This window comes from Dermacentor albipictus, chromosome 3 (genome assembly GCF_038994185.2).
Source record: "Dermacentor albipictus isolate Rhodes 1998 colony chromosome 3, USDA_Dalb.pri_finalv2, whole genome shotgun sequence".
Lineage (NCBI taxonomy): Eukaryota > Metazoa > Arthropoda > Arachnida > Ixodida > Ixodidae > Dermacentor > Dermacentor albipictus.
The window spans coordinates 45,165,402-45,453,759 of NC_091823.1; the positions used below are offsets into that span (position 1 = coordinate 45,165,402).

At 46.8% G+C, this 288,358-nt stretch overlaps 4 protein-coding genes and 4 long non-coding RNA genes across 10 annotated transcripts in view; 2 read left to right on the forward strand and 6 right to left on the reverse strand.

Annotated features, from left to right (window-relative positions):
- Positions 1–20,536: 20,536 nt before the first annotated feature.
- LOC139057366 (uncharacterized) lies at positions 20,537–211,453 on the forward strand. Its single transcript, XR_011512722.1, has 3 exons — positions 20,537–20,657; positions 194,022–194,279; positions 209,352–211,453. It is a non-coding gene; the product is annotated as an uncharacterized lncRNA (long non-coding RNA).
- Positions 52,336–137,600, reverse strand: LOC135898178 (Krueppel-like factor 5). 2 transcript variants are annotated; one of them, XM_065426996.2, is made up of 5 exons: positions 136,906–137,600; positions 85,267–85,347; positions 67,698–68,655; positions 60,603–60,662; positions 52,336–55,778 (listed from the first exon to the last, which is right to left on the reverse strand). In XM_065426996.2, exons 1-5 carry the CDS (start codon positions 136,972–136,974, stop codon positions 55,591–55,593), a joined length of 1,356 nt encoding a protein of 451 aa, XP_065283068.1. In that variant the 5' UTR covers positions 136,975–137,600; the 3' UTR covers positions 52,336–55,590. The 2 variants fall into 2 exon arrangements, with proteins under 2 accessions (XP_065283068.1, XP_065283067.1); XM_065426995.2 differs by lacking the exon at positions 136,906–137,600 and adding an exon at positions 96,622–97,122.
- Positions 154,931–162,410, reverse strand: LOC135898090 (uncharacterized). Its single transcript, XR_010563260.2, has 3 exons — positions 162,042–162,410; positions 159,309–159,420; positions 154,931–155,055 (listed from the first exon to the last, which is right to left on the reverse strand). It is a non-coding gene; the product is annotated as an uncharacterized lncRNA (long non-coding RNA).
- LOC135898181 (uncharacterized) lies at positions 169,022–172,289 on the reverse strand. The gene is made up of 3 exons (XR_010563278.2): positions 172,106–172,289; positions 171,257–171,368; positions 169,022–169,206 (listed from the first exon to the last, which is right to left on the reverse strand). It is a non-coding gene; the product is annotated as an uncharacterized lncRNA (long non-coding RNA).
- LOC135898089 (complement inhibitor CirpT4-like) lies at positions 186,989–193,434 on the reverse strand. Its single transcript, XM_065426832.2, has 3 exons — positions 193,039–193,434; positions 191,347–191,458; positions 186,989–187,245 (listed from the first exon to the last, which is right to left on the reverse strand). The coding sequence occupies exons 1-3, from the start codon at positions 193,136–193,138 to the stop codon at positions 187,011–187,013; spliced, it is 447 nt and encodes a 148-aa protein (XP_065282904.1). The 5' UTR covers positions 193,139–193,434; the 3' UTR covers positions 186,989–187,010.
- Positions 200,485–213,817, reverse strand: LOC135898179 (uncharacterized). Its single transcript, XM_065426997.2, has 4 exons — positions 213,389–213,817; positions 207,798–207,903; positions 204,711–204,805; positions 200,485–200,845 (listed from the first exon to the last, which is right to left on the reverse strand). Exons 1-4 carry the CDS (start codon positions 213,504–213,506, stop codon positions 200,520–200,522), a joined length of 645 nt encoding a protein of 214 aa, XP_065283069.1. The 5' UTR covers positions 213,507–213,817; the 3' UTR covers positions 200,485–200,519.
- Positions 213,818–237,980: 24,163 nt separating this feature from the next.
- Positions 237,981–259,782, reverse strand: LOC135898180 (uncharacterized). Of its 2 annotated transcripts, none has more exons than XM_065426998.2 (3): positions 259,569–259,782; positions 240,416–240,527; positions 237,981–238,403 (listed from the first exon to the last, which is right to left on the reverse strand). In XM_065426998.2, the coding sequence occupies exons 1-3, from the start codon at positions 259,681–259,683 to the stop codon at positions 238,301–238,303; spliced, it is 330 nt and encodes a 109-aa protein (XP_065283070.1). In that variant the 5' UTR covers positions 259,684–259,782; the 3' UTR covers positions 237,981–238,300. The 2 variants fall into 2 exon arrangements, with proteins under 2 accessions (XP_065283070.1, XP_065283071.1); XM_065426999.2 differs by lacking the exon at positions 259,569–259,782 and adding an exon at positions 250,336–250,583.
- LOC135898182 (uncharacterized) overlaps positions 240,558–288,358 on the forward strand; it is a 99,865-nt gene continuing 52,064 nt past the window's right edge. Inside the window, exons 1-2 of the long non-coding RNA XR_010563279.1 lie at positions 240,558–244,624; positions 246,004–246,048. This is a non-coding gene — a long non-coding RNA (uncharacterized lncRNA). The remainder of the gene's footprint in view (positions 244,625–246,003; positions 246,049–288,358) is intronic.

Sequence of the window (288,358 nt, forward strand, 5' to 3'; positions counted from 1 at the left end):
AAATTCAGGCGGGAATAAAACCAGCCGCAAACATCAGACTACATGGGAAATTATCACCAAAACTTAAAGATCTAGTAAATCAAATGACCAATCGATTACGAAGGGTCTAAAACCTAGACCGCGATTTTGTAGCGATCCCTTTTCCGATGCTACTCCTTTGCTCATTGATCTGACCGACATTCCGCTATCGTTATCAACTATAACAGCCAGCCGTGAAAGGTGGGTTATAAGAGTGGCAAACATCGAGCGCAAAGCATCGCAAGCAAATCGCATCCCTTATTGGGCAGTGCTACAAACCACTGTCTTTAAAAATCGCAGGAACTCACATCCCGTTCTTCGGATGAAAATATTAATGAAAACGAGCGTCTGATTGAGATGCCTCGATTAAAAAGAAATTTCGCTGTTGTAATGTCGGTCTACATTTGCCCTACAATATAGAAGACAAATACACGAGCACGTCGAAGAACACAAACAATGCAGACAAGTTCTCGCGAAGCTGCACTTCAATCTGAACACTATCAATAAAGTAATCTTCACACAAGCTAATACCTGTTCAAGTGTCAAACATCGCAGTCGCGTGCCAACTCGCGATGCCCGTGACACATCGACATCCATTACAAACGTAACTTGCGGAAATTCATATCTACGGAAGAATTTCTTGCCGGGAAACTACCGAGAAAACAGTAACTTTCAGCGTTTAGGTAAATATTTGCCCATTAAGTCCCAACAATCGGCGGTGGTAGCACATCACTCCATAAAGCAAGTAAGCGGTAAGAAATGATACATTTCACGGAAACTCCCCTCGTGAAACACTTTGCTAAATGTGCACAGCAACATGGTCAACGTACGCTCAGAAAGTGTTCTGTTGTCGTTCCACAAAGCTTACTACATGAACCAAAAGCTGCGAGAATGCGCGCAAGCGTCAGATCTGCTTACCTTCAATGTGGTCAGCAAACGGCTTCTTCGTCTCGCAGGCACCACGCGGCGACACTCTTTCCAGCGCGAACACTGTTGAATCGCCGATGAACACCAGCGCACGAAAGCACAACTGTCAACAAATTCTTTCACGCACCATAATTCGAAGCCACAGTATCAGGTATTCCACGAGCGAACGCGGACAGGCGAGAACAAAGGCCGCTCGGACGGGCGCTACACAAGACACTGGCGTATCACACGAAACATAAGACGAACTAATGGCGTTACACGAGTCCAGAGGTTTCCTGATGGTTAATGCACACGGTACGGATCACAGTTTGTTTAGGCACTTCGAAAATATGATTAAATTACTGTGTAACGAACACTCTCACCGCTCACAGCAAAACAACGTGACCCAGCTCACCGTCAACCGTTACACTGCGGCAGCGCCGCACTGCGGTTAAAACGTGAATTTAGCCTCCGAGATCTACATTTTTCTTTAGGGCGTGAATTTTGGAGAAGCACGGCCTTCGAGATTTAAAAACGTCGTTGCTGGAAGGAAGGCTGGTATTTAAACACAAATTATTGATTTTAAAGTGTCTTGGTGCGCTGCCTTGTTTTTTTAAAGTATATGCAGAGATTTTAGACGAACTATGCGCGAACGCTTGTCCTGTGGTTTGTCGGCGGACACGAGCCAATCAGCGCGCATCATGTGCTCTTCCGTCGCTTGGAATGACGCACGGTGTGCGGGCAGCCGCGAGAGCTGTGACGCCTACCGATCAGAAATTCGGAATTGCCACACATATACACGCTTCTTATGGTGCCCAGTGGCGTGTTTTTGAGAATGTCAGGCTTTATCTTGCATAGGTGGCACCATATTTGCTCGTAGCGTAAGGAATGAAGGCGACAAAATGTGGCGATAGCTGGCTTGCAGCGGCAGCGGAACTTCGGCCAAAGTGAAACAGGCGTACTGCTTGCATGCTCGCGTAATCAAATACGGCCATACTCCGCACACAACTTTCATACTTAGCCAACTCACAATTATAAATTGTTCAGTTGTACGCCCAAGCAAGCATTTACGGGATCCGCGCTGCCCTGCTTCTACGCGTGCTAATATCGACACAGCAGTTACTCGTACTTGTGGTCAGCGCGAAAGCGACACGGACAAAAGGAAGAAACACAACAAGACGGCGCTGTTTCTTCGGAGTGTTCCTTGTTTCCGCGTTGCTTTTGCGCTGTTGCTAAAGGTACGATGAATCGTAACCAACTCGCCCACTATATGCTCTATGTTACCTACGTGTGTACTGAAGTGCACACCTAGGTAACATCCTGCCGTAAACACAAAGGACACATCCTACAAGAATTATAATAAGGGTTGTTTTCTTGGACCAAATGAAAGCATAAGTCAGGATTTAGTACTTACAATGACTCTGCTGAGTGTATCAATGCCTGTCACACAGTACAGATAGATCTGCCTATATTATATGTAAAGACAGTTGTTATGTGCACTCTATGTTACCTACATGTGCACTCAAGTGTACACTCAGGTAACACATAGTGCACATCCAGTTAACATCCTGCCGTAAACATAAAGGACACATCCTAGAGGCATAATAAAGGTAACTTCCTCGAGGTATACGTTAGGATGAGTAAACACGTAGTACACACAAAGTTCACATCCTGGAGGTCACACAAAGGACAAGGAAACATAAAGGTCACATAGGACACAAGAAGGAAACATAAAGGAAACATAAAGGCAATGGCCATTTTCATAGGGGACTTTTCTCTCTGGTTCGAAAATCGTCGGCAGGATAGAAACAAGTGGTCTATCGATTCAATTTCATTACAAGCATGGCATACTGTGGATGTCATAAGTCTAGCTCTATGTAAGTAGAAATTGAATTGGGGGTATAACGACAATGGTAGTCTGGTATACGAAACATTAAATTGCCGAGAAAGATACCAGTGTTTATTCGAGCAAAAGCGGAGGTGTGGAAAATGTGAATAAATTGCCAGAGATAATTCGTTTAAATCAACTTCTACTCAAAATTTTATGTTTCTCGATGCAGCCAAGTAAGCAGTATATGTCAGATGAAGTAGGGATCGCAGGTCCACTTAGGGACGTTCTGACCAATAAAACAGCCATTGCGGTTAAGCATAAACCCTTGTGGCTTAATACCCATAGTAAACGGATTTTTCGTATGTTTGTTAAGACTAAATGTTAAGACTGAAGGACAGGCAGAGAGTCTGCATCTGTGACAAATGACGATTTCTTCGTGGGAAGTTTGCGCACAGCGCTAGAACAATCGCCAGTAGTTCTGGTGTAAAAAGAGGCTTATAATACGGAAGAGGAAAACAAACAGACCACCGAAGAGAATGAGAGACGCCAGCCTTCTTCTCAAGTAGTGAAGCTTCAATGGCTATTATATTGCTTCTTTCCAGCCTCCAGGTGGGCAAGATAATCTTGCAGCTTGTCATTTAAACTTCGCAATGACATCAGTTTAGCATTTGGGGGGAAAATATCGTCAATTAAATTCAGTCGGAAGGGTTGAATTTTATTCACTCGTTGAATCAATACGTCGAATCTTCACGTTAAATGCTGCCAGCTCTGCTTGTATACAAGTGCAATCTGAGGGTGCATAGTCATGACCGACTTTATCGTAATAAAGTATCGATTCATTATTGAAAACATTGATCGTTCCTGAGGAGTATCGTAAACCTTGAGGAACGTTTGAATTGTAACAATACGGAATCTACTTTGTAAACATGGCATTAGTGTTCTCATATGTAGAACGTTGATTGCAAAATAACTTAGGGAGTGCAAGGTGCTATTGTCGTTGTCCCGAACTATTGTGGCGCATACCCATATCGGGAAAATTTCTCTTGAATCGGGTGGTGAGAAACGTACAAGAAGAGGCAAACTGATAAATTTGAAATTGCCACTTACAGATAAGCATTCTAGTGCGCAGAAACAAATAGGACAAAAAAGACTTTAAAAAAAGCCACTGTCTAGATGGTCTCTTCTTTCTCGTCGTCATATGGCACGCCCGTGGCTGTGCCCGATAACAGCGCCGATACTAGGTGGAGCTCGTGGGTCCTGAACTTCCCAGTTCATTGCCGAAAATGCTGCAGCCTCAGTGGTTTACGCGTACTTACTAGCCCCTGCATAGGGTACTGTTTATGACCCTTGCAACAAGTATGTATCTATACGGAAGTAGATGTCACACAAAGCTTTAATTCGGAACTGCGCTGAGTGAAACTGTAATCAAGCTCGCTAAGTAACACAAATAGAGACGACAGGCAGGACGAGAAAGCGTGCGTCATGCTGCGCTGCACTTGCGTTTTCTCGACCTGTCTGTCGTGCGTATTTGCCACTTACCGGCGACTAGTTTCACTCAGCGCAGTTCAGAACGAATTAACACAATCTAGCCCAGTCCCTTGGTTTACTCAACACAAACCTTTGTTCAGCCCATCGCTGTGCCATGGCATCGCATTGCACAAGGTATAATGAGGCTACAAACTGCCTGACGTGCCTTCACCATTTCCTGGAACAGACCAAAGAAATTGCTTCTCACGTCTGTTGGAGTTTCCGCTTTCCTGGTTGCTCCCATCGTTGACCTCTTCTTCCGAGCGTGTGCGGGATCGACGTCGCCGACCGCAGCGGCTGAGTAACTGCAGAACGCGGCGATTCAAAGCCGAAGTATTCCAATTCGTGCAGTATGCTTATGACGAACTTCGAAGAAGGGCACCAGCTCAGCGGCCGTCCCTCGCGGCTTCTCTACATCGCGGGTTCGCAGAACTTTCGCCGCGGGGAATTTCCCGCGCTATCGCCCCACGCGGCTTTCATTTTTCGAGTAATCCCACCCGCGGTGCACGCCTCCCTCGGTACTCGCGGTGCTCGCTACACGGCAAGCTCGAGTTTACTTATACGCCGTCTCCTTTCGTCTCATCTCCACACGCTCCCTGTTAAGCGCACGCGCGCGGACGCCATTAATACGGCTTTCAGTCACTGCGCGTTTCGCAGGAGGTGCTTCGGTGTGTGCCTGTATGTGTGTGCATTGTAACGAGCGCATTCCGAACCTGAGCACGTCGGGGCTCGCGACGCGCGTGAGAACGCGCGTGCCGACACCGGGGCGCGTGCAGTCTTCCCACAAGAGTGCGAGAAGAAAAGAGAGAACGAAGGGAACGAGAAAGAAACTCTCGCGTTATCTCATCTCCCGTTTGCCATCTTCACACGCGAGCGAGCACCGTTTCTAGGAAGCCGATACTCGTGTCAGCCCCGCCTGTGTGTACGATCGCCGTGCGGTGCCTTACGGAACTGCGAGAAAAAGAAAAACAAGGAGGGTGAATCTGTGGCCGATGCTTCGCACGCACCGAGGGCGCTCTACGCGTGTGTGTGTACCCGTGTAACACAAGCCCGCCGGGTTCCCGTGTTCACCTGTTCGCGCGCGGAAGGGGAGACAACCTGGAGTGCGCGCGTGTGTGCGTCTGCTTCGCGTTGTTACATGCTCGAAGTAGTGCAGAAGGCGAGTGTTACAGGGGGGGCAAGAGGCAAGGAAACAAAATTGAGCCCCCAGCGACGGAACGGCAGGCGCCACGACGTGTCTCGGGCCGTCGAAGAGCCCTTTGTCTTAGAGAGAGAGACAAGGCAGAGGCGTCGATGGCTCGCTCGCGCCGGCGCGTCGCGCCGTCTCGTCTGCGGGTCGTGGAGGGGTCAAGGGGTCGGCCTGCCCGCACCGCACGCGAACGCGGTCGCCTCGGGCTCTTGTTGTGGGCGGAGTGGCCGGCCGATCGCTGCGGCGGGCGCCGTTTGAGTTCCGCTGTGCGCGCGCGGTGCCTTAACTGCGCTGAAAGAAAGGGAGAAAAAAAGAAAACGAAGAACAGCAAAATAACGCGGTAATATAGAAACAACAAGGAACCGAATGAGAAGCCCTTTAGCGTGCGCGGGACCGGCGAATTAACGTGAAAGTGAGGCGGCGTTTCCGCCGCCGCCGCCGCCGCCGCTGATTGCGAACCGTACTGTTCCCCGCGCACCGTATACTACGTCGGGGAATGTGCGACGCGCTGTTTTCAGCTTGTAAGCTCCCCGCTGATTACCCGCTGACTTGAAAGAAACAAAGAAGCAGTTGAAAACGGCGACGAGGATGTTGTGAGGCGCCTCCGCGATTCCTCGCTGCGTTGCGAAAATGAGCGAAGGCACGATTTGTCCCGACTCCGGGGAAGGTATTAAGGCCGGCTGTTGGAACTGTGAGGAGGTGAATTGATACAGACAGGGGTGTCGGAGCTCATTAGGTAAGAGCTGTTGTCTGCGTGGCGACAGGCTGGGTTCCCTCAGTTTCCTGGACCTCCTACGTGCGCCCTCATATGTGTTCCTCTGATCTTTCAGGAGCATTTGGAAGTTGGAGGGCCATGGCCATGCATGAAACTTTCCAATGCGACGACGAAGCAGAAACCTGTTGCAAAAACGAAGCGCAGGTATACGACACTTATTAAGTCAGCTCCGGAAACGACAGTCGTGGCATCGATCGTCACATCTGATTCTGTTCAGATTAAGGTTCAGTATCATACAGGTTCACTTCTATTACGTCTGAGCAGCTAGGCGATTGCATGATACAGACGTTGGGCTGTAAGGCTATTAAACGACTCCCTTAAGTTGCTGGGTTGTAAATCACTATGCATATTGTCATTTTACGACTGCACCTATGGTGATGAGACATAACAGACACTATTTTATAAAATAAATGGGCTGTTTAGACTCATATACCACCGAAACAACTGTATGTAACCAATACCTCTGTTGTACATCATGCATAACGAACACACTTTGATTACACGTAAACGTGATAGGATATAGTGTGGCCGTACTGATGTGGAGACATTTACTAGGTCTCCGATATTCTTCCTCTTTTTTTTTAATTGCTGCCGCACGTGATAAGTGAGATCATGCCATAAGAATTCAAGTATAGCCGGTACTACAAAGTATTACTAAATAATTGCACTTGCATGAATAAATTACAAAAATAAACCTTGTGGCGAGGAAAGCATATGTTGCCTTGAAGAAGACAAGTCCACTTGTCGAAACATTGGCTCCTGCTTTCACCTTGTTCTCGTTTTGCTCATCATCTTCAATTTCCATCTCCGGCCTTCCCCGTCTTTTCCAAAGAATAAATCTTGTAAGATAAGTAGCGGAGGCACAGCCGGCTGTATAAGTGCGTCGCAGCCAAATGCATGAGCTCTTCTTAATTAAACATGGACGGGAAGCGAGCCCTTTCCCTCGAGTTTGACAGCCGGTGTTTCACACGGGAACCGCGCGTAGCACGGCTTTGATTCAGGACAGGAGAAGATGGCGCTGCAAACATTGGCTTACAGGGGACTATGCCGTTTGTCCAGAAGCACAAGGACTGGCAGAAGGGAGCCGGAGGGCCGAGGAAGGCGACTGCCGAAATTGGTCGGGCGCCATGTTGCGGGTGATCGGACGCTTCCGCTCAAGTGACAAAGACGTATAACTGGAACTGTCATTGCCATCGTTTACAAGTAACTACTATCGCAAGCCATAATAGAAAACCCGTTTAGTCCAGTGCTCTTCGTGCGGAAAGTGCACGGCTGAGGACGAGCATCATCGTATTGAACAAACAAATAATCACGTTTCTGTTAATCATGGACAGCCAGTAATGAAGTCTCTAACTATTTAGTCACATGCAGTAGCCTGTTCCCGTCGCATTGTCGTTCGCAGTAGGAGATGAGAGTGGCAGCAAAATGAAGATTACGCCTCTTTTATCCTTGCTTAGCGAGCCTGTATGATCATTTTTTCGCCGCTCATCTGTCAGGCCGTGTCAACTTCCAGCGGCTATAGTCTTCATTCTTCTTAAACTACGTTTTAATGACGCAGTCACAGGGCACGCAGTGATAAGAGCTTGCTTGCTGTCGCCGATGTAAAAACGAAACAATCGCGAGACGTCCAGTCCAGGGCCAAGCTATGCAACCTGGCACGTATTTGGAAGAGTCCTCCATGGGGTGCCTCTTTACGGGTTTCTTAGAGCTCGAGTATGACGCGGCCACTCGGCGCAACTCTGAACGCGAACACCGGGCGCGCACTCTGAAGTACCAGATTAGCAACGTCTCGATGGGAAGTTGGTCCCCGGGGCACTTGTACGGCTGCGGTGGCTTCTTCGGCTGCGGCAGCTCTTCACGGCTCCTGCGTGCTGCGAACTCAGCCCATCGCTCGGCCGCGGGGTGAGGGGAAATAGAGAGCGAGTCTGCGCGACGTTTGCGCAGTAAACCGTACGTAGCAGCACCACGTAGCCGTCTGCGCCAGGCAGTGTCCCGCCGTGCCCCCCCCCCCCCCCCCCCGAGTCCAGATGAGGAGTGTACCTCCGTACCAGCGTCAGAATGGATCTGCCAATTGACCTCCCCCCATCATCGGCCCGTTCGGGTGTATACTCGACTCTTGGCGCCTCTTCTAGATGTGCCGTGGTCACCCGAAATTCCGGAGCGTTTGTGTACACAAAGAGCTGCCTCGCCCGCGAGTGCGTGCAGACCCGTTCATCTCGTGACCGGTGACCGTGATTGAGTGTGGAGAGAACGAGAGGCGGTTACTCCTGGGCACCGTCGTCAGACGGTGCGCGGCTCAAACGTTGGTTGGGGTCCTCGTTGTCTTTGAAACAACGCGTGCATGCGTACACGTTGGAAACACGGCTGGATCACATTGAAGTTAATGCGCGCGTCAGAAGCTGTGCTAAATAACGGTTTTGATTCGGCTTTCAGTGAAGCTTGTCAGAGAAGAAATGAAAACTTCGCGGATCGGTGCCCTTAATAAAGCACTTTAATCTTGTACGTCTGAAACGCAGCTGTTGCCCTATAGAATCCCGAACATGCTTTCAAGGACGACAGAGGATTAGGTGGAGTGTTGACCATTGCATTGTGGCAAACGAAAGAGGCAAGACTAGCGTGGTTGACGCTTTATAACTGTAGCATCTGGAGTTGTTCTGGTCTTCTTCCTGCGACAGAACGCAAGATGACAACGGAAAAGAAAAAGGAACATGCAAGAGTACGAAAGGTGCGCTAAGATGTGCATAGTGTTCTTCAAAAGGCGTCCTTCACCGGGCTTTTAGCATTGTGACCACGAAAAGAGAAAGAGGAACAGACGCTAGTGTACAAGACATTCCGGCCCCGATAATGTTTCTGGTTTCGGACACGTGGCCAAAGCCAATGTTACCTCTCTCTCTCTCTCTCTCTCTGGTCTGCTCTAGTTACATTTAGTTTCTTTTTCTTTTCAGTTATCTTGCGCGACGACAACGACCGGTCCACTCTCTCTTTCGTGCTCGCTGCGGGGACAGTGTCGGACAGGTTTTCTTCTTACGTCCACCTGAGTCGCCCGGTTTGCCGTGGGTCCCGGCTGTGACCTTCCCCTCCGGTTGTGGGTTGGGCCGAGACAGAGGTCAGTCGAACCCGACCCCCTTTTTGGTCTGCTATGCCCAGGTGCGCCTCCTCATGCGCCACACTGGCCCGAACTTTCTTTTTCCCATATTTCTTTCTTGCGACGTCCTTTATTGTTGTCTATACCCTTGGTTATAGGTTCTAATGTAACCGCTGCTAGCGCACACTTTTACTTTTTTTTTTCTTGCTATTGCACATTCGACGTACATTACGACTCGTGCACTCTTTCCCTTTGCCGTGCACTATCGACTCAAAGTGAAATGCGAACAGTTTATAGAAAAAAAGAAGAAGAAACAAAAAAGAACATTTGTTGTTACGGGTTCATGTGCTCCTCCGTGCGAGCATCTGACGTGGTTCATGTTTCGACCCGCGGAGTTCTTTATTAATGTACTTTCAGTTTGCGGTTACACATCAATGTAGCGCATCAGCGCGCCGCAGTGGCAATATAAACATCAGTCGCGCTTCTCTCCATACGTTCATCGCAACCTGAACGCAATTTTAAAATGAATCGCTTTAGTTTAGTTCAAGACGTCAAAGTCAAATTTACTAAATACAGGGTGAATGACAGGAATCAGGACATCCCAAGACTTCGCGTTTCAAGCTGCACTGTTTCTGAGCCTACGACAACCCTTGACAGATGAGCCTAATATGGAATGTCCTGTGAAATAAACGCAATTTCGGTTGGACAAGACGCTCGAGATGCAATGAATTAGGCCCAGTGAGACAGGCAATCGTGCCAACACGTCCGTTCGGGTTTCATTCTCGCCCATGCCTTTACATGTCATACATGGCCATGTCATACGTGTCTTTGTCAGATGCTTCGAAGCCCAATTCACGCGTATCCAGACTTGTCGTCAGGAAGCGTGTTGAATCTCCTGAATGACTTTGGTTGCTCTAAAACCAAAGGTATCGAGAGGGATGGAACTTTTCACGCTCCTGAGCCTCGGAGCGCCAACCGTGCTACAAAAGAACCCTGCAATGGAGTCCGGTTGTACAGGTCTCGCACTCACGCAATTTTGCTAAGATTATTTGACGTCTCGGAAAGTTGAGTATACTTGTAGCTTTCGCACGCCTCTTCCCTCGTATCTCTCATCACTTCTAACTGAAAGTCGAGGCTAACACGTACTGTGCCGTCTCTCACGAAGCGTTGTTTCCACTCAATTCAAGACACACGGCTGTGTTTACCTCGAACCATTCCTCGAAACACCGAAAGACCTCCCTTTTAATAGAGGTCACAAGCCGTCAGCGGTCACCTGGATAGTTAAGTGGTGGGCTCTATGTTCTCGCTTTTTTTTTCTTCTTCTTCTTTCCCCACGCCTGAAGGAGCTTGTCTGGGCACTCTGTCGAAATGCTTAAAACATGCACATGCGAGCTCTCAGCTGGTCCGAAATCTCCAGCAAAAAAACGGCTGGACGCCGGAACGGCCTCGTCTCTTACGCTTACTTTTTTCCTTTCTTTTCCTTTGCTAGGAAAAAAAGGGGGACTTGCGCAGAGAAGCAGCGTCCGCGGCTTAAGCAGCCGCATCAAGTGAGTTGGTCGCAAGCGTGCACACATTGTGCCCCTAAGCCTCGCACGCGGCGTCCGCGGCCACAGAATGTGCGGCGCCGCGTCCATGAATATTTCATACGGGGCCTCTCATAAATCCAGTGACGCGCGAAAACACAGCTAAGATGGCGCGGTCTCCTTCTCCGTTCCTTTCGGGTCTCTATTCTTCCTACGCTTCGTATTTCTTTCTTTCTTTCTTTCTTTCTTTCTTTCTTTCTTTCTTTCTTTCTTTCTTTCTTTCTTTCTTTCTTTCTTTCTTTCTTTCTTTCTTTCTTTCTTTCTTTCTCCTTTTATCGCTTGCTCTCAACACGGCGGCTATTTTTGCGCGCGCACTCGGTGAGCCCCAGGTTCTACGCGTGTGGTCCGGAACCATTGTTGCGGTTTCTCGAGCGGACAAAGTCTGGGCCTCTAGGGTCCGTCGTATACACTGCGGTGTGCCAATGTACATCGAGAAAGTGAAGAGCCGGCCAGGTACAGGGCGTTATACTATAGAGAACGCGAAACATCAAGGAATGCATAGCGGGGTTCGAAGAGGGAGCTGCGCTAGCTGTGAGGCGTAAGAAGTTCGATACGAAGTTTGATAAACAGGACTCTTATATATTGTCGCTATGCATACTTCACGCAGAAACCTTGTTATGGATCCCCTCCTTTCTTATTGCTTTTTTTTTTCGCTTGGCCCGTGCAGAAGAAAGAATATGTTAATAGCCCTGAAAGGACGGAAAGGTGCGAAACGAACCTTATATAAGCACTATCGTTCTCGGATAGCAAAGCTGCGCACTTTGCCACTTTTCTCTTTTTCCGAGCGGGAACAAGTTTATATGGTAATGCGATCTTCGAACACAATGATTGAATCCGCCGTCAGTTACTCTGACGTTTCCTCTTGGACCACCCCTGCGATTGCGTTCCTGAATCTAGAAATTCGTTCACCTTCGAAGAGCTTGATCTTCGAATTTTCGTAAGCTGCAGGCTTCATTAAACACGCATACTTACGTCCTCACAAATATTTATTTAAGCAATTTATGGGCAACCTACAAATGCTTTATTATAAAGGTTTATAGACAGGGAGTAGATTCACGGCCTTACTCGTTCTGTTCCCGAAACCAAACTTCCCGAAAACAACCCGTTTGCAAGTAGATTGGCAGAAACATACCAAATTAAACAAGCGTGTTAGTGACCTTGGTCCACGTACGCTTCGGGTTGTCACACAAGTCTACGACGGCAAAGGAGTAGGCCTGCAGAATGGTTGTATAGACAGCCCTGTCCAAGTTCATTTTCATAAATCTACCTTGCCTCCATCGCGTTCATTACCTGCATGTCATGCATCGTCACTTCAGCTACAAGCTTCTAAGAACAACGGAACTCACGCACAACATGATACTTCTGTATATGCGACTATGAAATAAAGGCAGCTGCTCTTTGACGCACTCCGCTTCGGAGGCTAGAAAACGACGCATTTGTATTCAAAACAGTAATTTGCTTCCAAGGCCAAATTTCCGTGTGGGTAGTTTCAAGCCGCATATAGCGGTACAACGTGGCAAGGTGCCGGCTTCGAGATGAAGTGGCGATGCGCCCTTGCCGCCCTGTCACGCACCTGCGCGGGGGGTGCGGGAGTTGGGGGGGATTAGATGTATACGAAGGACCGCCCGCGCTATATGGCGTATTATACCCGTGTTGGCAAACATGGGACCTTTCTTCTGGGTTTCTCGCATTGTGCCATTAAACATCAAGGTATATAGCGCCGTCGCCTACCACTCCCGGCTTAGTCATATACCTTTCGCGGATAAGGTATACGCAGCGCATCTCCGGCCGTAATGGAGCGAGCACCGTACGGAGTCGTCCTTCGCCTCGGAAGATGAGCGCGTCTGAGCGTTCCCTGCATGAACAAACAGTCAGCCGCTGGCTGGTGGCGGTTGGTTGCCGTCGACATATAAAACGCGAGGGGTCTTGTCAGCTTCGTCAGGTTGGGCCGCGCAGATCCCCCTTTCACAACCGTGCCTTTCGCCGTGAGCAGAACGCGCTTAACTCTGACGCGCTGTTGCAAGTCTGACGGGCACCTCTTCTCCGTGGCGCGCATAACAACTAGATGAGCGCGGACTGACGCAACGACGACTTTGCGCGCTCTCCATCGCCAGCGGCAATTACTGCGTTAAGCGCCATCGAAATGCATCGGCGTTCGCGCTAAGAGACATTTCGCGTGCAGTGCGTAGCTCGTTAAAAGTATTAACGTCATGTAGCAAATCATATATGCAGTAGGTTGCCGTATAATATACGGCAAAATACCAAAGAAAAGATAACGGCACTTCCCTGGCAGTGGGCTAGCTCGTCTACTGAGTGCATGAACATAAAATCTGAACCATCTAGGCCACGCGCTGATTGACGCATTTTTGTTACCAATCCCTGACGCTTTTTTGCTCGTGTAGGCTGCTCGAGGCAGGTATACTCTTTTGAGTACGTATATAAGTTCTGCTTTTGCTTGACCATGTTTGTGACCATGTTTGTTCTTTACCATGTTTGTGACTTTTGCTTCATTAGCACAGCGTCATGTATAGGCTAAGTAGGGCTTACACGTGCAACTTCCATGCAGGTCAGTATTGCGAAATTTTGGTCATCCTGAAAACGCAGAAATATATCAATAACATTGCTTAACGTTAAAGAAGCCCCAATGGTCAAAGTTATTTCGGAGACTCTATTATACGGCATGGTTCATAATCAGACGGTCGTTCTGGCTCCTAAAATTGCATATTTCTTTGTATTTATGGCACAGGCTGAAAACCAGACCACTAGACTATCCGGCTGTCTCGTCTACAGGTATGAAAGGTCATGAATCCTGCCACTTTGTTCATATTTGTGCGAAAATTGCTGGTTATAAAGAAGGTGAAACTCGAGAGTGCTGACTGAACGCTGAAAGTAAAATAAGTAAATTTTCGATCGTATCTATCAGAAATGCTGGTGCTTAGCTCAGACCTACCTCGACGTATCATAAAGGATGTATCACTTATCTGCCCAAAGATTCGAAAAATGCGAACAAGGAGCGACATGCAGCTTTAGAACGCGTGCAAGCAACCCCCCCTCGAGACAATCTTCTCTTGTGTCGCCGGCCGAAGCGTCGCCCACTGCAGAAACGCCCAATCTGTCTTGCCGTGGGAGAGAGAACAAAGTGAGTAAAAAGAAGCGTCTGGACGGTTGTCAGCTTAGCCAGCCCGCCAGCGCGCATCATCTCTCTGGCAGCGGTTGCGAGCGGAGCGCATGGCACACCGATTGCGAAGGCCCGAACCGCGTGCGGTCTTTCGTTGCTTCCGAGAGACGAGAGAGAAAAGACAGTGCTTCGTTCCGCCGTCGCACACATCCGCTGGTCTCGTCTCTTTCTTTATGTTTCGCGCATTTGCTTCGCTCGGTACTTTTTTTTTGTTTTCTTGTTCCTTTTTCGTGTGGCCAACCTCCTTTGCACGCACTCTTCGCAAGAAGCATCCCTGATGCTCGTGTCGGCAGCTGCTTATGATGTAATAGATTGTCCGTGCAACCGCGTGGCTAGCATTTTGATTGGAGAAAAAAAGACCGAGAGAGAGAGAGAGAGAGAGAGCTGAGGTCGGTGTGAAAGCCTACGTGCGGCCACTGCGGCGATATGTGACGGCCGTCCCTAATGTTGAGGAAGGGGCCCACACCTGTGTAGTCCAGAGTGTGGTGGGGTGGCGCCAGCGGTTGGTGTCTTGTGTTGCTTTCACTTTTCGTGGTTCCTTTCACCTCAGCGTCGATATCATTTTTTTTTCGTATAGCTACGACACCGGACATGTACGTCATGCGTGGCTCGTGATGAAAGTCGAACAGTGCGTGAATGGACTTCGCGGATGACACTGTCAATCAAGGCAGCGCTCTCCTTTGTCGAAGCCCCTCCGCGTGTCTCTAAGAGAGAAGAAGTTCCAAAGACGAGGGCGGTCACTCGCAGTGCGTGCGTGGGAACAGAGCCCATCGATAAACAGGGACAGGAGAAAAACATTAACTGTTTTAGTACTATAAAGTACAGAACAATAACAGTGCTCTTGGTATTCTATGAAAACGGATTGCCAATCAGCGAAGAAAATGCGGGTCAAATTTATCTTCCTGAATTTCGTGCCCGTACCAACGAGTGAAATTCGGATATTTGAATTTCTGCTCGAGCGCCACTCAGCGTCTACTTGAAGCTAAGTGTTCACCAATAAATGAGAATTACGCTACGTCCTCCAGGACAGCAGGGCTGAACCTAGCGAGTTCTGTAAGCTCATGCTGCGCGAGAAATAAAACAAAAGGCAATAGAACAGAAAAACAAACAAGGAATGTGTTGCCTTAGCTAATATACATTTTCTTCCGTCGAAGACATGAAGATAGGACCTTTGGTGGATGCCGCAACTCCAAGTCCATTTAATGTGGTTTGTTACGGTCCCTGCAAGCACGATTGAGTTTCTAATAAATTCACTGCAGACAAGGTACGTTTTACAGGGGATTAAGGTCCCAGATTGTTGCTCTCGTTGAAGTCACTTTGGGAGTTTCAGGCAATAGAACGCTGTTTTCTGCTACTTGTTTCCTTCTGATCCTGTAGACGGTAGGACGCGCATAAATGCGGATGAAGAAAGAAACCCCGTGCAACGAGTACCATTGTGATGCACTTTTTTCTTGTCGTCAGTTCTTGTATCACTCATTTCGTTCTTCATCCAGGATTTTCTTTTTTTTTAGTATACTACTATCTATGTTTTTGAACAGGCTTAAAAATAGGTAAGTATTTCTAGTACTATATATACGGCTGTAAACATCTGTTTCACTTTCTACGGGCACGCGCAGAAGGGCATTGACGAAAGTTCAGCACAGCTTGTAGCACTACACTGAGTTGCAGTGAGAGCTGGGGTGTCGAAAATTCGCCTTTGCCTTAGTAACTTTGCTGCCGCGAAAACTCTGATTTGGTCGTCAAAACCTGTCTCTTCGATTGTTATGTATCCCTGTTTTTTCCATGGCGCAGTTGATTAGCTGTTAGCAAAATGGCTCTGAAAAAAAACGCAAAAGAAAATCAACGATTTTCTGACGCGCGATATTTGTGTGGAGAAAAGGCAGACATGCCGGAAACTTCGTCGAACCACGGAAAACAGCAGAAAGTAAAGGATAGCGCAACACGGTGCTTTATGTGGCCGGTGTGGCAGGTTGGCCTATGGCATAGCTTATGAGGCAGTGCCTTAGGGAATTCGTTTACAAAATCACACCTTGGGCCAAAGAAGCTACAAACGGTGAAGATTCACTCTCCATTGCTGACAATACAGAGGCAGTGATAGGTCTTTTACTAACGGTTAGCTGACCTCCCTTTCACTCTTATGCGAAAAGCTAGACAATCTTACATGCAGTCGCAGGATGATCGTCTGCTCAGTGAAACCAAGCTTCAGACGTCGAGCATATACTGGATACCACAAAAGCTTTATTTTCGTTACTGAACACATCAAAAGTTGCTGTGTTCTTTACTGCATTGCTCGCCGGAAAAAAATGATCGTGGTTCGCGACATAGACATAAAGAAAAAAAAAACCAAAGTTTTGATGACTGTCCACACCTTTTCGTCGTTACGAGGCCAACGAACTCGTAGTTCGTTTTTGGCGCCCATCGCGGGAACAGAGCAGAAAACCCCCTTTTCTTTCCTCTTTTATTTGTGCCTGCCCTCCTTGTCCACATCAAAGCCAAGCCCATGCCAGAAGCGCCTTATGTAAAGCAGTTCGCCTCTTTCTCTTTCCTCCCTATTTTCGAAGCCACGAGAAGGACCTTCCGGATATAGTTTGTTTTCGGGAGGGAAACGAAAAAGAAAGGGCAAAAGGGGAGAGGAATGATGGCAGGTAGAAAGGATAGGCTTCGTCCGTTGAATTCTCCTGGTCCGGCGCGGCGGCCGCACGCTTTCCCTATACTGCCGCTCGCCGCACGTGTTGAAGGAAGCGCGCCTGTGAAGCTGCGGCCACGGAGGTACGGCGCGAGTGGGTTGGTTCCGGGTAATCAAAAGTGAAAGCGGGCGCGGAAAATGGGACCGAAAGGAGGAAAGGGGAGAGGCTTCGTACGAAGAGAAAAGGGAAAGCGAGCCATGGAAAAAAATAGGGAAGCAAAACAATCTCGTTGGATGCAAAGGTGCGCGGAGCGATGCGTGTCAAGCTTTTGACGGTTGGGGCTGGCTCGCAGAGTGACGGGGACCTCCCCCTTTTCAGGTTTGAGGAAAAGCTTCCCTTTGACGCGGACTTCTGGAAAGCGGGGAAGAAGGGGAGGGCGATAGCGCGCGCGAACGCGCAACCCTTTTGTGCGGCGCGACGTTGCGTGGACGGGTCGAGAGACGCCGCGTGATTAATGGCGCGCTGTAGCTGCACCGAGCCGCGCCACTTGCGCGTCATGGCCGGCCGGACGGCAGAGCGATGCGCGTCAAGTCACGCGGGCCGCGCGCCACCGCCGTGAAGGGCTTTGTCAGCGCGGCGGGAGTTACGTAAGGTGCACAGCCTCCCCTGCCACGGTGGCCCATTCTCTCAGTGTCGCCTTGCTTGCTTGCGTGCGCGCATTCGCAAGGCAGCACGTCAAGAAAATGCCAGGAACGCACACTGAACTCCTTTCTGCTTTGCATTTCCTTCTCCTCTTGATGTGCACTCTCTCCCTCTCTTCCATACTGCCTGTTTGTTAAGAGTGAGGGAAACCTGTAGAAGCCGCACGCTTCGGTATGGAAGCAGTGCCGACCGTTGGTTACAGCTTTAGGCCTGCCGTACTGCGTAACATATGGGAACATAAACTGCCGTATGGTGAGGGTGAGATTACCCAGTCCGGCAGTGACCAACAGTGGTTGAACAAGGAATGTCGCTGTAGTCAACGTTTCGACGAGCGGACCTGTCTTCTTCAAGGCAGAGAAGTGCCTTTGTGTAAACGTTGGCTTGAGCGGCATTTATTTTGTCCAACTACTCTTGATTGCTTCAAGCCTCCAGCTTCATGTGTGCTTCTGTTTACTCCTGCTGAACACATACAGGTGCAGCACTTCACTCATTTACCTGCATCTCTCATACTTCACTCACACCTGCGGTCTATAGCATCACCGTGCGCTAAAGCGGGAAGCACATGCCCGTATGTGCCGTCAGATCCAGCCTATAGCGATGACTCACTTGTGCCAATTAGATCCACCAAGTTCGTAACAGAATCTAAATGTCGGAACAGCCGTCTTCCCGACTTATCGCCCTACCTATCGAATAGTTTCTTTTTTTTTTTTGTAAATGTGTTTCCTACTCAAAGCAACGGCTCGGGAATGAGCCGCAGTGACACTCCGCACATGAGCACATGAGCACGGTGTCGAAATGGGATAATGAACCAGATTTGAAATAAACCAAATGAAGCTAGACTGTATAAACATCAGGGAATGACAGGTGGTTACAGTTGGAGCATTTCTCCATCTTGTGCAAGCGATTCGACGAAGAGAATTCTTTGTTGTACGGCCCAGAACAAAGCGATTTCCTTGCCAATGTGGTTCAGCTAACTAAAATGTTCTGGAATTTTTGTTCCAAATGTGTTTTGCTGAAATATTACTGTGGAGCTTCAATCAATTAATCGTAATTAATGCTTTCTCCTGCGTTGCGTTGTTCAAGCACTCGTGAAGGGACGAAATACATATTGCAGCTGATCCACTTTCCCTCGGAATAGATGCACATTATCGCTGATTATACGCCTTCAGTGACGCGGCTAGAAACATATGTACAGCACACATAGCGTCTACTCTAACTATAACGAGTTATATACAAAACGGAGAGACTGTATACGCTTACAACAATCACGAATTGTAAGGCAGAATGGAGCAAATAAAGTATTCTCAAGAAGAAACCTCCTGAAAATAGAGTTCTAATAGACCATCTTAATTGCCTGGTAGCTTACTACTCGTCATCATCGTCGTCGTCACCGTCGTCGTCGTCGTCGTCGTCATCATCATCATCATCATCATCATCATTATCATCATATTTATGTACACCGTAGGACGTGGGCCTCTCCCAGCGATCTTCAATTACCCGTGTCTTATGCCAGCTGACACCCATTTTCTGCCTGAAAATATTCTGATTTCATGGCACCACCAAGTTCTCTGCCGTCTTCGACTGCGCTTCCCTTGTCATGGCACCCATTCTGTAATTGAGTAACTCTAATAGACCGTCGAGGTGGGGAGTATCTGCTCTGTGCATTACGTGGCCTTTCTGGATCTATTTTTCTTCTTAATCTCTGCTATAGAGTGTCTGCTAGCCACGGTCGCATTCCACTCGACACCGCTGTCCTCCTGTCGCTTAACATTACGCCTAACCTTATTCGTTACATCGCCCAGTGCGTTGTCCTCAGTTTCTTCTCCAGCTTCTTTGTCAACCTCCAAGTTTCTGCTTCATGTGTTAGTACCTGTAGAATGGCAACTATCGCATACTTTTGTTTTTAAAGATAGCGGTAAGCTGCCGGCCATGACTTTGTAATGTCTGCCGTATGCGTTCCAAGTTATTTTTATTCTGTAAATTTCCTTCTCATGATCAGGGTGCGACGCGTAATTGGCATAAACGAGCTATTGTACTTCCTATCCTGAATTCTGGTTCTTTTGCCCGGATATGGGGCATTACCTCTGTCTTCTGTATATTAATCTTGAACCCTATACTCGGCTAAAGTCCTCAGTCTTTTGTTGACAGTCATCTCCAGCGTTGGTGAACAGAACAATGGCATATGCAAACCGCAGGTCACCGAAATTTTCCTATTTGATCCTCACACCCAATCCTTCCTAGTCTAATAGCTTTAATACTTCTTCCAAACAAGTAGTGAAGTAGTATTGGAGAGATGGGTCTTCTCGCCTGACTCGTTTCTTGATAGGTATTTTTTCGTATTTCTTCTGGAAAATTAAGGTAGCTGTGGAATTCTTTATAGAAGGACCTATATTGGAGGACACTTCTCCTTCAAGCGGAGGAGGGTTCTTAGGTCCAATATCCGGTCGGCATGTGGCGTTGAGCAAGAATTCAGAGGATGGCTACACTTTAGTGGGACTAAACTGCTGCACAAGCGAACCAATGGCGATGTAAAGGCACACAGTTGCGACATTGCTTATGCGCTTCCCTTAATTCTTTAAAGCGCTCCTCTGCCTGTTCATGCTGAAGTCAGGTATCAGACTCTGGGCCAGTTTCGCATCCCTGTCAGAGATAGCGCATCAGCCGTATTTTGTTACAGACGGCAAAGAGCGGGCAACAACAAAAAAAATTAACATGTATATAACAACAACAAAGCAGCACATGAACCTAAACGGTATGCTAAAGTGTGGTGGCACATGCCACCATGTTGTTTTAAAGGGCAGCCAACTCATGATCGTCATCATTTTTCACACGACTGTATATATGTAGTTCCCACTCACCACCAGGGTTGCTGCTTTCTTCTTAAATGAAAGGAGAGAAAAAGAACGTTGTCGTTTACGTCGAGTTCCGAATTTCTTTTGTACAAACTTTTACCAAATATGGAACAGAAAGAAGTAAGCACGTGGGCTTCAAAAAGTAGCAATTTTTGAGTCGCAAAATTAAGCGGCGGTCGCGAATAGGAATAAATCCAGCGCATGATCGAGCCAGCTGTGGCTGTGCTTCTGCCGTGTGCGGCTTCACGCCCCTTTCTTTTTCGTTTGACTCAGACGTGTGGTAGGCGTCACTTGTTCGTACTTTCAACGCATTGCGAGAAGGGCACATGTGAAACAAAATCTGTGGCCGTTCCACATGGGACTGGATACCGAGAGCATATAGAGGTAAGATAGGCCATCGATCGCTTGTACCTTCAAGTCACTTTTTCAGGCTATAGTATACTAGCCTTATCCCTTCGCTAGCTACACCACTGCCGTATTTAAACACAAAAGGACGCATGTAAAACAAAATCTGTGGCATCTGCGCTTGCAACTGGATGCGGAGAACATATCGATGCGCATGCGACTGGATACGGAGAACATCTCGAGGTAGTGTTGGGGATCGTTTGAAGCTTGAGCTTTACTTTTTCATGCTGTATGCTGTATTGTACTTCAATTCCTTCGCTAGGTATACGCCACTGCCGTATTCGAAAACAATTTCTTAAGCTTGCACAAGCAATTGCGACACGCTACTGGCTCGAGGAATGTTTGTTTGATGACGTGAACTCCCTCCCCTTGAAATTGATGCATCATTGTGCGACCTGCTCTGCCTCCGCCCCCCCCCCCCCCCCTTCCCTTTATCCTTTTTCACGAAATGTCAGTTTCACAAAATTGCAAAACAATTTCTCCCATGAATCGCCGTCGCCTGTTGTTGAACCACATCAACCACTCTTGCGGTGTTACCGTCCCGTTTCTCCAGTCGTGATAAAGTGCCGAGTAGGTAAACGTTCCCATATAAGGTGGTCAGTTTATTTTCCTAACCGGAGGTCACCTTCACTCTCTGCACGATACTTTCCCGCGCTTCGCCTTCTCATTGACAGTCGTTTTCTATGACATTTGCGAAGTCGGTTGGTGCCATTTTTTTAAAGACATCACGTCTCTGCTTACTGCTACCTGCTTTCGTCTATAGCCTCCCTTTCTTCGTTACATTCCCTTTCTATACGGCCGCACCTTTAATGCCCTCCCAGCAGCGGGCTATCGTGAAAGCCCTCTGCAGGGTGACCGCTCGATGCGGCACGCATACGCCGGGGTTGTAGGTATGCGATTGTGAATTCCTTGCTTTCACTTCAGCGACTGTGGGAGACACGTGGAGGAGAGGTTACGGTGTTATGTTGGTCGCGGCCGGCCGCGGCCTTTTGTTTGGCTCTACAGCGAAAGGACCTGGCTTCCTGGACCGTGGGATTGGGTGTGGCCGTCTTCGTTTATGACATCTAAAACTTGCCCGTTCCGTCGTGGCGTTTGCCAGAAAGAGCGTTAACATATGCGCGGAGAGCGTCCGAAGTGTAGGGAGATTCCTGTGGTCAACGTGGGAGCCTAGGAACTTGGATTGTCTCCCTGTATGTACGCCGTTAGTCAAATGCGAATTCCAAGGGCATGTGCTCGGACACGGAAGATTGAATAGAATTCTTTTTCTTTTCTCTTTTATTCTTTTCCTTCTTTTTTTTTTTTCTGAGGTGCTCGCAGATGTGTCTCTGAGAAATTTGTTCAGGTGGAGTTTCGCAGCTTGATTTTGGGTTTCCCGCCTGAGAGTGGGGCAAAACATTTAATAATTAAATTCCAGGGCATTGCATGCCAGAACGACAATCCGATTGTGGGACGCATGACGTAGTGGATTAATTTCTATCAACCGGGGTTCTTTAAACGCGGACCTACATTTGAGTTCGCACGCGTTCTTGCATTTTCGCCCCCATCGAAATGCGGCCGCGGCTGCGGGCATTAAACCGGCGACCTCGTGCGCGGCAGGGAAAACACCATAGCCACAAAACAACACATCCAGGCAATCTAAAAGGGAGCGGAGTATTGCCAGAAGGTGACATCAGACACGCCGTTAATTTTCACACACCGTGTCGTTGGTGCCCTAACAGTGAGCGCTTCCGGGTGGCGTGATGAAGAAGAGGCCGGAGGTCGGACAGGATGCGGAAGCCAGATAAGGGATTTCGTAGTAAGGTATACGGCACTTATAACACGTGTCAAATAACGTCACGATTTCCTATGCGCCTAGAGAGAAGGAACCAGGATGCTTTTTCTTTACAGCGCGTGCTGTAAACACCGGCAGCCAGCTACGAAGGATGTGGATTCGCTGGAATGAGGTTCCTGGATGCCTTGTGGCACGTATGTAGGTCCATTTCCGGTTGTGGCGTGTTTTATCACGTTCGGCAGATTTCACACTCAGAGCAACGCTCATGAAGTCATAAATTATACAGCCCCGAGATAGACTTGAGCGTCCCGACTCTACAAGAGGGCATTTATTTTTATCTATTTATTTGTACAGTTGTACATGCCTATTACAGGCTGCGTGCAGGAGAGTGTACGCAAGTTAACATCTCATACTTCAAAACACATCAAATCAAATCACTTTTTATTTCACCTCCAAGGGAGAAAAGGGGAGTCGGGAAAAATCATGAATATTGAATTGATTAGATTAAATTGTGGGCTTTTACGTGCCAACACCACGATCTTATTATGAGGCATGCCGTAGGGAGGGAGTACGAATTAACTTGGTCCACCTGGGGTTCCTTAACGAGCGCCCAATGCATGGTACACGAGCGTTTTTGCATTTTGCCTCCATCGAAATGCGGCCGCCGTGGCCGGGTTTCGATTCCGCGATCGTAGGGTTGAGGATTGGGCGAGTTGGTATTGCATTCTAGACCTGGTACAGCGCAACATACAATGGAAGAAATAAGCCGAGCCGGCCAGATAAAAAAAACAGAGGTCTGTGTTGTGGACAGCGCTGTGTTCCTTTATCTGGCCGGCTCGGCTTGTTTCTTCCTTTGCATGTTGCGCTGTACCAGGTCTAGAATGTATATACAGTATGTTTATTGTACAGGAGGCTAATCCTGAGTTAAGTGATTCCATGTTCTTTCGCTGTGTTTTTCTTTCTGCTTCTTTTCTCTTTTAAGTTTGGTGGTATTGTTGTGTGCCTACGTTCCTTTGCCTCTACTGTTCATTTTTTAAGATTTGGAGTTGCCGGGCCTTCGGTGGCCTATTTTTCCGTCATCTCATTGTTTAATCAATAACAACGACGACGACCGCGAAGACAACAACGGCATCATCAACAACAACAATAACAACAGCCTGATTGTTTTTATTTAGATGTACAAGCACGGGAAGGCAGGCTACGTCAAAGCCGGTTATCCCAAAATCCCAAATTCGTTAGTGAGTGAGTGAAAACTATATCCTAAACGTCCGGCAATTTGGGCGGGGTGGGGCCATAAGCACCCAAGCCTAGGTGACGGGCTCGAGTCTTTGGACACGGGCGGCTTCCTCGGCGTGCCGGACGGCCCACAGTTGATCGGCGAGGTCGTGGCTGAGTAGGGCCGCTGTTACGCAAGAAAAAAAAAATAGAAAAATAAAAGAAAGAAAGGAATTGAAAAAAAGGAAAGCCCGACACACACGAACACAAGCACATAAATATTGTCTCATCTACGGACATCAGCAGGGATGATGTCCGAATGTCCTGACGCAACTCCCCCACCCCCTTAAAATTTGTTTGTGCAGCCGCCAGCGTACGCAACGTGACTAATAAATGCCGTCTTCCCAGTTGTGACTACTCATTGCTCTGGAAAGAAAATAAAGGTTTAATGATTATTGTAGAAGAGAACACGCCGGCACGCAAAAAAAAACCTAATCATCATCATTGTAATCATTAGCAATCACTATATCAAAACCGGACCACCCCCCACGAAAAAAAAAAACTGTCTTCGCGCCTGTGCACAAGCGCTGAAAGCGCCCATTACCTACACATTCCAGTAAACAATACACAGTCGATCCACAGTAACCCAGTAACTTCAGTATGATCGCTCATCACGCAGGAGTGAAGGGATCCACACAGGTATCTTCATATACACATAAAGACAGCACCACCGCAATATCAGCTCCCTAAAAAAGAACTACAATCTACGAGGCAAAACAGTAATGTCACTTACCGGCTGTGTCCGGTGTGATGTCAGTTCTTCGCTTATTCATCCAATCATAATGCGCGTTACGTCCCTTTTCTCTTTTCAATGTTGGCATGCCTAGCGAAACATAGTCCGGTGGCTGTTCCCGTCCGTTACAAAATTACACGCATCAAATGCAATGGCTTGAAATTAACAAAGACAGAAGAGCACACGTAACACAGATAAGTTCCAAGCTTGTCTGAAATAAGACTTGATAGCCCTTTTATGGGGTCAAGTGACAAGTTATATCTCCAGATGTGACATATAGGCAAGGCAATCTAATGCGTTCACACGATCGTTATCAAAAAGCGCAAAGTACGCTAATCGTGTTCTCTCCCAAGGTCTATGAGCAAATTGAGCAAGCGGTATAACGCTGATATGGGCCGCGTTCATGCAGGACGGTGTGCCAAGTTTAGCAGCGTACGCGCGATGCGTCATAAGAGTGTCTGTTATCGCTGTGTCTCGACTTATCTCAAGCTTCCCTGGAAAGGGACGTCAGTTTCTTGCTCGGAGGGATGCAATAGATTTCACTCAGCTCGTACCACAAGCCCGCCAGAGCAACGACGTAAAATAGCAGGGCAATACTAATTTAGAAGCGGTAATTGCTGGGCTATAGTTGGTTCACGTTTTAAGCGTAAAAGGAACCAGCGAAAATCAAGGCGTAGGACCAGAAGGAAGCGCACACACACAGAGACGCCTGCTTACTTTTTTTTTTTTTAATCTCGACTTTCCTGCGCAAGCGCACATCCAAAAGAAAGAAACCAATCAAAGACGTGGAAGATGTCGATCAAACCCCGGTGAAAACCGCCACTTTTTCTCTGATATAAGCACAGATAGGGCACTTACGCAAATCCGCTCGTTCGTTTCTATATGAAACGCTTCAGGCAACTCGCGCACGTGATTGGGCTTTCCTCGGCGACTGTGTGTGTGTGCCTCTTCCGGGTCATGCGTCTTGATTTTCGCTGGTTCTTTTTTCGCTTAAGGCAATACTAAGGAGCTCAAGGTTGCCCGTGTTTCCACTTCCATATAATAATAATCGGCAACATGTTACACTCCTGTAACACGTGAAGGCGAAAGCGTGCTGCACACGTGGTAATGCATTAAGTTACCCGATCGGACGGGTCAGCCTTCTTGCAGAACATAACGAGCTGCAGTGTGAAGTCAACGTGTTGCGCTGTAGCTCGACCTCCTCAACAGCACATGCGAGCACCTAATTCACTATCTAAAGGTTCTTTCTTTCTTTCTCTCTTTCTTTCTTTCTTTCTTTCCTTCTTTCTTTCTTTCTTTCTTTCTTTCTTTCTTTCTTTCTTTCTTTCTTTCTTTCTTTCTCTTTGTCTTTTCGATGGTGGAGACGTTGGGCTTTTCCACTGCGACGACTGTTGCTTCATCTCAGGGTCGTATTCGTGCACCTAACTTTCGTCCCTACGCTCTCAAAAAAGCTTGTACCCCTTGGGGCTTATTTTGTTCCACAATAATACTCGTCATCTGTCTTGCCCGCATTTCATTCCTTTAATGCTGAGAGCCCAGTACTTCGAAATCACGAACGGCACGCGCGTTATCATCGTGACATGGCATTCTCAGAAGGAAAGTTGCAAACGCGGAGTTTTCAAGAAAGGAAATGCAAGCAAGGCCGATGACCATTATCGTTATGGGACAAGATAAGCCCCAAAGAATGTAAACTTTTTAGAGAGTGTGGTGATTCTCTTCGTCGTAAAAAGCGGGTCGTTCGTCAGGTTTCGTTCCTGTTTTTTTCGCTCTCTTACCGAAATTAGAAACCTAGCTCAATGTCTGCCATTTTGACATGATCGCTCAATCGGAGCTCAAACCGCAAAAGGGTGCTCGAGTCGTCCCGGAAAAGACTTCCAGCACGTATTCGCATATTGGGAGGAACGCTGGGAGCGCTCTATTGCTTCGCAAGGGGGTAATTTCGAAGGTGAGGTTGTTCGAATGCGCGTTAACTAAATTACTCTCTTCAAAACAGAGCCAGTCTCGAATCTTTTTGATACCATCTCGCATATACCAGGGACCAACACGCGCCAGCTTTCTCCGCCTTACTGCGTCCATTGAATACGTGACAAGAACCTTAACGAATCCGTCCGTCCGTTACGATGTGCCGGATATAGGGTACTTTGCCGCGTGCCCCTGAAGTCACGAAATACTTTTTTTCCCATTAGATTCTTCACAGTGTGTCGATATTGTGGCAGGGATAGTGTTGAGCTGGTTGAAATAGGGCCGCAACCCAAATAGTATAGGGTTGGTGTCCCCCACCATTATGTATACCCTCCACTTAGCGCCGTCCTTGCCGAAGTCCGAACGGGAAGCTACGCGGCCTCCACGGGCGGGTGTAGATGGAAAGCCTCACATTTTCTGATGCAACGTTCGTGCAGCTGGAAACGAGTAACGGGACGTGCAGATATGTTTTGTCGTCGCTCGGAAGATGACACCGGACATGCAGTGCGGCGCTTCCTGCCGGCGCACATTATCGGGGACGCCGTTTATCTGTGAAGAAGCGGTGCACACCGCTGCTGGGTCGTGCAAAGCGAACACCTCTGGCTCACGTAGAGTGTGATAACGGAAGCCAGATTGCCCAAGTCGTCGGAAACGGAACCGGGATCGGACTCGCATCGCGGAAACCGCTCGGCCCGATAAACAGCGCAGCGGCAGCACCAGGCGTTTTCCTCTGGCTGCTGCAGCATGCGAGCGTCCGGAGCGGAGACGGCGTCACACAGCACGCATGCGCACTCGTATGGGTCGCACTTCGTGGGAAGTCCCTCGTTTAGCAGGCAGACTTCTGTAAGGCTTGGACATGGTGCTCCTTCACTTTCAGTGCGTTTGACGGCTGTGAAGTCTCGGCGAACGCAGAGCCCTGAAACACGCAAATCTGCTCGCGCCAGAGGCTGTAGGACCTTTCAGGGAGTTAGAGTACTAATAATTAGAATACTTATGTGAATAAATAAAAATTGCCAGGCTTAGCTTGGTTAAGCCAAGAATGCGTTGCATATTGCACGAGTTGGGGCCCAGCTTTTCCTCCGGCTGTCGTGACGTCACGTCACGTGGTTGCGCTAAAGTTCAATGGTGGCTGCCCGGCCGCGCCCAAGGGCTGAACTGAGTGATTGCAATATGCAACGCATAATACAAAAAATACAGAGGTATGAAATGCGCTAATATACATAATGTAGTATCATAGTATGTACAAGGAACAAACCGAGTACATTTGTACGCGACAGGTCATTCAACGACAAATTTTCACACGCTAGTATATAATCAATAGAACGACAGAGCAAGCGCGACTTATCAATGTGTGCGGGCAAAGAGGTTTTATCTATACTCTCCCGAGAAATTCATCATTTACGTATCTTGTTTCATTTCAGGGATATAGAGGTGATAGGTTTCAACAGGACACTGCATTCTCATCCTTCTACACGTATGTTTTTTTTTCTTTAATTAGCGCAAGCCGGAGACGCTATTCTGGCCATATGAGGCGGAAATAACATTTGTAAGCTTTTCCTTATTAAAGGCATTCGAACAGGCAGTCTCTCAGAAGTACGTCCACATACTCCAGTTGGGCTAATGCTCGCATAACCTTTTTTCGTCATCGTCTCGCGAGCAGGACAGCGAGACGTCGTCCCACGCGCTATGGGACGGCGATTCGGGCGGCGCGGCTCCAGTCGTATGGTGCGGGGCGCGCGCGCGCGCGGCGAGCGTCGACGCCGGACGTTGCTCAAGGTCGCGCCGCTGTGTCGCGTGGATTGCGCCGCACGTCGCTCAGGCAGCGCGCGGGTCGCCGCAGACGTCAGCTTCTCGGAATGTTCCGGCGCTTGTCGCACCGGTCGGCGAGGGATATGCCCGATCTCGGCGCACTCTTCCCCTCCTCCACGCAGATCATTGTGCGTGGGGTGGGGGGAGGGGTGGAGAGCGCGGAGGAGAAGAGGAAGTGAAACGGTCTTCCTTCGCCTTAGTGCGCAGCCCTGACAGTTACACTTGCAATGCGTCGCCGTATCACCGCAAAACCTGCGGTAGCGGGTGTAATTTGTGCCTCTATTAAACGACTGTTCTCTTCTTCCTTTTTTTTTTGGTATGCGTGGTTGTTTGTTGTACCTCATCAGTCTGTGGCGTCTATCGCAATCAACTTCATCACGTTTATCATCGCGTTTGTTCTGTGGAGGAAGAAGTCGCCAGAAAATAAATCTTTTCGACAGCGTGAACTCGGGGCTTGACCGCTGGTTCGCGACCGATGAGCCACTGCGCCGACGTTGTCGCTGTTGTCACCATGCTTATCACCGTCGTTCGCCTTGTTGGGACCGATATAATTACTTGGGCGATTACCACCGTTTTCATTTTAGTGACCCACTGAATTTATTTCCTTGCGTAATTGAACGAATTAGTTAAGAGAGAAAAGGCTCCGGCCTCTCCCATGTTTACTTTTTTTTTTCCCCGTTGACCCATCGATGAACAAGCTGATGAAAGATGAGCCGACGGAAAATAAGTAATGCGGCGCAGATGGTTGCGTCGACGAAGGACAGGTTCATTGAAGCTGGAAACTGGATGCCTAAATAAGACTTGCGGTGCTCTCATAATATTGTCCGATCCCGCGCGTAGAGTGTGTTGCTGCCGTTACATGAGTGGTTGTGACGCAGTCAAGAAGGTCGTCGTGTAGGCATTCCCTCGCTGGATTTCGTGTTAGCGAAAGAAAGTGCTCTAAAATTTGTCATTCAAAACGTTGCAGCAACGTTGCTCCTAATACCCAGTTAGGTGACGCGGATATGCTTTCTTTCAAGCTTTCACTCCTGTTCAAACATATGAGACTGATAACTTTAGTATCCTCTTACATTCGCTTATAGGAGTAACAGGGAATAAGAAAACCCGAACACAGATGAATGTTAAATAAACAAAGCTCTCGCACATTCATGTAGCAGTGAAAGAAACTAAACAAAGGCAAAAAAAGGGCACCGGCAAAGGGAAAAAAGAAGGCACCGACCCGCACAATGCCAATTCCAACGTATCTGGCAATAAAAATCACGAAAGAGAAATACCTCTAGCATATCTCGTGTTACAAAGGGAAGAAAAGATGAGGAACGACTGGGATTACAGAGACCGTGCCGTTCAGCGTCATTCCGTTTAAAGATGATGCCAAGCTTAGCTGTATATAATTTCGAAGTAGAAGCCTTCAAGAAAGGGCTCGGAACGTTTTCATTCGTTTACGAATGAAAACAAGCATAGGCCACGCCGTTGTCGAAACTCATAGGAACAACGGTGCTGCAGCGCACTTCGGCTCACAACTAAATGCACAGTGGGAAGCAAGTGCTCATGGCGCAATGTCACGCTAACAACCACTTGGCAACGTCATCCTTTCCTTGCGCTTGTCAGCGAACGCTCAAGCGGTTCCGAAACACAGCTTGCCGAGCGCCCAGGCATGTTCTTTGGGAGTACGAAGGCGTCACAACTTCAGTCGAACGCCCTCAATTGGCGATTGCGCATATCTCCGTGTAACAGACCCGCCTTTGGAGCTTTACGTTGGAACAGCGGAGAAAGGAAAAGGATAAAGGTCATCCCGCGATGGAAGAAAAGTGCTAGCGGCACTTATCCAAACTGTGTTGTAAAGTGCGATTATTATTCTGTTCATCGCCGGACGTTTCACAGATCGCGTTCCTCCTTGTTTGACGTGACCTCTGCACTGCGCCTTACTTGCGTGTACCGGATCTCCCGTTCCGACTCGCTTCACTATATGGGATACAAGCTGAAGTAAAGAAAAAAAATGATAAAAGTGCAAAGACGAGAACGCTACGCGGGCTCCCTTCAAACAGTGCCGCTACACATGTCAGACAGGCCGGGCGACTACACACAGTCCCCCGCTACCGAGGCTGGCTGCAGACAAAAGACCCGCGGCGCAGCTTACACCCCCACATTTGAAAAACACGGGCATCAATGTTTAATGCCAGAGCACGAGACAGACACCGATCTTTTCGGTGGGCGGGCGGCCCCCGAGCTGACCGCTGGTACTGGACCGATGGATGCCGGCCCGTCGAGCGTTATTCATGCCTGCATCTCCCCTCCACGAGCTCGCTCACTCACACCCGCACACTCGATGGCTGGCCGCTGCATGCACAGACTCGCGCCGCGGTTTTCCGTCGCTGAGTAAGACTCGGGGGCACAAGCCGCTCTTTTTAAGCGGCCGCGCCAGCCTCTTTAGTCGTAATGAGGGGTCTTTTGTGCGCCCCTAATGGCCCTAAGTACCTCCGAATGCCGCGAGGTGGCGCTCGATACGATTTGCGCGCGTGCGCGCCCCGTGCAACTTGCGGAAAGGCTTTTGTAATGACCCGTTGCGGTGGGGCCTTTCTCTTTTTCGCTCGAAATCCGGGACTGGCAAAAAGACCATGAATCAAAGTCAAACCGCGTCGCTTGTTCGGCTTTCAGGCTCGGCGCAGGGCTTGTCGATGCTGCGTGCGTTGTACTGCATTGGCAGTCATGCTATACTGGAACTCCACTCCGCATAGTGGAAAAGGCGAGCACGCCGCCTATTGTATATTAGAAGAATAAGCATACTGTGATTATGTCTGGGGCAAGGCGTTTTAGTTGAGGGGTATGTATGTCGACAACAAACAATAACTTTGATAGCACGGTATCGCGTAAACTAAGGAATAACTTCTTGTGCACCCCAAGTGCGCATGCAGCATTAAACCAGGTATAGTATCAGTACACATGTCTGACCAATAGAGTGCATGCACCCCAAGTGCGCATGCAGCATTAAACCAGTTATAGTATCAGTACGCATGTCTGACCAATACAGTGCATCGGCCGGTTCCACCTTTTACTACCTGGTTACGAGAAAAATGGGCTTTCCCTCGGTTCTTGTGCCATCTTATCTTTCAGTTCTAACAATCGTGGACGTTAGAGAACGCTTACAATTTCAGATGAGACAATTGCACACTACGATTACAGGCGAGACAGAAAATGTGAGAAATACAGTGGTCATTATGGGGTTAAAAAAGCCTGTTTTGCATCAAGGCGTCAATATTTAGCATGTACTTAATCAGGGACACGGAAACCTTAGAACAAATCTTGATATTGCGCGATATTGCACAAGGTCTTATAACACAACCTGCAGTCCCATTCCCGTGTGACTCAGATTATTGGACGTCTATTTAACCTCCTGCGATGGAAAACTCTAGACATGTGATCAAGCATTAAGCCAGGCTACAATCACCCTTAACTGTTTCGTCTTCTGTCCTGAGCAATGGTTTTCGCAGCTAATGGGACTGGCCTCCAAGTTGGGAAGGGGGAAAAACAAGGATTTATGATTTTGTCTCGTTTCACCCATGTAACTTCGGACAAGGAGGGACTGCATGCTCCTTGTACAAACGACCTTTCTTCTCAGTAGTAACAACAGTCGTCACTCGACCTGAGCAACGTGAATGACATATGTGCTCTGCAAGCCAAGGAGCTATACTGTAACACTTGTGACATTGCTCGGTCGGTAAGAGGGCCAGTGCGATAAACAGCGGCTCACCGTTCGTTCTCATTATAACGCAAGTGCCTCTGCATTTGGCATATGGATAAAGAAAGAAAAAAAAAGAACAGAAAATATTAAGCGAGCGGAAACGCCAGGCACGCTGCCCCTTGACGAGAGCAAATGACCCTCGAGATATAGGAACCGTTTTGTGAGGCGATTCCCCTATGAATAACGATAGCCCGTATGTTCGCGACTGTGAGGCTTAAGCGTGCGGGCCAGAATGCACCGATAAGTTCGGAGGGCTGCGCAATTGACCCGACCGCGGACGAGCGTTTAGGGAGTAAAGAAAACAAAAATAAATAAAAAAATACGTGCGCGACGGGCATCCGAGACCTGTGGCCGACAGGTGAAACACGCGTGCGCCTGTATTTACAACGAGGGCTGTAATTTGTTACCTCTGGAGAAAGCGGTTGCGCAGTATACGCGAGTACCGGACGCTTCGAGCCGCGGACGAACGGACGGTTGAGACCGAGGCGCCGTCTTGTGCTACGACGTCTATACCGTGTTTTCTTCTTTACTCGCGTGTCGCTAAGCGTCGTTTTCTTTTCTTTTTTTTCGCAGTAGCCGACAGATGCTTTATTTAATTTATGAAGGACTACTATATAGTATGCGTCGCAATAGGACAACAGAGATTACGCATTTAGAAAGTAATGGCGATGACAATAGGTGTCGATACCATCTCTAGAGAAGATGAAATCTGAAAGCGAAAATTTATATCTGGGGCGCTGATTTGTAGCAGTTATTTCGCTTGATTCTCGTGCTTCTTTCCTTTTCTTCTCTTTTCTTTTCTTCTATAAAATCATGCGACGCGCTTAGTTGCCGATATACCAGTGATAACAGACGCAACGGCGTTTCAGCCAAGGAGGAAGAGAAAATAATACTGGTGTAAAGAGAAAGTAATCTTTACGAAATGTCGGATCAGACCACAGAAGCCGAAACATTGTGCTTGGCCTAAGCTTCTGCATATTAATGTGCTTGATTTAAGCTTGCCGTGTAGGCGTGCAGTGGAATGCGCATTAACGATTACTTTCATAGATATTTAAAATCACACAGCCTATCGCTTGCCTTGACAATCATGTTCGATGACTCCTTGATAACTGTTCCCAATTTCTTGTATTTCGAGCGTGCTCTAACGATTCTTCTCGCTCCACACGGGCTTATGATGTCACTATTACATCGAGGTAGTGGAACGCGGACGCCTATTGACAAAACAATGGGTCCAGATAAGTCGAGCCATTCGCTCTGTCAATAGTGACATTGTACGGGTGGACTGACTGAAGCGCGGAGCATGCGACGCTTAACACGTTCGTGCTGTCGCATTTCCTCGTCTGACCACTATAGCTACTTGGTTTCCTGCAAATAGTTGCATGATGCTGCAGATCCAAGTGCTCTGAGCACCTAGCGGTACCTTATTTGTCTATACTCGTTGGCAAACACGAACGATCTGTGCCCAACCAGGCTTTATAAAAAGTGCGTTAAGCCAAACAGTTTAATACACACGCATCATAACCACGGCTGAGCAGTGGGAGACATTGCTGCTCAGCTTGGACCCAGAGGAGCAGCTCTGGGCTGTCCGGATGGCCGAAGACGCCGTCAGAAAGCAAGGACTGGCCGCCGTCTGAGGAAGGAGGAAATTGAGGGTTAGTCTCCCGACCCCCGCCACCCCTGAACCCCATCAAGGACACAATAAAGTTTTATCTCCCTCACTCGTGTTTCTATTCACTTATAGATGTATGTGAGACATTCATTAATTTGTGTATTCATAGTATCAACCTTTTCAAGGCCTGCCACGTGCATGTCTTTCACGGTTAGCCGCAAGGGGCAGGGTTATATTTGCGATATCGGGTGCAAAGCTTCGAAGCAATCAGCTTTGTCCTCTTCATTTCACTCCCGGGTGCAAGCAGAAGCGCAACACTAAGCTAGCTGACTGCAACATACCGTAGCCACAAACGACACAACGTAGGCGTTAGCGCAGTCAAGAATGTAAGACAGGAAAACTTGGGAAGTTGAACATAAGACAAGCGCAGATGCGCGTTTTGTAAAATCTAGTGACTGTTGGTAGCGAATTTTTTATTTATGCTGTTCGTTTTTTCATTAAAAAATGGCAAAAATCACAAATCTTTTGAAAACGAAACTATCACGTTTATAACCCTGTGATTAGGCAACGTAAAACGATATAGCATATCTGTGAACTGCACCTAATAGTACATCTAAAGCGGATAAAATTTATATATTATACATGGCTCTCAAATAAACCACTAATATGTGAGTAGAATTTTTGCAAAACCCTTGTAAACTATGTAAAGAATTCAGATAAGATATAAATTAAAATACCAAATTTGTCCGCTTTGTGTGCTCCAGTGGATGCAGTTTACAGAATTGTGATATCTGTTTTTGGTGTGGAGCTACAGATTTGTAAACTTCGTTCATCTATTTTTCTTTTTCTAACCTACCAATTTTAGAAAACTCACTTGAAAAGTTGAGGCCCTAAGTCGAAATTTTGCTTCCAGCATTCACTGCATCTTAACTCTTAACTTTCTCTCTCAAATGCAACCAATTACGTTAAAATCAGCCTAGTGGTTATCTCAGGAAAGCGTTACCGCGTGTTAAATGTATTTGAATAGGCGGCATCCAACACAAATAGCACGTATGATCGACTTCACAGGGAAAAAAATGCTTGATGTGACACGTTAGATAGACCTCTAATCACAAATAAGTTTATTTCAGAAGCTTCCCTCTCGAAACCGAGTTGTAATCAGTTCCGAAATCCTAATTTGGTGTTCCCCTTATCGGTGGATCGCATTGTGCGTTGGCGAAGTCGCTGCCTATTTCTGTCACATCGGAAACTCGAGTAAATACAGTGCGTGATGTGACGGTGACCTGCGCCTGCATGTCGATACATATTCGAGCCCATTTAGAACAAAGGGTGTGCTCTCTTTGTTCTCAGAACAGTTACTACCTTTGCGGGTATCTGTACCTTTCCGATAATCTATCTTTGCGGGAATGTTCAAGAGTTCTCGACCTGCCCGGCGAAGCATACGCTGGGTCTGCGTGAGCGTAGTTGGCGTGAACGTAGTATTTCGGAATGGTTGATGGATTCCGTTGGAGAGTAGAACTGTTGGAAAGGGGAGTTAAATGTGGTACGAGCAGAGTCTTTCCACCTAAGTTACTCCCTGAGAGGAGCTGGTCCCACAGCACGGGCAGTCAGAACCCCTTTCGTTCTTGGACTGTCTCTTCTTGGACGAAGAAGAAAAACGATTGAGCATTTATTTTTGCTCCTGACATATAGGCGTCATTCTTACTTTTAAAAAAAAAGTTTTCGCTTATGCCGTTATGAGGGAACATGCAGTTTGTTTCTTGATACCGTACAAATTTATAAACACCGGTTTACCAAATAGTTATCACAAGCGCAAGTGTGCATGAAATTTTGTAATGAGACCGCGCCTTTTTGATTTCCTGGTTTCTTATGACTCGACTTATTTACAGACTAAAGAGCCTGTAGAATTGTGTCTCAGAGTTTATACAGCGGATAGAGCTGCTAACGTGTATTGCACATGAAAGGGAAATTGTCATTCACCCGACTATAGCACGAATCTACAAAGGAAACTCGCGTATTGCCTCTGTAGCTTCGTAACAGTCGAATGGATCAATATTCCAGTTTCACGAACCTTCCTCCACGTTACGGGCTTCCGCAGAACTTGTTTTCCATATTCAGGTGCATATATCACAGTGTCCGTGTTCCTTAACTCTAGTTCACGCCACCCGGGAAAAGCCGCATCTTCTCAAACAATTTTTCTTTAATTGCGCTTCTTGAAAACCAACTTTTGGTCGTCCAGCGCGCTGAGGAAGCCACCAGAGCTCAAGGGCTCGTGGCCGACGCCTAGGCGGGGATGTTCGCCCAATCCCCGAATAACTGGCCGGAACCTTGAATAAAGTTCTTCTTCTTCTTCTTCTTCTTCTTCTTCTTCTTCTTCTTCTTCTTCTTCTTCTTCTTTTTCTTCTTCTTCTTCTTCTTCTTGAGCTTCCAATGTAGCAAGACGCGAAAAGCACGCGTGCGGTTGTTTTTCGCTCGTCATTCACTCGCAAATGGAGTATACACGTTCGTGCAGGGCTTTCGCCCCATAAGAACGGCCGTGCAGTGGTCTCACAATTCTTACTTCCTGCTATAACACAAGCAGGCGGCGCGTGCACGCGGAGTTGTGCCAGTGGAAGCTATAGCGACCTTGCGGGTTATATGGCGACAAACACGGGTGACTTGTGGCTGGTGCGGCAGCTTGCGTTTCCGATCGGTAATCAGGCCCATCTCCGCGAAGTAGTTTGTCATACGCGCCTCATTGACAGCTCTGCTGAAGATCGTCAGGCGCGGGCAGCACTCTCTCGGCACGCTTCATCACGCATTGTATTATGTGCTTTTCGTGTATTGCGAGCGAGCCGGATCGTGGCGTCTTATCCAGGTGCGCGAAATTGTGCGCTTGTCGCTGAGGCTGTTTGTATCTGGTGCAGCTGCAGAAAGAGGCGTTCCTGTTTGTTTGTTTGATTGTTTTGTTTTGTTTGTTTGTCTGTACGCCATGCTACACGATTTTGTATATCCCGGAAACAAAGAGTCGTGCTACTGAAGGCCTGTGTTTCTCAACTTCAGTAAAAGAAACTAGATTGTCATTTTATGGCGTACTGCGCATCTGGAATGCCTTAAACACCGCGGCAGTTCTACACAATAATTTATTGCTAGATTCCTCACTTTTCTTTCTTTCTTTGTTTCTTTGTTTCTTTCTTTCTTTGTCATCATATCCCAAACCTACTTCCGAGTGAAGTGCGATGCTCGTCTAGTCCGAATTAGGAAAATAGTGTTACTATATTTGACAATATGTCACAATATTGCCGTTATTGATTATCATAAAGGCCTAAGCAAGACTATTCTTTATATAACTAACATATGTGCAAACAAATGTAATAACTTAAAATCAGACGCCGAAGCTTCGATTAGACAACTTTCATACGTCTTTCCTCTCAGCATTAGCGCTTAGCCGTTCATGTCTGTTGTATGCAAACAACATTGGTGTTGACCAAAATAAAAATTCAGAGGGTCTCATGTTATATATAAAACGACTTGAAGGCGAATGCCCAAGTGCCGATGCAATAAAGACGGACATATGACGTACAAAACCCCTTTAATTCGCTTATTGCCTCTTATTTCGCTTACTCATCTTCTTAATTCGCTTAGTCATCCCCCTTAACTAGCTTAGTGTACTTCGCTTAGTCATCTTTCTTAATTCCAAAGGTCAATGGTTCGACTCCCACCAAAGGTCGTGGGTTTGAGTGACTTAACTCTATTTTAATTACCTTCGCTTTTATTAACTCCAAAGATGATGGGTGCGATTCCACAAATTGTCGTGGTTTGACTCCCACCAAAGGTCGAGGGTTCGTAGTCTTAACACCGAATTAAGGTAGAGGGTTTGTAGCCTTTTTGTACCTTTCGTATCGTCGACGCGTTTTCGCTCTGGGTCGACTGACTATTGAGACATATAAGGCTTTCCGCTTAATAATTGCTCGAGCTAAAATAGTAATGAGTGTAGTTGACATATTTCATTACAGCAGTTATCGCGACGGAGTAAACACGACTCAACGTAATAGAGAATGGTCAGTGTAGCGATTGTGAGTAATCATCAAAACTACCTTGAAACCAGAGACAAAACGCGACGCTACTCTGTGACGAGAGGAACGCCTTAATATGGCTGCTATGACACGACCACCGGCGGAGTTCCAAGAAAGGCAACTTTCATTAACTCCCCGTGATCGAAAGCAGGTGTGGCAACAGTTACACTTTGTGTCCCATAACCTAACATTCGAAGTGCGCAACGCGCGATCGCCGCACGTGGACTCCGCGTTGCGCACACACCCGTGCGAGTCCAGAAACGGACGCGTGGCGGCGACGTATGCACGGCGCGGCAGCGCTGCGAATAGAGACGCCGCCGCCGCACGCGGGTTGCAAGCGTCGCGCCGCCGTCCATCCGTCTTCATCGGATGGGCGAATCTGAAATGCAGATGAGGCGTACACGCGAGGCCATCCTCGATTCGGGACATTCTCGACAGCTCGGCCTCCTTCTCTCTCCTTTTTCTCCGCAGGGCCACATTGTCCCAAAGAAAGCCCAAGGTGCGGGACTGGCCCCCCCAGTCCCCCCCACTCCTCCGCCACGACTATATAGCAAGCGCGACGCAATGAGAGTCGGCGTCGTGTCTCGCTGTTCCGATGCGACCGCGTGCTGCGCTGTCGCTGCGACGTGCTTGTCCATTGGCGCGAGGCCAGCGGATTCATAGCTGCGGGAACGACTATACGTATATGTACCACACGGACGGTTCACTAGGCGGCAACAAGGCTGCCGGTAAAACCATTAAGACGAGAGCGAAAAGTAAATTGAATCGTGTCTCACTCATTCAGTGTATACATATATCACGCAGGAAAGAAACGCCAACGAGGAGAAACAAAGCAGACAATCTCATACGCTTGATCATGCGAAATTGCAATGGTTGACGTGTATTTTTAGTTTTACACGCGAGACGCTTGCTTTCTACCAGTACTCGCTGCCACTCATATGCAAATGCTCCATTGAAGATTGACGTACGTTGCCTGTGCGTCATGTGATACTGATGTGCTACTCGCCTGACGTACCAATTCACGTACTGTAGAAGCTCGCTGCATTGTAAGAAAAAAGGAGTTCTGCTGCTCCTGATGTTGCTCTCGTATAGCTTGTACCGTTAATTCGTTTTGGGATAAAGAAAGAGATAACTGATGGTGTGTGGAGGGAAACCAGGAATGCCTGCCGCGCTGCCGACCCGATACGCTCGGAATGGAGACTCTAGGTGAAGAAAGCATATGTATGAAGAAAGGAGAAAGACGCATATGCGCATGCATTATTCGCAGCAAAGTTATATGGATTCACGGGACTTAAAGTCCTATACATGTTACAGGAAATGCGGTAACACCCACTCTCCCAGGTTTATCCTTACAAGTGTCTCCTCTGCCAAGGTCCTGATATATTCTGCAAATTGTCTGCTGCCCAAGATACTACAAAAAGCACACAGAGAGGTGTATACGTGATCCTCGCAGGAAAGAACGGTGTCCACCAGTAACGCGAGCACCATGCTATAGAAGCGCACCGCGGTCTCCATTGGTGTTGTGTATATATATAGATGTATATAGAGCTATAACGACGCTGCCAGAAAGCGTGTTGGTCGTTCATGCGGGCACCCTTACACGAAGATAAGCAAGTGCACGAAACTATTTTCGCATTACTCGCTTACGATGACGGGCACAGTGGAGGTCGGTTGAAGTCTCGGTTCATCGTCATTTTCGCCGTGGCGGGCAGCGTTTTCGTCTCCGACGGTCGCCTACAGCAACATGTTACTATATAGGAATAGTCGTGAATAAACCATTCGCGTTCCGCGCCGTGCATGACTCGTTCGGTGCTTATTCCCCATAAACGTCGCCGAACCAAAGAAAAGCGCGCGCCATACACTGAGGACAGAAATGTGTCACAACGCCACGAAACGACCCATAGTTGTCCTATACGCGTTTTCACGCGAGACGAAAAAGAAAAGAAATGTGACGACTGGCAGTGAGTAAGTTCTTTCACGTCGCCCTCGATCCATCCTCGGGTCGTCGTCATCATCGTCATGAAAAAAAATAAAAATATTAAGGAAAGTGCGCGAGTATCGCGGTATGCTCGAGCGTAAAAAATCTTGTTGTGGCAGCAAGTAAGTGTAGTGCCGAATGCCGTACTTCCCCGCGAGGAAGTGATCCATCAGGCGGGGAAGTCGGCGGCGCGTCACCAAAAAACCTGTCGCGCGCACCTCGGGGACAGTCCCGGGCCGCGACGCATGCGTCTTCAGCGCGGGCGATTGAAGCCCGCAGCGCGTCGTGCCGGTACAGGCCGCGGCCAAGATACGCGACAGCCGCTCGCCGTCGCCGTATAAGTGGCGGCGGCGGCGGCGGCTTCGTTTGCCGAGATGTGTGTGTGTACACTGCGTACGCTACGCGGTTGTTGCGGATGCCGAGGCGATCCGACTTACACGCGTTTTTCAGGAGAGCTTCCTTTGTACTCGGCGCCGCCCCTCCGCGAGCGGTTCCAGGGCTCGCACGTCGTACGCAGACACGAGGCGGTGGCTTCGGCCGGGGGCACATCTCCCATTGTGAGGGACGCGGCCGCTGTCAGGGCGCGTGATCGAACGGATTTAATGCGAGCCGATCTCGGATTGCTCTTCCGGTTCTTCCGCGGCGTCTCTGTCAGCCGCGTCGTCCCCGCCGCCTTCAGCCATCTATAGCGGCGCGCGTTGCGTTGCTATTCATTGGCCGACCCGTCTTTCTGCAGAACTCAATGTTGCCAGACGGCCTTCGCGTTTGTTCACTCGGCGTGCGACAAAATAATAATAATCGCAACAAAAAGGAGGAGGGCAGAGAAACAGTGCTTATAGAAACGCTTATAGAAACAGTGCTTTATCGCGCTCAGTGAGGGGCCGGACGGGGCCGTTCGAGCTCCCTGCACGGCCCACACGGGTATACTGCTAATTGGAAGCTGATCGATCGGTTAATCGGCTTTGCTGAGGCGTACCTTCCTCTTTCACGGGAAGGTGCCTTTCGACGCCCATGCGTTGCACCGCGGCGCGGTCCCATCGCTCACTGGTTGCGGGCCATTGGAGACGGTCCGAGCGCGTCTTCGAATACGGTATAAGACGGGGGGGCACCCTCTCCAACACGCTGGTGCGGACGGATCGCTCACCCAGGCGTACCGCGTTCCCCAGCGACCTACTCGCCGCCATCCCCCCTTGCTTTTATCATCGGCTGGCTGAATGTATCCTTGAAGCCTATTGCGTCTTCGCTGTCAGCGCTTTACAGATTTCGGTCGCGTAAATGCACCCGGCTACGACCGCGACATGCGATACTGGTGCTGACGTGGGATTGGGGTCACCCAACTTTCGGACACGCCGTTCAGCAACATGCACGTCGTAGACTTCTCCATCTTGTTACTTCCTCTCCGGTTTTCTTCTGTATCACTGTTTCTGCTGTGTTATTCATCTTTATAGTTCTTTTTTTAGAATAGTTTTCATGTTTGCGAGCAGCCTTCCTCACTCAATATAAAAAGGTGGGAGCAATAAAGAAAGAAAGAAAGAAAGAAAGAAAGAAAGAAAGAAAGAAAGAAAGAAAGAAAGAAAGAAAGAAAGAAAGAAAGAAAGAAAGAAAGAAAATGAGGAAGAGAAAGCAAGCCCGTTATAGCTCATGTTAATAAGCTGATTACTGTGTATAATATCGAGAGAGCAGGCGAGGCTTTTTGCGGGTGTTAGGGGGACCAGCTGTTGAAGAGTTTGCCGCATACGTTTCTTTTAAGTGATGAACTTGTGCAGATCCAGCGCATGCATTGGAACCTATTTGAAGCGAAGCCTTCGTGAAACGGGTAATAAAACGTTATAAATTTGTCCATGTCAGTCCGCCGTCTTTGGCGTAAAGGAAACTGGCCTGCGCGTGTGAGCTCTCACGCCCCCCCGCGCAACATGTGACACACGTGGCGATTATCTTAAACAGCGAGTCGGCGTTGCCATAACAAAAGTATTTAAAACCATGCACAACGCGAACGACGAGGACTAAGGACTAAGGACGAGGACTAAGGACCAAGAGAGGTACGCAGCAGAAATCATGGCAGTGGATGCCCAGATGGCCTTGTACAGCGTTGTGAATGTGGTAGCCACGGCTTGTACATGGGAATCTGGTGGTGAAGCACGGCTGTGCCGCATGGCGCAGGACGTCGTTTGTGCTTAACAGCGCAAAGGCTCCAAAGCGATGTGGGCGCATTCTCATGTTTACAGAGTTTTTACAGCTCTTGCGGAGCTGAGAAAACCACAGTGATTCTCGCAGGCACGCTGTCGGTTGGGAAACAGGAACGTACGGGAACGCTGTAAACTAGTACCTTTCATCAGGCTGGCACCGTGACTGAGCGGGTGCATCACGTTTGGTGCGCTTAAGAAGCTGTTTGTTCTGCTATGACAAAAATTGTGGCCATTGGGTATTCAGCGCGAGAGAGCCGACCAACCTGTGCTGTATAGCTGTGTTGCATCGCTTGCGGACTGTAAAATTTGTCGGACGATCCCACCGCTAGCATACAGTTGTAGGGGTTGTAGGTCGTAGAGAGGTACTTGGAAGGAACTAGGTGAACAGGGTTTATTTACAGTATTTACATTTTAAACAAGAGATACATTTGAACAGTCTAACGTGGCTCCCAAATGGAGCGCGCAAGACGAGCATACAGCACACAGCTTACGAGCACACAGCTCACGAGTACATTGACGAGCACAGAGCACGACGACGAGCACACTCACGGAGCGCGAGCACTTTGTGTTGCCTAGATCCCTAGGTGAGGCAAAAACGTTCGACGTCATCGCAGTCGGCCCCCTTTTGAGCGAAGTGGGGAGGGGGTTTACACACACACGTACGCACAGCTTTCACTGCCGATTCGCAGCGTCAAACGTCAACGCAGTCGACCCGCCGCTTGCCCGTTGTCTTGAGTCGTGAAGGGCGCGTTGTTTCCCCGAGCTGACCCCGCAGCGTAGCCGCCGGTTGTCCCTTGTCCGGCGCCTCTAAATTCCAGAGCTGCATTTCCCCTGTAGTCACCCCGATTCTCCGATGTGGGCGCGTGGTGGATTAACGCCGCCGTAGTCTAGTTCTCCAAAGGTAGTTCATGGTTGGTTAGCGCTGTCGTTCTCGCTGGTTCTCTGAAGGGCGCCACCACCGCGGATCGATCGAAGCACCTGCAGCGGGCTGAGATAGTTTTGCAGAGCAGTACCCCTGCAGGCCGATCCTAACAGGGCATGATTTTTTGAGGCTATTAACAAGGCATAATTTTATAATACCTCGCTTGACAAGCTTTGAGTGTGCCGAGTTAAAGGGCAAGTGGGGATTTCTACTCCTTGGTTCGAAGAACCAGTACGCATGTTTGCTCGAAAGGCACAGCCTGAGATCCAGAAAACGCGAAGAATTATTGATGGGATGCTCGTGCGTCAGTTTAAGAGGCTGCAGCTCTTTCTTAGATGTCACTAAAAAAGCAGAAATAGCAGGCTCGAAAGCGTGTTCAGTACAACCAATAGACACTAAGAAGTGATCCACAAACTTACACACTGACAACAGAGACGCGTCCAGGTGACCTTGAATATTGCGGTCGTGATGAGCTAGATAAATACCACTTAGTACCGGCGCCAGAGATGAACCTACACAACGCCTTTGAATATAAGTTCACTCATTCCACAAGGTAAACGTTGCTTTTAAACAGACCAACGATTCAAGGAGACCGCCGACAGACACTCCTACAGCGTTCTGAACGGCAACTGATCCAAAACTGTCTCTGTACAGTGGGCGCGAAGACACTTGTTGGTGGCGGAAGAACCCTTCTCCTTCCTGACGTTCTTGCGAGAAAGCTCGAAAATGCATGCCAACAGGCATTCTTTTTTTTTTTTCACTTGTTCGCTGGCATTCATTCTTGTTGCAGCAGACGACCGTGCACCCAAGCAGCCACTCACAGCGCAGCCCGCCTTTTCCCGGCGTCGCGTGAGGCAGGACGTTTGATTAGGCGCGACCCTGCAGCTCACGCGCGTGGCCACTGGCGGTTACGGTCGGCGGGGTCTCGGCACGCAGTCAACCCCAAGGGGCAGCTGTTGCGGCCGTCGGCAGTCACGCCTTTCGCCCCTGGGAGGCGGGACCGACCCGGTAATGACCCGATTTGTGACGTGCTGCGTGGGCAGCGGGCCGCCGATGTCACCGACGCCGCGGGTGCCTCGATTTAATTGAGTTGTCAGGGTGAGCGCCGGTGCGCGATGCCGTCTCTTGCGGGCCTCGGAATCGAAAGCGAATCATCGCTAAATAAAAGGCCTAGAGAGAGAGAGAGAGAGAGAGAGAGAGAGAGGTCAGAGCATCTGAGCGGCGTGCTCGGCGGACGTGAAGCGCGTGATCTTTCGAACCGTCGCGGCCGGCCGGCCGGCCGGCCTGACGGCGCGCGTCGCGCTGTTCGATCGCGTCACGAGACACAAAAACACGTAAGCTCCGACATGGTCGCTGTCACGTTTGCGGCGCCGCGCAACTCGTTCCTCGCCACGGGGCTTCCCTCCTTGTCCCCTTGTGACTTCACCGCTGCCTATGGACCGAGCGGTACGCGGACGGACCACGTTCCGGCGCTTGCGACTGGAAAGGCAGTCGCACTGTCCGTGTGGGACGCGTGACGCTAAGCGTGATCGGTAGAGCCGGCGCGTAGCGTCCCGGTCGCGACTCCTGTTACGCCGGCCGTGGTTGATTTGGCAAAGGCTTGGACGTTCAGGCCGCTGAGCCCGACTTGCCGGTTGACGATCACCGGGTGGTCGAAATACATTGGGGGCCTCATTCTCTGCAGACCATCACATAACGCGTCACGTGTCTTTCCGAGAACGAGCACTCACTGCGCGATATCATGATGTGAGATTTCCTCCTGCGTGGACATATGTAAACACAAGCTCGAGGGACACAAGCAAACCGGCCTGTTCTACTTTGTTTGCGTGCAACAGTTTCAACAGAAAATAGAATTCAAATCAATCAATCAATCAATCAATCAATCAATCAATCAATCAACCAATCAATCAATCAATCAATCACATTTCTCGGGTTTATACAATACTAACGGTCGAGTAAACAATGGGAAAACTTGCATCTGTAGAATCAATAGATCAATCAATTGATCGATCAGCCAATTAATCAATACGTCGCCATTGTTCTATTCCTGATTTCCACCCTGTGACAGTTCGTGCCCTGCTTGCCAAGCTGTGCAGACGGAGGCGTTCAACCAATTCCATGGCTCGCAATTACCACTTTTGTGACTGCACCAGCTTCTGCGTGTCGTTCCTGAAGAGCCATCCGCTCCCGCGCTTCTAGGTCCGCACAATAAGCGGATACTCACTCCTGCTTACTCACCAATATTTTCAGGGTCATATAGACTCACTCATGTCTATAGATGCTCACTCTCGTCCGCAGTCGCTCATGCATCGTGCTCCTCCTCATTCGAGTCCGTATTCGCTTTCATTCATCTTCGCACCCACAAAATCTCCTATCTACCCACGTCCAGTCACTCTCGCCGGCACTCACGTTCCTTCCCCCGTCCACTCAAACTCACACTCATTGATTTTAGTTGATACTCGCGTTTACCGCCAGTTCCTCTTTATACGACCACTCATAATCATGGACACTCATTCCCGTTCGCATATACCACGCCCAGTCACATCTTTCAATCCGCATTCCGTTGTCGTCTGTAAAATCAGAGGGGAACAAGTCTGAGTCAGTGTACTCGTGAGTTAGCACGCCGATCTATGGGCCGAGGCTCCCGCCTCCCGTGCTGGAGGCTCTATTCTCCTTCGGCGACTGCGCATGACTCTGCGCAGCTCGAGGCTCGAATAGCGCGCCCCTCTTAACACAAGCATCGGCGTAGCGGATAATTGCTCCAATGGAAGAAGGAACGCCCATGCTCGGCCTGTATTTCTTAGACCGTGATAGCTGTTCACTGCATAGATATACATTTGGGTCCCTTACTTTGCTTGTCGTTACCCGCCGTGGTTGCTCAGTGGCTATGGTGTTAGGCTGCTGTGCACGAGGACGCAGGATCAAATCCCGGCCACGGCGGCCGCATTTCGATGGGGGCGAAATGCGAAAACACCTGTGTACTTAGATTTAGGTGCGCGGTAAAGAACCCCAGGGGGTCGAAATTTCCGGAGTCCCCCACTACGGCGTGCCTCATAATCAGAAAGTGGTTTTGGCACGTAAAACCCCATAATTATTACTTTGCTTGTATTTATGTCTTCACCGCATATTGTGCTGTGATGCAGCGAAGACGCAGTGCAGCTGTACGTTGGGGACGTGCAGCTATCAGCCAAGCGTCGCGGGCTTTAGGAATAGCCTGTAGGGTCGGAGGCACACGTGCTGATTGTCGCGAACTTACAATCCTAGGTCACAACTGCTGTTGGAAGTGATACGATAGTGTTGCGAGACTTACCCCAAAAGGTGTATAGAAGATGGCTAAAATGGTCAGTTAGAAGTAGAAATGAGGAATTGAAGCTGTCCAGATGATACCTCAGATCCTTCCTTGGTTATACTCTCCATCTGCCTCCACCTGCGATTTCATTGGAGGCCAACAATTTCGGAATGTGGATGACATGCGTTTTGCGATCTGTTGCAGTTGGCGGCGAATGCCGCTCTCTCTCAAATACAAATCTCTTGTCTATAGCGCTACAAAGCTGCACAGTTCTCTATCTCAAGGCGTCACGGAAAGCTTAGCCAAGTGAAAGCATATCAAGTGCTCAACGTATCAGGAGAATCGCCATGCTTATTACAACGCAGCTAGTTTCCTAATAATATCTTGCCAAACTATCGAATTCAGCTACTCGTTGCTAAAGCATATGCTTAAGCCTACTTTCGGCAGCTTGATGGGTCAAAAGAGGCTGGGTCTGGCTAGAAGATACCTAAACCGGCCTTCCTCGCCACGTACGTATAGCTGCAGCTGGCAGCGGCTACGTGAAAAAGAGCGTGCAACCTCTCCGCAGCAACACTGAGATCCGTTTTCCTATGACGAGAGCTGGCGTCACTGGTCGACATGCGCACCATCGAGCGCTCGCGTGTAGTGTGATGAAGCAATACTTGGAGGAGGAGCTCGCGAGACGCCGCAGTATGTCTGGTTGTCTCTCAGAGCTGCAGATTGGGAACGCGCCGCCGAAAAGAAAAAAAAAACGAAAGGGGGAAATGAATAAAAAGAAGTCAAAATCGCGATTCGCGTTGCTGCCAGCATTGGACGCCGGCGGGGGTCTTGCACGTGGGCGTGCGGACCAAGGGAACGATCACTTCCAGCCGTCCATTGTGCCTGTGAACTCGAAAGCGAAGCGTAAGGTTCGAGCGTATGCGAGAATGAAATGTCAAGGTGAGGCTCGACCTGAAGCGAAAGAAATGAAAACGTAAGTTAAATAGTTGCCTGTCGCTGTGCTGCGTTGAGGAGAAACTGGGAAGCTGATGGTTGGGTTCGCTGGCAGATCAGATGCAGCGGCGTCTCAAGACGGGGGCGCATTTCTTAATTTTCGGCTGCCTGGGATGTAATGACCGCCCTCCGAACGGCTACGAAATCGAGACGGAGCTGCGGTGCGGGCGTTGAGACTTGCCGTACACGACCGCGCAAGAAGGGTTGTTGTTTCTTAGGGGTGCCAAGCGTTGATGCACCTGGAAATATTTACCTAATGCTTGGCCCAGAATGACAAGAAATAAACGGTGAACCGCAGATATGGGTCAACGTATTTTGCACGAGATAACAGCTCAGTAGTGGATCGACTAGAACCAGTTGGTATGGTATGGCTGTATGGTGTATCGTTGCGCTTCAAAGGTGGCGCACACACGAACATTAACACGAAAAAGAAATAAACGAACGAGAACCTTGCGGTAGGTTGTGTTGCAAGGCCCGTGTTCATTTTTTTTATCTTTTTAACGTCCGCATGGTGTGGGACCTTTGCATCGTAACGATACACCGTACAGACAACCGCAAGCATTATGCTTCGACGAGGAAAAAAAAAGTTCGTTATTTTTATTTTGATTATGTCAAAATTACCATAAATATATATGTTCACGCTGAAATTATGCTGAACACTTCTCAGCAATTATCACTTAAAGACCATTTTTCGCTCATAGGTGCACGGTGTGATGAAGCGATGGACGTAGTATGTGCTTGTACGCTCGCCCCTACGTGTATGTGTGCGTGCGTGCTTGCGTGCGTGCGTGTCACTTATGACACTCTCGACTTGAAACTGAAGACTTCGAACAAAAGTCCCATTATTAGCCTCTTCTTCGGAACAAGAAGGCTATAGGGTAAAGTGCACGTGTCCGTGAATTCAAAAGAGCTTCTCCGTGGGCAAGTTGAATGCTTAGGATTGTTGTGCATTCTTGTTTTGGGGCGTGGTTTAGTACTGGCAGAAAGGACAGAGAGAGACAGTGAAGCACGCTTCACTCTCTCTCTCTTCGTTTCTTTTCCCACTTACTGAACTACGCACCAAAACAACAATATACAGCAAGGTGGTGAATACCTTGCTTTCTTTTTTTTTTTTTTTGGGGGGGGGGGACGGCTTGCAATTTGCAATTATGAAAAAGATTGTTAGGCTTCAACAAAAGACAAATATAAACGGCCGGTGTGACCACTTATCATGTAAGTAGTTTTTAAGCGATTTTGCTATAACGAGACGGGCAACTTGACTGTTTCGCACGCTTTTTGGGGAACTAAAGCTTGCCTCAGGTTTAATATCATATCTACGTTTTGTTTCTTCTTTCCTTGCAAATGTACTTTTATTTATGTACGCTATCCGCCCCTGTAATATCCCTTAAGAGCTGACAGTGTGAATAAATCAAATGAATGAACTGAAAACATGGATTCGGGACCTCATAGAGGTGCGACGAAATGCTAAGGCATTTCTGTCGTATTTACGGCTAAATCACCACAGCATTTTTTTATCTGGCAGTAGTGGTTCTTATATCGCTTGCGCACGGGGCATGTCGATGGTTGGCTTATGTCGTTGGCGAAGAGAAGACGAAAAAAATGTATCCTGGTATGCGGTCAGACGCTTGTGTAGAAATTTGCAAGTCTTGCAGGCTGGCTTCACTGGTGTAAAGTTCTCCTCCCGGCAAAAAAAAAAGAAGCAAATTTGGAGAAGTTTGTGCAAACTTCAGAAGATATACACAACATAGACAACAAACAGCTGCGATTACTGCAGAAATTTTTTCGCCTCTATGCCTGACAATGGTGGACCACTTGAGTTACCGAATGGGTGCCAATAGAAGGGAAACGCAGTGGAGAACGGCGGAAAATTAGGTGGGCGAACGAAATCAGGAAATTTGAAGGCTCAAGTTGGAATCATATAGCACAAAACAGGGGTAATTGGAGAACGCTGGGGGAAGTCTTCGTCTTGTATATAGTGGACGAAGGCTGCTGATGCTACTGCTGCTGCTGCTGATGATGATGATGATGACGTCATTACATTATAAAAACAAAATTTTGAGAAAGTCATCATCATCACAATCACCATTCAACGACTTTTCGCTAAAAATCGTGACCTGGTGGCTTTATAAAATGTATCACAGTTTCGCAATAAGGGCATAGCAACGAATGCGATAGCAACATGTTAAAACATTACACGTAGTGTAAGGCTCGTGCCTGTTGTGGCAATATGAATTGAAGTAAACGGAAGCTGACCAAGTAAAACGAGCTGTTGTTTTAGGTGTCCCCTGTCTGAATCCTGCGATCGGACAATTTTATGCATGTTCATTAAAGCCAACGTCTATCTTAGTGACTTTGCGATGGGCTGTTAAGCACGAGGTCGCGGGATCAAACCCTGGCCACGGCGGCTGCATTTCGATGAGAGCGAAATGCGAAACTATCCGTGTATTTAGATTAAGGTGCAAGTTAAAGAGCCCCGGATGGTCCAGATATTTCCGGAGTCCCTCAATGCGCCGTGCCTCATAATCAGATCGTTGTTTTGGCACGTATAACCCCATATTCATTTTTATAGCGACATTACCATCACTTTTACGTACTTGGTGCCTATGTTTCAAATTTCTTTCCTGGGCTGGTGCCGGAGGTAGTGCACAGCCGTGCCAATAAAGATACATAATTGTCAGGTTTGAGCTGTGTTATTGCTTCGAACTGTTAATGTTTAAGTCTGAGAAGATTTCAGATAAAATGCACGGCTGGCGCTGTTTTGTTTCATGACATTTGTCTGTGGGCTGCCCTTCTCAAAATTCTGAGGAATCATTTTGTAAAGAATGTAAGACCTGGTACGAGCAACTTTATAAATAGAATGGTGTGACAATATAACCCGCATATACCGCATGTCGTATAGGATGGCGTGGCGTGTATACAGATACGTACGGAACCTCACAGCGACACCGACGGCGACGACTACGGCAAAAATTCACTTAGAGTGGGATAGAATTCTTATCGCAATAGAGAAAATCGTCAGCAGCTTAACACGGTTGTACATGTCCTGATGAACTCGAACGCTGCCATGTATTTATGGTATTTATGGCAGTTGGTAGACTTCAGTAGTTATAAGCTTGAGATCGCAAGCCATGCACAGCGACAACAGGCCAACGGGCCCACGGGAGCTTAGTTTAAGACATTGCCATGCATGTCGCTGTTTCTGTTCACTGCAGCAATACTGCACAAGTACTCGGGATATGCGGAACAAGACAGAGCTTGGTTATTCAGACACCCTCCACTCACTATATGACTCGCCCAAATCTCAAATGAGTCCAAAGCAGTTAACGAGACCCTGGGGATTTGCTATAAGCGATGAAAGGTTCTCTTACGCTTCTGAAGGTCATGCCGGACTACAATTCGCAATGCCACTTAACAGTGCACGTGCAGAAATGTGCTCCCGGTGTCGATGAATATTTCTATTACTATTATAATTCTGCCGCTCACCTTGCATGCTGTTTGAAAATCTTCCATCTCCTTTTGCGTTGCTGTCACAGGCGGCTGTCACTTGCAAGGTCTGTGGTTTCGTAATGCAGTGATTTTGGCTTGTTGGTAACACATCGTGAGGCTTATAGCGCGTGAAAAGACAAGGACAAAATGAAGACGTGACACACACAGGCGCTATGTGTGTGTGTGTGTGGTGCCTGTATGGGTCACGTCTTCCTTTTGTCCTTGTCTTTTCACGCGCTATAGGCCTCAAAATGTCTGTGGTTCCAGTGCAGCTAAACAAAATCTTTTGAATAGTTGACGCAAGTGCTTGTTATTGGAGGCTCGCCATGCTACTTCGAACTGAGGAAGGGGGATGTGGAAGAAAAGGAGTGATAACTCGTGAAAACTAGCTTAACATGGACTACTCGGCTGTTAAGTGTTGATGATGAGAGGAGGTGGAGGTGCATATACACAAGTTTACTACGTTTGTCTTGGGTCCTTAGCATGACGCAAACTGCGCAGGCCTGATTATACGAACAGCTCTAGCCGCTTTATTGCAGAGGTAATTTTACAGTATACTGTTGAAACGCGTGGTACAGAGTGTTTTAATAGCCAACTTAAGCAAACGTAATTTTGCGACGTTCGTACTCATAAACAGGAATGTTTTATCAGTAGTGTAGCTACCACCACGTTCGTACTTCCAGAGCTTGTCAGCCAAATGCAAGTTCCCATTTGCGACCTTTTGAGTTGGAGCCAATGACTACCAATAAACGCGAAAGTTCGCAATATCGTTGATGCGTTCGGCCAACCAAATATCATATCGGGAGTAAACCCGAACACAAAGGTGGTGCAGGCGTACTCGAGATAAGATCGCATTTAGAAATTGTGCCTGTTGCTAAATGTTGATTTATTTTATTGGTTCGTTAAAAAAAATTGTGGGGTTTTAAGTGCCAAAACCACGATCTGATTATGAGGCACACCGTAGTGTTGGATTCTTGATTAACTTTGGCCACCCAGGGTTCTCTAACGTGCACCTAAATCTAAGCACACTGGTGTTCTTTGCATTTCGCCCCCATCGAAATGCGGCCGCCGTACCCTGGACTTGATCCCGCGAGCTCGGGCTTAGCAGCAAAACACCAAAGCCACTAAGCAACCACGGCGGGTATTGGTTCGTTGCGTTCAACGGCATGGGGCAACACTCCAGCTATGAGACACACAGTGGGGAAGGACTTGGGAGTAATTATGATCATCCGGCGTTTTTCTTGACATCCGCCCGAATCTAAGCAAACGAGTGGTATTGCATTCCCATAACATCGGAATGCGGCCGCCCATCAAACCCACGACATCATTCATTCCTGAGCCGCAGAAAACTCCAAAGCCACCGAAACATTGCGGTCGAATTGTTTTGTTAATGCGTTAACATTAGAAGTGTTAATGTGGCAAAAAGTGTGTGTGTGTGCGCGCGCGTGTGTGCGTGCAAGCGTGCGTGTGGTATATATATATATATATATATATATATATATATATATATATATATATATATATATATATATATATGCTACTGATGTGGGTCTGCTCCGTATCCATCGGCATTTGAACTTCGCTCCTCGAAGCAGGCCGTGTGTCGAGCACGCTCCTTAACAACGCTTTGCAATGGTGTGAACGCTGATTAAATCATGGAACCGGGACCTCAAAAAGGTGCGAACCTAATCCATTTCTGTGATGTTTTCCCGCTAAATCACCACACATTTCTTTTTCTTGCAGTGTGGTTTTCCCATTTCCTTGCTATTTTTTACCGCACAAGAATTCTAACAGCAAAACGAGCAAACAAACAAAAAAGGCAGGAAGAATCATAACGACTACAAAGATGATTGAAAAAGAAATGGCACTTTTGGTTTATTTCACTCGCAGGGTAAAGCCATATTTTACAGCACTCGCGACAATATGCGCCTCGAGAGGCGAACAAATATTCGAACATGACACTTGTCGCCAAGAGCAGAGTTAGTTTGGCCAACGCAGTGGTGCCCACATTTTTCTTCGTGGCCGCATCACCGCCTTCGCTGACCGTCCCAGCCTTGTGCGCAATGGTCTCTGCTCTAATCTGCGAACCTATGTACAGTATAAGACGTATGGCACAAAAGAACAAATTGAGCATCAGGAACAAATGGGGAGACCTTCCGACTACTGGTCGCTTTGAGCACTTTCGAGGAAACGGTACGCGCCGTTTCCCAGCATGCCGCGGGCGTGTACGGCGTGTCCAGGAACGACGTGCTCAACGGAGTACAGACCAGTTGCGGTGTTCTCGTCGTTTCCTCCTCTTTTAAGCACATTTAACGAGAGATGAGAATTAAATTACAATGATAAAAGAACATTCAGGCACGATGGTGGATAACAGGAAAGTATAGCGTTAGTAATTTGCGTCACCGCATGACAAGTTTCGCAGGTCACTTCATAGGTCTACTGCGTGCTCCTTACTTCTTGCCGTGCTCGGGGTAAGAAAGGCCACGGCTAAACGGGTACGTTTTTTTTTTTTGTCTTTTTGTAAGGCAGCTTGTACCGCGTTTAAAAAGGCACCAGTTTCGATAAAGGTTGAAAATGTATTCCCTGGCTCTGTCTTTTTTTTTTCTCACAGCCGTAAAGACCAAGCCAAATAAAATTAAGATTTTCCACTTGTCGACGAATACAAGAAAGAAAGGGTAGAGGGTAGATGTTGACGTCTCCATAGCATTACACAGCCAAATTAAGGATTGGTATTTCATTTTTTCCTTCGATAGCTTGGTTTCATTGCCCGAACACTCAGGTGCACATTCTACCTAGTTTCCCATCGGACCTGCTACATTGTTAATCGAATTCGAAGCTGTCGACGCTAAGTGGTCTACCTTGCATGCATGTAATACGTGTGTGCCTTTATTTGTTCATTTACGGATGTTGATTCTGTGTATTCATTAGGCAACTGAATGCTGTCGAAAAATCGGCTACGAAAGTCGCTAACGCTTCCAATACCGGCAGATAAATCGATCTCGATTGGTGGAAAGGGAGGACGACTATTACCTTGCTATGGAGACGTACGTCACAGGTAAAAACATGACTCTTCTTTCGATGACATACGATTATCTTCGGTGACAGATGCAGACAAAAAAACTTTCTTTTTCGCACATTGCAATGTCAAGCAAAGAATAAATTAATATCAGGCTGGCAAACAACACTGCCCCTGTATGGCACGAATAAAAAAATTCATAAATAGATCACTTGTTTGTAAAAGCGCGTAAGAGAGCCGCGGCTGTAAATTCATAGGAGTCAAAACATGCAACATTTACGGACACTTGCTCAACATCACCATCTATGGAATTATAGAAAAACGCGCTATCAGGCGCGCTCGGAACATTTTGGGCCGCTTTTTTCTTTACGTTATTCCACTGTATTTCCCTCAGGCGAACTAGAAATTCGCCATCGTTAATGAACTCCTCAGATCTTGGTACTTTCTTGGCACTTCTTCGAAAACTTTAGAGGAGGCTCATCAGCAAAGCTGCAAGGATTCTGCACGCCTAAAAATGTTACAGATTCTCACAAGCAGGATTAGCCTCGAATGTGGGATTAGCCTCGAACGACCATTCGCACGCGAACGAGAAGAAAAAAAAAAGGGAGTGGGAGGGGGGTGATTCGTATCGAACGCATTAAGCGACTTATTTCAACAAGAAAAAACCAACAATAAAGAGCAACATAGATTAAAAGGACGCGAAACACTGATTACAACCACGAAGAGGGTTTGGGGGGAGGGGGGGAGGGCGTAGGTTTAACGCACGTCCGTCATCTCGCGTGGTACAAACGCAACGCTGCGCTCTTCTCGAAACGCAACTCGCGCGGTGCGACGAAACAACCGACGTAATGGCACTTGATGAATTCTCAGGAAGGGCTGACGCCCAGGGCGCGGTGCGGGGGGAAGCAACCACGGCAGGAACAACTTTTCTCCAACTTACGAGCTTCATACTGCGTTTCGTACATAGCAAGCAACGCTACGGCGCCTAGAGAGAGAGAGACTTCTCTGTTTCCATCCGCGACCAAAAAAAAAAAAAGAATAGTGCGTTGAGTAAGAAATAGAGAATAAAAAAGTTAAAAGCTGAGTCATACTTTTGCGGATCAAAATATGACGTATTTAATACATAATATGCCTCGGAGATCTGAACTGATTTAGAGCAAAACGAGCGGAGCGACAGGCTTGTGCGACCAGCAGCCAATTTTTCGAGCTCGCGACCACAACATAGTACGCCACATATTTAGGGGGGCGGGGAGAATTCCGGGGTTCCAGGAGTCGAAACCACGAATCGGGTATTTGAGGCACGGCGTAGGGGGTGGAAGTCTGCGGATTGATTTTGATCACCTCGGGCTTTTTTAACGCGCGCTCGATACACGGTACGCGAGCGTTCAGCCATTCCGCCGGCAGGGAAACGCGGCCGTCAATCAATGCCGGGATTGAACCCGCGAACTGGAAATCTCAGCAGCGCAACGCCATAGCCAATGGGTGACATGTACTGGAAGCGCGAAAGCGCACGAATAATGCACACTTTGACCTAAACTCTCCCCTGCAAGTTGTGGTCGTAATACTGTGTGAAGTGTTCTTTTTTGTTCTTTTCTACGCCCCGTAAGAAGGAAGCAAATCAAAGACAACTTCACTGCGAAACGCGCGGAGTAAGACTTCGATAACCGCGCGCAGTTGCGTAGGTTGCACAGCGTTGCTTGCTATGTACATAATGGAGTACAGTTCCTCTTTGTCCGTTCCGCGAGGCGGCACAATCACCACCACCTCCACCAGTGTCGTCCGACAGGCATGCGCTGGACCACATCCAAGCAAACGCAAAGTGTTCTGGTGACGCGAACGCAGCACTGATTGTCAACAGGTCCATCAGGAAAGGCACGTGTCAAGAGTTCACAAAACTGCTCGTGGCGGCTTTGGCGCGCGACGCTGAACGTGAGGCTCCTCAAGCAGGCGCCGGGCACGCCGGACCAAACCAACCGAGCGTCCGGGCGGCGTGGCACAGTTTCACTTGTTTTTTTCTGGCGGCTATGCAGTCGACACCAAGTTCTTGGGGGTGCGCGCGCGCACCGAGGTCATTTGACCGAGTTCAAGGTCACTTGACCTTGGGCTGGTGCCTCTTCATGTGCAGCGCCAAGTGGTCAGATCGGGCGAAGGTGCGCTCGCAGATGCGGCACTTGAACGGCTTGCAGCCCGTGTGCTTCCGGTAGTGGCGAGTCAGCTCGTCGGAGCGCGCGAAGCGCCAGTCGCAGCCGTGCCAGTGGCAGTGGTAGGGCTTCTCTCCTGCGATCGAGAAAGAACGAAGAAGAAAAAAAAAACAGAGAGCGACACTTTTAGCTTTGTCCGGAGATGACCAAGTCAGGCTATCTATATACCCAAGTCAGTTTTTTTCCCCCCTAAACTCTGGTGGGACCTCCTGTTGTAATATTTCCTAAACATGTAGTTCCAACATGAATTTTGAATTAAACTCGAAAACTCGCGGACATCTTTCTGTGGCGATAAAATGGCAAGGCGCTCCCCAGTAAGAGCGCTCCTGAAAGAAAAAGTCCCACATTTTCACCCACGTTAGTATATGCTTTGAATAGAAAGCAGTAACAACTTATTCGTAACAGCAAAATGCAGAGGGGGGGGGGGAGGGGAATGCTCGCTGAGTGTTACATTTCGCTTTCTGCTTCTATATTGAGCGTACAGGATATGCGCTGGTTGAGTATCCATTATCGGAAACCAAAACCGTTGTCAAACGCTGAGGAATCCTTGGCGCAGTGACGCCTGCAGAAGCTCCGAACCTCCTTGCTTTCCCTTCGTTGCCGCAGTGAGTTGTCCGTTAGTACATAGTAGGTTTTGAATGACGGACGTGTTTGAACGTGAGTTGGACAGAAAAAAGGCTGTCTCTTGCATTGGATTTATTTATTGCGACTTCGGAAAACTGTTACCGCCATTTGCGCAACGTTAAATCGTTATCTGAGTGAAGGAATGGTGCAATATGTAAGTGAATTTTTTTATATCTGTTAAATGGCTCGCAATATGAAGTGCGCAGCACTCACTGGTGTACGAAAGAACGACACAGTGAAACATAGAAATATGGAACTTTCCGCATAGTCTGCGGTAGAGAATAGAAGAAAACAGCGTCAGGGTGTGGACGGTAACGCCACTGTTGAAGAAGGAATGAGAAATAAGGGGGTTGCCAATAACGGGTTCAAGTTAATTGTTGATACGTGCTACACAAACACACGCATGCACACACTTGTAACGACGAAAAAGTAACGAACGTATGTCCCAACAAGTAGTACACAGACTAGAATTTACGAAATAAGAAAAGAAGCAAAAAAAAAGCAAGAACACGACTTGAGCTCGGTAGCTCATTGATTACACGTACTCCGTTCGACCAGTTTGCTGGTTACGTCGTTCGGAACTTGCTGACCGTGTTGTGATCTCACACAATCTTGATCCGATAGATGAGCGTCCTTCTGCGACGCTGAAGCAAGCGAGCAAAACACCTATACGGCTTCTATAGCCTAAGAATTGTCATTACTTTGAAAAGTCGCGGCGTGTATTTCGAGCAGTGCCGGTGACTGAACAATACTGAATTGGACAGAAAAAAAAAAAAACTGTTCTTTAGGCCACACGTAACGCTACGTTCGTTCGCAGACAGATGTTACCGCCTCTGAACCAACTTCGGAGCAGACGAAGTTATTTCATTTCAAATGGAAAGTGTACGCCCGCATTATCAATATTGATACTATTTTCAATAGAGAGAGAAAGAGGACTGCATGTACAAGGAGAAGCAGTTTTCGGCCATTCGCGAAGCAGATGCCGCAGAGTAGGATGCGGCGAGATTTGAGACTCCTATCGAGGGATCGTGCATGGTCGAGCGAGCGGCTGGCCACCTGTCCGTACATTACAAGCCCGCGTTGCAGCCGGCTAATGCAGCGCTATCTCGCGCGCATTTCCTACAACTCCGAAAGGACGAGGCGTGTACCTTCCATTCTCAGCGCGCCTCACGCCCGAGATTTCACTGGTCCATTCAATCGCTACCGTCTCGCACTTTCTACCTTTTTCCTCTCGCATTCCCTCCCACAGAACGAGGCGCATCGTATATCTTACTCCTGTGTCAACCGCAAAGTGATCCGGACGAAAAGTGCGCGCCTCTTTCACGCAGCGCGTATAAGAAAATAAAGCGAGAAGAGAAGCTGGAGGGTTTCTTTCAAAGAACGGACGGACGAACGAACGGACGCGCGCGATACCCTCGAAAGTTGGCGACTCAACCTCGGAAGGCACTATACCCGGCGACATCCACGCAGAATAGAACCCTAATGGAATAATGTGGTTTCTATCGGGCATACATGCGGTGCGCTTAGGTCTGTATCTATCTCCACGTCAAACCCCCCCCCCCCCCCTCCACGCGCACTTTCCTACCCCTCTCCCCGTTTTACGCCCGATTGGAGACTTTCTCTGGCGTGACGACTCGCCTCCACGCCATTCCTTGGTGCTCGTGCGTCTTTTTTTTTTCTTTAATTTGTGTCCGCGATTTCTCCCCGTTCCTTCTTCTCTTTGATGCTGCTCCCTCAATGAACACCCAATCGCTATTTCCCTCCCCGATCTTTGTCGGCGAGATTGGGAGAAATAACAAGTTCCTCCCTCTTTCCTTTCTTCGAGTGCGACGCCGGCCGAGAGAAAGAGCCCGGCGAAGGCGTGCGCGAATTGCGCGTAACCGCGCGTAAAGCGAGGAAGAATTACGGCGCACGGACGGCAGAAAATCGAAAGGGAAGTGCACTCCCCCTTAGAACCGCTCATGGGGAACTCCCACGGCGTTCCCCGCCGATGCTGCCACAACGCAACTGTCAAGGTCGCAGTATCTTTACGGTCTCCGGTCGCCTTTCTTACGTAAGCTAAGCTCCCCAAAAGAAAGAAGAAACCGAGAAAAGGAAACAGCGCGGTCTCCCTTCTTACATCGGTGGCTCGCAGCAATGGCAGGAGGTCCACGCCAGTCAAATCCATCCGGTCATTACCAGCTTACCCAGAGGAACAGGAGAGAGCAGCGCTTTTCTCGAAGCACGAATTGAGGAAACGGTTAGTCACGCTGAGTCGAAGATTTTCACGAAGTCGATACGGTTGTGCCCGATGCACTGTTTCCTTTCCCATCATTCCCGTTTTTCTCGCCTTTTGTCTTGTGCTTTCCCTTATAAAAATGCTAGCTCACATCGAGACTCACATTTATCGAGACTCCATAGTTTTGGAAAGGAAGAGTCCTCTAATTCCTATCGGCACCGGATGGTGCATGACGGATTACTGTTTCCGTGAGAAAGCGGGACTCGCAAGAAGCCAAGAGAAGAGCTCAACTAAGTATTTTATAGCTAATAGGGAACTTTCCACAAGCGATGCGAGCAGTTAATGGCTACACGTTCAGCCAGCCCCACAAATAATACCGCAAACAAGGCTTGGGAGCGGTCTATAGCTGATAATGCATAATGAGTGTAGAGTTGAAACGCGAAAGGAAGACCGGAAATACCAGGACCTGTCCCGGTGTGTCGTTCTCCTCTTTATTTCGTGATTTGATTCTTCACACTATGAAAGATCTCCAACGAACTCGTCAAGATACTTTGAGCGCAGCGACGCAAGGCATTTCATGGTGTTAAGACTCATTGTTAAGAACATTACCCGAAGTAGGTCTGCGACTCGCGAAAGTTGCCTGCTTTCCTTTCTTCTTTTTTTGGAAGCGAAGGGAGAGGCTTCTAACATAACATTGTGACTGCAAAATATGTCGCCCAAGCTTGTCACTCCAGCCAAGCCGCGGAGTAGCGGTGGGGAAAACGCGGAGGAAGCGTTTATTCTTGTCCTTTGCATTTTGCACCGTGTTAGCTTACGCCGCGTCACCGGCTTAAGTAACAAGAGAGTAAGACTGCCCGCTTGGGCAAAGCACGCGTAATGCTTTTCTACGAGCGTGGCCGAAGGAAGCGTCAGAGAAAGAACGATAAAAAAAACTCTAAACGGGCGCCTTGCTGGAGATTAGGGCCACTTTCCGGCTGACCGGCCCGTGGCACGTCAACTCGGCGCGGGTGATCATAAGCCGTAAGATTGTGAAATGGGGCGGCACACAGGAACAACAAGCTCCTCTCTCGCGCCTGTCACTGTGGCCGAGTTGGCCATTGGAGCCTGCGCGATCACCCACTGCACGCGCAATCTGGTCGTCTCAAAAGCTGCGAGAGAAAGAAGATGGACGCGATGACTTCCGGAGCGCCATCAATGGGGGGCAACGTTTACGGCTGCCGGTCAAGGCGATCCGCCACTGGTATACACAGAGGGGTCGGCCAGCCATGGCTCGACTGTCCGCGCCGGGGATCGATCAACGAGAACAACGGCCGCTGGACAAAAGGATCTCTTTAGACCATTGTGAAGGATTTCATGGCGCCGTTTTGGCTGCCGAGGTATAACGTTACATATTACGTCTGTGAGCAGACGGCTTAAATAACTATAGAGCAAAGCCGGCTAGCCAGAGTCACGACGAGGAGGGCGCGCGGGGGACGCAGAAAGCACCAGTATATACCATCGCGACGCTACTTTATGACTTCCGTCTTTCTTCAAGCGGGCCGGACGTCTAGATTAGCTCACGAAAGTGCTAAGCGTCAAAATATTTACCGTTATCGGCATACTCACGTAATCAGTTATTGCGGGTCAGAACAGAAGTCCCGGTGAATCGAGACTTGGCGGGGTTAGTACGTACATTGTCGTCGTGTTCTGAACACTTCTGGGGAATTCGTCGTGGCGTAAAAAACTGCACTGATAACAAGAAAAAAGCAAAACTCGCAGTGTATTACTTACTCGATCAGTGGGGCCAGGTAATGCTGGTGCCATACTCTTGCATATAGTAAAATAAAGGAGCGCAAAAAAAAAAAGGCACGGACGAGACAAGCGCTTTTGTTCAGTCTTGTCCGTCTCCTTTATTACGCTCTTTTAATTTTACCATATACCATGAACCAACTAGCTCAGCAGCAAGCCTTGACACTCTCTTAAGTACACGACCCAACCAACGGCATGTATAGTGTTGGTTCTGTGTACCGGGACCAAGCTGCTGCAACCCCAACCCATATGGCAGGAAAAGGCGCTTACCAGTGTGTATCCTTTGATGGGCCTTTAGGTGGGAGCTTTTGGTGTACACCTTGGAGCAACCTTAAAGGGACAAAAAAGAAAGAGAAGCAACAAAGTAAAATTAGCGAACCGTCTTTCAGTATGCAACCTCCTACGTGTCTCATTTTCTCCGCCAAAACGGCAGGCACTCTAACTTTCGCGACCGGTGCAAGCAAACACACAAAGTCACGTCCAAGAACATTGGCCCTTTCGTACATAAAACAAAATCAACGACGAAAGAGTGAGCGAGTGCTGCCGCGGTCACAGCCCCCGTGGGGCAATTTCATTTCATCGTCGGCTTCGCTGGCGCGTACACGCTCGAAGTAGAAGGTGGGGGGGGGGGGGGAGAACAAGCCGCGGTGAGCAGAGAGAAAAATGTTCATTGAGAAAAACTGGTTGCTAAGAATGCGCGTGTAGACATCGCATCCTACCATCCCCCCCCGTAACCTCCCCCCCCCCCCCACCTTACGTGATCCCCCCTCACCATCCCTGCCCGCTTCTCCAGCAGCCTGTCTTCGATGCAGTGCAGCTCAGGACCGTCGGTGCCGCAGCAGCCCGAATCGATCTCAGTTCCCGAGCCCTCTGGAATGCGAGGGCAGAAAATATTCTTTCGGGGGGCAGGAGAGAGGGGGGTGTTACGCTGTCTTTGCATCGAGAAATAACGAAGGGGGCACCTCGCTTGTGCTGCTGATGTGTATAGTATACGCCTGGGGAAGTGGGGGTTGGGGGGGGGGAGGCGACGTGGCCCCTCTGCGTAGTCGCTGCGCAACGCTTACACACGCATCGCGCTTTCCCTGCACGCGGGTGCAAGGCAGGTAGTAAAAAGGTAAGCTGCCTCTCGAACGTATACGATCGGAGGGGAGGGGGGCTTGGAGAGAGGCCTCTGACGGCGCAGATGTTTCACCCGAGGCCATGTTTTGGCTGTTTGCTTGTCGCGCGGGCTCGCCGCGCGGTCTGGGCGGACCGCGAACGAAGCGGGGGCCGGCCGTCGGCGGGGACGACGTTCCCCGCGACGCCTCCGGAACGCCGCGGTGTCGGCTCGGCCGGCTAGTGCGCGCGCGTGTGTCCGCTTTGTCTCTGCATTGGGGGGGGCCCGGAGGGCGAGAGAAGACGATGACGCTGATGCTTATCGGCGACCAGCTCAATTTGCGACGTTCAAATTGCAGTCCTGTCGCGGGGTGAGGGCGGTGGTCCCGAGTCTAGCTCTACCCTCCCTTCATCCCTGCCATCGGCGTTGCGTATAGCAGGTCCGAAAGCTGTCTTTGCTTTCTTCCTTCCCGCTCGTTCGCCTTCGTCCGCATCTTGCGTTCTCTTTGGTGTAGGCTGCGACGCTCTGTATTACGTCGCGCTCGCCGAGGTGGCCGGCTTGTCTTTATAGAGGCGGTTTTGTTTTTAGCTGGGTGCACGGTTGTGTTGGCGGCGGTTACTGGTGGCGCAAGATATGCGAGGAATGAACGGCGCGCGCGAGTATACGACCGATCGCTTCGCCCACCGCCAACGAAGTCGGGGCGGCTGGACCGCGACCGTCGGAATGCACTGTACTATAGTTTTTATTCTTCGTCGGCTTCAAACTGTCCCACCGGGCTACCGACCTGCTCTCTTCCCTCTCTCCTGTAATATGGGCTTCGTGGGTGCCGTTTCGTGACCTTGTCGGCGGACGAGATCGTCAAAGAGACGGTTCGCGTGTTCGCGCCCTAAAATGTAGCCCAAGTTTACTACCGCAAGTTTGTCGTTTCATCGCACCGTTCCTCCCAAGGTTTAGTATATATATCGGTCGGCCACAGAAGAAGCAAATGCATTTCAAGATATATCTCTCTTTTTCTGAGTGAAAGCTGGGGTGGCGCGACCTTGTAGCCCGCCTTGCAGCCTACTCGAGAAGAACGTGATAACGTTCGTCTTCAGGCGCTTACACCCACTACCACCCGAAAGATAATCAGAATTACTTAAAAATTTCTTGCAAATATATAACAGCATCACGAACATAGATATATGCGCAATTCATATAAGCGGAGGCCAGGGTTATAGGTTTGCTCTCGGACAACGAAGGCATAGCCTCAGGTACACATCACCTTCGTTTCTTTCCATATGCGCCATCCCTTCATTTTTTATTGTTTTTCTTAGTTCAACGAAAACTGTTGCAAATAATTGGTGACAACAGATAACAGAGGTAACTTTCACCGTTTTTCACCCTTCACATAAGAAAAGATAAAAGCCAGAAGGAGTATGCCGAATTAAATGTCACGCAGGTAAAATAGGCGTCACACGTTGCGCAAGGTTCCTATTTCGAAACCCTCAGGAAGCGCAGCTGCAGTCCTTTTTTCGCTCACGTTACGTTTCCGTAGGGGTGAGAATAGTGATTTCTGAGATCGGTTCGAATACGATCGAGTCGAATAGTACCAAAAGCTAATAAAATCGAACAACGAATACTTTTCAAATAATTTTATGAAAGCTTTCTTTTTTTCGCTATTATTATAAATCAATGTTCACATCCTAACATCAATAACGTTAACAAGTTTCTGTCATTACGTTGCACGTTGTCAAAATATCTAGTTAGTTTGCATAGTCGGAACTATTCAGAGCGTGCGAATTATCGCGGTTTAGCCGCTAAACTCTGGCTCTCTGAAATGTAGCCTGCTACACTGCTCCTTGATACGTAGCCTGCTCCACTACGCAACATGTCATGTTTTATGCCTACAATAGCTGCGTGGATGTAATTAACCGTACACTAGTTCCAATGCTAGTGTTTTGATGAGCACAGTTTACGATTGTGATACATGGAATTGAACTGAATTCTGTGGATTTACGTGTGCCAAAAACCACGATTTGATTACGAGGCACGCCGTAGTGGGAGTGAGGTCTAATTTTGACCACCAGGAGATATTTTACGTGCTCCCAATCGGCACGGGACACGAGCGTTCTTGCATTTCGCCCCCCATCGAAACGCAACAGCCGCGGCCAGGATTTGATCCCGCGACCCCGTGCTTAGCAGCGCAACACCATTGTCGCTAAGCCACCGCAATGGGCCACATGTAAAACACACGCACGCACGCACGCACGCACGCACGCACACACACACACACACACACACACACGCACGCACACACACACACACACACACACACACACACACACACACACACACACACACACACACACACGCACAGGCACACACACACAAACTAAGGAAAAACTAAGCTTTCGGCTCATTGACAGTAGTAGCGATCATTTTATGGACGATACTACAGCAAATCGGGAAGATCCACCAGTATTCGCACACGCATAAGCACACACACACACACACACACACACACACACACACACACACACACACACACACACACACACACACACACACACACACACACACACACACACACACACACACAAACACACACAAACTAAGGAAAAACTAAGCTTTCGGCTCATTGGCAGTAGTAGCGATCATTTTACGGACGATACTACAGCAAATCGGGAAGATCCACCAGTATTTTGCTCCTTTTCTGTAGTCCGGTGTCGTAACACTGGCAGAGAAGCCCAATGACATCTCAACCCCGAGTCTCACCGTTCCCACGCTCGTCTCACTGCCGTCAATTGCGCGCAGAGTATACCTCAGCGCATCACGACGCCTAGTGCCTAGTTTTCTTCTATCTGAGTCGGCCTCGTGTGTCTCCTCGACCGTTATCTTCAGTCCAGCGTTCAGCGCTGGCGTGTAGAGAGTCCGAAAGGGCGTACGTGCGATACCGGGGCACGCTGGCGATTACGAGTGACGTCAATGCGAATAGGTTGCTGCTGCGCGCCTTGGCACTGGAAACGTATCGCGACGTTTTATCTGCCGTGGGGACACATTCAACGAGAGATGGCCGACCGTACAGCGAAGCATTTATGCAAATGGCTCACGTTGTATCAGCAGCTGTTCCGGTAATGTAGAGCTATCAAGAGAAGCAATAGGATTCGCTTATTCGCTTGCTCCCATAGGGAAGGGCTATGCCCTAATCACCAGATTCTACATCACGGCCGTTTGTGCGTGTTTGTGGCTTTGTTTACGAACTCATTGTGGTGCAACTCGCATTTGACTTTTATACTGTTATGTTCATGGGGGTATAGGACTGTGCTGCGAATTCCTGACCGTATGAAGTGATTTCATTTTCCTACATATTTTTATATTGTTGTTTCCGCTATGAGCAAAGTAGTAGCCGTCACCATTATAAGGTGACCACGTCTCTTTCCCTTATTTTCATTTCAATTAAAAAAGTACGTTTCCTTTTTTGCGTGTTGAGCCAAGAAGCTGACTTTTTCCGAACTCTTTGCATTTTTCTTAGGTGATAAAGGTATATATCATTTTTTTTTAAGCGAACGCTAAACTGTTCTTGATATATTTAATGGCCGATTTGTTATCGATGGCGTCATTCTGGCGCCACAGGTTACGCAATATTGACACGTGTACTTGTTTATCTTTCTCGGGTGAGTGCTCTTCACAGGTCTAACAAATGTTAAACCTTATCGCTCAGCGCAGCACGCGACTGCATGCATCGGACATTTCACGAATGTTACTGATGGTTTTATCCATTCTCGTCACCGAACCTCGTGAAATCTGATTGTATGCGCGACGCGAATTGTGCAGTACTTTCTGGAAGACATGCGGGCACCAGCGTCTACGCCGGAACCCATTCGACGAGTCACGTATAAAAGCTGACCCGCTTGACCCGCTGATCAGATTTTCGACGATCGCCGGCTTTGCTCGCCGCCATCGTATAGTGCTTGAGGGTTACTTGTTTTGCTGGACACAAGTTCGCCCAATAAAGAGTTAAACTTCTTACTCAGTTTTCACACTGCGTCGTTCTTCACCATCAGCATACAACGCGAACAATATTTTCGTGCATGTATTAGCCGTTCTTGCGCGGCAGAAGTGGTCGCGTTGAGCGATTGTTTTCAACATGTTATGCAATACCCTTCTATTGTCCATTGCGAAGCCGGCGCTCACAAAAGTGTATGGTCTGACGTGAAACTAGTGCGAAAACTTCAAGGCGGTGCACGTAAACATTTGTTTTTGCGACATTTGTGGCATGCCAAGTTACTCATAAAACTGACTCATTCACAATTATGGCCAGAGGAACAAAGGGAACCTAGTGGCCCAATTTCTTTTGTTACAACCACACAATGGTAACGGACAATGAAGCCAAGGAAAGTACGTGCGAAATTAACCATTCTTTAAACTGTAGGTATAATAACTCCACCTCATTTCCTTATCATATTAATTAAGATAACCGTCAGTTTTCTCAACGCCTTCCTTGGCACTGTTGCCTGTTAGTTTAACATCGTTCGCAATTACACACGAGTAATGTACGGATCTGGGGTTATACATAAATTAAACCAATAAATAAAAAAAGGAAAAAGAAACCACGTTGGAAACTATCGACCAATTTCATTAACTTCGACATCTTGCAAAATAATCGAACATATAATACACCATCTGTCCTTAAATTTCTTGATGAACACAACTTCCTAACTAGGTATCAGCACGGATTCAAAAAGGTTTTTCAACCTGCACACCGCTTGCTGAAAGCATACATGATTCTGCGAAATTCCTTAACCATGGCGAACAAATAAATGCTGTTTTTATGGATTTCTCCAAAGCCTTTGATAAGGTCTCGCACAAAAATATTACTCTTCAAGTTAGACAAGGTACTTAACAATAAAATATTGATGGGTTGGATTTCTTCACACCTAACTAAAAGAGAATAATTTATTTCTTTTCGCGGTTGTTATCGAAAACATGTGAAGGTTGATTCTGGTGTTCCCCAGAGCTCAGTACTTGGTCCTTTGTTGTTTCTTTTGTTTATTAGCGATATCGTGACACAAATTCCTGTTAAGGTCAAGCTTTATGCAGATGACTGTACCTTATGGTCTGAAGTTAATAGTACATCCGATCATTTGCTGTTGAAGCGGGCATTTCATAAGGTAGTCTCCTCATGCGAAGTATGGCAAATAGTTATTAACTTTGGTAAAACTTTCTCCATGAAGATTACTCATAAGAAAATTCCTTTGCATTTTAGGTACAACGTTATATATTTCTTTCTCAATTAACTAATTACAAGTACCTGGGGCTTTATATATCAAATGATCTGAGCTGGAACAAGCACTTAACACATATAACAACAAATCCAAATTATAAACTTTTTTTCTTCGGCTTGCTCACAAGCTTTCAACTCCTTCTGTCCGCCTTTTAGCGTACAAATCAATTGTATTGCCAATCTTAGATCACGCGCGATCATATACTTTTACCTTTTACTAAATCTCATATTAAGAAACTAGAAACATTGCTAAGAAGAGCCGCGCATTTTCTATACAACACTTTTTCAAGGACTTAAGTTACGGACCTTTTAAATAGAGCTCAACTTGCGCCCTTATATTTAAGATACCTTTGTTGAAGGCATGAGTTCTTATATCAATTGATTAATGACCATTATAAAAGTAACATAGCTGATATTTTGTATTTTTTTCTTCTGGCTACCCAACTAGGCAGAAACATGACCTTATTACAACCCCTTTTCGCACACGTAATAATTCCTTTAAGTATTCATTCTTTCCTCGCACCAAAGTCGACTGGAATAAGCTAACTAATACAATTGTGTCAGCACCCTCGTTGTCGTTGCTTTCGTCATAGTTAGAATATGAACTTACCAATTCAGTTGTGTTGAAGTGAACTGTACCTACTTGTATCCTATTGTCATTAGTTTTCTCTGAACAAACGTGTTAAGTATTCCAAAACGGACGCCCTCATAACGTAAAAGTTGATGCTTTATTGTACCGATATTTCTTGCGCCCTTGATAGCTTGTATCTATCGTATCTATTGTGCAACCGATATCTACTATATGTTCATGTATGCGCCATTTCTTTTCTTTTTAATAATATCGTTATGTACCATCCTGTTAAAATCACCGAAAGGTGATTGCAGTATGTTGAAATAAGAAATATAGTTACTGTTTCACTTCAGCGTGCCTTTTGACATTGCGCGACGAAATTCTCCGAGCATGGGAGCTGATCGAACCAGCCCAAACTGCGGGCCCTCGACTCACCTTCGTACTCGCAGTGGTGGATGCGTCGCTTCTCCAGCTCGGGGTTGTTTCGCTTGTTGTACCTGGTGCCGGAGGGCGCGGGTCTCTGGCCGGAGGGCATCGACGGTTGGCTCTCGGCCGGGTACGGCGGCGGCGGCGTCCTCCGCGTCGACGCCGCCCCGCTCAGGGGACCCCCGTCGGTGGCCGGGCTTCCGGGCTCCGAGTTTGGAGGCGTCGGAGGCATGTACGACACTCGCGCCATCGAGAAGTGCGGTCCCCCGACCATGAACTTGAAGTTGGTCGGGGGTGCCGCGGCACCGGCCTGCGGCGAGTAGCCACCGCCGGGGTAGCACGACGCCTCGAGCTCTTGCTTGATCACGGGTCCGTACTGGCAGGGCGCAAGCACGGGTCCCTCGCTCTTCACGACGGGCACCATGTCCACCGAGCTCGACTGAGGCGGCGGAGCCGTTGCCGAGGTGTCCGGCTCCCGGGCGTTCATGCTCGCCGTGATGTCTTCCCAGATGATGTTGAAGGAGTCGGCCATCGGCGGCGCGGAAGGCGGCTGGTGATGAAGATGTTGTTGCTGTTGTTGTTGTTGCTGTTGCTGCTGCTGCTGCTGCCTCAGCGGCTGCTGCTGCTGTGGCTGCTGCTGCTGCGGCTGGGGAGGGTTGGGTTTAGCGAAAACGTTGTCCTCGGACTTGGACACAGCCATATGGTAGAGCCGGTACTCGGCCCGCATGTGAGGCGGCGCGTGAGTGTACCGGCCCATGTAGGGCGGGTACGGGGACGCGCACATGGTGGCGAACGACGCCGTCATTCCGCCGTCTTCCGCGGGCTCCACCTGGTGGACCTCGAAGAACTCGTCCACTTGCGAGGCGCTCTCGCGGCGAGCCTTCTGCTGGGCACTTGCCGCGTCGGAGAGCCGCACCGGCGCCCAGTCGCGCTCCAGGTACGGGTCCAGGTCTGGCTTGACGGAACCCTGCGGCAAGGAACACGTACGGCGCACGTGTATTATGTCACGTTACAGCCTCGCACAACACGACGCTCGCTAAAATATTTGATAAAATATTCGCAGCAGTGCTTCCGTCGTTATCTCCTCGCAGCGGGTCGTTTTCATTTGTAGCCGTAGAGATCTCTGCCTTGTTTAATAAAGAACATCGTTTTGCTAATTAGCGGTTTCTTGAAAAGAATTGTGACGCAGTATTAAGAACACAGACGATAGAAACCTACGCTCGTCCGTGTTCTTTCTGTCACCTGTGTTCGTATCGATGCACCTCAATTCCGCTCAAGAAGACATATACCTGTAGGCTTTTTTTTTTTACGTTCAACGATCGTGCCTCTGAACTTCCTTACAGCTTCACAGAATTCGTGAAGGGGTATAACATAGCTTTGCATGTGTACGTGCGTTTGTGAAGCCATGCGCAAAGTTGTATAGGTCGTCGAAGGCTATCGATCGGTAGTATCATGTATCGCGCTACTGCTAACAACCGCTCTAGAATTTCACCAATTCAGGGAACTTTGTGTCCGGTTTCTTCACGATAATTCTGACGGCTTATATGAATCCGAGAGAGCCTATGACACTGACCGCCATCCGTCTTCAGCCTCATGAGTATTGGTGAGATACCGTGAGGTGCATACCGAAATGGTCACACCGCAGTCGCCGCTGCATACGGCGATGGCAGCGATGTAAACTATGCCTACCAGCATGCGCAGTCCAGCGGCTGCAGTGTCTGAAAAGGACGCCTCAAGTGATATGGCGTCCTTTCAAGTGAGACGTCCTTTCAAGTGAAAGGACGCCTCAAGTGAAAGGACGCCTCAAGTGAAGCTGCAACGCGCGGCTCTCAGCGCATCATATAAGGATGCAACGGAACTGCTCAAGGGAGAGTGCTGCCGCGGATCGCTTCGTAATTGCTTTTTCTTTTCTTTTTGAACTTTCCCTTTCATATGGGCCGTTGTGGGAAGTGTGTGCAACGTTCACCCCGTCGGGACCTGTGATAGTATTTGAGCGCTTTTCGTCAGGATACTAGTTTTTTTATAAGCAAATGTTTAGCTTTGTGCATACATGTTTCGGAGTTTACATTGAGCTTAATTAATTGTCATTAATTCGTTCGTGTTGCGCTGTTCCCTGTTAGTGATTGGCTGCTAACGAACACTTCTATGAATCCGAGTCGTTTGTCTTTTTTTCATCTGTCGTACTCACTTTTATCCTCCTCCAATACAATTTAGCCAACTGGTTACATCCTCTGGTTAACCTCTCTGTCTTATTTACTGTTATCGCTCTCCCTCTTTTGAAATAGCGAAATGGAGAGCTCTCTCTGAGAAGGCAGTGCAGTCGATAAGTCTGTACAGAAAATGTGCAATATCTAGTATTATTGTTCTAAAAAAAAGCCAAGTGGTGCGTGAGCAATCGTTACCCAGCCCGAACGGGAAAGGGCACACAAGTGGTGTAGCGCTTCTACGTCAAAGCATTTCGCTGTGTCGCTGCAGTAACGACCAAGAGGTAACAAGGTCTTTCACCTTGCTCGTAGGAATTCCGACTTTACCGACTTTACACTTTAAGCTTCCGTTGTTTATTTGCAAAGGCCAATCAAGATTGTCACACTAACCACACACTAACCTCAACAACTCTGTCATTGCTGCATGCAATGACAAAGTTTGTTGCATGCAACCGAATCGCGAGCAATTCTAAACGCGGTTCCTGAAATGGCATAGCCACCTCAGCGAGGAGACATTGTTATCTGACTGCGGCAAACACGGCAGACCTTCAAACTTCCTCCTCGTATCAGTGACTCACATACCGCCGAGATAGCCTGAAGCTAAAGTGAGCTTCGAGCGACGAAACCGCGCCTTCTGCTACGCCAATACATAAATGCATGCCCTGACTCACGTCGACTGAGTCAAATAACACCTGGCTGCTCGCGGCGCTTCTCCGAGGCAACGCCGGCGAAGACCGGAAGAAGCGAACGAGTTGATCGTTGAGAGAGCGGCAGGCAGGATTGCTAAGCGCGCGCGCGGGCGCACGCCAAACAAACGTTACGGTTCAGTCGCGTGGGCGGTCGTGCTTGTTCAACACGGCGGGGGACACGACCTCGAAGGGCTACTCATAACAGGCCTCGAGAGGGGAGGCCTGGGTGACCTGTACCGCATGGAACGCCGCTTCGCGACCGCGAGCTTCCAAGAAATGGCGACACGCGTGGGTTACTCGGGCCCATCTGCCGTTTCCTGCATCGGACGACGCGTGGACGAGCGCAGGATGGGCCGCCGCGTTTAGGTTAAACAAGAAAAGGCTGCGCACTATGTGGTCGCGCTTACGCGCAAGTCTGCGTGTTGTGGCGTTGCCACATCCTGCTTCGCCTTCGCATACAGCTCGGTCCGTTCGCTGCTTCCGTTTTCCAATCGGCCGTGTTTCGCTCAAACGCGCTCGAAGACGGCAAACGATTAGACAGAACGATGAGATTAGACAATTTTGCAAGCTCAATTGAGACGGCTGACGTAGGAAAGGGGTCAAAAGAGGTCACTGGAGGGCGTCTTCTTAATCCTATCCTGCAGTGGACTCAAGCCGGCGATGATTTATTGTGACGACGATGACGACCATGGTTACTGATTCGCTGTATTTCGTAGTACTCTATCAGTATTAACCTGTGGCATAACCTATAGACCGAAATTAGGAGGCCAACGAAGAAACCGAAGCTGAAGCTAAACTTTAGCATAACGATCGATGGTATGGAAGGTAATAGGCGTAATAATAATAGGCTTGCAGTATAGACTAGGAATCAAAAGTGGCAATCATAGCAGACATAAGAGGAAGCAATACACAGAACAGGTAACGGATAGTTGATTGATTTAACGTGTGGATCGAACGGAAGGGAAAACCAGATGAGGGCGGCAGAAAAGGCGGGATTGATGAGATGAAGAAATTTTCAGTCTTATGAGCTCGGCTGGAGTCGAACAAGCAATGGTAGCCCGAGACATTTGGGGCGATGCATTTGCCCTGCGGTTGGAGTTATAAGCTGACTACTGTGGTGACAGTTCTTGAGCGTGAAATACGAGGGCAGTTGTTATAGACTTTATGCAGACAGACACCGATAAGAACTGCCAAATTATAATTTTCCCTGGTAGGTCGTGTGTGATACTTAACTTTCACTATTAGGTATGCATAAGGCCTCTGCCATGGTGTTTGACGTCAGTGTATTGTCACCAATGGCAGGGGCTCTGGAACCATCTTCCACCTAGGAGAGAGTGACAGAAGGAAGGAGAAAGGAAGGGAGGCTAACCATAAAGGGAAATGCGGTTCGCTAGCCTATACGCTGCGGAACGGACGGGGTAGCAAGTTAAAGTAGACAGCGAGAGAGAGAGACAAGGAACAGACACGCGATCATAGCCTGTCTAATATGCTACAGCATTTAAATGTGCACGCGAAACGGCACTCCGCTTAGTCCTAGGTATATCAAGTTGATCCGCAGTGCGCGTTTTCTTCGAATTAAACTTGTTAACCCACTAAACCCCTAAAACATCCATAAGGCTACAACGTAGATCGCAAAGGATATACATAGATACAACAGCGTAAATATACTGACCCTTCGGCATGTATGTCACGTGCATAAAGTAGCTTTAATAATATTGCGGCATATAAACCATCATACCATTTTTTATGGGCTATACGGAATTGTTTCTTATAATTGTTTGTGGCAGATAGCACGATAACATTTTTCTTGAGTTAGGCTGATCAAAGAGGCAGAGATCGTTTGAACAATAAACCAAAATGCATATTTGGCTAATAAAATATATAATAATTTCTTATTTAGTCATTTTACGACACGTGTTGCGAGTAATAAGTTGTAGCCGGGGAGTTAGCAAGGCATATCCATTTGGAACGAAATTTGATAATTACACATGTCTTCGAGGTATGAGCCACCTATCTTGCAGTGAGCCCGCACTGTTCCTCCAGCTACTTCCTTTTTTTTTGTTTTAATGCCGGTGTATGCATTGAAGCACAAAAGCAACTGGAACGCCAATGTCCTCGGCCGCCCGCTTGGGGAATGAATATCTCGAAACTCTAGTGTCATCCTGAGATTCGTTCCAAGTGGAACGAATTCTCAGGCGAGCCCACTAAAGCCCACTAACTCAAATTCATCTATTGCAACATGAGCAGAAAGGTAATCAGTTACTTCTTGATTAATTAAATTTTGTTAATTAAATGAAGAGGAATTTACATTTCTCGTGCATGTAAATGTACATCTCAATTCGAGTAATACAGATCAATTTTCTATCTCACACAAGCGATACTTAAATGTTCTTTGAAATCTGAAGGAAGAAAATATAATACCGGCATATAACGCTTAGTGGGCCGACAGTGGAACCAGCTGCACGCTTCTATTCCCCAGATTTAAGCAATATGTGTTTTTTTTTAAATTATGACCATGGCTACAGCTGAGGTTGTTCTACGAGTGGCAAGCGCGAATATCGAATTCAGCAGGCGAAAGCTGGCGGCACATGTCCTTGGCCTTCGTACATTCATAATTGGGAGGTATGAATCAGGGGCCGGTAATAAAACGTCGAGCAGCAGCAATGAGTGCCTGACCACGTCTAATGAGTCATTCAGCGCCCACGCCATATGTCGCTGTCCTGAAGAGGGACAAGTTTCTTTCTTGCACCGAGAGCAAAGGTGGGTTTCCTTTCCGGCGCTTCGTCAGTGATTCGAGCATCACTCCGCCTACGATACGATTAGGTTCGGCTTGTCGCGAGCGATGGGTAATAAATAAGCTTATAGCACAGAATGGAACGAAGTGAATGGCTAGGTTACGTGGGCCCTGGCCTCGCATACCACTTCCTATGATGAATGAATGATGACGCGATGTATACAAGCTTAGCGCAGACGAGCGCTGGCAGAAGCAGGTGCCACCAGTATGCACCTGCAACCATAACTGTTTTTTGGAGTCTCATGTGTCAATCTTGCGATTTGCGAGGCTGTACAGGCAACTTTCTCAGTCCCAGACAGCCACACGTGGGGCGTCACCTTCGAGCCAAGAACGCTCGGCAGCCTCACGGCATCGTCAGCACGAACGCGCCACTGATAAGGTATTTAAATTCGAAGCTATGGCGCGAATATAAACTAAACAAAGGGAGCCCTAAAGGCTTCTAGAATGTATATTTGTTCGGCTTTCGTCCGTCTTGCGCTATCCGAAGTTAGAGCCGCAAATGGCATCGCCTGGTGATATTATTTCAGCGCGCGCGCTCACGCCTATATTTTATTCGCGGGCACAAAGCTGCCTTTCGCGTTTTTTTCTTTACCGTTTCCGCGTTTGATAGCCGCACGGCGAAGTCCGCGGCGTGACAGTGTTTGGCACGCGTTCCACACTTCATCTCAGCGCCGGCACTTATTTCTCGCGCCTCCCGAGGGGGCCCGCTTCCGAAGCCAAAGCCGCAGACATTAGCCGATGTCGCAACGCGGCTCCTTCTTGGATGACGCTTCCAAAGAGAGGAAGAAATGAACAGAAAAGACAGGCCACCGCAAGACAACCAAAAATGCCGAGCCATTAATTCGACGCAGCGGGAAACGTTGCCTCCGATACAAGTTCCCTGCACACTCGCTTCTGAGTTCGCTTTTGCTTTCCGTTTGTTTCCTACTGCTCGCCAATTCGTTTGCAGCCTTCAGCACCACAAACCCGCCGCCACTAAACGCTGCCCTTGCAAGATGTTCTCTTCCATCCCGCGTACCCCCCCTCCTTTCATTCCGTTTCCCCCCCTTCCATTGCCGAAACACCGGAAACGCGCCATCGCTTACGCGGCAGCTCAACGCAAAGAAGCGGTGCAGAGCCCCCAAGCTCTCGACACGGTGCGTTGAGAGTGCTGATCGAGGAGGCGACACATCTTCGGAAAGCAATTCTTTCTTCTCTTACGCCGTGTTCATTCGAGCTCGTTTTCTTTTCTTTAATTCTTTTCTCGTACATCATCTCGTTGTTTCGGCGCCTAGCTAGCCACCGCCGCCGCGTTCCCTGAATCCAGAGCACCTCGGCTTGAGAAGAGGCACTTCGCATTCGAGACACGCAACCAGCGCTACATGGGGCCGGCCTCCTCGAGAGTGCGTGCTCGCGTGTGTTTGTCGGCTACGAGACAAGGTGGCTGCGCGCGCTGAGCTGACCCGTTCGTCCCACTCTATAAGACTACCGCGAAAATAGCGAGAGAGCATTCATTCGTTCTTTCTATCTTTCTCGGCCCTTTTCTTGCTCTTCTGCCATCGCAACCTTCCTCGGCTCATTATTATTCTCAGGGTTCTGAAGCGGTTTGTTCTCCGCGCTTCTGTCAAGGCCAGAGCACGGCCCCGCGTGTGTGCGTTGAGGGTTACGCGAGGAGAGAGGGACCCCCGGTGTGCGCGTTTCCGAAATGCACGCGAGACGAGACGAGACAAATCGCTCGTTCTGCGTTGTTTTGTTGTTACTTGATGAAGCGCGAGTAACGTCTGATACGAAGTTTGAAGCGCGCTGCCCCGCGTATCTTCGCAAAACAACGACAGGTCGCAGTGCGCAGACAAACTTTCGCGCCGAGTTTAAGTAAGGAGGCGGGCTACACGGAGAACCAGTTCTGTAGCAGTCATTAGCTTTTACTGCGTAGGATGGAGGATAACACAGAAATCGAGGGGAAGACTCGGGCGGTAAACGTAATCGGCTACGGGTCATGACATAGTTGTTTGAAATACCCAGACGAAGAGGAAAGATTAGAGACAAAGAGGAAAAGATTAGCTGTGTTTTATGCGAAGCATATTACGAGAGCTCAACCCAGCTCCTCAGGCGCGGCGGTGTCGCCATGAAATCACGTGACACCGTGACGTCACGACAGAGGAGAAGTGGCTTTGGCTCAACTCTTGCAAGACGGGCTGGGTGGGAATCGAACCAGGGTCTCCGGAGTGTGGGACGGAGACGCTACCACTGAGCCACGAGTACGATGCTTCAAAGCGGTACAAAAGCGCCTCTAGTGAATGCGGTGTTGCCTTAGAAACGAGCTGTTTCTAAGGCGTGCGTCTCTTGCTCAGGCGCACATTTCGTTGCCGCGCCGAACGCTGCTTTGCTCGACGCTCACCGCGTCCAATGCGGGGCGCGTAGTCGCTGCCCTGTAGCCCATTGTCTTACACCCCTTGGCGGGTCGACGGGAACGCTGTCGCGTTCCACTCTTGAAGGCGAAGAAGTAATGCATGAGTTGTTTCTTCGTCTAGCCGAACCAAATATAGCCAAGCAACAGCAGTTCACCAGGCTAAACAGTGGTTCAACAACTAAAATAAAGGCTAGTATGCTTCGCATCCTGGGCTTAACCTTACCTAAGCCACAGCCATTTTTTTTAGTTGCCGAACTGATCGAACAAACTTTTATATACGACACAGCACTGAACAGCCCAGTTGGTATGCTATCTCAAAGCTCATGAACTCTCATACGTTATGTAGCGTTATCTTTCTTGCCCGTCATTTCTTCGTAAAACAAGTGTAGGTTAGCGAATGTTAGTTTAGGATGCTGGCAGACCTGTGGCCTTTCCTGGCGGCAACCTGCTTGCAGTCTTTCCTTACGTACTCCATCCTCTCGTTTCTTTCTCAATGTTACCAAGATGCCTGCGCATGAATAATGACCAAAGGTAAGTCGTGATTCCGCCTGTAAGAGCGTGCACCGGTTCCTCTATGCGGAAGGTGCCAGGGTAGAAAGCTTGTCGAAACTATTCTGTTCCACAAAACTTGTGCAGTGAAATCATTCTGCGAAGGACAATTAGGCAATGCGCGTGATCCAGAGAGTGTCTGCCTTTCCCTCCTTCAACTATTTTATAGACAGCAGATGCACCAATAAAAACAGCAGTGTGTCCGCCTCCAGAAGCGTGTCCTGTAACTATCTGCCATTGAGACGGATTCGCAAGGCTTCTTCTGCTGAATGCACGAAGCGTTTCGCGCGCTACAGTGCTTCACACAAAATGGAGCTGACTAATCGCGATATTGAACATGTAATTACCTATAGGGACGGCCGAGCAACCACAAGCAGCCCTTACGAACAAATCTTATCCGTACAAGAGCCAATGGTAATTGGATCGCTGGCCAGGCGCGCGATTTTGCAGCAATCGCATGCAAGCAGCTTTGCGAATTCTCGAATCACGGGAAGCAAATCGCGTCCCAACAGAAGGCGTTCATGCGATGGGAGTATACTGTGCCATTTAGAAGGGCGCGCAGTTGGGAATGTTCATCGGTCTCTTTTGCGCACTCGTCCCTTCACAATCACATCAATGATGCGTCAGTCGTTCTCAACTGAGCGGGCTCCACCGCGCGTTCCGCGCTTTATCACGCGTGGGTGAGAGTGGTGGGCTTCCTCTGCGGAAACGCCGCACGCCAGTGCCCCAAAAGGGTGATCTCGGTGAAACCGCATGGACGCGGGACTTGGCTGAAAAACCTGGCGCTGCGGGCTCGGGGTCGGGTTTGGCCCAAAGATTCTGGGGCAGTTTCGCCGGGTGGCGGAACAAAGGGAGAACGCGCTGCCCAGCGGCCAGCTGGGGGCTGCCGAAGACCGAAAAGAACGAAGAAAATAAAAGTATTTAGTGAAGAGAAAAAAAGGGGGGGGGGCACACTCGGCTGTCCGTCGTTCAAGGCCGCGGCACGGGTACAAAGGGCTCTGTGCCGCTGCAGCGGCCGGCCACGGGGTCCGCACAGCGCGCAGCCCTTTCAGGCCCCGGCTGACCTTGCACGTTGCTGCCAATGGCAACGCTGAGAGCGAAAGCAAAGACGAACCGGAAAGCGACAATGGATCTCCCAGTCCGTTCTGCCCGGACGGGCAGCGGGGGCATACCGCTGTGCGCGGAAGACGAAGAACGGAAAAGGGTCAGTGTGTTTGTGGGTTGCCCCGCTCAGAAAAAAAAAGAAAACATAAAACTGGAGGATGGCTTTCCAGGAAGCCATGCGGTTCTTTACGGTACGGCAGAACTTCACTAGCATGCCACAGCGAGGGGAGAAACGGGGCAGCATAGTAAAAGAAGAGACACGTAAACGAGCCGCGTTCTTCTGTTCACCGTTTCGTGAATGGCAGCGAGAGGAGAGGAAGCGAGCACGGTTCGGGCTGGACAACGCCGATGCCGTATGCCCCGCGTGCAAGCACGTTCGGTCAACAAGAGTGTACCGGGGCTGCACGAATAGCTTCGCGTGTTGCCCACCCGGAGCTCCCCGGGCTGGAGACTTTCCTCTGTATAACGAAGCCTAAGCGCGAGCCCTTCCCACCCTTTTGTGCGTTCCTCTACTTTGCACGTACGCACGCTATCGCTTTTTCTCTCTTTCTTTATTACTCTACGCACGCACGTGGCCAAGCACGTCGGGAAATTGCAGGCCGCTGCGGAACCGCCAGGAAGAAGGAAGTGTGTATACGCGCGCGACGCAGAAAAAAAAAAAAAGGCAGCAGGAGGTCGGGCCCCGTATAGTTTACCACAGCCGCAACGAGTCTCCGGGCAGTGGTGGTGGTATAGTGGCACTTCGTCATCCTGACGCTTTCGCTCCGGGAGGGACTCCGAGGGCCGTCGGTGGACCCGACGGCGCCATTCCGGTCTCCTGGGACATTTTCCTTTCCGCGACTCGCGTGCGTCCCTCGCTGCGCGGATTTTATCGCTTGCACGCATCGCCCTATGCGTGCGTGTAGCCCAGCGAAGGCTTTTTTTACTTTTCTCTCTCCGCGCGAGCGCCGAGCCGCCCGCGGCTTCTTCATTCACAATCCTTTCAGCCGGAAGCGTCAGTGTAGTTCCGTTTTCCTCGTGCGCGCCCCCCCCCACACTCCCGCCCCCCTCCCCGGTCTCCTCTGGCTCGTTTTTTCACTTGCATAACGACGTTCCGTCTTTCACTTCGCGCCCGCGGCAAGCCGAGCAAGCGGCGACGTTCTCCTCTCGGAATCGAAGCTCGCGGCGCCGGACGGGTGACGTCAGCTGCTCGCTCCATATGGCGAGTCGCTGAAGCGTGCATCTGGTAGCCGCCGACGTCTGTCGACTACGTCGGCGGGATGCGGCGGCAATCATCGCGCCGAGACAAGCGAGGCCGACACGCAAGCTCCGTGGCGGCGGCGGTGGTGGTGGTCGACCGCGCGCAAGTGCTCAAGACGAAACACCGCACACATCATCGCCGCTTCCTTCTGCAGCGCATGCCTGCCTTCCGGCGAAAGGGTCGCACTCAAGAGGCACGCATGGGTCGACGGGAGGAAATTAAGGCTCGTCGGCCGTCCCTGGAAGATCGTTACAGGGCAGAAATGAAAACGTTCGACCTCATCTCGAGTGTCCTGTGACTGATTTCTCTACGTTTCTGGCGGCCATTTAGACGCAGCGGTCACCGCTGCGCGAGGGCAGTTGCATATCAATAGCATATGCGTGTGGAGGACGCATAAGTAATCTCCAGAAGGTTTTTATTGCCGATTTCGCTGCGGCCGAGACGGCTCGCACAAACAAGGTTGGCACCCGTCGGTCTCACGTGCTCCCGTGGTGCAGATAGTCGTGGGCGAAGAGACCTTATCACCGCGAGGAAGATACGGCCGCGCGGGACAAGAAGCACGTGGTTTTTGTTTACTCGTCACGGAGCCTTCGCATGTATACGACGTGAAGGGGAAAACCGGACGCGAATAAATACGGCTGATTTCCCTCGTGGGCGCAAGAGCTGCGCCGCAAGAAGCTAACTGTTCCTTCCTGCTTAGCCGGAATTCGCTCAAGATGGACGCTGAACGGAAACACAGAATCAGTCTACAATATTTGCAGTTTCTCTTTCTCTCTCTCTCTTTCTCTAGTCTAGATTCTTTCAAAACTGTATCCACTCGCCTGTGATGGAAGAATTTCCATTATTAGTGGAGGTAACGATGAACAAACTACTGCTTTTATTTCTGAACCACTCTTGTTGATGTCAGTATTACGCCACTGATTTTGAGCCGGATTTCTGCAGTAGGGACATTTTTTTCTTTTTGACCGGAGGCAACATTCCTTCTAATTTCCAGGTAGAATCTGTGCTTACGTTCGGTGGAAGGTGTTGTCATCAGTTTTCACTGGCAAGCATTTTTTGCTCCGAGCGAACGCTGTCAAATCTGGGACACCACAAATAATGTCCGAATCTCGCTCCCAGGAATCTCCGCTTATACTTCTCTACTGTTTACGTCAGCTGGCACTTACTGTAATGTTTGCAAAGGCCTTAATCTTAGCATTCCGTCGAATGCCCTGCCACCCACTACTGTGTTTCGCTTCTGTTGGCGCCTGCATTATTACTCTTACAGACCTCAGGTGCGTTAAATGTCCGACGCATTATATGGCCTCCATCAATTCACTTCTATTAATATCTTATAATACATCGACTTCCAGCTTTTTCTACTCTATATTTGCACAGTCGTCTTCCTATCTTTCGGAATTTGCCCCTGCCATTTTCTGTTCCTTGAGACGCTGCGCGTTTCGCTTCGCTTGGAACGGCTCTAACAGACCAGCGGCTATCTCTCTTTAACGCGCTACACTAAAACGAATGTTTGCTAAATGCTCAAGCCGCTAACTCGAACACACAGGAAGGCACATTAAGACAGTTCAAGCTGCGCTTGAACTTTCTTTGTGTATCTCCTTGTGGAGCTGTCGTTTTCCCGGCTTGCGAAATTACCAAAACATTCGTTTAAACGAACCAACTAGCCCGCCAAGACGTCCGACGCCTCGCATTACGCGGTCAACTTCCTTTCTTCCTATTAACCTAAGCTGTGTGTAATATATCAGCTTCCCGAGTTTCCCATGCATCATCCGCACCGACGTGTATTCCCATCTCTTTAAACATGCCGCTATCATCTTCCGTTCCGTCGTTCGTCGCTCGGCTCTTAGCTTCGTTTCAAATATCACTCTTGTCCTCTTGCGTTATTCCAAAAATGCAGCTCACTAATCTAGCTAAACCTTTAAAAGCATGGCACCAGAGTGAAGGGCAGAGGAGGAGTAGGAGGAGGGTAAGGGGGATGCCGAAAGAATAACGAAGAAGAGAGTTCGTACAGGCGCTAACAATGGGAGCTCTCGGAAACCCAACACTCGCAGCTGTGTCTTCTCGTGTGTCAGCCTGGTATTATAGTTCTGCGCTCGGACGACGCAGAGGGCAACTGAGGAGGGGGGGGGGGGGGTGGCGTCGCGCGAGAAAGACCCAGCGGTTGGCCTCGTCTTAGCGAGAAAGACGAAACCGCGCGGCGAAAATGTGACGCACGTGTTTCTCGGGAGACTTGCGCCCGCGTCCGCGAGGAAGATGCGTCCTCGTCGCCGGTGTGCACCGCGCGGTTCGCGACCATGGGAAACGCGGATCTCGCGAAGCCGCGCAGTTCGGCGCCGGGAAGCGGCGGAGACGGGAGGACAATGCTCCCTCTCTCTTATTTTATGGTCCTCGAGTGTGTCTACCACGCTTTACTTGTATATTTCCCGTATCCTGTTCCAGAGTAGGATGTGAAACCGATGACACAAAGGCCTTTGATCTGATAGGAAGGAAATGATGAAGACATTTGAGGGAAGAAGAAACCAACATTACTTGGTTGATTCATTTTGCTTTCTTTTTACGCCGCGACTGTACAAATAAAGACTATTTTGGTAACGCTCGCGGTGACTGGACGATTGCGTGTCGTAGTACAGGAAGATACGCCGCGGAATTCAGTGATCCTGTTTTGTTTTGTTTATTCCACACATTCCTTAGTCACTGGAGTTTATTTTTGAATGAGACAGCCGGCCCTTAGATGCCCTACTTTCCCACTTGCTTATCCATTAATAAACACACGAACAAGTCATTTCAGTTTACTTTTTTTTACCGTGTACTTTTACTTTTTTTACCGTTCCGCCACCAACTCGTCTATCTAGGACTCTTACATTCGAAATTCGACGTGGCGCCACAGTCGGTGACGTAAATGAATCATCGTGTTTTGAGCAAATGGTGGATTTCTGATCAGTGCCGTTGTAGGTCATAAATTCAGTGTGTTACGCATGCGGTTACCAGCGGTGTTACAGCGTCTGAATGTGTATATTGTGCGCGTGTGTACACTCATATGAATGGGTAATTTCGAGTATCAACCTTGTCATCTGGAGAGCGTGCTAAGCCAGGCAGACATCTCTAACATTCAATGAGAGTGCCTCTCTTTCTCTCCCTAATGTTAAATTTAACACCACAGAGCCCAACATATCATTTTTGATACGCTGAGTTTGATACCACAACATTGTGATTTAAGAGCGGGAAACTGCTTTTTATACGCTGGAGCAAAGTGTCAGTTGTTGATAGTCCAGAAGCCCAATTACGAATTCATCACTACAGTGACTATTTCTAGATAGCACATCATTGTTTCTTTTATGTTAGAGCGAACGTAGTTTCCATAGCGAGAAATAAAGGCGAACAAGACGTTTTAATTTTCCTTGATGTGGACTGGCGCTCGGGCTTTGTGGAGGTTAAGAAAGCGAACGAATGTTAGTCTTATCACAGAAGCAGTCCTTTGAGCACATGAGCCACCACGTGGGCCGCTGTTAGTTCTCGCATACACGCATTGAAAAAAAAAAAAACCATGACGCGAATAATCGTACCGGTACATGCATTATGTGCTCGCACATTAAATTTTGTCGACTGTGCACATTACAAATAGTTACTTCCGTAACTATAGACATCCGAGAAACGCCGTTGCAGCGCGCGGTTTCCAGCTATAGTGACCGCTGGAAGGGATGATTAACGCTACGAATTTCTGTCAATTATCCATCAGCGTTGAGACATGGGAGCCCAGTCCGGAGTGCCCGTAAACCCCGTCAGTGAATCAAAGAATCGATCGAGAAACTAATCAAGCAAGCAATCTTTACAACGACCGTAAATCTACGTGTTTCTCGCAACGACGTCGCCATAATCTGTAGACACAATGCACTAACGCCCGAATATTTATGTGCGACAGTGCAAACGGAGTTTTCAGCTTTTCAGAGCGAGGTATCGCATCATCTGCTGGTTCTACAGCGACTGATAAGACCTGTCTTACTTTGCGCTGTACTATAATGTTTGCCTGGCGTTCCCAGAAACCTCACTTCGAAGGCTACAAACCATTTGCTGGCCGGAAAAAAAGTCTCCGTAAGCGCGACCCTCTGCGGCCACAGCCTTCGTGCGGCTATCGCAGAGTCCGCACAGGCATTCCAGCTCGGACTGCGCAAGTCGCGACCGGTGTAGGAGGTGGCGGAGGTACGTGTGTGCGTGTGTGTGTGTGTTGGGAGAAGGGGGGGTTACGCGCAGCACGTTTCGGGTCCCCTTTGTCGCCGCCCTGGCTCCTGACCTAGGAGGTCAACTCGGGACTCTGACCCCGAGCAGCGCCGATGGCGGGGGAGGCCCTATAGTGCAACGTGTCAGGTGCACGTGCGGGGCGTGCGCTGCCTGCCATCTGACGCCGCGTACTCCGCGCCAACCCCGACACAACGAGCGAGGTGCACCACCCGCTCTCGAAGCGACTCCTTTTCTTTTCATCTCCCGTTTCTCTCTTCTTTTATTTAGAAGCAGGACGAGACCCCGCATGCAGAACGTGCTCCCGCGACGCGATATCAAACGCGCGTTACCCCCCTCCGCCCCCCGCACCTTCTTTTTACTCCTCGCTAGACATGTTGTGTTCCTCCGGGGTCACGGGGTCTCTCTCCCGCTTCGCCGCAGCAGACCTGAACGTGCGGTCTCTGCTCCTAGGCCGGACGGCGTCTCAATGCACGGCAGCGAGCAACTCGGCGAGCTGTGTTTTGACTCGGTTCTGCTTCTTCTTCTCCCTTTCTTATTTTATACTACTATTACTGTCCTTCTGCAATATTTTTGTTGTTCTATTACGGCCGCCAGGTACGGCGGCCGTATTGCGAGAGATAGAAAAAGAAAATGGAGATAAAAAAAAAAAGAAAACCCATGCTGTGGTCTGTGACCCCTAAGGCTGCTCTATGTTGAGGTAGCTTTCTTCAGCGAAGTCGTCGAGGTGGTGCTTAAGAGAGGAGGAAATGTGGAGGAAGAAAAAAGTCGACTGAAGCAACATGCCGCTTGTTCAATGGAAAGTGAGAAGCACGAGGAAAAAAAGAAAAAGAAGAACGCAAGCTGGCGGGGGATTGCTGAGGGTCGAGCGGATAAGAAGAAGTTACGACATAGCTTTAAAGGGCGCCCAGCGGAGAAGCGGAGGAGAGGAACATGAAGGCTAGAGTTCAAGAAAAAGAGAGAGAGCGAGAGGAGACCCCCCCCAAGGCGCAGTTGAACAACGCAGCGTCGATCGCTAGCGCATGGGAGGTGAAAAGAAAAGAAAGAAATGGTGGTCGCAGCCTCTTTTTTTATGAATGGGCAGAGAACGTAAGCAAGCGGGTCGAGGCACAAAAAAGCCAGAGGCCGTAAACAAACGGAGAGTGAAGGCTGCATGCGCTAAGCGGAAATTTTTCTGCGCGCGCAGCTTTTTTTGTTGGTTCTCTTACCCAGACGAGAGGGAGAGAAAGAGAGAGACGGGTGTGGAGAAAACGATGTTCCAAGAACCAAACGGGAGCACTATGCTATGTACGGTCTGTTCGATTTCTCTTCTAGTTTCTAGCGGGCTGTGATTCCGCTGACTACGCTGCAAGTAGAGTTTTTCTGTCCTCTTTCCTTATTTCTCTCTCTCTCTCTCTTTTCATCACACTGCCGCAACCTCCCCTCGGGATCAAAGCGAGAGAGAAAACGGGGCATCGCAGCTGTTCGCGGGCGGCCGCCAACCTTCCACCGACCCCGCCGTACTGTACGTAAAAACACTCGGTTACGCAACAACGGGGACGGCGCCTTTGTTGGCCCCGTACGCCTATACACGCGTTCGACATATCACATCGCGACGCGTTCCGTTTCCACTGAAATCGCGAACATTTCCATCGCATCCTTTTCCCCTCCTATCGCTCGGCGCTCGTGAGGAGCGGTTGTCGCGCCTAAGTTATATAACGGGAACTTCGAATCGAGTGCTTGTTGCGCGTCCCCTTCGCATAGCGCGTCCTCTTCGAACCAAAGTGCGCAGGCGATATAGGCCTTTTGTTCGCTTAGCCTTGCACGCAGTGGCGTCTCACACGGCGAGAGATGATAAACAACGCCGTTGGTGTTGCCAAACGCGCTCTAATGACGTAGGCTTTGTTTATCGCTTGCGATGACAATGAGACCAGTGGGGGGGGGGGGGTGAGGGTATACTGTAAGAGTCCATCTAGTGGACTGTCCATTTCGACCGCTGCTGATTGGATGCAGCTGTACGAGCGAGGAGGAGACGAGCGGCCCCAGCCAATCAGCAGTGGCTGGACTGAACAGTCCACTAGGTGGACTCCTGCAGAATACCACCCCTGATATAACGTGCCCTGTAAAGTGACGTATTGTACAAGCTGCATGCATATCGATAAGCGTCCTGTCAGAAATCTCTCTGCCGTTAAGTGTAAGCTGCATTGCACCATCCCGGCAACCGAATAAATCTTCGATTATTCCAATGGCCTCTGACAAAGATGTTGCAATATTTTTCGAACCTATTATCTGAAGTAACGGTTACGGGATCGATAAACACTAAAGCAGTTCGGTGGAGCGGGCATCTAGTCCGAATCGAAGCTGTTATTACATGCCCAGTTATATAGTCTGACTCACCCGATATCTGCTCTGCCACGCAGGGTCCCGGTGCCTGGTAACTTGCCAGCCAATGTTGTTCGGTCCAGGCCGAAGATTTTCCTGCGCAATAGGGACACAACATCAGCCGTCAATCAAGGGTTTTCGCTTTATCACTGCGCGCTGAAATGTCTTACCCAGCAGCGCAGCAACAGTATACATTGGTTGTCGCTCATGCGTCTCACGTGCAAAACAATATGGACGAAAATATAAAAATGGCTGCATAGCCATGCGTGAATATTCATTGGAACCCATTGATCAATTCACATAAGTTTGTTACAGTAGAGCGGTAATGATTTCAAATCTGATAATATAATGTTTCGCTAAATCAAACAAGCCTCAGTGTATGTTTTTTTTTTTAAGTTATCAATAAATTTATTTCCTTTTCCATCTCCGCTATAGATGTCAGATCGGAACACTTTGGTGTGCTCACGGGATCTTCAGGCGTTGGGCCCCAAGCCTTGTCCGCGCAAGGTGCAGGGAATGTGTAAGGTCCACCCCTGCCCATTCATTGTCTTTGGAGAGACTTCCTCCTCCAGAAAAAATTTATGGAGCACAGAGTTGACACACGAAGGGATTAAGGCGCGTGTGTTTCGACGTAGAAGTTCCTTTTGGACTATAAGGGTAAGGGTTAGAGCGGAGGCGTCTCGACGGTGAAGAGCAAGTAGTTACTGCAACGTAGTTACGCGGTTGGCTCTCAGGCCTTCATGACACGACGTGCATGGTTGACACAACTAGTAACAATAGCGCGCGCTAGTAGCATCTAGTATCTTTTACTGGTCTCCTATAGTCATCTCGCTCGACATACCTGCAGACGTGGCACACATTTGCATTTCTCTCGCCGGCGTTTTGCAACTTCGTCGCAGTCTTGGAGAAGGCAGTCGTTTCGAGAACCCGAATAACTACGCAAGGGCAAAGAAAAAGAAACTGACAGGTGTTCCCCGTGACGTTTTCTCCTGGCGTTCGCGCCTTCCTGTATCGAAAAAAAAAAAGGAGCCCGGAGCATTGCTCTTCGACCTTACTTTCACCTTCCACCGCTTCGCACGGTGCCCGAGTTCCAGTCTTCCCTTCTGTCTGGGTCGTAGCCGAACGCCCGGCCGCCGGCAGTGTCTGCCCTCCCGCTTCCTTCGCCAGTGCCGAGACAACCACCTCACGACCCTGTCCCGACCTACGCCCGCCGAATCCGTTTCTATCGCTTTTGCTTCGACGTTCGGAGCGCGAGGTGAGCTCGGTTGCCTCCGCTTCTTCCGGCGTCGGTGCGTTTCATCCGAGCCGTAAAACTTGCAGAAGAAGGATGGATAATAAAACCGCGGCGAGCGCGGTAAGCCGCCCATAGAAGAAGAAAGGAAGGAAGAAAAAGTAAAAAAGGAGAAAGAGACGACGAACGTCAGCGGGCACTGCAGCAAGCCGGTAGGAACGGGGGGGAGGGGGGGGGGGGCATTGTTCTTGGCGCAAACAGAGCCGCAAGCGGAGGAACGGCTGCTTCCATGCCACACGCGAGTGTGTGTACACACGCACGTACGGCACACAGCTCGTATACGCGTCGGGATTTAAATTTATGCACGGTCACTATCTCGCGCTTTCCCCTCTCTCGTTTCCCTTTTCTTTTTGTATTCTTTTCTCTCGAGCTTCCCCTGCTCACGTGCTCCGGGCGAAGATGGCTCGGGGTAATGCAGGCGAGCGGCTCGAGGCAGGCAACAGGTCTCCCTCTCAGGTTCCTATCTCCTCCTCCCCCTTTTCGACTTCGCCCGGGCCTCGACGGCCCAGCCCGGCAGCAGCGTGAGAATCGGCGGACCGTTGCTCGAACTCCCCGCCGATGCAACGGTCTCGCGCCGAGGGTCTACGCGGTCTACTACGTCGGCTCCCCGGAAATTGACAATATCTCGGCGGGCGCTGTTGGGAGCCCCGTGAGCTGTCTTGGCCACGGCTCCCTTCTTGGGGCATTACTTGGGGTCTCGGCACCTTTCTCTTCGAGCTCTTTCTTCTCCTCCTTCTCCTCTTTTCCGTTACAAGGCAAGATAAGACGTAGCCCAGGTACTGTTTTCGTTTCCATTTAGTTTTCTATGTGTTTTTTTTACCTTAAACTATATAACTAGAGAAAGAAGGCCGCAAAAAGAGGATGACTGCCTTTGTGGCATTTTCACTTTCTTCGCGCGACAGAGAAAGTGAAAGTGTTGTGGTAGGGCGTTATAGGGGCCCTAACGAGACGGTGCAACGAGATGAGGCAACGAGAGAAAATTAATTAGGGTTTGGTAGATACCTGACCTCCTCAGTGAAATGCCCTGAAACTTCACATACGGGATAAATATGGCTCACTGCACGAGAGATAATGACTGCCACATTATTCTCTCCCCCGCCTACCCCACCCCCTTTCTTTTTTTTTTTGTTCTTTAAGGCTGCAATGCCGAAGCGAGTGCAAAATACGTGTCGTCGCCTCCTGGCACTAGCGTTTACCATGTTCTTTGTCATATGATGGTGTGGGCGTCGGCAGAATGCGAATATTTACTATCGCTTGAAAGCTGCGGTGAAGCTACAGAACAAAAATTTAACCTTGACGATCGTAATATTACTGTACAAGAGCTGCTCAGGGCAAGGAGTAACTCGCTATTGCAGCAATGTGTTCTTGAAGCTATAACAACCTTCTTTAATGAATGCGATAGTGTATATGTGTATTAACACTTGGCGTGTTCTCGTGTGCATCTTTATGTTTATTTATCTAGTAATATTTGATCTTTTTTTTATTGAATGACTTACGTAATTGCAGAAACTGCAGAATGTGCCATTCTGGTGCTTATCTCTCTCTCTCTCTCTCTCTTTCGCTCTCTCTGTTATGTTGACTGTTAAAGCGCGTTTGTCATGTAAGCTTTATTGCCAAAACTTTTTTCAGATCACCTCTTGCTGTCATGCTTTGATCACAGAACAATTTGTTCTTTGTGGAGAAGCCAGCGATTTGATGAGCTCGCAACAATTCCAATTTCAACCAAATAAATTACAATGACAGAACAGCTTGAGTGCTTGTTTTGTCACGGGAAAGACCCTGCAGCCGCCTAAGCCCACACTCTTTCATCTCTGGAGCGTAGCAAGTCCAACAGGCCTGCGGCCAAGCTAACATTTCCAGCTTCATTTGAAAACGTATTTCTCAGTCCGCCTCTCTCTCTCTCTCTCTCTCTCGCTAGCTACCGTATGACAAGTTATAAGCGGCAGCTGCAGCCATCGCTACTAGATACTTTGGCTGCAGCCTTGTGCAAATACTCTTCGTGGCTAACAGTATGTAGCAAACATTGCTGGTGCCGAAAGGCATGCGCCTCCTTTGTTTCACATGTAGACGTTGCGGGGCAGGTCGACGCGCTCGTCACGCGATCTGTCACAACGCGTGTCTTTCAATGCCAGATTTGTCTGGCGACACGGCGAGAACCGTGTGAACGGTCTGGAAATGACGAACCACCGTAGCACGCGCAGGGCCCACATGCCGCGCGCGATGTCTCCCGTCGGCGTGCTCTGACCTCGGAGGCCGCTGCCTCCGCGAGTCTCTTCCAAGGACACCTTTCTTTTTTTTTCTCTCTTTCTTTTCTTCGCACGCTTGCCACACATGACTAATGCCTCCCGGTCGTGAAATGTACTCCGCAGAATAGGGGATGACAGCGGGCAAGGGACGATTTTACAACTTGCGAGTACGTGTAGGAAAAAGCTGCAATCTTAACATCTTACCTCTCCCTCGTATATAGATCACGGGAAACGTTCCTTGCGCAAAAGCCAGTTGAGACCTTGTAGGACTGCGCTCAAGTGAACCTCTACGAGTAAAGAAAAGAAAGTAGTTGGCCTATCATAATTCTACCTTGAGCGAAGAGCATGCAAAGCGCCTATGGTTAACATTAGTGAGGCGGAAATCATGCTCTGCTTCAATTCTCGCAGAAAATGTTGCACTAATGTGTGCACTATAGTCAAAATATGCACAGGAATTCTGCTCACTCCTCGTAAGTAACCGGGCACAATTTTGACTCAGTGCCTTTGCAGGGGGTTAGGTATTGTAGCGTCGAACCTCAGCTGCCTGAGCTAGCTGGGTCACCGTGACGAGAAAGGCTCCTGCTATTCTTCCCGCGCTCAGTTGTTGCCACTTCGGCGCCATTAATCAACCTGATTGAATTCATTATCACAGTTAGCGTAAGCGCTTTGCGCGCTTAATGATCCGAACAAAACGAATTATGAAGAGGAGTTACTGATGTTACAGCTTATTAATTAACTGTCTGATGGAATGCGTTTCCTTAACTCTTGAGCGTTGTATTACCTCATAGATTTCGTACTACTGCTTTTTCCTTGTTTTTTCCTCTAGTGTATCAGCTAGCGCAGGTCACATTTATACTCTATATGTTGGTTCCCTTAAAAAAAAAAAAAAAGAAACGCCCACACACGCACACACGTACGCACGCACACTTACACGCACAAAGAGAAAGGTTTCGTTCAAAGATAGGGGTTGAAAGAACCGGTTTAGAGAGCAGCTTAGGTGAGGTCAGCCAAAATCTGTGCCCACGTCCCGTTCGGGCAAGTCCCGCGTAATCAGCGAATGATGGCAAACATGTAACTTTATTCTGCTAAACGAGTTCTGTATATACCCTAGTTCAAACTTATTAATCTTGTCGTCATAAGCGCATAAATGAGACAGTTGTGCGCAGTAACGTCAGGTGCCGGTTGTGCATAGCAAGGTCAAAGTAACATGACAGTAATTTGTTTTTATGCGGCGCTCAGTAGAAAACTACCATGTCGTGGGACACTCTAATGACGCCTGGTGCTGCCTATATATATTACAGTATGAGGTGCTGAAATTTCATTACAGCTTTGCTAAAATATTGTTCGTCTGAGTCGCGTCTGTTTGTGAGAGGCGTAGGATTAGCTACTGAGTATATTGCGTGCGATAAAGTGTCCTTCAACCGTTGCGATATTTGCTAATTGATACTGCGTTTCACATGACGCTAGAGGCTTTTAGATCCGTTAACTTAATGCGCCATGCGCATCATTGTACACTTGGCTTGTCGTCTATTGACACGATGACAAAATGAAGGTGAATTTCTGACAGGGCGGTTTGCTAGGGTGGCGCACGTTACGCAGTTATTTGCTCATCCACAAAGTGCTAACGGAATCGAAACAGTTATTACGATTGAAGGCTGTTCTTTAGCTGGACGATCCTCTACACGTAATCCATGCTGCTTTTTTATGTTGCTCACTCTGCGACTTCAACTTTACTTCCTGCGCCGTTCTCAAGGATTAACTGAGTGGGTTTCTTGTTTTCACGAGTCGATCGTAAATCGTAAAAATTTCTCGATAGATTGTCGTAGCTTTCCGAGGTTTGTCGACATCTACGTCTTTTTCGATTCCAAAGATGTCGGACAATGCATACTCTTTCTATTGAGTAAATTAACGGAGGCAGGTTGACTGGGCTGGTGCATTAATTTATGAAAAGCTGTCGTATTATGGTATCGCCATAATGTCTTAGCATATGGTAGTGCTGCAACCAATAGACAGCTTGTATAATGACAACTAATCTAGCTGTACGCACAGGGCGGGCGAGAGCAGGGTGCGTGTAGGAGGTTTGTGTGTGTGTGTTTGGTGACGTTTCTACGCAGTACGTACTATTGGCAAAGTCCGGCATTAAGTCCGATAGTAGCTTAAGGGCACCTTCATCTCGCATGTACAAGCTATAGGAGTTAGTATGGAGAAGGTCCGCCAAGAACGTCTACAAAACAGAGCAATAGCGAACGAAGAGTGTGTTGTGTGCCCAAATGTCGCGACGGTTATCAGCGACGTTCAAACAAGGCCCCTTCTTCGAGAAACCGCTGGTGGCGGAGGGGGACCGGGGCCCACTCTATGTATAGATAAGTGTTTCCGCCGCGACCCGCGATGCGCACATGAAATGCAGATAGGCTAGATTAAGTAAATAAACATCCTTATCAGCGACACAGATGAGAAATGGTGCGCACACACTCAGACGCCGGCAGACCCACATTAGGAGCGGGACCTTTTAGCGTCGCGGGCGTCCGCGAAAACGCAAGCGAGTGACCAACTTCTACGAACAAAGGCGGCTAAAAATTATTATACGCGACCAAAGGCTCAGGCGAGCACTCGTGCTGTGTGCGCCAGGGCTCTCAAGCCAGCAGCTGCATGCGACAGTTGCAAGATATATCCCCCCCCCCCCCTTTCCTAAACTGCCAAAGCCTTATGCACGGGGATGCCGCTTTACGGCATTGTTTTTTGTATTTCCGAAAGACACTCCCTTGATGCCCTCGACTGCGGTAGCCCAGTGATTATCACACTGCGCTCGAGGTCACGGGTTGAATCTCGGCCGCGGTTACCTCGTTTCGACTTCAGCGAAATGCAAAAAAGACGCTCATGTCAAAGATCCCAGTTGGTCAAATTAATCATGAGTGCTATACGGCGTGTCTTATAAGCATATCGTGGTTTTAGCGCTAAGACCACCGAAGTTAACTTTAATTTTGTGGTTTAGTGGGGACAGAACTAAACCAATGTGTGCTATGTGAACGGAACAACAGAAGGATGCGCCAAGTTATTACTACGAGTGCCCTGTATAAACGTACTCCCCTGGGCAAGAGTGTGCGGATCGGGGATTCTTCTTCTCCACCTCTGAATGTAACTTGAAATCTAGGAGTGCAATTCAAAGTTCCTTACCAGTTCAAACTTTCTAATGCACTTGCATTAATGTTTGAGCCTCTCAGTAACGATAAATTCGGTTTCTTTCGGCGAGTCTGTGGTCCGGGTGTGTAGTCATAAATTAAAAATGACATATATTCTTTCTCTCACTCAAACTTGTGATGAGTTCACTGTTAAATCTATGCGAGCTGGTCAGAGGAGGTTGTGGGCGTTTCAAGGTGGGACACTTGCGTAAGGTTAACGAGGTGAAGGGCAAAGAGACAGGGGAATGAATTAGTTTGTGGTTGTCGCCATGGGCTACAGCTTCTACTCGATTCAGGGAATGGTATGGCCGAAGAAAGTGTTATGTCTGTAATGCTGCAGAGAGAGAGAGGGATACAAGGAAGGCAAGAATGTTAACAAGTCAAGAGTCCGGTTGGCTACCCTACGCTGGGGGAAGGATGCTGTAGGGCTTCAGTGAATTTAACGGGTTCTGTTGGCGTGTCGTCTAGGCTGGGCAGCTTTCCCAAAGGCGCCCGGTAGTGACCTGCTGGACTACCGCGTTAGCCCGTTCATTAGCATGGAGAATGGAATGCCCAGGAGTCCAGAAGACACGCACCCTGTGTAAAGCTGTTAGGTGCAATGACGCGAAATGCGGCACTACTTAGACCTCACACTGAAGATTAATATTTTTCGCGATAGAAAAAATAAAGATGCTTGCTTGCCTGGGCCTCATGAATGCATCGTAATATCAGCGTAAATTGATGCACAAGTAAGTCAAATCAAACGCGAATATTAATCGCGTTTCCGAAGACATATACTAAAAAGTTTCAGCAAATTGCTGCAAAGACGTCGATGGTTATTGCTACCTCCTCCTCCTCCATCGGCTGCCTGCTCCCTGCGCGCTCACTTTCAACGCATACGTTTATGGCAGGAAATAAGTTCGAGACTTTCTAAATACTACTTACATGACCATTAAGGATTCGTGCGCGTAGAGAAGAAGATAATACGAAAAGAAAGGAACGAAAGAAAATTACTGAAAATCTGCAGCGTTCATATTAGGAATGCGCTTTTGCTGTTCGAATTCGACGAGACATGTACAGAGAATAGTGCAATAGGGTATTGAATGTGTCCTAAACCCTTGTGCTGGGGGATTGTGTTCTGACGGGGGAGTAGGAGCTCCCGTAAGTATAATTAAACCCACTAAAGTGTTCTTCAGAATCTAAATCGCACACACATACCTTTGGAAAACTTTGTTCAATATAGAGAAGCATCACGGTTTGGAGAAGAATTCCCACTAGACCCTCGGCAATGTGAGATTTTCATGAGTGTAATTACGATATTACGCCTTTTTGACCGCTTTTGAATGCACAGTGAACGCTGTTGTGACTATACGCGCTCATCACTTTTTATTATTTTTTTTCTTCTCGCTTGCTTCTCCCCTATATGTATAGTGCAAGGGGCTAACTTGCCTGCGTTGCCTTCCCTTTCTCTCCGTCAAACAAAAATAAAATGCAGTTCGACGAAACATCATTACACTATAGCAACGGTAATATGCCTCGTATCCGGTCGACTCCACAACTTTTCCTCATATACATACAACCCCAATACTTCGTATCGTCTGAGTGAATATTTACAATGTAAACAAGATCTACAACAAATATACTTTTATCATAAGTTTTCAGTGACACCAAGGCGCGAAGATCGTCATTAGAGTGACCACTGTCACCAATATGTCGGGTGTTTCTACGAAGACGGCCAAAAATTCGCGAGAGTGCTAGAGATATCAATTTGGGGTCGGATACACAAATGTTTTTATTCGTAAGTGCTCTTTTGTCATTGACCGGTCGCCTTCGCTAATGATATGACTAGCATAAGGATTGGTTGAAATTTCTCCTTACACCAACAATTCTAGCGCGAGTGATTTTTGTCTATGCCGGCCGGTATATTTTAAAAACAGTATTATCGGGAACGGTGGGCATCCGAAAACAGGTTGTCTTCTATTTTCGTCGCACATTAGTTAGATATAGAAACTAACATTCTTAATTAGCGCCATTATGCGGCTGCTGTCAATGTAAAATTTGTAGCTACTGACGAGGCGATCTCACAGAAGTTTGCAAATCGCACGGAAAGTCCTTGTCTCATATGCCCTGCAGCACGAGAAAGTTTCTCACTTTTTTTCTTGCAAACTGAGACTCCGCGCTTGAGAAGCGCAGGAAACCACGTGCACGAGAAACGTCAGCTGCTGACGTCTCCCAGTATGTCTCTACAACTCTACACAAGCCGAACCATCTTTCTTATTTCAACGCGATGACGGCTCGTGGCGGGCGTTTCCCCTACACGTAATCATTGCGCAAAAACGAAACTTAGTGCTCGAGCTGCTTGGTCACGCTTGTGTAGAGTTTTGCTTTTGTTCTTAGCTAAAACATTATAAGTCATTTGTTCTTTTCCATTTTATTCGAGTGTGCCTGTCACTCCTGAAAAAGTGATAATCGTGCCGTTTGTGACCGTTTTTGTTAGCACCTAGACTTCAAATGATTCGTGATGGCTAATGTTCTGCTCTGTTGACGTCATAGTGCCAGGTATGCTGCCAGGGCCACCCGCTAAGGCAACCTTGCATGGTGCTACATAAGCCCTTGTTTGGCTCCGATTTATTAGATGATTTATTTGTCCGAAATCAAAAGAAATGTCTTTTGGCTAGACTATAACATTTAGATGTGATACGTATGCAGTCCTACCCTAAGCAACCAGACCACCTCATACACGTCTTATTGGCATAGCAATTGTATATTATGCGATTAAATTATTGTAGCGTCCCACTCCGGTGGCCGCTGCATACCACGCGGGCTGCGATGGGGACCTTGTGCGCCAAGTGCTGATAGCTTCGTGTGGTCTGTGTTCTCGCCGCTTAGTTCGCATTGAAGCGAGAGGCAGCACGAAGGCCAATTCGCTCGCTGCTGCTGCCGCGCTTTCTCACTCTGCAGCACTTTGACAGCGATTGTGCGCGCGATCACCGAGGAAGATGTGTTCATGCTTGCATGTGCGCGCGTGACACCACGCTTCTTAATTTACTTAGTGAACGAATTACAAGTTTACACACGGCCAATAAAACTACCATCCAGATTTTGTATAGCTTCCTACCAATTTGCTACCGTAATCAATGCTTCAGCTTTCGGGTGAAACTGCAACTTTTTCATGCCGCCATCAATCGCGTGTAAAGTTAAGCACGGAGTTCAGTATTCTCTCGCCACCCAATCTTGGCGTGAGCTCCGTGCTCCGGCTGAGCCCGTGAGGACAAAGAGAAATCGGGCGGATAAAAGAACATTGCAAAATAACAGAGGGCAACAATTTATGACCGAACATGAGTGAAAGGCCCCATATCTAAATCTACGATATAAGTTGCGTTCAAAACAGGTGCGTCCCGTATTTTTGAACCGCCGCAGTATCCCAATAGTGCGGTATGACGAATCGCAGTTTTTTGGCGTCAGTTCAAGATACTTGCACAATATGTTGTACATACTTGAGCTGCGGAACTGGTATGGCGTGCGGTTCTAATTCACATCATTCGTTAGCGCAATTTCTCTCTCCTGAAACTGATATCATCACCATCATCATCCTGGCTACGTCCACTGCAGGGCAAAGGCCACTCTCATACTTCTCCAGCTACCCTGGTCATGTGCTAATTGTGGCCATGTTGTCCCTGCAAACTTCATCTAATCCGCCCCCCTAACTTTCTGCCGCCCCTTGCTGCGCTTCCCTTCTCCTGGAAGCGCAGCACTGATATACTGACCCATTATTGCACACTGCAGTGACCACACTATGTCGGCCGTATGTCGCCACGATAGCGTCACTGCAACCTATAGCATTGCGGACGGCCCGTTCGAGCATTAGAAAATGGACTTGCTGTGTTCTTGGACCCAGGCGACATGCCCAATTCTGTATGCCAACGCACACACATTGTCACCAAACGTGGTCCGCATATTCCCGACACACGGCTGCCTGAGAAAATCACCACCCGACTCATTTGCAACGTCTCGCGAAACCTCGCCCCATCATGCAAATTCCGCTTGCGTACGTTGTCTAGTATGATTAGTGACGAGTGTAATACTCGTAAAGAGCCCACAACTGCTCGATGTCGTCCTCCGTGCAGTCGTTGCCAAGTGAGCTAAACATGATGTTGGAGTTTAATTTTATTATTGAGTGCGCACAAAGAGGAACATATAGGCTACATTAGGGCCAGCAGTTCCAATGCGCAGTGCAAGAATCTTAACTACAAATTTGCCCATAAGTACGCACATACGCGCCAGAAACACACAAAGTAATAGTCTACAAAATAAAATGTACGTGTAAACAAAACGAAGAAAGAAAATGCACAAAAGCACGAGAAACGCCGTTTTCTCTGTTCCAAGAAGCTCTTCACTTTTGAAGAGGCGTTCTCAGTGCCGGGATATTTTTTTTTTTACGCGTCTTCCGAATTATACACTTTCGAAAATTGCAGTGTTTTGCATGATTACGATCGGGTTCGTTTACCGGCTGCGCTGTGGGAAAGCAGTAGCCGCGACGCAACTCGTTACCGATCACGATTCCGCCGTACCACGAGCCCTCTCCCAATGCTCCGCCGACCGCATCGCCAATTTTCGCGACGATAATTAATGGCTTCGCCGCGACTAATTATCGCGCGATCCGCCGTCGACGTACCTGAACTTTCCAGCGATTCTCCGCTGCAGGCGGAGCAGGCACTAGGTCTTGGTTGAACATACAGACGGTCTTGACGGGCGAGCTGCAGTCGGGCACAATCTGGTCCTCCTCGAAGACAGCGTCATCGCACAGAACTTCCTCCGCACAGGGTCGGCACTCCGTTAACACCGCTGTCGCCGTCTCCATTGGCGGCCGGCATGCGAACGTCGTCGTGGCCGAAGGCGGGCCCTCGTTGTCGTCTCGTCCCCGAGTCCCTTCTTTTTTTTTACGCGCGGTTGTAGCGGTACTCCGTTCGTTCGCTCCGCCGCGATTTCACAGTTGTCAGCCGATCGACTCTCCGTCCCCCTTGCTTCACGAGTTCCGCGCCGAGTTCGAACCACGGTGCTCTTTCCTGCCCGGTGCGACCTCGAGATAGGAAATCATGGCACGCACACATGCGCACGCACACGCACGCGAACCGCTGCGCCGAAGATGTTAGCCGCGCGTCCCGCGACGCGTGAATGGCCCTTTCTTGTTTGCTTCGCGAGAGTCCCGAGACTTCTCCGGTCTCTCTCTCTCTCGCCTCCTCGCAGCGCCGGCGCTCTTGCCGCCCGTCTTCCTCTCTCATCCTCTCTCCCGCCGTGAGCCCGTCGGATGACTGAGAACGTCCCGCCTCCTCTTCCTCGCGCTTTCTCTCTCTCACTTTCTCTCTCTCATTTACTAGTGTCGCAGGTTGCATCCGATTGGTGGAGGAGGTTGCGCCAGTGTCTCTCTCTCTCTTCTCTATGCACAAGTTCTTCGTGCGTTCTCCCGTGTGAGCGTCTCCTGAGTCACAGCAACGGGGTAGCGCAGGAATCACTAGCCGCGCGGTGGCAGCAGTGCGCGGCAAAGTGTATGCTACTGTATGCAGTGTCTCTCAGATAAGCGTTAGCCAAGCTGTTCAAAAAATTAAACAAATTAAAAAAAAGATTTGAAAACTGCAGTGCCAGAGAAGCTTTCAAGACCTACGGTGTGCGATCGTCAGACCTCTGACGACCCAGCAGCGCAGTTCTTATAATCGTATATTGCACCGCGACTTTTTTAACCTTTTTCTTTTTTACAACAAATTTGCTTTCAACAGCTTGGCGAACGTTAGCTGGGACACGCTGTGTTGCGCCACCAGCGCGTGCCGCCGGCAATCGCCACACGATTCGCGCGTCGCTTCCGTCGGATGCTCGCCCGTCGAGGTATCTTGACAAAGCGCGCGCGCGCGCTTTGTCAAGATGGTGTCTCTCTTGTCAAGAAGGTGTCTCTCTCGCCTTCGAAGCGACGCCGCGATTCTTATTTTATTTCGTGGTTTGCGAAGAAAGTGGCGTCATGTTTCGCCACTATCTATGTAGACCATGAAAGCGGGTCCTTCCGCAGGCTGTTTTGCAGTATACGGTGCTTTCAAAGCTGCGTATGAATTGTTCGTGTGTTACTGTACTCTGACGGAGGCATGGTCCACCAGCCGAAATCGTTAAGTAAACACGTCTTACTTCCAAAACGTTCGTCGTCTCTTTTCTGCATATGTTAGGTCGGGTCCAACGTGTAGAGCTTTAAGGAAACCCCATGTATATATATATATATATATATATATATATATATATATATATATATATATATATATATATATATATATATATATATATATATATATATATATATATATATATATATATATATATATATATAACCAGGAGAGGGTGGGAGATCAATTATAAGCCATCTTCTTTTACTACGCGATTCTCCCTAGCACACACTTAACAAGCATTGCCATAAACCTGACTAGTCGTCATTATTGCCTGCACCGGCAAGAATGAAAGAAATGAACTGCAAGGAAATCAGTTGTCAGGCTCGCGCATCAGCCCGTTATCTTGTGGGAGATGCGTCTGCAGAGAGCAGAATGCTGCGCGCGCTGTAAGCATAGATGATAGCACGGATAGGAGCTACCGAGCGAAATGTTATGGTTCGTCTTGTTGTCTTGCACTGATTTCTCGAAGCAAACATGATTCTGCGCGAAAATTATCTGTATACGCCTGAAGAACGAGTATTGAGTCATATACGTCGTTGGTGAGCCGAGCAGGAATGCAATCAGGTCTTAGTGCGGATGGCGCAATCGAAGTCGCTGCGCAAACATGGAGGCTTCACTGGGATCGCGACCTGATACATCAAATGCCCGCGATAAAACTAGTATCGCAAGTCTGAAGGTGCGCTTCTTATGACACCCGAAACGGCAATATCCTCTTTTGCGCGACTATTAAAGGGGATATGACTCACACGAGGCATATGCACAAGGACAAATGAAAAACGAAAATAAAAACTACCTACTTATTTGTACCCCCTTTCAAGCAAAATCGAACCCCTCCAAACAGACCGCATTAGTCGCGCTGGTTGATGACGTGAAATTTTCTCCAGCAATAAACTTTGCCTTCAGCTAAGGGATAAGAAAAGAGCAGATTGGGTGAGGCAACAAACGCGGGTAAACGACATCTTAGTTGAAATCAAGAAGAAGAAATGGGCATGGGCCGGACATGTAATGAGGAGGGAAGATAACCGATGGTCACTAAGGGTTACGGACTGGATTCCAAGGGAAGGGAAGCGTAGCAGGGGGCGGCAGAAAGTTAGGTGGGCGGATGACATTAAGACGTTTGCAGGAACAACATGGCCACAATTAGTACATGACCGGGGTAGCTGGAGAAGTATGGGAGAGGCCTTTGCCCTGCAGTGGGCGTAACTAGGCTGATGATGATGATGATGATGATGATGACCAATAAATTGCGACATTTATGAATGAACTCTTTATGCGACATGTTTACCTTTAGTTAAGAAACCGGTAAATGTAAGGGATTTTTAAATTTTGCGCACACAAAGGTTGCGGATGCAAATGGCTGGTTCTACAAAAGAATGCAAGAAGGTGTCCGAAAGAGAGCAAAATGGTTACGCAAGCAGGCAGTGGCCCTTTGGGTGCGCAAAGAAAGGGTAGGGTCCTTCTGGGTACCTTTGGGTCCCTCTGGATACCCAAAGCAGTTTGCATACCGAGGTCATGGCTGAACGCACTTCGGATTCTTGACGTGAGATGGCGCCACTAGGCTCGTGCCCCTCTGCCTTTGTATCTGTTTTCAGTTTTGCAAGTGACACACAATTACGAGAAAATAATTATGTGTTCCGTTAAAGGAAATGGCAATTGACCTCCCTGGCAGTGCATGCATAATTTCTGCACGCATTCCAATAAAGCGTATTGAAAGCAGTTTGCTTAATCGCGCTTCGTTAATGGCAAATGTCGTTGGGTAACAAATCATTGAACCTATGCACAGCGCGCTTGCATCCGCGTTGTTCTGTCGTGCCCGCGACAGTCTGACACCTGAACAACGCCCAAAGTAGGGCGAAACCAAGAAAGGAAAGCAAATTGTGAGAATAGAGCGAGATTACAGAAAATTGAAGGCTCCCGACTTTTGTTCACCAGCCAGTGTCGAGGCGTTTTCGAAGTGGGCACACAAGTTGCCGTAGCCTCCCCCACCCTCCCAAGTAAGCACGCCGATATCTGGCTGGTACAGATCTGGGCGCCACTCTCCGCTCTCGAAACGCGTGGATGAATAGAGAGGGAAGAACTTTATTGCACGAAGCGGCTCGGTTATTGGCCAGAAATGATAGTTGCCCTATGCACATTCAGACGCGAGCAGACCGCATTGAGCGGGTGTTCTGGCTTTTAAACATGTGACTTGTGTGTCACGACTTGTGGACTACTCGTGGGAACTCGTCCTTTAGTACCTTTTGCATTGTACGGTTCTGTTCTTCTCAGGGGCATGACGCCTTGCCGGAAAGCTAACTTAGCTTTTTCCAAACGGCCATTAACGCAATTTAAGCTTGATTTGTGGATGCTCAATCATAGCCCAGTGTTTACGCACATAAGAAATCAAGACTTTGGTTTCGAGCGCCATCTTCATAGAGGGTTACTTCAACTCTGTTGCGTTTTTTACAGAACGCAGGAGTGAGCGACCGCCCCTGAATGCGCAGTTCACATCGAGCCGACACTTGCCCGCTTCTTGTTTGTTTCTTTCTCTTATTTATTTTCTTTCTTCCCAGTTCCTTCTCTGCCATGCGCACGTTCGTGTCCTGAAAGTTGGGACATTCACCCTTCGGCCATGTGTCAAACTTCACCGCAATGCATCAAAGTAATTTAATAGGCAGTCTTTTTAAAATGTCGGCCGCATTTCAACAACTTTCAGTCACACGTATTTACGGCATTTGATATTAACTCCCTTGTTGTATTATAGCCACATTTTCATCCAGACCAAAACTCTGCCCATCGAGTTACGCTGCATAGAGTGAAGCTGGAGAGATGGCTGAAGAGGCAATGTCCAAAATAGTGAGTATGAAGAGACCAGGAGCAACCTGGTTCAACTCCCTGCAAATCTTTCTTTCTTTCTTTCTACTCAGAACGGAGATAACATATGCGCGCTATAGCTATCCTTATGAAGTCCGTGTCTTCATAAGCGCATTGTCGAAGAGAAACTTGCTATGCAAAAATTGAGCCCTACAGAAAGCTTACTGCCACTACAGCCATGGCATTTGTTTCAGAAAGAATGTGACCAGCGATATGCCTGCGTTCTTACATGCAATCGAACTTGGAGCATGCTTAAAGAGAGCATTCATTAACCGACAGTACTTGCGCTGTGTTTATTTAGAAGCGGGGAAGGAGTTGCCCAAACTAACAGAGGAGCTTCGGAGCGGATGCAAGTGTTTAACTAAAGGTGTACGTTTACACCTTACGCAGCCAGACAATAGCACAGGCCGCACCCGCAATGGGGTGCGTACTTTGGGCAACGGTTGCCCGACAAGGGAGGAAAAGCGTCAGAGGATCGATGCGCATCCGCTCGATTCGCGTCCGTTTGATGCGACAGATACGCGTGCTTCCTCTGTGAAACTGAATGGAACTGCGCTACGAGAGGAAGAACGCGAGGCACACCGCGTGGTTGGCAGAGGAAATGCAATATGCCCGTTCTGTTTCCTGCGGGTTCCCCCCCCCCCCCCTCGTAGGCTTTTAATTTGTGCATTTATTTATTTTTTTGGTTTCGCTCATCGAAATGAGCGTCGCTGTCTATTTAGCCTACCGGAGCGAAATAATGACTAACTCGCGCAATTATTACTTGTTACTTGTGGCAGTGATTCTAACATGAGAAAAATATGTTTATACGCAATAAATTGCTATAGGAAATCGTCCGCAAAAGTAACACGAACATGCTATGATCTGAATGCAGGGCCCTCATGAGGTCGATTGCAGCGGAGGCATGCGCTGGATCATATATATATATATATATATATATATATATATATATATATATATATATCATACATACTTTTCGTATGTATGATGCGCCTTCTTTCAGAACTAACATGAATTCGTGTGTGGGAGAGGTCAGCATCACGCATGGGTTACGCCCGCTACTCGTCCTAGCACTCTTAGGCGAACAGTACAAATAGCAAAAATAAAGGCCCAACGTAAACTTACGATTAGATAAAATAATATAATCGAGTACGAAAAAACTTCAGAACGCTCTAATGCATAGTTCCCATAAAGTTCCAATGAAGTTCCCACGTAAACTTTATGGATACTGCGCTAGGTATACTTTCGGAAGGACTGCTTAACACTTAGCACTACTTCGAGACGCCAAATTGCTCAGTAATTATCATGTTCAGGAATCTAGGAGATGATTAAACAGCAACTGAAGATGTCATGTGATAATCAGGTATACAAAGTTTCCCTTATTGAGAAAATCATTTATGTAGCATTTGAATAGGTTTTTTGTTTTTTTCTTTTAAAGACGGCGAACCGTGAGCTCCATTGCTGACAAACCCTGACAGTGCTATGATCCATGTCTCGCGGTCGTTTCTGAACAAAGCTCGTTAAATGTCGAACTTCTAAAGACGGATTTAGCCAGGGTGTTGCGCACCCCTACTACCCCGTTTCTCTCTTCATTTACCTAAACCTGTTGTGCACTGACAGAATCTTATTGCAAACTAATAATGATCTTGGCGTTAATACCCGAAAGGCTGTATTATAATTGCGGGTTCTAAAGAGGATAAGGAGCTGTCAGACTTATGGGCTTTCTGTGCGAGGCTTATTTTTGTATTTCGCATTTCTTTATTTCATTATAGTGTATTGTTGCTAAAGGTTTTCAGAATGGGGAAATGATGCACGTGGGTATCATAATATTGTGTTTTACAGATTGAATGCAGGTACTTATATTTTACAAGATTATATTATGGTACGCACGAGGCATGGTGATGTACTTGCTTCTGCGTCAGATATCTTTATCGGCATATATTGTGGATAACTCCGAATAGCGGTAGCCTCAATCGACAATCATTGTCTTCAGTTGATAAGCTCGTCATCACAGTCAGCTTTGTTTTAGCACCATACTATACTCTGCACTTCTGGAGCTCCTGAACATCGACGAGACGCTCGCACACATTATCTGTGTCTGCCCGCGATACAGTGCTGAGAGACAAGTGATGTGCAGTGTACTGGACCAGTTGGACAATCGCCCACTTTCAGAACTAAAAGCTTTAGGCCAATGCTCCGATAGGACATCCGCGTTGAAGGCCTTACACGCGCTAGTAAGGTTCTTGCGGTCTACGGGGCTTCACGACAGACTCTAAGAATGCCGCCTCCTACCGCTCTGTAGTGTACGCGCTTTGTTTGTGCTTGTCTCCCTTTCTATCTCCCCCTTCTACTCTGTTTCTCTTTTTATCCCTCTTAACCCTTCCCCCTGCGCAGGGTAGCCAACCGGAATTACCTCTGGTTAACCTCCCTGCCTTTCTCTGCATTATTTTCTCTCTCTCTCTCTGGAGCTCCTGAAAAAGGAAGACGAAGACGAAGTGATCTGAGCAAGCGTAACTTCTTCCCTTTCTGCCATTGTTTTGTCATAGTGGAGGCTTAATTGTGCTTCTTGGAGATCTTCATGCACAGTAAAAGAAATGAAGTGCTCGAATTTCGATGGACCCCACGAAGCCAATTCCAAGGATTGTCCTAAACAGAAAAAGGAGATAAAAATAATAAACCAAATGAGCAGGACAAGTATGTCCCACAAGGGGGCGGCAGCGTTAGTGCAACACTGGAGGAGACGATCGCGTCGTCGGCGTGGACAAGTTTTGGGTCAAAACCAGAGCTCCCTGGCTCCAATTCCGCATGCCCATCAGAAGGTTGTTGAATCGGCATCAATAGATTTTTCCAGACTGTTACTTCAAGACAGCGGCGCAAACTTGGAATCGAGTGCATGGCCACGCTTGCCGCCGCACACACGGGCCTGTCAGTGCGAGCAAGGACTGTGCTCCACCGTAGCGACACTTAAAATAAATTGCCGGCAGCAACTGCAAGGCTAATCCCACCAGTAGCCTACAACAACTCAACTCAACTCAACTCAACTCAACTCAACTCAACTCAACTTGCACGCAAGGACTGTGCACTCAGATATCACCATCGGACTCTGTCATCAAAGCTATGCTGCGACAAATAATCGAGGCCCTGCAGCTGTATCGTTCAAATACGCCAGTCGCGCCAGTGGCTTGTGCGCTAGCACTCTACACTTCATATACATCCCGCCAGCAAGGTTCTGGTGCGGGTAGAAAAGGAGCTGATAAAAAATATTTTAACTTGAACCTTTTTAATGAAAAAAAGAAACAGCAGAGCGGTTGCTGAAAATAATAACGGGTAATGTAAGCCATTGTGAGCGTAGTGAAAATTATGGTGTCAATACGGGGAAGCCATGGCCACTGTGGTGGGCATGCTCGTAAACACGCTTGTGATAGTCATATATAAGGGGATGCAGTGTGTGGTATGATAGAAGGAAAGGAGGTAGCGTGGAACGGATTATAAATAATGCTTTTGAATTACGGAATGCATAATGCGACAAATTTGGAAGAACAGGGGCTTGTCATCTCCGGCGGCCGCCTTTGGCAAGGATAGGTTCACCTATATCGGCTAGCCTGCCTGAGGTATCTTGAAAAACTGATCGCGAAGCTTCATCCCACAATGTGTTTCTATCTGCCAGCCTCCATCTTAGCTTGGGATTTCCATAGATAGCTTGTAGGACAGAGGTAGGGGTGGCTATTATGGTAAGAGTGATGATGATGGGCCACACTAGAATGATGAATACTGTAGCAGAAAGGGGCGTGAAACGGCGCGAGTCGGTTGATATTTATCGCCACACTGTCGCCAAAGTTCCTCATACCTTGACTTATATTCTTGACAAAGTTATTCCTCGTAATTTTAAGAATGAGAGCCTAAGACAAATGTCGTGAAACAAAGCACCGACTGCGCGTGCCTTTTGTGTTAAATGTTCTCGGACTGCAATATCGGATCTCCTTCGTGCATAGCGTTCGCCGCCAGCATTTACCAGTAAACTTTACGCTCCCGTAAGCTGCAGTTACCGAGAAGCGTGAGGAGGAGTCGGGAATCTTTGAATGCTATCGCGTTGCACTATTAAAAGGCGAAGCTTAAGCGTCCTGCAAGTTTTTGAAAGTCGGTTGGCTTACGCGGATTCATACTATAGGGCGCGACAGGGTAAAGGCGAAGAAAATGTTATTGTGTCAGAGCCATTAACGAGAATCGAAACGAATAGAAAATGAAATGAGATCGTTACGGAATAAGGCACCTAGTCTTACCGAGCCGCTTAGTTATAGGGGATGATTGTTGCGGCGAAATGTGATGAATTGGCGCCGATAAATGTGATGATTACGTTCCTAGCGAAAGCCATGTACGGATTTCGTTCAATAAGTGCTTTCCGGTATATAGTGCTAAACAACACCAGAGGTTCCTCAGGCATTGGCAGCAGGTGGTCATTACTTAGTCCGAAATGAATACTGGACTTCCTTCACGCTCTTTGCTCTGGCTAGCTGTCAGTAAACAAACACAAAGCAGGTATGAGGATAAGCGCGCACGGGGCCAACACCGAAAGCGGCCACGGCCTCGCGCTCCATAAACACATGACTGACTGCGTGATCTTCGCGTGATACATTTCGAGCGCCGCGCTCGACTTACCGCACGACAAGACCAACGCCCCGGGAAGTCTGCAGCAGAGAGGGCGCGCGCGCGCGCGCACTCACGCACACGCACCGCGTGTTCGAAGTATATTCTTTCGAGTGCAAAGAGGTTACGGACTCGAGGAGATATGCGCCGGAGATAAAAGGAAATCGACACGCGCACGCACCTAGCCGTCCGTTCTCAAAAAGGGGGAAAATGACCGCCCAGCCGTCGAGCCAGGGTCTTTTCTTCTCGGTCCCGAACGCCAACAGCAGCAACGGTGACAGCAGAAGCAGCAGCAGCGACCACAAGCGCAGCTTTATAAGCAGCTTCACACAAGACCGATCGCTAAGCCGCGAGCTGGGGCTTTCAATTTTCGTTCGAGACGCCCCGCTGCGAGAAGGAGAAGGTGCGGGGGGGGGGAGGTTGTAGCTCAAACAAAAAGACACCCAAAAAAGGACGGCAATTAGGGACAGCGCAAGAACCAGTTTGGCCGAGAAGCAGCAGAGGCAGGCAGCGGCAACAGGCGTAATGCCACCTCCTGCCTTCGGGAGTCCCGCAAAGTTTCCAGCGCTGCAGCCGACAAGAGCCAGCAGCAAGCAGCAGCAGCAGCGACTGTCCGATGGCAGCAGGCTAGCCAGACCCGGACGGTCGAACGAACGCAAGCCTCTCGCCGCCGGACTCGTTATGCTAATTGGGAAGGTCCTAAATGGATCCCATGTCGCCCTGACAAGGGAGATTACTCGCGCTCGGCTTGGTGCGTGCGTCTGTGCGTGCAGGTGTAAGAGAGGGAGAGAGAGAAGAGCTCTAGCTTCCTCGGACAGGAGGAGCCCCGTGTACGTATGTACCTGCCGCGCATATACATACACGTCTGTGTATACATACGCACCGGCTCGGCTCTGGCTGCCCGCCGCAACGCGAACGATCGACCGACCGTCGGGCCTGGCGTAATAATGCGATGCGCATTTCTGAAATCCGCCGCCGACTACGCGGTTCGCCATTGGTGCCGCCGGTGCTTCGGCGGAGGTGGCTCACGGGGGCAACCGGCACGAAGCCCGCGTCGCTGCGTGCACCCAACCAACCAAACCGTCCACTCTATACCGTCGCTCGCCACCACCGCTGCCTGCGTGGTGGCATCCCACGCTCCATGGCGAAATGGTGCCACGATCGATTTGACCAAACGCCGTGTGACAAGCGCCTGCGGGGGCCGGAATCCCGAGAGAGCCGCCGCGCTACGGGACGTCCCACTGCGGCGATTGTTTCGCGCACGAGTTGGTTGGTCTCCGTTGCCGCGCTCATCGCGGCAGTTGTTCCCTATAGTAGTGTTCTGTTTCTAAATTTATTGGCGTTGGGGTGTATGTATGAGTTCTGAGAAAATATCTCTGGGATCACATCATACCCTTTGCTTTCACTTTGCTTTCACATGTCTGCTCTCGTGTCGTTTTAGTTTTGGATGGTGATCCGAAGTTGCGTTCGGGATGCTTACCAAGGTCGTCTAGAATACTGGTTCTGCTGCCTGGAACAAAATTTCTGAGTCAGGTGAGCGGCTTAGGGGTCTAAGGTTTAAAATCCAGTTGTGTAAGGTAAAAACGATCAAGTAGCTATATGCATAAGGACAAAGTTTAGATGCCAAGAAACTTCTACGCATCTCGGCGATGTACACTCCTAGGGAACGAGATCTACAAAACAGCTTATAGCACATAAGACGCTGCGAATGTCCTTAATAGAAAATTCGCTCGTGGTACGTCGTGTCTTGAGGGACAGCACAGTAATGGGTTTTCCCATCAGAACTGTTCACTTGTTTTATTCTTACCATGTACAGTAAAGCTTATAAGGCGTGTTACAACAATTCGCACTAAGGTGTGCGCTCATTTTTTTTTTTGTTGTTGTTGTACGAAGAGTATATGACTTCAAGATCTGGCGGTTCCGAAGCATGCCAAACGATGACGTTGCCGAAACGATCGGCTACTTGTGCAATGTACTCAGCGGTAAAGCACACACGCGCGTAAATTTATATCTCGATGCGCGTCCGAAATTAATATTTTTTAGCCGCCACCCTGTTGCTTCTCAACATACGCATATACATATGCCGAGAAGCAACATATATATGCTCGAGGAACCGATACGTTATTGGCTGAGCACAGAGGACGCGCTTTGTAGACGTCCTCGCATTTATCTCTCGGTTGCACACACACACACACTTCTCGGTCAGGCGGCTCTAATTGAGACGGCGGATGAACAAAACATCGCAGCGCGTCGGCCCGAGCTCGTGGCCCACCCACGACGGCGATGAGCGCCCCATGGCATGCGCGCGTTCAACACGCAACGACGCCTTCGTGGCACGTCGTGTACACGGCTTCGACTTCTGGAACGGCCGGGGACGTTCATCTTGCGCGCAGCGTGACGCCCAAAATGAAATACGTGCTGACCGCGTCATGCTCGCACTCTTCCCCGCACTGCTTTAGTTTTGCTTCTGAGGGAAGCCGAGAAAGACCCTTCAGGGGGCTGAGAACACTTTGCGTTTGAGCTTTCGCTCTATATTTCCCCTTATCCACTGCTTGCACGTTCCATGTGCTAACAAGAATCTGTATATGTAAAGAAAAGAAATAATAAAAATTTCTTAACGGAAGTCTGCCGTTTGTATAGCCGACAAAAATCGTTTGCATACTGATGAATTTGGGACGTTGCCTGATGTCGTACTGCAGTGGCTTCTCCTCTCACTGCGGCATAGTGGGCAATGTCTCCGCCGAATGCACTGCCTGGTGAAGCATTCAGCAACTATTTCTGAAGGAGACGCATTTTTCTCTATGATTGATGAGTCAGATTTTGCTTGTTCTTTCGTGATGCTATCCGGACCGGCTCGAAGCAGCAGCACGTACTTTTCCGTACTTCCGACCCAATGTGCGAGTTCCGCAGGTCGAGGTCCTGAGTGACCAGAGTGATCGTGCGCGTTGTTCAAACGTTGCGAACAAGAAGTGCTTCTTATATAAAAAAAATCACTGGTCAGAGTCGCCACTGTTCTTTTCGTGCAAGACGACTGCATAGCACATTGGGTCCGCTAATTTGCTTTCGCAGTCGCTTCAGATTCCACAGGTCCTCCGTAATAACCACATTGCACATATGTTATGGATCACGCTTCGAGCCGTGCGGAAAACTTTGATCATCGAGAATCGCCTCCAGAAGGACTCACCCTTTATTAAGAAAACACTTTCCACTTGCCTGAACACGACTATAACGTAAAAGACACTGTATGGCCTTAGATGTGCCAGGCTCTGTATATTATGTGGTGTGTTCAGCATGTTATTTTATACGTCATGGCTTTCAACCTGAGTTGTACGCTAGGTGAGACATTAGCCTTAATCCCTCCAGCGTTCACTAAAGACCCGCACTATATCTTTCCCTCTTTCACTGCAGGCCCTACACCTCCTTAGCCAGAGAATAATGACTATAGATAAACAGATATATTAGACCCCACACAAGAAATCAGAGTGAATCCTCAGACTCCAGTGGCTTCGATTATCATCAAAATTGTTTTTTCTTCTCATTTCGTTTCTTATCCATCGTTGCCCTCACATATGCTGATTAAAGCATAGTCTCATGCTTCTTGCCTTTAGCCTACTGAACGTTACGCTACTATACGAATGGCCAGGACTCCCAGGGGAAGCGTTTGTTTATTCGGTCGTCAATTTGCTGAAGCCACGAAACGCAGTCGCCTTGCGGGAGCGTTACCGGCGCATGTGTATACGCAAGTCGAAGTTCGCGAATGCCCGTTGAACAGATGGAGTCCGCGCACAGCCGACGTTTATACGCGCGCTCTTTAGGAGCGCAATTGACCGTCGCTAAGCGTGAGTTACCGTCTCCCTAAAAGTACGCGCAGATGCCCCGTCACGGGACCAACACGCGCCCCACGCGCAACGAATGGGTCTCGCCAAACCGCGAAAACACGCGAGCTTGTGTCTCCACCGGGGTAACTCCAGGAAGGAGTTCCCATATACCTGTCATCTCCTTCGGTGTATACCATCTCACGCGCGCAGAGGAACCGCTGCGGCAAACACTCGCGGGTCTTGCGGCTTTAAACATTATTTCCCGCACAAAGTGCCCTGTTTGAAGAGGGACGCCGTGCGTGCGGCGGCGACGAAGGTGGTTCCGCCGTCGTAAACCCAGATCCGTCCGGTCCATTGGCGCTGACAAATTGTTCGCCGTGCCGGCGGGGTGCTACGCATCCAGTCAACAGTACGCGCCAGAACCGTCTACCACCGCCGCTCAGGATTTTTGGCTCAGCTCGCAGGGTGGAAGGCAGGCGCCGTGGGGAGGAACGCGCTTAACGCGCCGAAAGCAAACGAAAGCTTCCGTTTCGGGGGCATGGCTTGAAAGAAAACCGCATCGGCTCGCTTGAAGGCTGATCGTCGCCCGGCTCGGGCTTCATGCGGCAGTCATAAATTTCGAAACGCAATGCGCTGATCGTGACCTTGCTCCGTCCCGGCCTTCTGCATGCTGCTGCGCCATAGTTGTGTTGTCGGGCCAATATTTGAGTTTCACTTTTCGCGCTCCTCGCGCGTGCGTGCTTTTCCACCGGCGGCGAAGGCGGTGGAGGAAACGGTGCTATCTTCTCTCCCGCCAGCCATTCTGAGAGCGACTGCGGGAGTGAGAAGGAAGGTGCCCTTCTTCCCTTTTTTTCCTCGCTGCCCTAATCTCCCGACAAAGAAATCGTCTGCTTCTAGGGCGCAGACGTCGTCGAGAAGAAGATGAGCCGGTCTGCGTGGTCCTCCACGTCTCTAGATAGAGTTTAGTAGAAGGAACGAAAAGAAATGATGAGAACTGAACGGTCGTGGGCCTCTATACGAAGATGGCACGCTGGATTTATCGCCGGAAGAGAGGACGCCGACGATGCGAGTCCCTCTTTCTCGACCTTTATCTCCCAAAAGAGGAGTTGGAGGCTGCCCACACGTTCTTGCCTGCATTTCGCTGTTTGTTTATTTTTATTTCCATCGTTCTCGGTTTGTGCTTTTGATCTCTCTACTCTCCTTTCGGCCTGTACGGCCCCACATTTCTCCCGGCCCCCTTTCTTTCTTTAGTCCCTTCTTCCTTCCCTCTTTTCAGAGCCGCGTCACCGTTTCCCAGGGACCCATATAGCCGCGCATTGTTTGGCCAGCTAGCCATTGTGTGCCCGCGTGCTGTCGGCCCGGTCTTCCCTAATAACCGTTCCACTCGCAAGCCTCGCCCGAGGTTGCGCTTGCCGCCGAGGCGCGGGACGGACCCCCGACTCTGGAAGGAAATCTAAATCTTGTTTCTCCCTTCCTCTTTCTCCTCTCCTTTTCCTCACCGTCATACCTGCCGCTGTACGCGACACTCTTCGCCATGCATAGGAGAACCCCGAAGGGAGTCCGGCAGCGGCTTGCGGACCCTTCGCGACGATCTGTGCGAGCGAAGCAGCAGGCCATGCGCCGCCAGTCCAAGGCTCTGGCGGCTGATGCTTTGTTGTTTACTGAGGAAGATGCTCACACACTCTCTCTCTTTCTCCATGGGCTGCGCGCACTCCTTGCCGGGCAGGAGGAGTATAGTCGATTTGTTTTGGAGCCGACGCCCGTTGTTCCCGGCGTATAAACGTTTCAACGCTTCTTTCTTTCCCTCGGCCGCCACGGGTCCGCGTCCTTTCTTGCTCGCTCCTCGGACCGGAGTCTTTTTCAACGCTCTCCTTCTGGGCCTCACGCACGGTCGGCCTACTGCCATCTATAGTGCCTGCTCGAGGACTGGCCCGTCTCTTGATTTATTATTTTTTTCTTGCGAAGAATTTCTGTAGCGCGTTCATTCTGGCGCGCGCGTGGAAGAGTTCCTAGTGGGATTCACAGAGGCAACCGACGGTTGCTCCTAGCTTGTTGCCGGTTGTGTATAGAGAATGAGAGAGGAAAAAGGAATGGAAAGGTATAGCTTGCGCATACGTGCGCATCCTTGCGGAGCGTGGAATTGTAAGCGAAAGAAATTGGGGAAGAATGCGAGGAGTCATTGTGTGCGGGCCTCGCCCATGTCTCTGACTTAAAGCTTTCTGTACTCAAGTTTTAGTAAAGCAGAGCGAGAGAAAGAAAAGGGAGTCAGTTCACGTTTTCACTGACATATAACGTCCGGAAGGGCGCAACGCGAACACATTTGAAATGAAACAGCAGCTTCGCACTTTTGTTTCTTTTATTTCTGGTGTTTGACAAGACAGCGGAAGGTAAAATATGTGATCGCCCGCAGGAACATCAGTGAAACGAACCATACTGACAACAAAACCGGACAAGCAATGTGTTGATCAGCTCGGACCTGCAGCACCAACTCTGGGCCGTCTAGCGAGTCGAGGAAGCCTCCGAGGGCCAACAACGCTTGACCGAAACCTGGTTGGGTACTGGTTGGGTAATCGCAGGGCACTCAGTGAAGTTATTTGAATGAACGAATGAATGAATGAATGAATGAATGAATGAATGAATGAATGAATGAATGAATGAATGAATGAATGCAGAACTGGATAGCAACCTCACTATTGGCTACATCTAGAGGCTTCTAAAAAACGTAACGCAGTTGGCTCAGACAATAATCATGCGTAATATTACGCGAAAGGGTAATGTAAATATTTCTCAATGAAGTTCAAACGGCTTTCACTTCTTACACTTTCGCGAAACCTATGGCAAAGAGAGAGTTCACTTCAATTAATTTTCATCGCTGAGTTGCGTTCAATGTGGGGACAACTCTTAACAGTATACCTCGACGAGCAAACTGCTCGACGAAAGCAGTCATTGTATGCAACGCATCAGGCGAATGGCGTAGTATAGCGTTTTTGAAGACGATGCCAAATGGAGAGAAAAACTTCAAAAGCCCTTAAGAAGCGGTCCATTATTTTGAACGTCTTTCAATGCGCAGCTGGCTTTGCATCAATTCAGCGGGACACAATGAGAGTAGCCTGTTACGACGGCGTTCGATTTGCGTCGAGTGCGAATAGGTATGTTGAGAAGCACTCCCGAAGTGTCCAGACTTCAGCGCCTCTTTGTGACCAGCGGCGATAACATCGCCAGGCGCGTGCTTCGGGTGACACCGGTAGGTCTTTTCAAATGAACGGCGCTGTGACGGCGACCGCTTCACTCGTGTTGCGTTACCGGACCCGATGACCAATGGTCCTGTCCCCTCCCACCTTCTCAAATCTCAAGATCTTCTCAAAGGCAGAACAGATATCAGCGCTTCCATTGGGTATGGATAATCTGATTTTTCTGTCGAGCGGCATGTCATGCAGTCAACTAACGTCCTTCTGACTCTGAGAGATCAAGGCGATGGATGGCCTGCATGTGAACGGACTCGTCTTAGAAGGTTGCATAAGTGCTCGTGTAGTATAAGATCGTGGAAAGAAAGATTTCAAAAAATACGTGCCTTTGACGCTGGCTGTCCATTACGCAATATTGCGTGGTGCCTCTCGTCGCCGGAGGTGTGACTGAATAGACGCGCGATGACAGTGATTTTTGGGTTGCTGTCATACTACGGGACAGGCGGAAAAAAAAAAAGTAGAGGGGACTGTACAGGTGGGGAATGGACACGCTCCCATTTCTGGTAGCCGCCCTCGTGACCTCTTTTTATATTTGTCGTAGTTTGATTTCTCCCAATTCACGCGTGGAACACAGTACTCAAGGAGGTATCTTGACCACTTCTCGATGCAATAAAATTTACGTAAGTATTCATAATTTAGACGAACTGCATGTGCTCTGTAGCCTTTTAATGGTAGGCTGGCTCATGACTGTACTAACTGTCAACTTTATGCCTCGTTCTGCTGTCGTTGCGCTAACCACAGCAAGTCAATAACCCCGAAATCTAAGAAGGTTGGGTTGCTATGGGTGTTAACGAAACCTCACTTGCGTAAGACCACTCCTGACCACATCCTCATCGGCTGGCTCTCGGGAGACCGCAGCTCATGATAAGGATAGGCATGACATTGAGACGGACGTCACGGTGATGGCCAAGGGCGGATTGCTCTCTTGTTAGAAAAATATTTTTTTTGTGGATAGGGGCAATGGTGTTTAATATCAATACCTTAATAGTTAAATTTTCACGAGACTGGTCGTCAGTCGAGCACCGGAACGGCATGAAGACCGTGACTCTTCTGTACATGTAGATAAACCTACGTGGCTGTAAATCGATTGTGACAGCCTGGGCCCATTATACCCTAAAGATGTGCTTACGCTAGAGCTCTTGGTAAGAAGGAGCACATACCGACAAAATTTTGGTATAGGTCACATTATTAGCAAAGGCGGGCGGTCAATGGCAACGAGCACTTACGTAGAAAAACCTTTGTTTAAATTTGGTTTGAGCGACCAGTGGCTACATGGGAACGCGAGCGTTGTTTACATTGCAGACCGTTGTGATATAGACAAATTTCCAAGCCTAACTCCGGGTTTATCGAAAAAAAGTGACATTTTTCTCCTCCTGAATAATGATTGCCGGCTAAGACTTTAATAATGGAGGTCGGCTAAGCCTTATCGGGGATCCGCTGCCTTCCTACCTTCTTCCTTCTTTTTTTTTTCAGGAATACAGTAGATCGAATGCGAAAGGTGCTCGCTGAATGGTGTACTATTCTTGCGGACATTACTCTTCTTTCCACGTTCATTGCGACATTCTGCATGAGCAACCAGCCGGGTAATAAAACTGACCAAATCACAAAAGACCGCTAATGCTTCTTTTGTGGCCTGGACACGAGACCGGCGAAGTTCGGGAAGTGTAAGTCGATTTAGAACGAAAAGAAAAAGGGAAGAAAGAGACGAGAAAAAAAAACGAAAATTTATCAAAGCCCATTGTCGAAGCCAGCAAAGTCGGGAAACTTGACCGACCGGGCGAAGTCTATTGGCGATACAATTCTCCTAACACACCGCCCCTTGCTCGTTGAAAGGGCTGCCTATATGTATAGCGTTGCGTCTGACAACCACTCTGTGGCGTACAGGTCTGTCGCCGCGCCCGATTGTTTCCTCCCTCCAGGCGAAAAATGGGGAAATGGGGATAGCATTTCCCTCGGTCGGTAGATCGAAGGGCTAGGCGAGAATGGGCGCAAAATAAAAGAAATTCGACCAGCGCCTGCGTGTCGATTGATTGAGAAAATGTAAAGAAAGAAGACGAACAAGAGGGGGAGAGAGAGAAAGAGACGAGAAAAAAATAGAAGCAAAGAAGGAAGAGAATAATGCCTTAGGATATTCAGAATACGCGCTATATACACTTGTGTTTGCGTGTATGCTAGTCTAAACCCAGTAGAAAGTTTTGTCTCTTCTGACGTTGGCTGCTCCTTTGGCGGCGAGCATTGTATACCGGGAACGCTTGTAGGGTGGCTAGTGTAGACAGGCTGGCGTGGTGGCACGGGTGGTGTCGAGGGGCGCGCGTTTTTTCACGCTTCATTTGGTTCGAACAGAGGCGATGCAGTTTCACGCTTGGCGGGTCTTTGTGTCGATCGCGCGCGCGAGGCATTGGTGGCCCGCCTGCGTTCTCTTCTTGTCTTTTTTTTTTCAAATATAAAATTAAACCCCGTTCGTGCGTGCGCATGCCATGTTGCGGCCGGGTGGGAACAAAAGGTGAGACGCCAACAACGGCCTCCAGGGAAGGCGCCGTGCCGCCCTGCTGGGATGCTCACTTTGGCGCTTCGGGGCTTCCATCGAATCAAGCCCACTTCGATATCAGGTGACGAACAGTGCATGAACGGGAACAATGGGAAAGAAACTCCCCTTATTGTGGCTGCAACCCTCACGTGGGCTCCTCCCTCTTTTGTGCGTTGTTCTCGTCGGAGAAGCGCTGTCACCTGCGAAATTCCTCGCGGCAAACAAGCTATATATATAACACTGAAGAAACTTGCTCTGGGATTTACCTGACAGCGTTTTATGTAACTGATCTGCGATTTGGTGGCGTGAGAGGTGTGTTTATGAACTGCACTCAGGCAGTGAGATCTCCGGAAAAAGAAAACAGAGAAGACCCATATACTTACTGTATGCAGGCTGCTCTAACGATTGCTTCGTATGCCCTTCGAGCAGCGAATTCCGTGCTACAACTTTCGTTGTATATCTGTGACAGGCATCATGGCGACCATCATCAGTTTTACCATGAAATATTAAGTACGTTTCTGCGCCCTGTGTTTGATCTCGAGCTGGTGACTCACGAGACATCGTGCCGGCGGCGTGGTTGTTCGTCGTTGAACTTGTCCTCACAATTGCCGTCGTCGTGCGTTGTCATTCATCTTGTCATCGTTGTGGCCGGGGCAGCTATGCGCTGCTTTAGATGGCATTTACAGACACACCAAAGAGAAAGCTAGGTCGAGCTTTGTTAGAGTGACATTTCTACAACTACATAAAATATGCCCGCTCAATATCGATTTTAAAGACGAGTATCGACTTTAATGCAATTAGCACCGAAACAATGTACCCGTGTGTACATCGTATCGCCAAATTCTTCGTGTTCACCGACATCGTGTTCCCCCGCCCAACGCTTCTCATTCAATGCACGATCTGGTCTCATTCTGTTCACTTCCCTTCCTTCTCCACATTCGGATGCGTTTCATGCCGACTCCTTCGCTCATTACCTCTTGCCGCGTATCTCTATCCGAGGGTTCACAGCAGTGGCACATGCCCATTCTGGAGGATCGGCCGAGAATGTTCACACACCTAGTGTCACGTGCCTAGGTTCACGTGCACCTCACGTGGTTCAACGACCCAAGTCATCTATTCGGGAACATACCCAGTGGCACGTATAGCCAGTTGCGCAAGTTGGCGTGAAAGAGGCTACAAACGGACATCATATCGAAATGTGCGCCGCGTTACTTGTGAGTACAGGTCCCCTTTGCTGAGGCCCAAACGAAAGCTATAACCAACTACATGCAAAATGCTTCGCATAACATTGACTCCCACAGTGCTTGGGACGTGCAAGATTTTTTTAGGCTGTACAGGAACTGTTTCGTAAGCTTCAGATGGACCGCGATTAACGGCGCAGCGTGGCTACCAGCGATCCCGTGGCCAAGAAGCGGGTGGCCGACCAAGCGTGGCGAATTACTCGCGTTTGCGAAATGCTGCCACGCGTCGACAGCGCAAAATGAAAAAAAAAAAAACAGACAAAAAAATGCAGAGCTTCTGTTTTAAGAAATCGTCAACAAGGAGATGCGACTGCCAGGTGGTATAGGCGTCATCCTGTATTTGGCGATAAGGTGCCGACCGTGTGCGGGACTTCGAAAAGAGGATATCATATAACCGACGTCTTCTCCCTTGAGCGGCAGGCCTGCATTGGGGTGATTTCTTTCTTTTCACCAGTTTTTTTCTGTTGTCTCGCATCCTCAGTACCGCACACACAATCAGTTTTCCTTTCAGAAGGTTCGCATCCTGTCTGCTTGCAACACGCGCTGTACCCAGCAAAAAGAAAAAAACGACAGACACAGGAACTTTCGTGTAGGTGCTCAGACCACTGCGGACTTGCGAAATTTCAGGCTTTATCAGAAAGTATAAGTTCTGAGGAAACCTGGTGTATGGAGATTCGCTGCAATGACAATGACTTTATAGAAAGACAAACACATGACAAATTTCGAATCCCGCGCTAAATATGCAGTCGACTCCCATTAATTCGACCTCGGCTAATCCGACTTTTCGCGTAATTCGAATGAACTAAAAAGTCCGGAAAAAATTCATACACTGCCATAGGAAGCTTGCTTAGTTCGAACTCAAAAGTATGCCACTTCGGTTAAGTTGGCTATCACCGGTGCCCTGCCATTCGCAGCAGCGGTTACTGAAAGCTTGAAAGCACAAGAATTTCTGCATACGATACTGTTACTTCCTTAGGCATGAAGCTGTTGGCTCTCTTTATTTGTTTTTATCTTTTAGTGGCCGCTGCCCGTTCCGCCCATGAAGTCATTCGTCCCCGCTTGTTTCATGTTTCACCCTGAAGCAGATTTAACACATATCGGCTCTTTTCGACTCATGCTGGTTCAGTCGCCACTTCGAGAGAAAGAAACAAAAATAGATCGCTGATTACTTCGAGCAATAAAGAATATTTGCCTTCATCCATTTTGTCACCGTTTGCTAATTGGACCTTTCTGATAAATAGACCGAATCCTGCAGGCCCGCCGCAAGATTCAAATTAACGGGAGTCGACTGTAGTGGGTATATTGACAAAATGGCCGGGATTCCAAAACTGTCGAGGGTTGTGTGAAAGTGATCCCTAAACTAAATGTTCTTATCGAGCACAACTTCATGTATTTATGTTGTTTATTAATTTACAACATACTTACATCGCCATAAAGGCATTACATAGGGGGAAAAAACATAACCAATAAGGACAATCATTTCGCACAGAAATGCTTGTACACCTATATAGTAAACAGAGCAATGTTATTTAAAGCAATATACATAAATAAGGTATACAAGCTATAATGCTGTAAGAAGGCAGCATTCGTTAAAGAAAAACATTCTGTGTATAAGGAATGAACCACCTCCTCTGAATGTCCTTGATTCCTTTGTATCCACTGAGGAAGTTTTATTGTCTTTAAGTATGTGTACATCGCTTCTACCTCCGTGTTCACTATTTGTTTTCTCCTGTTGCATCTTTCTCCCTGAACATGTGGAAAAACATGCCAGCAATATGGCTGGTCCGAATTTCCCCGTTCCTCTTTCCCCGCGTCCCTCTCTCTCTCGCCCTCTTCCTGAAGATTGCAACGCACGGCAGACACTTCACCGCAGTGCGTTACAACGCATTATTTGGGACGTAATTGAAGAGCCCTGAGTTCCCTCAGTGGGAAAACGCCTTTTCACTTGTCTTTTCTGGCAAACTTCCCCCCTTCTCATTCTCGGAGGACTTCATTTTGGGTCCTTGTCCCAAACGAACTCACCAGAATGAAGTCCGAGATGCATTACAATAACTGTACATGGGTCATGCTACAATTTTTTACACGACACAAGGACTATAGCTTCAAGTCGTTAAGCATGCTGCTTCGTTGACAACTAGCATCACGGCACTCTTACTATTGTCACCGTCACCATCTTCCTCCATCTCTATTTTGTTCCCCTTTCCCCGTGTGCAGAGCAGCAGGCTAGAATGCGCAAGCTTGGTCCGACCGTTCTGCCTTTATATAAACAAATTCTGGTAGTACTCCACACTCAGGCGTCATTGCAACAGCGATAAAGACAATTAGGGCTAGTGTTAAATCATTTATTTCAAAGAGCATGGCAGTACCTCCAAAAGGAGGAAGCAATTGGATATAGTGAGGTACGGTCCAGCCTGCTTATGAGCGCGCGCGTAACGCGAGCTGCCGCAGTTACCTTTCGAACGATTTACAACCGATATTGTCAAAAGCAGCTACTCGTCGAAACATATCCTAGCTATTTCTAGTCGTTCGAAATACATTGCAGGGATCACGATTGATCGATCAATCAATCAATCAATCAATCAATCAATCAATCAATCAATCAATCAATCAATCAATCAATCAATCAATCAATCAATCAATCAATCAATCAATCAATTAAATCTGTTTATTTACCAGATAGTACTGGATGGCTACCTGGACTAGAAGCGGTGCAGACAGCTTGACAACAGAGGCCCAGGTGGCCGTTACAAGGCAGATACAGTGAAACGGCAAAAACAAGGTACCTAAAGTACCTAAATTTGAAATATGCGTCATCCGCATTTCTTTTTTTCATATACGCAAGACGAATCTTGCGAAGAGATATTAGATTTGAAAGCCTCTAAAGCATCATCTGAGGTACACGAACAGTAACTGAGTCGCACTGACGTTTTCCAGTTTTCCCCGGAGCATAATAACACATAAAGATCGGACAATGGTCGCTAATTTTCCATGCTAATGTATCAGCGTCACGAATTGTAGTTTCGCAGTTTGTAATTAGCAACTCTAAAGCAGGCGAAGTGGACCCCGTTACTCGACTAGGTGTTTTGATTACATTAACAAAGCTTGATGAAAGTAGCCACACAGTAAAGTCATATTTATTTATAAACATAAATAAAAGGCCAATTGCAACAATGTTTCAACTTGACAAATTTGGTTATAAATAATTTGTATGCAGGGTCTCCACCAGAAAACCACATGCGATGGCTTTCTGCTCTACATGTTGTGGAGCGAAAGAATCCACCTAATCTAGACACCTCACCAGAAACGCCACAGTAGTTGCATTAAATTAATTCTTTCCATTTTCTTTCTTTATTGTTTGTTAGTAAACTGAACTGAACATAATATTTTTCATTTGGATAAAATTCGTTTTCTGTACAGCGAAAATGTGACAAGGAAGAAAAAAGTCGCAGTTTCGCCCTAAAGGAGAAGCATTGATAGCGATAGCAAATCATTGAACAATTACACGAAGTAAGGCTTGGAGTTTTTATCGTCCGTATAGATTGCACTAGACATTCGCTTAGTACTAATTAAATTAACAAGCATGGCGTCACGCGCACACAGGAGCGAATGAAGAGATCTCGTTAGATGACCGCGAACATTCGCCATCACAACGCTGGCGTGATGAGCACAGAGGGTGGATGCCTCGTGCAGCCTCTTTCTATTACACGTATCCGAAACTTGAGATTACGCGACCTCCAACGCAAGGCCCGCGGGAAGACTACGCACGTGAAGCGGCGAGCCATCTCGGCTCGCCCAGACTTTGCATCCGCCGCAGATTACCACCACGACACGGTGAGCGAGTCGCGTGTGCGATCGGCCACTCGGACAGCCACGCGCAGCCACGGCGGCGTTAGAGAAGGAGACGCACGCTCATGTAGGCTGGAAACACAGGAAACTCATTGTGCTGCGTAGCGACTACTCCGATATACTTAACTCGAGTTACGTATACGCTCGCCAACGGAGTACGCTAGCATGTGCTCAGGTGCAGTCGTTTTTGGCTGGCGGAGAAGAACACTCGAGTTAACTTCCAGAGAAGTAAATGTATGTAATTTATGTAAGGCTGAACCCTGAACGACGGCCGGCTGAGGGAGGTGGGGGAGTAGGAGTAAAAAACACGGAGATCGAGGATCGGGGAGAGGATAGAAAGCAGATAGTAAGTAGATACGTAGTGATCAAGGATACTTTCACTTGCTTACACTTAGCAGATAAATAAAGTGTTCCAACCTAGTTCGCGTGCCACGCGTGTCGCAGTGTTTGTGGCACTGCCTCGCACGCCGTCACCATATATACACAGTTTGCAGAGCGCAGAACCGCTTTAAATCACCGTGCGCGAACGACACCGCAACGTTATGCGACGAATGCACCGCTACACGGGCCGATTGCAGCCACGTGGTGCAGAGATTGCAGCGACGTGGTGCAGGCGTATGCGGCGCATTGGCTCACGCGAACGGCACAGTTATCGGGAAAAATCTTAATTGCCCAGGAAAGAAAAAAAAAACCGTCTCATCCACCGCAATCTGACGCATTGCGGCGCGGTGCGTCAACGATACCGCAAACTGACGAATGCACCCCGACTCCCGGATCCGCAAAGTTGGAGGCTGCGATCGGGAGCATGCGGACCGCCAATTATATGCGCGAAGCAGCGAAGAGAAGGACACTCGGGGCGTGGTTTGCCCCGGAACTGTCGCGTGCGGTGAACCCATGAGGATTTCTCGCGCGGTCTTACCCTGCGGTCACTGCGCGCATTCGCGGGATCATTAGGTATACGCGGCGCCGCGCCGAGATGGATGGATGGATGTCATTTCCAGTCAGGCAGCTCCCCCCACTCGAAACGCCCCCTTGTGCGGCGAGAAACTCCCCTCGCTGAGCATGATTCCGCTGTCTTATCGTTCACTGGCACGTCAATGTATCGGCTTGTGCTAAAAAAAGAAAAGGGAAGAAAGCGTGTGCCCCCACTCCTGCCCGATAGATAGGTCCTAATGAGGGCCGCTAGTGCAACGAGAGCGTGCGTGATGCTATAAGCCGTCTTGACCCGACACCGTGTCCGGTCTTGATCTCTCACTCTTTCGTGTCGCAACGCGAAGCAACTGTTTTCCAGGGATTCGTCGCCACATCGCGGGCGATCTGGTTCCGAATCCATGCTCACAAACAAGTTCGTATCCGCAAGAACAGTTTGTCGAAAGAGACGCTGGCCGGCCCTGATAACGGATGTAATATTAGTAAAGCTTGTAGACGATCACTGACAAAAGGTTCCCTCGAGAAAAAAGGGTCAGGATATGAAACGTAGTTGTCCGTACTTGAAGAGAGCACTGGATACACTTCACAAAAGGCACGGCGCATGCCTGACAGTTGCGCCCGCTTCACAATTATTAAATTTTTCCCCTAGCGAGGCTTAAATGCAATGGTTTCTTTATTTGGTGTCATTTATGGTCTATGAATGATGTATATGGCGCTGACTTCATTTATAAATCATAACTCATAAAGACAGGGATTCGACTGGGAAATATATGTGCAGAAGACGCATAAAACAAGATGGAGGTACTGATATGAAATTTCAAACATGCGTGGGGTCAAAATTATTAAACTTCATCTCGCTTTCTTTATTTTAGTGCTGATGTCCATAGCATCTCGCTTCACCAGCATGAAGCGCAGGCCCCTTCATTATCAAAGTTCGTGCGACCACGTAAGAACGACATTGACTTTGAGTGTACCACACAATGCGAGAAGGATGAGCGGTGAAAAGAAAGTCGACCGTGATAACGGTTGCTTATGCCTTCTCGCCGGCTACAAGGGCCTGTGCACGCAATGCGTCTATCACCGTATGCCGTTAATCGCGGTCACAGCCGCGGTCAAAATGCATGCTGCGTTCAACCTCTTCAGTTAGACATTATTACTTAACCTTATCTATAGGGAACCGCGGACTGTGGAATATAATGAAACTGGCGAGATCCGTGGATTAGTATAACGCGAACAGGAAGGTGTGTAGTTGTTTCCTCACTGTGTCTTTGTCCATTTTTCCGCTAGCTGACGTGCACATCAACTAGTGATCGAGCATGTCATTTCCGTGCTTCTCGCACACGCTTTCGCGCCGTAAACCATGCTGAAATTGTATTTTTTTGGAGTAAAGGTTTGGAGATTCCACCACAGTTCAATAATTACTTGCGGTCCTTACTGCCAACTTGGCTCAGCTATCCGGCGTTACTTCGGGATAAACCAAAGTCTATCTTTGTCGCCAGTGTGGATGACATTCAGCGACGTCTGCAAGTGTGTGCGACAACGGTTAGTGTTCAGAAATAGCGGAGAGTTTCATCAGGTATAGATCATTATAATGAAAGCTCGGAAAAGAATTTCTGTGGGGCACAGAAATACTTCCACGAAACAGATTTGTTTTTCACCGCAGGGAGGTGTCGTCTGTAGTGCGTTTTGCACTGGTCGCCCGGCGTGTGATTGTATAACTACTATTGCTGGACAGGGTAACACTGCAAGCCCTGAAAACCAAAACCCGAGAACAAAACAAAACGAAACAAAACAAAATTTGTGGAAGTCCGAAGCACAAGTCGGAATCTATGTTTAACCGAATCGTTCGTTAAACGGCACGCAATTAATTGTCGCTGTGCTAGCAGATGTGATTGTCGTTTCACTTGAGATTTCTGATGTGGTCTTGTATTTGTCGTTATGACTGCCTCTTTAAGTGTTTTATAAATGTGTTGTGAATATGGTATGCGTGTCTTACGAATGTCGTGTGGTTGTAGATTGTACTGCGAATGTGTTATGGTTGTCGCTATTACTGTATTTTCGAGTGTTTCATATTGTTCCCATGATTTTGTATGCAAATGTCGTACAGTTTTCAATGTTATCTGACTCATTCTAGTCACTTTTCGCCAAGGTCAAAGGGGATTTCGGGTTGAACTTGAAATATGCTGCTCTTGAAGGTCAAATAGAATATCAATTCAGAGGTCACAAACATTATCGCCATACAGCGACCTCTTATCGGAACCGCATTCACAATTTTATTTTATATTTACTATGCGTATGTTTGCACCACACATAGGACTTAAAGTTGCGTTGAACTCATGGATGTCGTATTTACAACTTATATATATGTACATACAACTACGCGCAAACGATTTTCTTGCACTGTCTGTTAATATCTATCAACATTTTTATTAAGGTATGTGGAGCATGAAATGTCGTCGTCGTTGCTGTTTCTCGTTTTATTTTTGTTGTTATTTAGCTTGTTGTTGAACCGGTGTAGCCAGAATTTGTACAAGCTGCGCGTGTGTGGCAAAGTGTTTAGAAGGATTTGTGCACGTCGCTGGTTTCGAGACATTTGACAACCCTGTAATCTGGGCACCATCATGGGCCGACCGGGCAGCGTCATCCGGAAAAACTCTCTGCATTCAAATCAAGAGCATACCTCTATATTTCTATTCATACGTTCCCCCACGTCGCCACGTATTTCAAAGCCAAGCCAATGCTTTTGTAAAACCACGCAAGCTTGAGTGAGTTTGTAAGACATGATAAAATAACTACAGTGCGCCGAAGAATGAGGACAGACGAAAAGAACAGACAGGACAAGCGTTGACTTCAAACTGAAATTCATAATGAAACCGCGAAAAAAAAAAATATAGCCGCCGTTACTTTAGCAGACATGTGCGCGCACTTGTGCAGGCGCTTGAAATTCGTCGGGTTACGACACCAGATTTTTGCAGCGGGCTATATTCACCATTTATCAGACCAAGCGACGGTTGGCTGACACATCTGTAGCCTTTTTTCTTTACGAAGGCTAGCTTCCATAATCTCTCGTTACGAGTTCAAAACATCGACAACAGGAAAGGTCACGTAGAATGACGTAAACGGTCCGTTATGGCCTCCACATCCGATAACCGCTCAGTGCAAGACACACTACCATCTTATTAGTATTGTCATCATTTGTGACATTATTATTATTAAAGGACGTGCGGCAAAAGTAAGTCGCAATAAGGCGTTTCAGTGTGTTGCGTTTAGTGTGTGCGTTTTGCAAAATAAATTTTGCGCATTAATACCTGCTGCATTCACTGCCTCGACTAAATCTGAGGTCGACGAACCTTAGAATACGCGTTGCCACTGCACACACGATGTTCTTTCTTCTCTCTCTCTCTCGTTTATGGAAAAAGAAAAGAAAAAAAATGTAGTGTAAAGACCGCAGAGTGGGTGAGAACGCACTCGGCATTTGAATCGTCATGTTCTTGTTTTCGAAGCCCACACGGAGGATGCGCCATTGTGGGGGCTCCTGGCCCTCAGCGCTTATGCTGCGATGTTCCTCGGCGAGCTGAACTGCGCAACCAGAACCCAAACGTCATCTGCTGTCGACGGCAGCGCCAGATGTCGAAATGTCTTTCCTTCAGACTCCGGGGAAACCACATAGGGTGTTCGCGCTGTTTGGTTTCGGGCACAGCAGACCGGGCGGCCTTATCGCGTTGCACGCGAGGTGAGCAGAAAGGAAATGAAAAGGTCACCGCCTGTTGCCCGGAGGCACACTTCTTTTTGCGGTTGTACGTGGGAACAACGGAACAGACAGCGTGTAAAGGTGCGGGACCTCTTCTTTTTCAAACAATAGGCCATGTCCGCTTGCTTGAACGCATGCGGCTTCAAAAGGGAAAAAGAAAGAATGGGAAGCGAAGCTACGTATAGCTACGAAAAGGATATTATGGAAGCCACATTGCTTGTATATCAAAATTTTGCTGTTGAGTTGAAGTGGTACAGCGATTAGCGTGTGTAATCTGGCGTATCAAATTTAGCAGCTTACTGCTGCTTTGTTTAATAAGGGGGGGGGGGGGAGGGGGGAGAAGGCGGTGAAGGGTTGTTGTGGGTGCTTGTAATATATGTCTGCAGGCGAGTATAAACCGGTATTATGTGCCGGTAATTCTACTACTCTACCAGACGTGTCATTTTCAGACGCAAAGTCATGTAGCCGTTGAGTCACTGCACTTTTGGGTAACTAGCACAGGAGGCGCTGTGACGCCTTTTAATATAGGTGTCGATCACACATTGGCACAGTGAAGCCGAGGTATTGAACTTGAGCGCTTACACGTAATCGTAATAAAAGCTTCAAGGATCAAGTGATGGTTTATGCAACGTAACCGCTCAGGAGAAATTTAGTCTAGCCATAGCCTGTAATAAATGCCGGATGTATCATCCTACCCGATTGGTAAACCTGCTTGCGAATGTAGGAAAGGAAGAAAGGAAAAAATGGAGAAGGAAAGGCAGGGAGGTTAACCAATTTAGCTCAACCTGTTTGCTACCCTACACATGGGAGAGGGATGGGGGGATGAAAGATGGGGAAGAGAGAGATAGAGAGAGCACATAGCACAGCGCACACATCGTCAGTTACAGTTACATCTTGCGAATGTGTCGCTTTACACGCCCATAGAGCTGAAGCCAAACATGAGCGTGTGAGAGATAATCAACGCAAATCACATGCGTTCACTTGATGAGGAAAGAAAGGGTAAAAAGTTGGTGCGACCAGAAGTAGAGCCAATTATGATGGACACAGACGCAAGTTCACATGTCAAAGCGAGTCACGCCATACGAAGGGATATATGCCTGCTCGTAGAGAGTGCAATTGATATTTAGTCAGACTTTTATTTGTGAAAGCATACGAACGTACAGCTGCATCGTGAACATGTATGCAAACAGAGACTTTCCCTGACAAATTAATTGCAGTGCTACTTCAGTTGAGAAAAAGAAAAAGTCGAGAAGTCTTACATTGACAGCTGGCAGGGTTCATTTATGCCACAATCGACGTTAATATGTAAGCGAAGGAAATAGACAATATACAAGCGATCTATTTCTCGCTTGTAATACACCGCTGATTTCTTTTTTTTTGTTTGGAATGCATAATAACTGAACACGACGTCGCTTACATAAACTAACGCCCCTGCATATACACGTCTCCGTCGACCAGAAGGAGCTTTAACGTAAACATGAAGTTCTCAGAATGACAACTCAATACCAGTGGTATGATTTAGTAGCCAAATTGTATCAAGTTCTTAACCGTGCCAGCATGGGCACGTCATTGTGAAAACTTTCGTATTTTACGGGCCTGGGCCCTCTACGCTGGACCTCCCCTTCATGTATTTTATCTGCATAGCTTCGCTCTGCCTTTCTTATTATTTAAACGTCTCTCTCTCTCTCTCTCTCCCTATATATATATATATATATATATATATATATATATATATATATATCTTACATATGTCCGTCAGCTATGTGATCTCGCGTTGGAGTGCGCTTCCTTTAAATATTAAAATAAAAATATATTATGCACTGTTTGCTTCTGGAATTAATTATTGTGGTTTGGCCTGGCTAACAACAACTAAAACGAACATAAAAAATAGTTCCAATATTGCGAAAAAATTATACGACAGATTTCAAACCTAGAATATTGTGAATCTAGTGTGAGCGCTTTTCAAAACTTCACCATAATTCGCGTAAAAATCATGTGCGACGATTGTATTCTGGCGCCTTTTTATCATTCCAAAAAAACATTTAGGCAGTTTTCAGAAACAGCGGCGAGCTTATGTGTACACAGGCCTGTGTGAAATACACGCAGCACAGATATGTGATTTCGCCCAAGTTATCGCACTGATTACAAACTACAAATGCTACAACACAATCTTCCTTTACTTCTAAACAAATATATATATATATATATATATATATATATATATATATATATATATATATATATATATATATATATATATATATATATATATATACATATACGCGAACTGTCCCTTTTACGTTCTAATTGTTGAGCTGAAATGCTCGAAGAGGTGAACATTACTTGACTCAGGAAATTGAGAAGCATAATCAACTATTTTACAATATTTCACTAATAAAATTTTGAGCTGAATAGTTCAGGCCACGTATATAAATTTGCGGAATTAAACCAGTAAGTTCTCAAGGTACGCCCACTTGGAACGACTTTCGAAACAAGCGCTGGTTTTGAGCAGCGTGCCAACGAAGTTGACTTCGAAGCGACATCTAAGTTCTATTACCTTGTATACAGAATGCCCTGTTCTGCATCTAGGACACAAAAGAATAGAAAAATAAAAAAGGCAGCGATAGCAAGGTTCAGCGTTACGCTTGCGTTCTTCGGACTGCGTTCGATCATACTATACGCGGAAGCCACACAATGGGTGCGCCGAAATTTCTGGTGTTAACATGCCCTGTAGGGCCTGTAATGACATCGCACAGGCGCCACTGCTCTGCCCGTGAAGAGCTGTGCAAGTGAAAATACGTGGCTTTAAGACTGTGAACACTAATATTGTTTTGGGCGCTTTAATAATTTGAGAACATTGGAGATAAAAGGCATGGGTCGCCAATGAAATGCTTTATTACTTTCTGCGGCGTGCTGAAATTCTCGAAAATTTTCAGAAATAACTCAGTCAAGAGTTTAGGACCTCGTTCGAGCAACTTTGGCGGTTTAACAGTATAACATCAATCTTGCATATGCGGCATAGACAAACATGTATGGTACATATACATAAATATATGCGAAATATCACGGCGACGGCCACAATCTGTTTGGACATTCCGTATTATTGCTATCGCAATAAAGAGCAATTAATTTAGTCGTACGCCTTGAGAACGCATATATTGAAACTGCCGTGTGGCACTCTGAATACGTTCTAAGTGGGTACGACTTGTGGACGGCTAGCAGGCGTAAATTACGACACGTTCACTAACATGAATAATTAGAAAGCTAATTAGTGAAAATCTGCAAACTAGCTCGTTACTACTTCTCGAACAAATAATGTCTGCCTCTCCAGTTAACTCAACTCCAGAAGAACTGTGCTATCTACCACAGGTGATTAAAAAAAAGAAATCTTGATTGAGAAATCTTTCTGACAGATAGTGATAAACATTACACCTTCTTTCTTCAGGCGGTGCGTTTTATCGAGGTAGCAGCTGGAATAGCTTACGGCTTCTGAAGGACGCACGTGGTAGCATCAGCAGGTTCACCAGCGTTGACTTTTGCAATCGGGAGTGTGGAGAAACTGCGAACGCGATATGCATACGCGACAGAGTATGCATATGCATGCCTTGTCATCGACACCCCGCTGTGAATAATTGTTTGCCCGTGCTTGGGTAAGTCTTGGAAGTGCCAAATGTGCATTTCAACACCGCGAGCTTATTTACTGCGAAAGAGCACAGCGACTGTGCGTTTAGCACAAACGCGCAGCACGTCGTCCTGAAGATGCATTATACGTATGTCACGTGCTTTTTTTCTTTCCTATACCCTGTCTTTTTCTTTTTTCTTGCAAGTTCTCAGCAGCGGCAGTATGTAGATGTTGTAAACTTGTGGAGAAGTTGATTAGTTTTGGCGCTATAGAGAAACTGGGAAAGCGAAGCTTAGCCTTGAATCGCCGTTTTCCTCGGTAATAAATTGCTCGAGCGCGCAAGAAGACGAAATAAAGAAAGGAAGAAATGAAGTAAATCAACAGTATACTATAAACTCTACTAGAGCAAACTGCAGCTGAAGTTTGTGACCAGAAATCTCATGAAATTCACTAGAGAGAAACTTGCGCTCTATGTATAGCGATCTGTCAAAACGATGGCAGCACGAAACTTGGGATCTTGCAGTGTCAGAGGCCGAAAAATTCGACAGATGCACATTAAAGAAAATCCATGACGTAATGCACACATTTAGATAGAGAGAGAGATGCACTCTTTTTAGTGAGTGACGGAGTTGCTCGCGCAGCCTTACGTCTGGCATGCGAAAGGAGTGATGCAAATTGGTGATGCATCAAATGGCACCACACAACATGCATAAGTAACATATATGAGTAACAAGCACAAGCATCTAGAGCGTCCGCATTGGAGGCTTAGGAATCACAGCACGCAAACCTGTCGTAAGAGATTATGTAGAAAAGTAAATGCACAGAGGGATATTAGGCAGTTATTGAATAAAATATTTATCGCACGACAGAATGGCTCTCGCAGCAACAATGAGATTGGTGTCCACGGAAGCGTCCCTTAGAGAATTCACATCATTGTGGTTTAAGAGGGAAGCTCGCTGCGGGTTAATCGCCTTAATTTTAACCTTGCTGTAATGTGTCTCGTAACGGGTTCCGTCTCAAGTGTGTATATATGGGCTCCCTGCAATGGTCAGGCGGCGCGGCGATCGGCTCAGCCGTCAGCGCCACCGTGTCAGTTGCGCGAAACACTGAGGCGGCCGCTGCTGCGGAGGCATGCTTTTGCGGCGCTCGTTTGAAGCATTTCGAACGTTTTAAATTCCGGTTTTAAGGCAATCGAAAACGTCGAGGCCCATTTTTTACCACCGACGCTTGAGAAAGGACGTCAAATTTACGACTGCAACCACGTATACCGTGTCAAAGAAGTAAACAGCACGGACATTACAGTGAGGTGCTTAAATCAAATTGTGTTTTAGGTGCCAAATCCACGATCTGATTAGGAGGCACGCCGTGGCGGGAGACTCCAGAATAATTTGGACCACCTGAGGTTCTTTAATGTGGACCTAAATCTAATTACACGGGTGTTTTGGTATTTCGACCCCATCGAAATTCGGCCGCCGTGGCCGGGATTTGCTCCCGCGACCTCGCGCTCAGCAGCCCAACACCGTAACCACTAAGCAACCGCCGCAGTTCGCGAAGTATTTATCAGAACAAAGTAAGTATACTTACGATGTCGAACTCAAAGTGCGTTAACAAATAATTATTTTATGCCACTTCAGTGAGCAGATACGACCGTGGACGTCGTTGAACTGTAATTTGTCGCTTCCTTACTTGGAGCGTGCCTTGCACCTCACATTGTAGAGGTTCTAGCGAATTGGCCGGTAAGTGCTTTTTTTCTCCGTTGACAAAGTGCCTCGAGCATATTCTGGTGTTGTCGTTCGGGCTCGAATGTGAGAGACAGGCATTACCGCTGAAGCATCATAGATAGCAATCAGCTGAGACTAAACAACGTAAAGACTTAACAAATATGCGCTTGTGTGTGCGAGGGAAATGCTAATTTTCGAATATGGGCACGTTGCAAGTGCTAGGCGGCGCCCTGTCTTTCCGACCCCTAGCGCCATCTGACGAATAGTTGCGCGAATGTGGTAGGATTACTCACGGCGTCAGCAGCCCGCGCAGCGTGTTTGGCGTCCTGTCAAACGGTAGCGATGGCGCAAAACAGCGTGCCGATATTAATTTTAACCGAGTTTCGGGAATTACGAGATATTCATAGCTTTTTTCGTGCAAAGAATTTAGAGAAAGGAAGTCATCTGTTTGTAGTGGGGCATGTCTACGACGTGAGGGAAGTGTTGAACTCGCACTGATCGGAAGTGACTGCTAGGTTTATTCCGCTAATGAAAAATAATGCACCAGCGCGATGCGTGAAGCTCAGCGTAAGTTACTTCGTTATCCATGGTGTGGACGCATGAAATTGTAGGCGAAATTCATTCTTGAAGATCGGCGACAGCAGACAAATCCTAGCGGGGAGCTACGATTGCCGTGCTGGCATCGCAGGAAAGTGCAAGGACGCCGCGGTAGTTTGCCTGTACATACAGGACGGCAAATACGAATCCAAAACATCTCATCCAAGAACGTGGGGCTTCCTCCAATAAACCCGGGGGAGGGGGGGGGGGGGGACAGAAGACCTATGGGCCCCGGGAGCCAGACGACCTAGCTACGCCACTGACTGTAGGTGTCCCGTTGCTGCCAGCATTGCTGTAAAAGCAAAGAATTCAGCGTTATAACGCACTTGGCATAACGCCGGAACATAAAACAGCTTATGCTGTCGGACGAGCGCTGTTGACGTCGTTCTGCTTCATACGGTCGGCTTGGAAACCTGTAAAACTTTGTTCCTCGTGAGTTGGTGTACGTGCTGTTGCAGCCCACTACTCAACAGCTCGGGTTGCCCTTCGGCATTGCTCAGAAAAGGCAACAGCTACGCGCGAAACAGTGCACATACAGGCTTTCCGAACGCAAGCGGGCCGATCGTATCCTGCCGGTTCCGCGCTCGCCGCCGCGAGGGGCGCCCTAGTAGGCGCGGCAACTACGTTCGCAACCTGCCTATTCGACGTGTTCTGCAGTGTACTCCAACCTTAGTTCAGTTGTTCTAAGCGCGAGTTAACATCGGCACGAATGAGCTCGGTTCCAGCATTTGCGTCTTGATCTTGGCGCAGGAAGAAGCACAGCGCATGCAAAGCTCCAGCACGGAGCGCTTACGAAGCTAGATTTGACACCTAACAACCACTGCGCGCTTGTTTTGGAGCAAGACGAGCTAAACAACTATCAAAACTGATTTACAACAGCCGGAATCAATTCACGCGTTTTCATGCAGCTGACGCTTTATTGCGTGTTTTTATAGATGCTGCTGCTGGCTCTTTTTCATTTCTTTTTCTTGTTGTTGCACTTACGTCTTCGTTCGTTTAACAGAAATTCGCAAGACCGACACGAACTGCAACGATCCACTTCAGCCGCCGGGTTGCTTCCCCTGGTTTTGAAGGGAAGCGGTACAATTTGATGCCGACATCCCCTTCGCGGTTGTGACAGTCCTTAACGCAGCAGTATCTGCGCTTGTTCTTTTTGTTCACGCTTCTCCCGAAGGAGCTGCGAAGAGGCCGCGGGGAATCCATTGGAAAATTGGAAAAGCAGGCTTGCAGGCGGGCCTGAGCGCACCACGGGCAATGGTGAAATGACGGTGAGGGCCTACCCGCGGGTGCTCACCGCCGCTGCCAGGTGGCGCGACATGTACAGGCAAACTGCATTGCAGGGTGCCTATAGTTACCGTTTTGTGCACAACAAGCAACATCAAGATTAAACAGCGAGCAGATTTGTTGATACATGTGAGGTGACAGACGCGCGGTTCAGCGCATTAATTTATTTAGTGTGGTTTTCCGATCGAGATTTGGTGTATAGTGTTTCGTAACCCGGACCTCGTTATAAACTATTGCCGAACCTCTATAGCGTTGAAGTCTTCTTTCACTGATCGCCTTGTTGACATGTTCAATGTGGTGGTCTCTCTTCAACACTGCTTCAACATGAAAGTAATTAGCACGGAATGGCATTGGAAAACTTCACGTTAAGTGCTTACAGCCGATAAAAATCGAGATAGGACTATGAGGTGCACATATTGAAAAATTTTCGCGGCCTATTTTTTTTTTTTTGTAAATTCTGCTCTGCAACAAGGTTACCGACCATGTGGCAAAACTTGTTTGTTTCTCCTGTCGTACTTACCAATGAAGAGGTACCAAATAGCATGCTGAACTATATCGTGTGACACTGAAAATTTCAGTGAATAAACACATAAAGAAACTAACAAGCAGATAGATACGTTGCACTGTTAGTGTTCGTATGTTGAATGTCCATGCAATCAGTGTCCCGAGGTATGCTTTCCGTAGATACTCAATATAACATCATTCTTCATATTTATGCTGCGAAATTAGTGCTTAATCATTCTATTTGTTGTAGTTTGAAGCGACTGGCGTAATATGTCGTTAACTTAACAAGCAAACTTTAGGCATATATACTCTTTAGTACATTTCAGTGTCGCGCACTTGCGGTTTACCAGAGCAGAGGTACAAGAAGAGCAACGCTTACGAGTAACGATTCCGCCCTTCCGTTCGCATGCCATCCCCACGTCATGTTGCCACTGCTCCCAGTAAACGCCGACGGTAAACGATAGCATAAACACGCTTGTATGCGGCAAATCTCCTTTCTGCTCGAGCTCTTTCTGTCTACAGCCTTTGCCTCAGAAACGGGGAATCCCGGTCTTCGACGCCGGAACGGATGGCGTGCACCTGCAAAGGCGTCGAATGATGAGGGAAAAAGTGCGCGGTAGCGGCGCAGGGGTAACACGGTGGCTGGCATGCCGGTCATTCCTTACGCCCAGAAGCCCAAGACGTCTCTCTTGTTGGTTCTTTTTGTGCCCACACAAAGTAATCTTCGAAGCGACCGCTGAAACACTCGCAGCTTGGCGATCGACCGCTGGGTGCGCGTTCCAAGCCCCAAGGTGAACCAGGAGGCGCACCTGCATCGCTCACAGTGGGCGGCGCTTGCTTGCTTCTGTGCGCCACTTTCCGGCACATTTTAGGTGGCGGAAAGCTTATTGGTCGTATGTGTGTTCGCTCCTTGTTTTTTTTTCGTATTTATGAGACTAAAATTTTTAGTCCCGCCGTTTTTGATGCTTTTTTGGCGGAGCTGGCGGGGTCCCGCGTTGGTTGCAGAAAACAATGTGGTACCTTCACGATGGTGCTTGGCCGAACCAAACAATGTATTTCGGGCTGGCTGCACTCGGGAATAATGTCGATTCCCGGAGACGGTATTTGGAACATTGAGAGTGTCACGAAACCGCTCGGTAGCGTTTCAACCACAGGAATCCCGAAAACTGGCTCGCTTTACAAACCTATGCCGGGTGTATACGAATGCTAAAAAACCTTCAGCTCACCGTAGACATTCCAATATGGATGCCACATACAGAGTGGAGATGGTCGCTTTTATATACACGAAATGTGTCCCTTTGAAGACATTGAAAGTAAATTTTCAGCGCATTCTACGGATGTGTCCAAACACGGAATTCGCGAAGCTTACGCGAAGCATTCAGCCGAGCGATGCCACAGTCGTCGCTCCTCAAAGTTTGTCGCAGTTGGTAAGCAACCAATATTTTCAAAGGTCAACCACGAGGAACAAGCTTCGGACGAATTGTCCGCGTAAGCATAGCCGTCAGCTAGCGTCTGATTGCAGGAAAGGTGACTGTTAGAGTGTTTTAGGGTAGGGTGTCAAAACTACACACAATCGTTGGGGGGCGGCAACCCCAATGTGGGCCCTTTGCGCTCTTTCGTGCTCGTTTTACGTTCTTTTCCGCTTCCGATCGTTCGAGTCCCTCATCCCTTGGGCACCCTAGCTTAACGCCCTCTATTATTTCTGGGCAAAAAAAGCTTCAGCAGCCGAACTACCTCGTACAATAAAGCTTTTTCCTCTCTCCTCTGCTGACCTACCTAGAGACTATCGCTAGATATCGGCGTACTCACCTCGGAGTCTGGTGGAGGCGAAGGCAAGTGGTTTGTCCACGTCGAAAACGCCTCCACACTTGAGGGTCAACAAAAGTGGGAAGTCTGCAAATTTCTGGAATCTCACTTCTAGCCATTGTTCCGAGATTATTGAGAGAGTAAGAGGCGCTATGTTCTGCGCCTCTTCATATCTACAGTGCACTCCCCCCCCTCCCCCCTCTATCCCTCTGAACAACGGCGAGAAGTGAAATTCTAGACATTTGCAGGCTCCCAATTTTTGTTGACCGCCAAGTGTCATTCACGTACCGGTGCGGTCAGTAGATTCTCCCTTTCCTTTCCTTCTTCCAACAACCGCCAAAGCGGTCGCGTTTTCTACAACTATACATAGACGCCAGCGCCACAGCCCGCAGTGTAGCATTGTTCTTGACGGTGCCGGCGACGCCGTAAAGCCGTCGGAAGCTTGTTCCTTGTGATTGGGGCTTTAAGCACTTTAAGCCAACCGCAAGGGGTTGGGACTTAAACCTGCTTAAACATATCTTAAGCCAAGAAAGCACGAGTACGTCTCTGCAAGTTTGCTTGCCAATCAAGGCAATTTTACGCACCGTGCAGAAATTCGCTGTTCGCAATTCAGAAGTAACAGCTACTCGCAGTGAATTGGGAAAAGCGTTCACGTGTTTCTCGATGCAACATGCGTGAAGGAATCCCTCGAGTGACGGCACTGGTGCAGTTATTTATTTTACCTACTCGCGCAGAAGTGGCGACTGTGGTATACATACGGCCGAGTGCTCACAAACTTCACGTAATGTAACGACCTTGGGATCCGGTGGCATATTGGAGACAACTGGCAGAGTGAGTCATTTAGCAGAGGGACAAGCACCCTGTTCACACCCGGAGAATAAGCTCACAGTACAACTTAAGACCGACGAAATCAGGCGTAAGAGACAGCTGGCATTTTAGCAAGCTGCATAAAGACGTCACGTCATTTGTTTACATTCGTTCAGGCCTTATTCATGAACCCTGTACATATTATTGGAAATATGTTGTGTTAGAGATCTCAGTTATTTTTTCAGGAGCTACTAAAATTGAAAACTGAGTAAGCTGGCAGATGAATTTCTAGTTAGCTTATATTTTAGGTATCTGTGCCAGCTTTTAATTCATCTAGATCGGTGCTCGTTCTCGCAATGTACCTTTTCGGACGTGCACGTAGTATATTTATGAGGCTGATGGCACCGTCCTCAAATCTCTTAAGATAACTTTTCAATGAACGCATTGCACAATAGCGCAACAGATAGTGTGCACTGTGCTTTATTACGCTCAAGGCCACGATAACATAGAGCGTGGCCGTTAGCTTGGCCGCAAGCGAAAAGTGTTTGTACAGACGCTACGCAAGCAGAATTGTATCTTTGGATTGCAAGACTGCGTCAGTGAAATGCTGAATTTCAATAAACATCAATGCGAAGCAATTGGTTACTTTGAAAAATTAAAAGAAAATGCGTTTTTGTTATATTTAAACGAAGAATTCATCTTCAAAGTGCGCTTGACATGATAGTATCCAATCGAAAGTTGCTGAGTTCATTTCTATTCATATAACTAAATTATTGACAGTGTTGCATGAGCTTAAGTGTATTTTAACAATATCATTCGGAGACGAGTGTGCAACGTAAGTATCACAAAGGAGAGCTCATTTTTCTTCGATGACTTGTGCTGCGGTTCTCGAGCATAACAGCGAGAAAATAGCGACAACATATGCAGTGACAATCTGAATGGCCATCTTCAGCTCCTCTCACTGATGACCAATGCAGACAACGAAGAAGAAATTGCGAAGCAGTAGCGCGTGCCTGATCTTACGGTGATCGATGCTGGGAAACAGCTAGCGTGTTTTGGTTGCAAAGCGTGCCTTGAAATTTTAGTTATTTCATCTTTGATTACAAGTAAAGTGACAGGCTATTACTGTGCAAAGAGATTTGAGTTACCTGTCCACCGTCACTCACTGCGGGAAACGTTCTAAACGTTTTGTTAGCGGTCAGTTCAATACAAAGTTTTAATATTCTAGGCTTCTCCGAAACGCATATATGACGCTGGAGCTCGCAGCTACCAATGAATGACGCTGGTATTTTGTTGATTATAAGTCTCCATCAGTGTTGTTGTGGTTGTTGTTGTTGTGTGCTAATTGTATACCATCTTTGGATAAATTCTTTATTCCTTTAACGTCGGAGGAAAGCGTTGTTTTGAAGTCGAATCTTTGTCGTTAGATACATACTGATAAGTCGCATATTAGTGAAATCACATACTGACAATTGCTAAAACCTTAAGTACGAAAGCAAGACATTGAGCATTAGGCATTAAGTACGACGTCGCAGGAGAGAATTTGGAGGCACTCACCCTTGGAAGCACGGGAGCCACAAAGTTATTCATCCCTGGTGCAAGCTGAAATCCACAGCGGTCCAGCATAGCTGGTGGACTTCCTTGAGAGGCGGCGCGCACAGTCCTTCACGTTCGCCACGCGAAATCCAATGTCACGCCACTGTGGTGATCGCTGCACTTGAGCAGAGCACCGCAGCCGCAAACGGACAGGGCAACCAGTTTCCCAAGCACGAAACGGTGCCACCAGCGTGACAAGCAGAAGCAGCACTCCTTCGCAAGGTGCGTTCCTACTCAATGACAACAACGGCAGTTCCGCAGCACAAATGGTAGCAGGTCTTTCACTGTTCAACAGGCTAGAAGGCACGGCAACCTTTTGTCAACAGGGAAGGTCGTGACAATAGTGAGGTTCTTTGCAGTGCTGGTTGAGAAGGTGATGAAAATGTCGGCGTTACAATCACAAGAGGAGGAGGGAGAGGGGAAGTCGGCCGATCACGCGGATCACGTGCGCAAGAAAATCCACCGCGATTGCCGCGCGGCGAGTGTCGTTGGTGCTCATGGACGCGCGGCGGCCATCCCGCAGCGACGGGGGCGGCAGCAGCAGACGGCGTTTCAGCCGCTGACCGACGGCTCGGAGACGTTACGCTCGGGGACGGTAACGTTGCGCGCCCGCGCGCGCTCTTTCCTGTTGAATGGGGGGGGAAAGTGCCCGTGGTCGTCGTTGCCGACGCGACGCTGCTGGCTTTGGAGAGGCAAGGCGGCAGCGGCGGTCGCGCTCCTGGGGGCGAGGAGCAAGCAGCGCGTGCACTGGGCGCGGTCCGGCAACACACCAGCCGCGAGGCGTCTAAGTTGCAGCAGCGGCTTCTTTGGCAGCCAATGGGAGCGCCAGTATGGGCGTGCACTCTTCTATCAGGCCGATCCGGCCACCCCCCCTACCGCTGTGCCCCCCTCCCTGAATGCCGCCGCAAGACGGGCGCGCGCGCGCGCGATCCTGATTTCCTTCTCGGCGCAGCGGGCGAGGGCAGCGAACCGCCGCCATTACTGCTACCTGCCTGCCTGTGGCAGCATGGCCGCGATGACCGCCTACTTGGGCCTGCTCTTCTTGCCACCGCAACTGCAGCTTGCACGTCCTCCCGGCGACCGCGCCACGCACTTACCCCGACGGACGTGCTGCATGCTATATGGTTTCTCTATTGCGCCGCTGCTGCCATCGCTGCTGATAGGTGCCTTTGCATACGGCTCTGCCGCGCTGCATTACTCTGCTAAAGTGGGCTTCACAGCAATCTTTAACGCGTGCAGGGTAAGGAAACTATACATTCGTGGATGGTGCTCAGTGCCCGCTGTTTCGTCTGCTGGTTCCCTATAAGTTATCTTCTTTTCACAGTTGTTTGGCTTTCGAAATTTCATTTAGCGTTTGCAAAACGTTTCTTCGAAGATCTGCAGGAATAAATAAATGACGAACGCAGTTGACGAATGAGATGCCATACAAGTGGGGACGACGATGTCATTCGCGGCGAAGCACCGTATGGCACGCGGTCGCTCTCAGTATATGAGTAGTCCCCAGCGGGCGTCGCGTAAAGTGTGCGTCTGCTGTGCGTAAACGCGCTACTTGAACAATGCGTTTTTGCCGCTAAAGCTGCACTAGAGAAAGTTCTCAGAAAGATGATGTGCTCGGTTGTGTATGCTAGTGCTAAGGCCTACAATAGACAGTAATGTAGCTTAGCCCAAGCTTCGAAGAAATTTGACTGGTAGTATCTGCGCAAAAGAACTGCCAGTTAAGGGCCGGTTTATCTTGCAAGCTGCTTGTTGGTTTTTCTTTTTTTGTGTGTTCAAAGCAAACTGGGCGAGGGTGAAAGTTCCCCTTAGTAATGAGGAGACCAGGCCAAGCTGATGAAACAAGAGAGCTAAGTGCTGTGTATGTCTCTTCTCCGTTCGTCCCTTGTTTGTTACGCGCTGTTTTTGACTATTATATATGAATCACTAACAAGCCGGGATTTCATCTCCGTAGTAGAAGTGAGATCAAAAAAAGGGTAAGTTACCAGTATGTGCATAGTAGCGGCGAGACTCTGAGCTTCTTTCAGGTTAGATCCCGTGCAAAGTTCTCCCTAACAATAGGATTCATGGCTTGAAATTCCCTTCGTGAGGTGCCTCCACCCGCCATTGACATATCTCATCCACAGTGGGGGGTGAGACCGACCCTTTGCCCGCAGGGTCCATACTCTACCTTCAGGGTGTCTATACTCCCACATGTCATCTACGGGGTCGACAGCCGGTACGACATGATGGCGTGCTCATGGAATGTGGGAGCGCTTCGAGCCCGGCAAGGAGTTAGCCGCAGACAATGCCGACGGGACCACAAAAGTGGCCTCCACAGTTCTCCGTAGCTTCGGCTGCGCTGATCATCTTCTAAATGCTGCGCAATCTGGAAGACCCGGAGAAGCACCGCATGTTGGAGTTTATGAACACGGTTTGGGAGAACAGTTTTCAGAATCCTGGCTCAGACAATGGCCGTCACGACGCTGAAACCTATAGACCCTGCAGTAGTTTTATCATCATAAAGCCTGTTCTCCCTAACATCAGCTGCCGTCAAGGTAATGGAGGCCGTCATACTGACCTACCTTGAGTGGATTTCTGCTGCCTTGACTTTCCATATGAATGGACAGACCAGACTCCGATGGCGGCATTGCACGGCTGATTCAATTGGTGACGTCCGTTTCCATACTGGAGTAAGCTAGAAACAACGGTAAGGTGGCTGTCCTCACTCTGCTGGACGTTCAGGGATTTTTTGGCAGCCTGCCCAACCGCATTATTAAGGCAGTCTTGGACCGCCTCGTTGTGTCCGGCAGCCTACGCAGGTTTTTTGTCCAGCTTCCTGAACGGCCGCGAACTCTGCGTACGAATCGGAGGATCCCTGGCCTCTCCACGCCATGTTACAGTCGGCGTACTTTAAGGTTCGGCACTGAGCCCATTCTATTTTAATCGGGCGCTGACTCAGGTCTCGATGGTCACCCCTTACGCCAAAGGATTTCTAGTACAGTGTTCTGTGTAATCTCTTTCTTTCTATCACCCCCTTCCACTCTGTTTCTCTTTTTATCCCCCTTAACCCTGCCCCCTGCGCAGGATAGCCAACCAGAACTACCTCTGGTTAACCTCCCTGCATTTCTCTGCATTATTTTCTGTCTCTCTCTCTCTGACAATGTTGCACTGTTAGAGCTCTGAGAAGCTTCCCTGGTGTCAGCAAATTGCTGCAGAACGGACTAAACTCAGTGGTGGTTTTGTTAACTCCATCAGCCCCAAGGGTGGCAGCACGTAGGACCACCCGCCAGCTATCCCTTAGCTACTAGAGACTTCCATGGCCGCAGATGGTCTTCGAATTGACCATCACCTCACATTGATTCCCGCCATTAAACGTATCCTCTTCCAGGTGAACCAAGTCACTAGAGCGATAAGCAAGCTTCTTCTGTGAGGCCAAAGATGTGCAGAGAAGTGTGCCCACCGACTATACAACGCGGCGGTCATGTCAGATCCGTTACATCCTTCCACTAATGGGCCTGTCACGAACGAGGCTTCACCAGCTGTAGCTGCAACATCGCAAAGTCAGGGATGACCCTTGGTATACCCACGTCCTTCTTTCCTTTCTCCTACAGAGGGGGTTGAACCACAGGCTGCCCCATGCATCTGATGGAGAGGCCCTAGTCGTTTGCCTACGAAGTAGTCTGTCCTCGCGGATGAACAGTCTGAGCAAGCTGTATGCGTACATAATTAGAGATGAGCCATCTCATTCCGTCCTACAACCAACACCACACGAGAAGCCGCTGAATGTGAGTATTTATCTCGAAGGACTGATTAAGGAGTGGTCTCCAGCCTGTGACCCCCAGCTAGCCACAGCCTGCGAACACCAGAAGCAGCTCCGGGTGCTTGTCCACATCTATTCAGATGGCACAGTTCTACCTGAATCTGTATCAAAGGCTGCAGAATCTGTAGCCCCATCCCTGCACTGCTCCTTGCAATGTCAACTCCCATTGCCGGAGACCTCCGCCGTTGTCGAGTTTGCAGGCCTTCATCTCGTGGCGGATGTCCTTGAAAAAGGCCTTCCTTAACGCCCCGTAGCCGTCATGTTTCTCACTCGTAGCCCGTTTGTAATACCTCCGACCGGACAAAACTTTCTTCAACACAGCCATGCTGCATAGGAAGCACCTAACTCTTCGGGCCAGTGGGTTGTCTGTGTCCCTCTACTGCCTTCACAAGTAGGGATTGCCGGCAACGAGGATGCATACACACCGGCGAAGGCGGCGCGCAATGCAGCGACGCCCTTTTACCAGCTATGGTAGCATCAGACTACACCAAACAGACCCTGCTGAAGCTTATTATGGTTTAAATTCCGCCAGACCCATGAGTAGCCATCGGTAAACCTCCTGCCGGCGGCCGGAAAAGCCACTCTCAACTCAAGAGTGGACTATGCTGCTAAATCTGCTTACCGGCAGTGTGTGGACTGCTACTTGCCTCTTCTGCAAGGAACGGGCCTCGATCCTCTCCAGCTTATGGCAGGTGCGATGAAGATTAAATTCTCGACCAGCTACTCTTCACCTGTCCAGCCTTCAATGCTGAGCGTTCCCGCCTTTGAAAGACGCTTCGCCACCTCGGCCTCCCATCAGACTCCACACAGAGCCGCCTATTCGCAGCACACCATGAGTCTCGTGCCTTCTGGCGTTTGATAGAGCACCTTGAAGAGACCGGACTATAGTGTCACTCTAACACGCTTTCTCGCGCCCTTGTGCAGCCTGCCTTTACGTCCACAACCATCTCTCTTCCTCTCTTTTCTTCCCCTTTGGCCTTCTCCCAGAAGTGCTGAGCCATGCTCTCCGTAGGGAAGCATAAAAATAGTACCCTTTCCCATCATATCTCTCTCTATATATAATGATGAACCGGTCTGTGATACTCGGTGGGTCGTGACGCTCGACCTGTTGGTCGCCACACCCTTGGCATGGCACGCAACTCAAGCACGCAGAAAAACAAAATTTTGCAGCACATGCCAAGGAATGCACGAACCTATAGACCATTTTCAGAGACTAAAATTCTTGGACCATGGCCGCTCGCGTGGCCGGCTTACAAAGCGAAACGCGTATTGCTAGGGTTCATGAAATCAACTGGGCCCATGCAGTGACTGATTGTGGGCCTGAAGTGATAGCGAGCTGGATGTATTCGCACTGATAGTACCTGCTTCCCTTTTCCTTTCTTTCTTTTCATCCCTTAGACACCTTTCCCCGTGTAGGGTTGCAAACCATAACTCTCTACCTTTCCTTTCTTTTTCTCCTCCTCCTCCTAGCTGGAGTTCTGTGGATACCTTGTAAGAAAAGAATGTGCTACACGTCTGGTCGACAGGTTTATTTAAAATCTCATTACTTGTACTTTGGCGCAATCATCCAGTTTTCTTCCCTTGTAGATAAACAGGGTGTGTTGTTGGCTATTCAGTATGCCGCGTTTCACTTCGCCATTATAGTCTCTGCTAAACTTCTTTCACAATGGTGCCACATCCAGACTACGTCGAACACCACTTAGCACCACCGCGACTACCGTCGTGTGTTGCGTTTCTGCTCTCAGCGCTCTTAATTCATCGATATCCTGGTGGCGCGGAGTTGGTACCGTCGCAAATTTATATATGTGTCAAGATCGATCGTTTGTATGCCAAAACAATCTCTGCAACTATTGCGACTGTTCTTTGCGCGTTTTGAGCGTTTTCCAAGAGAATCTCGACGTATACATACGATGCGCAAAACGACTGCGGAAGCGCTGCAAGGGCTAAAATTCTACCACTTACGAACGTACTTCAGCGTTCGTTAATAGGATGATGATGATAGGACGGACCTATAGCTGTGTCACACACACATACAGACACACGCACGCACGCACGCGCGCGCGCGTTGCCGAGATGTGGATATGATTTTGTGCTGCTGAGCGAGACATCTCGGGTTCGGTCTGCGGTCGCGCAAGTTGCAGTGCGTACGAACCCAGCATAACGCAAGAACGCTCGTGTACTGAATTGTTACGAGTTAAAAAACCCCGGTTGGTCAGGCTTAGGTACGGCGCTTACGATTGCCCAGGTGTTGCTTTGATACCTATACAATAATACCAACGCAATGAAATGCTCTCACAATGTATTAAATAAACACGCACGCACGCTTGCATACAAACGCGTACCGTTGCATTATATGCGCGGTACACGGGAGGACTCAAATTTCAGAAGGCGCACAAGCCTGGTGCTGTTGTAAACGGGGCCTGTGTGAAAGAAATGGAACTCTCGAATTATTTAATTGCTTATACGTAATTTGAGGCTGTTAAGAGTCGCTTTTTATATTCAGCGCTTCAAGTATGGATTCATTCCGATTCATTGAGAGCATCCTTCAAGATCCTGGTGAGACTGCAGCGCCACATCTCGCTTAAATAGAGAAACCACGGTTGTGCATTGCCATAGTGTCGCCATCCTTCGGAGGATAAAGAACGCTAATCCGCCTCGGAGATTCGCGAAGGTGAATTCTGGAGACTCGCGTTTCTCGGCAAATAGGAGATGGTGAATTGAAAAAAAAAATGTTGTAGTAAAACTATTATTATTATTATTATTATTATTATTATTATTATTATTATTATTGTGGTTGTGGTTGTTGTTGTTGTTGTTGTTGTTGTTGTGGTTGTTGTTGTTCATTCCGGCTTTTTTATAAGCGGGATCACGCCACATATATTGCATCATTGCAAAAGAGCGCCTTCGACCGATCGGCAGAATTTTGGAAGTGTATCGGCAAACGCTCTAGTAAACGTGGTGCTTTTGGCTGCTTGACTCTTAAGTACTAGAAGTCTAAGTATTCGCGGACTCTTTTGCCGCCCACTTCTGATCCTAATATAAGGCTTGAGGTTTCAGCGCTCGTGTCAGTCAGCACACACGAAGGTTCCTACATCTAATGCTGTGTTGCTTGATGAAATGCTCATCAGCGATTGAATGCCTTCAGCGCTTGAGGCCTTCCCTATCATGTGGCCCTGACGGCATCTCCTCAGCAATATTAAAAACTTACGGCAGTATGTATGCCCCAGTATTGACATCCGTATTTAATAACTCTCTTAATACTTCCTCTTTTCCTCGCATGGGGAAAACTGCTCGTGTTTTTGCTGTATTTAAGTCTGGCTGTAAAACCGATGTCTGCAATTATCAACCCATTTCAATTCTCTGTGCCCCGTCTAAGATTCTTGAGCTTGCTGTTCACAATATATCTTTTACTGCGAAGAACTCCTTGATTCTGAATCAGCATGTATTTCTCACCGGCCGCTCCACTATCTCAAATCTCGCAAGTTTCATGACACAAATCTCCACGCCGGTGCTTCAAAGGGGGCAAGTTGTCACCATTTACTGTGACCTCAACAAAGCTTTTTGTGTAGTCAGCCACTCAACGGTATTGATCAAGCTTACGCACTTTGGTGTTGACTCTTCGATTGTCGATCTCTAGTGCAGTTATCTTCTTGATAGATCATGTTATGTGAACGCCAATGGCCCAACGTCTTCTTCTTACATGGCAACTAGCGGCGTCCCTCAAGGATCAGTATGAGGACCACTCCTTTTTAAAAATGTTTATTAATGACGTTCTTTCCACTATTCGGAATTCTTCATTACTTCTAGATGCCGATGACATCAAGATTTTAAAGGAAATTCATACAGTTGACGATTGTCGCACCCTGCGGTAGAACCTGTTTTCTTTTTCTAAATGGTGCAGAGATAATAACCTCGCCTCGAATGCTGCCGAAACCAAAATCATGACTTCCGCAGGAGAAACAGCAAAGATGCCTTGTTTTCTTATTCTGTAGATTCTGTATTATTGTGTAAAGTCTGTGAGATCAATGATCGCATTGTAGTTTTTTGATACAACCTTGCACTTTTCAGCTCACACTAAATGCTTTGCAATGCGGTGTATGGACTCTCCTGGCTCTGTTTGCAGAATATCGAGGGAATTTAATTCAGTTCCCCCGCACCGTTCCGTAAGTTGTACTCAGCAATCTGTCTTCCTCAACCGAATACGTGTCGGTCGACAGTGACATTATACTTCGGGTCCATGGGCAGGTCATTACATGTCCTGCCCATGCCCATTTCTTTTTCTTGATTTCAACTAAGATGTCATTACCTCGCGTTTGTTCCCTCACCCAATCTGCTCTTTTCTTATGCCTTAACGTTACACCCATCAGTCTTCTTTCCATAGCTCGTTGCGTCGTCCTCAATTTAAGTAGAACCCTTTTCGTAAGCCTCCAGGTTTCTGCCCCGTACGTGAGTACTGGTAAGACACAGCTGTCATACACTTTTTTCTTGAGGGATAATGGTAACCTGCTGTACATGATCTGAGAATGCCTGCCAAACGCACCCAAGCCCATTCTTATTCTTCTGATTATTTCAGTCTCATGATCCGGATCCACGGTCACTACCTGCCCTAGGTAGATGCATTCCCCTACCACTTCCAGTGCCTCACTACCTACTGTAAATTGCTGTTCTCTTCCGAGACTGTTAAACATTACTTTAGTTTTCTGCAGATTAATTTTTAGACCCACTCCTCTGCTTTGCCTCTCCAGGTCAGTGAGCATGCATTGGAGTTGGTCCCCTGAGTTACTAAGCAAGGCAATATCATCAGCGAATCGCAAGTTACTAATGTATTCTCCATTAACTTTTATCCCCATTTCTTCCCAATCCAGGTCTCTGAATACCTCCTGTAAACACGCTGTGAATAGCATTGGAGAGATCGTATCTCCCTGCCTGACGCCTTTCTTTATTGGGATTTTGTTGCTTTCTTTATGGAGGACTACGGTGGCTGTGGAGCCGCTATAGATATTTTCCAGTATTTTTACATATGGCTCGTTTACACCCTGATTCCGTAATGCCTCCATGACTGCTGAGGTTTCGACAGAATCAAATGCTTTCTCGTAATCAATGAAAGCTATATATAAGGGTTGGTTATATTCCGCACATTTCTCTATCACCTGATTGATAGTGTGAATATGATCTATTGTTGAGTAGCCTTTACGGAATCCTGCCTGGTCCTTTGCTTGACAGAAGTCTAAGGTGCTCCTGATTCTATTTGCGATTACCTTAGTAAATAGTTTGTACGCAACGGACAGTAAGCTGATCGGTCTATAATTTTTCAAGTCTTTGGCGTCCCCTTTCTTATGGATTAGGATTATGTAAGCGCTCTTCCAAGATTGCGGTATGGTCGAGGTCGTGAGGCATTGCGTATACAGGGTGGTCAGTTTTTCTAGAACAATCTACCCACCATCCTTCAATAAATCTGCTGTTACCTCATCCTCCCCAGGGGCCTTCCCCCTTTGCATAGCTCCCAAGGCATTCTTTACTTCTTCCGGCGTTACATGTGGGATTTCAAATTCCTCTAGAACTTCCTCTTCCATAATCGTCGTGGGTGCCACTGCTACTGTATAAATCTCTATAGAACTCCTCAGCCACTTGAACTATCTCATTCTTATTAGTAATGATATTGCCAGCTTTGTCTCTTAACGCATACATCTGATTCTTGCCTATTCCTAGTTTCATCTTCACTGCTTTTAAGCTTCCTTCGTTCCTGAGAGCATGTTCAATTCTATCCATATTATACTTTCTTGTGTCAGCTGTCTTACGCTTGTTGATTAACTTGGGAAGTTCTGCCAGTTCTATTCTGGCTGTAGGGTTAGAGGCTTTCATACATTGGCGTTTCTTGATCAGATCTTTCGTCTCCTGCGGTAGCTTACTGGTATCCTGTCTAACGGAGTTACCACCGACTTCTATTGCACGCTCCTTAATGGTGCCCATAAGATTGTCGTTCATTGCTTCAACACTAAGGTCCTCTTCCTGAGTTAAAGTCGAATACCTGTTCTGTAGCTTGATCCGGAATTCCTCTATTTTCCCTCTTACCGCTAACTCATTGATCGGCTTCTTATGTACCAGTTTCTTCCGTTCCCTCCTTAAGTCTAGGCTAATTCGAGTTCTTGCCATCCTATGGTAACTGCAGCGCACCTTGCCGAGCACGTCCACATCTTGTATGATGCCAGGGTTAGCGCAGAGTATAAGGTCTCTTTCATTTCTAGTCTCGCCATTCGGGCTCCTCCACGTCCACTTTCGCCTATCCCGCTTGCGGAAGAAGTTATTCTTTATCCGTATATTTGTTCTGCAAACTCTACTAGTAACTCTCCCCTGCTATTCCTAGAGCCTATGCCATATTCTCCCACTGACTTGTCTCCAGCCTGCATCTTGCCTACCCTGGCACTGAAGTCGCCCATCAGTTTTGCACATACAGCCCCATAATTTAAAGTTTAATACTTTTGCTACAATGCGACCTGCCATGCGAGGCAATGACAATACTCAACCCTCTGAGAGGTAATAAAATATGGCGCACAACAATGCCTCAAGCAAACACCTCTCTCTGTGTGTTCTGTGGAATACGCCGACAGACAGCAGGGATGCACGCGAAGTAACGTTTAACGTCAACTCAGCCCTCCCGCGTTGGACTGAAGTTGAAGAAATGTCAACATCACCGCTAATTATCGTCAGTCAAAGCAAACGGCACAGAAAGCTTCGCTCACATCGATTCCCACAGTGCGTGCGATCTGCATAATTATTTTATAATATCGCGTAAGCTTCTACCGCGGCCTTGTAGCGGCTAGAGGTGGGGGGATCGGTGACAGCCTGTGGGGACATGCAATGCAGTTTCCATTTCGAATGTATTCTGCTGCGCGGTTCTCTTCAGAAGTGGCCCTCGCCGCTACAAGGCCGCTGACACAGTGCGGTCGACACACGAGTGATATTATAACAGAAATGTAAATGTGTATTCTCATCATCTCGTCTAAAGCGGCGCACTGCTTCCCTGAGTCGTCGAGTGTGGCGGAACTATTTATGCTTATGGTGGGGACAGGGCGCGGACGTGTACTAGACTCGAAACTAAGTACTACACATATACATTTTCGCACTTTGCTCCAGAATCAAGAAGTTATTGAAACTGTAAACAATTAAGCGTAAAGTGTGGCCTGTCGGACACGTTTTCCGCCCGTCTTATGGCACCACGTTGATTTCCACAGGTGTTTGGAAACTCCATCATTACACGAAGAAGTCTCAAGCACGTCAGAGAAGATTGGTTCGAGTTATCTCGATTTTTGATGACACATGCAGGCTAAGAAAGTTAAACGTTCTCCGCAAACACATGGGACAACGAGTTTGCATATTTGCGTTACTGCGGCTTATACAGCTCGCGCGGGTAGTAGATGGATATTCCGTCTTCGGAGGAGTTTGTGGTTATACAAGAATAAATAAAAAAAAATGGTCGTCGTGTCCTTATAGCATGAAAATTCACACTTTGCGCGTTCAGGGTCGAGGAGCGATCTTGAGACATGAAGACTGCGCTTATATATATATATATATATATATATATATATATATATATATATATATATATATATATATATATATATATATATATATATATATATATATATATATATATATATATATATATATATATATATATATATATATATATATATATATATATATATATATATATATATATATATAGGAAAATCATTTTCTATCCGAGAAGATTTTTCGTTGGTTGCTCGACACGCCAGAAAGAAGGTCGAATTCGCGAAAACTGTATCGACTCGGGAAACTGCATATATGATATCGTCACTAACGTCGTCGCCATAAAACGGTAGCTATGCCTTGACAGGGGTGCGAACAATCACCTCACAGCAAATCCTGTTCAAAGCGTTTCTTCAGTACCGCTGATGTCCAAGCACGATCTTATTTCATGTTTTATTCAAGATAATATTTATGATGTTGTCATTTTAAACTGAGACTTGGCTACACTCTTCTATATTTGACAACCAAATTTATGCCTTAGCAAGTATATACAATACATACAGGTGCGATCGAACTTGTAAGAGGGGTATTGGGTCTTGCTGGGCACGAAGAAAAGTCTTACGTCATTCATCATAAATACTGGTGCCGAGATTGAAATTGCTTGTGTTGGCAGCAAACTATTTTTCTTGAAGCTGTTGATCGGCTGCTGTTACCATCTACCAGATTTGAACAGCTCCTTTAATAATAAATTATGCATTAGCATAAACAAGGCATCTGAGTTTTTTCCAGTTGACATTACTTATTTGTTTGGCTATTTTAATTTTCGATTAATCGACTGGGCCAAGCTATCATCTCCATATAGTAAGTCAACTGAGTTCATCAACTTTACCCTTAACTACAATCTCACCCAAACTGCATCGCAGCCAACCGTGGCTACAATATAGTAGACCTATACTTACAACAGCTCCTATAACAGTAGGTCGCACAGAATACGTGGATGTATTCGGTGACCACAATTTACTTCAAATCACCTTAAATATACCGTCTCCTGTTGCCAATGTGTCACCGAAAGAAGTTCGAGATGCAGTAAAGGTAACTGCATTGCCATCACCGACGAAGTTGAAACTTTCTGTGGTCCATCAGTTGCTACCTCTCTTTTACAACCGATCAGGCAAAGAAAACTGTTTTATTTAAAGAAAAAGTGCCCGTGTTAATTGATACGTACATTCCCCGCATTACAACCCGCAACAATAAATCCAATCCTTGGTTTACATAAACCCTTCAGCGCATGAAGAACAACAAAAAGAACGTTCGTATACCGGAACGCTAAGCGCGGAATCATGCTTCCATCGTGGGATAAATACAAAGCCTAGCTTAAATCCTATTGCATTGTTCTAAGTGCCGCAGAGGATAAGTGCTTTTCAAACGACCTCCCACAGCTACTCAAGAATAATCCTACAAACCATAAGCCCTAGCCGAAAGAATAACCGCGTTTTGTTACACGAGGATAACGAAGTCCCTCTTTTTGATAGGGAATGCTCAACAGACTTTAACTCCTTCCCCACGTCCGTATTGTTGTGGTTGGATGGACATCAATAAAATTCGCAGTGAAATATTGAAGCTATGATTTACCATAGTGATGAATTAGAATAATATCGATGAAACGTTTGCACTAGGAGGGTTGCAGATCCCGGCTCGCAAGAAACATGTCTAATAGCCCCGCAAAAGATTTTCTTAGCTGAGGCTTATTCTAGCGCTTATACAACTGCCACTCAGCATAACATTGGCTGTTGAACTTAGTAGTTTAGTCCAAGGACTAACCTAAGAGCGCACATAACCAATGTGATGAACTCAATCGCTTTATCAAACTCGTTCTTTATATGCCTGCAGGACAACCCGAATGCCATAAGCGCGCGAAATATTCGTATAAAGCTAGGAAACCTAAAGTGTATCCAAAAGAGACCCATGAGGAACGTCCAGATCAATGATATTATTTAAAACATGGTTCGTGTCCTTAAGGTGCGATGGAAACATGGGAGAAATAGCACATACGAGGGTATGGACGTGGCGTTCGAGGTTCTCCGTCACTGTACGTATTACTGATACGATTGGTCTTGCAGGATTACTGCTTTCTTTTTGTACATGCTAGAGCCTACCATTAGGACTACGTGGAATTAACGTAGGCAATGCTGAGTCAGCGATTTTGTTTTCTTCTGCGAGCCCTGCCAATCCCTTTAACAATGCTACTTCACCGGGTCCTAGCTAAGGCGCCTTATGAAAAATTTTGTCATTATGATGACCCTGAGCGTCAGAAATTTAGATGTTTACATGTATGCATCACGACATATGCTTACGTATGCTTGAGTTACGTCCTGCTGCACTGCTATGATTTATAAGCGGAGACTTTTGTCATGCTAGGTAGGCGAAGGGCAGCGTCTACCAGAAGGCAATGAAGAAATTGTGCGTTAAGATGATGGACGGCCGCAGAAGGACTAGCACAATGGCACGTTTTGTTCCAAAGCTATCAGCGTTTTTCCTAAGCAGAAATTCCTTGCAACCTCCGGTTGCTCGACACAAGCAATGCAGCAATTATTGCAGTAGTAGTGGGTGATGTGTTTGGGGAGTGGGGTGAAGGGGGCTGACACTGTCAGGCATTAATTGCCTTTATGTCTGCCTCCTAGGCAACTGTTTTGATGCCTAAGTGAAATACTATGACTTAAAAACAACAACATTGAAAATTAAGTTCTCGCACAAAACACTGCATTCCTCGCCTGAAAAGTTTGACTCAGAATGAGAAATGTGACATGTATGACTCGTAATGTTTAATATCGTTTGTTGGTAGCGTGGCAGGCTTTGGTATTTTAGGGCCAGCAAGACTCATGTTCAGCAAATCATCAAAGGTGCTGCGCACGTTCTCACGAATTAGTTTCTTCTGCTTGATTTCGTTAATCTCACGCCACTTTTTTTGCGTCTATAAATAAAATGCGTTGCTATTTTCGCTACTAAGCGTATGAGCGCCACCCAATTCCCTGTTAGCCAATACTTTTGCTGGCGCGTCACTCCAAACAATAGTCGATAATTGCACTGAAGCTTGTGCCAGCGTATTGTTCCATCTTGACAAATGGCTGTTTGACGTTCTTGCCGGGGCAGGTTGCAGGATAAGGCGTGATGCTTTAGGTGCGATAGAAGCAGCAACACACATTTTCATAGTAGAGACGTGCAATCCACAGCGAGCGCAGCGAGGACCCCAGGTGGTCCAAATATCCGGAGTTCCACACTACGGCGTGCCTCATAATTAGATCGTAGTTCTGGCACGTAGACCCCCTATTTTTTTCTCCTTGAGGACCATGTCCAGAAAAGATGCAACTTCTACTGCGCTTCTTAGTCTGCGATAAAACACTGCTATGTGGCTTGTGGTATCGCGCCCCTCCCCGGTGCGGTGCGGAAGTTTAGAGAGGAAGAGAGAGAGAGAGAAAGAAAGTGTAGGAAAGGCAGGAACACTGTAAATCGATTCGTGTCCTTTTTGCCTCCTAATGGTGCTTTGCTGTCTGTAACTCACACCCTTACAAAATGTGTAAGGTTATAAGTTATAGACAGCAAATCTCCCTACAGGTGCAAATTAGTTTTCAGTGAAAAAGGATGTCAACCAGTCAAGCGGTCTGTTTGCTACCCAGCACTGGGGGTAAGGAAAATGAAAATAGAAACAAGGAAAGCATGAGAGAGTGAGGGTGCACAAGAGGACTATAAATGGTCCCTCAGGCCGGGGAACATCAAGAACTGCGCTAGTGCACGAATAGCTTTTCGAGACAGCGAAGAATGGAGCAGTTACAGTACCAGAATTTCAGATTCAGGAAATTATTTGCAGTCAACCCGGTCCCAAGTGGCCTGGAGAGAGAGAGGCGATGTACGAGGTACTGGGGGACAGGTATACACAAAATGTGCGCGGTTGGCTCCTGACATCTAGAGGAGTCGCCGGGCGTATTATCGGCCATTTGAATAGGGAAAGAACTGGCGTTCGTAAACGCCACGCTCAGCCATAAACGATACAACGAAGTTGCTTTGTAGCCGGAGAGGCTAGTTGGCACTTGTATCCGTAACACAGCTTCAGTTTTCAATTTCATAGTGAAAACTTCGTTTTCATATTTGTTTTTTCATACAGTAGGCTAACGTGCAATCCACCGATAAATGAAGGTTCTATATTGTTACAAAAGAGTACACCGCGTACACGAGCCGTCACTACTGTACGTCGCTCCCTGCTGTAATGTAACGCAGCCTAGTATAGTTTCCCACCTAACCATCCGTATAACGAGAAAGCTAGATGTCACGCACCGTCATGCTCATTCTCTTTGTTCAGTTTCTCACGGCACAGATGCTATTGTCATACCTACACACCTGTCGACTGATTGCGTCGCGCTTCATTTCAGGCGTATATATAACTTACTTCGCGCGAAACATTGTGCTGCGTAATTTTTTCTTTCTTTTTCGTCCCCCGTCTCGTGATCGCGTAAATCTCGTTGAATCGCATTAGGCCGGCTCTCGTGAACGGAACGCCAGGAGCCGGTCGTGATGGGCAACTTGCACGTCGGAGCAGCGCGCGCGCAATATATGGATGCCCGCGCAGGTCAGCGCCGGGATGCACTGACGGCTTCCGCGGAGCCCAGCACCGAGGCACGCCAGATAGCGGGTGACGTTGACGCAAACTTACGGCCGCCTCCTCCGAGCTCGTTAACCTGGCGGGAAGACGCTAATTGCCCAATGCCGGCCTTTGATCCCCGACTGTACGGGTAATGGACCTACGGCGCTTATATTTACGACGATACAGCTCCTCTGCCCCGCGCCCTTCGGCAAGACGCATTGCGCCCCTATATCCGGTGTTTGCGTATTCACACGCGGCCGACTCCAAACGGCGGCCGATCGTTTGAAGGGAACGCAGCCTCATCGCGCCGAAGGCGTCGTAAAAGTTGTCACTGTTTATTACCCTTCGTCAACTTGCTTGGCGTCGCTCTGTCAGCCCTGCGTCAGATGGCGCAGGGCTGTGATTGGCATCCGCTCTTCCTTTATTTGCTTCAACAAATTGTTTCAAAGTATGCAGGCAGTGGAGGGGTCGTAGAAATTGATGAATTTCGCATGCCGCAGTGCAAGGTTATGATGTTTTTTGGCCGCAGTTTACGGAAAACAAGCTTTGAAATGTTGTGCGGGCACCTCTATAATGTATGGAATTCTGAGGGAGGCCTACCGGGCAGCTTCTGCTTTTCACTCTCTATTTGTGCTAGTAGCTAGCTCTAAGACGGCGACGTCACCTCAAGCCGCAGCAACTGCAGTGCTAAGCCAGTGTCATTCGGGCCGATTTCATTGCGTATGTGTGCTGTTCTCATTATACCTATGTATGTTCACCTGACATGCGGATATCTCGGATGTAGCTAAAGGAATACCTATAGATGCGCCTTTTAATGGTTCTTAACACTATGTTCGCCATCCGCTCATGTCATAAAAATGCATCGTTGGCGTCTTCATGCGCAGGCGCGGACTCTTTATCGCATGAAATGAAAGCGCACGAACTGGTACTGAAATACACTCGTTTAAAGTTCCGCACATTAAGGCACTGAAGCGAGAGTGCAAGAATACGCATGAACATGCGCATTTCCATGAACAAATGAAAATTGGAAAAGTGTCGGAGGACAAGCAAAAAAAAAATTGTTGGTATTGCAGGCGAAATGAACAACGCAAATATGTAACAACGTAAACCTCATAACACCGGCTCTAACTGCAAAAAATATAGGGAAACGTTTACTTGTGTGTGAAGTGATTTTTATACGAAGATGGAGCTTATAGAATATATAAAAAAACTTCTTTATTGATGTTCGTAGAAAAGCAGTCGGTAATAAAAATCGTCTTCAAAACAGATTACTACCCTTTCGCTCTTGTGGGCTTATGAGGCGGACCGACTTAAATATACGTGACGCATATATTAACTGCTGTATTAGACATTCGCAAGAGCGAGCTCAGACACGGAGATTTAATGAAAAGCTGAGATCCTTGTATTAGCCATGAAATATTTTTAAATAGACAGGTGCCCATCTCTGGCACTCCATTGATGATCACGGGCTAGGTGTTTCTTTTTATTAGCGAAAGTGTCTGACGGTATAATAGCTTTTTAAACAGGTCTCTTTGGCGGACTAATGAACATTCATATATTCTAGAAGGTATGTAATTATCAGCTCGTTGCAAGTTGTGTCATCATGACAGCGTTTTAGCTCAGCCGCTGACATGTTTGCTGAACTAAAACATTCTTGTTTGTTTGCTTTCACTCATGCAAAGTGTTCGTTACCAGTTTCCAAGGCAGCCCTGGAGTAGCGAGACGTGTCACATTGCGGAAGTGGCTGTGCTTCTGGCGCTGCCACACTTATGGAAATGTAAGGTGTTCCCAGCCATGTCCGAGAACTTGGTGCAAGTGAATAGCGCAGGAGCATTCAGCATACGTTGCCCGACACGATTCCCATTTGCACACACAATGACGACAGAACTCTTGACAAATGGTGTACGCGCCATATTGGCTGTCCAATCTATGCTCCCTTCCCCAGTAATTGGCTATTCCTTTAATGAGCCTTGAATCTCGTGGAAATAGCCTTCGTACACAGTACCGAAGTCTCTCCACAGGAGGATATTTAGAAAAGAACAGGAGGGGCCCCATTCTGGGGGATCTTTATTCGCACATTATCGTTTGATCGCAGCATTCCGGGCTCAAGTCACCATCCGAGACCCAGCAGTATCTTCCATAATCAGTTCGCTTACATCGACGAACACTGTGGGAGAAAACACAGAGCATGCATTACGTGGAAAGGCTTGGTAACGCACAAAATTACAAGGGTGGAGTAGCGTGGCGAAGGGAGAAGTACTAAATCAGGCAGGAGTTAAGTATATAGCCTGGTGAGGTTTGGGTGAATGTGTATTTAGGTGTGGTGACGAGTGTCAGAGAATAAATGAGGCTTTGGTAAGACAAAGGTAAACTGACGAGGTCCGCTAGATCCCTCAAACTGGTATGGGCTATGTTGATGCCAATGGTACACGGTGTAGTTGTGAAATGAGAGCAGGCTTCAAAGAAAATAGATGTCCCCAAATTGGCCTACTACTTCGAAATATTTTTTTGTACGGTGTGTTTTATTACATGTGTGCTGTATTATATGTGATCCAAGAACAACAGCCTATCTCGAAGAAATAGATAAGAAACGCTACTTTGAGACATGCTGTCATTGAACCTGTCTGTTCTAGTTGTATTCTTGAGCAATGTTTACGTGCGAAAGTCTCGCACAAAAGAACGATAATGACTTGTGCGATGTTGAACCAGTCTGAAAAATTTATCTTTGTTGGAAACAGTAACCCTGTGGCCGTGACCACAACGTTGACGCAGTCACCTATTTTTAAACGCTTTCTTCAAGTTCGTACACGCTATTTTGCTAGATTTGATCCTACAAGTGGAGCTCTCGTCCTTCGTTTGGTTTGGTTTGGTGCCTGTGAATATAGCACAACCCACTACGGGGGATTGGCCATGAATCGGGTGGCAGTAGGTCGAATAAGAATAAATACCTAAACAGGATTTTTCTTACTGAAAATGAGGTATTAAATGAATTCTAATCGTTAATCATAATTTTCATGCTATAGTATTTTAAAATTAGAAGTTAATATTTTTGGTTTCTTGTTGAGGAAAATAAAACAGTAAAATTAGCATGGAAGTCTCCTTGTTTCCATTACAAAATTATATATGGCATCACATACGCTCCTATTACAGTGTCCTAGTGCAGACGCCCCCAGAGACAGAATAATAGGTAGCGTAATGGCTAATCCAAGTCGGCGGAAGGGACTTTTTAGAAGTCATTTTCTATGCACGTTAAACCTAAGACACTCTATAAAGAAATGATCAATAGTTTCGGGTTCATTGCAGTAAAAACATTTAGGAGAAGGTGCCAAGCCAGACCTATCGGAACGGAAATTAAGCCTTGGTATTCGGTAACGCATACGCGTAAATGAAACTTCAAATTTTCTTGTTGCACACCATCCGCTGTGCCAAGGAAATCTGAGGTGCTGAAAATCGGCGTTATCTAATACACATCATTTGGCATATTCCTCCTGAATGGAAAATTTTTTAAATCTTGCAGAAGTGACGCATGCCGAAGGTCTTAGGATCCTCAGGGCCAGACAATGAAATCTTCCTTACCTCAGTAAGGAAGCCTTCATTGCAGTGAGGCCACCTTATGTCACTCTGAAAGGTTCCTTACTGAGGCGCCCTCGGTGAAGGCTTCCTTGGTGCTTCCTCGGTACTTTCTCAGCATAAGAAGCCAAACAATGAAATCTTCCTTACCTCACTAAGGAAGCCTTCATTGGGGTGAGGCTACCTTATGTCACTCTGAAAGCTTCCTTACTGAGGGTACCCTCGGTGAAGGCTTCCTTGGCGCTTCCTCAGCATAAGGTAGCTCCAAAGCTACCTTCATGCGTCCTTACGCCGCTCCTGGCCCTGAACGAGCGCTTCACCTCACTGCTTAACCACGTGGCATTCGCTTGCGCATGCCCACTGTCACCCACCTGCGGAGAAGCGCGAGCACGGTACGTCTTGCCAGGCATGTTCATTTCAGTCACGCGTGCGGCATGCAAGCATTGCTAGGCGTTGCTAGGCGTTGCAAGACGCCGGCGTGCCAGCGTTGCTGGAGCACATCAAGTTTTGCACTGTAATGCGCAACTTTTTTTTAACTTTAGTAAACGAAACTAGAAGAAAGCGTCCACGCTTCTCTATATTAGCTATTCAATTTAAAGATTGTGCGACGATGCAACATTTTTTAATAGAATAATGGTGTTCGCGGAAAGATTTGAAGAGATAATCTCGAACCCAGGCACGCGGCAAGCGCTCCTTAGGTGAGGACGGGTGAAGGGAGCTTTCAGAGTACGCTTGCTTCCTCCATCGGTCCTTCGCTGTAAGGAGGCCTCACGTAAGGTTAGGAAGCGCTCGAAGGAAAGGAACTAGGGGTGTGCGAATATTCGGAATTTCGAATACGAATCGAATATTTTCCATATTCGAAGCGTATTCGATTCGAGAAATGCATGTTCGGAAATTCACGAATATCCGAGGACGGCCGAATAACGGTGGAAACGGCGAATATTCGGATAGACTGCGAATAATTGAGCAATTAACCAATTGTATGCTTGCTCCGCATTCTCCTAAGAACATGTTTATTAACTGAGAACTTCGCATGATCCGCTCATTATCTGTATGCTCTGTTTCAGTCTATCTGCTTCAGGCATTTGAGACATGATCAGTTTCGGTTTCTTTTTCACCAAGCTTTATAATTCCAATTATTTTTGGAATGCCCCATTGCCTTGAAGGTTGCAAAGGCAACTCAGGGTTTGCTAACATTGATTCAAAATGTATCAAGGCTCTTTGTGCGGAGTGGAAATTTGATGAAGTGGCCAGCCTAGGCATGTTTCTTGATCCGCGCTTTATGGCCACAGTTCATCAGGCATCTGGTCAGATGATCTGGCTGAAAAACCTTGTGACAAGGGAGCTCCAGGAAGCCGTCGTGGAACACCGTGGGGACACCGCCGTGCCAGCGTCGACTTCGTGTCCACTGGTGGCATCGAGTGTATGGAATGCTTTTGACGATCTAGTGATGAACAAAGAGAAGACACATTTGGCATCTGCCCCTGAGAGAGAACTTACAGACTACGCGCAAAAGCCCCTTCTGGAAAGGGGCATGAATCCTTGAGAGTGGTGGCAGTCCATTGGCCGCTTCAGGTACCCGCTTTTAAGTGCACTCGCCCGGAAGTACTTGGCGATCCCTGCCACTTCAGTTCCTAGTGAAAGAGTCTTTTCTACCGGTAGAAATGTGACAGTGCATAGAGAGCGTTTACTTTCTGGCCATATTGAGCAGTTAATTTTCCTTCACGACAATCTGTAACAAGCGTTTTACCTGACTGAGGGCATTACATGAGTCCATTATCTATAATTGAGTACCTCTTTAATTTGAAGCAACCTTGTAAAATGCAATGTTATTTTTAAAAGGGTAATAAAGCTATTGTTACCTCTCTTGCAATTTTTTAATACTACACATGTATTCAATATTCGATTCGATATTCGAAGAGAGTTATTCGCCTTATTCGTATTCGATTCGTAATCTAAAATTTCAATATTCGCACACCCCTAAAAGGAACGTTTTATTGTTTGGGCCAAGCTACCTTCATGCGTCCTTACGCCGCTCCTGGCCCTGAACAAGCGCTTCGCCTCACTGCTTAACCACGTGACGTTTGCTTGCGCGTGCGCGCTGTCGCCCACCTTCGGAGAAGCGCGAGCACGGTACGTTTTGCCAGGCACGTTCGTTTCAGTCACGCGTGCGGCATGGAAGCGTTGCTAGGCGTTGCACGACGCCGGCGTGCCAGCGTTGCTGGATCACATCAAGTTTCGCACTGTAATGCACTGCTTCTTTAGATTTAGTAAACAAAACTAAAAAATAGCGTCCACGCTTCTCTATATTAGCTCATCAACTTAGAGATTGTGCGACGATACAACCTTTTTTTATTGAATAGGGGTGTTCTGGTGTTCGCCTAAAGCATTTAAGAGATAATCTCGAACCCAGGCATGGCGGCAACCGCTCCTTACGTGAGGACGGGTGAAGGGAGCTTTCAGAGTATGCTTGCTTCCTCCATCGGTCCTTCGCTGTAAGGAGGCCTCACGTAAGGTTAGGAAGCGCTCGAAGGAAAGGAACGTTTCATTGTTTGGGCCTCAGTACCGGGCCTTTAAGAGATGCCGCTGCTGGTTCACGCACGTCCAAACCATCTTGTTCGCCCCGCCCAACATTACCTTTCTATCTTCACCTTCTACTTTCTTTCTTTTGTACTAAGTAGCTGACGAGAACTCGGCGGCTCAGGCCGTGTCAGGCCAACTTTCCAGGTCTTCTTTAAAAATAAACTCTTCTCCTTTAAAACAGCACACATACGCATGATACAAGTGTGCTGTTGCGCATACAACGTCTATATTGTGCTCGTCTAGTAGATCGTGAAGCGAGCAACTTACTATCTGAACACAGCTCTGCCTTCTCCGGGAACGCAGGCAGCTTTAAAGCATCGCCCGTCTTTCAGCGTCAGGTAGCCTTGCTTGGAATCGGTGTAGCGGAAGCTACATTCACCTGCATGCAGTTGAGAAAATTCGCGGTCATGAAAGGCACCCTGATAGTCTGAGCGATCGCAGCTTATAATTCACCAGACTTGAACAGCAAGGCTTTTTAATTTTGTTATTTGTGAAATGCAGCAAGTGTTTGTGGACACTCCATTGAAATCAGAATTAATATGTACAATAATACTCACCGGGGTTTCTGTAAAATGGATTCGCCAACTAAATAAACCGTGGCCATTGCGAGAGATCACACACTACTGTCGTTTCCATTTTTGTTTGTGGACAGATGGACATTTCACACCCTGTAAAGATACACGTCTGCATCTTTTGCAGGTGTAATTCTTCTTGCAGTTGTAGTACAGTATCAGGTAACTTAGCAGCCTTCCTTATAACACGCCGCGGCGTTCTTAGTTGTTAGCTCCTCTGTGCCGACAGAGCTTGAGAAAATAAACGGGGCGCGTTGGCGTGGCTTCTCGGCCCGTCAGCAAGCTAGTGGAAGCAGATATGTGGACGACACTCGGCAGATAATCACTGTGGTGCTTTGTAGGATATTCTGAAGGCAGCTTAATCGTGATGCTTGACGCATGCTTGTACTTCTCATTTGCTTGATGCTTTATCACGTGGTCGCTCTCAAGTGCAGAGTGCTGCTCACGGAGCCAAACAGCTGCACACGGAGCCAAACAGCTGCACACGGAGCCAAACAGCCACTAGATTGCCATAAGAAATACCGGCAGAGTACATATGACAGCTGTTAGCTAGAATTAAAAAAAAAATGGATGTGGCTTAGGTAAGGTTAAGCCCAGGATGCGAAGCATACTAGCCTTTATTTTAGTTGTTGAACCACTGTTTAGCCTGGTGAACTGCTGTTGCTTGGATATATTTGGTTCGGCTAGACGAAGAAACAACTCATGCGTTACTCTGCTTCGCCTTCAAAAGTGGAACGCGACAGCGTTCCCGTCGACCCGCCAAGGGGTGTAAGACAATGGGCTACGGCGCAGCGACTACGCGCCCCGCATTGGGCGCGGTGAGCGTCGAGCAACGCAGCGTTCGGCGCGGCAACGAAATGTGCGCCTGAGCAAGCGACGCACGCCTGAGCCTTAGAAACAGCTCGTTTCTAAGGCAACACCGCATTCACTAGAGGCGTTTTTGTACCGCTTTGAAGCATCGTACTCGTGGCTCAGTGGTAGCGTATCCGTCTCACACTCCGGAGACCCTGGTTCGATTCCCACCCAGCCCATCGTGCAAGAGTTGAGCCAAAGCCACTTCTCCTCTGTCGTGACGTCACGGTGTCACGTGGTATTGAAGGCGACACCGCCGCGCCTGAGGAGCTGGGTTGAGCTCTCGTAATATGCTTCGCATAAAAAGAGAAACATTTACAAATTGTCACTGGGCATTCAAAGAAAATATTACGTAATGGCTGTTATTTACTACAACAGCTCTTTGCGGACATGACCCGGAAATTGTGGCTGGACAAAATCCTTGGCGAGAATGACCAGTCCAGTACACTTGCATCTGCACAATTCATGTTCCCCATGGGCGGCATGAAATGTGACTCTGAGATGGGCGTTCTCAAGAGGGTGCTGAACGTTCATAAATTACCTAATAAGTCTTGATTCAATGGCGAGTAACTACGTTAGCGATCACTTACTTTTAACGAAAGCTTAAAGCAACTTTAGTATCTTCTACCTTCTGTATGGCAACTACAGGCATGGAAGGTGGATGCCCAAGTCTACATCGATTTGTTGGTGTTATACTACTTGCGCTAGTACGTTCGCACATATCTTCATCTGCAGAATTGATAAATTGTGCCATGTCAGAAGTTCTACTTACGAATACGGATGCTTAAAAATTTTGTTTCAACGTGAGACAGTCTAAGTGCATGGTTAAAGCTTGATTTCTTGCTTGCTTGCTTGCTGCCCATTTCATAACACACGTAGAAAGCAATCAGAACACACGTCAACATGCGTTTTCGGCCTTTTCTTTCTCCTTTACCGTGTGTCTCTGATGCGCGAAATTAAAAACACACAGTAATACATACTAACAGACCGAGTTGACTGCTTTTTGAAAAACGCTCCAAGCGCGATAACTTTATTCGGCAGGACTATATTTGGCTTCAGAATGAGGAGTATGCATTCCAGGATTTCCTTGTGGTTACAGCTGGTCATAATAACAATGATTTGATTCTCAACGTCCTGAACCGTTGTGCCTAAGAAAAAGCTCAGAACTGTTTAAGATGGATGCCTATTGCGGTTGCTGAACCCACGGGGTGGTCTTTCTTTTTACGCGCTTTTGGAGACAAGTTCATGAACCGCACAAGCCTCCTCATCGACAGCTAGAATATTTCGCTGCTTTTAGCTTGTTTGTATAATTATCTTCGTCGTGGCTTCTTTTTATGTCATGGTTTCCAGCCACCGAATCGAGGCTCTTGTTACATTTCGGAAACGTGTAGTGACGTTCTACAATATGTAACCGCGAGAATGAAAGCCTAAGAACGTTTTTTGACGGCGTAACTAGTTTCTGATTCTGCTTTCTGAGGCTGTAGTGACTCTAATTGGGCCGCAGGTTTTCGTCGGCACTCGAGGGTATTTTCTCAGGTAAATGTAAGCCTGTGTGAAGTTCGGAAGCACCACTCACCGTTTACAATGCGCACATGGGATTGAAGCGACCGTTGAGCAAGACGGTCGACGGCTAGACCGACGTCAGCTATCATGGTGAATACAACGAACGCTACGACAACGCAGTGTCCATTGACCATGCTTGGAAGCGAAGGTTCTCTTCTATTCCTCACGTGAAGCACAAGGGAACTGTTTCCGCGGTTATATGCGGAAAACGGTGCCTGCGCAACGTGTGCCAGGAGGTGAATTGAGGGCGGTGTTAGGCTGTAGCTGCGATTGCCGCATGTGCACGAGGGGAAGCAATCGAGCGTTGGCTGCGTGTAGCATTCGCCATCAAACCGAGAGGCCCAATCGTGGCTCGCACTGTTTCCCTATGGGCTTGAATGACGTTGCCGCATTTCGTCATAAAGTATAGGCGAGCGTACATATACCCCCTTCAAATGTGTAAATGAGCTCGACGAGGCCACGGGCAGTTCAGCGCGACGGTGAAATCACAAGGGGTCAAACGTGGGGGGGGGGGGAGGGGGGGGCACGAAGGCTGTCACTCTCAAAAAGCGCCGAGATTTAGTGGCTGCGTCGTGACGGGTCGCCAAACCTCGTTCGTTAGTTCACATCGACAGAGCTAAGCGACAGAGGCTCACTGACGTCTATTCGTATCTAGGGGATTCGAAATTCGCCGCTCGTAATAAGCATGTATAGGGCTGCAGTCCAAGCGATAGAGCTTAAATAACAGCTAAAGACGACGTCCATTTAGTTAGAATGACTTGAGGGATGTGGGATAATTTGGAAGGAGGTACTCAAACCATGAAGTCTGGCATGTAAGACGCGAAAGCAAAATGGCAAACCATTTGTCAGTACGGAGCGGTCCAGGCAACTGGAAGCATCGGCAAACGTTAATCCTTCTCTTCAAATCGTGCAGATTCCGGGGCCGCTGCTGGTTGTACAGTCAAAAAACGACCAGCTGTTTCTTCCGATCAACGATATCAGCCCTCATCTTCAAGATTGCCACCATGGTAGCTACCGACTGCGCCTGTGTCATGGAATGGCGCTCTGATCGTCAAATCATGGACGCCCCCTCGCATCAGCTATAAAAGGAGCTGTAACAAGTGCGACAATCGTCAGTACGGAGCGGTCCAGGCAACTGGAAGCATCGGCAAACGTTAATCCTTCTCTTCAAATCGTGCAGATTCCGGGGCCGCTGCTGGTTGTACAGTCAAAAAACGACCAGCTGTTTCTTCCGATCAACGATATCAGCCCTCATCTTCAAGATTGCCACCATGGTAGCTACCGACTGCGCCTGTGTCATGGAATGGCGCTCTGATCGTCAAATCATGGACGCCCCCTCGCATCGGCTATAAAAGGAGCTGTAACAAGTGCGACAATCGTCAGTACGGAGCGGTCCAGGCAACTGGAAGCATCGGCAAACGTTAATCCTTCTCTTCAAATCGTGCAGGTAAATCAACTTGGATATCAACTTTTCATAATAACCCACCAGAAGTGCCTGGATCGCTCCGTGACTGCTCTTTTAGCGCGTTTCTTTGACTGTCTGTCCAGTGCGAATTGCCTTTGATAATGATGGACAAGCCACCGACTACAATTAAGGAATTGGCAAAGTTGCTTACTGATCTATCAGGCAAGGTTGACTCGCATGGATCTACTCTGAGAGATGAGATGCAACAGATAAGGGAATCCCTTCATTTCTTGAACTCTCACTTTGAAAGTTTCAAGGCAGCAGTTGATGCTATGAAGAAAGAACAAGAGTTGCTAAAAAAAGAAAATAATGAACTACGAAGTAAGCTTGAAAGCACCCGCCATGAAATAATTGAGCTGAAGCAATATACACGACAACAAAATTTGGAAATCAAGGGACTTCCCTTAAAACGAAACGAAAACCTCGTCGAAGTATTGACATCTGTTTGTCAAAAGCATGACATTTCTGTTAGTGAAACAGACTTTGACGTGATTCATCGTGTTCCTAGTAAAGATACGGATCGGCCAAATGTTGTAGTTAAGTGCATGTCTCGTTCCATTCGTGAACGCATAATTAAAGGTTTCAAAAAGAAAAGGATAAGCCCTCAGGATTTTGGATACGATGGCTCAGCGAATGTGTACATTAACGAGCACCTCTGCCCCGAAATGAAAACACTATTAGGGAAAGCTATCACCAAGAAAAAGACAAACAACTGGAAATTTGTCTGGGTAGCAAACGGAAAAATTCTCGCCCGAAAGGCTGAGAATGCACGTGTTGTCAATATTCGTAATGATAACGACCTATCACTTATTTGTTAGTTTTTTGCATTAACATGGCTACCATAGTTCAGTCTGCTAATGACTTCCTGAACAGTTCCTCCTGTTATACTTTAATTCATTGTAATGTGCGTAGCTTGCTCAAAAATATTGACAATCTTTGCTCTCTTCTGTCATTACATAATTTCCCGTTTGATGTTATTGCTACCTCCGAAACATGGCTGCGTTCAGACGAACTGTACCATATACCCGGATATGCATTCTTCTCCACTCCTCGAAGTACGGGAACTAGGGGTGGCGGCGTTGCACTATTTGTGAGATCTTCTTTATCGCGCTCAGTCGTTAAAGAGTACTCGTACTCATACGCGAATGAATTTGATATGCTTGTTGTGAATTCTGAATGCTTCGTTGCAGCGGTAATTTATCGTGCTCCTAACAAGAACAAATCAGCTTTCATGCAACATTTTGAACATTTATTAGTTTATTTAACCAATTTAAATAAACGAATAATAATATGTGGAGACTTTAATATTGATGCTATAAAGGAACATGACAGCGATTATTTTAATCTTCTTAGATCATATGGGTTCCATAACGTCATTAAAACCCCAACACGTATAACTTCACTGACATCCACACTGATAGATCATATATTGTGCAACTTTAACACCGATTCAAGCTGGTGTAATGTTTATGATTCGGCTGTAACAGATCACTCTGCTGCTGCCATCTTTTTTCATCGATCCACTCATTCTCAGGGCCACTCTCATATTTCTCATCGAGTTAACTATCCAGTATTACGTGAATGCCTTTGCTCTTTAACTATAGATGCGCAGAAAAATTCAAATCAGCAATTTGACAGTTTCAGCAAGGCGTTGTGTGATGCATTAGCGCAATCATCAAGCACCTTCGAAAAAAGATATTATAGCACTCCTATCTGTCCCTGGATGACGAAAGGACTGCTAAAATTAATTAAAGATAAAGACTTTTGGCACACTAAAGTAAAGTCACATAGGGGTAACAAATATTATGAGCAAAAATTTCGTACAGCTCGAAATTTAGTAACTAGCGCTATACGTATTCGTAAAAAAGAGTATTACACAAATTTAATAGTCCGTAATTCTGGTAATTCAAAGGCTACATGGCGCATTATTAACTCAGTAATTAAGCCATCGGTTACAGAATATACAATGCCAGACTTGAAAATCTTAGGAATATCTATGGAATCCTTAGTCTCGTCGTTTAACTCGTACTTCTGTACGATTGGCCAAGCAATATCTAATAACGTACCTCTTCTTTCAGCCATTACTTACCCAGAAAGGACGACAAACTCGTTTGGTTTTGTAGACATTACAGCGGAGGAGATAGTGTCTGTAGTTAACAGCATGCCATTCAAACATTCTACTGGTCACGATGGCATATCCATAGTGACCTTAAAGCATTGTATTGATATACTATGCATGCCACTAGAAAAAATATTCAATCTCTCTTTCTATACTGCTACATATCCAGATTTACTAAAGATCGCTAAGGTTACTCCAATTTACAAAAATGGGGACCATAACTTATTAGAAAACTACCGTCCTATATCCGTCTTAAGTTGCTTAAACACCGTTTTTGAAAAACTTATCGCCCAACGAATCACTTCATTTCTTGAACGTGAATCCATTTTATCTTACTGCCAGCACGGTTTTCGAGCTAAAAGATCGACAAGCACAGCGGTACTAGCTCTGTCTGACTACATAAATTCTAACTTGAACAACAACAAAAGTGTCCTAGGCATATTTCTAGACGTGAGGAAAGCGTTTGACACTGTGGATCATGACATACTGCTAAATAAGTTAGAATGCTATGGTTTCCGAGGCCTAACTCTTCAATTTTTCCGCAGCTATCTCAATAACAGAAAACAACTAGTTTCCATTGCAGATACCAAATCCGACGTTTCTGACATTGTTACAGGGGTCCCACAAGGGTCAGTACTAGGGCCAATATTTTTTTCTTTATTTGTAAACGATCTTCCTGATACCTTAGAAAACTTCTCTGCTGTGATGTATGCAGACGACACTGTTCTACTTTGTGCGCTAGACTCCTTGAACAAAACATTTCAAGTGGCTAATAATGAACTTCGGAGTGTTAACCAGTGGTTCGCGTCAAATAAGCTAACTCTGAGTATCAAGAAAACTAAATATATTCTCTTTACTTCTTCGTGGAAAACACCACTAAACGACTGTCATTCGCTTTCTCTAAACCATAATATCCTTGAGCGGGTGAGTTCAATTCTATACTTGGGTGTCACACTAGACGAGCATCTTCATTGGAAGCCTCACATTGCATTGCTGTGTAAAAAGTTGAGCAAGGCTTGTTTTATGCTGTATAAATGCCGTTATTACTTCGACACTGCCACTCTGAGAACAATTTACTTTAGCATATTCCATAGCCATCTATCCTACTGTATTGCATCTTGGGGTAATACGTACGTTTCATACGTTGAACCTATCATACTTCTTCAGAAAAGGGCCTTGCGATTTATGACTTTTTCGGACTACAATGCTAAATCAATGCCGCTGTTTCAAAGTTTAAATATACTGCCTTTTAATTTATTACTGAATCTTAAATCTACATTGCATACTCATAACAGCATAACCACTAACTGTCCTTTGAGTGTATCACATTTTTTACATTCCAGAAGCAATACACGCAGCGCTCTTAAGGGAAATTTTCTCTTGCCAAAAATGCATAATGTATATGGAAGGCGAAGGTTAAGCAACACTGGAGCACTCTTATGGAACAGCTTACCAACAGAAGTAAAACAAGCAAAATGTTTTTCACTATCAGTGAAATCCCATTATCACTCATTACTATTATCTGCATAGTTTTCATCTGGATTGTATACACATGTTTACCCTTTTCACTTGCACTGTATAATTTACTAAATACAAATTCCTTTCTGTCGGTTTCTCGTAGCTAATAGACGTACCCTGCCTTGTGTTCTAATTGAATGTTTATGTATATATGACTTACTTATACTTCTTCGTATTGATGTTAAGAATGTGAATTAATAACTAGCATGGATCCCAACTAGCCTTGAGCTAGGGATCCAGATGTCCTGTACAACATTTCCTGTGTACTTTCCTATTTTGAATAAACTTCAAACTTCAAACATTTCTCAGAAGAAAGGAAGGCGCTGCGCTTGTAACTGCACCTGTGCGTATTACCCACGTTGCTCGAGAGTTTTCTCGAGAGAAGCGACACGGGCCTCTTGAAACACCAGGGCTTTTGCAAGGAGACGGGTTCGCTGCCCGATGCGGCCAGAACTCAGCGATACCTATGCTACTCTCGCCGTCGTTTAGTTCAGCAGAAGCTGCGCATCTAAGGGGCCGTACAACATATCTTATCAAACCGGCCGTGTGTCCCCCTTTCCTTTTCCCCTCACTATAATATTAAACAAACAAGCCGAGATCGTGCAGCGGAAGCACCGATGCTGCCTGGGCAATGCTTCTTGTCCAATACTCCTTGTTTTTCGCTTGTTAAAAGTAAGTATGTACGTTGCAAATTCCATATGTTGATATTTTTAAATCTGAGATAATTGTGACAGCAAATAAACAGATAACTTTTGCCGTAGATTATGATGAATAATGTACCGTGGTGCATTTTAGCATTTCCTTTGGCTTATTAAGCTTTTCATCAGAAAATCGTCTACCTAACAAAAGTTTTTTCCACTAGAACTAACTTTTTTTTTCACCAGTGCTGCTTTTTACAAGGAGGTTAGTGTTTCTTGACGGGGGATATCGGTCGGCGATGATGCCTTTCTGAGATGAGACGACTTACGTTTTTTATGTAAAATAATATCGCAAGACAGCCAGCCACTGCATTTCAACATGCTGGTAGTTTTTCTGATCCAATGCAACCGCACAGTGTTATGTGCCGCTGGCCGTTGAGTTCACCAACGGCTTATCCTTGACCAGAATGGTGCAGAGCGGTGATTCCGACATCTGTTGCTACTGTGAAACGCTAGTGCAATTTGCATATTTACATGCTCCAAAAACTGGGTACCCAGTTTTTCGTATTGCCCGAAGACGATTAAGCTGGTGTTCGAAAGTGCTGAAACCTCGTCGATGTGCACAGCTGCGCGAATTAGCCTGCACACTTAGCCAATCAGCCTGAATGACTGCAGCTGAGTGATGGAGTCTTTTCACGCATGTATAAATCAGCTATCTTACTTATACATGCTTCCTCAAGTAAGCACTTGTTAAGCTCGTTGCTTTTTGTTTATCCGCTCATCTTCTCTTCGTGCTGTTTTCATTGCTTTCCTTTTGCACAGGGGCTTGATAATGACATGTTTGGAGAGACTCTCATACTTTCCCGTGTAGCATCAAAGTGCGTAAAAATGATAAAGATGTGCACATTAATTCATCTTTTGTCTTGTGTTCTCGCGGTTCCCGGCTCATCCGTGTTTACTTGATTATTCAAGTAGGGCATGACTATTAATACTCGCCTAATTGCACTTGCAATGACTCCCCTCTAAGAAATAAGACGCATAGCAATACACGAGGCGCGTCTGCCGGTAACTACAAGCAGGAAGTATTCCGCTGTCATGTCTGTTAAATTATGCATATGCAGGCAAGTGCGGTTCGGTCAGAATGTCTGTCGAAAATGAGCTTTTGTATTGATGTTATTTGAGAGGGCATTGGTTCAGACGAGAGTAGAAACTGGTGACCATTTTAGGTAACTCGACGAAATGAGAAACGTCTGTCCAACGAATCGTTTATTCTTCTGTTTCGGTAAGTACGAAGCACAGACTGCGAGGGCACAGGGCACCCATTATTTGGGGCTGTCGCTAATAGCAAATCGTGGACGGCCTGCAGCATTGCTGTTCCAAAAGTCCGTCCTCGTAGAAACATCCCCTACCAGCAGCTGGGAGCATACATTCCTTCATCCTAAAGGAAAATAAATGACAAGAAAATAGAGGGTCATCATTGTGGCTGCTCTACACGATATTATGAACATCATCTGAATAAGTTTGAAGTCATAGTCATAAAGTGAAATTTTTACCTTTTACGATTCGTGTTCAAAACAGCGGAAACGCAGAAATGTTACTGCTCAGTTGATAATAATACAGTAGGCTGGTTTTAAAGGAATAAAAAATGGAATGCTAGAAAAATTTAGGCTTCCTTGAAAAACTGATCTCCGTTCCATTGCATATCACGTTATGTCACGCTCTCTCTTTAAGCTCACAATCAAGATCCTTTGACATCAAATAATTCGCTTATAAGGCTTTCTATTGGAGATTCTGGTAGTGTACAAGTCCGATAATAACGAGTTTTATATTAGGGGACTCGAGCGGCTTGCGTAGGCAAGAGCTAGGGTCCACGGTACTGCCCTTGCGCAGACTCCTACGTCATGGTGTGCGCATGCGCAATACCACCACCCATAGTTCTTGCGTACGCAAGCCGCTTGCGTCCCCTAATGTAAAGCTCTCTAGTTTGCTACTCGCTCGCTACGGCGGAAAATTTTTCAGCCCTTTGTTTTGTTTGCTAGATATGAGAACGACGCAAGCACCTTGATTGTGTTGGCTGTAATTAGCTAAACCCTGACCAACTGAAAGTTATTGGCTGATGTGCTGTGCTCAACTGCAGCAAAAAGCAACTGTGTCGTTGTCATCTTTATCTGTAGCAACAAATCTTGGTGAATTTGTTATATTTGGCTTTATTTATTCTCACAGGGACGTGCGTAACTAGTTGGCGTGTCGCATTTCGACCGCGTTGGAACTGGAGTCTATGTTTGGGTTGAGTTTGCTCTGCACATTGTCACGGAAGTTGAGCTAAATATAATTAGGCGTACAGTGAACGCCTGTAACAAGCGTCGAAATTTTAGTTTGCCTGGTGTATACAGGACGTTTCAGCGAACACTTTCAAAAATCTTCAAAAGTTGTCTGTGGCAGATATCACAATTATAGTTCATCAACAGGTCTACTCGAAGCAGTGGACAATACTTGCACAAGAAGTTGAGATGCAAAATCGACTACTTAATAAAAGTTTGCTTATTCAGTTTTTAACTAATTACTTTTTGGCCCATATTGCAGTTTACAAATTATAGCCGCAGAGTTCACAAGGCGGATCCAATTGGAACGAATTTTCAAGATGACACCAGTTTCGAAATATATATTGCCGAGCTTTGCGGAGGAATGCATTGGCGTTCCAGTTAATTTGTTAACAAAGCGTCGTTTCATGCACTGTAGCCCACAACTGGAGCGCGAATGCATTTCTCCGGAAAGTTCGGGAATTTATATCTGTAAACTGGTGTCGTCCTGAGAATTCTTTCCAAATGGATCCGCCTTGCGAAGGCAACTGCTAGAATTTGTAAATTGCAATATGGGTAAGATATTTAACTAAAAAGTTAATTAGGGAATTCTTGTTAATTAGTTTATTGTGCATCTTACTTTTTTGTGCAAGTAGTGTCCGCCGCTTCGAGTAGACCGGCTCATAAACTAGAATTGAGCTATTTGCCACAGGCAATCTTTAAAATATTTTGAAAGTAATCGCTGAAATACCTTGTATGTACTCTAGAGCACATTTGTGGTAGGTGCTAATTGAGGTGCTTATCGTGGCAGTCGTTGCAATGATGCTTTCAGTTTTTTACTGTAATACACAGAGCCATAGTCTGGACGATGTATATGTCCTTTGAGCGGTTTCAAAGCAGAAATGAAAAAAAAATGCTGAAGAACATCTGGCTTGAGATATCAAACTATTTGTCTAAAGTCTTCGTTTCCATTCTATTTTCTGGAATATTATAGGGAACTTTTCTTTCTCAATATAACTCTCGCTCTGTGCATAATTTCTCTTTCTACGTTTTCCGTACATAATAGGCTTTGTGGCTGACTCCCGCAGTTTGGAAAAGAGAAACTTCTTCACGAACCAGCAGAGTGGCTTGCAATTTGCATTTTATGCGAATGCTATGAACGCAACTTATACGGTGTAATTGTCTTACGGAATGAAGTGCAGCAGGCGTTCCTTGGGCTTGCATCGGGCTTTCAAGCACTTCCCGTCTGCAAGGGTGATGTAAGCTTCCCATACGGATCTGCCACGGTAGATGCACCTTCCTGAGTTGACAGATCCCGAGAAAAGGAAATACGAAAAAAAATAACGTGTGTCGGCTGCTGAATATTTGTAGTCTATATGGCCACATAACTCATCTCAATCTAGTCGCGTTTAACGACGACACAAGATTTCAAGGCGAGTGCTTCATAATAAGAAACACATGCGCCTTTTATTACTTGTAAAACCGTGATTTATTTAGTCATTGAGGCGTCAGTGTCCAACTACACGCAAAGTAGACAGAGCTCTCTGATAACTTAGGGAAATTAAGAGCTTTATTTTTCCCTGTTTGCCTTTAATCATCGTTCACATTTCATTTGTCAAACGTAGCACACCCGAAAACACAAGTGTTTGACAAGCAATGTAGGAGCCCTGGCTACCACCCATGGTGCGGATCGAGGACAATCAAAATATTTCTGAGCTTCGACGGATTATACTTTGTGCACCTCAACGTTGTTCTAAATCCTTTGAGCGAACAAACAGCCGATTCGAACTACCCGCCAACTTCCCTCCCCGCACCGTGCTCGATACATGCCTACCATAACCAATGCCCGTACCGTTTTCACTTGGAAATGAAAATTGTCACGCCTTGCAATTTTGCCTTGTGCAACTCCTGCTTTTCTTCCCCATCTCTGTTTTCTCCTCGGTACAGTTTATCACCGCCGAAATACGCTAACAGTAACATAAACAACCTCGGGCCTGTTTTCGCGATGTTACATTCACCAGCGTAAAAAGAACTTACCGTTGCGAACGGGTACTTTTATGGGACCATTAGGCGGCGTAATTGCTCCAACCAACACGACTACCGCGTGCACCAGAGCAAGCAGCGCGGCCGCAACGTAGCCGCAACGAACGAGCATGGCCGTGCTGCGCTTCAGGCGGACCCAGATTCACTGTGCTGGCTGAGCCGGCTTTGAATACGAGATGCTAGCTGCCATATTATATGCGCGTCAGGGCCGCGAAAGCTCCGACGTTGTCCGGCGAGAAGGAAGCAGCAGCAGCAGCGACGGCTCCTGCCTAGTGCTGTCCGAACTCTTCAAGATTCACGAACGGCCTCGTGTTTCTCGTGGTCGTGAACGGACTATATTTTCTTTTCTCACCGTCTGTCTCTGAAGACGACTTCGCGTCAACTTCAAAAGAAGCGCCGTTAGCAGGTGCCTTTTCGCAAGTGTTTCTTTCTCTTGACTACTTGAGTTTGGAACCTGCCGTCGGGACTGCCTGGACGCCGAGGCCATGCTTTCGCTTTCTTCTTTATTATATTCGGATGTGAGAAACAGAAGAGTCGGACCATCGCTTCGGGTACTCCGCTGTGCAAGACTTAGAGGAGCAATTTTCCTGGCCACCCTTGCGGGGCCTAGGCGGTGCGAGACTTTTTGGTAGGCATCTTTATTTTTGTACATCGAAGGCGAAGGATAGAGTGGTCGTTCATCAGGCTTCAGTACTCAGGTAAGAGTAATCGGATATTTTTTCATCCCTTAAGCACCTGAGCTCGATGAACAAAAAAAGAAAAGAAACCTTACGCTAGAATTGTTCGTAAGAATAAATTCCAGCGAATCCTGATGTTAACCTTATGGTTAATCAAGACGGCCAGCTTTGGGAATTTAGCCCCTGATTCCGTGGAGGAAAGAGAGAGAGAACGAAAGGCCGAGGGAAGACCGGGAGGTTAACCAGAGATCATCTCCGGTTGGCTACTATATATCCGGGGAGGGGTACATGGATGCGATAGATGAGAGAGAGAAAAAGAACGCGAAAAGGAAAACGAGAGCATAAGCTTTAGAAGGCAGCCAAGCAGGTAGATACGCGCGTTGGTATGTTGTTTCACAAGAAGCAGATTTCTGGCACAGGTTCTAATGCATAAAACTTGCTCGTTTTTTCTCATTTCGGGTCATTTTATCATGGCCAGAACGCGTTCCTTGTCATGTCTCATTAAGAAACACAGCCATGAGTGGTGAAAGACGGCGTAAACATGCATTATGCTATTTTCCTGGTGTCACTGGAATAGAAATGAGCCGCATTGTATCACAGGCACTGCATAGCTCTGGTTATATTATGAAACTATGAATAGAAAGTAAAACGAAAAAAAAAGCAGTTCTCGGGATTGAGTGGTCATGTACGCAACGTTCACACAAATACAGTGACACGCATAGAGCCGACCCAATTTTATTCCGACCTTAACCCGTCTTCTCCTACCGCTCCCGCCATCAACTTTTCCTTTATTTCTTTCGCTTGTTTAACATTCTCGCTTACAACAATTACATCTGTCATGCCTTATAGCTATAACGTTGCACAACTAGCGCAACTAGAGATGTAAGTGGCGATTGCAGATGCGAGAGTTTTCCATTTATCCCCAATGACGCTTTAACGTAGCCTCTGCAGTTTTACACACAACAAGTAAATCATGCAGATCTAACGCGATTCTTGGAATCTATACGAAGCGAAGATTTCGTGAAGCGGGTAAATCAAATGCTCTAAGTTCACACATTTCATTCCTGCGTCGTTGGCGCAAAGAAAGCTGCCAGCCGCGCACGTGGTCTCGCACACCCGTGCTATGCAATATGCTGCACGAGGTGATCACCTCCAAGAGTCAGTTGCCGTTGGAACGATAGATGTAGGCATGCGATTAGGGCCTATAATAGTTAGATCCTGGTTAGACTCGTCGTAATGGTAGGAGTGGACAAAAGGACGTCGGTTTATTGTGATTCGGTTATTGATGACCAATTGCCTAACTGTGGCTCAATTAAGGGGAGCTTATAGTTTCGCCGTCCCAAAAGCGTTGTCAATAGCGCCTCGGCTTTTTTTTTTTTACGAATGAAGGGCTTCAAAAGATTATAAAGATAACGAAGGGTGCAGTGTCCCTTTGTACGCAATCAAACAACTAAGATTTTCTTTGCACAGAAGAGAATCGCTGTATGAATTATTCGTTTGTTTCGTGAACCGAAGAGTAGGCATGTACTGGAAAAAATATGTGGGCTCAAGCGTTCTTCAAACCCGCTGCTTAGTCGCTATTTTCGTAACATGTTTTACTTGCAACTGAACTGAACTTGTAGCAACAGCGTTCCGATCAAAACAACGAGATACACATTGTCTGGATAGTGAATTTTCCTGTGTTCGCGAACCCTCGCAACCATTCCATCGGACTCTTACCCTTGACTACTTCAACGTTCCTTCTACTCGCGATCACGTCTTTTTTGCCTTACTGCAACCATCAAACCTTTCTAATGTAACGTACACGTTTTCGTAGACAAATCTTTGCCTAAACTGGAGTCGCAGCAGTACACACCCGCTGTAACTTTAGGCGCTCACGTACAGCAATATATAAATATATTTAGCATTTACAACGCTAAGCAAATTGGTAACGATTGTAGAGAGAGAGAGAGAGAGAGAGAGAGAGAGAGAGAATTGAGATGCAGAAGGTGGGGACATAACCGAAAGGTAAATATCCAGTTAGCAGCACTGCACTTGGGAAGAGGCATGGGACTACTTCAGTAGTCTGAAGCGCTCACTTCCTTACAGAGATGATTTCAGTGTGATCATAGGGGTGCGGTAAGTTTCCTTCTTTGTGGTTCCCTTAACATCATTTGCTCCAACAGCTATTGTGAAGTGGGCATAGAAGGAACTCTGACGCGGTCGAGGGCAAAAAGAGTGCGGAGGAATGCTTGCGAGATGTCCCGAGGTTGCTTGAGACCGCACACTGCCTTAAAAAAAAAAAAGACGATGATCAAACTTAGGAAACGCGGTACAAAGCGAACCACCGATGGCGCCTTACCGTTTAAAACGTGCACGTGCTTCGCGCGCAGTGACCGCAGCTTCGGAGCGACGTCGGTCAGCAGGGCGCACAGCAGCAGTAGGACGGCGAGGACGCTGCGTCGATTGAACATCTCGCGACGGAAGTGCCTCCCGCTTGATCGCCGGGCGAGAAACAAGACCTCGTGTCCGGCGCGGGTGTACACACGGATGCCCGGCGCCGATGATGACCGGATATATATCACGGATGCGGCAGGTGGCAATAGTGTATCTGTCTTGGCTGCCGGCGTGTACTGGAGGTGAAGGCAAGTGTCGGTTATATCCGCCGAGATGGATCCATCACACCGGCACCGTCGTGGCTCTGAGCTTTACTTAATTGCTACTCTGCGACAGGGGCGGTGACAAAGGCTGTACATTTGGGCATTCGGGATAAAGAGCAATCTAGGAAAAACTGGGTGAAGTCGTTGCATTGTCTCGATGAACACATAGCCGGCGGAGTGTTGCAGGCACCTCGGCGTTGACAGCCACGTACGGGGACTCGAATTTCGCGCGCGCGCATCATATGAAGGTACATACGAATAAACTGGACACATACATTACGGCCTATAGAGACGTTGTTATCAAGAACAGTGGGTCTCCTTTGCTCATTTACATCTATTGAGGCGCCTGAAGGGGAATGACAGCTTAGCTTCTTTTTTTTCTTTGTTAGCATATTTAGCTCTACGTGCATGACGAGAAAGGCAAAATTAGAAAAAAAAATAATTGTGCAGCCAAAATGGAGTTTCGTTCTACAAACCATGCGTTTATGTTCCACCGCATCTGGTAGACCTGCTTTAGGCTCATAATGGCGGCTCGCTGAGCCAAGCGAACACACAGCACTGAGGAGCAACGCAGAAAGCGAAGTTCCCGGAGTTGCTTTAAATCTTTCACGAGCGCGAGTTGTTCTGTTTTATCTATCTACATTTTTTTTCCTGCAGCTGTTGATGTCTCGAGCTTATCGAGCTCACTTGTTCTCTGAATTGAAGAGAGCGCGTGCTAATTACAGAAAACAAAACAGGTAGCCAGATGCGTATCAATCGCCGACTCGGGTATGCTTATAGATTGTGTTGCTCTTCAGTACGCAGGCTGCTGTTTTGAAGTAGTCGTTTAAAACCAGCAAGTATGCCGAGGTGTGAAAAGAAGTGACTGACGCGCGTGCTTATATACAAGCGTGATTTAGTCAGCACGTGTATAAACCACTTTGGTCTAAATGAAGCTGTTTAGAGAGAAGGGCACTGTGCTTGGGCTGCATGGATTAGATGGTTGAGCAACAGACACATGTTTAATTCTTAAACCACTGCAAATATACTGACTAATAGTCAGTATGATGCACGTAAATTGTGAGCATGAAGATAACAGCGCTTAAAAAAGAGCCGAGTTCAATTTATTTGTCAGGGGAGGTTCACTAACATCTAAAATTTCGAATGTGACTCGTATGTGTTCTCTCTTTAATTTGTAATCGATTGGAGAATCCATTTTTTGAAGTCTATCGGGGAAACTGATTCACAGGTTGCGTATATAATTAGCCGAGGAATTTTTACTCAATCAACAATTTCAAGCGTTCACGTAGCAACTGGTATCTCTAAGCAGCAACCGCGGCACCCTAGCAGCCTAATCATTCGGAAACATTTGCTAATTTTAACGCGAGAGCGTTAAGGAGCTCGGGTCGCAGAAAAGCCAGTTTCGTCGCCGTCGGCGGCGTTGACCGTCCGTAATCGAAAAATGGTGGGAGGCAATTATTAAGTAAAAACAACTTGTAAGATGGGCTGGGTGGGTGTCGAAGCAGGATCTCCGGAGTGTGAGACGGAGACGCTACCACTCAGCCATGAGTTCGATGCTTCAAAGCGGGACAAAAGCGCCTCTAGTGAATGCGGTGTTGCCTTAGAAACGTGCCGTAGAAAGTTATACTGCGGTGTATATCGGTAATTATGAGCATGTAAATTACAGAGGTCGCAGTTCAACGAGTAGCGAAGTACGTTTCCGCTACATTTCTTCTTGGCTTGACTAGGGTGCCTCGATGCCTGCCCGCCGCGCCGCCGTTCCAGGGTGGTGACAGCCTTTGTACTGCTCCGCGCCGCCGTTCGGCAGACGCGCCGCCATATTGGTTCGACGTTGCTGCCCGCTGCTCGTGTCTCCCGTGCGGTCGACGAGTTGGTGAGGCGGCATTTTCGTGCTCTCGTGAGCAACCGACATTGAAAACATTTTCGCACACGCTCTTGCAGTGTAACAGTATTCTTATCGTTCACCCGTGGGTGGGTGAACAAGATAAGAGAATGACGGGTTGCTGCGTTCCGCTGTGCACCGGCTCATGGAAAAAAGGACTGCGGACTTTTCGGTTTCCCCGAGACCCTGAGAGAAGAAAGAAATGGGAGGCTCAAGTGAAGCGGGAGAAGTGGAAAGCGACTGACACATCTAAGATATGCGAGGTATGTGATCGAAGCTTGCTTGTGCCTCGGAGTTTGATAGGGAAGTTGTCTAAGTTGGTCGGCCGTCGTTTAACGCGTAGCATTTCTTCTTCATACGTGACGTGTACAGAATGTGTCCGCGGTGGCTGTGCAGCCTATGTTTAGTATACAGCCGCAAGTGTTATATCGTTGGATAGCTTATGTCCAGTATAACTACGCTGCGCCCCTTAGAGGTTTCAAATAATTACTGCTAGTTAATTGTAATTAAATTGCTGATTACGCTGCATTATTTAGTCATATATTTTTGGAAAACCTATGTAGGGAGACTTAGGTGCCTTCGGTAGTTTTCCCTTTACTGTTCTGTCTTGTTTGTTTGCAGCTGCAGGTGCGCATGCTTATGTCGCTCTACTTTGTGCGCGCAACGTGTCGCGACTCAGTGCACCTTCACTGCTATCCTGATAGCGGTACGTGAATAATCGCGGTGGTATAAGCCGAAAGTTCGATGATGCGAATTTGTTTCAGCATCCCAGTAAATAACCAAAATGTTAGCAGTGATCAGCTCGGTGGTGTCAATATGACACTTTCGTGAATATAAGTGCCTCTGCATGAAGAGCCTGTCCCGCTTACTCTGTGTGCTTGCATGTGTGGTCTGCTTGTCTCTAAGATTGCTTCCGTGTTAACATTTTCTAGCGTCACTTTGAGCCTGACCAGTACGAAAATGCCAGACAAGACGGGCGGCGGCTGCTGAAGTCTACTGCAGTTCCGACTCTCTTTGATTTTAGACGTAAGTAATGATTTCTTGTGAGTCACTGTGTTACTTCCAATTACAAGCGTTATGCGTATTGAATATGAATGCCTTTATTTCTCCATGCAGCGCAACCGAAATGCAGGAAACCTCCTGTGAGGCGACGAAGTTTAGCTGATTCTGCAACTTCAGCTACCGAATCATTTCAGTCGACAGATATTGCCTCACCCGGACCTTCATCTCCCAACGATCAGGAGCTAGACACAGGTAAACTCTGCATCAGTGATAGCACAGAAGAAGAGGAACAGGAGGAGCACTGTGACATCCTGGACGTTGACTCACTGTCAACAAGCGAAATGCGGAAAGCTCTCCGGGACATGCAGAAGAAAAACTCTCAGCTTAAGGAAAGTCTGTCTGTCGCTAAAAAGAAGATGAGGACTGCTACGAGGCAAGCAGCCAAGCTGGAAACAAAGGTCACAATGTTGACTGCCAACTTGAACTATCTGAACGAAGACCAGAAGACAGCTCTAGAAAGGCAGGATAGAACATGTCGCACGTGGAGTGCCGACACAGTAAAAAAGGCACTGCAACTCAAGTTCGCCTGTGGAAGTACAGGTTATGACCTCCTCATAGAGCAAGGCTACCCCCTGCCATCACGGCGCACACTATGTAGAAGATTGCAGCATCTGTCTTTCAAGCCTGGCGTGCTGCATGAAATATTGTCTGCAATGCAAACAAAAATATCTTCAATGAAAGATATTGAAAAAGATTGCATACTATTTCTTGATGAGATGGAAATCCGGAGTGGGATAGAACTTGACCGTGGCAACGATACTCTGCTTGGAATGATAACGTTGCCTTCATCTGACCAGCCAGCAAAGCATGCGCTTGTCTTTATGTTGGGCGGCACAAATACCCGTTGGAAACAAGTAATTGCTTTTCATTACACAGGTGCTTACGTCAGTGGAGATGTGCTCAAGGACTTCGTATTCCACCTTATCAAGCTCTGCACAGACATTGGCCTTCGTGTGCGGTGTGTCACTTCTGACATGGGAAGCTCCAACCGCGCGATGTGGAGGTCACTGAACTTAAGCAGCTCTCGCAACGCTGTTACAGTGTCCAGTGTGCCGCATCCCTTCATAAGCAACGAGACACTACATTTTATGCCAGACCCTGCCCATGTGCTGAAGAACGTGAGGGGACATTTTGTTCGGAAAGATCCGATGCACCTGAGTAGCGAGATAGTTTCACGGTTCAACTTACCAACAACTGAAATAACAGTCGAACACGTTGAGGCTCTTTTGAACTTAGATAGCGATCAGCTACAAGTTGCACCTAATTTAACCCATGTGCATGTGTCCACTGGGCACTTTACAAAAATGAAAGTAGGAATAGCTGTACAATTATTTAGAGAGTCGCCTGCAGCTATTCGGTATTATATCGAGCAGCGGCTACTACCACCTGAAGCTGAGACAACTGCGTGGTTCCTTGAACTGATCTCAAAGTGGTACTCCCTGATGACAGCTCGCCACCCAGTTGTGGCTCTTAGCTTCATGAATGAAGAGAAATACAGGGAAGCAATTTCAGTGCTAAACCTCACTGTTGAGGTCATTAATAGCCTAAGCATTGGTGTGAAGAAGGTATGGAAGCCATGCCAGGCAGGTGTTGTTATGTCGACGAATGTTATTTTGCAGCTGCACATTTTTCTCCTGAAGGAATGTGGATACAAGTTTGTATTAGGAGGACGGTTTGCACAGGACTGCCTGGAGAACTTATTCTCTGTTATAAGAATGCTGAAACCAGTCCCGAGTCCATATGACGTGAAAAATGCCATAAAGATTCTTTCCGTGAGCCAGTTCTTGAAAGTGCCAAAATCCACCAGTTATGACATTGATGACAGTGAGTACCTCGTAGACATTTTTTCTGCGGAAATTAGGCACGTACAGCAAGAAGTCCCAGTTGACGTAAATGATTTTGATTTTGAAGATCTTGAGCCTCTTTCTCATATTGAAAGCAACATTGTGGCCCATCTAGCAGGGTTTCTGGTGAGGCCACTGCTGTCATCTGTAACTTCTTGTGCTGTGTGCACAAATGCACTTACTGCAGAAGAAGTAGGAGAGGAACATGCTCTTGTACAAATGAAGGAATATGTGAGTGGTGGAAGGAACCTTACTTACGTTAGTCGAGGAGTACTGAGCCTCGTTGAAAGCTGGGAGAGTGCCTTCAAAAAGTTTTCTGAGGAAAGTGACATATGCCGATTGAAAAGCCCCATGAAAACTTTGAGGTGCATCCTGGAAGAATGTGTACCTCCTTTTTCGGTGCACTGCAGTGACCACCCCACTCTGAACAAAAGACTACTTGAGCGCTTTGTAACGCTGAGGCTACGCATCTATTTGCGTTGGCTGATGCAGCCTGATGATTCATGTGACGGATATGGCAGCAAGACAGTCGCTGGTGCTAACCTTGAATAAAATTTATGTTGCAAAGTCTATATACATTTTCGCAAGCTACCTGTTTTCTGTAAACCTCACTGAGTGCATGAAACGACCGCTGTCATTAAAAACACATTTAAACCTCCGCATTTGCTTTAGAGATATGCTTATACAGAGTGCTATTATGCCACCAATACACTAATTGGAAGCTCAAAATTGTAGCTCATGTGTAATCTAGACTCATCGTGTACAGGATCACTGTGAAATAAAAATACGGCTGGGACTCTGTGATATAAGGCCGTGAACTGCTGTTAAACGCAGCAAACGAAACATGTGCTTCAAAGTTTCGAGGGAGCCTACCAACACGTGAACAGATAAGCGTTGTGTAATTTCTCAAACGGTTTTGTCAAAAAATTTTCCACCGTCCAAACGAAATAATATTGCGACAGTGAAAACTCAATGAACATTCCGACTCGCCAATCGCCTCTCCTTGTAAGACAGCAGCGCCCTGCCAACATGACTACTGTGCTTTTTTACAACAGAATATGAGCTCTGTATTTCAGCCCGAAAGCATAATTCCACACATGCCAGAAATTTTCAGCTTCCGATGCGATTGGTGAGAATCCTGCCCTCTGCAACGATAGCTCGGCGGGCGCGCGAGGCGCTTCTTCAAACCAATATGGCGGCGCCGCGGGGCTGTCACCACCCTGAACGGCGGCGCGGCGGGCAGGCATCGAGGCACCCTAGGCTTGACGCACACGCACAGCCATCTTGCGGCAAACACAGAAGACCCCCTCCTCGCAATGTACGGCGCTGCCCCGACAGATGGCGCGCCTCGCTCTCTCCCCCTAAAGCCCCTCAATTTTCCAAAAGTAGCGCCATTCTTAGATCTTTCCGCCACCCCGCTCACCCAGGCGCTTCCTCCTCCACTCCTCCTGTCGCCCCAGCCTCCTCCGCTCCCCCATTGGCCAATCTGTGTCACGTGAAAGCGGGCCCCGCGCTTTTGTATATTTTTTTCTTTCCGGAGCAGAGCAGGCGCCGCGCTTTTGTATATCTTTTCTTTCCAGCGCGCTGCGACCCCAATCTTGGGCCTGCGACCCCCATTTTTGGGCCTCCGCGACGAAGTACGGCAGGCGGTTTGAAGGAGCGCGGTAGTTTTATACAATGTGTTAGGGCCGAGTGCTTAATTGCGATGCCGTGCTGCTGCGCCTACGGTTGCCACAACAGACCCAGTGACGGCAAAAAGCTTTTTGTTTTACCATCCGCCGGGCGCAACGCAAAACGAAGAAAAGTGTGGATTCACAAGATCGGGCGGGCTGACTTCGAGCAAGTGGCAAAGAACGCGCGGCTTTGTATAGTAAGTGCCACGGCTCCTCCAACCTCTTCTTTTGACGCCCGTGTCAAAACGGGCCCGTGTCCAGTGCATTGGGGGTGCGTTAAAGAACCCCAGCTGCAAAAAAAAAAAAAAAAAATTAATCCAGAGCCCCCATTATGGCGTGCCTTATGAGATCGTGGTGTTGGGATGTAAAACCCAAGAATCAACTTTTCTTCTGTCTTGTGTGCCTTGACTGTTCCAGTTAACGCAACACTGCTTCCTTGTGAAAACTTACAACGCAAAAGAATACAGACGCACGTAGTATACAGAGATAAAATTAGCACTTCAACAAAAGTGTTGCTGGTGCCAATGAGGGAGGGGGATAATTATTTTCTGAACCTCTTTCCAGTTGTCCCATCAAGTTCCTTCTTTCTTTTCTATCAAATTCTAACCATTTGCACTGTAATAAATAAATAACGATTTCATATGCTGGTAAGTTGTTAAAATTATCTATACCGCCTATGTGTGAAAACGTTGCTCATGGCCACCACAACCTGTGCATGAGCTACGTACATCTGTAAAAGGCGCGGAACAGAAACGGCCCTGCTGCCAGGCATTGCTGACCGCAGACAGTCGGAATCTCTCACGCGCCGGCCGAACAAAAGCATCCTGCAGGTACGTAAATTAACCTACGAAACCACGTGCACATACTTTCGCGCTGTCAAAACCTGAAACTCTGGTAATTACTCGCGTGTCTGAGCACACCGCGTGCTTGTGTCGTGTTTCAGCAACACGAACTTTCAACGTGCGCGCGCTTTACGCCTTAAATACGCCTTGAATAATGGTGCTTTTCTCTATTTCTTCCGCAAATCCGACACGACATTCTTAAGGCCAGTTACCGACTGACAAAGCAAGATCTAGATTGAAAAAACTGCTCCGCAGGACTCGAACGAACTTTTCCGCGGATTTCCTCCCGTAGCGTGTTAGCCGTCGTCTGCTACGGCAGGCCCACTGCCGGCGGCGCCACCGTCGAGGCCGCGCCGAGCGGAGGAGGAGAGAAGTGAATGGCGCTACTTTGGGAGATTGAGGGGCTTTACCTCCCCCTTCCAACTTCAAGCGTGCGTCACTCGAACCCTCGTGTTTCGGCGACGTGGCTCCTCTTTCCGCTCACAGCGCGATTCCTAGGTGTAGCGTCCGATACGGGACGCCTCTGACGTGATCGCTGCGTCGTAGCGCGTCTGGTGGGAAAGCGTCCCCTGCGATGTGTGCGTGCTGCTGGCGAGGAGTCATGCGTCTGCGTGGTACTCCCAAGCGAGATAGAGGATGATGTCATCGAAGCATCAGCCCCATGATCGCGTCCGCCTTCATGGCGCGTCGCGGCCCGGCTGTCAGTGCCGATCCCGACGTTTGGCTGGCGTAGATCGTTTCTCTCTCCGAGACACTGACTTCCTTGGTTCGTTCCGCTTGCTCAGGCGCACGTTTTGTTGCCGCGCCGAACGCTGCGTTGCTTGGCGCTCACCGCGTGTCTTTGTGTGACTCAAGAGCATGCCGAGCGAATGAGTGGGTGGTGCGAACGGGGTGCGATAACGCTATCGCGTCCCTATTCTTGAAGGCGAAGCTTAAGCGTCCTGCAATTTTTTCTTTGCGCCATACAGCAATTGTTTTATGCGAAGCATATTACGAGGGCTCAACCCAGCTCCTCAGGCGCGGCGGTGACCATGAAATCACGTGACACCGTGACGTCACGACAGAGGAGAAGTGGCTTTGGCTCAACTCTTGCAAGACGGGCTGGGTGGGAATCGAACCAGGGTCTCCGGAGTGTGGGACGGAGACGCTACCACTGAGCCACGAGTACAACGCTTCAAAGCGGTACAAAAGCGCCTCTAGTGAATGCGGTGTTGCCTTAGAAACGCGCTGTTTCTAAGGCGTGCGTCTCTTGCTCAGGCGCACATTTCGTTGCCGCGCCGAACGCTGCTTTGCTCGACGCTCACCGCGTCCAATGCGGGGCGCGTAGTCGCTGCCCTGTAGCCCATTGTCTTACACCCCTTGGCGGGTCGACGGGAACGCTGTCGCGTTCCACTCTTGAAGGCGAAGAAGTAATGCATGAGTTGTTTCTTCGTCTAGCCGAACCAAATATAGCCAAGCAACAGCAGTTCACCAGGCTAAACAGTGGTTCAACAACTAAAATAAAGGCTAGTATGCTTCGCATCCTGGGCTTAACCTTACCTAAGCCACAGCCATTTTTTTTCATTTCCAGTTAATGTGTGCTCAAAAGTGAGAAGCCTTCGCGCAGAAGAACGGAGTAGTGCATAAATGGGCCCTCAAATGTGCCCTCTGGACATGGTGACGTGCATCATTGCAAGTCATGGTTTGGGACTGGTGCGAAGGTCGCTGTCGTATTCAGGATGTCGAAAAATCGTTTTGATATCAGGCCGTATCCGCTTCATCCCAAAACCTGCGTAGGCATTCCTGACCACAATGTGCCCGCTATACTGTCGCACAATATGCTTGGATGTCCCAACAGCAAGAGGCATACTACTGAGGTTGTGCCTGCATTGGGCAACTAAGAAAAAAAAATACGGAAAGCAACCAAACTAATGATTATGTAACCGATTGCGTGCTGAAGACGACTATGGGCACTGGGCGGCTGTCGTAATGCGCCACAGCGGCGCGTCAGCCATGGATGGATGGATGGATGGATGGATGTTATGAGCGTCCCCTTTGGAATGGGGGGGTGGGTTGCGCCACCAAGCGCTTGCTATCATACTGCCTAATGTCCCACCTAGGTTAAACAAAAAAAAAGAAAAAAAGAACACTATGAACTACCACACCCAAATAATCTTATCCCCTATTGTGAACTGTGCTTTTGTACGTCTTTTGTATGTGCTGGCGAACTTTTGTACTATTGTATGTGCTGGCGAACAGCGCCGCGAGTGGCAGAAGTCGGGGCACTGGCGTATGAAGCAGACGACGGGACGGAGGCGCTCACGCAGCTTCTAGCGTTTTCGACCTGCGTGTTTTAAGGCCTGACGCACCGTAAAACGCATTTCCGAGTGTCTGCTTTTGAGATAGGCCGCCACTTGTATGAGGCAGGCAACATTCATGGCACCAAATAATACATATAGTAGAAAATTAGTGCACATTGCGATGCGAATGCACGCCGCCAACATAGCTCACCGTGGTAAGCTTAAGAAGTGTAGCACCAGAATTTATGTTCCCCTTGTTATTTTGCCATGCGTGGTAACATCATCGCGAACGTAATCATGTAAACAGGGGAAGAGCACACAAGGACATTCTCCGACGATGTATCAAAAATGTATAAAATACATTCCCCTGGGTATGTATCCATGGGGCCGCTGGGCGTGCACGTGCCACTTGATGTGTGCCCCAGGGAACAATGGGCATCTGCCGCTCTTCAACAAACTTTTTTTTGACGTCAACCTGGGTCACTGCAGTATCACAACATCACATTTACACGGTGCCACCACGTAATGCGATTTTTCTGGCAAATGAGGGTTGGCCTCGACGTTGTGTGTTGTTTATTTTTCGGCTCTCAAAAGGGCGTTCATGCCAAATATGACTTTCAACATCGCGTTTGTGCTCTTTAAGGGCTTTGCGAAGGAGACATTGAGCTAAGAGGCTTTCGCTGCTACCGAAGTGGTTCACGAAGACTGTTCTAATGTTCTTGTTAAGCATACAGTGACGAAGCATTTGTCAGAAGATTGCGAAAATTGCCAGAGTTACTGCGGTGGTTATGAGCGATAACACGTATGCTTGTGCATCTACTACACGGTTCCTATAGCCGTCATATTCTCTTGATACTAGTACAGTGGCTATGGCGTTGGGCTGCTGAGCACGAAGTCGAAAACAGCCGTGTACGTAGATTTCGGTGCACGTTAATAGAACCCCAGGTGGTTGAAATTTCCGTAGTCCCCCGCTACAGCGTGCCTCATAATCAGATCGTGGTTCTGACACGTAAAACCCCATAATTTAGTTTAATTTAATTTAGCTGTCTGCAACACGCCTCGTTCCTTCGCATAGATGGCTGGATCAAACCGCCGATTCCGCAGGCATAGCAGCGCGATGTTCAAACCGTACGCATGATTCTCTCATACCGACGCCAACCACAGTCGCGCATCTCTACAAGAAACGTCTCTAGAAAGGAATGACCTGTATAACGAAGGCATAATTCTGTCCCTGTTCTTGTGTGAGCTGTGCGCTGCGCGACCTTTCCAATATAGTGACCTGTATGACGAAGGATTCCGGACGCCCCAAGCACTCCGTTATAAAAGGGCTCGACTGGATTACGCTTCTCTGACATGAATGGCACGTATACGTCACGTCCAACATAGCACTAGCTGGAGCACTTGTGTGCGCTCTAGCTTCCATTCGGCCACTAAAATTGATGACATTCTTTCTTGCGTCACGAGCGGAAGCGTGTCAGTTTGTCCCCTTCTCACCTCATGGCAGCTAACGCTTTGGGACGTTGTGTTAAACTGCACCCACGCCTCCGGGGTCGGCTCTCATTCCTCAGTCATTCCCTCGTAGCAGAACGCTACGAAGCTGCTGCGAGAAACTGTACCACCTTCGGCTTCGACCCAGGTTGTACCGTTTGTTTCTGAAGTAAAAAAATACTGTACACAATAACTGTAGACAATAACTGTACACACAAAAACTGTACACACAAAACTGTACACAAAGAGGAAGCTGCGTGGTTTAAGGAGATCTGAAGTTCACGTAGACACCTTAGAAAAGGATGCTTCGCGCTTGAGAGATTTCGCAGCATTGTAATATTCCATCCGAAGACGAAGAAGCATTAGGCTGATGGCATCGGAAACGACTTTCTTAGCAAATGAAGTACAACGACACGATAACCGCCCACTCGGTATGTTTGACGACCCCCCCCCCCCCCCCCCCTTAAGAGAAATAAATGAATAAGCAGAGCAAAGAAAACAGGCCACGAGACATCACTTTCCAGGTTTTTGCTTTTTGACTATTCTATGTGGCTGCGTCACGTGCTTTTTGATCACAGACTTCCCGCCACGATTATGAGATCCTTTCACGCTAGGAGGCGTTAGGTGGTCGGATGAGTGCCCGTTGTGGTCGCATTCCGGGTAGTCGCAGCACTCGGGATATCGTCCGAGCTTTCCGGAAGCGATGCGGCAGACACCATCGGTCAAGTCGACTACAAACTTGGGACACCTGCGATAAAATTTCTTTAAATTCACAAATGCGGTAAGTGGTGAAAGAAAGGCGTTAACAAATTTAGGTGATTGGAACGCCATGCTGCGTGTAAACTGTCGCCTTTGAATGTGTATGAACAATGAACAATGAACGATGAACGATCATGGTTGCCTGCATCAAATATATGTCATTTTATCAGCGTCTGGAGAAATCTGACCCCCGCTTCCCATTTGCTTTTAGGCAACCCTCGCTTCCACGAAAGAAATCGTGCCGAAGCATTACAACTTAAGGAGAGAGAGATAGCAAGGAGAGGAAAGGCAGGCAGGTCAACCAGACGAGCACCCGGTTTGCTACCCTGCACTGGAGGAGGGGGAAGGGGGATATAAAGAGGAAGAGAAGGAAATAGTAAGCACCGAGTGCGTGTGGGGGCACGCACAGGGACACTATAAACGGTCTCTTAAGCCGGTGCACTTAAAGTAGTGTACTAGTGCACGAATCGCTTTTCGTGCCAGTGACGGGTGTGGCCACGGTCCGTGTATCTTTAACTCGGAGAACGGTCTTGAGTCCAGTCACTTTAAAGTCGTCCGCAGAGAGAGCCGTTGTACGTCGTAGCGAGGGCAGGCACACAATGGGTGCACGATGGTTTCCTCGCACCTACAGGAGTCGCACACTGGGCTCTCGGCCATTTCCATACGATAGGAACAGGCGTTCATGAACGCCACTCCCAGCCACAAGCGGCAGAGCAAGGTTGTTTCGCTGCGGGAAAGGCTAGATGGCAGTTGTAGCCGTAGCATGCGGTCCAGTTTATGCAATTGGTAATAGAACGCACTTCAACCCAGGAAATCTTGCGACTTTTTGCGTGCAAGCAAGCGAAGTTCCCTGGCAGCGTCCGACCTCGTCAATGGTATTGGATGCGTCTTGGTGTCTTCGTGGGCAGACCGGGCAGCCTTATCAGCTAGGTTGTTGCCGACGATGCCACAGTGAGCAGGAATCCAGTGAAAGATAATGGGGTGCCCTGTTTCCAGAGCATGGTGATGTACTTCCCTGATGTCGGATATCATCTGTTCTTAAGTTCTGTGATGTAATGCAGACTTCATACTGTGAAGAGCTGCCTTAAAACAACTTAAGGAAACGACTCATCAAACTATGGGAATAATAGAAATAATGGACACGCACGTGTCATGCCACTTCTTTCAACACGGCGAACAAAAATTTGCAGCCTCTTGCCTTCACGATTCCTTTTACGAATATTTCACAGAACGGACCTTCGGAAAGAAAAAAGTCCAAGACAAAAGTTATGGTTAGACACACTTAGTTCACTCTACTATTACAAAAGGCAGTCAGAAGCTTATTTGAATGGTCGCTATTCACAGGCTGTTTAAGCGATAGTCTTTTGTCTAGCAATCATTACATCTTGATTGGCGCTGACTTTTCTGCATTATAGACGCTAATAATCATTGCATCGCAAGGTCGCGCAATCATTAATGCGCTTTTCGCGATCCTCTAAAACGAGAATAAATGAACCGAGGGGCTCTATCTATATTTATTTGCCACCAGGTGAAGAAAAGAGATAATGAAGCGAAAGAAAGTGTAGCGAAATTTAACTATTGCTTGAACGTAAATGTACAAGGGACAACGAAAAGAAAAGTTGAAGCGAGCGAAAAGATTACTTGCCGATAGTGGAGGTCGGTTCCACATATCCATATATACTGCAGTGTGCGTGTGGTGCACTGCGAAATTGGCTACATCGGTGATGGTACCGTCATCCATGGTTTCTTGACTATTTATGCATTTGTACAACATGTAGCGTCACTCAAAGCCACGAGTGGTGGATGACACATACTTTCAACGGCAGGCATCAAGTAGTACATGAACTTACGTGCAGGCTGCTGGTCAACAACTGTCGTATTCTGCGCCACGGCAGAAAGGCTGCCGCAGTAAGGAACCTCGGCAATGAGCGAGGAGATGAAGGGGAAACCTAGGGCGTTCCATCTTATTTTGTCAGTTATAAACCTATAAAAGCAATTACTTGTTTTCTTCTTTCTCTTCCTCTCATTAATTCTATATGATTTTTGCCCATCTACGCGCAGGGTAACAATCATAAAAAAAAGGTTCTCTGGTTAACTCACCCGCCTTTCCTTTCTGTCTCTTTCGAATTGGTCGCGTTGGCGCTAAAAACGTGGCTGCCATCCCCATCCACACTCATTCGAAATTATGGGCTTGTTAAGTTATGCAAAGGAGCTACTAATCATCGAAGCTTTGTCTTGAGTGATCGGTAGCCTCTTAAGTGTGAAACCTGTAGGGGTACCTTTGGTAGAGTCGTGCCACAACTCGGGTGGATGGTTTATTTCACTTTCATGAACCTTTTTTCCCCCTTAAGGGCTTCCGCAAAACTGATTTGCCATTTTTCGGCGTCTCTTGCTTCGAGGTGTTGATTAATTCGGCCTCGCTCCGCATGCTGTATGCTGCAGCGAAAATCCGCAGACCGCTGAGCACATCCTAATGGAATGCGAAGGGATGTGCCCAGTGAGACCCGTAGGTAACGTACACCTTCTAAATTAAAGTGGGCGGAAGCATAAACTGGCCAGCAGTCGAGATAAGCAGGAGAGGCTTAGGGTATTGGTGAAAAAAAATGTAGCGAGAAGATTGATACGACCGGATCCGTTACAGACATAGGTAGCGGTATGCGGAAGACAGAATGTATTGAGGCAGAGAAAAAAGAATATGGAAATGTGTATGAAAATGTTAGAATGAAAAGAATGTATACATACCTGACCAGCTCAAGCAGGCTAGGTGACTATTTGTCACTGTCCATTCTCAAAGGCGATGCCAATAAATCATCATCACCAACAAGCGCAAAAGAGGAGTGCCGATACACTACACGCCTCATACATACCTTGTTTCAGTGGTGGTATATAATACGTTGTGGCGCTATATTAATTCAATGCTAACACGTTACCGTCGACAGTAATATGGAGATGGGCTCTGACGAAATTTTTCTCTTATTCGAAAAATTGGAGCATAACATCATTTGCCAGGTTGGTAAAACCTACAAAATGATTTTTTTGTTGCACGTAAGCGCAGTGAACAATTATAGATAAAACGTTTCAGTTACTCGGATTGGAGGAATAGAATGGACCAGCTCAGTCGCTTACGGAGTGGGAATGGGCCAGCTCTCAAGATTGCGGGGAGTTAAAAAGAGGGAAATTGCGGGGATCTGCACTCTCCGGAATGGAGTGGGAATGGAATGGAGGGCTACAATCCGCAGCTCTGGTAGGGGTGTTTGAATAGTAGAATTTTCTAATCGAATTCGAATATTCGAGAAAAATGACCATCGAATATAGAGTTACATACGCATATTTTACTTCCAGACAGTAAAATATCAAGCGTGGAGTCCTCCTTAGAAAAACAGAACAAAACACAAAGAACAAAAGACCTTATGACGTTATTTGCATGGCTTGTTTGGAACAGTTAATGCCTTCGCAAATGGACGTTTGGTGAACCGAGTAGCTTGTAAATGATAAACAAGTTTTTCATTTATCTGGGGCATACAGACAATGACAGTAACGAAAACGGCAGCAGCCGTGTCACCAAATTCACCTGGAGTGCTGAGTTCGTTCGAGGAGAGAAGTGTTATACTACAGCGCAACCAATTACTTTACAGGGTTGGCAACATGCTGCTAATGTCTAAATGGTAAATTGCTTTGCCTGAATCGAGACAATTTGGCATATAGGCCACGGAAAATGACGTGTCCATAATGAATGACAATGACTCGAAATGATTGAGCAATAGTTATCTGCCTCGTGCGTCCGCTCAGGAATTCTGGCAACCCTTCACAGCTCTGGTGCCACAGCATCATTTGAAACAGTTTTCACTTCCATCATTCTCTCTTCTTTGGGACTCCAATAAGTGTTACCACTGAAATACTTTAAAGAAATGAATGCTCAATAAAGCCCAGAAGTGAATTCGCTGATCGAAAACGATTCGAACAGAAAATGTTATTCGATTCGTATTCGGGGTTTGGAATGTTCGCACACCCCCTGCATTTGAGGTAACATAGATCTGGTTTGAAATTCGTTTAGTAGTCGTGATGTTTGAAAGCATTCATTTGGACTCACTCGATGAACTTGATCGACCTAGCGCTGGCAGCACAGATGTAGCGCACGCACGCGACATCGTCATAGAACGAGTGTCCGTCTGGGATCGTCCCGAGGTTCGTAATGCAGCTTCCTGCAACAAAACAGTGAACAACAACAAAAAAAGCCCCATAAGATATTGATGATTCGATACGACCTTTGCAAAAATTGCCGTGGCACCCAAGCGAAGACCAAAACTTGACTACTGCTCGTGTAAACATTCGTTCGATCGTACATATGTGACTGAGGGTTGGGAGATCATGTAAAAGGGCGCATTGCAGTGTGGCTGCTTCGCGAAGTCATTAGCCTTGGTTTTCTTAGTTTGTGTGGTTGATTTTATTGGGCGATCGTAAGTAATGTCACGCATATTACTGAAGAACATGCGCATCTTAAGTAATCACGCCCGTAAAAGTCTCAATCTTTTTTATACCTAATACTTTCATTATATATACGTGGAGTTCAGGGGCTGAATTCACAAATATATTTGTTGGTAAAAGCCCGTTGCGACTGGCCGTCAGCTTTTGCTAGCAGGGTGCCCACAATCATCATTGGCTGATAGTTTCTCTGACACACGGTTTTAGCTGAACCTAACAAACTGTATTGGCGAACACGGGCCCAGGTTTTACGGCGCAGTAAAACTTGTGGAAGGAATCAAAGCGTTTTAGTTGCTCTCTTTGGCTATCTGTCGCTAATAAAACTTGAAATACATTTGGGAATTTTTGCCAAGTCTTAGAGACAGAAATAATTTACTCCGGAAGGAATACTAGTGATTTATAACAATGAATAACCTATGAACCCTCTCTGCTCAGCTTTACTAAACTCATGACTCCTTACAGGGAGAGAGTGTGACGGAAACGTCAATTAAAAATAAAAGCAAAATAAGAGGGAAGTCCTATGTTCGTAGTAACCAAACGTAAGAGGGTTCTTCGATGTGTTTCTCTTCACAGCTCAATAGTTGCGACTAACCTGGAACAAAACATATAAATTTCTCGTCTCGCTTAAGATAGTAAACGCAATCATAGATTATCGCTGGTATAAGTTAGTTGTTCTGCTATTCAAGCAAAATTACGGTACGGTATCTGTAAAAGAAGGGCACTGCTGAGAGAACGTATTATTTACATCGCATTTTTTTTTCTCAAGCACAACAGGTCGAAATAGAAAAAAGAACAGAGTGACTATGACTAAGAGGATTGTGACTAAAGTAGCGAATAGAAGTGGAACTACCATCTCACATACATGCTCACTGCTTTTCACATGCTTCGTTGCAGCATGAGTTTATATGTAAATATACAACACGATGACGCTGTGACACTTAAACGATTCATCAACATGTACTATTTGTGTGATCTACAACATTTTATAGTCCGCAGCTTTGTACTCTACCTTTTACCTTACCCGCCGTGGTTGCTCAGTGGCTATGGTGTTGGGCTGCTGAGCACGAGGTCGCAGGATCGAATCCCGGCCACGGCGGCCGCATTTCGATGGGGGCGAAATGCGAAAACACCCGTGTACTTAGATTTAGGTGCACGTTAAAGAACCCCAGGTAGTGAAAATTTCCGGAGTCCTCCACTACGGCGTGCCTTATAATCAGAAAGTGGTTTTGGCACGTAAAACCCCATAATTTAATTTTTTTACCTTTTACCTTGCCGCTAACAATCAGAATGCACACCGTACCATTGGCGAAGTCCATTCTGTACAGTATCTCAGCCGAGTGGGCTTCAGCGAAGACGATGAGCGCCGTTGCCGATACCATCCAGAAGCTTGCGAGCTTCATGGCGCACTTTCATGGGTCGCGAACTCCCAAACGCTGGCCCCTTCCTATCTGTGCTGAAAAGGCTCTCGCAAGAGAAGATCTCGAATGAATGTTTCTTCGGTGTCTCCCACTCTGCGCGTGCGTCTGATCAAGTTAACAGAGAAAGAAAGGATGCCACGGGTAGCGCGACGCGCGTTTGCTCGGCTCGGCTTAACCAACTGGTTATACGATTGTTATCTTGTGACGAGCAGCCCACTTGACTTGTACGACACCTGGGCGCCCCGCTCTGTGTTTGGGACCGGCTCGACAGGCTTATTCTGAACACATGACGTGCTTGTTTGGTGCGTTGTGCTTAGCTAGCTTTGGTCGACGTGTAGAACAGCACACAGCTGTCTGTGACCTGGCACGTGTCGCTGTAACGCGGGGGGAACAGTTGCCGAACAAATACTGATTAGGAACCGATTGTGCGAGCGCCTACAAGGAAGCTACAGCTGGCCAAAAACGCAGGCACAGAAATCGTATTGACTAGAGCTCTGAGATGCGGTTCTTTGTTTGTTTGTGTATGATCTTATTGGCAATATAATTTATTTTCTTTTGATTCTACTTTTTTTTTCAGTACTTAAACGGGGCTCTTTCCTTTCTGCTCAGTGAAAACGTTAGCTTGCACTGATATATGGAGAGTTGACAGGCGTGGCATATCGCCTTTGTAGGCAGTGAAGATTGCGTACAATGGACCGGGTTACGACTCCAACGGCGTTTGCGCTGTGCGTTGATTTCGGGCATAGGAGTGCATTTGGTGGGAACACAAATTGCCTGCACGAAACTCGGTGTGCTATTTCTTGACAACGGATGGCAGCATGACACTGGAACCGAGACAGAGCCCTTACCGTGCCCATTGTTTTAGGTTGTCCTACCCTTCATCGCAGCTGCAGCCCCGCCTGTCACCGCCCCCTTGCGACGCGGTGCAACACGATAACCAGGACCACCCGCAAATCGAACTCAGTCGCTTACCTTGGCCACCGAAGACCACATCCACCGGCAACCGCAATCATCGACTGGCGCAATCAGCGCGAGAAGTGGCTGTTATAAGCTGCCACTCGAAGTTTCCTGAACGCCCAACACCGGATCCAAAATGATATGCTTACGGGGCCTGCTGCTGTAGGTGAGTTACACGGTTAAGTATTACTGTCCCAGAAGGAGTAATTGTTCTTTGCTTACGCGGTCGCTCCCAAAAGTATCGATGCAAGCGTTCCAGTGCTGTAAAGGTCAGTAAGTGTTTTGCGCGAATGGGCTGTTACTGCGAGGTGATGTTGAATTAAATCCTGGCCCTACCTTATAAAATGTTTTGGCTGCTGTTCTGGCTACAGTGTAAAAGGTTCGTACGCGACAACATTAGAAACCATTTCCGCGCTCTAAAACATTGGCATACGTGTGTAGACGTTATATTGAAGCAATTCTACTCGAAAATTCCTGCTGTCGAGGTAGACACAATAGCCTTGAACAGCCCGACACAAGGCATGACGCCTAAGCTTAGAGGCTTGGGCGCTGTGTTGCTGAGCCTGATGCCACCGGTTGCATTCTTAGAGCCAATGCATTGCGATGAGGGTAGACTTCTCCACTCAGGCATTCCTCACAACATGCCGTGCTGTTTAGGGACGTTAAACCACAAAATTTGAACTTTAGGTAAACAACAAAGTTTCTTTTTGGTAGGTTCCTGGATTTGTCCAGTCTTCACAAGTAGAGAACGGCGGAATACGGTTGAAATTTAAGACAATGGAGTATCGATGAGTTGATGCCGAAAGTAGTTTTAGACGCTCTAATCTTCTATTCTTTTTCTTCCAAGACGAACAACATGAATCTTGGCGGACCGCGAAACAATAGCAAATGTATTTACGTTCCCGTCATTGCTCTTCAATCATCCTAAATTGAATAGTTTCACAGACTTAAAAAAAAATTGAGGCTTATAAATGTAGACAGGCCATCACAAAATGTACGTTTTTGAAGACAGTGTTCCATAGAAAACGGTCATAAAATAAAAGGCGCTGACCTGGCAGCATAATAATGAGTGATGTTGTTGTACACAGAAAAATGCAAACTGATGAAATTCACTCGCAAACGATCGATTTCCGCATTTCACTGTTATTTTTGTGAAACCAAATTATTCAGACAACATTCTACAAGTTCTTAGGTGTTCACTTGACACCAAACATTTCATGGTCCGCTGATGTCGACAAAATCCCTACGACACGGTTCGCCCGACTACCTAAAATACCATCTTCGCGACGCGCCGTCCATACAGCTCAAAGCTCGCACACCGATGACTTGTACGACAAAAACTTGAATATGCCTCATGTATCTGCTCAGCTGATGACGCTGACCTAATCCTTTTCCTCGAATCCGTTCAAAACCGCACACCCCTTTCCATCGTCAGTGACTGTAGGAGACGTTCCATCGCGACGGACAGAGGTGCATGCATCAATAGAGAATCAATCAATCAATCAATCAATCAATCAATCAATCAATCAATCAATCAATCAATCAATCAATCAATCAATCAATCAATCAATCAATCAATCAATCAATCAATCAATCAATCAATCAATCAATCAATCAATCAATAAAAATGGCTGTGGCTTAGGTAAGGTTAAGCCCAGGATGCGAAGCATACTAGCCTTTATTTTAGTTGTTGAACCACTGTTTAGCCTGGTGAACTGCTGTTGCTTGGCTATATTTGGTTCGGCTAGACGAAGAAACAACTCATGCATTACTTCTTCGCCTTCAAGAGTGGAACGCGACAGCGTTCCCGTCGACCCGCCAAGGGGTGTAAGACAATGGGCTACAGGGCAGCGACTACGCGCCCCGCATTGGACGCGGTGAGCGTCGAGCAAAGCAGCGTTCGGCGCGGCAACGAAATGTGCGCCTGAGCAAGAGACGCACGCCTTAGAAACAGCGCGTTTCTAAGGCAACACCGCATTCACTAGAGGCGCTTTTGTACCGCTTTGAAGCGTTGTACTCGTGGCTCAGTGGTAGCGTCTCCGTCCCACACTCCGGAGACCCTGGTTCGATTCCCACCCAGCCCGTCTTGCAAGAGTTGAGCCAAAGCCACTTCTCCTCTGTCGTGACGTCACGGTGTCACGTGATTTCATGGTCACCGCCGCGCCTGAGGAGCTGGGTTGAGCCCTCGTAATATGCTTCGCATAAAAACTACTGCAGGTACAGCTTCCTTATCTATTTGCTTGTGGTTGTTAGACATCTTTTCTATGAGTTTTCATAACAATCAAACATGAATGCAACAATAAATAAAGCTGTGCAAGGAAAGATTGAGAGGTTTAGATTTCTTTATGCTAGTGTAGATAGAACCAGAAATAACATGCGGGTCATTTCATTTCAGTGATTCTTATCAAGTTCGAGCGTCTGGTATAAAGTATTTGCCATTCACGGCTAATTGAGATTAGTATCGTAACTTTTACCTATATTTTTTATATTTATTTTAGTGAAATGGAGCTAACGGCTGTGATTCATTCTGTTCAAGCTTCGCGCCGTGTACGGAAGGGACAGTGTTCTTTTCAAAACTCCCAGAGGGCGCTACATGTGCTATTTTGTTAGGGAGCCCACGTACGCGCGAGATTCCGAAAAGAGGCAGTCGTGCGCCTAGGCTCCCTGCATGGCGCGAAGGTTTCCATTCTTGTCCTGTCGTGACAAAGTGGCTTTCATCGGCTGCGTGGCTCGGTTAGGTAATGCTGCCAGCTAGCCAAATACATTTGCTGCATTCTGGCGATTCAACATTATCTATAAAAAGGAGCGTGAGTTCTAGGCGTATGCCCTCACCACTTGGCCGTCGCTTAGCTTCCAATAATCACGTTTTCTAATTACTAATTGGCGCTACGTCCTGCAGCTTAACCACTGTTGACGAAGATCGCCTGAGTTTAGTCGTCGAATACATTGACCAGCTCTTCTGTGCTCTACAAGCAATTAAAAACGTCTGGTGTAATGCCACGTTATACGATTCTCCTCGAGAGCGAGGATAATTTCTTACAGCTTCATTCACAAATGGCTGAATGACCGTAGTACTGAGTTGACAGCATGTCCTTTTTATTGGCATACATGACGCCGTCTTCGAGTGAGACGAGGTCAAAATTTAAGACTGAGTGGTGCAGGATATCTTTACTTCTTCGTTAACACATTGCTAGCGACAAAAGACGGCAGTGAAGGCGTGATAGTTTCCAAATATCTAATACATAAATAAAATTTACAAATTAACTTTTATAATTTATAATTTTATAACTTTGAATAAGTAGCGTGCTTGAGGCAAGCAATGCTTTCTGAAGTAAACCAACTTTCATGCCTACAGTGCTATATTCTTTGGCCGTGACCTCTTTTCAGCTCATTGTCACTGTTATCAGGCCCTCCGCGTGCGTGCGCAAGCTCACCACGGCTTTCTTCCCCATCCCCTCCTTCTCTCTATCTTATCTTTCTATTCCCTCTCTCCCGTCCCCTCGAGTACGGTAGCCAACCAGACGCATTTCTGGTTAACATCCCTGCCTTGTCTCTCTATTTGCTCCTGCCCCCACTGTCACAGTTATTAATTTATCGCTCGGCGCAAGACGCACCTACTGTATTCGAAATTTCAGGAATGTTTTCGGCGGTTCTGTAGCCAGAGTCTTGCCTAATCAAATTGTGCGCATGGCGCGAATAATGTTGTACGTCTATTCTAAAATGGCTACGAGCGTCAGGAATTTTTCTGGAATGTACGGTGGTACAGGTAGCTGATGGGCTGAACTGAACCCTTGAGATAGGATTCGACGACCGATGAAGACTTCGTTCGCCGCCATTTTGGATCTCCTCATTCGAAGCGTATATGGTATATGTGTGGTCCAAGATTCGAATAACGCGAGAAATCAACAATACATCTTTTGCAAGGTGCACAGGTGCTCACCATTTGACCGATGCAATCAGCATTACAAGTTCCGACAGGATTGCTGCTATAGAATGTTGGCCTTTCGAGAAGTTACCGGTGTGCTGTCGCACGCAGTCCCACAAGTTCGTCGCATATGCGTCTTGCAATGCGCTCACTTGGAGTGTCAATTCTAGCAGAGGTGGGTACCGCGGCCACCAGTGGCGTAGCCAGGGGTCGGCACACCGGGCACGTGCCTCCCCCTTCCCCCCTCCCCCCGAAAAAGAAATGTCTGGCTACGCCACTGGTGGCTACTATCTAGCTCGTGATTCTCCTCGCCTTCACTTCTTCTCGCCCTTGGGAGACGCCGGGTATAGCTGTTGCACTTTAGCCTAAAGTAAATCTACAACGGCTATCAATGTAAAAAGTGCAACTATGCTACACATCCCTTCTTTCACTGAGAACGTCAGTTAACTATAGCCTGAATTAATCTTAATTTTATTTTTCATTATAAGCATCTTGGAGCAATAAGAGCCTTTAAGTAATTTCAAATACGATAATGTTAATCTTCCGTTTCCTTAACTAATGGTCGCACGGGTAGCAAAGGTCAATACGAGCTGCATAATTTTCTCTCCAGATGTGGTGGCTTAATTCAACTAGTTTTATCCACCGCATTTACCGTCCCGTGTTTATTTTCCCGAAACGCCTACATACTGGTGACATCGGCTGTCTCAGCCAGGTCGGCCAAAGTATTACACACCGTAAATCTTGAAAACTTCTCGAGCATAAATGTAGAGGCAAGCGTCAGTGAGAACGTTCTTCGGTAAAGCATTATAATCCTGAATACTCTGCAGTACTATTTCGCACAGCCATACATGTCATCTGAACCTCGCCCTTGTCAAATATCGAGACAACCTGTCGTCTAAAGAAACCATATTTCATTTGATTTCACGGCCACGTTGCGGAGGCTGCTAGAGCCTTTACGGTCTTGTGCGCATTAAACAATTCACTTATAAGCATTGTTGAGCTGGACAGCGCCATACTGTGAAACGCAGACTTTGAAATATCTCATGAAGAAATGGGGGCAGAGGCAACAGCGAACATTTTGCCTTTTTTGTCGCAGGAATGGCGCTAGGTCAAATTTTGTGTGAACTTTTCGTCTACACAAAGTTATCTGCAGAGAGACCACTGCGGCAACGAGCCCTTTATTGGTATCACGCTAAAGCTTACCCTTGTCATTATTTCGTGGATAGATATGAGCTATGGGTACTTTCATGATCGTCAACATACAGAACCGTGGTTTAGCAACGCGTAACTAGATTTGTAGGTAGATTTTGCGAATATGTTTTATTTTACATGTCGCTACTCACCCACTAACTCTCTGACAACGAAAATGAGAAAGTTGGGGGTACATATAGGTTTTTACAGCGGAATGTATACTTTTTGGTAAACGCTGAAATTATGATCCTAATAACCACCCTCAGCGTGTAATCGGTTGCATAGGTCATGTTTTTTTTTTATTAGTCGCCTGTTGCAGGCGCAGGTGGTATATTCTGTGCCTTTCTGTTGCCGCTGCTGCCGAAACCCAAGCAATTTGTGCGATGGTGGAGCAGGTATGGTAAGAAATGCCTACACTGGTGCTGTGTCGATGCCCGCACGCCTCAAAAGCGCAACGCATTTTCGACATGACTACAATAGTGATAACCGTACCACTCCCACAACGCGATTCGCACTGATGCCCGTCACCATGTCACGAGGGCACGTTTGAGTACGCATTGGTGCCTCACTCTGTTCGTCTGCGCGAAGAGGCAGCATCGCTATTAAAGACGCGCTAACTGGACATAAAAAGTTAACAATTATTGTATGACGCAAAGAACAGTTAACAGAGGCACATAAAATACAATTTTAGGCAATTCATTAACGCATCCAAGCAAAATAAGTATCCGTGCACGTGCTTTGGTTAACGTGATGGTACACAGTCTGGGTTGTTTCACTGTCAAGTGGCGCAACACGTCATTCTTGTACCACTTTAAGAACTAACTTAAGCGTATAAATTCATTTTCGTTAATGTCATACACAATCTTCTGATTCTCACCATAAAACAGACATATGATAGCTTCTTCCATCCCCCTCCTTGTCTTTTCTTCTGTCTCTTCTTCCTGAAATTTTCGTCTTAGTGTATCAATGAATGAATGAATGAATGAATGAATGAATGAATGAATGAATGAATGAATGAATGAATCTCAACTTCTGCATTTTTAACGTCCAACAGAAGAGGTAGGGTCTGTTTTCTGCGAAAGAAACTCAATCATGAACTCACAGGCCAGCAAATTCGACTGCGCAAGGAGATCATCGAACATCTTAACACTAAACTCACCTCCCTGTTTTCAGTTTTCGCACTAACTGGTGCGTCACTCGCCTTGGTCAACTCCGCTGCGACATAAAAAGAAAGAAAGAAGACAGAACACCGGCCGAGGTGTTACGACGAGTAGATTTATTATTATTATTTTATATGTCCCCTGGCAGTCCGGATCGCTCTTCGGCGCCACTGCGGCCAAGACCGAGCGTGGGCAATGATTCTGTCATGTTGATCTCTTCGACCGCACGCGACTCTGCGCCACTGTTGCGGCCTCTCTCTAACACCTTCTTGATAAGTCTAGGACTCAAGGTTCGCGAGCTGCTGCGGCCACTTAGGGCCATTGGCTTCGCGGCTTCAGGAGCAGCACGCTTCATGGCAGGCACTTGGTCTGGACCCCTCGCTGGTTTCGAGTCGGACTCCAGCAGTATTTTCCTCGCTTGTTGCGTCAATGAGCCCATGTTGCTGGGCGCTAGCCCTGAATGAATGAAAAACAACGAGGACTTAGGAGTGAACGGGGTATATTGTTCTGCCGCTGGGTCTTTCCCGTAAGGTCGCTGACATGTACAGTACAACCCGCGGCTGTATTCACAGTGGTCTGCATGCTAATGTGCTGTGCGCGTCACGATTACATTGAACAGATGACACGTACGTGGTCTCGCTCACTACAGCACAAATTAGATTTTAAAAGGAAGCTTCGATTCGAGCATGATGGAAAGTACGCCTTGCCAACTACCTATTAAAATTTTCAATGAAACTCGGACATCTTTTTTTTTTTAAAGAAGTGTTAGCTTAAAACACACATAAACAAAACCGAACATCATTGCTAGCACATATTGAGGTACTGAACTTCATGTCGTACGTACATCAACCTGGAATGGTAGGAGGATGAGGAGTGTTGCCTGCTGCTGGCGGACCTAGCCGAGAGCCACCTACCAAATGTGGTATGGTGTGAAGTCTGTCGTCGCCTTCCATCTGGTAACAACTCCCGGCATCACAAGATACTTCACACGGAGTGCAACACGTTATGCAAACTCCGTCGCAAACACTGTTCACATTTCACTGTTATGCAAACACTGTTCACAATTCTTACTTAAACAACTGCATTATAGAGCAACTTTACAATCAACCTATAAGCACCACTTTCCTGAATACCTGGTGTACTCGCGGGAACAAAATGTCACTTGCACTTGAGTGTATTTGCATTGTCAAGCTCTTCGTGACATTGACCATTTCTTACTAGAGTGTCCTGAATTTGATGCAGGACGTAAAGTATTAATAAAGGGATTGAGACGAGAGAAATCCCCTGGAATGGCAGCCATGCTTGCTTATGTATGATTTCTTGCAGAGTCCTCTAGCGTGCTACTCTGCTCAGAGACAAAGGGAAGACGGTAAAAACAGGGGACTGAGGAGAAATGATGAGAACAGGCAGTAGGATGCAATTATTTACGCGCTCGCTTTCAAAGGGCCTGTTCACTACCTTGAATCCAGGCCTGTGTCACCTAATTTTCTAATATAGTATTGGTGGTTCGCTTCACTGATATGTCCGATCAAGTGAGCAGTAACACTTTTTTTTGTTGAATAGCCGGTTGTTAAGTGGCGCTAACGAAGAGATCAATGCCTGGTGTTCACAGTCATATTGCGGACAAGCAACAAGTATATGTGCTGCATTGTCCCAGATACTTTGCACGCATCAAAGTGTTACAGAATGCGCTGAAAACCAAATTAACAGTGCTTCCACATTTAAAAAGACAGGAAGATCATGTGTATAAATGAGGTAGCATAATTAAGCCGCAAGTACGTGCGATGCATGGATGACAAACTACAGAAAAGTTGGCCAACCTGAACCGAAAATTGCCATTTCTTACTTTAGGAATCGCTAATGAGAGATAAAAAAATTTAGCTTTCCAGGTCAATTCTGGTTTGAGCAAAAATAATAGAGAGGTTTAGCTTGTCCGGTATTCCGGTAAAACGCAGGCGGATATAGGGCGGGGCGTTGGGGCGTTGGGGTTGAGGCGCAAACGTGAGCGGTCTGCATGGTGCAGCCAGCTGGTGGCGCAGTGCTCAAACAAACAGAAACAGATAATATTGCATTAACCGAGCGTATTCTTCTTCGCTGCTTGTGTAAATTTTTGGCACTGGGGTAATCGTGTTGCTGCTAAAAATGTACGCCCGCAACAAAGTAAAATACACTTGGTTACAGCAATATTAGCTGTTTCTGTCTGTTTGAACACTGGGCCACCAGGTGGCTGCACCGTGCAGACCGCTCACGTTTACGCCTCCGCCCCAACGCCCTGTCCGCCTGCGTTTTACCGGAATACCGGACAAGCTAAACCTCTCTAATTTTATTTTTTTCTGGTTTTACGTTCTGGTTTCAGTTTTGCTTTGACACCCTCGTTCTAATAGTGAATACAGGATGCGCCGCGCAATGTGCACTTGGCTACGCTTCTACGCGTTTGGCTATGCAAAAAGAAATAATTCTGCTGGCCGCACTGCAACTGACTCGCTTATGTCTGGCCGACACCTGAACATCGGCCGGCAAAGAGGGTAGCATGCAAAGAGAGCACAATAGGGACAAGTATAGATTCATGGAGGCGAAGAAAGAAAATGAGAGTTTTCAGTGTTTAGATTATCTACAATAGCGACTATTACCGCAATTCACTCATAGATATTGCCTACCGATCAGGGGACAGCACGAGTGCATGCATAAAAACGCACTTAGCCGACCATTGTAGACAGAATTATATTTCAGAAATTCGCAGGTAATTTGCAGGCCCCGCTTTTTTTTTTCATGGTGACGTGTTGAGGCAATTTTGAATGTGCGCACGCAACTTGTATGTTTGTACGGCCGACACACGGGTGGCATTGTATGCGCATATACAGGAAGAAAAGGTCTGAATACAAGGCGCGTCCTATTACTATGCGAACAATGTCACCAGGAACTGTGTCCCCAGTTACTTTCACTAGCTCCATAGAGTAAAACGCTTCAATGCGGCCCCCAGTGCGTCGTCATGTTTGAGGATGTCGGTGCTTAGGCGGACCAGGCAAATGTACAGTGTCAGACGTCCCCACAGCGATGTGACGAGGATGAAGGCGTTCTGCGAGGCTTGCCACTCCCCCTCCCCCTCCCCACGTGTAGGGTAGCAAACTCGACCAAGTCACGTTAACTTCTTCGCCTTTCCTTCCTCCCTTCCCTTTCCGGTCGAGGAAACAATAGCGATGGCAGGTGTATGCACTGACAAGTGCGACACATATCTGGCTACATTTAAGAATTCTCTACTTCTTGCACCACGCACCCATTCCGAAGGGTTGGCCAAGTTTTGGCACAGACACAGTGGCGCTTATCAAAAGGCAAAATATTTAATATAACGCGCTCCTCTATATGGAGGGCTGTGTGCTTTGTAGATACCTATGAGCAGACAATACATGTTTTGCTTTTATGCTGGAATAATTTGTTTTTATTACGCAACAACGTGTGTGCTTACTGGCACCACATTGTAGTTCGGTATGCAACGAAAAGCTAAATGATGAGGTTCCCAACTTGGTAAGTAAACATCAGAACACTCCCGTGGCTCGACAAGTCATTTTATGAGACTAAGCGAAAGTCAATTTTAGTCTATTTCTTGCTGCCACGATGGAAAGCAGGAAGCAAGAAAATACTGGGATTCAAGCGGGAAGCTTGAGCGCTGCCTGATTGTCACGCAATCATGGTAACCGACGGAAGCCGCCTCGGCAGAGAGGATACCAGAGAGAATAAAAGGACTGCACGTTAGCAGTTAGGTCGCTGCCGATAGTTAGTGTGGCAGTTAACTGTATTATGGCTGGTCGCTGCAATGAAGCTGTATTTTCTCCGGTTATACTCTGCGCCTCAAAACGGCGCCACCAACTCGGCTGTTCATTCAGCTCGTACGTTTCCAGTAACCTGGTGTACTTTGAGCTGCAATACGTTTATGAAAAAGCTAAAATTGAAGTATGAGATAGCTTGTCCATAAACATTAGAGAGTCTTATCGTGTCCGAGATGGCTCTAAATGCAATTGCGTTTGCGTTTAGTAGAAGGCTGGTAGCACCATCGTTTAACGTTTTGCCTAACCACGATGTCTTTAGGCACGTTTTTGTGCTATTTCAGTTCTCTTGTTAAAAAAAAAACATTTCATAAGGCAGCTTGTTCACAATTACGGCACCACCGAAAATTTACACGAGCAACGTAGTAGAATACACTTGGTAACTGCAATAATGCACTGCACAAGCTAGCCGTCACCTAAAGAAATAATAAAAGAAAACAGAGCATGATATGTGGTCCTTCTTACCAGTCTGCATAAATACAACATTTTCAACAACTTACCTGTCTGGCAAAGCAGCTTTGTGCAGCACTCGGGGAAGCGCCCTTTGCCCGGGATCTCTCTGCAGTTCTTGCCCCTCGGCTGCGGCTTCCCGCAGCTGCAGTTTCAAATTGTCCGTAACATCACGCTCACCGCTGAGAAACGTACGCCCGCTGATGGGCGATGTCTGTACAGTATCTATCGAAAGTTTTCGAGCCACTCCACGAGCTATAAAGGTCCGTCAACAAAGCCCGTCGCTCAGCTTTCCTGGCCAGGAAAGCCATGCAACGTTCAGATTTAGGGAATTTTCCTCACGGACCGGCGTTCGGTCGCCTGCCACTCACTGTGGCCACCAACGTGATCATAACAATGGCCTCACCACAGTCGTGTGCAATTGCTACAGCTCTTGCAAACGAGAAGTCTTGCGAATGTGCGCCCAAAAGCAGGTTCAAGGGGACTGGCTCTACCTGCCGCGGTAGCATAGTGTTTATGGCGTTGCGCCGCTCAGGTTAGGGGTTCGATCTCAGTGGCCGCACCTCGATGAAGGCGTAATGGAAAAGGCGTTCATGTGCTTAGATTTGGGTGCAAGTTAAAGGACCTCATGTGGTCAAAACGATACAGCTACCCATTACGCGGCGCGCCAAATGATCAGATCGTGGTTACGGCACGTAAAGCCCCAGAACATAATTTTTCGTTTTAATCATTTGTCTATCTCTTTGAATATCTGAGTCTTTGAAGTAACACAAACTCAACCGTGAATTCAATAACCGGCTGCGAACCCTGCCCCCTCCACCCCCCCCCCCCAACCAAGAGCAGTACCACGAATTTACAAACGCTGCTCAGTTTTGAGGTAAATATTTGCACAGGCTCTCGTACAAAAGTGGCAAGCCGAGTGCTCCCATTCTGAAAGCTCTTTAATGTGACTCGAGCGAGCGGAAACGTCAGGGGCTACTTGAAAAATGGGAAAAATATTTGCTAGCATTCTTCGGGACGTACTTGCACTAGGTGTAAAAAATTTCGGATTGCTTAGCCGTGGAAAACTTACCCTTATTTACTAAACCACCCTTTACACAGTCGGTTAACCTCATTGCCTGCGTTGTGGCATGGTGACCTTGTTTTTGAACAGTGAAATATATCTTCTGGTGTACCGGCAGGCAATTTTTTGTGTGCCTGCCTTTGGGAATGTCAACTATAACTAATGTCGAGTAGATTACGCTTCGCAATGCCTAATATATAATGGTGTGTCGCATATGGTATAGCAGCGAACATAATTTTCTTCTAGTGTTTTGAGAGTATCTGGTATTAGCACAAGACATGTCAGCTACTTCTGCTGATTGCTTGGCAGTCTTTCGTTCTCGATTGTCGATTCTCAGTGAAGTGCCCACCTGGGCTTTTTCCTCCATCGCAGATAAGTGCCGACATACTTAGTCGGACTGTACAAGAAAAGTGCTTTTCGCGCTCTCTTTGCTAAAATGTTAACTCTGTGTCACCTACATGATTATTACAATGCAAGCATACACATTTATACCGATGGCTCAACAACTTTGTTAGGACAAACATTTGCATTTGTAATTGTAGTCCCTCGGATTTCGTCACAGTTGTCGTATTTCACATGGGACATCATCAATTTTAATTAAGCTCCATACAATACCACAAGCCGCAAAATTCATTTACGCGCTAGACAAACCTGCTATGTTGTTTATTCTAACGGTTCGAAAGTCCGCTCTTCAATGCCTGCAGTAATTTTGCCCGTGTGATCGAAATGCAATGATCATCAATCAGACTTCACAGCTAGCTGCATCGTCAGGCCATCAAAAGAAGCTGCAATGAATTCTTAGAAATGTCGGTGTAGCAGGAAACACTGAAGCTGACTAAATGGCTAGAGACGCGCATCATTCCACTACTTTCACACTATTAACCAATTTACAGAGCTTGATGCTAACGTCCGAACGAAACAATTATGCAAGTTCTAATAATACAAGTTCATGGATTTGAAGCCAATTCTGTGAACAGTATTCTCTATAGAGTTGGCCCTCATCTACAATTTCCGATATTTGCCGGTGGTGGCCGTGACATAGACTTGTAACGTGTCACATTGAAAGTGACGTATATATGCAGATTTTTGTATCGCATTGTATAAATCGTTAAGCTATGCCATGTTGCAGATGCGGCCATTCGCCGGAACAGGTAAAACATGTTGTAATAAGCTCTCCTTAGGCTTAACAGCAAAGATGTACTTTTAAGGCAACAATAATGACCCTTTATCATTGTCATTTGAGCATAGAAGCATTGCTTGAGCCTTGGGATAGAACATCATTACGGCGATCAGCCCTGAACTTTTTTATAGCATTCTTTACTGAAAGTGACATGGTTTCTCTGTATTACTACTTTGTATGTCCTTGTGCGTTATTGCTCTATCACAGTATTCTGTGTAGGATATAGATCGATTTGTGTTTAATTCTAGAAAGTGCAGAAATGATTGTTTTTTACATTGACTGTTTAGGCATGTTTACGAAACGTGCTTTAATTCCGGAAAGCATTTTTTTTTCATATCACTTCATGTTGTCATCCTTTCTTCAATGGACAATCGATTGTTTATAGAGGAGCCGGTGTCACAACAGTTGCCAACGTTTCAAATTTTATTTTAATAAATTGCATCATATAGAAATCTATTAAAAGATTTCGTCCCATCTGCTATGCTAGCAATTTTCCTGTTGAGATGACCCCGTCCAGGGTCATTTCGGCGATCTTTACGAAACGCAAAACACGCTGTGATCGTGGTGCTTTTCTATCATCAGTGGCCTCTAGATATAAGCTGTCCTAATAATATGAGCTACAACTTCACATCTTCAAAGCACGAAACGTACTCTTCCCCACCTTATGATTTCAGTCAAACGCATGTATGACAAGTTCGTAAGAATAGCAGAAGCAAATGAAGATGCTTAAACAAAGATAATGAAAAGGCACACCCGCGTGGGACCTTCTGCAGGAATTTGATGTGCCACTTCCAGACAGAAAACTCGTAAGAGGAAGCTCTCGAAATTTCGTGTTCGTAAAGTGCATGACACAAAACCGGCTAACGAAGCTGTCGAACACTCTCGGTTACTTACCTGGATGTAACGGGAAATCCCTGCATGCATGTCATCTTGATGCAGCGTGCGTCGTCATACCAGACCTGGCCCTCTGATTTTGTGCCATCTGGCGTTTTGCAGCTTTCTACAAAAGCAAAGCAAAGCAAGCGTTCTTTTGCTGCTTCTCTCTTCTTTTCGTGTAGCCCGTCTGAATCGTGAATCTACTCAATGTGTTCAGAAACTTTGGAACATTTAACGCTCGTTCGTGGTGACGTGGCTGCATTGAGCTTGATAATACTGCGTCGATCGATATCTTTTATCCGAATAACGGACATATAATATTCCGATAAAAAAATGTATAATGAATACTGCGATCTTTTGTCCAGATCATAGCAGTGTGGACGAACATTTTGTCGCGTAGAACAAAGAGATAGGCACAAAAACACAAGGGTGGTCATAATTACAAAAAAGACCAATAAAACAAAACACACATAAACAACAGTAAAATTTAAGGCAAGGAGTTTTTAAAATGGTGACAATAAGTCCTGTGTTACGACATTGTTGCTGAGATTTTTCCAATCTGTAATGGTCTGAGATAATTAGGAACAGTCAACGCAGTTAACACTAGTAGATAATGACTTAATCGGGAGAGAATGACGTTGCTGAATTGAATAGCGTGTGGTATAAAATACTAGAGGTATCTGTGGTATACTGCCCTCTCACAAAGTGACAGAAATACTTTAGGTGGTAGGTGTGATTTCTTTGCGCAACGGATTGCAACCCACTCCATTTCAATAACTCGCCCATCGATGTTCGGCCATACGCATTATAAGTAAACCGCAATGCCTTCTTTTAATTTTTTTCCAATTCCTTAACATTGGCCATAATAAATGGGTCCTATATTTTAACTGCATATTCTATAATTGGACTAGTTATAAACTTATGGGTGAAGACAGACAGCAGATGGGGCAAGTTTCGGGGAGCGCCTTAAAGAAACAAGAAGGGTCAACGAAGTGCCGAAGCTAAAAAAAAAGACAAGGTTGACGTACATGATGATTCAAATGATTCGATGCTTAAATCTTTATTATACTTCTATTCTGTCTCTTTCTGTCTCTCTCTAATGTTCATTAGTCTATCATTTAGTACCTTATTCATATCGAATTTCACACACAATTACATCGACCTTGTCTTATTTGGCGTCGACACTTGGTTGACCGTTACTTTTTTTTTCTGGAACTGATTACAAGATAGCTAGATGCCAGATACGCCAAGTCCGTGCGTAGTTAGCAAAGAAGACCTTGTCTTCGAAAGCACGCAAATTCGACGTGCGCGACAAATCGTGCGGCGTGCGAAAACATCCGGGACACCTGGCGCGCGTGTGTAAGTTAGTGAATACTCGGCAGGTGGCGCTAGTAGCAAAATATTGCGCACTCGATTAGCGTCGAGTGTTTATAGCTAATTATATTTTTTACTTATATCCTTAGTTATTGACTAGGGTTACGTGTTCTCGGCATGGAGAGTTGTCGTTTAATATGGTCTTCTTGTTCGTACGACATCCTAACCAACCACTTCTTTATCTGGAATTGGTTACAGGATAGGCACATCCCAGACTCGTCAAGCCCGTGTGAAGTCACCGATCAAGACTTCGTTTCCAAAAAGCTTACGTAGGCAGTCAGCCATTAAAGCCATAGCGGCCGCATTTCGATGGGGGCGAAATGAGAAAACACCCATTTACTTAGATTTAAGTGCACCTTAAAAAGCAACCCCAGGTTGTGCAAATTTTCGGAATCTCCCACTACGACGTGCCTCATAATCAGGTCGTGGTTCTGGCGCTTAAAACCCCACAGTTTGATTTTGATTTGATTTAGTCATCACAGCGTAGATATGCCTAGAAAGATTATCATTAAACCACAGACAGAGGTATCTATAGCTGGTAATTTCTGATAAACAAATATTAGGAACACTATGCATAGCACTAGGGAACGATATATTTAATGTTATTCTAATGGTGACAATATTTCGATAAATAATTTCCATCTGCCATTCTTTACTTGTGCACTCCAGCAAGAGTATTATTGAACCCAATTTGATCCTCGATAAAAGTTTTCTTATAAAGCAGAAAGTAAGCGGCATAAAGCCAAACAGTAAAAGAAGTGTTATTAAAATATTAATATAAGTATCACCACCACCACCGTTATTATTACTAATATTATCATTATAATCCGCCCATCAACCTCTGATTTCGCTTCTCCGATCACCATTGCTCCTTACAAGTATTATTTGTTTTAAAAGCATTGATACATTTCACAGAAAAGAGAAAACGAGGATCAGGCTGGCAATTGCCACCGGAAGGCGTATAAGTAAAGAGAACAAACACCGACCTAGCGCAGCTATTTAGGGTACGCCATAGTAAAAAGCAGCACCTTTGCCTGAACAATCCCCGTTAAAAGCAACAAGTTGGTAGTGTTTCGACAGACAAGCTCTAACGCACCCTAATAACTGACCGTTCTTTATTAAGCAACTCACTCTGTGAAAAAGCTTGTTGCGGCGGGCCTAATGAAAAATAGCGACCATTTGTTTTCCTTCATTTACTGCGGTAGCAAAATCGTGAATCGTTTCAAGTGATTGTATGATGGTTGAATAACCTCGCCGAAAGCTGTGCTTCATGCTTGTTAAGAGACTGTGATTTTTCAAGAAATTCGACTATTAGTACAATGTATTATCTTCTAGAATTTTGCTAGGCGTAGACATTAATGAAACTGACCGATAACTTTTAGTCAACATTTTGTCTCCTGTTTTAAGCAAAGGCTTGACACTCTCAGTCCTCCAACCATCCAGTAACGCACCTTGATCCATTGATCCAGGAAACAAGTGAACAACACGCATAAATACTTCGCACACCACTTAGCATAACATTCCAGAAAAGCATTCGGCATGTCATCAGGTCCTGGTGACTTCTTAACATGAACGCTCCACAGTAAGATAAGGAAATTTTCAGAAATAATACAGTTAGTTATAGGAGTAGAAATCAACAGGAATCAGGACACACGGACTAACGAAAGCAACCTTTAGCAACAAGCCTTTCAACAGTGTTGCCATGTGTGCATCTGTCATGCTATTTCATAGATTACGTTATTATACCGCATAAGGGGGAGTGGACCAACGCACGTTTACGTCACAGTCTGAGAGCAAAATCTGCGTGGATTGTGATCCATGCATGGCCTTCAAACCTTCCGGCTTGAGGGGGAGAGAAATTTAATAACGCTTGTGTACACTTTATTGGATGCACGTTAAAAAACTCCAGGTGGTCAAGACTAATCCAGAGTCCACAACTACGGGGTGCGTTATAATGAGCTAGCTTTTTAAGCGGGTAAAACCCTTCCTGTCTGCATGTGTCTTGGTTAAAAGGAAAAAAGCAATACAACAACAGCCCATGAACACAGACAAAAACAACATAGAAAAGTATATGTAAGCTTACGTATTCGTCGTTTCTTCTATAAGATCGCAATCTATAGTAATTCTAAAGTGACAATCTGAACTCATTTTGGCTACGTTATAACTATATATCCTTTTGATTGTACCCTAAAGAAGATTTGCACCCCAGAACTATATCTACGTTTTTCTGAAATGCGTTTGTTTTTACCTGTGGTTCTCAATTGCTAAAAAGATAATAAATGAACTATGAAAAAAAAAGACCGAAAGAACAATGAGACGTCTTTCTTCTTTTTTCTTTCCTTATTTCTCCTCTTTTATTTTTTTTTTGGCAGCGAGGTGGTGGTGCCACTCAATGCAGTAAAAAATATCTGTGCGAACTGTCGGTAAAAATGATATCGGTTCGAAATTTTGCTGAAATTTCAGAGCAGCACAGAAGCTAGCGCAGTCAAAAGTTCGGTGGTCGAGAGTTCATATACAAGGGGGGAGGGGGAGGGGGGGTAAACTTTAGAGTTGAATTTAGTCTATTTGGCGCATACAAACTGAAAATGAGTATTTGGTGGGAGAACACACTATCCTGGCTGAATGCAGCCGGTGAACGAGCTAAGCATGGGTACCACATGGCCCCATGGTTGTTCGAGTACCACGGGCCATGGTCATGACCTGCATGGCGGCAAGGACAACTTCGATGGATTGGGTGTTTGATTGTGCAAGGTCGCGCAAATCCGTCGTCTAAATTTGCTTTTTGCAGCAAGCTCTCGGGACTTGAGTTGATGTTTTCACGAATATTTGGTTTAAATACACGCAATTATACAGCTGATACATACGCAATAACACTTTTATGAGAGCTTTTATTAAGTAGAAAATATCTAATGCACCAAGCTTTCCAATTGTGAATATACAATGTGAAGCATTGTAGCGTTGTTTCGATCATCTTTTACACTGACCTCGACATATTGCGAGCATCGCTTGAGCTAAGCTAACGTTCACGTCCTTTCATTTACCTGCTGTGTACACCCACGGCGGAGATACACCTTGTGTGAGGAGACGCACGGTGACATGTTGTCAAATCGTTACTGAGACTTTCTGCACACAGACTTGTCTCTCTTCGGTGGGAACGGCAGCCGCGTCGCTTTAACTCTAAGTCGTGGACCTCACAGATTTCATTGCCGTCCTCGCCCACAATTGCACCGTTGCGTATAGTAGTACCTTTTCTAACCCTCAGACATGTAACTCTGTAAGTGAACATTTTCCTCTCTTGGTTTCTTTTTGTTCGTCCGTAGATTGTTTGTGGGATGTTTCTTTTTTCCAGAAGTAGAGGGCCGCTAGAATCATAATGCGGAAGCCAGGGACTTTTTCTGGACTGCACAGCGCCTCATGGATGTATTTCTGTCGCCATATTATCGCCATGCTGCGACACAGTTTGAAGGCGCAGGGATGTTGCCAGAAATGCTGTCTGGTGACACTTTCTTTAGCATAGAAGTGCAGTACATGTTCACGAATCATGTAGCAGCCTCCAATTTATATTTCGTATTTCTACAGCTGCTGACGCTTCGGCAGCAGCATAGTCGTGGCAGCAACTTTTACGTAATGATTGAAACCACCAGTATTATTTTTCCAGGGATAATATAAAGGAAGGTTGCCCAGGGTGGTGGCGTTTAAAAAAGTTTCGGTTTATCAGAATCTCACTTAGATGCCACCGCTATCACTGCTGTTGTAAGGTACGAATCCCAGTCGCAGTACGGTAACGATGCAGATAAGATTTATATAAGCGCTGGGGGAATTGGAAAGTCCGACTGCTATGACATATCATTGTAACCGAGCCTATCTTGCACACATTCAATATAAAAGAAAACGTCCTTTTTGATAACGGGTTATCTTTATTGTATTGTTAAGGGTGGACTGAACTGCAATACGCGTACATCAAATCAAGCGAAACTGGCTGCACTTACGCTAAAGAAGTAAAGCTTCGGACTTAGTAGACGCGGGCGACTTGCGTACGCTAATGAGGAACCAGCCTACGTAATAAATAGCATCAATGGCACTAAGCGCGCCCAGAACCTTATCTACAATTACGCGTTCCGTAGCGGTCGCAAAGACCTGGATCGCTTGTTCTAAGGCTCCCAACAAAATTAACCGCGACGTGCCAATTGTTCACCGAGGAAGGCGAGAAAAGGGCGATGTCTGTGTAGACTTACTCTTAACAGAATACGCCGTGGAGCGTTGAATGAGAAGAGCCGATGCGAACGCGATCAGGTACAGCGACCGCAGGTCCCATTTGTGAGGCGACATGCTGAGGACGCGTGGCAAATCCATCCGGTGCTTAGCGATCCTTTGTGGGCGGGAGGTCGAAGGAAGGAGGAAAAGAAAAGAAGAGAGGAGGAAATAAAAAAGGATGAGGAAGGGGAAACGAGTGGTTCTGTACTGTAGCTTGCCTCCGCAGGCACTAAACACTTCTTATAGGGAGCGCTTCTTGGGCAAAATCAAGCTCTAAAAGAAGGAATACAGGGGAGAAAAAGATGTGCCGGGCAGAAATGGAAGCTTCCGAGAATAGAGAGGGCAAACGTAGAAGGGCGTCTCGCAGGGCTCCAGAGAGTTAGCTGCTCGCGCACGCAATCACGACCTGTCGCTTTGACACCTTGGCCCCCCTGCAACCCCCGATTTCTTTCTCTCCCTGAGCGAGTGCGTTCAGAAACGCTACAGCTGACAAGCTATGCCAGGCACGTTCGTTTGCCTGTAGTCCTCCTCCCAGACGGCGTACTTGGCAGAGGGAAAAAAGAAAAAAAAGAAAGACTCGTGTCTAGAGGGTCGGTGAGCGGAAATCATTTCGCGCTATTGTTATTCGATGACCGGCGATTGACGATGACCTGCGTTGGGTAACGGGCACGTGAATCATTGATGGGGGGGAAAGACTTGACTAGACCGAAACAGCAAGAAAACGAAAGAAAGATAAGAACGAATCCGCGTGCTTTATTTGGGGTCTTGTCTCTAACCTTTCGAGGGTGCTCTGAGAGATCGCGCGTGTTGCGCCTGCGCGAGCCAGGCGTTCACTGCTGCCAAGACGATAGGCGGCGGCTCGCTCCTTTGTTGCCCTTATTGGGACGACGCGCCGCTTCCAGCTGCGGCTAATTGCTTCCGCTTATTTTAGGGCGACCATGTTGGCCGCTTGTACCGTACGGAAAATGGGGACAGTGTTTTGTCACACGAGCGATGATTTACGTCTCTTGTGGAAGCTCGCGAAAGCAGGAACAGGCCGAGCTTCGTTGTCATCTGTCTCCGCAAATAGCGCGTTTCCATCATAGGCGCGTGCTGTATGACAGGAGTAGCAATCGCGTTTATCTGAAGTATGGCCGCCTTAACGATGGCACCCAGTCGAACAAGAGCTTTCTCGTTCAAGGTTTTCTTCGGCATAACGCGCGTACAGCTGATTACCCGCAATTTGTTCCAATCAAACTGTCATATAAACATGTCGCTCGGTGTGCAGGACATTGCTTTCATTTGTATAGCTAGGTTATTTCATTTTCCGCAGAACAAGGCTACTTTATTTTCTGCACGAGAACGCAAGGCCCACCTAACCGATCTTCCGTGCTTTGTTCTCAGCTACCCTATCAATTTCCCAAGCTGTCTTGTAACATGGCGAATCACGAGAGCTCACTGTGGTGGTGGAAAAAAGTCATTTCTTGCGATTCATTCTGAAGAATTAAAAATACAAATCTTTATTTTATTAGGAAATCATGGCTCTTATTAAATACGAAGTGCATTCTTTAGACCAGCGGGGCTACCTTGATTTATAATCTGAAGTGTTGTTTGTCCGTTTAATAAACGTTCGATAAAATGTGAAATCAACTCGACCATTTGGTTTCGACATGAACTGTTCTATTTGACATGGATTGACACAGATTTCACTACAATAGATAATTATTTTGGTTAGGCTTGGTCAGCATGCACCTACGGCATGCAAAGAAGTATCTGTCACAAACTTGTGGCTTTTACTACTGCATGCACTTCTGTTTTAGTTATGTGTGGTATATGGGCAGTTTTTTTTTATATGTGCTGGACAGTTTTTGTGCTATTTAAGCATTGATAGATACAGTGAAAGGCTGTAGTATTGTAGACGTTTCATGTTTTAACGTTATCGAATATTCTAACGTAAATGACATTGAAAATAGATCAGTTTAATTAGGTTCGGCGACAGAATTCTGGTCATATTCTTCCTGGTTTTCTCACATTTCTAATTTCCTTGCCAATGAGTAGCCTTCCTTACGAGATCTATTCTTCAGCCTTATTTTTTTCTTTCGTAAAGACGACGTATGGTTGCTTCGAAAACTTATGAGCGAGCTAAATCAGCGGATTGCGTTATCTTTGTCGTTTGTGAACATTTTTTCTGCGATGCGGGACCTAACGCCGCCGAGAAACCGTCGACTTGTTCACAGAAAAGATAAAGTAAGTTCTTTGGTGGGACGACCACTTCGTGCCGGAGGGAAGAAGTTGGCCTTCTGGTGAGGAGAGAATGATAACTCTGTTTCGCCGGATGGGCACCAACGACTTCGCCGAACACAGTCAAGTGGTTCCTGTGCAAAAAGCTCACCGACCGAGAAAAACGTTGAGCATGCTCGCGTATACACAGTAGCAGCGCGTGCAGCTGTTGACGACGACCTACAGCGACGTAAGCGAAGATGGGTCCTACGCTTTTCGAGAGAACATCCGATCTTGCTGCGATAACGTCCTGCATGGCGTTGCGGCAGCTCTAGTTATCGAAAAAAAAAACAACGGTAAAAAGGGAATTCATTAACCATGGGAAGTTCAAGTTCGGTGACTGTCCTGTGTGCATTCCGACTGTGTCCTGTCCTCAAAACGCGCCGTTATAAGCATGTTCCATCAAGCGAGCAGCCTACTAGCCCATCTAAGTCTGTTAATCCTAAATCACAGCCATGCAGATCTGCCGTTATGCCTTATATGTGCACATCGTGTCCCAGAACGTGGATAGGCCGGAGTTAAGGTAATCTTTGGAGCCCCTAACAAACTTAGTGTATTATGCAAGTGCCGTAATCAAGAACAAAATGTAAAAAAAAGCCTTGTTCTACCACGAGTGTCGGTTTGTCGAGTGTCGCACGCAGGTTGCGTATGAAATTCAGCTCGCATGCAATCGTTGTTACGTTGGACAGACGGGTGCGTATATCAACGAACGCCTGAGTGAATATGTGTCTTCACTTACCGGTTTCCCGCACAATTATCAAGCTGCCTATTGTCAGAAGTGCGGCTGCTGCCCGATATTTGACAAATGCACAGTAGCTAAAGGATACCGAGAACAGCGGGCCCGAGCGATTTTTGAAGCTTTTGGCATGCTAGAACGTGCGAATGTGTGTGCCAGCTCATCATCCCTCTGCGTTTCGACAAATGACCCCATCGCTCCTGCTGTTACTTTTTTATGTGTGTAACCTTCCTGATTCCTATATATGCCCCTTTCGAAAATAAAGCATCTATTTATAAGTCAGCGCTCGGTCCTGCGTCCCTTTCCTTCGTCCTGTGTCGCGCTTCACCGTACATTAAAACGTTGTTTAGGAGCTCACTCGACCCACGCTCTGTATATACCCATGTACCCTATATGTATATACCATCGTATACCGTCCTATATACACCCAGTGGTTCAAGAATGCAGTAGCCCATAATATACATTAAACAAAACAAGGAAGCCACTCAATATCATGCACTATTCGATTAAAACATCTTTGTGATTTATAGATATAACTATGAGACATCAATGCCTCGCAGCGGCGGCAGCAGGGAGGAAATCCACCCACGCGTTACAACCTACGTTTCACTTCGCAGGGACCTGCAGTTCAGCTGCAGTTCAGCTGCAGTCGCATTGACATTCCACCCCGACGCATCCTGCCCTGGCCTCGTGTACGATGCTAGCTGTTTTGCCGTAATACACCGTTATCTGCTGGGAATTTCGTCGCATCTGCATCGTGACGTCATCTCCGGGAATTAAAAAAAGACACCACGTCACCACTACCGCGCTGTCTGTCAGTCTGGCAGTGGTGGCAACAGCGAGGGAATCCACTCACCTGTTACAACCTTCGTTTCACTTTGCCGCTTGGTTGACGTTACGTTTGGACACTAAACAAACCTTGCTCACCTTCCCTTGCTGCCGCGGCAAGTGCAGCATTCGCGACTTGATGTAACCTGCCATGACTTTTTTAAAATTTTGACTGAACTTATTTTCATTCGGATTTCTGAATGCCGTAAGGGAGCCCAAGTCGGGGCTTCATCTTGCAATGATAATGAAGACATGTCAATTGGTGCTGTTCTACTTTAGATCAATCGAAAACAGGCCGAGATTACGCCGTTGCAAAGTGCTGTGCAGGGCATGGAAGCGTCCTTGAAAGTTATATGTGCTAAATATGACGGCATCATTGAAGCAGTTGCTAAGCAGGGCTCCGAAATCGAAAACCTGAAAACCAGAGTATCCAAATGGAAAAATATTGAGGTGGACATTGGCTTATAAGCACGTTATCTGCGTCTGTCAATGATCTTGGAGTATCATAGCAGGAAGCTGAATATTGAGATTCGTGGTATTCGTAAACTCGGTGATGAATGCTTGTTGACAAAGGTCAGTGCTATTTTCTCAAGGTTTCAGCTTGACCACCTGAACGAACTTACGGTGATCTGCGATTTACAGACTGCCCGCGAAAATGGATCAGACCACGCCAATCATTGCCCGCTTTTCTCATCAAACTAACCGACAAGTGGCTTGGTAAAACGAAAGAGTTTGCTAACCGCCTTGCCTGGTGCATACATAACTGACAATTTAACAATGTAATACAGAAGTCTTTTGAGACTGACCAAAGATTGCACACGTGAGAATGATTTTAGTTTTGCATGGCACCGCTTTGGGAAAAGTTTTCTTCGCAGTGTGCATCTGATAAAACGCACTGCCCATCTTGATGCGCTCAAATGTTGAGGCACAAAAAGATTACTCAAGCCTGCATAAGGATACGTGTTGCGCTCGATGGCAGGCTCAGGCAGGACACTCCCCTCTGACGTCACATATATTTAGGGAGCGAGCATAAGAACGGCATGAAGCGTTATCACGTTAACTGCCAATCTATACGTGGCAAACATACGCTTGACATTTTTTCTAACGACTTAAAATTTCGCCTTGGTTTCATTATGCTGCAAGAAAGGTGGTGTTTGAATACTGGGGTTTTACGTACCAAAACTACGATTTGATTATGAGACACGCCGAAGGGGGGGACTCTGGAATAATTTTGACCACAAGAGAATCTTTAGTATGCCCCTGGAATGGACAGGACGCGGACGTTTTGCATTTTGCCCCCATAGAAATGCGGCCTCCGCGGCCGGAGTGCGATCCCGCGACGTATAGCAACACCATAGCCGCTAAGTCACCGCGGCGTGTTAAATATGTGGTATAATGAAAACTGAGTGCCACGGAAGGTACTCAACTGTCAAGTGCCTACCAGTTCCAGGGCGACTGCGCGTGGTATTGGGGGTTGTCTAACGTGTACTACAGTATACTGGTCTTGCAAAAACACATTTTTCTTATGTGGCAACTGTTCATAAGGCTTTGTTTGAATTAGATTGCAACATAATTTATTCAGTATTATACAGGCCCCCAAGCGGTAATATAGAGTGGTTCTTTAAATTTCCTGAGTGCTTCTTTCAATATGCTAGCGACAACAAATACGTCAGTGTCGTCATAGGTTGCGATCTAAATATAAATATTTTAGGCAACTGTTCCCTAACAAAAGATTTACACCAACTGCTACTAACTCATGGCTTTTCTAATGCTATAGTAACTTCAACCAGATATACTATTACCACAACTACGTGTTTTAAGCTTTTCATTACCAATTTGCTCTATTACAAAATTAAAGCCTGGATGATCGCTCATATTTTCAGTGACCACATGCCCCCAATTATAGGGATAAACGGAAAAAAAAATCCCAAGCATGTGACATCGCCGCGCAGCTTACAACTTCGGCGTGGCTTAAACAATTTCCTCATTATCTGGGTATTGTAGATTGGAAGAGCGTGTTTACCGCAGACAGTATCGATAACGCGCACGAATCGTTCCTGCAAATCTTCTGCGATACCTCTCAGCGTCACTTTCCTATGCGTATTGGCAATATACCACTTGCCAATGTACGCAAGCCGTGGTTCACGATGGAACTATATAATTAAATAATAATAAATAAAATAAGATAATAATAAAAGATAGATAGACAGCAGATTGCCATTATCCCTCAAGAGAAAAGTTTATAACAGCTGTGTCTTACCAGCACTCACCTACGGGGCAGAAACCTGGAGGCTTACGAAAAGGGTTCTACTTAAATTGAGGACGACGCAACGAGCTATGGAAAGAAGAATGATAGGTGTAACGTTAAGGGATAAGAAAAGGGCAGATTGGGTGAGGGAACAAACGCGAGTTAATGATATTTTTTTCGAAATCAAGAAAAAGAAATGGGCATGGGCAGGACACGTAATGAGGAGGGAAGATAACCGATGGTCATTAAGAGTTACGGAATGGATTCCAAGGGAAGGGAAACGTAGCAGAGGGCGACAGAAAGTTAGGTGGGCGGATGAGATTAAGACGTTTGCAGGGACAACATGGCCACAATTAGTACATGACCGGGGTAGTTGGAGAAGTATGGGAGAGGCCTTTGCCTTGCAGTGGGCGTGACCAAGCTGATGATGATGATGATGAAATTCGTCCCTAACGTGATCTAGCAGATTGAAAAGCCTTTAATACATTGCATAATCGTCTGGATAATGAACTCTCCCGTGCCAAGGCACGCTACCAAGAACTGTCCCTCAAACGTACTTTGTTTTAAAATTTTATTTCCGCCAATCTGCGCCCACAGGCACCGTAATGAAATTCTGACTTTGGCAAAAAACGCTATATGGGCCTATGTTTAGACGTTGGTAACACACTAAGGTGGTTCGTGAAAAAATACACAGAAAAGCCGATATGATAGAGAATCATGACAATTTTAACTACAGAAATTTTAGTCGTAGTACTTTGCGTTCTCACTGAGACAGAAATTTTTGATTTTCATTCCCACCACTGTATTACCTTGGTTTGCACTTCGACTTCACCTCATAGCATGTTGGCGGGAAACACAAGCCAACTGAATCTTATGCGTAAGAAATGGGTGGTTTATCCCCGACGTATGGCTTTCGGTCCTTTTTTTTCGTACTGCATTATTGGCATATTATGTATAAACGTGATAACAAAGGCATTTAAAAATATAACAGTATAATTGGCCTAAGTACCATAGGGCCCGCAATAATAAACAGCTGTGCTTATTGGTATCTTCAAGCTTGACATCACAAAGGTCCTGTGCTGCGTGTCCCAATAAACATTTTGCTGACTACTGTCTATACGACCCCAAGTAACCGGAAGAATGGTAGAGACATTTCACGGAACTACTTAAATGTACTCAGTAAAGCTGCCTATCAATAATGTTCACCAAACGAATTCGTCTTTTTTTTTTGGTTTTCACGGTGACTGAATGTGTGTCGTACATGTGGTGCTCTCAGTTCGCGCTCATGAAAGTAATTTGTGGCCGGCTCTACCACTTCATGCGTAGGCGGCCGCATATGTATACATCCAGTATCACGGAAATGCGCAATGACGATCTACCTTAAGTAGCCATACCTACAGGATTTAAATTCTTACGAACATCTGGTGGTCGCGGCTTTTATTCCTCTCCACATACACCACCATCTGCACCAGCCTGGTTTGTATTTCCCGTCAATATGCTATGAGGTGAAGCCGAAGCGCGAACCAAAATGTTGCAACAGCAAGATTCATATTCACAAATTTTTTCTCAGTGATAACGCAAATTATTTCAATTGAAATTTTCTTCAGGAAAGTAGTTATGCTTCTCAATTTTTATCCGATTTACAGCGTATTTCTCCATGGATCACCTTAGTGTGTTACCGACGTCTAAACATAGGCCAAGCTAGCATTTGTGCGAAATTAAGTCTGTGAGCAGCATAGAGATAAAAATACAATTTTAGAATATACTAGTTTTAGGAACAATTGTAGGGACAATTTTAGGGAGAATTTCATGAAGATAATTCCAGGTTTTCTTCGGTGACCATTCTTTTGTAAAAATTTCCCCCAAAACGCTGTAATTTGTGCATTTTCACCTCGGTGTTAAGGTTTAAAAAGCATAAAGGTATTTTGTGAAACTATTATATAATGAAAGAAAGATGTTAAGGCAATGGGAAAACTTAAATTTTGAAAGAATGCGCGAGATGGTAAATTTTTGGCAGATTTTATTTCGTGCCTGGTCTTCCACCATTTCGTGAAATTCAAATGGCCCACGTGCCGCAAAAGTTTTTTCCCGTTAAAGTATATTGGGAACATACTCGGAAACTGATGCATACAAACAGGGAACTTTTTTGTAATATTTTGAGCGAAATGGATACGGGTGAAGCGTCCCGGTAGGGACAGTTGGTGTGGAATGACCTTAGTCTTTGTATGGGCACGTTTTCCTAGTAAAATGCAAACCGCCAAAGTTACAGCTGTATTTAAAGGAGGTGATAAAACCGCATTATCTGTTTATAAGCCTGTATCTTGCCTGCCATGGTTTATTGCGATATAAATGATATGAACACTCAAAGCGAAATTCGGCCGTCGTCGTCACCGCGATAAACCGCGTGTAATATATATATATATGTATAATTTTCGTTATCGAGCTCAAGCTCGAAAATGATGCAATTGTTAAAATAGAAATGAAATAAGAAGAGCCCGTGGATCGATCACCAAATAATGGAGCTCTGCTGTCTTAAACATAAACTTCTTAAGATATGTCAAAACAAACCCCGGAACACTCTTCAAGAGAGAAAGCGTAAACTTTATTTTCAAATCAATAAGATTCGAGTACGGCGTCATTTTAGTGGGTCGGGGCACCCGCCGCGGACGCAGTTCCGAGACCTTGTCTCGAAGCGGTTTCCTCGGCTCGCTGGACGGCCCAGAGTTGTGCTGTCAGGTCAGAGCTGAGCAGTGCGGTCCTCCAGCGCGACCGGAGGCTGGCGGTGGAAGAGACGGAAAGGTCGGCACTGCCCGGCTTGTTGAGTCCTGACACTCCCATAACGTGTGATTAAGTGGATCAGAGGTTTTGATAAATTTAGGATGGGAGATATAGCTGGGAATTTCGATGTGCTAAAATCAACTCTGCTATACATCTTGAACGAAACATTAAGAACCGGTCGGATACTCGATAACATGAAAGTCAGCACTGTCAGACCTATCTATAAGAAACGATCTCAAAAGCTTTACGAGAATTACCGACCAATTTCAATTCTTTCGTCGTTGGCAGGCATATTAGAAAGAATAGTCCATGTTAAGACTTCTACCTGTGAAAAGTTTAGCCTTAATTATCCAGCACAGTTTGGCTTTCTCTCAGGACAGAGTACCATAGGCTTGCTAGAAGATTTTAATGACTATATCTGTAACGAAATTGATAAAAGCAATGTTGTATTGACTCTCTTCGTTGACACACAAAGAGCATTTGACATATTAGATCATAAACGGTTACTATCAAAACTAAGCAGCTGTGGTTTCAGAGGCACGCCTTACTCATTACTCATTAATTTGCTTGTAAATATTCGAATATTTACAAGCAAATTTGCGGCACTCACACCCGCATGCCAACGTCACGTGATGGCTGTCTGATGATTAGCAAGTGTGATTACGATACTTGTATAAATGTGAGATTTCCTGGAGTAAACCTTAGTTGAAGTTTCGCGCCTGTCATGTGTGTTCCTTCTTTGTCCCTTGTTTTTGTGCGGTTACATGATGCATTCCAATAACAAGGTGTCTCTGCCTAATGGCATTGTGCTAGGCTCTTAATTTTGCCATTGAAGTTGTCACTTCTACTGAAACATTGGGCATGTTTTTTTTATCATGACATATGACTAGTATCACGACTAATTTGATTGCTGGCAAGTTGCCACAGGTTATTGTTCGCATGTACAATCCGAAGTAGCTTTCGCTCAGCATCAAGAAGTCCATCTATAACACCTTGTTCATCACTCCCATCAATTATTGCTTTCTTGTTGGCTATAGGACTAATACTAATTGTGTCTTTGCTTAAAAATTTCTTTCTTCTTAATTACGATGTGCACTTTGATTGCCCCTGACAATCACTATTATAAAAACAAAAGAAGCTTGGTGTTCTGAAATTCACACAGATTTTCTTAATTATTGGCTAGCTCTCGCCTATATACAAGAATGAAGACAAAATATAGAGTTTCTATCTACTTTTCCAAACCTTAGAACCTATAACACACGCCACTCGGAGCAATAGAATTGTGCCCATACACGCCCAAATTATTAACGACAAATGCTCCGTCACTTCCTCCCCGGCTTGCTGAACAGTTATGATGTCCAAAACTTCCACGTTAATGACTATACTTAGTCTATTTCGCGTACAAATTACGTGACGCAGCGTTAACTAGAGCCTTCCTGTCTTACCGTTCACTTCATCAGGTGAACTTGATTTTGGTCAATTTTTTTCTGATATTTCCTGTACATGATCTCTTCACAGATTATCATGACCATTTTTTTTTGCATTCGCCTTTTAGGATAACTGACTCATACGTTTTTTTGAGTAGTTGATGCAGATGCCCCATTATCGTTTCTTTTTCTTATTCTGTACCGCCTGCTGCCATTACGATTTGTCTAGGTGATTAGTGCTAGTCAAGTCACCGTTTCTGGCGACTTTTATCCAAACGCCATAGAATAATGTATACTGTTTTGAACAATAAATTTCTTCATTTTATATTTGTATGGCTTTTGTGACGCGATTTATTGTGTGATTAGGGTAATCAGTTACGCCCACTGGAACTACATCAGCTAAGCGCTGTTTACATAAAAGCGCCACTGAAAGCACTGGTGGCTCAAGGTCGTGCCGACGGACGTGATCACTCTTGCTCATCAATTGCTGCTTCAGGTGCACGTTTAAGGAACCTGCGCTAGAAGGCGCAGATACTACGCACCTACGCACCTTGATGATGCCAGTGGTTGCTGCGGTGCGGCATTGGGGTGCCATTTAGGAAGCAATCAGCAAATGAGGGTTGTTGCTTCCGAGATTTCAGTGCACCGACCGCGCGTCTTTTACCGCTTTTCTATTTCCTTCGAACGTGACGAGCATGTTTTCCGCTGCGCTTCCCCGTAGTATTGTGTTTCTTCGTTTCTCGCTCTCGCTGTTAAATTGTTACCGTGAGTCATGCTCGCCCGAGCGGGTCGGGATAATGGACCAGGTGTGGATATCGCCAACACTTGTCTCAAAACCTGCTCAGTCGCTATATCGGATTCTGCAACGTGTTGTCCGCCTAGTAGTAACAGCCTAGTAGTTGTTAGTAACGTGAACTGCAGGGTCCTTCAGGACAGTGCCATGTCTCCCTGGCGTAGAAAGCACCCCTCAGAGTTCGTGGATGTGGTTCGCTGGAAACCGAAGGCTGACTTTACGCAATTTCTGCGCCAACTGCAAGAAAAATTGGACCGCACTTGAATCTCCGACTTATGTACAAAATGTTACGTTTGAAGTGCGAGTGGATGCGTCGCGATAAACTCGCAAACATACTCGTTTCTAGTACACAAACGTACAAAAAATAGCGCCACCACATTTATAGCTTGCCGAAAATAAAGGAGGACAGGGAGCCAGATCTGGTGACGCCTGTGGCGTGCTGAAAATCTCGGAGGCCATGTTTACTTAGCTGATATTTGGAAGTAGCCAGTAAGAAATTTGGACGATTAGGAGCCCCGCATATTTGACAAAATTGCATCAATAGTATATGTTGCTGACGATCAATCTAACTAAAGTGAAATATCCTTGCAGTTGGCCTTCAGTATTGCGTGCAGAATGCTGTGCATGATCCGCTCGTATTACACTGCTTGTTTCTGTTTTTTTTCCCCGTCTTGTGGCTAGTCTCACGAGCACCAGGACGACCCCTTTTCACGCGCTATATTCCTTCCCGTGCCGTATTCTTGTGACTCAGGGACTCGATGGCGGTGCCAGTAAAAGTGATTACAGAGCGAGTTGACCCGAACCGGGGTGGGGGGGGGGGGGGGGTGGAGGACAGGTCTGAGGAATAATGAAGAGGAGAGCACGAAGATGCGACAGTAAACATGTATGTATCCGGAGGGCCATTCACAGCCTTCATCCTAAGCCTGCGTCAAAAGAAATATTTCTAGGAACATTAATAGCTCACTTAGTTGATATGTCTGGCCAAGGGCCCAGTAACACTTTCTCACTCAATGCCCCGTTGTCAATTGACACGAATGTTCGTAGTTATATTACCCTTCGCAGTCACACTGGCGACAAACAATGAGCATGGGATCCTCTTTCTCAAGTACTTTGCATATATCACATTTTTATGAGTCCACACGTTCGATGTGATGCAAATACGTTCGATGCTTCCATCCGCTGTCTGTGACCGAACCTTGTGTAATCTGATTGCATGTGTGCGCGACGCGAATAATGTAGAACTTTGTGGAAGGCACGCGGGTCCCCGCGATTACTCTGGAACATTCGACGACTGATGTATAAAAGCCGACGCGCTTGACCCACTGATCAAATTTTCGTCCATCGCCGACTGTGTTCGCCGCTGTCGACGTTCTTTGAGTGTAGCCTGCTTTGAGGGCACGAGTTCGCCCAATAAAACGCTAGTTTATTCTTTCCCAGTTTGGCTGCTTTCTACGCCGTCACTACCCCGCACCTCTACCAGATGTCACTGGGTGGTGACGGTGAAGAAAGCAGCCAAACTGGGGAAGAATAAACTAGCGTTTTATTGGGCGAACTCGTGCCCTCAAAACAGGCTACACTCAAAGAACGTCGACAGCGGCGAACACAGTCGGCGATGGACGAAAATTTGATCAGTGGGTCAAGCGCGTCGGCTTTTATACATCAGTCGTCGAATGTTCCAGAGTAATCGCGGGGACCCGCGTGCCTTCCACAAAGTTTTACATTATTCGCGTCGCGCACACATGCAATCAGATTACACAAGGTTCGGTCACAGACAGCGGATGGAAGCATTGACAACATTCCAGAAGCTTCCGATGCGTGCAGGCGCGTCCTGCACGTATCGTGTGTGTGCGTGAGTGTGCGTGTGCGTGCGCGTGTGCGCGCGTGTGTGTGTGTGCATGTGTGTGTGTGTGAGAGAGAGAGAGAGAGAAGCACAACTTCGCGGTTAACCTTTTCCAAACGATACAGTAAATTTTAGCACCAATAAATAATAAAATGACTGTTGGGAAATTTTACTATACCGGATAATTTTAATAATAAGAGTGTCAGATAGTGGCGTCCATGTTGACTGAGTAGTCCAAGAATACTCTAAGAAGATTGCGCGAGACACGCGGACATCAGAGCGGTATGGGTTTCCTCAAATGTACCAGTGATTACCATGCAACAAATTATGCCTAAACATATGTGCAGAACTTGGGCTTTCAGGCTTTCCAATGTAGTTAAACATGTATGCCTCATCTTGACAGAACAGGCAGGCATCTGTAAAGTGGTGGCCTGCAAAAATAAAGAGCGTCCAGACGTGTCCCATGACATGTCTGCAACGTAACGTAGTACACGTGCGAGTCTAATCAATCATGATATTTAATATTGCGATTTGTTAAGACCAGGACATACAACCCATTAATGACAACGCTGGAACCTATGATAGGTAACGCAATCCATGTGACGAATCACCTCTCCATCAACAGTAATTCGGTAGTGCCAAATGGCTTCCCACGTGAAAGCATTTCGCTGTTTACGGCTGTGTCCGCTGACGGGGTAGACATTTATGTGTGCTAGTTATTGCTTGTTACCGTCTTCCACGCCTTCTCACAGCAACCCAGATGAAGATATCGACTGCGTGTACGCTGATATGCATTGTAGCCGGGAGTTCGCCGCTGAGACCTGTCGTAGCAATGATGAACAATGTAGCCCTTCTTGCGGAACTCCGCGGCTAACATAGTGACGGCCAGTATAAGGCAGCTTACTATCCACTCGTCAAGGCAACTACCGATACCCACATCGTCCAGCGCGTCAAGCGGATAGGTTGAGTAATTATTGAAAGGTAAGTTATACATCAACCATAGAAGCCGTTAGGAGCAAAGCTGTCAACAGGCGGCTAAAGCAGTTTTTATCTTCTCCTGTATTTCGCCGTCATGTGGGTACGAAGCTATGGATTCATCCGCAACTTCTCAGAGCGATTCGTTTTCGCGTTAGAGATATTGCTACAGTAGACACGCATCCATAAAGTGCACATAGCACAGATGCTGAGCTCAAAAGGCGCCGTTGTCAGTTTGCGCCAGGCTTGCCAGCCCTGACGTTTGTGGGCTATTAGTGCTCGCGCAGGGCTGTCAGCTCGAGCACGAGCGGTGTATTGCTCAGCGAGAAGTGAACAATGACGGCTGAATATGGACAACCACGTGCGTATTCACACGCTCCAGTAGATTAAGCGATCAAGTGCCCGTTACACAGCCGCACACAGCCACGCGGATCACAGTCACTCAGCCGCAGTCAGTCAAGTTCGTTAGAGGCCGTACGCCTTCCGCTCGATGGCGTTTTTAGTGGCACATTTTTTTCCGTCTTAGGGCGCCTTTTCTCGAACCATAACGCCGACTATACTCCGTCACTAGACCGCTCTCCTCCCCTCTACTTCCTTCCTGCCTCGGGACGATATGCATGCGTGTTTCACAGCTACCTGCAGCTTTACATCGCCGTTACCGAGGCAAGCAAAAAAGCTCGGTAATTGCTACGTCATTGTGCGTTTTCTGCCCTAACGCCGCGTTGCTTTTTACACTTTTCGATGAAAACATGTTGTGAGGTTTGCTGGTGCGAATGCTCGCTTGTTCGAGTGCGATGCGCTTCGTTAGTCATAGTAAAAAACAAAACAAAACAAAGGACGAAAACACAAACAAGTAATCTTCAGGACGAAAACTTGCTGCGCTGAGTATCCTGAGAAACAAAAGCAAAAAATGCAGGCAAATCAATCACTGAGCGAACATTTACCGCGCTTATGACTACCGCAGTCTTTCGTGCATGGAAGCGGCTCTCGTTGCCCGAAACGAATATCGCAATGGTGTCAGCTGCACTTGATAGGGAGCTTATCGCAGACAAGCCTAACTAACACTAGGATGTATGTTCTATGTGGACCAATTGTTTCGTTAACGTGAGTTTTTATCATCGTCGTCAATGCTGGCGCTCCAACACCACATTCAATGACGACATCTTCGGGAAGAAATATTTACCGTCTTGACCTTGACCACAGCAAGAATGGTTTCGTCCACTTCTGACCCGCCACCGTTGTCCAGTGGCTGTGGCATCGCGCAGCTGAGCTAGAGGTCACGGTTCCAATACCGGCTGTGGCGTAAAACAAAAAATAAGAAAAAATGAAAAGAAAAAAGAGAGCGCAGGTTAGGCTGAAGGTCAGGAGATGGAAAAGTGGCGCTGCCAAAGGACGGGGAGCATACGCAGGGACAATAATAGCGTTGTTGGGTGTTTGGGTGAGGGAAACACATGCGTGCGAGGTCTGTTTTGGTGCGTCGTAACTTGGCGAGTGTGGCTGGTTGAGAGATTGTACGCGGGGATTGATAGAGCGACTCTCAGAGATAATAAATATTCCAGTGACAGTCTCAAGATCACAAGATTTGATTCGCGTGGTAATGCACTGGAATCTCTAAAAGACCTTCCTACGGTCTTCGATGGGACTTCGCCTTAACCTTGGTAAGGTGGTCGCAGGTAAGGGTTCGTTTCAGCGCTTTTTATTGCCCGAACAACCCATAAATTCCAACGAATGCGTTGTACTTGCATAATGTTTTAAATTATTGGAGTAATTCAAATATTGATGCTACACATGGTTCAGTGCCGTTTCTTAGTTTGTTATAATGTTAATAAGTAATTACCCTTTAACTGTGCACATCCAGCAATGCCTGACAAGTGTTGTTTGTATACATCATTATTTTTTTATGTTTAGTCATGCATGTTGATTTAGTGGTGTACAGCAATCAAATTTTGTTGCTTGAAAGACATCGAGACGCATTGTTCTGCTGTAGTTCTTACCCTGCTCTTATGACAACGCGTCGAACGTTCACCCAGCGTTCGTATATTTTGAAGCTTGAAATTATATTTTTTCTTTCTGATTTATTTTTGGCAGATACATGCTTCTGTTATCACAACTAAAATGAGAAGAAACATAAATAAGTGTTTTTGTGTAACCTTCACCAGTGTCAACAGGCCAAATTTGTGAAGAAGTGTTCGTTACTTTGCAGAGAGCAGTCAAAAAAAGAAAGAAAGAGAGAGAGAGAGAGAGAGAGAGAGAGAGAGAGGAAGGCAGGGAGGTTAACAAGTTTGCGCAAGCAGCCTGGATTTTCTGGCTAATTAGAAAAATTCTGATAAAGTGCCGAAGCCCGTCTGCGGGCCCGTAGTCAAATATTAAATGACTGTTCGCAAACTTCCAGGCTCCTGTCGAAGCTGAGGTAGATCGTGCGTGTCACCTGGTTTGAGCACTGTGGTCTAAAAAAAAAGAAAAGTAAGAAACATTTTCAATGGCGAGAATTTACGCACGAAAATCACGCACTTGTGTAAGCAAACTCTTTGAAGACCAGTTGAAAAGCATAAGAAAGACGCCCGTAGTATTAAGTGCAATTAACAAAGTTAATTGTTTGGCATGGCTTTCACAGAAGAAACTGGAAGTTGATTATGAAACGAAGGCATGTATGATAATAATCAACTTCATAAGTCTCTTCACGCGCAGATCCGCTTCGTCAGAAGCTTGTGCTGCCTTATAATTAGCACGCGAAAGGGCCAAACTTTCCAGCACTCCTGCGTGATCATTGTTTTGCGAATTCCCGCTGATGTTGTGCCGCGTAAAAGTGGTGACGGCAGCTTCCCGCAACTTAGTTTTTTTTTTGTCTGTTGTCTGTGCGATGGTGCGCTGAGTGCATAGCCATGGCCTTCCCCCTTTGCACGTTCACTTAAAAGAAGAAGGAGAAAGAGAAGAAAAATAGGGAGAAGAAAAAGAAGAGGGAGAAGTAGAAGAGGGCAAGGAAGAACGAGAAAGAGAAGAAGAATAATAAGAAGAGGAAGTAGGAGAAAGAGAAGAAGATTAAAGAGTCGTCCAGTGGGAGTTGCTTGTAGGCGTGACGTAAATCCAAGATAGTGAACACCTCACTCCCGCACCTCAATCCCGTACAGAGACGAGAATATGTCCTCAATCTTCGGCAATGTGTATTATTCTAAATTTGTTGCCGGATTCGCGATTAGCTTAATACTGACGCACAGCCGGATACCCCCATTTCGTTTCACTACTGGCACGATTGGCAAGGAGAAGTAGAAGAAGAAGACGAAGAAGGAGAAAGAGAAGAAGAAGAAGAATAAGGAGGAGGAGGGGGAGGAGAAAGAGGTGGAAGAGAAGAACAGGACGAAGAAGAAGGCGAAGAAGAAGGCCAAGAAGGAAGAGAAACGTGCGAATATACAGCAGTTGCCTCCACAAACGCGGACCTTAACTTCCTTTCCGAAGGACATACTGAACGGCACGACGCAGAAGGACATAAGAGCGGCCGGAGATAGGCCCACCACGAACGTCGCCATTGTGACGCTTCAAGCGATGGCGTTCGCGAAATTGAGGTTTGCTTTACTGAGCAAGGCTAGTCGCTTCTAGTCCGAAGGTGCCCATAGAAAACACGCTGATCCTTCTTATCGATATTTTTGACCTCCATTTCGGTCACATGCCTTGATTCTTGTATTCCACGAAAAATTCAGCAAGAAGGTCCTGCTCAAGCTGAAGCAGGCTTAGACGGACATCTTTAAGTTCGACAATTGACTTGATAGATGACAGGAGAAGCAGACGGCGGTGTGGGCGCGGCTCATTTGATTACGTCGAGTGAATGTGTCGTTAATTATTCCAAGTCATAGTGGCCAGTCGTTGTTCTACAGAACAATAACGACATGAAGAAATACCATGGCATACGCAGAAATGGCGCACGTCAATTATACATTAGCTTTAAATTGGCTGCCCTGCACGGAGCAATGGTATGGATGGATGAATGGATGGATACAACTTTCTTGTACGTCCGGCAAGGTTTAACGCGACCCGGGCTCAGGTCTCCCATGGGGGAACGTCAAGGCCCTGCCTCAACGCCGCCTCACGGGCTTGCTGGACTGCCCACGTCTGGATTCCGAGGTATGAGCTGCGCAGAGCGGTGGCCCACCTCGACGACAGGGTCTCCGGAGCAACTGCCATCCCTCCTATAACTACATTGCACTCCCACAGCATGTGTTTGAGTGTTGCTGGTCCTTCCTGGCACAATTTGCACGTGTCGTCCTGATGCTTATCTGGGAAGATACGTTTCACACGGTATGGATTAGGGAAGGTGTTCATCTGGAGTTGTCGCCAGGCGACGGCCTGCCTCCTGTTTAATTGGGGACTCGGCGGTGGGTATATCCTTCTGGCGTTCAAATATGCACTGGTTATGTCGTTGTATCTGGTGAGCCTGTCCCGTTCTGCTCGAGAAGCGTTCGCTATCGTGCGAGAGGCGTTGCCCTGTTCGGCGCGGCGGGTCATGTCTCGCGCCGTCCGGTGCGCCGTCTCGTTTAGGTTCGGGAGCGCGTCGCCTTCCGTGGTGACGTGCGCGGGGAACCATATAATCCCCGAGCTCGCGGTTTTAGATCTGCCCGCTTTGGCCAGAATGGACAGCGCTTCCTTGGAAATTCGACCTTTGGCATAATTCTTTACTGCCGTTTGCGAGTCACTTAGTACGCCTTTGCATTCCTGTTATGTGAGGGCCAGCGCAATTGCTACTTCCTCCGCTATTTCCGAGTGTTTGGTGTATACACTGCATGTGGTTTTGATTTTTGACTGTGCGTCTATGACTATGGCGGTGTATTTTTGGCCATTCGCATATTCGGCTGCGTCGACAAAGCGCGCGTTTCTTTCCCTGCCGAATGAACAGAGCAGAGCCTCGGCTGTTGCCTTTCTTCTACCTCGGTTGTAATCGGGGTGGACGTTTCTTGGGATGGTTGCCACCGTAATGGTCTCTCTGATTTTGTTGGGGATTTGCATTTTTCGGCCGTGCTGGTTGTGGTACGTTATGCCGAGCGTGTTCATAATGTACCTTCCCCTCGTGGTGGTCGACAGGCGTTCGAGCTGCGAGATGCGTTGTGCTTCGGCTATTTCTTCTAGGGTGTTGTATATGCCCAGCTGAGCCAGGAGCTCGGTGCTCGTCGATTCCGGGAGGCCCAGGGCTATCATGTACGTTTTCCTTATGAGCGTGTTGATCTTGTTCTTTTCCGCTACGTACCAGTTGTGGTAGGCGGCTACGTAGGTGATGTGGTAGCGAAGAAAAATAAAAGAAGAGAAGCACCAATAAGTTTAAAACGCGCAGGGCATGTATCTTGCTGTTGTCATAGTCTATCACGAATGCTGGAATATCTAGAAACAAGATAAGTGTATTTATATCTGACTGAGCGGACATCCTCTTCGAACGCTAGCCGAAATTGCTCCGTTGTGTCTGCTGCATTTCACGCACATTGCGTAACACTTGCCTCTCCTACATAAAGCGTGAACGCGTGTTTATAATGCTACGTGCGCAGCTAAAGCAAAGCCATCAGCACGCTTTAGAAATAAATGGTACGCTATACCATCACTTTTTTTCCATTTTGTTTAAATAGCCGTGCCTAAACATTTTCAAACTGAAGCACTGCGCAGGAATGGCAAGAGCGAGATACACAGCTCACAAGAAAAGGAAAAAAAAATTAGGTGCACCAGGGCCAGTGCCCAAGTGAACAGCAGGAAAATTTGATTTCTGTCGTATGCTCGGTATACTAAGCTCGATGTGTCCGAGAACTTCAACCTGGTAATGTCCCCGATTATCTGTCCGACTAGTTAACAATATCAATAGAGAAGTCAAGCAGGACGCGCATCGATAATTGCAAGTACTGAAATCATACCACACGTTTCTAAGCCAAGTAGCGTGCTTTACTATAATGTGAGGCAGGCGTAATGAAATATTCATTCTAAGTATCCGAATTTTCGCAGTACACACAACTGAAGGCTCATGTTTACTTTCATTCAAGACAGTAACTAACAGCGATTCTCACGTAACTCAGTTACGAAAGTGATTAATTTATGATATGAGTGGCAGACTACGGTAGCCGCGCTGCATACTCATTTGCGTTTACCAAGTCGTAGACTGCGATCGCGTCATTTCAGAAACGAAGCTTTCTTTAACGAAGTCTGCTGGACTTTCCTGACCACGGCTGCTAAATGATGCAGCTGTCTCAGCCAACAGCTCGCGCTTAGCAAAATTAATCACGAGCCCGATGGCGGAAATGGAATCGAGACTCGGTCCCCCAGCATGGCAGCCCGATGATCTAACCATTAGGCCACAATCGCACATCATTACCCTCTACGGTGCCGAATTAGCTCATTGAGAAGATCGCCGCGTGTGTCGAATTGCGTAGCGTGGTTGCGCGAGAACACCCGCGTGCGTACCAGTCTTAATTATGCACCAAAGACGAAGGAATGACAGGGGGTAATTTGTGGCCTTTGATTGAGCGCTTCGCGAAAGCTTCGCGTCAGGTAGAATCCTAGGTGCGCGTTTTATCTGCATAACATGTTTGTTTGAAGCTGTCTGTTCATTAATTCATTAATATAATACATAATTAGGTCACGCTGCGGGAAGAATATATAATTAAGCTTGTCCAAACAAATAACTCGAATAACGCTGCTTGCACAAAACCAGAGCATGCACTACTTGCATCGCTACACACTGATTTCTTTCTTTCTTTCTTTCTTTCTTTCTTTCTTTCTTTCTTTCTTTCTTTCTTTCTTTCTTTCTTTCTTTCTTTCTTTCTTTCTTTCTTTCTTTCCTTCTTTCTTTCTTTCTTTCTTTCTTTCTTTCTTTCTTTCTTTCTTTCTTTCTTTCTTTCTTTCTTTCTTTCTTTCTTTCTCTTTGTGTAGTGGAACTGTCGCGATTTCTTTGCTGGCTTTCTTGAGGGAAGCCTTACTTAGTAACAAACGAAAAGCAGAGTGACTAGATCGTACACCCGTGTTAACGGGGCCATAAATACGCTTGCATCAGAAAGCGTGACCGCTGACGCACTCGTTTTCTCCTGCGCCTACATGGCTAGTCACATTACGATCAAAGCAATGCGCCGACGACGGTACATTCACGAAAGACACATTTGTTCGCTTCCGCCATTCGGACAAATGAACGAACACGGTGCCACGTACTTAGGGAACCGTTTTGTTCCCGACGCCACGCGTCTATGGGCCATATTTCCGTGTCGGTGTACGACCCTGTTTGGAAGGATTTGTGATGGCCGTAATGTTTACGGTTGAGAAGCACGCGTATACCGAGAATAACCGCGTCTGCAAGCGTGTTTGCTACGACCAGGCTTCTCTTCTCTTTGCCAACATAGCATTATTGCGAGCCATTGGCGGTATAGCTCAGTGGCGGTGACGCTGCGCTGCTAATCTCGAGGTCGCGGTGGGTTTAATCCCAGCCCTGGAGACCGCATTTCGATACAGAAAAACGCTCATGTGCTTCGATTTAGGTGCACGTTTAAGAGCCCCAGTTGGTCGAAATTAATCTTAAGCCTAACCTACGGTGTGCCTCATAGTCAGAGTCTAATCGCAGACCGCAAAACTCCGGATTTTAGTTTTTAACCTGGCATTATCACAGTAAGTTACAGAAGGAGTGTTTGGATGGTGGTGTTTTCGAATAAAATCGAAGACGAACATAAAAATAAAATTCCTCAGAAAAAGCAGCCGAACGCTGCATATTTTTCTTTTGGAAGAGAAGATGTAGGCGGAGCGTGGTGCAAGAAGGAACCTGCTTCTTTGCCTTAAATATGCACCCTTAAATTTACAACTTCTTTGCGAACTGCTCCAACCGACGAAGTAGCTTAGAAGGGCACTCGATGCTGCCGCTGAGTTATAAGCATGAACCTTTTACCTAGCGTAGTCAGGCTCCAGTAGGCGCAAGCGATCGTATATTCGGCAATATGCAAATATTCAATGAAACTGAATACCAAGTGCTCGAATAAGATACTGAGAATTGAATAAGAAATGCTCTGAATTCACATTGCAAATTTCGAATACACCCACCTCCTAATATCTTGCTTTTTGCTAAAAGCAAAAGAAAAGAAAAGACAAAACAATAGCAGGGAGGAATATATGCTGCTCTGCAAGTGTGTGTATGTGTGTGTGAAGGGGGTGGGGAGGAGGGAGCAGGAAAATGGCGAAAGCGAAAGAAAAAAATGTAAAAGGAAATATATTAATAAATCTGGGACGGCTAGTAATGACTTAGCCTTTCTTTCGAGGAAGAGTTGACTTTCGAGAATGACATTTACTTTGAATTAGTAACTTCTTTCGAGGAGCGAGTGCTCTTACGTTGTATCAATTATAGTTTAATGTACCCTTATGTACTCTATTACGTATGACGTATTATGCATAAACGCGCAGTATTACACATTAACAACCTTAAAGGAAACGGAACGCAACGTACCGTTATATAAAAGTGAGCTTCATAGGTCCCTTGAAGGTTACTGTGTAATAATATTAATCATCTGTTGGAATGCTACGCTAATGATACTAACGTGAAAAAAAATCGAGGTGTGCAAGGAAAAGTTTGCTTTCTCTAAAGATTATCTTGCATCCGTGGTGAACCAGTGTAAAGTCGCCTCTCTCAATAACCTAAAATTTGTGGACAATAATTAGGTGAATCTTTTTTATGGAGTTTCATACAACGTGCATATCAGAATTATGCCGAAATTTAGGCTACCCTTTTTTGATATACATCGTTTTCTGTCGTCTGTAAGGATCTACGCAATACTTATTATTTTTGTCCAGAAGTACGTCAGAAAGGTCACTGTTCTTATTTTAGGTTGTGTTGATTTAATTCTGCTGCCTTTATAGTTACAATTAACGCGTGACATCACCTTTTTCTAAGTAAGCGAAAAGCAGCAGCTGGCGTTTTCCCTGATTTCAGTATCTCATTCACATTTATTTTGAAGAAATTAAACATTTTGAAGGATGCTATCAACGAAAATATTGACTGTTCTTAATTTCTACAGGTACCATCGACTTGTCGCCGTTGCAACTATTGTAGCATGACTTTAATAATAAAATAAGTAGTAAGACGGTCAAGATTTATGAAACATACTAGAATCTGGTATATAATATCAGCGCGTTGAACTCTATCACTAAAACAGAAGTTAAGAGTAACTGATCTAGGTCAACCGGGGCACGCATGGAGGAGAGAATTTTTTGACGGAAACATTACGTCATGCAACCGTCCTTGGCAAAGCCCACTCTTGGTGTAGCCATTCTCTTCACTTTTTCCCTCGAACAATCAGCCCAACACGGGACCTCTGTGATTTGGCGTACTGGTCGAAAATGTTTGATTCCCTGTAGTTTGAAATCGATGCGCATTTGTTCCGCTCTTCTGCCGTGACTCTGCCTGCACAGCAGGTGCTCTAAAATTGAGGGCGCGTTCTGACGTAACGATCACGTGTTTGGCTTACTCCTTAGGCTTGAATCGTGTTGGGAAATGCTCCCTCCTCCTTCGTTCTTTCATCCGTGGTGGTGTAGACGTTGTAGGCGACCGTTCGGCAAAATGCGACAAGTGGCTTGATCGTACACGTTCTTTTAACGCGACAGCGTTAAGGAGCTCGTGTCACAGAAAAGCCGGTGTCAGCGTCGGCGTCCGCGGCGTTGGCCGTGAGCGATAAATCACGGCAGGCACTTCATAAATAAAAAGCAACTTCCAAGATGGGCTGGGTGGGATTCGAACCTGGGTCGCCGGAGTGTGAGACGGAGACGCTACCACTCAGGCACGGGTTCGATGCTTTTTTTGTTGTTGACGTCGTTGACGTATCCAGATGGCTTCAAAGTTATTGTATTCATTGTCATTACTAGCGAAGTCCCTTGACCAGCCTTGTAAGTTCACTTGACAGGTTCCTGCCGACACATCTCACTTGGCTCTTCACTGTTGGGAACGCTTGGCACGATGCCCCTGACGCTATTCAGAGACTCTGGCTTTTCCTCGCCGAGCAGTGGTGCGACTTTTCACAAGCCATATGCTTCGATGTACCATGGAAGCACGTCAGCTCAGCTTACTGGCGTCTCAGAATAAAATTGGCTTTACGTAGCGGCCGCGATTCACTCGTGAGCACAAATCTCTCGCATACCGTATACTCGTTGAGGTCATACCTTTTCCGGGGGTGTGTTGAAGTCGAACGTCGAGCGAAATTGGGAGAAAAATACACCGTTCAGCAAAATACAGCGAACTTAATCGATGAACGTGTGCTAGAAACTTTGCCTTTTTTTTTCGGTTTGAATGTTTCCTCTCTAACTGATTTTATTCCTCACACATTGGCGTTAGAGTAAGGGCACGCGAATTTTAATATTTCTCGTATTGAATTCGTTTTGAATTTCTTGCCCTGAATTTGGAAGCTGTACACAATATGCTGTACAGGATGTGTAATTTTGGGTAAATTAATGTTGGCCACAAAGGTTTATATAGCAACTTTTGCGTGATACTGTGTGCAATACTGAGTTCCAATTTTACGCTTTCTAGAGGGCCTGTTCTCGAACTTGACCTATCTCAAGGCATTGCAAAGGGGGCGTTAAGTGTAGTGCAGGAATTTGCGCTACGTGCCACCTACACTCAAAGTACTGATACCACGTATGTGCTTGCGCAAGATCTTTTTTTTTTTTTGCCAAGCGCTTAGGTGTGACACGTACGCAATCTTCGCCGAGTTTATGTTTATTACGCGTAGCATTCTTACATGCAGCCCATCACAGTCATCCGCCTCAGAAAGCACGAGTAAAACGGCGTGCTCTTAGAGATGATAACTGTTCACTAACACAGAGACAAAACAACAGACAGGAAAACACGACACAAGCTGTCACAGAGCGTCCGCAACTGTTTTGCTTTGTTTTGGCACGGATTGGCAGATAAAGCGTCCAGTCCCTGCAGGCTTTCATTGCCGTTGTGATAGACCGCAGGAGGACATGGCGGACACTGTTGCCTTGTACTAGGTTTCTCTGATCTCCGCGAGAGATGACGCTCACGTGCAAACGAGGTGCGTTTTGCAACATTTGGGGTAGATTCCTTTGCCTTTCTTCAAGGTGCAGTTCTTCGGATAGCCTTGCAGGGAGACGCGTCCACACCTGCGCAGACAAAGCAGGACCTTTCACGTTAGGAACCCTGTGTACTAAGTCAATCGGCAACGCTTAATCAAACGCCAGTTTAGCGCACTACAGCCACGTGTGATAGGTTGACATGTCTATAGAAATGATGTTGTACTGCATATTCTTCATGGTATACTAACGTAAGTTCGTTAAATATGGTGTAAATAGTAAACTTTCATCGAGAACGAATTACAGGTGCAAGAGGGCGTTCTTGTGCGTTTGCACGACTATGCCTATTTGGCAGGACAAGTTGACAAAAACGCAGATTAGCTGCTCCGTGTTGGTGCACCAGTAGACATGCGAAGTGAGAAGGAGGAGCAATGGGGGCGCGCTCCATCAGAAGCGGGGCGAAACTAGACTGATGAACACGGAAAAACGGATAATGGTCGTGCCTATATTTATGCAAAGCATGACCTACATTCATCATTATACGAAGGATCCATCTTCAGAGAAAAACAAAAAGGCGATGGAAATGACTAACTTCGATGAAAAAGAAAGAGGAAAGGACGGAGGATTTGATGGCAGTATTGCACGCAAATTGAGTTGGCCGCTTTGGAACAGTCGTGCGCACTTTTCTACAGGCTTTCGCGTAAAGTCTGTGTAGGTTTATTTTGCGCATTTCCTAAGACGTTATTCGTAAATCATCGAAATTGTGCTCTTTGTGCTTTACAAGGTCTCGTTGCAGTCCCCTTCTCGCCATTGCTTATGCTAATATCAAACGAACATTGTAGAAGGGAACCTCATTTGAATATACATGGGCACATTACAAAGAGCCATCTACATTGTGCATGGCTATTCCCAGCCCGGTACTCAATCACTAAATTCCAATTGGTTCAAATCGAAGTTTCTACATCGGTCGTATCAGACGGCCTAACGACACGTAGAGTCGCTAGTTAGAAACTTTTTGAGAAAGACGGCGCACACATCATTTATCCGAGCTGTCATCTTTGTCGTCCAACTGCAATCCTATTTCCTCATGTTGGACATTCTATCTGATTACAGGAAGTAAAACATCTTATCTGATTAGGGGAAAGTAAAAGCCATGGGGGACACCTAAGCAATTAGAATGGTGTGTAAATGCGAGAGCATTAATTGTCGCTGAATGTGTCGCTGAGTTTATAGTGTTGTGGCGAAATGTCGCTGAGTTTAGTGCTGCTGCGCGAGTGTAATGTTGCTGCTTATGAGGTCGCAACAACGCAAGACGGCAAATCGGCCACATTGCGATCTCTCAGCTGAGGTTTATTTGCGGAGTTCTCGTTAAAGTAGTATTTCACGCACATAGCGTTGAGTGTTCTTTCTCGACGACACCACATTTCGGCACAGTGGCACCCCTTTTACATTGTGGTTCTTCGAAGCAGCACCATGGTGTTTAGACTACATTGCCTCATCGGGTTCGTAGGCGAACTCCACCTCATATTCTGGGTGGACGTCGTAGTGGTCTTCTGACGGGTACGTGAAGCGCGTTGCTTCTTATTCCTCGTCCATGGGAGCCGGCGACGGCCTCTGCGAGTCCTCGACAGCGCGAAAGGCAAAGCGAGCGGCTGCAGCTCGCCGTGCTCGCTCCGCAGCCTCTCGCTTTGCCATATAGTGAATTTACCCGCCAGTCAGAGCCCAACCACGTGCACAGGCTCGAAGATGTTCATCAATGTTGCCTGTTGGAACGGTGGCGCAGTGGTTAGCGCGCTCGGCTACGGAGCGTCAGCAGTGACGGTGAGGATCCTCACCGTGGTCACTCATTTGGCTAGGCGAAGATGACGTAATTGGTGCGTGCTTTTTCTGCCACGGCTTTCGCACAACGAGCCAAATAATGCTCTCGCATCAAAATTTGACAGCTACAAAGAGGCACACTTAAGCTTAATGATGTGGCACTACGAGGGCTCCCGGCTACTGAAACTATTCCTCTCTATCTTGTGCTCGCCTTGCACACCACAGCGGGACGGTTTAAGCGCTTGTTCAATGCGCCAACGAAGACTACACGCAGGGAAACTTACGAGGCGCCTCTTAGGTACTTAAGCCGTGAGTCGCAGGTGAGGCTCATGCAGGGATTGGCGAGGTTGATGTGTGCTCCGTCTGGAATGGCATACTTCTTCCAGATGCACTGTTCTGAAAGAAAGAAAAAGACCGAAAAATAATCATTTTCTTCTTTAGTAGCAGCGAAATATAAAAAGTTTGGCCACAGGAAGGGCCGGCTATACCAATATACCCAAAATATCAGATAGGAAAATCTTCAGGAATAAAAACCTCAAAGAAGATAAATAGTTTAGAAAACACCGTCAAACGGCTATAAACAAATAAACAAAGCAGCAACAAAGCAATTTAATTAGTCACGGAGGAAATAAAGGGAAAGAAAAGTTATTGCTATAATAAATGTAAATATGTATAAACTCCACAAAGAGTGAAATAGAGGCGACAAAGAGTACAAGCATTAATAGATCATAACGACAGAGAGAAAATTAGGAATACCCATTGCCAAATGTTGCTAATCATATATCAAGTCCATTGTCCCCTTATACCTATTTATGTCGTTAGCGAAGAGTCAGATATAAGGGCAAGGTCGGGAATTATCGTGCGGTTCAGCGAATCAAGGTTTTTAAACAAATTGAGCCTTCGGTTTCTTTTAAGGATTACAAACTTCCGTCTAAGCCTAACTGAGAACGAAGGAAACACCCACAGCTTCAGCTTTGCTAGAACAACATCGTTCCCTGAGACAACAGCTAATAAAGCGCGACAGAAGTTTCTCGAATTTGGTTCGCGCCACCGACGTATTGGTTGTGCTTCTGTGAACTGCCATCTCTTAAAGCCGTGCAGTAGTCAGGATGCTTCTGAAACGTGCTGCTGTTCATAAGCAGCAAATTTCTGTCCCGCATATCTATCTATAATAATCATGTAGGAGAGAGAGAGAAGAAAATAAGAGCGACACAAATGAGACTTTCCATGGTAACATTTTGTTGGTCATCCTGTACTAGGGCAAGGGTTAAATTGATCAAAAAGTACGAGACGGCGGCACGAGATAAGAAAGTAAGCACGAGGAAACGTGCAAGAACTTCTACACCATGCCACGAGTTCGCATGTCTTTTGACAAAGCGAAAAAGAGCTTTCATGCTCCGAACACTGTGGACCAGTGTACTGAAGTGAATTCCGGAGTTTTACATGCCAAAACTTCAATTTGATTATGAGGCACGCCGCAGTGGCGAACTGCTGATTAATTGTGGCCACCCTGGTATCTCTAACGTGCCCCCAATTCACGGGACACGAGCGTTTAGGCATTTCGCCCCCATCGAAATGCGGCCGCCGCGGCCGGGATTCAATCCCGCGACCTCGTGCTTAGCAGCACATCACCATAGCTGCCAAGCCACCGCGGCTGGTTCTGGACCAGTGTACCAAAATTTTGGCGGGACACTGGGCACCAGTTCAATCTGTCTAGCGCTATCACGGGATATTTGCGCACTTGTAGCGAGGGTGGCTGTACTGTAGCCAATATTTCAACCAATCCCAACCCTTTTATGGGCAAGAACGCTCTCAAAACTGAGCCGCTGATTGCTTGGCGCCATGCGCATACTTTTCGCAAAGCTGTGGGTATTAAGGGAGACAGATAAGTTACCTATCATTTCCTTCGTCTCTTACTATTTCTGTCTCAATTTTTTCTTAGTAAAGCACGATTGAAGTCTGCTAGATAGCTGCCGCCGTGCAAGTCTCGCCCTTGGCCTGCAATATTTCGTGCGCCTCTTTTTACAAGTGCGTCGTAGGCCGCGCAGGCGGGTGCATTAGCTTTCTGTTGCTTTCATCATTTTCACGGCTGCTATCCAAAGTAGCGAGTACGCGTGCACATCACGCGTTGCTGCGTGTGCACGGCCCTGTCCACTTTGTGCATTTACTTCAAACTGTGCGTAATTTTTTTTAAACGAGTAAGCTGTGCCCCTGATCTGCGAACGTATACCTGTACACCGACTTGCTGGCTTAACCTCTGACCTGACGTGTTTCTCGCGGCAGTATGCGTGTCCTCTACACGGAAACCGCGGGGGCCCCTGCTGACACATGCGACCTTGTGAGACGTTGAAACAGATGGCTAGACGCTGTCTGGGCTGTCATTGCGCGAAGCAGCCCTCTTCTTTACGACACCTCGGCCTTCGAGAACCATATGCAGACGCTCAGAAGAAGGATAGGCGTATCTCAGGCGGCCGATGATTATACTGGCAGCCAATCCTTGTACCCTTTAGCCATGAGAACTGTGGTGCTGTTGTGCTGACAACACTAGCTTTGAAGGGCTGAACTTGGAAGTTTCTTATGCTAACAGGTCGGTTAGCGGCGAGTTACGGATCGATGCCGAGAGATGCTTAATCTGAAGGATAGATAGACGCCTTATCTCGGCCATCTAGAGCGGCCGATGAATTTCGTTCTGATAGCTGCGCAAGTTGCGTGGTATCCCGTATCTGTAATTGTTTTTGCTGTGAGTTGTTGAATATTATTTGTTATAGTTGTGGAGTGCCACGGTATCCGAATTTGTTAAATAATAATAATATTTGGGGTTTTACGTGCCAAAACCACTTTCTGATTATGAGGCATGCCGTAGTGGAGGACTCCGGAAATTTTGACCACCTGGGGTTCTTTAACGTGCACCTAAATCTAAGCACACGGGTGTTTTCGCATTTCGCATCTGAATTTGTTAATAACCTGTTTCAGTGGAGCAGTGGCTCAGTGGCTATGGAATACTACTTCTGAGAACGAGGTCGCGGATTCGATTCCAGTCTGTGACGGTCACTTTCAAATAGAGGGCAGAATGCAAAAAAAAAGAAAAACATAAAGAAAGACGCGCGTGTACTGTGCGTGGGGTGCAGGTAAAAGGACTGCGGTAGGCCAAAATTATTCCAAAGGCGGCGGCCCTCATAATATCACTCTGTGGTTTCGTGGTGTTTAACTCGTAGATTTTGAAAGAAAAAGTGTTACGATGCGCGGTTTGGTATGAAGCCACTTGAACTACAGTGAAAGTGAAATTAGAGAGCTATCGTACAGAGCCACCTGCAAAAATTACTGGTGGGAACTCTGGCGCCACGATGGTTCAGCTACCACGTGAATTGTGGTTAATGCTTGGATATATCTAAGCACTCTTGTGGCTTCAAACGTTCTCGTGACACCATTTATTACACCTTACCTTTCTAAGTTCATAAACGCTCATACTTTACTCTTTAACCCAGTTAGGCAGTGCGTCTCTGCACGCATCATTGATTATATTCAATTGTGGTATACGTAACGCAATAGTTTGTTGAAAATGATTAAGTTAAAAAAAAACACAAAGCCGTCTGAGGCCATAAGGACGAGGTTCAGGCAAATCCACCTGCCATTTATTATTCTCGTGATGGCTTAACCACCATACTTGCAGCGTCGGTCGGTACACATTTGCGTGAGAGATCCGTGTGGTAATTTTTGAGGGGCATTGTTTAAGAGACCCGTGCATCCTTCCTCTTCTTGGACAAAACAAAGAATGTGGGCCAAGCTACACACATAGCGGACATTAGTATGCTTCGGCGCTTTTATGCGTCACGAATAGCGCATATTTCATGAGGTGCTTAGGCGAGACCATAGTGCGGCGCGCGCGTTATGCATTCCTACTTGCGCTCTCTCTGGACAGCTTTGTTTCGGGTGGCATTGTCATTTTGTCTTGCGTAAAAGCGCAGCATCAAGATTACAGTATTTCGCTGAATGCTCGACAATGAGCACACATGTGACCGTTAAGCAAATCAATTGTAGTTCCTGCACGATACAGATAATTACAGGCTGCATTTGATGTTCTTGCATCGCCGGTATGCTTCGCGAAAAAAAAGAAAGAAAAAAAAACCAATGTCTGCACTTCTGACAAACAACTGTCTTTGCCAAGCACTGACTGTATCTTCGTGACGCTAAAGCTTCGTGGCGAAAATGATCATAATCATGCGATGAGAAAAAAAGATCTAGAATAAAATTTGGAACACGAAAAGGCACCGTGTAGATAAAGTCGGAACCACAGGAATTTTCTTTTTTAAAGATTGACAGCCAACAGCGCCACGACAACGTCGACGAAAGGCGAGCGCTAAAATCAATACTGGCCCAGGGCACATGTCGTATAGTTTGAGCCACAGTGCACAGCATTCTTTAACCAGAGGCCTGATGATGAAGCAGCTCTCGCTACCAATGAGGGGCGCGTCAACGCTAACAAGTGATAGAATGTAAGTACTTGGACCTACGAGCTCAATTTCATAATTACCCGCCACGGTGGCGTGTAGTGGCTTTGGCTTTGCTCTGCTAAGCGCGAGGTCACGGTATCGAATCACTGCCACGGCGGCCGCATTTCGGTGGCGGCGAATTGCGAAAAATTCTCGTGTTCCGACGAGGGCACGTTAAAGAACGCCAGGTGGTCAAAATTATTCCACAGTCCCCCCACTACGGCGTGCCTGATAATCATATCATCGTTTTTGCACTTGAAACACGGGAATTTAGTTTAATTCGAAAGTTCCGAAAATTGAAATAAGGTAACTAAAATAATTTCACATATACCCACCCACACCCTGTGACCCTGTTTGGTCGCCGCACATAGTTTGCTAATCGTTTGCTCGCAGATTTTTGGCAGCTCCGGCGGCCCAGTATGTGCCACCCGTTGCTTTCCACCCCGACTTTTCACCCCGACACTCATTTCTAAATTTCTTTAATTACTAGTAAACAAAGGTGATGCAGCGGAAGATGGGGTACACACATAACTAAGAAGAAAAAAGCAGTAGCGTTAAGCTGTGTGTGTATAATACAATGCTATCACCACGTTTTCTTGCATCTAGTCCCGTGAACATATCATACCCCTTTGATAACTTCGTCGTGAAACTCACGTTACATTACGAAGCCTATATTCCAGCGCAAAGAGTGGAAAGACAACCAATACTTACGCGTACTACGACCGTCAGGACAGACATCAGTTATATTATCGAACTGCTCTCTGTATACGATGACATGCCTTCGCCTTCCATGTATACTTTATCCTTATTTATATATTGCACGCACCTGCCATTCATCGCGGCTGTGCACACAGAAGGCGTAACAATGGATTACACACCCTTCACTGCCTCTGTCCGATGTTCGCGAAAAGTCTTTCACTGGAACGTCTAGCCACTCGAGCGGTCGTGCTTGCTGACTTCCACGTGGAAGTCGCTGAGTGAGCGAACCGATCGCGGCCCCGATTGTCTTGGTGTTTGCTGACCTCCTCGCGACATTGCGTTTCGGCTGTGTTTTGATGACTCTGCCTAGCTAGAGGGCGGCCGAAGTGAAAACGCTGACCGTGTTGTCGAGGTCGTTCGGATATTCGCTTCAAGAAGGGCAAGCTGCTTGTCAAACTACTCTTAGTGTGTACGCCTGTACGATGGAGCTGGCGAAGTCCTGCCCCCCCCCCCCCCCCCTTTTTCTTTCCTTGGCTTTCACGCTCGGGCTCAGTTGTTCATGACGTGCTGTTTTTGAGCGGCTGAGGCAGTGACCTCGACGAGAATTGCCCGTTACCTTGTTTCGAAATCCTTGCATACAATGGATACTTTAGGCGCGCCCTTCTGTATTTTTCTCTTCTCAGCGGAAGGAACGGAGCGAAACGGCTTGGAGCGTTCGGCCTTCAGTAGTGAGTAGTGCTTTTACTCTAAATTGATGAGCGAATATCCACATGAAAAGTTTTCGCTGTTGTTCTTGTCATTGTTTGCGTGCGTGTGTGCGGGCGTGCCATAAAGGTGTGACGACTTAAGACTCAGCTGGCAAAGCAGCGAGATTTGAGGATGGCATTTCTGGTTTTTCACGGGAAGAATTTGCGTGCGGCGTTTCCTTTCGTCTAGCCTATGAAGGCTTCCTCAGCACCCCATCAAGCATTCTCCCATTGTGCTTGCGGAACGGGTCCAGTTAGCTTCACTTATTCTGGCGATCACTTTCAGGAGAAAATAAGGGGGAGCGGGGTAAGGGGGGAGGGGAGGATGCAATAAACGTACATGCGATGCTCGTTGAGGATAATGAATGTGCCGAGAAAAAAAAAAGAACGCCAAAAGTAAAAGGGCTACGTGAACAGGTTGGCCATTTCAAAGGCAAAACAAGGTATAAAAGAGGTGGCACTTATTATTAAAACAACTGAAGGAATATTCCCAGCTGGAGCCGAGAGTGCGTCAAATTGAATTCATTAGAGCTCCTTGCGAGTGGTTGTGTGTGTGTTGCTACACTGACATTCTCCTCACCTCTGTACGCAACCTCTGTACGCAATAGCGTACAGAGTTTAAGAGTATTCTTGAAGACATCCTGTCAACAACTCTTGTCCCTTCAGTTTTGTCAACTGCAGTTACGCAAGTCATCTAAAAATATACCTTTGACGAAACGTTACCAGATGTGAAATATCAACAGTCGTGCCACACGCCAGCGTCACTGTTGCAATCGTCGGCGACTGGAGTTTTCTCAAAATGTGCGTGAGCAGCTGAAAGGGCAAAGAGTGGCGGAGCTTATCAAGGAAAAGATATAAACAGCATATTAGTTGTGCCTAGCAAGCACGTCTTGCATCGAATTTAAGCGGCTGTTGTCGGAGGCTAGGCTTAAGTCAGCGATGATGACGATGCTATGTGCGCGGAGTTTCAAAATTTCTTTCCCTCTTATTTTTGTCGGAGGCACGCTCTCTTAATAAACATAATGTCTTTCTGAGTGAACTGCCCCCGCTTTTCCGTATCGGGTATGTCTCTAGTCTATTACCGTGGGCCGGTCCCGTATATTGTGCAGCCTAAAAAGGCGGGCCACTATGTTCTATTAGGTATGTGCATACCTCTGACACCCCTGGTTGGAGTAATGTTCCGAGTATAGCTATATGTGTGTATATCTATATATTGTATTTACAAATTAACATAAATAAAGTTGTCTGATGGCAGTATTCGAACAAAGGACCATTAGCACAGTAGCCCGATGCTCTAACCGTCAGACATTTAGTTGGAAGGGGCGCCTTGCCCGTCATACATGTTCATCTTTTAGTCCAGGTCTTTGTAGCGCTCTTTTCTTCAAGTATGCAAAATCAACGCTGACGCCAATGTTACAAACATTCTGATCCTGTTGGTTTCTCTAAAAATTACATCTTCGTGCAAGATTGTTCGCGCGAATGCTTTCCAAGAAAACATCCTACCGCACCTCTTGTGGTATATGCGCAGTACATCTTTACGTAAAATATTGTTACAGGCCATTCCCGCATTCTGAAGAATGCGCTCAGCAGGACGATGAAAAGGATGAATGAAAGAGCTCGTTCGTGGTTGTGGTTATTCTGCTATCTTGGCGGTGACTTCTCTGTATATATATACATTGTAAACAAAATTTCGCCCTACTCTTTTTCTACGTCACAATATATATTTCGCGTGAGGAGTTCTCGTTCGTCACATGCGTATATGACGTTGTACGACCGGCATAAAACGTGCTCGCTCCTTCTTCTTCTTCTATTTTTTTTAAACCGCAACCTTCTTCAAGGGAGTTCGTCTTCAAGTCGCAAATTACATTACTACGTAGTTGGAGGGTCTCTTTCACGTTTCCAAAGCACGTACACCTTCGATGGTTTTTTCTTCGTCTTTTCTTTGTCCCGCACAGGCTCAGCCACCTGTCTGAGGATTTAAGACTCAACCGGCAAAAGCAGAGAGATTTGGCGATTACATTTCTGGTTTTCACGGGAACAATTTGCATGCGACGTTTCCTTTCGTCCAGGGTACGAAGCCAATTATGTCGCGAACGAAAGCTTTCTCAACACCCCGTCATGCATTCTCAGGTTGTGTTTGCGGAAAACTTGCAGTTTACTTATTATTCTGGCGATGACTTTCACTCGCTCAAACGCCGAGAATACAAGGGGAGGGGGGAGAGGATATGGAAGAATGCGAGAAACAGACATGCGACGCTTCTCGAGCATAATGAATTAAACTATAAAAGGGAGAAAAAAGAAGAGCAGGCGAAAGAAAAAGGGCAGCGTGAACAGGGTGGTGATTTCAAAGGCAAAGCAAGGTATAAAAGAACTTGCACTTATTAATAAAACAAGCGGAGGAATATTCCCTGCTGGATCCATCTAGCGCATCGAACTGAATTCACTAGAGCTCCTTGCGCTTTGTTTGACGACATACTGCGTCACAAACGTCTGAGTGTGGTCTGCACAAAGCATTTTCATTCTATGGGACGCATTAGAATGACAGGGAATGTTGTGGCAGCACTATAATTTTGGGCTCAAATTGTGTAAAGGCCCGGTATAAGACGAATGGAGGACCTAACTGATTTGGTAGTAAATTAGTTTAAATCCCACGGAAAAAAATATCTTGAAAAACGAAATAGAAGAAAAGTTTCAGGGAAATATTTAAAGACTTGCAGGTGCCCTTGTAACCACATTAAATGAAGGGTCCTTTCGAGTTCCGTCTCGGCAAGATATCGAAGCTAACGGTGCAAGCCCTTCTTTCATCATTTGTCTTGATCGTAACACATTGCTTGCTCCCCGTGTCTGCCGTAGTGAAACTCAAGGTCTTTGCTTCTAGCAGTGTTTCTCACTCGCTCTAACGACATCGATCCACCAACTTTTATATGTCAAATATCGTCTCTGTTGTTTTCTTCTTCTTTATTGCGCCTGCATTCTACCTTTCTAATGGTGTTACTGCGATGTGCCACGTTAGCCTTAGTGCCCTCAGGCCTTATTATTTGGAGTGTCGCTTGAAGAACTAAAAATAAGAATTAAAATAACCTTGACGCATTCAAACGCGTTATTCTTTCGCGCCAAATCCAACTCTAGCGCATGACGAGAATTGTAAGTGTGTGTGCGTGAGCCCTTGCGTGTGTTTATCTGCGTAAATGCGTTTTTAGAATAAGGGGGGGGGGGGTTGAGAGGGGGGAAAGTGTGAGTAAGCGAATTCCGGCAGGGTGGGTGTAAAGTGGGACGGCACTTGGTTTTCGCAGGAGGATTTAGCCTTGTGAAATGCCAGGCATCTGGAAGTGCCGCAAGTGCAGTCTGAATCATGGCTCACAGCTGCAGGTCGGTCGTGCCAGTGTATCTTCTAACAGAAGCAGGACTCGCGAGGGTTCAACGTGGAGGCTGAATGCAAACGGCAAATAGGAAGAACAACCACTGAAACACAACCGAATGGCTCAGCACACCATTAACGAGATTCCGAGAGATATCAAGCAAACCAGAGCAAACGATTCTTTTCAGGTTAAACACTAAAGACTGGAATGGGGGCCTCTCGAGTAAATAAGAAGCCATGTCCCGGATTCATCTGCGACGAAGACGATATTTGCTATCATCTCCAAGATGACTATCAGCAGATGCACTGGCAGCAAATTACAATGGCGAGAGCCTTCGCAATGACCACTAAGCGTTTGAGGTAACTTAACGTGCGATAAACGCTTCAAACGATCCAACGTCTTTACTGAGGAGCTCGCGAATAAAATAAAATAAATCAACTCAATATTTTTAGCAACGGCAGTTGCCTTTCAGTGCGTAAAAATAAAGGTAACACAGCATCCTACACCTATGTTGGCTTCCCTGAGATGAAGCAATGTTTTTGCATTAATTTGAAAATCTTTAATTGAAAGTCTTTAATTTGAAAATGCAGCCTTGTATTTTGTCTCAAAGCATCTCTCTTGTACGCAGACACTCTAGGCGTGACGTCATGAAATCGCTGGGTGGTTGTTTGATACATTTTCTGAAAGAATGAGTAGTTTAACTTCGTAGTTAAACTTGGGCTTCCTGTCGAGATTACGTATTTTGACACTCGCTGACACCTCGTTAGTTGAGAGGTACGGTTGGTGGGCGACTTGGCAGAGCGCTCGCTTTTGGAGAATGAAGTTACCCTGAAGCCTCGCTCCTTCACTGTCATCCTTCTGCAACAACTCTCATCGCGAAAGAGCAGGTAATCGCACGGAATGCACTCACTGTTTTTCACGTCAACGGGCTGCACAAACACGGCCGCCTTGGCGAGAGATGCGAAGACGCACAGGAGGAGGAGCACCGTCCCGAATCCCTGCCTCTGGCCGAACCGCATGCTGGTGCCAGCTGTGCGTTTGCGTGCACTTCAAGAACGAACCGCGCTGGGAGGCTTTACTCGGCGACCGTCTCTTTTTTGAGTGAGGCGCCGCCGTGGGACTGGAAGCTCTTTTATACAAACGTCTCAGCCGACTCTCGAGTGTGCGTGCTTGCGCGCGTGGACCGCGGTGAGCGAAAAACCGGATTGTCTGGCGCAGCGCACTTGGGTATTCCCCTGGCGGGCGAGGGGGACTGCTGCGAGCGTCTGTGCCGGCCGGCCGAAGCGGTTGCGTTTTACGTCGTTCTCATCGCACTGTGGGAACACTCTTCGCACCAAAAAAGGAGCAGAAAAAAAAAGTGCAGTGTTTTTAACCTAATCTACGTGCATCTACGACATTTGGATACCGTGTCACTAACACGCACAGTGCGCTGGTGCCTATTTGTCGTGCCTGACTGGAAACCTGGCTGCGTCGCGTGACGTAGAATGTTTGCTTTCAGTTTCGTTTTGTAGGAACAGTAAAGTGTTAACGTAGGCTGTTGCGACAACGACGTATATTCACATATTGACATCTTTGGCTGATTTATTAACGCGCAGCTTTCGTTGCCTCTTCAGCCCATTTTGCGGCTGCCGACTGCTGTCTTGCACGATGGGCCAGTCCTGGAGCTAGTGCAAAGCTGAGCGGCCCATAGCAACCAGTTGCCCTTATAAATCTAGCGCAGACGCGAGCTTCAACGCAATTAAAAGGGATCAATGAGTGTACTCAGTGCGGAAGAGACAGATGCCCGCAAGAAACATCGAGCGGAGAAGCAATGTCCACGGCGAAGCGTCGTTCCAAGCGACGCCGATACGCAGTGACGAGACATCACCGGTACGGGACGCCATCGTTTACGGGTGCAAACAAGTATACTTTGAGAGGCACTTGAAGCAGGAAGGGCTGGGTCCGGCGTGTAATGTGGGCGACAGACGCTGGTTTCTGTCGGACGTACGCGTCTGCTGTGTCGAAGAGCCACAAGTTTGCGTTGAGCGAGGTGTTACCCGGTAAAAAACGTGTGCAACGGTGTCCTGGGGTGCTATTCTGTAAGTGTACACTTAGCGGACACATCCATTGTGTCTGCTGGTGAAGTGATGATTGGCTGGGGGCGCCTGTACTTTTCTGACGCCTGCCCCAGCCCAGTCAATCATTCAGAACTACAGCAACCGCCGAAATGGACAAGTGGGGCTGGCATGCTTTTTGACACGCGATCGCAGGGGTTCGTTACTTTTGCTCAAGACTGTACCCACCTATTGAAACGTTCCGTATGCCATTCCAATAAATACGTATGCTTTCGTATAATCATTAGGGAATCTATATGAATTCCGTATAGATTACATGATATTCCCATGAGAATCGTACGGAAAGCATACAGAGTTATTGGAATGCGCACTGAACGTTTCGTCAGTGGACTTCGGAGATCCAGGAAAGTGACCGGATCGAGCGATATACCTCATCAATTTTGTCCCTTAACCAGCATCAACGTCACGCCAATTTTTAATCATTGCACATGCACCTCTGGCGAGTTCCCTTCCTGCTGCATGAACTGTACAGTGCGCCTTTGCTTCTATGCTTAAAGGGTGCACAAAATGCTAAGACACGCGTCAATGCTGTATCTTATTGGAAGTGTCTTTGAAGTTGAAAACGATGACTGCGCTGAGTGTTTCTTCTCATCAGGTTTGTGTCTAGCAAGCCGTATTCCCCTCAATATATTCGAGTGAAGGTGTGCATATAGAAATAATTAGTAGTGATTCATTCGTTGAATACAAATATATCCAATGAAGTGACGTAATCACCAAAGCAACATGGACTATAATTAATGTACTCTTGGTACTGTCTTTCAAGGACATGTATGCGCCTGTCATTCAACGCACAGTACAATTCCGCAACTAGCTTTAAGATGTTTCTTCACTCATTAATATTTGTGGAGCGCTTTAGTTTCTTCATGATTGATTGTCTGAGAGTATGTGAGTGATTTTTCAATTTGTATACTTCGAACGCTGTCAAGAACTGCATGGCTTAAGATATTTGGCAGTGAGCCGATATTATAAGAAAACACATTGAAAAAGTAATTGAGGAGCCATTTCACTATCTGAAGGTGGATTACCTGCGAAGCTGCGGCACATCACTCAAGGTTAGACAGGAAGACATACATTTAGTTTCATCATTTGGTAATGGTAGTCAGGATAGCTTTGCGATTACTGTGATATGCACTGATTGGTTCAGTTACAAACTTAGAATGTTGGCCAAAGTTAAATCTAAACACGACCGTTGTTCAGTATAGCTGAGTGACTTCAATCGGTGTGGCATTTCAAACTCTTCTAGCACAAATTGAGCGCACTATCACTTGTATGGTATTTAAATGTCCACATTGAAGACTCCAACGATGATCGCAGGGTTAGTGTTATCACGGCTAACCCATGCAGAGTGCGTGGCCATGAACTTCTCGATATCACACTCCAGGTGTGCCGGGAGATATGTACACAGTGCATATCACAATGCCATCTTTCGTCTGTATGGCACACACAACACCGCAGTCGATGGCATTTTTCTCTTGCCAGTCAAGGGTGTATGGTTGTACATACATTTTGTCCTTTTCATATATGGCAATGCTTCCTGCTCATGAAGCCATGTGCTGTTCACAAACGATCTCAGTATTCCCATCGGCTTAAAACATTGCATCTTGTTTAATTTATTATTATTATTATATATTATTATTATTATTATTATTATTATTATTATTATTATTATTATTATTATTATTATTATTATTATTATTATTATTATTATTATTATTATTATTATTATTATTATTAAGCCTGCTTCACCTCGGCCACGGGTCGTCCCGGATTTGCGCTATCTCAGAGATCGGCCCCCATTCATGCCCATGGGCACGACAGATGCAAAGGGGGGGTAGGGGGGAGGTAGAAGTATACAGGGGCCCTATAACGTAAAACTATTCCAATATGTTTTTATTCCAATTTTATGACGTCACATTTGCGTAACCACCGACGCAAGCATCGGGCGGTGACCCGCAGGGTTGTCTGAACAGACCAACCAAACGCTCTCCTCGTTTATAGGAGGTCACTTTCGTTTACTTTAAAAACGAATAACATGGCCTAGACTGAGCGGCTTGTCTTATATTATTGGCTGACAAAAGGTAAGGAGCACGCTCAAGTGGAGAGGGATTCGATGGGGCAGAGCCAGTGCACTGAAAATCGATAACCGAATCAAGAGGGTGGTGCCGGCGTCTGCGATTTGTCCGCTTTTCCTTACTTAACTTGCGGTGGCTAGCCGAAAATCGCGACGGCATGCAAGGGAAGATTAAGAATATCGCTAAAACCCATCCTCAGCAAAGAAGAGTTGGCAGAGCGAAGTCGTAAACGTGCCGAAAGTGCTCCAAAACGTTACACTGCCACGCAAAAAGTTTATTGTGCACAAATAAATCCATGCTCTCTGGCAGGTGCGAGTATCCAGTGCCTGAGCGATCGGCGGCAGTCATCTTTTATTCCTTTCGGAACGGGGTAGCCTGCGGCTATTCAGAAGAAAATTGAGTTTTGTTCAGCATATTAATGCATCTTTAACGCGTGCACGTCACTTTGACGTAATGAGTTTTCGTGCTTTTGTGAGGTCGCGTGAGAGGCGGGTGAAGTGGGTGCAGTTCGAAAACTTTTGACCAATAGCTGAGGGCTGATTGCAAAAAGGGATCGAATCAGAAATAACTATTTTTCTTTTGTTCAGTCCAATCATGCATAATCAATGTGTACACGTCATATCAGATGGGCAGCTATCGTGGTTTTCGTTATGTCGCGTGAGAGAAAGGCGAAGTGGGGATGATCCAAAATAATTTTTGACCAATCGCGGAGGGCTGATTGCAGAATTGAAATAGAAAAGTTTGGAATAGCTTTACGTTATAGCGCCCCAGCTTCACTGTAAAAATAATACAGTTTTTACATGTAGACATAAAATATGAGTCGCACTAGTTGGCTGATGCTGCCTCAAGTGCGCTGGTGTGTTCGATCGTCAATGGCATCCAATCGCATTCTTACGCCTCTCTGCAATTCTGTGTGGAGCAACTCAGGCAGGAGCTGCAGAAATGATCGGTTTGCCTTCAGATTCACCGAAGAATGAATCGGCTCGAATGTGTGCATCGGATATATCTGGGTCCTCCTTTGAAGAAATATGAAACCCCCTTTCTGACAAAGCTGTAGAATGTATTCTTTGAGTGTGTGCCTTTGCTTGAGGATGGAGAGAGCGATCGACATTTGAAGCCAAACGATTTTTGAGCGACCCTTGTCGCCTTAACGACATCCCGGTTTCACATTAACACCACTCACACTCACACAACTTGTTTTTTCTTGCCGGCTTATGAACAGAACGATAGCTTGAAATTGCATATTAGTTCGGTTTTTAGACTCTCAGGTTAACTCATGAAGGTATGTGCACGCAGGCTGCAAGTTTGCAGTGTGTGAAGGCCGACATAGCGAAGGAAACCCAGCGCGCATATTGCACCTCTTTCCCGTGCCAATAAAAATATGTTCTTCTAGGTTACAACCCTCCCAATGACAAAAAAAGACATTAACTGTGACAGAACAATAAATGTCGCTGAAGCCTGCAACAGTTGTTGCCCTGACAAAGACAAGTGCCCTCGTCGAAACGCTGGCTTAATTGACATTCCTTGTTCTAGCCCAATTAATCACTTCAAGCCTGCACATTCCTGTGATCCTGTCTCTGGTTTAAGAAAGGAAGAAAAATCTTGCCACTGAACGCTTTCGCCAGCGTTATGCAATATCCGCATTGAGGCTACATAGTCAACGTTACGCAAACGGGATTCACTCGTCCACGCTATACAAGGAGTCGCTATACACGTCTTCTGCCCGCTACTTCTTGTTCTCTGACCTCACGTTTACGCTGGCGAGGCCGGCGCCGTAGTGGCTGGCGCTCCACCGCGGGGGGTGCGCCGGCTGCGATGACGCAGAATCCCGAAGCACGTCGAGTACGCGTGCCTGGCAGAGGACGCAGCCCACGCGGGTATACGTGTGGATAGGGTTGCTTCGCATCCCTTTCCTGTACCCCAGCAGCTATGGGCACGCCGCCTCCAAATATGCGTGGCGGTGCACGTGTCCCTTAGCGCGGGCCGAGCGACTTGTTTTTTGGCACCGGTGTCTGAGTCGAAGAGAGAGCGTGGAGGTCACCGTGACGTCGCGCACTGCCGCTCTCGCGTATATGTTTTGCTTCCGTGACGGTGACGTGCCGTGGCACTCTTCGTGCGCGGGTTTGTGTTTTTGTGAAACGGGACCTCACTTGTTTGCGTAACGACATCAATATCCTGCTCGCGTCCGTTCATAGTTGAGGGGGGTTTTCCTTTTCGAGTCGTCTGAAGGTGGTCCCTCACGTTATCGGAACCGTGTGGCATTGTGTAAGCAAGACCTGGCGTTATGCAACCAAGGAGGTCGAATGTGGAGTACAGTCGAGTGGGCAATGAAGATCAATGAGTACGAGCTCGCCGGCTCGAATAAGTAATGGACGCAGTCGCCGCATTCCAAAGCGTTCGAAGCGCAAGAACTCCCGAAGAATGGGTTTGGTGGTACCCATTAATCTACCCTGATGTTCAAATTGGACATTGACATGGACATTCGATGCTGCAGTAGCATCGAATGTCCATCCGCTGTGCATCATGCAAAAAGGGGCACTAGCGTCTTGCGCAGTTGCCTCTTGAACATCTGCGTGCACAGGCTTTGTGGGTCAACGGGCATCCTCCATCATTGCTCTCACATGCGCCTTTTGTTGCCACCTCCCTTTTTTTTCTGTGCAGAGTAACAAGATAAGCAGGCGGTTTCTGACCAACACCTCTCCTTTCATTCCTCCAAGGGCGCTCATTCTTATTCCTGCCTCTTTCTCGGTGACCTGGAAGCCTACACTCAACTTTCATCAGCCCAGAAAGCCACATGAGCGCTCCTGTAATACTTGATTGCAGTGGATTGAAATGTCTGACGATGGACGCACTGTGCCTTGTACAGAGGCCGCGTAATGCATCTGAACTCTTGCCTCCTCATCCTTTATCTTTGGATACCTCATTCTCTCACAGCGTGTGTAGGGTATCCAACTGGACTAAGTGTAGGTGAAATCCGTGCCCATGGTTCCTTCGTACCCTGTCTCTTCTTATTATGATGACTTCGTCCTTTGGATACGAGTTTACACTATAGCGTTTGTAGCGTATACCTGCAGCCATGTTTGTTGTATATGCAATTGCGATTTCTATCTTAAAAGGTCCCTGAAAAGGTTTCGGCAAATTTTGTAGACGCGTAAGGTACACCTACAGTAGAATATTCAGGCCGTGATTTAGCTGAAGCGTCTCGTATTAAGGGAGCTACGGACGATTTCAAGTTACTTTCCACCCTAGCCCCATTTTTTCTCCCCATCTAGTTCGCCGAGTGATCGGGGCTAAGCTCCGCCTTCACTAGCTCTGCGTCATGATGTGACGTCGTGTCGTCTACTTCCGGTTGTCATGGCGCCACCACGCCAAGCCTTTCCAACCTCGGCTAACGACGAGTGTGTCCTGCATTCTGGCAACGACAGGGGAGCTGGTCGTTTTGACGGATGCACGGAGACGCAAACTAAAGCCCCTTAATTATACTATTGCTGTGATGAAGGGGCTTTAGCGTAAGCCTGAGTGGCCTGAGTCACCTGCACGGCGCAGTCGCCTGGTGGCACAGAGCTTAACCCGCCAAACACAGAGCTAACATTGCTCTAACGAAGTGTAAAACATTTTAAACATAATAAAATGTGTTGCCGATTACGCTCCTGGTGATAATTTACACCAGATGCGAAGTAGAATGAACTTGGTTTCTTTCTTTCTTTATTCATTTATTTCAAAATACTGCAGGCCAATGTGGTGGCCCAAGCAGGTGTGGGTTACATCCAACATAAATGTACAAAACAACAGACAACAAAAAGCAAGAAAGAAAAAAAAGGAAAAAAAAAGAAAAAGAAAGTTTAAGAGAGAAGGTGACACTCCAACTCAGCGAGAAAGTTATTGGAACCAAAAATATCAGACGGCAATGAATTCCAATCTTCCACAGTTTTAGAAATATAACTGAATTTGAAAGATTTTGATAGGGCAAAGACTGGGGTTAGTGCGAATTCATGGTCATGGCGTGTGCGTAGTGTTGTTAAGGGTTTTATACTGACAGGCAGATCTATTTTTATGTTGTCAAACATACAGTTATAAAGAAATGAAAGGCGACTAAACTTTCTGCGGGCTTCTAGAGTAGAAATACAGTTTAATTGCATTAGGTTGGATGGGCAATGAAGTCTACGATATTTGCCAAATATAAACCTAACAGCCTTTCTGTTAATACGTTGAAGTTGCATGATATCTTTCTTTAAATAGGGATCCCAAATGATAGAAGCATACTCAAGCTTAGAACGAACACAGGTATTATAGGCTAAGAGCTTTGTTTGCGAAGGTGCGAATTTCAGCTTTTTTTTAAGGAACCATAACTTGGTCAACCCACATTTCTAATATCTGCACATCTGCACTACGGAAATTAAGTTGCTTGTGAGAGTGACACCTAAGTACTTATATTTGCCTAGAATCGAGATACTATTGTTTCTAAGGGAATAACAGAACTGGCTAAGATTTAGTTTCCTGGTGATACGCAGTAGTACTGTTTTCTGAGTATTTAGTTGCATGCCCCATTTTTGACACCAGTCGTCAATAAAATTCAATGCATGTTGCAATTGAACGTGATCTCTGGGTGATACGATTTGTTTAAAAATGATACAATCATCCGCGAACAAACATAAAGACACATTTTCGGGAATAACATCAACCAAGTCATTGACATAAATTAAAAACAGAAGTGGTCCCAATACACGTCCCTGTGGAACTCCAGACGTGACATGAAGAGCAGCAGATGATGAATCATTAATTACCACATACTGTTATCTGTTGTGAAGATAAGCCCAAATCCATTGAACTATTTTTCCTGGTAACCCCAATCACTGTAATTTGTAAAATAATTTCCCATGTGGCACTTTGTCAAAGGCTTTACAGAAATCTAGAAAGAGAACATCTATTTGTCCTGATGCATCAAGCACTCGTGAAAATTCATGCACAGTTGTAACTAGTTGTGTAACAGTAGATAACCCTTTTCTAAATCCATGTTGAAATTTTGATAGTACGTTGTTATCACTAAGGAAGTCATGAATGAAGTTTGCAATAACATGCTCGAGAAGTTTACAACTGCTTGTAATAGAGATAGGACGATAATTCTTAATCTACAAGTGATCACCTTTTTTATAAATCGGCTTAACGCGGGCTATACCCCAGTCAGCTGGTTACTGCTATATCAGTTCTGTGTTTGTCTGGTTAAGCTCTGCGCCACCACGTGGCTGTACCGTGCAGGCCGCTCAGACTTGCTCCTCCACTAATCCGGTAAAACGTCCAGTCCACTTGCGTTTGCCCGAATACCAGAGTTGCTAAAGCTCTCTATCCTATCGTGTGAAGTGACGGCCGCAAAGGCGTATAGATGCTGTCGCCGATCGGATACCGACATCCCGATGCGCTGCAGCCACTTCGCTCGCATGTTGCCTTGCAGAGAGACACGATGTCACAGCTTACGCATGCCGCGCCATTGTCTGCGTAGGACATTTGGCTTTCAACGTAGGGTCCGCGTGGCCTCGCTCAGCCGCGCCAAATACGCAGCCTATGGCGCGGCTGAGCGCGCCCACGCAGGCACTACGTTGAAAGTGATCTGCGATGAGTTCAGTCTAAGTGCGCCGAGGGCTCGTAGCTTCGTGTGCCTTGTGTTCTCGTCGCATAGTTCGTGTTTAGGCGAGAGGCAGCACGAAGGTGAATTCGCTAGCTGCTGCTGCCGCTCCTCCTCACGTCAGCATTTTGTCAGCGAATGCCCCCGCTCATCGGTGTTGCTTGCCTGTGCGCGCTTGACACCATGCTTGTAAGAGTTATTAGGACCGATAAAACTACTTTGCTTCGTATAGCTGCCTACTAATTTGCTATCGGAATCGATGCATCTCTTTTCGAGGAAACCGCGACCTTTTATTTCACACGTGCGCATGGATTGCTGTAGTATTGCAAACACTTACCTCCACGCACTTCCGTCTTGATGTGGAACACTGCCCCGTGCGCTGCGTAAAAGAGAGTCGACGGAAACATAAACGCGGCAAAGCAGCCCAATGCGGTCGAGGGCATCCACTTCATGCTGTGTCTAGAGAAGGCTGCCAGCAGAGTAGGGCTTTAAATGAGCTCGCTTGTCCTGAAGTGACTTCTGTGAATACAGCTTGGCCAGCAGCTGCTCTCGCACTGACTGAGGTTCTTAAGGGGCCCTCGCAAAAGCCTTATTTTTTTTTCTCTGGCGAGCGTTTGACGTTCCCAGAACGATCTCAACTTTCACGAACGGAGGCGTTCAGGTGGCGCCTTACGGCAGGAACAGACGCCGTCTGGCGGAAGCTTGTTCTCTTAACGTCCGTCACTTTGTGCTTGCGTTGAAAGTGCGTAGAGTCTGAGTTCTGCCGGGGGCCTGACTCATGCCGTCCGGACTCCAAAACAGCTGCGCGCGGAATTCTCGCCAGCCATCATATACCTGAAAGCGATATCTTGCATACGAGCGCATAGCCCTTCCTGAGTGTTAGTGGCGCATTCATCCGTTTGTAAGGGTTTAATTTTGTAACTTTCTCGGGGGCCAAACGTTTTTCTGCACACAATGCTTCCAGCGCATTTGTCGTTTGCTCAGTTTAGTGTCGCAGATAGGCTGAACTAACTTCTTTTCAGTTAAGGACTCATACGTCAGCATTTAAAAGACTATAGACCTGTTGGGCACAAACTGAGTTATGATAATAACGCTTCAACTTAACAATTGAACTGATAAGTTGAATTCTTCACGAGTAAAGCACTTAACTCCAACGTTTAGTAACGTAAAAAGAAATATGACCACTGACCATAGGGGTATAAACAGCAATTTCAGACTTTGTGGTAATTTAAAGGGACCCTGAAACGATTTTGGCGATTTTCTACAAACGTACTGAGTCGTTAGAGTATGTTCTTCTGATCATTAATTGATGCATCTAAGTGCTCTGCGTAAAGCGTGTAATTTATTATAAGGTTTTAAAAATACACATCGCTGCCGATCGCAGCGCACTGCTCGGCGGAATTTTAAGCCGCCCCTACCCATATGATGCAAATAACCCATATTACGTCACATGGACGAGCTATCTGATTGGCTGACCAGGGCGCGTGGTCGATAATTTTTCCAACCTTCTGGTGAACAAATGATGCTCGTAATAGTTGGAATGTTAGTTACTTTGTTTTTGTAAAAAGAAAATAACTTAAAGAGAATAAACAAGAATAGTTTTTTAGTACACTTCAGCACTTCCGGCACACAGCAAGTGTCGTCTGCTTGTGTTACAACGTACTCCATTTTGACGAGAGCTCCGCGGTCAGAGTCGGTCTCAGTCTTTTCGCGAGCACTATGATTCGACTTTGTTGCCTTGTGGACTGCAAACCTAGCGACCTGCAAACCGCGAGTCCAGTATTAGGGCAAACGCAAGCGCAAGGGGACAGGGTCTGGCCGCTTGACTGTGCCGGGATGAGCCACGATATGAGCAGAAGGGCAAATGTGAACGGTCTGCACGGTGCAGCCACCTGGTGGCACAGAGCTCAACCATACACAGTAGCAGCAACGAAGTGCATTCTTCTTTGCTGCTGGTGTGTATTTTTCGCAGGAGTGTGATCATCAACACGTTGTTCTTATAGATGTTTAAAATGCTTTACACTTGGTTAGAGCAATATTAGCGCTTTGTTTGACTGGTTAAGCGCTGCGCCAGCAAGTGTCTGGACCGTGCAGACCGATCAGGCTGCTCACGTACGTCTAGGCTTCATCAGCTTGAGTTTATGCCTCCAGTCATTTGCCGAAATGACCAGCTTGCCTGTTTTTAGCGGAGTACCGGACACGGTCGGCGCTACGACAGAATGCTCGCAACGCACGCTGCTTCGATAGCTCTCGGTCGACGGCCAAGCGGCTAGCGGAGAGGTCTCGCGCGGGAGGGGGCGTGCTCCTAAACAACCGGAAGTGAGCGATGTGACGTCGCATCGTGATGCTGAACCAGTGAAGGCGGAGCTTAGCGCCGCTCGCTCGGCGAGCGAGTTGAGGAGGAAAAGCATAGCTAGGGAGGAGGGTAACTTCTAATCGCTTGCAGCTCCATTAATACGCAACGCTTCACTTAAATTGTGGTGCGAATGTTCTACTTAAGCTGTACCCTACGCGCCTACAAAATTTGTCCGAACCGTTTCAGGGGTCCTTTAATTATTCAGGTAAAAGTACACGGAACTGGACACTTATATTGCTGTTATATATTACTAAAAGGTGCTACGAATACAGGGAAACGCAAAAAGAGATAACAGCAGTGATAGAGGTATTGGGCGGTCGAAGCATCAATCAAGCGTATGTGAATATCTAAACGAGTCACTAGATATGTTCAACAGTCTACATTCATAACAGAAAGAAATCGGAAAGCACCGATCAGTAAAGCTGCCACGCACAGAGGCATAACCTCTCAAATGACATTCACTGCAAGAAACTTGCAAGGAACATCGAACATGTTAGGTAGACAAAAAAAAAAGATTAAGCGCCAGTATCGACAGAGACAGAGAGAGATAATATTCTTGGATGGAATAAAAGCATCGCAATCGACCATATCAGCGTGTATATTTGAGAGGATATGAAAGAGCAAAGTAATGTTGAAGAGGAGATTCTTATTGCAAGGGGAGGTGGAAAATATTTGATAAAGTGCAGCGCAGTAACTGTCTTTCCGGAGAGGATACCTCAACCGCGCTGCACAGGGGGAAATGGGGCTGAAAGGAGGGGTGAGAGAGGGAGAGAAGCAGCAGCAGCGTCCGAAACGCCACAGGCGTGGGGAGGTGGAGTTAGAACACATTGGCTCGTGATTCGTAGTCACCCCCTTGAAGCTGCGAAGGAGTGCGTTTATCTTTGTCAAGTTGTCATAGAGAATCTTGATCACGAGAAAGGAATGTTGGCACAAATAATAATAGGTTGACGCTTATGGTGAGCGTATACTGCCAAGTCATGAACGACAGATTACCTCTATCTAAACAACACAGGAATTCACAGGAAAATCAAGAGGTGGAGTGAATGACGGTTGTCGAATAAGGAATGTTGCTGGAACCTACGTTCTTCGTCAAGACAACATCGGAGGTGACTTAGAACTGATGGCAGTATGAGGAGCGCTATCGGCGATTCGTAAGGGCTAGGAAAATATCAGAATATGTTAGAGAAGTATCATACAGCACCCCTTGTTGAAACTTTGGCTTCAGCGACGTTACAGCCAACCATTATGCTTGAGAATAAAAGTATAAATTAATGCACTATACCAGCAGCAATCTGTGCAGCAGGAATTTTGACGATAAGAAAGGAACTTGAGAAGATGCTAAGAAGCCAATAAACGGACTTCTTCCCCGGCTTGCTCCTGTGGCAATGACGATGTTCGCCATCACCTCCTCGAATGCCACACACACACACACACGCGACGCAAACAGCAGCTAGAACAAGCGCTACACTACATTTATCCTCACCGACCTTTCTCACTGGCAAAATTTCTGGGCCCATGGCCATCGAAAATAACACAGCTAAAAGCATTGAATCCACTCCAACATTTTTATGAAGATAGATGCATCCTTAACAAGTACTAGATATCACACTGACTAGACGTGCAATGTCACTATAACTTGCTTTGATTATTTGTAATTATTAGCACTTGTATATTAGGTGTCATAATCTTTTGTATTCTGTTTTGAAACACTCTTGACTCTCATATTATGTGTGGTTATTATTTTAACTCTCTAATATTCCTGTTTTGTTCACATGCTCATCGCAGTCTACATCGCGGTCGCTTGTGTGACTGTTTGTGACTTTGCTTACAAACTCACTGTGGTGCGACTTGCCTTTGCCTCTTATATTTATATGTCCATGGATATATAGGACTGTGTGCTGTGGATTTGTGACCCTGTGACGTCGTTTCTTTTCATTTTCCTACTCATCATCATCATCATCAGCCTGATTACGCCCACCGCAGGGCAAAGGCCTCTCCCATACTTCTCCAGCTACCCCGGTCACGTACTAATTGTGCCCATGTTGTCCCTGCAAACTTCTTAATCTCATCCGCCCACCTAACTTTCTGCCACCCTCTGCTACGCTTCCCTTCCCTTGGAATCCAGTCCGTAACCCTTAATGACCATCGGTTATCTTCCCTCCTAATTACGTGTCCAGCCTATGCCCATTTCTTTTTCTTGATTTCAGCTAAGATATCAGTAACTCGCGTTTGTTCCCTCACCCAATCTGCTCTTTTCTTATCCCTTAACGTTACACCTATCATTCTTCTTTCCATAGCTCGTTGCGTCGTCCTCAATTTAAGTAGAACCCTTTTCGTAAGCCTCCAGGTTTCTACCCCGTACGTGAGTTATTACGTGATTTAGTACGTCAGTACGTCATTTTCCTACTAAATGTTTTTATATGTTGTTATTTCTGCTATAACAAAACGAGTAGCCGTCACTATTATAGGGAGACTACCCATCTCTTTCTTTGATTTTCAATTAAAAAAATGGCTGTGGCTTAGGTAAGGTTAAGCCCAGGATGCGAAGCATACTAGCCTTTATTTTAGTTGTTGAACCACTGTTTAGCCTGGTGAACTGCTGTTGCTTGGCTATATTTGGTTCGGCTAGACGAAGAAACAACTCATGCATTACTTCTTCGCCTTCAAGAGTGGAACGCGACAGCGTTCCCGTCGACCCGCCAAGGGGTGTAAGACAATGGGCTACAGGGCAGCGACTACGCGCCCCGCATTGGACGCGGTGAGCGTCGAGCAAAGCAGCGTTCGGCGCGGCAACGAAATGTGCGCCTGAGCAAGAGACGCACGCCTTAGAAACAGCGCGTTTCTAAGGCAACACCGCATTCACTAGAGGCGCTTTTGTACCGCTTTGAAGCGTTGTACTCGTGGCTCAGTGGTAGCGTCTCCGTCCCACACTCCGGAGACCCTGGTTCGATTCCCACCCAGCCCGTCTTGCAAGAGTTGAGCCAAAGCCACTTCTCCTCTGTCGTGACGTCACGGTGTCACGTGATTTCATGGTCACCGCCGCGCCTGAGGAGCTGGGTTGAGCCCTCGTAATATGCTTCGCATAAAAAGCGCGCAATGAGAGACTGGACGGAGCAGGTACAACGCTTAAAGAAGAAGACTATATCGGACCAGAGAGCAATCAGCTGATATTCTGGCAGAGATGTAGAGGAAAAAGTGGAGTTAGGTCGATAATGGTCTGCGTGGGACGCAATTCGATTTAGATTGTCCGTTTTCATCATGGGCCACCGCGTGCCCCAGTCGCACTATTCAGACCCCTTGCGCCTACGTGAATGCTACGGCCACCTGGCAGTATACAGGTGAACTAAATATGCGTGTGAAGAAGACGGCTCTCCCCCCGTGGCAGCACAGACGGCTGAAACCGAAACGCGTGCCATGGAAGTTGTTGGCTACCAAAAAATGCGTCCAAGTGATGCTGCAACGTAGCAATTTCTGGAGGGACGCCGTGCTTCACGGCGAGTGGCGAGAACCACAAAAGCTGGAAACTAGGGTCAAGAGGAACGATTTGTGGTTCTGGTTTGTACTGAAGGGTTGCGTATTGTTTGGCAAAAATAAATGTTTTCACTAATACACGGAGCGGTTGTTGCTGAGATGTCTAAATGTGGGAACTGCTGTGCCAAGAAAATGCCCAAAATCGGCAGCCACTGTAATATGCTGAAGAACGCTCAGCACATGTGCGTATGCTACAAGAGATAACAAAACGCCTGGTCTGATAAAAAGGAAAGAACAGTCCTTAGCAGAAAAGAATATGCGCGCACCGGCCACGTTGTCAGGCTCGAGCCAGTTCCGAACTAATGAGCCAAGCAGACACAGGTCTAGAAATAAGATTTGGTTTCTCATCCCACTGAGAATTTTTCTGTTGAGAGGCCAACTTCGCAGCAAGTTTTCAATGTATGACAATAATTCACGGGGCATAAACCTCCACACATGTTTTAACCACAATACCTTTGGTAGTTAGACTAAAGCCTAAAGACTCTTTTTGCTTAATGCCTAAAGACACTTTTTGGCATATATTGCCGATAACTTTGGCTCTATCAACAAATGGGACCTCTCCTGAGGGCGTACTACGGAATGAACCAAACCGCAAACAAACTCTTGGCGGTTTGAGAGCAGCACAAGAGGGATGCCCCGCAGTCCCATAGTTGTTGCAAATGCATTGCATAAGGACTGTTCGATACTGTAGGAATCACGGAGCAACAAGGAGACGTCTGCATCTTTGAAGGAATATTGAATAGTGTCTCGTACAGTTAGAGAACACCCGTTATGCGGATTTGTGGACCTACTGTACGTAGAAGAGGGTCATGTGACAAAATAAGCAGAGAGGGAGACGAAGGCCATCAATGCCGCGCACCATGGGTGAAATGAAATTTGCAACATATTTCACCACTTAAGAGCAATTCACTAGTATTTTCCGAGTACAAATATCTCATTAATACATTCAACCGGAAATCAAAGGCGCAGCGAAGGTATGCTCTCCACGATATAAGGACTTCAATTGATCTACCGATGCGAAGACTCCACTTGAGGAAGACTCCCCTTAAGAAAACAGATCTAGAGTAAAAATTGTTTAACCAACTACAGCAGCTGTTTGGTGAGGGATATATCGAACACCGAGAGAAAAAAATCTGTAGCTCCAGTGACAACAGTACCTACAAGTTTATGGTCCACATAAGTTAAAAAAGTTCGTGTCCAGCAGTTTATCTATTTAGCGTAAGTTTGACGTCAGGAGATTGGAATTAAAACAAACTAGAATACTTTTACGTTATAGGGCCGCAGGTATTATTTGTGGCGCGCACACCCCTACTTGCGGGTGAGCAATAAGAGGAGCCGCTAAGCCAGTAGCGGAGTGTGAACGGGCTCCGCTATTGGGAGGGCAAGCGCATGCGCGTGAAGTAAGGAGGGGGCCGAACCCAATAGCGGTCAGCGAGTGGCCGCATGGGAGAGCGCACGCATCGGCGACAAATTCTATGACCTTGGACGGCCTCGCGTCTGACCTTGACTACGACTAAGCAAAGAAGTGCTTCGCGTATAAAACTTTAGAAGTCGGGACCCCCCCCCCCCCTCCCCTTTCCGAATGTCCGGTGCCCATGAGGAAGCAGCGTGTCGTTTACATTAATTGGCATGTGGAAATCCTAGACGCTGCATTGGGTCCAAGAAAACTTTGCGCGCTGTAACATGTACCCGGCACTCCAACTCCAACTAATAGTGCTCAACATGATCTAAAGTCTTAAGAAGTCGGATATGTACACGGCGAGCCCAATCTTGTATAGCCATGCCGAAGTACGTGTTGACCCCGTGCGGAGGCCATGAAGCAGGGAGGCCCCTGACTTGCTCATAACCTCTGTAACACAGCGCTTGTGAGGTGGCGTCCGTAAAAAGTGAAAAATTACTACTCATGGCTTATTTTACAATGTGTTTGGGATCTCTCGGAGACTTCATTTTTGTATGCCTCAGTTCCACAAGGCGTCTCGAGCAAGTATATCAGCAGCTTCATTTTTCGCTACGCCTGCATGGAACGGAAGCCATTGAAACTCAGGCAGCGTTTTAAATTTATTAACCGTAAGCAGGTCTTCTGAGCATCACTGCGTGAATAAGGGTGCTGGAGATCTCAGACGTGCAAGTGGATCAAGCCTAACAGAAGAACTATGCACCTGGTTACATCACCTCAACTTGTATCGAAATGTTAATGCTACACCGTGTGCAAGGTTCAAGATTCCTCTTTCGTTTTCCTCTTTGTCACATGAGTTACGTAGTATCTTGCCGAAATAAATTGAAACTCGCTATCGCTTGGGATCAGCTTTCTCTGTTGCTTTTGCTCGCGGCCTGGGATTCATGTGACCCTTCGGAAGAAGTAATATTCGGCAATGGCACTTGACCCTTTGCAAAGAGTCGCGTTAGTGGTAAGCTTACGGTATTTTACGGCCCCCTTCTCACTCTGTATGGCACTAACACTATTCTTTATATAGGAGGGCATTGGTACAGCCCTCAAGATCAAGAAATATAATTTTTTATCTGTTCTTAACACACAATCTCAAGACGTGCGCTCTGGTGATAGACACGCTGGATGGCGACACCTTCTTTCTGAGTATGCATGCAAAGCTCACCTCAATTTACATGGAAGTGCTACTAGCACGCCACGTGCGGGATTCAAGATGGCTGTTTTCCTCTCTCAGTCACATTTCGGTAGTATCATGCTCATATGAAGTGAAACTCATCCTTTGTGATCAGCAGCTGTGTCTGTAGCTTTTGCATCTGATCCGGTAATGACACTTTCGGTAATCGGTTTCTGGCACTGGAGTGAGCATGGTTTCTTTCTGATAGCCGCCTGTCGTTAGAAGGATCGAAAAGCACTTGGTATGCTTCAGCAAAACGCTATTGTCTTCTGGATTGCAGGAACCTTTGTTTAATTCTTGACTGTTTGTATTCATTTAACTTGGCAACCATCGTTTGTCACTTTCCTTAACAGCGGTGACAGTGGGTCTGGATGGCACGATAGTTCGAATACACTCACAGCTCATCGTACATACATCACTCTTCATTCTGCTTGGGCCATCCAAGTTTCTTTTTTTTCTCGCAGCAGCGCATGATACACAGATCTCCGGGGCATTGCAAGGGATCATTGTTTCACAGGTATTGTGTATTATTGTAGTGTGGCAGATGAAACGCGCGTGTGCTTTCGTGCTTTCTTTCACTTCATTTTTTTGGTCTGTTCTCAATTGGGCTCGGCGTCTGCAATGCCATGTTCGAAAAGAATACGAGCCGTCTAGCACAGTTCCGGCGAGCGAGAATGGGAGCTCTTGGCGGATGTTCCGCCATCACCACCCTGCGAGCTCGTTATGCGTAAATCGACATGCCCATGGGGTCCATTATCGTCTGGTCTCTGGAAGCAGTCGTGATCCCCAAGCCGGCGGCTCCTATATCTGCATATGCACGCGTTAGATGATCCATGAGATGTCCATGCGCTTTCGCTGCCCTTCATCGGTGGGGCCCTGCAACGTTCCCTTCCAAAGCAGTCCAATCTTTCTAATTTGCTGCGTTCTCTTCTTGCCTTTCACGGCAACGGTGTTAGTTCAGACTGAAGCGAGCCACGCGCGGTGCCAGTAAAGGGGCCATAGGCAGCCCGTGAAGCGCAGGTATGATTTTATTATTATTATTAATAATATTACTATAATTAATAATATTGTTGTTATTAGGAGGCGAAGTACCAGCGGATCAGATTTGTTTGGCGGGTGATCTAAACTAGTTCACTAGCTCTAGAACACTAGCTAAACTATTACGTTATAGTTGAACTAGAACGCTAGTTCAACTATTATGTCGGATTACCTTTCCATTTTATCAATATACGGCTTGAAACTGACTATAAATCAACCTACGAGAGAATAACTCTTACAAAATAGACTAGTATCCTCCTGTTTAGACCACATAGCAATTAGAGTCCAGAATTATTCTTTATCGGGGTGTGTCATCAGGCAAAAGATCACTATTTTGTGGCATGTCGCCTTAGTGCACAAAGGACAAGTCAGAAGAAAAATATAATAGGAACCAACTGGAAGGGCAGATTTTTATTAGGAAAACATTTTATGATGTTATTGCACAGTTTGACTGGTCGGAAATGATTGAGGATTCGAATTATACTAAGATTTATTTAAAAAAATTTGTGAGCAGCTAAAAAAGTTTGAGCTTTCTAGTATGTTCCCAACTAAAAAAAAACAAAAGAAAGGTTACGCCTAGTTTTCGGCCGACATAATGAGAGCTATTTCCTACAGAGGCTAATTGTGGAAAAGGAGCAGGCATGCGCCGAAAAATCAAGACTTGAAAACGGAGAGAGAGAGAGAGAGAATGAAGAGGAAAGGCAGGGAGGTTAACCAGATATGAGTCTCCGGTTTGCTACCCTACACTGGGGATAGGGGATAGGGGTTAGAAAGATGACAGAGAGAGAAAGGAAAAAAAAAAACGAACGCGCACACATGGAGACACATACACAAAAGGCGTTCCAGTTAAAGTCGTTCACACAGGCCGGTAGATCGCAAGAAGCGCAAAAGCGCTTGCACGGCCTTCTTCTGTGACGGTAGGTCCTTTCGATGTTGCAGAATTCTTTTTTCAGATAGCGGTTGGTCGTCCAGTTGGTCTAGTTCCTGGCTGAGGCATGCCCTCTGTGGACTGTACTCCGGGCAGGTGCACAAAATATGGCCAATTGATTCTTCATGGCCGCAGTGGTCACAGGTTGGGGTGTCGGTCATCCCTATGCGGAAGGCATAGGCTTTAGTAAAGGCAACGCCCAACCAAAGTCGATATAAAAGCGTGGCGTCTCTACGGCGAAGCTGTGATGGCGCTCGAAGACTTAATGTTGGATCAAGTGAGTGCAGTCGCGGATTTCTTAAATGTGGCTCATTCCATTGCGACGCGGTGCACTGCCGAGCAAGTAGGCGGAGCTTCCGTGCAGCGTCAGTTCTAGAAAGAGGAATGGGGACGTAGCGCTCCTCAGTATGGGCTGAGCGGGCAGCGTGATCCGCCCGTTCATTGCCGACAATCCCGCAGTGACTTGGAAGCCACTGAAAGGTTATGTCGTGGCCTGCATCACTGATATGGTGTAATGTCTCTGTAATATGGAATATTAGTTGTTCGTGCGGTCCGCGTCGTAGAGGTGACAGTAGAGACTGCAGTGCCGCCTTCGAGTCACAGAATATAGTCCATTTGTGTGGCGGTTCATCACCAATGTGATGAAGAGCAGTAAAGAGCGCTGCGAGCTCTGCTGCTGTCGATGTTGTCGCGTGGGTCGTCTTAAATTTGATTGTTGTAGCTTTCGCTGGTATGACGATTGCCGCCGCGGAGCTGCTTGGAAGGACAGATCCATCAGTGTAAATATGCGTAGAGTCACGGTAGTTCTCGTACAAATATAGTAGCGTGAGCTGTCTAAGGGCTGGTGATGACAGATCAGCTTTTTTCGAGATACCAGGTATTGCGAGATTGATTTTCGGCTGAGCGAGGCACCATGGAGGGATCGAAGGTCTCGCAGCCGGAGTGAAACAAGCTGGCAATGATTCATCATATGCAGTTATCGTTTGGCTGAAAGATGTGTGTGGCCTGTCCGCTGGTAGAGAGGCTAAATGGTGACGAGGAGTCCTGGCTAGATGCCTTATATGGGTCCTGAGTACTTCAATGTCAATGTGGGTCTTGACAAGGTGGTCTCTAGCGATTGCTATCGTAGCCACTGTTGAAGCACTCTGAGGCAGGCCTAGACAGATCCGGAGCACTTGACCCTGAAGACTTTGTATAGTGCGTAGATTCGTTTTGCCTGTGTTGATTATTGCTGGCAAGCTGTATCGCAGAAATCCCAGAAAAAGCACCCTGTACAGTTGTAACATGGCACTAGGCGACATTCCCCAGGTCTTGCCAGCGAAAAATTTGAACAGGTGGCATATGCCTGTCAACCGTTTTTTCACGTAAGATATGTGTGGGCTCCATGACAAGTCCCTGTCGATTATGACACCTAGAAACTTGTACGATCGGACCCGTCGTATTACTTGGCCATTTATCGTTACACTGTAGTTTGCCATGGGTTTGCGCGTAAATGGCACTAGTGCGCATTTCTCGGAGGAAATTTCCAGGCCTCGACTACGGAGGTAGACAGCAGTTTGTGTCGCGGCTTTCTGAATTCTCGCTCGCAGCTGTAGGCGTGTTACTGCAGATGTCCATATGCAGATGTCATCCGCGTACATTGATAGCCTGACTGTGGTTGGCACGTGCTCAAGGAGAGCAATTAGTGTTAGATTAAATAACACGGGGCTAAGTACACCGCCCTGGGGGACTCCGCGGTAGCTATAATGTAGAGAAGTATGGCCTTCCTCGGTGCTTACAAAGAAGGATCGCATGGATAGATAGCTCCGTATCCATTGAAACATCCGACCACCTACTCCTACCTCTGCGAGAGCAGAGAGGATGGCTTCATGCGTAACGTTGTCATACGCCCCTTTAACGTCGAGGAATAAGGATGCGCAGAGACGCTTACGGCGTTTCTCATGTTGAATGTAGGTGACCAGGTCGACGACGTTATCGATCGATGATCGACCGCGTCGGAAGCCCGCCATGGCATCTGGGTAGGTGTTGTGGTACTCCAAGTACCACTCCAGGCGTCCTAGGATCATCCTCTCCATTACTTTGCCCATACAGCTCGCCAAAGCGATCGGGCGATATGAGGAGAGCTCCAACGGCGACTTGCCAGGCTTCAGCAGTGGAACAAGGCGACTTGTCTTCCAGGTTGTTGGTAGCGTGCCATTTCTCCAAGATTCATTGTACACCTCAAGAAGAACCCCTCTCGCTCGCTCCCCCAGGTGACACAAAGCTCGGTAGGAAATTCCGTCAGGTCCTGGCGCTGATGTGCGGCTACACAAAGCTAATGCTGCCTTAAGTTCGTGGATCGAGAATGGTAGATCCAACCGGTGATCACGTGGTGGCGGACAGCTGCTCGAAGGCGATGGAATGTTGGTAGCTGTGAGTTGGCCGGATAATCTGGCGCAGAAATCCTCTGCCACGTCAATCTCCGATCTCTTTTGAGAGAGGGCAAGTGCCTTGAATGGGAATCGCTGTACGGGAAGTGTCCGCAGTCCGCGCACCGTTCTCCATAGTTGCGATAAAGGCTTGCGTGGATCTATCGACTCACAGAAGGCAGCCCAACGTTGCGATTCGAGCTTGTCTAACCGGCGCTGTATCTTCTTTTGCGTGCGCCTGGCGGTCCGTAGATCATCCATTGTTTTCGTACGTCGGTATCTTCGTTCAGCACGTCGTCGGATTGCTCGAAGTCGTTCTAGTTCCACATCATAATCATTAAGTTTCGAGGAGCATGTTAGAGTACGCATAGCGTCTTGCACCACGCTCTTGATGGCCTCTTCCAAGTCGAAAGATGGATTGGCGTCGCAGTGTTCTTCCATAATAGACTGAAATTTAGGCCAGTCCACTCTTTGGATCGTATCCCGTATTTTGGAAGCGGTCAATCCTCTGATCTTGATGTACGTGGGGATATGGTCGCTTCCGTGCGTCTCTATGTCCGCAAACCACCCTGCACGCCTGACTAGGCTTCGTGAGACGAAAGCCAAGTCAAGACAGCTGCTGTACGTGGAGCCACGCAAGAACGTAGGACTTCCATCATTCAGCAGCCAAAGTTCATTACTGGAGGCGAAAGATACCAGAGCTCTGCCTCTTGCGTTGATGATCGGACTTCCCCAGAGTGTATGATGGGCGTTGAAATCTCCAGTGATGACCCAGGGATTGGAAGTTGAGGAAAGGATGTCTCGTAGTCTTTTGTAATCAAATCGACTTGACGGAGATAGGTAGGCGCCTACAAAAGTGAAGGCCAGATTCTTTTTCCTTACGTTGAGGCATATATATTGATTACTGTCATTAGGTGGTACAGGCTGATGAGTGTAGGTGAGGTCACGGCGAATGAACACCAAAACCTTACTGTTTTCATAAACAGCTGACGACATAAATGATTCATATCCAGAAAGCCTGATTTTGTTCGATAAGTTCGGCTCGCAAATGACGATAATGGGAAACATATTGGCGAACACGAAGCGACGGAAATCCGAAAGGCGCGCTCTGAGTCCGCGGGCATTCCACTGAAAAATAGCTGCTTGTCGGACGTCTTCCCTAAAAGACCGTGGCTGTGGAGCCATGATCTACTCAAGGGTTGCAAGCACCGGACTCAGAGCGTCCAGTACTTGAAGCGCACTTCTGGCAGACGGTGTGTGCATGTTGCTTAGCAGCACGCGAATGGCATTCATTAAAGGCCTTATAAGTGCTATCACTTGCTCATCTGTTTTCCGCGACTCCTCGGATACAGCACCTTGCTGTACTGGGGGCGGCTTCTTCTGCGGCTCTTCTGGCGGTCGTATACGTGGAAGTGGCGGCCATTCCTTTGTGGAGAGAGATCTGGCAGTTTGCTCCCTTCCAACATTGGTGATCGGAGTGCTGGAAACGTCCGCTGATGATGATGCTTGACGAGGGGACTTTTCCTGAAAGCTTGATGTTTTCCGCCGTGAAGACCGTTGTCGGTGACGTCGTCTTCGCCGTACTTTCACAGCAGCCTCTTTGTGGGTAGAGTTGTCTCTCACCATTTGCTTAAGAATGGTGAACTCTTTCTTGATCTGGGGACAGTCTTTGGAAGAGGCGCAGTGATCACCTTGACAGTTCGGGCACTTGAACGTGGTTGCGCTGCAGTTGTCTTCTGAGTGGGGTTCGGCACATCGAGGGCACACGGCCGAATTTCTGCAAACACCCTTCACATGTCCAATCTTCTGACAATTGAAGCATTGCATTGGTCTTGGAATAAATGGTCGAACCTGGTGGCGAAAGTGGCCGACCTTCACGTAGGGTGGAAGGCAGTCGCCTTTGAAGGTTATCTTCACACAACGTGTGTTGCCGAGGCGACTAACATGCACAATCACGTTGTGTTCGCTTGCTGGTTTTATGAGAATTGGGAGGTCCGCATTAGATATTTCATTGTCAATGTCATAGATGACTCCAGTTATTGTGGCACCATTCGTTGGCACGATGGATCGGACCTTGATGTTTCCCAGCTGCGTTACATGTTGTAGTATGGTCAGTGCACTCGGGTTCATCACATCGATTGCCAGGATGTTTCGTCTAGTATTTATCCTAACATCCTTGATCTCATTTGGCACGGTGTTCTCTAGATACACGGAGAGTGCTTGCCTGTTGAGGACGCGCAGGTTGTCGGTAGCGTTCTGTGGCACAAAAAGGATGGAGTGAGGCCATCGCTGAGGAGCTGTTTTCACAGTGGTCGAGCTGGACGCCGAAGTTGAGTTGATAATTCTTCGTTTGGCCTTGCGGTACTGGACAAGTCGAAAGCTGTCCTCCGAGGACTCGTCACCTGATGCGCAGTACAGCTCCGTGTCCTCGCTACCACTCGACGTACTTCCTCGCTTCCTCGATCCGACGTCCGCGGGTGAACGGGAACCGGGAGGATCCTCGGGGTGTTGTACATCCATCACCGCGATGGAGGGGGCGGTAGACCCCACAGGTGCAGTAAGAAGTCCAGAAAAACACAGAGACGGGCGAGATGTGTTCCGCAAGAGAAGCACTTCGTCTTCGTCTTCTTGAAAACGGAATACAACATTGCGAGTAATAGGGTAGTCACCCTCTTGAGAAAAAAAATGGCGGTATTTATTAGACAGATTCAATCAAGCACACAAAAATTCAGCAAAAATTTGGACTTCAATAAATAGGCTCCGAGGCAATAGTGTTGCACTTGCGAATTCCTTAGAATTTTTTTTCATAGGAGCCAGGTATAGTGGCACATAAGCTCAATTATTTTTTGCACACGTTTTTCTAACATTACGCAGTCGCAGTCACACTTGCAAGCTCAAATAAACTGTTCAAGGATGTGATTTTTTTGCCAACGTTGTCGAAGGAAGATCTGAGGAGAATAATTTTCAGTTTCCAACCTAATAAACAGACATGTGTAAATGGGTTGACTGTTGCCACACTAAGAAGAAATTTCGGCACATTAGCAGACATACTGCTGTTTATGAGTAATGGTTTTAGAAGCGAAGCATCAATTACGGAGACATTAAAACAGCAATTGTTAAGCCGCTGTATAAAGGAGGAACAAAAGATAATGTTGAAAATTATAGACCTACCTCTATATTTACTGTACTCTCCCAAATACTGGAAAAGTTTGTTTGATTCTATGACTTCCTTCTTAAAGAACTTTTCATTCCTAACTGTCTAACTGTCTTGGTGTTAGGACAAGAAGGCCGTTTGGATTTATTGCTTAGCGCAGTACTATTACGTTGTTAGAGGAGTTCACCGATTAATTATATTCTGCTTTAGATAGGAACCTGTATAGTTCTGCTTGGTTTTTGGATTTAGCAAAAGAGTTTGAAACTGTAAATCATGACATTTTATTGGAAAAAGTTGTTTTGTTTGGGTTCCAGGCAACCCTCCTTTGATATTCTTTATAATTATTTGGATGACAGGTCACTGGTAGTCACGGGTAGTTAAGAAATTGCTAGCGCTAGGAGACATATTATAGCTGGAGTTCCACAGAAATCCGTGGTGTCACATCTGTCGTTCACTTTGTTTATGAACGACTTTCCCACGATAATTACGAAAGCTACGGTTTATCAATATGCAGGTGATACGGTCCTGCCCACACGCCACATATGTTATGAGCAAGCTATTAACGCTGTACAGTATGCCGTTCATAAGGCCTTGTAATAGTTGAAGAAAATTGTGTATATATCAAGGCTGAGAAAAGCAAAATCATGTGCTTAAAGTCCATTAAAAACTAAAAAAATAAACTCGACAATATTTTGACACGATGAACATTGTACTTTATGTAAGTGTACTGCAATAGAATATGTGGAGATATTAAAATACCTGGGTATAACGTTCCACAGCGGCATGTCTTGGCAGTATCAAAAGGCATCTTATATGGCAAACTAAGGAGTGTTGTAAGTATACCTTTCAACATAAAGGGTTTAGTCGGGTTTAGTCAACAGAGCGCTGGAAAAATCGTATTCATAAATTATTAAAATTTATTCAGAAATGTTGCTTATGGTGCTACACTACGTTGCAATAATATTTTTAATCAATTTGGATTTTGCACATTCGAGGATTTATTTACAGGAGAGTTATAAAGCACCATAATTGGAGTGAAGAATTCAAAGAGGCATACGTTGCACCTCGGTAGCTAAAAGACAAAAAAAGTGTTTTAAAGTGCCCTATTTTGCTACTAAGTATGAACAAGCGAGAAGTTTTAACTGATGCTGGAACTTCAAAAAAAAGAAAGAGTTGAAGAAATTAACGATGAAATGTTGAATGTTTGTTCTGACTCTTTAGTTATTTATGCTTTTGACTTTGTTTGCTATGTCATTGTCGGTTAATAGGTAATACTACTAACTATTCATCTAGAAGTTGGTAAAAAAATGTCTTATTATGTAGACATCGACCCACATCGCTGTACCGCCTCTGCCGGGCCTAGTCACACAAGTCCTCGTAGACTTAGGCCCGTTTCTTTGTTTTGCTTTCGGATGTGTATAAATAAGCTATTAATATTATTATTATTATTATTATTATTATTATTATTATTATTATTATTATTATTATTCAACCAGGTTGCCACGTGGCATAATGTAAGAATGAGAATACATGATAGCATCGGCGCCCGTTTCTTGAAGCGACTGCAACAGCGACTTATAAAATTTGTTGTCCGCGAGCCATTGTTCATAGTCGTCAGGCTGGCCAGTCACTAACCTCACTGTCACCAAGTGCCTTTTTACGGACGGTCTTTGCCACAGGGCCCATCGCTAACATGCTATATCGCGCTAACGTGCTCCCGATTGTGCGCATTTTTAAATTTTTAAAATCCATTTTTTAAATCCCACTGTGACATTGTTGCATTGTCGATGGGCACTTACAAACTGAACCGAAGGAAAAGGTGAAGAGCATTGTTGTAGGACTGAAGAATGTTGGAAGGCACTAATCACGAATTTTACTTTGACGGGACCTCAGGCCGATAATTTTGTAGTGGTTCGAGCAGTATACGTTTCATGAATTACTTGGAACTATAATTGGAATGCTCTTACTGTATGCTGCGTCACTAAGTTAAAGGGACCTTGATTTATCGTCTTTTAATTGTAAACGGATTCTTCCACTGGAGGCATGCAGATGCCGTTTGGAATTGCACTAGAGAAAACTTGTGGTGCGTGAGTAATTCACATATTCGATATAAATCGAAATGTTCGAAAATAAATTTTAAAAAATTCCAGAACGCGATACTTCATTTCTTCGAATATCCAATTATGGCCGAAAATATGGAATTATACCGCTTTTGCTGTAGCTTGTCTGCCACAGAAAAGTGGCGACGCTTATTGGTCTACATGGTGCATGAAGCTCACGTTTTAAGTTAACTAGCAAATATGATGACATTTAACTTCTTGCTCACTTAGAAGCTTCCCATTTGAATGAATTTCTAATGGCAGTGTTGTATTTAATGTATCTAAGTTGTATGCCTCCTTTTCTGTGCACGTTTATTCTTAATATGTTACAGAAAAAAAAGAAGTTGATTCAGTATTCGAAGTCTGCATTTTTTCATCGTTCGTGTTCGATGTAAAACTGTTTTTCATTCCGATTGTACGAAGTGAAAATTCTCTAGTGTTCCTCTTTTTTGCCACTAAAAAGCAGTAATAGATCCTGTAATAAATGAAACTACAATCTGCCAACTAAGCCAATGATTTACGAGAACTTCTGTAGATGCCGGCTAATTTATGGAATGCGTCTATATATTCTCTATTCGCCACGTAAGTGTCACGCGCACAGTCTCGTTTCCGGGATAGCCTTACCATCTGTCAGAATTAAGAATGCTAAAGGCGCCGAGAGGCTTCAAGTTCAGGCATTTCCTCCATTTTGTGGGCGTCAATCTTTCACGCCACAGCCACGCATCTCGCGTCTATTTGTTGCTGAATCCCTTTACGGCGCATTCGAATCCACGGCACATAAAAGTCGTTTTGTAACTAATGATACATGAATGTCAAAGGGGACTGAAGAATCCCGTGATAGATGAGAATATTGAAAGCGACGAACTTCTGAGCGTACGTCGGCTCAATGTGACGGTACAGCCGTCATCACACTTCGTATGCAATTCTATTTTAGGTCAATAAAGTAAGTCAAAACAGTGTTTGGGCAAATGAGCCATCCGTATTGGTTTCCAGAAACAGATCCGTGTTGCATGACAAGGTAAGTACTCTGTTGGGTGAACACTGTAATAAGTGCGATTAAGTGAAAGCAAGTGGTGTGTATAGGTTTTAGTTAGCTTCTAGTTCACCACGATAATGTTGCTGATATGATAAAGTTTGTAATCTTCATCTTTTACAATTTCATTCAGCGTATTTTTGAAGTTCATTGCAATTTTTACATTTCCAAACTTAGAACTCGTCAAAAAACTAAATTATTTGTACATTGTCTTGAGAGCCCCCTGCTGTTTTCAACTTGAGCGATAACGTTGCATACTGTAGCAGCAACGACGTCGTGGAAGATTATGAGAACGTCGGCTGACTAGGGACGTGGTAGACGACGACGATGATGACGACGACAACGACAGCGACAACGACAGCGACAACGACAGCGACGACAACAACAACAACAACAACAACAACAACAACAACAACAACAACAACAACAACAACAACAACAACAACAACAACAACAAGCCATTGCCTATAGAAGCGAAGCGTGCGCATGGCTCAGATCACATGCGGCCGGCGTAAAGTGGCCGGGAGATTTCATGCACCAAGGAATGACCGTCAGCTAGGGCCTTCTTCTCAGTAAAAACATACTCGTGTTTATTGTGGCTCATTTTCCTCATTGATACTGCATGCCGGAATACTATAGGTATAGACCATACATTCGCACAGAGGTAAATTGTCAACTACAACCGTAACTACGGAGCGTTAGTTCACCTACGATGCACATAGGACCTTTCACCTGCGGCATTTCATTGCGAGGCCTTCTGCTTGTGACGTCTTATAGACCCGAAAGCTGCTTCGTTAAATCATTATTGTATTCGTCGTGTCTTACCGAATGTTTAGAGATGTCTTTGTAGTAAAGTATATAGCTGTATGTGTGGTATTGCAAAGCTTACGTAATAATTGAGTAATTTCTCAATGCCACAGCTCCACTTTAAGAAACATGCCTGCGCAATATACACGACAAGTTCGACCATGTAGCATTATTTAACGTCCACCTACTTTCGGTTTCTTTCTCCTCCCAATGGAGTGTGGCCACCGCAGTCGGGAAATGAACCCTGAACCTTGCGCTCAGCAGCACAAGTCTTAGCCACTGCATAGTATCGCGGCGGCTGTTCAGGTGATGGTCGCCAAATGTGTACAAGGACGGCGACGACAAGAACAAATCTGATCTGTGCGTCGTTCGAGGAAGTCGCCTATGGTGTCGCTTATAAATAGCGCCGAAACGGCGGTTCTCACAAGGGCTTTCCAGCACTGCCAGAAAGCGTGCTGCTGCAACGGCGTTCTGGCAACGCACAACGGCTTGCTAACTATCCAAACTCGGAACGGCCTTACATTGGGCTTGCTAAATTACCATGACAAAAACCGATGGCTCGATGCCGTGAACACAATCTATGAAACAGATGGCCTTTCCACTGATTCTTTATTTCACCCTGACTGAAAATACGCCTGCCTTGCAGCTGGTCACTTTCGCCAGAGCTGCGCAGCAAATGTCCGCAGAGCACTGATAGCGGACGCGCAACACGAGCAAGGCGCGGCTGCTGTCGTGGACAGAGGCATAAGAACACGGGCATATGGGCGGTCAATTCTCATCGCTGCCTCAATGTGCACGTTTTGTTTCACTTGCTCCAGCTGTTAGACTGTATGAGAATAACTCATTTCGGCTAGGACCTTGAATGACCCAATGTGCAGCAATAATGTTCTCTTACTCAACTGATTTTGACGTAATCGCCAGGGGGCGGTATTCTCGGGTGATCAGTTTCGGAGATGAGATCGCAAGAGACTAGTGCCGCACGCGTCGGCGCCTGCGAGTGACAGCATTCCCGGCACCACGTCTAAGCGCAGTTGGCACAGTGCCAAAACGCTGTGTTATGCGCCCGGCGCTATACTTGGGGCAACTTTCTGTGGTAGTGAAGGGAAAACGACAGGGCCGGAGCTTCTGCATGTTACTGTGCCAAGTAGTCTGGCAGCGTTTAAAACTTTGCAGCGCTTTTGGTTTCTTGAAACAGATACTGGTGGGGAACCAGCGTAGCTTTTGCGCATCGGCGCATTGAGGGCACATAGCGGAATTTCTGCAAACACCCTTCACTTAGCCAATCTTCTGACAATTGAAGGATTGCATTCGTCTTGGAATAAATGCCGAACCTGGTGGCGAAAGTGGCCAACGTTCACGTAGGATGAAAGGCAGTCACCTTTGAACGTTGTCCTCACACAACGTGCGTTACCGAGGCGACCAACATGCAAAATGACGTTGTGTTCACTTGCTGGTTTTATGAGAACTGCGATGTATGCATTAGGTATTTCATTGTCAATATCAAAGATGACTCCTGTTATTGTGGCACCATTAGCTGGCACGATGGAGCGGACCTTGATGTTACCCAGCTGCGTTACATGCAGTATGTTCAGTGCACTCGGGTTCATCACATCGAATGCCAGGATGTTTCGCCTAGCGTTTATTCTGACATCCTTGATCTCGTTCGGCATGGTGTTCTCTAGATATACGGAGAGTGCTTGCCTGTTGAGGACGCGTAGGTTGTCAGTGGCGTTCTGTGGCACAAACAGGATGGAGTGAGGCCATCGATGAGGTGCAGTTTTCACGGTTTTCGAGCTGGATGCCGAAGATCCGTTGAGAATTCTCCGTTTGGTCTTGCGGTACTGGGCAAGTCGAAAGCTGTCTTTCGAGGACTCGTCACCTGATGCGGAGTACAGCTCTGTGTCCTCGCTATCACTCGATGCATTTTTCGTTTCCTCGAACGGATGTCCGCGGGTGAACGGGCACCGTGAGGGTCCTCGGGGTGCTGTATATCCATCACCGTGATGTAGGGGGCGGTAGACCCCTCAAGTGCAGTGAGAAGTCCAGAAAAGCACAGAGACGGGCGAGATGATTGGCTTGGCATTTCCTGGGCCATTTAGTTAGTCCTGGTGACGGGCGTTGAAGGTATATTATAGTACCAAAACCCAAACCATGAGTGCCTATTCCTCATGCGGTAGTTGATGTGAAGGATGGAATGACATCATACAAGATTGTCTAAGCTAATTGCCGCATTTACCACTAGTGCGTAACAGGTGCTCAGACCTTGTTGCAGTCTATGACATCAATGCCTGTGCGAGTCTGATACGCTGCTTTTCGCTGCATACAGAGAATCGATTTTATGCGCGAATGAAGTCGAAAGCGCGCTAGTTACCAGACACAAGGAACTGATTAGAAATATTTTTACACGTCGGTATCGTGCACATGCAATCAGCTATGCGCTAAACGATGGTTCAGAAATGGTTTTTTCGCAGGTTCATACCCTAACTGTAAGTGGCTTCAACGACCTATATGGTATATGAAAGCAGGTCTTCTGCGGCGTACTACCATGAATACCCACCAAGCCGCGGGTGAAAGAAAGGGGCAATGCCATGGGATAAACACCAGGAGGTCCATTTGGTTACCAATGACAATCAATTAAATCGACCAAACGTTATGCTCAACTTAAATCAATATCGACGTAAAATATTAATGAACAATTAGACCCAGTTGTCTTAATCACGTTTTCTTTTTGTTTTCACCCACAACGCGGACGTAATTTCGCTGAAGCATTAGGACTGCATTGTTTCACCCTCACCACTCAGCTCTCAGCCAATAATGTTGAAAGAAAGAGAGAGAGAAAGGCAAGGGAACGACAGGGAGGTTAACCAGAGATTAAATCCGGTTTGGTACCCTGTACTGGGGAAGGGCAAATGATGGAAGACCGAGACATGTCCTTAGGGCTTGAGCTTGCAGTCCTGGAGTACGCACAGGTTTGTTTTGCAGGTGTTACCAAGTACAGGGAGGCTGTATTGTGCGAAACCGAGGAACCAGGAGTTATAAAGCGGCAGCTTCACCGCACCGATGGGCCGCATGACTTTCCGCCGAGAATATTGAAGCGGGTCAACAACGCCGTTTGCGGGTGGCAGGCTGACTTCTATTCCACCCAAGTTTGACCGACATTATGCCAGAAAAAAATTGTTGGGTTTTACGTGCCAAAATCACTTTCTGATTATGAGGCGCGCCGTAGTGGGGGACTCCGGAAATTTCGACTACCCGGGGTTCGTTAACGTGCACCTAAATCTAAGCACACGGGTGTTTTCGCATTTCGCCCCCATCGAAATGCAGCCTCCGTGGCCGGGATTTAATCCCGCGACCTCGTGGTCAGCAGCCCAACACCATACCCACTGAGCAACCACGGCGGGCGTCATTTTGCCAGGGCCCACAAGGTTGACCTTATATGGCGCCTTCATCGTGAACCACTTAGAACATCGCACCTTCTTTTCACATTGTCTGCCTCTTCTGAAACATCTAATCCCTTTTCTGAGCAAGCGCTGTTTACGCTTCACTCTAGTATACGCGAACAAAAGGTTGGCGCAGAAGGTCAAACGAACTTTCACCCAGCCGCGTGCTTGACACCAACGCTGAGACACGCACTCGCGGAATAATTTCGTTACTGATAGGAGAAAGGTTCGGAAGAGTTCGGTGAACTCTAGAGTAGAGAAAAAGTTTGAAACGTTTGCGTACCATTTTCCACCACGAACAATGGAACCGTTGGGGCGTCTCTTATATTACTCCCGAATGCTTTCTCTTGTCGCTGCAGATCATCCGGTCAGTGCCCCACGCTGATAAAATTTCAGAACCTGACCTCCCGAAGAGACTCACTCAAAACCCAATTTTGGTGTTCAGTTTTGTGTGAGCATAGCTGGTGGCAGTTTACGCCCATCGTAGGGTGCGAAGGCGTGTGTGTCTCTGAGTGTAGTATTTTAAGGCCTTTCTAGGCTCACGGTGAAATTTGTGTCAGCAGACCTGACCACGAGAGTGTCCGCCGAAGCGTCATCACGTCATATGAAGACAGATTAAAGACAGATTAATTAATGAAAACGATTGATAGCGACAGTTAGTGAATGATAACGTTATAATAGAGATTGGTAGAGGTTAATAATCACTAGTAATCACTAATAATGACTACTAATGACATGTAATGACTACTAATGACTCCGAAATGACCAATAAGTCTAACGACGGCTTGTAGTGACCGCAACTGATTAGAAGTGACTAGAAATGTCTAGTAATGAGTAGTAATGACTAACATGAATAGTAATCACTTGTAATGACTACTAATGACTAGAATATGACGAATATGTCTCACGATGGCTTGTAATGACCACAATTGATTACAAATGGCTAAAAATACTTACTATAGTGAGCAGTAATTATTAATAATGACTGAAATGACTTGTGATGACTAATAATGACTGTGAAATGATAAATATGTCTAACGACAGATTTTAACGACTACAATTCGTTAGAAATGACTAAAATGCTTAGTGATGACCAGTAATTACTAATAATGACTACTGATGACTATGATATGACCAACACGTCTAACGGCGGCTTGTAGTGACCACAATTGATTACAAATGACTAAAGATGCTTAGTATTGAGCAGAAATGACTAATGACTGAAACGACTTATAATGACTAGTAGTGTCTACTAATGAGAAATATGTTAAACGATGAATTGTAACCACTACAATTGATTACAACTGATTAAATATGCTTACTAATGAGAAGAATGATAACCGGAGGAAGAGTAGGCTTTCGCCGTTCACCTCTTAAGAGAGGTCTTAAGAGACCCTGTAATTTTTTACTTAGACATGTACTCGTGCATTATCAGATGACTGAGAAATCATCTATTTAGGCTGTCTTAGGTCAACCTTTGTATGAGCGTTCCTGCATTCACTGCACGGAAAACTGCACTGCCAAGGCCAGGAACTAGACTCACAACCGGAATCGCTTTGTCGGAAATGTAAATGTTTTAATCTTGAAAGAATTAAGAACGTAAGGTAGGACCCACACTACTCAGCTATGTACAAACTGGTAAGCGACACTGAGGAGAACATCAAAGAAGAAGGCACTTAACAAGGTGCCTGACGGTAGCCTCTCTAGCAATTTGTCATGATTTTCCTTTAGAACCATAGCTCGACACCTCAAACCACTATGTTGAAAACGACATCGAAAGTAATGTTCGGGACACAGATCTAGTGCAATCTCGATGCACTACATCCAAGACAAGACGTTGAAAGTGGGAGGGAAAACAGCAGGCCAGATTTACGTGCCAAGTGACAAGGTCCGGGTCCTGAAATTTTTCAGTAAACCTGAGCGGGCAGACCGTAGAATCATCTGAAATAATAGGACGAAAGGTCTTCTGAAACGGTGACCGATGATGGCGGGCAGCAGAGACTTCACGTGCATTGCACCAAAAGAAGGCATCATTACTTGCGGAGTATACGTTGCAGCTCGGCCTCCTTCTTATAGGATTTGTAGAGGGATCAAATACATTAATAATAATTACATTGCCATTGCTAAAGATGCTGCAAACGAATTCTTGAACCCTACACACTGTCAAGACAAGGCAAATATGTATTTTTTTTATAGAAGAATGTACTAGTATGTCTCAAAAATTGCACGCGAAATAACTGATATGAATACTGCCATGTTTTCTGTATATTTAATAAGTAAAGAAACTACCACGCGAACTTTAGAACTATAACAATTTGAAACCAGCAAAGCAGTGCATGGCGCTGATTTGAAAAATGTAAAGTTCATGAAATGAACAAGTAGAGGACAAGCATTTCAATGAAACTTTGTTAACCTCCCTGCCTTTCTCTCATTTGCATCGCTCTCTCGCTGTCATTCAATAACCTTGCTTACATTTCTGTACATATTCAACGACCAGGGAAAAATCTAGCTTGCAATATCCTTTCTTACAATGTATTGCGCAGGAGCAGCTGTCACTGGTCGTGTATTAGGAGTAATTGCACCGAAATTAAAGTCGCAACAGAGAGCACATGTAAAAAGCAGGAGTACTTCAAAATATACGAGGGCGAGTCAATTGAAAGTGAGCCGATGCGAACATATGACAAACGGTGTACTTTATTTAAAAGTAGTCTCCATGAGCATTTAGACATTTGTCCCACTTGGGTTGCTGCTTCAAAAAGTAAAAAATGCCCCAAAGTGTGGAAGTCGCAAGGCTACAGGTCTGAGCTGTATGGCGGATGTTGCAGCGTTTCCCACTTGAACTTTACCAGTTTTGTGTTAACCACATCAACGACGTGGGGACGGGCATTGTCGTGGAGCAAGATGACCCCATTCCTCAATTTTCACGTCGTTTGTTCTTTATAGTAACACGCAGCCGATCCGACGTTTCACAATATCGGAAACGATTGGTAGACTCTGCAGGTCTAGCAAGTTCAATCAATAATAGCCCCTGATGATCAAAAAAGAAGTCTACACCTTTTTGGCGGAAATAACGGTCCTTGCTTTCTTCGGCGGTGGTGTATTCGAATGTTTCCGCTGTAAGCTTTGCCATCGTCCTTCAGGCTCGTAGTAGCGGCACCATGATTCGTCCCTGGTCACAATTGCAGACAAGAAGACGTCAGCCTCATTGTGATACCGGATCAGATGAGTCAGATGCAGCTCCGAACCTCTCTGTCTTCTGGCGACGTTTAAAAATCTTGGGCATCCATAGCGCACACAAGAGCCGATAACCGAGATATCCATGAACGATTGTGCGACCCGAACCGTGACTGATGTTCACACGCCATGCCAATTCATCGATGCTTATTCTCCGTTTTTGTCTAATCAGTCTTTGCAATTGTGTTGGGGGTGATTCCATGATGGCTTTGGCCCGTTCGTGGATCGTCTTTGCTACTTTCGCGTCCTTCTTCGAACCGTTTCCTCCAAGGTTTCACAGTGGCCAATGAAATGCAATGTTAAACGTACAAGGCAGGCAAATTTCTTTCTGGGAAACATCTTCAACTGTCAAAAACCTCACGACACCACGCTTTTAAATTTTGGAGTGTCCATTATGTCACGAAATCATGTTCAACCCAGTGCATGAGAGCATCAAAGAACCTTTATACTCACACCTGCGTGTCACTTTTGTAAATGAGAGATGCCTGTGGGCTACGCGCATACCTCGCACATAACGAACCGTACCATTATTGTGGGGTGTGGAATGGCTCACTTTCATTTGTCTCGCCCTCGTGCATTATAAATGCAAAGGCACAATGGAAAATACAAATGCGAAAATACAGCTTGATAAAGGGCAAAAAAGTGTTACAGGAAACAAAGTTCACTGCACGTGTACACTAAACCTCGCCACAAAATATTTAAATGTACGTATAAGTCTCCAATAAATCTACGTGTCTAAGAAAAAGCCACTGTATATAATGCGTCAAACAAGGCAAATAAACATGTTGCGCAACCACAGATTCACAGATCACAGCCCCCCCCCCCCTCCCCTCCCTTCACTCTCCCTAATGTATCGCGCGCGACAGGACGCGGCGCGCTTCCTCCCTGCTTTTCTTCCCTGCGCACACAAGAATGAGCCACCATAGTCGGCTCACCCATGCCCCTCTCCCCCCTACGCTTTCACTCGCACATACAGCTTTCTGCGTCCGGTCACGATGTTATCGCCCTTAGACTTTATACGGCACATGAAGGCGATGGTGCCGGCAGAAATGCGCCTGGAGTGTCCATATAGTTGCTTTTGAAATAATACAATAGGAGTATTCGGCAACTGAAACGCCCCGTGGCCCATTACTTTGCGCAAAAGAAGAGACAATTTGCTGCGCCGCAACAATGTCTTTCTTTCTTTTCTGGTGCGGGCGCATGGAAATAAAAAAAAAACGCAAGAAAAGCATGTTGGCCACACTGGAATGTCTACTTTGGGCACCTAATGTGGCTACCGAAGGAGTATCGAAGAAAACGTGAAACGCTTGGTCCACAGAGAACCATACGCATACTGCTCGGTATACTACACCAGCGAGACAAAATTTTCCGGAGAGGTTGCGCTCGAGCGAACGCGTTGCAATCCGTCTAGCCCCCAGAGTGATGGCGACGAGTGACAAGCGACCACTGTTTGTTTTTTTCGTCTGCTAGCCAGAAAGCGTCCAAAACTCTGCCAGGCGCAAATTCACTCGGCCAAAGAAAAATGAACGCGCATCGAAGTGGGCCGCGTGGTGGTCAGGGCAACATGAGGAAAACGCATGCGCTCTTATTGTTCCAGCAGCCCGCGGGTAGCGAGAAAAAAAAATTGAAGAGCCTCAATGTGTCCTGGCGAATAAAAGTCAAAGAAGAAAAATAAATGAGAACCTTGCTCGCTTTAGTGTCTTGACGTGGAGGCTTTGGCGCAGGTGAAAAGAAATCTTGATATTCTTTTCTGTGACATGGCGGCGCAAACGATCCACCACGACGATTCGTCTCATCGGACCTCGCTGCGTGCTTTGTCAACTTGTCTAATAGTGTGTGATTTGGCTTGTCTCGTTGTATGGTCCAGTGTACGACTTTAGAAAAGTCAATGCCCCTTTGGCGTCAAATGTCTGAAAGAACATTAGGCCCACAATGTTTGGGAATTAAAAATCTAAAACACAACTTTGGAAATGTTAATGCATCTTTCGCATCAAACGTTTATGGGAACTTGATATCCATAAAGTTTCAGAATTGAAATAAATGCGCTCCGTAGATTCCGCGGACTCCGCAAGATGCCGCGACAAGCCCGCTAGCCATCAAAACGCCCTTGAAGCTTTGTGCTCGCATGGGGCTCTTTGCGTTACGATATGTGACTCCCGGTGCATAGGCATTGCCGCGAAATCGAGCGCGGTATCGCAATGTTCGCGCTGAAATGTCTTTTCGAGCGTGATTAGGACATTCTAGACGAAATCCAGCATCATTTCCGGCGCCGGGGGTTGTTTTGGTCGGCCGCGCCTCACAGAACGAAAAAATTTCGGGGGTGGAAGCGCTGAAGTTTCATACCCCCCCCCCCCCCCTACCTAGGTCGCTGCCTAGCACAGGAAAGCGCATCATCATGCTGCGGCAGCCGCGGATTCTTCGCCCCGCAGATTCCCCAAGCTCAGCAGGCCGTGGACAAGCGAAGCCAGCACCAAGTTG

Bases quoted from the DNA above. Each gene is read 5' to 3' on its own strand.
- LOC135898178 (XM_065426995.2), bottom strand. From the start codon at position 96,807: ATGGAGACGGCGACAGCGGTGTTAACGGAGTGCCGACCCTGTGCGGAG. The intron at 85,348-96,621 runs GTACGTCGACGG...CCTATTGCGCAG, and splicing joins AGAATCGCTGGAAAGTTCAG to GAAAATCTTCGGCCTGGACC. The intron at 60,663-67,697 runs GTGAGTCGAGGG...TGTCCCTTTAAG, and splicing joins CCACCACTGCGAGTACGAAG to GTTGCTCCAAGGTGTACACC.
- LOC135898089 (XM_065426832.2), bottom strand. From the start codon at position 193,138: ATGAAGCTCGCAAGCTTCTGGATGGTATCGGCAACGGCGCTCATCGTC. The intron at 191,459-193,038 runs GTACGGTGTGCA...GTTTTGTTGCAG, and splicing joins CAGAATGGACTTCGCCAATG to GAAGCTGCATTACGAACCTC. The intron at 187,246-191,346 runs GTGAGTCCAAAT...ATTTTATCGCAG, and splicing joins AGGTCGATCAAGTTCATCGA to GTGTCCCAAGTTTGTAGTCG.
- LOC135898179 (XM_065426997.2), bottom strand. From the start codon at position 213,506: ATGGATTTGCCACGCGTCCTCAGCATGTCGCCTCACAAATGGGACCTG. The intron at 204,806-207,797 runs GTAAGTAACCGA...TTGAAACTGCAG, and splicing joins GGATTTCCCGTTACATCCAG to CTGCGGGAAGCCGCAGCCGA. The intron at 200,846-204,710 runs GTAAGTTGTTGA...TCATTCATTCAG, and splicing joins AAAGCTGCTTTGCCAGACAG to GGCTAGCGCCCAGCAACATG.
- LOC135898180 (XM_065426998.2), bottom strand. From the start codon at position 259,683: ATGAAGTGGATGCCCTCGACCGCATTGGGCTGCTTTGCCGCGTTTATG. The intron at 240,528-259,568 runs GTAAGTGTTTGC...TCTTTCTTTCAG, and splicing joins CAAGACGGAAGTGCGTGGAG to AACAGTGCATCTGGAAGAAG. The intron at 238,404-240,415 runs GTAAGTTTCCCT...TTGTCTGCGCAG, and splicing joins AAGTACCTAAGAGGCGCCTC to GTGTGGACGCGTCTCCCTGC.